Source organism: Gobio gobio (assembly GCF_949357685.1).
Source record: "Gobio gobio genome assembly, chromosome: 19".
Taxonomy (NCBI): Eukaryota; Metazoa; Chordata; class Actinopteri; order Cypriniformes; family Gobionidae; genus Gobio; species Gobio gobio.
Genome location: NC_137112.1, coordinates 14,021,899 through 14,309,468, shown reverse-complemented (window position 1 = coordinate 14,309,468; position 287,570 = coordinate 14,021,899). Strand labels below are relative to the sequence as shown.

The following is a 287,570-nucleotide window of genomic DNA, read 5'->3' as shown; positions in this document are numbered from 1 at the left end:
ATCAGTGATGCTGAGAGCTACACCACTGGTACTTCAGATCTCCTGCTAGGGTCACTCATAGTGGACAGGTCTCAGCTGAGATGCCAGACCAAGACAAACCACCTGATTCTGGACAGATTGGCCTGATGTTCGGCAGAAGATCACAGTCTCATGAGCAACAACGGCAACATCATCTCAATCATCTGAATGGAAGAAACTTCACACTGATTATATATGTGGGAGTCGCAGAAGGATCGGTGGAAGTAACTGATCGAACAGAATGAGGAAACACAGACTGGTTTAATATTAGTGAAGGTGTGCGACAAAACTGCGTTCTTTCTACAGCACTAAGCCAATCAAATTTGAGGCCCAGAAATAATATAATATAATAGTCATGTAACAGAAGAGGACAAACAAGGTGAGTAGCAAAACAGTTCTTTATTTGCAGGTTCTGGAGAACAGCGGGAGATGGAGTCAATGGTGAGTATATCAGCGGTCAGGTAGTAGATGACTTAGCTGGAGGTTAACTATTCTCTATTTTGCAGACAGGGTTGGAGAACAGAAGACTTGAGGACTGGACCGTAGAGGGAAGCAGCAGAAGATTATGAAATATAATATAATATATAATATAATATAATATAATATAATATAATATAATATAATATAATATAATATAATATAATATAATATAATATAATATAATTAATATAATATATAATATAATATAATTTCTTAAAAGTTTGTATGCATGAAATAAATCATGATCATGTAAACACTGGCGATTAGAGCAGAGAAAATTATTAAATTATTTAAATACAACCATTACTATTCATAACATGTAAACACTGTCACAGTAATCTGAACTTCATAAACCAGAGATTAATAAAAAAGAAGCTCTGTAATGCACTTATTTGTGTTTCAATAATCAAAATCTGCATGTTAAACATAAAAACTAGAGCTGTGAGTTGATTAAAATAAGTAATTACGCAAAATCACACATTTAGAAAGTGCTGAAATTAATCTATATTTACTTCTGTGTCTAAACGCATTTAAGAAACCAAAATATGTAACAAAGTTTTAACATTTTTCAAACAAAGCCTTACTAAAATAAAAATGAAACATACTGAAAAACTAAACCTATGTATCAAACATTGCTTTAGTTTTTTCAATCTAATCAACAATCAAATCTCAAAACTCTCAAAATGTTACAATACAATTACAATAAATACATTTTATTGAAGTTATCATTTGTCTGAGTTTCATTTTTAATGTCTGATTATGTTTTAATATATATAAAGACAAAAGGCAATATATTATTCTGATCTATTAAAGGGATCTTTCACCAGACATAAAAGAAGATATTCTGAAAAATGTGGCGTTTTTTTCTGTCCATTTTAAGTCAATGTGGTCTAATGTTTTTTGGACCTCACTGACTTCATTGTCTGGACACAAACATTTTTAAACATTCTTCAAAATATCTTCTTGCAGGTTTGGAACGACATGTGTGCGAGTAAATTATGACAATTTTCATTTTTGACTGAACTGTGAGCTTGATTTCCTGAAGGCCAGTTTAAAGAGTGATCTGCTTTAGACTCTCAAACTGGATTCAGTGCTCCGTTTTGAACATGATATCGACCTGCAGCCCATTTTCAGGGTCGTGATCTACCGGTTATGAACAGACTGTCCAATGAACAGGTTCAGTCAAAGAGTTTAGAAGAGGAAACTTGTGTATGTGTGTGTGGAAATCATCAAGCTCTCTTCACTGAGGGAAACATCTATAACAGCATCACTGACCTGTCATTACTGATGTCAACGGCTGCTACAGAAGGACTGAAGAAAACAGCGTCTAGATGGACAGAGAAAGACACTTTACACATCAGCAGACTCTACTCAAATATACATATGCACTGTTAAATCTGTCTGTACACATTTACATATTTGTTTTTTACCATGACAGTAAAGCCACTATATACACAAACAAAATAATTGTAATAATTATATAATTTGTGTGCATATATATAATTTTTTTTATTAATATATGACAATAATTAATACACACACAACCACTCAAAAGTTCAGTAGTATTTTTTTAAATAAGTCTTTTTTTGCTCACCAAGGCTACATTAGATAAAAAAAACTGTAACATTGTAAAATGATTAAATGAAAAAAATTGTATTTGAATGTTTTAAAATGTAATTTATTGATCAAATCTGTATTTTCAGCATCATTACGCCAGTCTTCAGTGTCACATGATCCTTCAGAAATCATTCTAATATGATGATTTGCTGTTTCCCATTTATTTTATTAAACATTTTTTTCTTTAATAAATAGAAAGTTCAAAAGAACAGCATTTATCTGAAATAGAAATATTTTGTGTCTTTCCACTTTTGATCCATTACTTTCCTTTAACATTACCTTACTGTCCCCAGGCAATTATAATTAAATAAACATTTGTTAAAAGACTCTGCAGGTGTCAGTCTCAAAAAGCCCATAATGACATGCGCTAAAAGAGGGTCACCCATTGTACTGTTCTCCTTGCATTTACAGATGCAATTTAACAGGCAGCCAAACTCCATCCATAAAGTACAGATATATAACGTTTCGGTTACTAACGTAACCTCGGTTCCCTAAGATGAGGGAACGAGTATTGCGTTTTGCTAAAACGCTATGGGGGGAATTCCTTTCCTCGAGATATTGAAGCAAATTTTTATCCAAAAATACCTTTTATACGCAGTGCAGCTGCACAACTCTCAGCAGGAAGCAGCTGCGTGCTGATTGGCTGTGCCGCTGCAACTGCAGCAACCTATAGCGAGACGTTGGGGCGGGACGGACCAATCAGGTCCTTCCAAATTCCCGCCACAAGGGACAACAGAATTTGCATAGCCTAGGGTATATAAGACCTACTCTCGCAAGGTTAGTCAGGTTAATCGACTGAAGCGACTCCTGAGCAAGTGAGCAAGCACGGCAAGCAAAACGCAATACTCGTTCCCTCATCTTAGGGAACCGAGGTTACGTTAGTAACCGAAACGTTCCCTTACGAGAGTACTCTCGTATTGCGTTTTGCTAAAACGCTATGGGGGACCAATGCAAAACGCCGTGCTTGCTTAACGGCTCTAAAGCCGACGACACCAAACCCAGGCCAACCTAGGTGGGCCCGTAGTATGATATCAATAATTCAGAATGAGCCAGACCTGAGTCGGGCCCTAATGAGAATGAACACGATATTCGTGCAATAATAAGTATAGACCAGACATAATCGGGTCAGGAATAATGAGTGGCCAGATACTTCGGGCCGTATAAGGAATATGCTTATGACTTAAACAATATTCAACCCAGGCCGGACTTATCGGTTCATACAGCAAGAAGCCCAGCTTGTAAAGCCGGAACATCTAAATTATAGAATCTGATAAAAGTGGACGGGGAGGCCCAGCCTGCCGCCGCACAGATATCATTCAGAGAAATGCCAGTAGACCAAGCCCACGAAGAGGCCATGCCTCTAGTAGAATGGGCTTTAATGCCTAAGGGGCAACTGAGATCTTTAGACTCATAAGCCAGTGATATAGCATCCACTATCCACCGTGACAGGGTCTGCTTTGTAACCGCGCACCCTCGGGTGCGGCCGCCAAAGCATACAAAGAGCTGTTCAGTTTGCCTGTAAGCAGCGGAACGCTCTATGTATATTCTCAGCGCTCTGACAGGACAGAGCAAATTAGCATCTATTTCATCTGACTGCGATGAAAATGCCGAAAGTGAAATGACCTGTGCTCTGAACGGAGTTGAAAGCACTTTAGGTACATATCCATGTCTTGGTTTGAGGACGACTTTGGAGTCGTTTGGCCCAAATTCCAGACACGAGGCGCTCACAGAGAGCGCGTGCAGATCACCCACTCGCTTAACTGATGCAATCGCTAGCAGAAAAGCAGTCTTTAGTGACAGGAGCTTTAAGCTCACAGAATGCAGAGGCTCAAATGCAGAGCTCTTCATGGCATCCAGGACCGTGGACAGGTCCCATATAGGGACTGAAGAAGGGCGAGGTGGGTGAAGCCTTCTAGCCCCTTTAAGGAAGCGAACAATGAGATCGCTCTTTCCTAGTGACAGTCCGTTCACTTGAATGTGATACGCTGCTATAGCAGCCACATAAACTTTGAGCGTGGAGGGGGAGCGACCCGCGTCCAGAAGCTCTTGTAAAAATGTAAGCACCTCTGACACTGCACAATCATGTGAGGTCAGATTTCGCGCTTTACACCAGTCTGAAAAGACTGACCATTTGCCTGAATAGAGCCGCCTAGTTGTGGGGGCTCTAGCTTCAGTAATAGTATTCATTACGCTTTCAGAAAGGTTCTCATGTACCCGTTGATGGGCCAAACATGAAGCGCCCATAGATCGGGACGGGGATGCCAGATCTGCCGTTCCGCCTGCATGAGGAGGTCTCTCCTCAGCGGGATCGGCCACGGAGCTGCATCTGACATCTGACTCAGCAGTGAGAACCAAGGTTGATTTCTCCAAAGCGGGGCTATTAAAAGCACAGCGCATTTGCTCTCCCTGATCCTCTCTATGACCTGAGGTAACATTGAGATTGGGGGAAACGCATAAAGAGGAAGGTTGGGCCATTCGTGGGCCAACGCATCCTCGTGCTTGGAGAAATATATTCGGCATTGAGCATTGTCTTGTGAGGCGAAAAGATCCACTTTTGCCTCTCCAAACTTGCCCCAAATTATCTGAATTATATTTGGGTGAAGAGACCACTCTGCAGGGGACACTTTGCCCCTGGACAGCATGTCCGGACCCAAATTCAGAATGCCTGGCACGTGAGTCGCTCTCAGCGAGCTCAGATTGTGCTTTGCCCATATTAGGGCTTCTTCCGCCATTGAGTGCAGGTCGATAGATCTCAGACCGACTTGGCGATTTATATAGGCTACCACCGACCTGCTGTCCGTTCGGATCAGGACATGGTGGTGTTTTATGTACGGAAGTTTTATGTACGTGTTTTATGTACTTAGCGATATCGTGACCGCTTTCATCTCTAGACAGTTTATATGAAGGCTCTTCTCCGAGTCTGACCAGAGACCGGAGATCGGCCTGCCCTCGTGAAGGGCTCCCCAACCTAGGTTGGATGCATCTGTCGAGATAACTTTCCACTTCGTAACAGTGCCCAAACTCACGCCCGTCTTGTACCAGACGGGATTTTTCCAAGGAGCCAGAGCCAACACACAGCTGTGGTCTACCTTGATTTGCAATCGGCCCGAAAGCCATGCGTGAGCTGGAACGCGGCGATTCAGCCAGTGCTGTAGGGGGCGCATGTGCAACAGACCCAGTCTGAGAACTGGCGCTGCCGAGGCCATGACACCCAACATCCTCTGAAAGTGTTTGAGAGGAATGTGTGCACCGGACCTGAGGGAAACCGCTCGGTTCTGAGCAGAGAGCGCGCGCTGTGACGTCAGCCGCGCGCTCATCAGCAGCGAGTCCAATACTGTTCCCAGAAACGAAACTTTCTGTGTGGGAAACAATAAACTCTTTGTCACGTTGATTCTGAGTCCCAAGCATTGTAAATGGTTGAGAAGCCAAGATCTGTGGTTTAATAACTGTATCTCTGACTGAGCTATTATGAGCCAGTCGTCGAGATAGTTGAGAATTCTCATTCCCCGAAGCCTCAGCGGGGTTAGCGCCGCTTCCATGCACTTTGTAAACGTGCGAGAGGCTAGAGATAGACCAAAAGGTAGCACCTTGTATTAGTATGCTTTCCCCTCGAAGGCGAATCTCAAGAATGGCGTGTGATGGGGGGCTATTTGTATGTGGAAATAGGCATCCTCTAGATCCACAGTGAAAAACCAATCTCCCGGGCGAATGTGCGCGAGGATTTGTTTCATTCTCAACATTCTGAACGGGCGCTTCATAAGGGCTTTGTTCAAATGTCTGAGGTCTAGGATGGGTCTTAGACCACCGTCCTTTTTTGGTACAAGGAAGTAACGGCTGTAAAAGCCCGACTCGCTCTGTGAGGGGTGTACGGCTTCTACCGCTCCCTTTATTAACAGTTTTGATATCTCGGTTCGAAGCACGTGACTTTTGTCGCTTCTCACCGTTGTCTCTTCCACGGCGCGAAAGCGCGGTGGTCTGCGAGCAAACTGTAGCGAGTAACCTCGTTCTATTATGTTCAACACCCATTTCGAAATGCCGGGAATGGCCCGCCAGGCCTCGGCCTTCGAAGCCAGGGGCTGAATTAATCTGTGGGGCGAGTCGCTGAGTAACAGGGACTCGGTGGCCCGATAACCTTGCGCTAAGTTGGCGCTTATGAGGGAATTGTTTCCCGCCGCCTGAGTGCAGGGGGCCGGGGGACATAGAGTATTGGTGCTTGTGTACAGGCGAGCGCGCTTGAGTGCGGGCTCGTTGACTGTGAGAATAATGTTTCCAGCCACCTGAGTGCAGGGGGCTGGGGAACATGGGAGAGTGCTTGAGTGTAGGGGTACATGCTTTAATGCTGGCACACTGCCTACAGAGAAAAAGCTCTTTTTGTGACTCATATGGGTCGCTGTGAAAACGGCATTTGTGTACAGGCAAGCGTGCTTGCTTGCGGGCTCGTTGGCTGTGAATGTGGCGTTCCCAGCCGCCTTGAAGGGAGCTGGGGAACGTTTTAGAAGAGAGCGAGGCGGTGCACCGGCCGAAGCGGGCACTATCCGCCTTCTCTTCATACCTCTGGCTAGGACGGCTTCGGAGGCTCAGGTTTCGACACATTGCTGGGTCGTGGACCTCGACGCTCCGGCGGTCTGCTGCGGCTCGTAGAGCGGGAACGCTGACCGGGCTTGGAAGCCACGTGAGGCTGGCGAGCTGAAGGCGGTGCCTTGGTGGGCTGGGCTGGTCCAGCTTTAGCTTGACGGCTAGCGGAGGAGCTGGAACGCTTGGGCAGGAAATGTCGCATTGCCTGCGAAGCCTTCTGTGCCTCAGTGAAGCGCTCCGTGAACCCAACCACGGCGGAACCAAACAATCCTGAAGGCGAAATGGGCGCGTCCAGGAAAGCGGTCTTGTCCGTGTCCTTCATCTCCGTTAAGTTACAGAGCTATCTCCAACACCGTCAGGCTGGCCATGTATCTGCCGATCGCCTGAGCATTGGCCTTGGTGGTGCGCAGGGCCAAGTCAGTGGCGCCGCGCAGATCCTTCAGAGCCTCGTTATCAGGAACAGACTCGTCCAGGGAACGGAGGAGTTTGGCCTGGAAGACTTGAAGCACCGCCATGGAGTGTAGCGCTGACGCCGCCTGGCCGGCGGAGGCGAAAGCTCGACCGGCGAGGCTGGACGTAGTGCGGCAGGCTTTGGAAGGGTGCACGGTCTTTGACTGCCATCCTCTGGCGGAGGGCGGGCAAAGGTGTGCAGCGACAGCTTCCTCGAGGGGAGGAAGGGCTTGATATCCTTTTTTCTGAGCGCCATCGACTACCGAGAGCGCTGGAGAAAAAGAGGATTTGGCGCGAGAAGAAAATGGCGCCTTCCACGATTTTGTTAGCTCCTCGTGGACTTCTGGAAAGAAGGGAGCGGGTCTTTGAGCGGTCGGTTGACGGCGGTTCTCGAAATACCACTCATCCAGTTGGCTTCTCGTGGGCTCCTCGGGCTGAGACCAGTCAATGCCGAGGTCGTCCACGGCCTTGGTGAGCAAGCGCATAAGCTCAGCGTCCGACCACCCGCTCCCGGATGCAGCAAGGGAAAGGCTGTCATCCTCTTCCTCCTCCGGTCCGCCGAACGAAACAGCAGCAGCCGCCATGCGAGGGGAGCTGTGCTGCTCGTCGACGAACAACACGGACGATGGCGAGGCACGCGGGGACATGCCCGGCGTGTGCTCGTCAGAACGCTCCGGTGGCCTCTGGTCGCGACGTTTTTTCTTCCGTGGCTCTAGAGGCTGGGAGCACGGGACGGGATCCGAGTCGAAGCTGGCGAGCCGAGCCCGAAGGGTCTGCAGCGCCAGCTCGTCGCACTCAGGGCAGCCGCCCTGGTTGAGTGCAGTCTGCGTGTGGTCTCGTCCGAGACATGACACGCAGATGATGTGCCGATCCTCGTCCGCGATGAAATCTCTGCACGAGGCGCAGGAACGAGACATTTGCAACAACGTCTCGTGCTCTTTTTGAATGTGAAAAACACAGTAAGGTAAGAAAGGATATAGTGCCGGATGGCGCAGCTGGAAGGCAGGCTGAAGGCGGAGAATCCGACGTCCTCAGGCCGCGTGTTCCGCTGGGTGCGTGTCGACGGCAGGCTTCGATCCAGAGCTCAACAATTGCAAGTCACTGAAGAAGAATTAATCTGACTGACCTTGCGAGAGTGGGTCTTATATACCCTAGGCTATGCAAATTCTGTTGCCCCTTGTGGCGGGAATTTGGAAGGACCTGATTGGTCCGTCCCGCCCCAACGTCTCGCTATAGGTTGCTGCAGTTAAAGCGGCACAGCCAATCAGCACGCAGCTGCTTCCTGCTGAGAGTTGTGCAGCTGCACTGCATATAAAAGGTATTTTTGGATAAAAATTTGCTTCAATATCTCGAGGAAAGGAATTCCCCCCATAGCGTTTTAGCAAAACGCAATACGAGAGTACTCTCGTAAGGGAACCAGGGTGCAATATGTCTATGACGGTTCTTCAGCACGTGTAGCCTACATAACAAAATTAAAGATTTACATTTATGAATGCGTCAGATGATTTTATCCAAAGAGGTTTAAATTGCATTTAAGGTATAGCCTACATTCAAATCAGTTTGCATCCCTTGGAATAGATCCACTCGCGTGCGTGCATGCTCGCTTGTTTAACTGATGATGAGAATGTGTGTATACTTCTGTCTGTCAGCATCTGCCTGTTTGTGCGCGTGCGCTGTCAAAGCCGAGCAGCTCTCCAACAGCCATGTTGAGTCTGAGGCAGAAATGACTCAATATCCCAGTGAAATACGGATATATATCCCCACGACAGGCTGGACATAAGTGTGTCATCAAACAGGTAAATGTGTTTGTGTAATGCGATAGTGAAGAACACTAGTAGTTCTGGTATGAGGAAGACGGCAGTTACTCATGGAATGTGTAGAGATTAACTCATCACACATTTATTACACTGTGCTTCAGATATGTGTTTGTATCAATGCTATAACACATGATATGATCATTGAGTATTCGATGCATGACATCTCTTATAACCAGTGAATCACATGCCAACAGCATGGTAATAATAGTATGGCAAGCCGCTTTAACATCTAATCAGTTGCATTATATTTTAAGTGTAAAAAATAATTTACTTTTCTCTTGTAAAAATGCTACTATGTTTGCCATAGTAAAAACTTTTATTCAAATGCTAAATATCACTTTAAGCTAAACATCATATGAATAATTGAACAAAGTAAATCAAAGCACAATTATACTATTCAGACTTTGAAACTTGGTCGTAATTTAGGTAGGGCAGATTCTGGGTATTAGCGCTAGTTTATGATTAACTAGGGACGTAACAATTCACTCAACTCACAATGGGATATACATGATTTACAATACTAATTTCACAATACGATTTTCTCACAATTATTTTTAACAAAATTAGATTTAAGACAAATTATAAAATAAAAGTGTCCTTTTATTTCTCAGACAAAATTCAGCATATTTCTTTGTAAAATGTAAATATGTATAAATGTCAAATAATAACTCCATTGAAATGTTAAAACAAATCCTCAAAAAGTCCCTCAAGGAGATCTTCCAAATAGGGCTGGGCGATATATATCGTGAGATTGTTATGCGCTTCTCATCAGTAAAGCCGGTTAATTGATTAGTAGTAAAACGCCTTCACCTGCTTTCAGATGGAGCGGCATTTACTACAAAGCTAAAACTCCAGCGTTAAATTAAGAAAGAAGTTAGAGAAGTTAATGAGATAATTAAGTGATTAATTTAGTGATGATTGATCATTATTGAAGACACCTGATGATAACAAGCAGAATCTCTGAAGGAGAAAATCTCAAATTGTAAGCCACCGTTATGGGGATGGGTGTTTGGTTTAGTTGGGCTCTTGACCCTTATGTTATTAACTTTAGATTTTGTTTGTCTGCTGTTATTGATTTATAACAGTCAAATTAACAATGAAAAGTGTGATCTGATAGAGTGGGCTATGTTTGGACATAATCATGCTGTGATCAGAAAAATGAAACTTTTTGAGATAGTTTGGTTTTAATTGTTAGCAGCAGCGTTGTAATTTTACAGTAGGTGATTATCATTTTTTCTTATAATCCAAAATATTTAATAAACATTGTTCTGATCAAAAGACTTTCAAATAAATTAATTTAGAAACACAGACATCAATAATCAGCCTGTGAGTCTCAACAATGGTGACAATAATAAAGCATGTTGCAGTGGCTACCACCAATCACAACTCATTAATGGCTCCCATCATGCATTGCGGTATGAATAAATTATGATCTGAATTGTCTATGTAATTTACTTTTCCTAATTGAATATTCTGCTCGTCACCATTGTTGAGATGCATAGACTGAATCTTGACGTCTGTGTGTGCCTAAAAGAAAGACTTTTTTTAAAAAACAACTTTTAAGAAATCCTTTATATTATATCATAAATTTTGTATATTTATTCAGAATCAAAGTTATGCTGTAAACAACAACATAAATCAAAAACATAGTTCAAATGATGATTGTCATAATATAACAAACAGATCACTTTTTATCTTTGTTCTTCTGGCAGTTATAACTCAGATACAGCAGCCAGACGAAATCTAAAGTTAATAACATAAGGGTCAAGAGCCCAACTAAAGCAAACACCCATCCCCATAACGGTGGCTTACAATTTGAGATTTTCTCCTTCAGAGATTCTGCTTGTTCTCATCAGGTGTCTTCAATAATGATCAATCATCACTAAATTAATCACTTAATTATCTCATTACCTTCAACACTCTTGAGTGGACTCATATACACTCCCAGGAGTGTTAATTTAACACTGGAGTTTTTGCTGTGTACAAAGAGCCGTAGTTAACTGACAAGCTGAGCCATATCGCATTAATTATCGCTGGCGATACGTCCTCGATATTAATGCGATATGGCTCAGCTTGTCAGTTAACTACGGCTCTTTGTAGTAAATGCCGCTCCATCTGAAAGCAGGTGAAGGCGATTTACTACTAATCAATTAACCTGCTTTACTGATGAGATGCGCATAACAATCTCACGATATATATCGCCCAGCCCTACTTCCAAATGGTGTTTTCTTGGGAGGAGGTTGTTTCAGCTTCTTCACCCTCATCCTGCACTGAGGAATCACAGAAATAAAAAGACTAGGTCAAATTTAAGTACAACAGTGACAGAGGTTTCACATTTTTATAAAGGCAAGCTTTTAATTATAATTTGTATCATTACACTTGCAAGAGTTTGAAAAACAGAACACATTTAGATAAATATGCCATAATAATCAAATTATAGAAAAAAAATTAATGTACACATTTAGAGAAAGAGATCAAATAAAATACACACAACACCTGGTTCTAAAACAGCACAGATTTAGACTTCAGTCTGTCGAATACATCCTCGCGCTGGTCTTTCTCTTGATGAGGAAGAGCCTGGAATCCATTTACTACGGCAGAATCAGCCTATCTTGGCCCTCGATGGCGCGCTCGATGGCGCGAGTGGGGCTGCAAATCCACTGGTCAGTGTGGTTTGGCCGATCAGTCCCAAAGAATCCACAGTGAAATGTAGGGAATACAAATAAATAATGCTCGACTAAGACATTCACATTGTTAAAATAAATAAGCACATTCCTAGCATTAGGATCCTCTCCTCGTCATCTCACTAACACTCCAGTGGGTGGGGCCAAAGTTGTGCTGCTGAAGTGGGCGTCGATCTTAACCATCTATTATAGGCTCATTGCACAAAAGTCGTTCTCTGGGCTTGGTTATAATAAAAGCTGTTTTTGGACTAACAAGGAAGTTTTCAGGTTCTGAAACTTACAGGAAATTCTTATAGTATGATGATGACCTCTTATATGTCAAAAGCTCAAGAAAAATTTAATTTCTCAATTCATGACCCCTTTAAGTTTAATTTTTTAACTTATTCAAACAGAAACCTAATTAAGTCATGCAAAGCTTTGCTGCACAGATGGCACACATTAGGTGCAAAAATTATCAAATGTCTCAAACCCTGATCATGTTTCATAATCATTTATATACTGTAACTGTATATTTAGTGAATTATCTTAAATAGTATCCTCCTGACAAAATCTCAGATTTTCCACTTCATTTATTTTTCTCCCACAGACATCCAGAGGTGCTTCCATCTTCTGTGGCCTTCAGCACAACTGTTTGTGTTTTCCCATCTGATATTTAATTCGCAACGTAGTAAACAGTGTCAAACTGTGTGTCATGTCAGGACCTGTGCCGAGTCGCGCCAGAGTCTACACTGAGGTGAACACACACCGGCCCAGAGAATACTGGGACTATGAATCTCATGTCATTGAGTGGGGGTATGTATTACTAAATATAGTGTATATATACAGTTGCAAGTAAAAGTATGTGAACCACAATCATTTTAACAAAATGCATGTTATTTTTTTATTTAGTACTGACCTGAATAAGATATTTTATATAAAAGATGTTTACAGTCCACAAGTACCCTTGATTTTTAATACCATGTGTCGTTCCCTGGATGATCCACAGCTATTTGTGTGTTTTGTGATCTTAAGTTCTTCAGAAAAATCCTCCAGGTCCTGCCCATTCTTCAGTTTTCCAGCATCTTTTGCATATTTGAACCGTTTCCAGCAGTGACTATGATTTTGAGATCTGAGGACGATTGAGGGACTCAAACACCACTATTAAAAAAGGTTCAAACGTTCACTGACACTCCAAAAGGAAACACAACGCATTAAGAGCAGGGGGTGAAAACCTTTGACTTTGAAGATCAGAGTAAATTGTGCTTAATTTGTCTTCCGGGAAACATGTAAGTATCTTCTGTTGCTTCCGACGGGCAGTACTAAATGAAAAAATATATATATTTAAACAAAATAAGAGACATTTTTAGTTCAGGATATTCATCCTGTTTTCACCCCCTGGCTCTTAATGCGTCGTGTTTCCTTCTGGAGCATCAGTGAATGTTTGAACCTTTTTTAATAGTTTTTAATAGTGTTTAAGTCCCTCAATCGTCCTCAGATCTCAAAATCAAACGGTCACCGCTGGAAAGGGTTCGAATATGCTGGAAAACTGAAGAATGTACAGGACCTAGAGGATTTTTCTGGAGAACTCAAGAGACTCAAGAACAAACATCACAAAACACACACACAGCCGTGGATCATCGGGGAACAACACACAGTAATGAGAATCAATGGTTCATTAACTTTTGAATGGGGTCATTTTAATAAACGCAGCTATTTTTTTGTCTTGTGGACTTTATGTAAACATCTTTTATGTGAAATATCTTATTCAGAACAGTACTAAATAAAAAATAACAGGCATTTTGTATGATCGCTCTTATTTTGTTAAAATGATTCAAATTTTTACAGATTCTGCAAGTGGTTCACATACTTGAGGTGCATCTCAATAAATTTGAATGTTGTGGAAAAGTTCATTTATTTCAGTAATTCAACTTAAAAGGCAACACTAATATATAGGCTCATTGCATGCGAAGTGAGATATTTCAAGCCTTTATTTGTTATAATTTTGATGATTATGGCTTACAGCTTATGAAAACTTATGAAAACCCCAAATTCAAAATCTCAAAAAATTATTCTAAAAAATTGAAAGGAAAGGTTCAGTATTGTAGGCTCAAAGTTTCACACTCTAATCATCTAATTAATCCAAAACATCTGCAAAAGGTTCCTGAGCCTTTAAATGGTCTCTCAGTCTGGTTCAGTAGTATTCACAGTCATGAGGAAGACTGCTGACGTGACAGCATAAGGATCATAAGGAGTGGACTGAGGCTGGAGTTACTGCATCAAGAGCCACCACACACAGACGGATACTGGACATGGGCCTCAAATGTCTTCAGAAGTGTCTTTCCTGGGCTAAAGATATAAAGAACTGAGCTGCGTCCGAAATCGAATACTTCTCTACTATATAGTATGCGAAAAACAGTAGGGGAGCGCGGGCACAACCTATAGCGGGGGTTAGTTGTAACACGCATGTTTTAACCCTTTCCACACATGCCAGAATGACGAAACTTAGTGTATTTACTTAGCCTGACGTCGTCATACTCAATTCTAATCAGAATTTGAGTCTGATACTGCTCCGTTGGGCTGTGATTATGGGGCGTGTTTCAACCGAGCCAGGAAAGACCTCAATTGGATAGACCTACAACCAATCCGAGCAACGGAGCGACGCATAACGTTATTTGCCAAGTCCGCGGGTTGTTTATCATGTCCGCGGGTTGAAGCGACCCCAATTATGTGATATACAGACCCAGGAATGCGAATTTTAGCTGCCAGCCCTGCCAAAATAACACATTTTACCCGCCAAATGCCATTTTGTTTCCCGGAGAACCCCCCCCGGAAAGCTATTGGGCTTGTTTTTGGCTAGTTTTGAGTAGCAATTGGGCGTGTTTTGTTGTAAAAACTTGGCAACCCTGTCTACACGCACGCTGGAATACATTACTTTAGAAGAAAAAGATGAGTGTAAACGATCTTTGCCGGTGTTGTAAAAAAAGAATTTAAGGATACACAGAGTACTTATCAACACGATCATCATTACTGAGAGAAATAGTAAAGGTGAATGCATATATACGAACAAGTTCTCCGTTTAGGATTAGAACAAATTCAACCCAAGCGCCTTTGATGACGTGGATGATTGCGTTACTGTTTATCATCTGTCCATCATCGTCTAAAGCCCGCCCTGATAATTTCATTGGTCCGAACAGTTTCTGTTCGGGCATAATTACTTCTCTATGGAGAAAGTCCAGACCGAACTGCCCGAGCACAATTGTTGTGGGCGGGGCTAAGTTCGGCTGGCATCCAGGCTAGTATTTACTAGTTGCCATATCAACATTATTTAGAGGAAAAAATAGTGCCAAAATTAAATAATCTCTGGAAGATATTACTGAACATGTATTTAACCATAGCAAAAGTAAATTTCCTACTTAAGTTCAGTTTTCGTCTCTGTTTTTTGTGTTTATTTAAAAGAAGACAAATCCGATATTATTTTAATCTTATATCTGTTATTTAACAGTTGAGATCGTTCTTTAATGTTGATCTAACCAGCAGAAGACACAAGCCGCGATTTAAATCCCAGTTTTGCAGGTGGGGTGCGTTGTAGCACTGCGTTACAATGAGCCCCTATTAGAAATATGCCATTATTTTCTCTACTTTTATGAATTCTTCTGAGAAACCATGAGAAAAGGGTGAATAATGACTGAGAGTTAATGTTCAGAAATGATTCATTACTATTATGTTTTGAACTATGCTGTATAGCTGTATTTAGGGATGTGTTTGCAGTCAAACTCAAAAATGCCTATATTTTTAATGATTAAAAAAATGCCATTATTTTATTTAAAAAAGTTAATAATTGTATTTTGTTGACAAAATATTTTAGTTTGTCTTGTTTATTTTTTTTTATTATATCAGGTAAATTTTTAAGCTGTTATTTGGTCATGTTACATTGTGCCCCACCCCACCACGGGGCATGTTGTCACATTTCACTTCCATTCTTTCGGGGTAAATCAAGAAAAAAGTATAGACTGTATTAATGAAACAAAACCACATAATTGTACTAGACATGTGTGCAATTAATGTGGGAAACAATAAATACTCTGAACCCCAAGTGGATTTACACAAACTGAGAAAGTCAAAAAGCGTTAGGTTGTGCCCCGCTCTCCCAGCTATGCCAACAGAGTAGTATGTCCGAATTCATAGTATTCGAAAAACAGTCTGCGAAAAGTACCTGGATGACCTACTACTTCCGGCGAGATCCTGAAGTGCGCATACGATGGACACTTTACTATCCCATGAGGCCACGGAAGACGATTTATGAATGGAGGTGAAGGGACGCAACTGACGCTGGTAGGTCACATGATCATGACAACATGGCGGATGTAGTACGTCCGGATTACATTCATTCATACTATATAGAACATATTTTTTAACGGTCGCGAAGTTCGTTCAAATTCAAATGTAGTACCTACTCATATAGTACGCGATTTCGGACGCAGCCCTGGTCTGTTGCTCAGTGGCCCAGTCCTCTCTTCTGATGAGAGCAAATTTTGCATCTCATTTGGAGACCAAGGTCCCAGAGTCTGGAGGAAGAATGGAGAGGCACACAATCCAAAATGCTTGAAGTCCAGTGTGAAGTTTCCACAGTCTGTGTTGGTTTGGGGAGCCATGTCATCGGCTGGTGTTGGTCCACTGTGCTTTATTAAGTCCAGAGTCAACCAGGACATTTTAGAGCACTTCATGCTTCCTTCAGCAGACAAGCTTTATGGAGATGCTGACTTCATTTCTGTCATTTTCTTCAATTACTGAAATAAATGAACTTTTCCACGACATTTTAATTTATTGAGATGCATCTGTATATTGGTTTGCTGTAATTGCAAGATTGAGATTGCAGTGTTATTGCAGTGGCAAACACAATCACTTTCCATGGTTTCTTAAGTTCATGTTGTGTTTGAGTTGTTACATTTTTCCCTTGTGGCGAAGCTTCTAGATTCAGCATTCTACCAGAAAGAGGCCGTTATCAGAGGCTCTGCACACACATTTAGTTTTTTCCTCTTCAGTTTTCCTGCTAAAGCCATTTTGCTTTTAGAAGAGATCTTTTGACTTTGGTTTTGAGTTTCGTTTTGTTCTCCAGGGTTCCTACGCAGTTTGGATAAGTATGGAAAGGTATGGAATATGATTTGAGTAATCTCCATGTCTGGAAAAGTATGGAAAAAAGAAAGTAGTGTATGGAAAAATATTTGCATTTCCAGACTATTGCCCCTATTTAGTTTTCTATAATAGAAAATTAAGAATTTAAGGAAAATAAATGCATCATAGAAGAAGTGTGTTTTCATGGCAGTTGTTTAGTGATTCTTAAGTGATTGTTAAACACTAAATTAACTCAAAATGCACTTTTTCATTATGCAAAAATGCATGTTTTAAGCCCGATATTCTTAGCACTATTACAGAGCCTCTAAAAGGACCTTTGCAAAACAAAAAAAAATCACAGACTTTTGTGTGTGCATGAGAAATCATTACACTTAGCATAAAGGACAATACACACTGAGCCACCAATTGCACCATCAGCCCATTTCGCGGTGTGGTTTCTTGGCCACCACAGAGTAAGCATTAAAGGGTAACTAAACCCCTGCTCAGAGCTTAACTGTGGGAGGGTAGGGTGAACTGTCTGTAGACACAAACCCGGAGCCTTATCAATGCGAGCCGCTGGCTCAAACTGCGTTAACTCCCGATGCAGACGATGCTAGTGAAGCAGCAGCGCAAGAGAACTGACCTAATCTATCTGCGTCCGCGGCAACCACTTGCGTGTCAGGGTTTGAAAGCGCGTCTCATGTATGAAAATTGTCTGTACACATGACGGGCAGCAATAATATCGCAAGAAAAGCCTGACGTGTACTGACAACTGCATTATTTAACCGTATTTTCTTCAATACAATGTTAAAGCAAGTATCAGTGAGTTTCATTCATAATGTTTCTACTTCATGTAATATGACAGTTCATACTGGAGTGAAGTTCTCATCATGTGATTGGGGGAAACATTTCTGAGGGCGTGGTGAGCTCGTGTTAGGGGCGCGGATAGAGAGCCGTTGGAGGTACCATCCTACGTCACGATGTAACGCAACGTCCAATAGGAAAATTCAACTGCAGTAGCCACCGTTCAACCTTAAGAGGGCAGCACTTTGGCGGTTTTACACCATATTTTATAGAATTAAAACACTTTATACTCAAATGTCAAAACATTTACTCGAATCAATGAACAGCATTAATAAAGCCCCAGTATTACAGATCATTAACTAAAAAAAGTTGGTTTAGGGTTTAGTTACCCTTTAAAGCAGGGGTGTCCAACCCTGGTCCTGGAGAGCTACCACCCTGCAGATTTTAGCTCCAACCTCATTCAAACACACCTGAACCAGCTAATCATAGTGTTCAGGGTGATAGATAATTACAGACAGGTGTGTTGGAGCAGGGTTGGAACTGAAATCTGCTGGACGGTAGCTCTCCAGGAGCAGGGTTGGACACCACTGCTTTAAAGGGTTAGTTCAACCAAAAATGAAAATTCTGTCATTAATTACTTACCCTCATGTCGTTCGACACCCGTAAGACCTCCGTTCATCTTCGGAACACAAATTAAGATATTTTAGCTGAAATCCGATGGCTCGGAAGGGCCTCCATTGGCACAATGCACTTTACACTCTCAAGACCTGTAAAATGTACTAAAGACGTCATTACAATCCATCTCACTACAGTGCAGGTTCTACAATAACTTTATAAAGCAGCGAGAATAGTTTTTGTGCGCAAAGAAAACCTAAATAACGACTTATATAGTGATGACCGATTTCAAAACAATGCATCATGAAGCTTCGAAGCGGTATGAATCAGCGAGTCGAATCATGATTCGGATCGCGTGTCAAACTGCTGAAATACGTGACTTTGGCGATTCAAACCGCTAAATCGACTCACTGATTCATAACGCTTCGAAGCTTCATGATGCATTATTTTGAAATCGTCATCACTATATAAGTCGTTATTTAGGTTTTTTTTGCGCACAAAAACTATTCTCGCCGTTTTATAAAGTTATTGTAGATATCAAGCTAAAAATAAATCTATTTTAGATTTCAGCTAAAATATCTTAATTTGTGTTCCGAAGATGAACGGAGGTCTTACGGGTGTCGAACGACATGAGGTTAAGTAATTAATGACAAAATTTTCATTTTTGGGTGAACTAACCCTTTAAAGCAGACCTGAGGCCTTGAAATATTATGTACTGCTAGCCTGGTTAAAACCAGACCATTCTCAGTAGTGACTGAGTTATGGTCTGGCAAAGCTTCATAGACAAATCATTTCCAAAGGGGCGTCACCAACGGGGCGCTTAAAACAAATCGCTTAAAACAGCCGCGATAGCTGATAGTGATGTTCCACTGCTGCATCCATCTTTGTAGTCAGTGTACAAAATCTGCTTCACTGTCGCTGCGCTGTCGTCATCGTGTAAAGCCCGCCTCAACGTTTCTGATTGGTGCCTCGATTTCTGGGGCTTAGAAATGGGTTTGAATGGGCTCTTTGCCAGACTACTTGCAGAGCAAATCTAAATTTGCCGGAAGTTGTCTGGGTTTTCCCAGACTAATGTACTGCCCTAACAAAAGCCACATTTTGAACACTTTTTCACACTACCAGTATTTTTTATGGACCCTTGAAACTTATACCCTTGAACATATAGGACAATTCACACAGCCGTATTGTGCCATCAGCCCATTTCGTGTTGTGGTTTCTCTGCCGCCACAGAGGAAGCGTTAAATTTGACATTATGCCTTGATATTAGAGGTACTATTCAAAGGAAAGTCACATTTTGAGCAAATAGATCTCTATTAATTCATGTTCACCCAAGCTCTTATTTTCTACAGATGGCATTGATGCACAACAAAAAATATGTTATAGTATATATATATATAAAACTAGAAATTGAAATGTGTAAGCACGCAACAAATTCCTGTGTGCATGTGAATCATTTCTCAAGGGCATGCAAAAGTCTGTATTTTTTTAGGGATTCGAGAAAATAAATTAAAAAATCGCAGAGAAAATAGAACGATTTACAGATGACTGTACTATATACCAAATATAAAACGGTATGGATCATGTTAAAATATGGTCTGAAAATATGGAATTTTGAAATGGAAAATGTGTAGGAATCCTGTCTCAGACTTTCTTTAGACTGTTTTTCGAAGTTATTGGCTGATCACATTATTTTTCAGTTAAATTTGATCATATTAGTTATTAAAATTACTTTAATAACATTAAAAACTTGATCTGAATATATTTCCCAGCAATCAAGATGATTTTCAACTGGTCCGCAAGTTAGGCAGAGGAAAGTACAGCGAAGTGTTTGAAGCAATCAACATCACGAACAATGAGAAAGTAGTGGTGAAAATATTAAAGGTAAGAACAATTCCTCCTGAATCAGTGTTTGATGAAAATGGATGAATCAAGTACAAAAATAAAGGCTTTTGAAGCTATGCTTTTCTCAGGTGTCAGATATTAATGTGGCGTATGCACATGTCCACAGTTATTAGAGCATACACCGATCAGGCATAACATTATGACCACTGACAGATGAAGTGAATAACACTGATTATTTCTTCATCAAGGCACCTGTTAGTGGGGGGGATATGTTAAGCAGCAAGTGAACATTTTGTCCTCAAAGTTGATGTGTTAGAAGCAGGAAAAATGGAGGCATTCTGTTCATCACATCATTAAGATTTCTCTTTTTTTAGCCTGTGAAGAAGAAGAAGATAAAGCGTGAAATAAAGATTCTTGAGAACCTTCGAGGAGGACCGAATATCATCTCCCTTCTGGACATCGTCAAAGACCCAGTGGTCAGTATTCACAACATTTGCTTGTGTGTGATATTCGTAATACAAAAACAACCATCAAATTATACTATACCGACTTTGTAGTATTTATTTTGTTGTGATAAAACCCTTTTACTCATTGCAGTCCAGAACACCTGCCTTGGTTTTTGAACATGTGAACAACACAGACTTTAAGGTAAATCTCAATCTCAAATAACAATGTATTACTTAACAACAGCAACAAAACTGTTATGTAATTAGTTCGTTTTTTGCTTGTTTGTTTTTTATCAGCAACTGTATCAGACTCTGACAGACTATGACATTCGCTTCTACATGTTTGAGATTCTAAAGGTGAGAGATATGTGGCCTTAAACTCTTTAAAAAAAAATGTTCAGAAAAATGGGAATCGGGTCTCCTTTAGGACCCCGAGTGAAGCGGTTCACATACTTTTTCCAAGTGTTAAATGTCAAAATATTTGTCTAGATTAGACCCTATTCCTCGCCTGGGAACATGCAGAACCTCTGAAGCCCTTCCTTTGAAACTGCATTGATTTGGACCGTCAACCGTTGGTTCCCATTGAAGTCCATTATGTGGAGAAAAATCCTGAAATGTTTTCCTCAAAAAACTTAATTTCGTTTCCACTGTAGAAAGAAAGACATGAACATCTTGGATGAGATGGGGGTGAGGAAACTATAAGGAAATGTTCTTTTTGAAGTCAACTAATCCTTTAAAATGTTGCAAGATTTACTTCTGTTTTGGATAAAACTGAACGTGAACATTTCGCAACAAATAATTTGGCAGATATGTCGCCACAGGTATCCAGTGAGCCTGACATTATAAACTTAAGATATAAAATCAGTGATTTAAACACAGCTACTCAATATAAAGTTAAATTATGTAAATATAGTTTTCTATAATTGGACCCCACAAGTGTGTACATCAAGTACTATTTTGTTTTTGCATTGTTCTACCTGTATGTAATTCTGATTCCTTTAATAGCTTTGGAGGTTTTAATATGTCATGTTTTTCTGTGTCTGTAGGCGTTGGATTTCTGTCACAGTATGGGTATTATGCACAGAGATGTCAAACCACACAACATCATGATTGATCATGAGCACAGAAAGGTAACCCATGTTGACCAAACCATGTCAACACAGACTTGGTTTATAATATGCATATTCAGATAAGATACAACAACACCGTAGATTTTTGGAGTTACATTAGAAACAATTAAAGTTCAAGATAATGCAATGTAATACTAGAAAAGGAAAGTTGAGTGTAGGGAAAAGATTTGAAGACTTTTAATAAGCCACTAAAGTTTTGAGGTTAAGGAAGCTTGTTCCTACCACAAAAAAATACTTTTTTTCTCTCAAATTTTGTGTTTATATCACAATTCTGACAAATCTGACAGATAGACGGACATACAGACGGACGGACGGATGGATGGATGGATGGACGTACAGATAGACTGACGGATGGACAAAAAGATAGACAGATGGACGGATGGACAGACAGATGGACAGACAGACATATAGACAGACAGGCGGACTGACGGACAGACAGACATACGGACAAATAGACAGGTGGACAGACAGACAGACAGATAGATAGAGGGACACATAGACAGATAGACAGAAGGATGGACAGATAGACAGACAGACGGACGGATGGACGGAAGGACAGATAGACAGACGGATGGACAAAAAGATAGACAGACGGACGGAAGGACAGATAGACAGACGGACGGATGGATGGATGGACGGATAGACAGATGGACAGACAGACATATAGACAGACAGGCGGACTGACGGACAGACAGACATATGGACAGATAGACAGGTGGACAGACAGATAGAAAGACACATAGACAGATAGACAGACGGATGGACAGATAGACAGATACATAGACAGATAGACAGACAGACGGACGGATGGATGGAAGGACAGATAGACAGACGGACGGACAGATAGACAGACGGATGGATGGACGGACAGACAGATGGACAGACATTTACATTACATTTACATTTAGTCATTTAGCAGACGCTTTTATCCAAAGCGACTTACAAATGAGAGCAATAGAAGCAACTACAACAGTCAGAGGCTACAGTATGCAAGTGCTGTAACAAGTCTCAGTTAATCTAACACAGAACACACAGGATTTTTTTTTTTTTTTTTTTTTTTTTTTTTTTTTAAATAAATTAGACAGACAGAAAAATGAATAGAATGTCGGACAGACGGATAGACAGACGGACATATAGACAGACAGGCGGACTGACGGACAGACAGACAGACAAGTGGGCAGATAGACTGACAGACAGTTGTACAGACAGATAGAGAGACAGACAGACAGACGGACGGATAGGTAGATAGACAGATAGACAGACACATAGACAGACGGACGGACGGACGGACAGATAGACAGACACATAGACAGATAGACAGACAGAAAGATAGACAGACAGATGGGCAGATGGACAGATAGACAGACGGACAGATAGATAGACAGACGAACAGATAGACAGACACATAGATAGATAGATAGATAGATAGATAAGATAGATAGATAGATAGATAGATAGATAGATAGATAGATAGATAGATAGATAGATAGATAGATAGATAGATAGATAGATAGATAGATAGATAGATAGATAGATAGATAGATAGATAGATAGATAGATAGATAGATAGATAGATAGATAGATAGACGGACCGATAGAGAGACAGATGGACAGACAGACGGACAGACAGATGGAAGAACAGATTGACAGACAGACAGATAGTCAGACAGACGGACAGATAGACAGACAGACGGACCGATAGATAGACAGACGAACAGATAGACCGACAGACGGACAGACAGATAGGCAGACAGACAGACTGAAGGACAGACAGATGTCAAATGATGGTTGAATGCTGTGGTGTTTCAGTTGCGTCTCATTGACTGGGGACTGGCTGAATTCTATCACCCAGGACAGGAGTACAACATCAGAGTCGCCTCTCGCTACTTCAAAGGCCCAGAACTACTGATAGATTACCAGGTCAGACCTATTACCATTTGTGCGGATAACAATGTTCAAATGAGGAAAACATGTTGTATTTTGTTGTTAGTTTCACCATTCTGTAATAATATTTGACAATACTATTTGGTACAGTTTGGAATTGTTTTGCACAGAGGGGCATCTATTGATTACAAAGGCCTAGTATTAATTAGTCACCGCCCTGCAAAGACTTTCAGCCTGAGCTTGGCCAAAAAAAATATTGCAATTAGGCTTGCAAACGGGCTGAACATTTCTGGTAAATTTTCAGAAACTTTCCAAAAGCCCTGGAAAGTTTCCCAAAACTTCAGGTCTAATTGCAATCAAAGGCAGATTTTAGAAACCTGAACCATTTCTGTCATTCCAGATGTATGACTACAGTCTTGATATGTGGAGTCTTGGCTGTATGCTGGCCAGTATGATCTTTAGAAAGGAGCCGTTTTTCCATGGACATGATAACTATGACCAGGTGAATATCATCATCAGAGACTTCATAAATGAGAAGTTCAAGTGACAACTGTTTGATATTCTGGGTTGAATACAAGCTCAATCACAGTACTGGTGGCATAATGTTGATTTCCACAAAAAAAGCATAGCCATAAAACATAAACAATTGTTTGCGAGCGCCGTTGCGAGCAGCAGAAGCCTGTCTCCGCTTGTTTTACTGTGGTGGTGGTGATGGTAGGCTAAACGTTTAAACTAACATTGTGATGCTTGAAGTGTTTTATATCAATGGATTGTATTATAGGCAAGACAAGTCAAGTGTTGATTTGAGAGGCTAAATTGATCAAACATGTGGTTTGTCAACTCACTGTCGTCACTTTAAAAAACAAAAACTTTAATTTAACAAACAAAAGAATGCTTCAAACATTTTTATAAATTAACTTAAAGAAACTAAACGAAATATAACTACTTTGACATTAAAAACAAAACTGAACTATTTTAATGGCTGCAACAATGTGTCATAGGGAGGATAAAAAAAAAAAAAAAAACACGGGCTCCAGCCAGACTCGGGCCTAGAATTTTGAAAAGCTGTCGGACACGGCCTCACACGACGCTAGCCTCAACGTCTCAGGCCGGGCTAGGGCCTGGATTTGGGGCCTGTGCAAAGCTCTAATAGATGCCACCAAAATTTACACACCTGCACCTTTAAATGTGGAAAATAACTATGAGCAATACGTTTATGTACCTTAGTTAATGTTAGAAACGGACTCTTCTTGTAAAGTGTTACCATTTCATATAAATCCAAACAGTCATGCTTTAAAGGGTTAGTTCACCCAAAAATGAAAATTCTGTCATTAATTACTCACCCTCATGTCGTTCGACACCCGTAAGACCTCCATTCATATTCGGAACACAAATGAAGATATTTTTGTTGAAAGCTGATGCTGAGAAAGGCTTCAGATAGGCCTCCATTGGCATTCAGTACATTTACACTCACAAGACCCATAAAAGGCACTTAAAACGTTGTTACAAAGTCCATCTCACCACAGTGACTCTACAATAATTTTACGATGCGACGACAATAGTTTTTGTGCGCAAAAAAAAATCAAAATAACACCTTAATCCAACTTGTATTGTCTTCCGTGTGTGCCTCCACGACGCATGCGCGAGAATATGACGTAGCGGCGGGGTTCGGGAATCCATGAAATGCACACTTAAGCCCCATTTTGAGAACTACGCCGAGACTTAAAGCACGATCAATGTAGAATCCAACAGCTTAGACACGCGCGTCTTCCTCTGCTTGTAAACAAATCCCTTCTGGGTCATGTGTCCGAACGCCGGATCTGCGTCATATTCTCGCGCATGCGCCGTGGAGGCACACACGGAAGACATTACAAGTTGGATAAAGGTGTTATTTCGATTTTTTTTTGCGCACAAAAACTATTGTCGTCGCATCGTAAAATTACTGTAGAGCCACTGTGGTGAGATGGACTTTGTAACGACGTTTTAAGTGCCTTTTATGGGTCTTGGGAGTGTAAATGAACTGAATGCCAATGGAGGCCTTTCTCAGCCATCAGCTTTCAACAAAAATATCTTCATTTGTGTTCCGAATATGAACGGAGGTCTTACGGGTGTCGAACGACATGAGGGTGAGTAATTAATGACAGAATTTTCATTTTTGGGTGAACTAACCCTTTAAGATGGCCATCTTTAAATATATACATAAAGACCATAGCATTGAAATACGACACATATGTATATTGTATGTATACTCTCACACTTTATTTGCTTCTATTTTAAAACACTTGATTATCTGATCAAGATATGAAGAACTGAAATTGAATGCGTTTCTGATTTGTTTATATGTTTCTGTCGGCTGTATGACGACACAGTTTGCTTTCTCACGTCTCTAACTTTATATATACAACTTCACTGCATAACAACGGCATAAAAGCGACCAGCTGGATATAAACTAATGTGAATAGATAGTAACAATCGTGACATTAAACATTTGGGTCGGGCTTGCATGTGTTTTAGTCACACTGTTTTAACCTCTTGAGGTACTGCTAATGTTAGCGCACTCCAAACCTACTGCGGTTCTCCACTAATGCAGCATCGGGTCAACCAATCACTTTATTATGATATGAAAACATGTACGGTAGTGTACTCCATACATACCGTTTCATTGTCTGTTTTAAATCCGCATCTGAAGTGTCCCGCTCTGTGTAGCCTCACGTGTCAAAACAAACTCCACGAGGCATCAGTGATAGTCTTTATTTGACCTCTAGAGGCCGCTCTCGTGTAATTGGTTGCCGATTAATCTGCAAAACGGACCAATCGGTCAACCTCTGAAGATAACACAGGATTACCTGTTTACACGGGGTTTAGAATGATCCGTTCATGTTCAAGTGTGAAGTGTAATGGCCAGTTTTATCTCATTTGTGTATGATCACTAGTGCTTGAAAGTAAATGATTTCCATAAATTGTGTAGTGAATTCCAGCCTTAAAGGGATAGTTCAACCAAAAATGAAAATGATCCCATAATTTACTCACAATCAAGTCATCCTAGGTGTATATGACATTCTTCTTTCAGACGAATACAATCAGAGTTATATTAAACAAATGTCCTGGCTCTTCCAAGCTTTATAATGATAGTGAATGGCAGCCCAAAATTTGAAGCCCATAAAAGTGCATCTATCCATCTTATAACTGCTCCACAAGGCTACAGGGGGTTAATAAAGGCCTTCTGAAGCAAAGTGATGGGTTTGTGTAAGAAAAATATACATATTTAACACTTTATAAAGTAAAATATCTAGCTTCTGGTGGACCGCCTTCCATATTCAACTTACGACTAAAGTGTAGTGCCTCTCACGATTCAAAATGCTTACACTACGTCCGACATCATCGTCATGCCAGTTACGCTTTTTCCGTAAGCCCAAATTTTGGGCTGCCATTCACTGCCATTATAAAGCTGGGAAGAGCCAGGACACTTTTTAATATAACTCTGATTGTGTTCATCTGAAAGAAGAATGTCATATACACCTAGGATGACTTGAGGGGGAGTAAATCATGGGTTAATTTTCATTTCTGGGTGAACTATCCCTTTAAGTAATATCATACACAGAATCATCTCATACTGTTACAGTTTCTTTGTTGTTATGCATACTTGTTATTGTTATTAATTAATATAATAAAAGCAATAACAATATGTTAGTGCAAGAACCTCTAAATACTGTAACATAAACGAATGCAGTTGTTGGTCGTTATTTTGGGATTCTTTTTGTAATCATTGTATTGACTGGATTAAATAGTGTTCCTGTTTGTTCATATTTCTTCAAAGCTGGTGAGAATTGCCAAAGTTCTTGGAACAGAAGATCTTTATGATTGCATTGATAAATACAACATTGAGCTGGAGCCTCGATTTAATGACATTCTGGGAAGGTGAGCCCTCGTTACACCTCTTTCATTCTTAACCTGCCATTGTTAGTATTGTCTTCTTTAAAGGGGTCATGAACTGCATTGTTTTAGAATGTTTCCTGGGGTGCATTTATAATGTTAGTATGATTTTTACATAAAAAAATTGTCATAAAAGGCATTTTTCCTACCCTGATTTTAGCCTCTGATTTGAACGTGCTGTTTGAAGGGGCGTGTCTGCTGTGATTGGCTGCTGCGAGACTTCAGTGTAAACGCCCACTGCTGTGATTGGCTGCTGTGAGACTTCATTGTAAACGCCCACTGCTGTGATTGGCTGCTGCGAGACTTCAGTGTAAACGCCCTCTGCTGTGATTGGCTGCTGTGAGACTTCAGTGTAAACGCCCACTGCTGTGATTGGCTGCTGTGAGACTTCAATGTAAACGCACACTGCTGTGATTGGCTGCTGCGAGACTTCAGTGTAAACGCCCACTGCTGTGATTGGCTGCTGTGAGACTTCAGTATAAACGCCCACTGCTGTGATTGGCTGACATCTTTGCACTTATCGTGAAAAGTGATTATAGCATTATATTTAGATCTATGGCATTATATGGCAGATGATGGCATGAAAGGTTGCAGTGATGATGATTGTAGCCGATCACACACATGTTGAGCGCATGAATGCAGGATCTCGTCATTGTAACTCGATTTCTGCACACTAACAAAAATCTGTTTGCAAAGCCTGCTCCGAAATTGCGACTTATTTCCCAAAGAATCCACAGTGAAATGTAGCGAATACAAATAAATAATGCTCAACTGGGACATTCACATTGTTAAAATAAATAAGCACATTCCTAACATTAAGATCCTTTGGAAGGTAATGTTATTTTTAGTCTGTTTGTCTCTCCTCGTCATCTCACTAACACTCCAGTGGGCGGGGCCAAAGTTGTGCTGCTGAAGTGGGCGTTGATCTTAACCATCTATTATAGGCTCATTGCACAATAAGTCGTTCTATGGGCTTGGTAACAATAAAAGCTGTTTTTGGACTAAAAAGGAAGTTTTCAGTTCTGAAACAGGATATTCTCATAGTATGATGACCTCTTATATGTCAAAAGATAAAGTTAATTTAATCTGATTTACATCTGCTTCATGTCAGACATTCCCGTAAGCGATGGGAGCGGTTCGTTCACAGTGAAAACCAACACTTGGTCAGCCCTGAAGCTCTTGACTTTCTGGACAAGTTGTTGCGTTACGACCATCAGAGCAGACTGACTGCGAGAGAGGCCATGGAGCACGCTTACTTCTGTGAGAACATCTGAATTATTACAGTAGTGCACTATTGAATTACTATGAAGAGAACATTTCATTCAGATATACTAATGAATACTAGTATGTTTTATTAATTCTAACATCTTGCCCCTTGCTTTAGTCCCTGTTGTGAAAGACCAGTCTCGCATGGCAGGATCTAATGTGCCGACAGCGAACACCGCAGTGAGCACTACCGCTATGATAACAGGTGATTTTAAATCATTATAATGATAATGGATCCCTTTTCACATTTCCTTGTTTCTCAGAAGAGGAGGTTCTATAGTGGTGAATGAGAGACTACATTAAATGTTTTTTTGGGTTCCCATTTGCTCAAATAGCAAAAGAAAACCACTACAATAGTGTTTTCACGACATTCAAAAAGAGAGAAACTCCCACAGCCGCTGTATTAGAAACACCCTCACAGCAGCGTTAATTCGTTTTTTTGTCATTTGATGCAAAGGTAATATAATACAAACTATAGTGTTATGAATGTACATACAGAACTTTTTTTTAATGCAAATATGAAAAATTTTGCTGGATTTACGATGCTGATGACCATTAAAACGCGTCATCACAGTCTGTGAAAAAGGTCCATGTTAATATGTTATAAATGAGTATTAAATGATAATATTATAATGATTGAAATCTGGATAGTTCCTTTACCCCTTAACTCTCACCCCCTTTTTGAGAATTCAAACTCAAATGATTGTAATTCAAGAATGCTTTGGAATATAGACCGAAGTTTGGTCTTGTTTTAAAGAACACTCAGCAGATTATTGCTGAAGTCCAAAAATTATAAAGTGTAATTACAAAAGTGTAAATCAAATGAACTGTACTAAATATTTTTTTATTTTATATAAAATATATTTTGCTAAATAATTTGTACTCTCAAATTACTATAAAATCAAAGACATATGTCTAACCAAGTTGTGTTCCAAATTTCAAGTTGTCACAAAAATGTAAGTTCCAAAAATAACCACCAGGTGTCACCCACATTCCATTGATTTCTGTAACAAATTAATAGATTTCTGTTTAAATGTCACTTTTATCAAAAAAGTCACCAAATACAACCACCAAAAAAACTCAGACCTTTCCGACGATATGTGTTTTGTCAACATTAGAAAAGGTTTTGAACAGTAGCAGTGTGTTTAAAATACATTTTGTAATGTAAAACTTAACACCGCCCACTTGGGGAGGAGCCCGCTAAAATAATTTAGAGTACTGTTTCCATAATTGGTTGGCGTTGTGTCATAGCTGGGGGCGTGGTGTGGGGGCGGAGTCAACTTGGGGGAAAACAGTCCATTCCCCACTATGTAAATGCATGGGGTTAACCCAGTTTAGCCGGTGTAGAATCATTTTTGCTGCTCGACAGAGCAAGATATATAGAAAAACTGAGCCGTATTGGGTCAGATTGTCCGTACAGTATCTGTGACTGATAAACGACCCAACGGAATCAATGGTCAGAGGTGTCATTTTCTCATCAAAATACATGCTCCACCGAACCCCATATAGGTATGACATGCCTACTTCATAAATCACCCAGTCTTTCCATGAAGACATTAATTCAGTGTTTCTGGATTTAATGGATTAAAAGTATGTATTGCATACATTTAACATTTTAAAATGATCATAAAATGTATCTTGTGCAATGAAATTGACATGTCAGTGTCACAATATTATTAGAATTACGACAATAGCAAAGTTTTTTTATTTACTTTGTTATAGCAACTGTCTTCATCAAAGACTGGGTGATTTATGAAGTAGCCTAGCCATTATGTCATGTAATATTTGTGGGAGCAGCTGCATTTTGACGAGAAAATGTACAAGTGTCGTAACGTTAATGTGACTATCAGCTTGAAGCACAAGTATGAGCCTGGCCCTTCCCATCACGAAATAAAGAAGACTTTTGTGGATATGTAATCGCTCATCGTGAAAAACTGCTTTAACGATAAATTGAGTCCCGTGACAAGTATGACTTTATTGCCATTTTGTTCAACAAAGTTTTGCAATTAATTACATCTTCACAATAATACCAGCATCATGTAGTGACATCAAATCAAATGTTTCATTGTAATGGAAGTATTGCACAGGCTTTAGGAATTGACGAACAGCTCCGTCTGTTTATTTGGCTTTATAAAACTTCAGATCAGGGCTTTTTAACTAACTAGAGGTGCAGAACGCCACATGGCAACTTCTCGGGACTGCATCAAGCAAAAATAAATCGTAATCATTACAAAGAGTAAAGATAAAGCGTCTAACAAGGTCTACGTGCATTCATTCTAATGGCTTGTTTTCCCCGAATATGACGATTTGTGGGCGTTCCCAGTAATGCGGACCAAGTCTATGTTAAAGGGCATATTGCAGGTTAAATTTTTTTTTTAGATTAATATATAACCTTGTATGAAAATACCATATGAAAAGGTAATGCAGGATTTAAAATGTTTTAAAAAGACATAAGAGCACAAATTTAGTAGATAAAGTGGCCGTTTCGTTGGCCGCTTGGAAAAAGGTTTTTTTTTTTCAACATCGCGTCATATTACGTCACGAGAGGGAGTCGCTGGCCGAGCTCTGCGTTGGCTCAGTGCAGAATAGGTTGGTATTCAGTAGAGTCTGTGTATTTTATTTATATCCTCTAATCGTTGTTCTGTCTAATCCTGGTCTGTCCCTAATTGTGTGTCATAATTGTATGGCTGTGGTCTGCCATATGAGTATTAATAAACATTTATAATGTCCTCAGCGTCCGACCAGTCATTGCGTTTCATTGTTTTCCTATCGCTGAGATTCTCCGCACTCCCTCTCGTTATGTCACGTCCGGTTTTGGCATTTTTAGATGCGGAAGTAAAATGTTCTCACAAAAACGACTCCAAAAGCCATAATAGCGTATTTTAAAGTATATTTTAAAGAAAATCTAGTTCCTACATTATTTTTCTAAACATTGACTCACTGGAGTCTCTAACCTGCAATATGCCCTTTAATGCAACGTCCATTACTGTTTTCACAGGATGATTTTTGAGTCTAAGCCTTCAAGCGTAATACACATGTGCATGACATCTCCGTTTTCACAAATTCATGTTTTTTGTAGTTTAACGCTAACGATAACGCTATCGTTTTCAAAAACTTGCACTTTGAAACTTGTTTTCAAATGTTTGAGTTTTCAAGCCCCCAAAACGGTGTTGTTGTGTTAATGAACATCCTAAACATTTCAAACGTTTTTAGTTTTCGTCTAAACGACCGCTAAAACTTTGTGTCTGTAATTGGGTCTGCCCACAGATCTTCAGTTTTAAACGTTTGGGGTCAATACATTTATATGTATGTATATATATATATATATATATATATATATATACAGTTCTGGAAAACATTAAGAGATCGCTTGACATTGATTTTTCATAGCCTCTTAATTTTTTCCAGAACTGTGTATATATATATATATATATATATATATATATATATATATATATATATATATGGTTTATAAATGGTGTGTATATATGGTTTCTCTGTCTTTCTTTTTTTGATGTAATGTTTATTTAACCAGAAATATGTGACAAGATTAAGTGTAACTGGGGCATGAATTTACAACTTTGATCACAGAAATAAATTACATTTTACAATATATTCACATAGAAAAGTCATTTTAAATTGTAATAATATTTCACAATATTACAGTTTTTTATTGTATTTTTGATCAAATAAATGCAGCCTTGATGAGCATTAGAGACTTCTTTTGAATGCTAGTACATCTTGTCTGACATCTGTACAACAATATAACTTTTGCATGCATCACAGCTCACATGTGCAACGTACTGCTGGTGTCACTCGAGGGTTTGAGATTCCTCTTTTCCCCTGTGTTTGATCAGGAATCGCTGCACTTCCGGCCTCTACAGCTCTAGGGCCCCTTACCGGTTCGCCCATTCTCATGGCTCCCAGCAGCCTCAACACTCCAGTGCCTGCAGCCACAGGAGCCGCCCAGTGATGTCCCCGTCCCCGTCCATCCACACCAACCCCGAGGCTCTTTGGGACTGTTAGCTAGAGCTCTTCATCATCACCCCACTCAGAGCAGCATGAGTTTACCTGAAACTGAATGCACTTCATCATGAGACGTTCACCTTAATGCGTTTAGCTCAGGCAAAGGTTTGAGAGCTTATCCTGAAAAAGAGAAACATCCTGTGTGATATTGCATACATTGTCGTGCCATTAAAAAGCTTAGCTTTACTTAAAAACGGAGCGTTCGGAGCAAGTGAAGCGCAGTATTTCTCTTCTCTGGAGTGTGAAACGATACTGCCGTTATACAGCTGTGGCCGTAGTTTGGTGCTGTTTACTGTAGCTCACATCAGGTCACGTCAGTCGCGTTTACTCAACACAAAGTAGTGTCTTCAGCTCCTCTCACTGTGGAAAATGGCAATGCCGTGGCATATTTTATTTTTGTATAAATACAGCAATCCATAACTTCCCTATCCCACAATCCAGTAATAAAGAATCACTGCTCATCCAGTCTTTGTACTTGCTTCATTTGACTGAACTATGGGAATTTTTCAATGGTGCCCCACAACTGTTTGGTTACAAACATTCTTCTAAATATCTTCTTTTGTGTTTAGCAGAACAAAGAAACTACTACAGGTTTGGCACAACTTGAGAGTGAGTAAATGACAACATAATTTAAATTTCTGGTTTAACTATCCCTGTAAAGCCGCAGTAGTGTGTAAATTCTAGTGGTGAGGTTGTGAATTGCAATCACCCACCGCTCACCCCTCCCTTTCGAACCACAGAGAAGCTACGGTGGCCGACACAGGACAAAGATGTCATCGTCTGAGACAGCAGAGAGTGACTAGTGCTCTGTAGAGAAGTTTGTCCGTTTAGGGCTACTGTAGAAACATGACGGAGCAAAATGGCGACTTCACTGTAAGGGGACCCTCGGTGTATGAAGATTGAAATGGCTCATTCTAAGCCATACCTCTGTAAATGTTTTCTTTATCCTGTGTGCAATTCCACAGATCATAAGACATAATGTTTTAATACTTTAAAAAAAAAAAAACTTTTTAAATTACATTTGCTTTCAGGCCCATCCTCTGAGACAAAAATATAGTCACAAACTATGAAAGCATTAAAATAAGAGTCATGTAGGGGTAATTTATCTTTATTTAAAATTATAATTACAAAAGCATACTGTGATTTCATAAGGATTTATCGCTAATTGCTAACGTGAACCAAAGTACAATAGTTACTACAAAAGGTAAAGCTATTTCATGAAAAGTATTATTCATATTGACGTCATCAGAGGAGTTTTATGACGTTCACCCCACGTCATGTTGTCGTACTCATCAAGTGAACTCTCTGATAACCTGGAGAGAAATGCCTTCTTTGGAAAATACTGCAGACTTCTTCTCTGCGAAAAAATCTAAAAGAAAGAACATATTTTGAGTATTGCTGTGTGTTCATGATTACTATTATGATTCATGATTACTAAATTACTATGAAATCAAAGCAATATGTCTAACCAAGTTGTGTTCCAAATGTGAAGTCGATATCACAAAAATGAACGTTCCCATGAGATTTTGTTAATATAACTTCTATTAAAAAATAAAAAAAATGGAACCTTGACACTCAGACCTTTCTTTTATGATGATGTTATGATTTTATGATGACTACTAAAATATGATATGAAAAAAGGCAATAAAAAAAGAGCGCCAAGCATCCCACCGGTGGGACAGTGACAGGTAAGGGGTTCCTCATATTTACCCCAAACATTTACAGAGCGAATGTATACAAATATAAAAAAAAATTAACACACATGATGTATATCTTTTTTTTTTTTTTTACTTCTCAACTGTACATTTATGCTGCATTTTGGGGGATATGTGATTTTTTTTTACCACAAAATGACTCAACTACACCGCTTGCATATGAAAAATATTGTTTAAATTTTCTGGATATTGATCTTGTTAGAATTCTGCCATCTGCTGGTTAGAAGAAAACCTGTAGGAATTACAGTTTTAGAAATAAAGTGTTTTGAGCATATATATATCCAGCAGAGGGCCATTGAGGTCCATTCATTTCTCTGGATGTGGCCAACTGCTATCACTTTTATTTATTTATTTTTTACTTTTTTATACATATATCTTTTTGTTGAATATATAAACACTATAAATACATTAAAGCAATTTGTTGTTTATGTTGTTGTTTGAGATGTTTTGAAGGGTCTGTTTTTGCAATAATGCCATATAAATTTGCAAAAGTATAACTAAATGCTACAAAAAAAATGTACGGGTCAGATTGTATTCACAAATTATTGGTCAATAAACCAAATGTAAAACTGTGTGCGTGTAGCTCTCCTTCATATCTGCATTTGTGGCTGATTTTCTCTGCCAAATTCTATACAAATGCTGTCTGTTGCTAGCCTAGAAATCTAGACGCATCCTAGCGGCAGCAAATGTAATTTGCAGCCAGGGTAGTCTAGCAACTCTCCGTTGGCTTGCGAGCTGGAAAAACCAAACTCTGGTCAGGCCAATCACATCGTGTATAGAGTCGGTGGGCGGGCTTAACATAATGACGGCAGAGTTGCGGTGGTTCCGCGTGCTACTCGTAAACAAAGCAGCTGGCGAACAGCGGTCTTGAATCGGCTTTGGCCGCGACTCTGGAAGACTTGGAGTTAAGCTTTTCTTTGAGAAAAGAACAAAGAACAGCACTGAAGTCATTCTTAAGAAAGGAAGATGTGTTCGGAGTTTTGCCGACCGGATAAGGCGAAAGTTTAATCTATCAGCTAGCTCCGCCTCACCTTAGTCGTTGCTCTGGTTGATTGTAGCGCTATCCTATTGCCTGCAGAGGGAATTTGAAAGACAACCGTTTATCCCGCCCCTCGGAGCCCTGCCAATGGTGAGTTCCCAGACCCAACATCTTGATGTGGGTCGGGCTTGTCAGGCTAGTCTGCTGCAGTCACACCTGTATGTGTGTGCTGGATTTATACATTTTATTGAAAAATGAAAAATAAAAAAACTCTTTTCACCTTTCCCATTCATTTTCAGAGTGTGACTTTTTTTGTTTACATACCTTCAGAACAATCGAATCAAACCCAGTTTTTTTGGTGTGTTTAGACAGATAGTGTAGGAAAAGTCACAAAATCTCAAGCCACTGAGATGATGAGAACAATGTTTTTAATGAGGGAAACATCAAATGGGGTCCAAACCGACCATATGAGGGTTAAAAAATGCCAAATATTGGCATTGGCGATATATATTGGTTGACCACTCATTTATAGACACACAAGCACGGACGCATTATCTTTTATAGTTGCACCAGAGCTTGTTTTTATATAAATATATTCAACCCCGCATATGTTCTCTTACCGTGTCTGAGAGAGCTCTCTGTCAATTTTCTGAAGAGATTTTCCTTTGGTCTCTGGTAGGACAAGGTAGATGAATACAACGGCTGCCATTCCAATAACTCCATACACAAAGAATATTCCAGACAGACCAATCACATCTGAGAAAACAAAACGAAAGTTGTGGGGAAATTCTGAAAATAATATACACATACATGTCATATTTCATCTTTTCGTTGTTGTGCATACCTATTATACTCAAGAAAGAGAAGGTAACTATGAGATTGGCTCCCACATTGAAGCAGTTGATGAACGAATAGGCTCTTCCTCTGACTTCCTTTGGAAATATCTCACTGAGCACAAGCCATGTCACTGTGAAACACAGATTCATGCAATTAAAGCATAAAGCATCAAATATCAAGTCATTTCTGCACCAATAGCGGCACCAAACAGCTCTGGAAAAAAAAAAAATATATATAGGGCCCTATCATTCACCCGGTGCAATGTGACGCCAGGCACGATGTGAGTGTTGTTTGCTAGTCTCAGCCCGACACAGTTCTCATTTTCACATCCAGCTCAACGTTGTTTAAATATCAAATGCACTGGCGCATCTGTGCCCCCATGGGCGTCTGGTCTGAAAACCAGGTGTGTTCAGGAGCATTGTTGGAGTTTTGCTATTTTGAGGAACTGAAAACGACAGCGCCATTGACCAAAACAAACCTGGTCTAGCTAAAAGTGGCAAAAGTGGATTCAGACATGCCATAAGTGCACCTGCGCACTTCAGACCAGGCGCTTAGATCGTTAAAACAGGGCCCATTGAAGTTAAACTTATGTTGTGTATCCTCAAAACAAATTTAGTTTGGTGCCGCCAGTGACACTGCATCTTTAACTGCGTCATTCTGTCACTCAACTCAGTCCCCAGTTAAAAAAATTTATTTTGAGCATTTTTTTCCTGGTGAAAGAAAGACGTTAATAAATCATCATATTAAAATGATTTCTGAAGGATCATGTGACACTGAAGACTGGAGTAGCCTAATGATGATAAATTCAGTTTTGATAACAGGAATAATCCAGCGAATTATTCTTCACTCTTTAACATATTAAACAGTTTATACATTTTTAATACTTATTTTCAATTTTTAAAATTAAGTATTACATTTCTGCAAAGTTGGTATGACTCCTGTCTTTAATACATTTTCTCCATTTGAAAACATTACACATTGTACATTTATTTTGCTTATTGTTAACATTAGTGTTGCTGCTGATGCTTTTTATAAATACAATTATTTTTGTAACATGACGATTCAAATTAACATGAAAGAATACTAATTTTCAACACTTTTTTTAAGATGACTGAAAGGAGGAAAAACCAAAGTAAAGTACCGTATGGACTTACTTCACTCAGTCATTGCCAGGGCTGGCAGTTTGCAAAGAATGCCAAATGAAGAATGTGAGCATGGGGTCAAAATCTAAAACAACAAAAAATACCAGTGCACTTTTTTTTGTTGTTGTTGCACTTTCAGACCCCTCTATTTATTGGTGTATAAATAAGATTTGTTTTCTATGCAATGAGGAAGTGATTGTTATAAATAAAATGGTTTGTTCAGTTCAGTGGTGTTGTAATCGTGTCAAAAACAGAAGAATAACAGTAAATAAATATCGGTCCTGTATATCAGTTATCGGGCACATAAAAACAAAAATTATCGGTATCAGTTCTAAAAAAATCCATATCGGTCGATCACTACTTAAAATATCACAGTGATGCCATCCATAACTTTTATTGCCTGTTTGTATATTGAAATAATAGGCTTTAATTTAGTTTTGGATGCTTGTGACCATGATGAAATGAAATATGATTAAATGTGAAAATATCATTACATGCATGTATAGTTTTTCAGTTTGAAATGACAAATCCTTTCTAATAACATGAAAACAATTTAGGTAAGGTTTAACCTTCTTGCAGATGTACTTAACCTGACTATCATATTTTACATTTTTGTCCAGAATGATGCCAAGGTGCTTGACTTCATTCACTGATTGAATTACTTCATTCTTGATCCGCACCTCACATACATCCCTTGCAGGCCTATTTCGTACGGAAAAGCACATAGAAACTGTTTTCTGCACATTAAGAGTTAAATGAGACATTTCGAGCCATTTAGAAATATTCTGTAATGCCTGTGTCAGGTCCAATAAAAATTTAATTAGACAGGACTTTTTTTTATATAACTCAGATTGTATTCGTCTGAAAGAAGAATGTCATATACACCCAGGCTGACTTGAGGATGAGTAAATCATGGGGTAATTTTCATTTCTGGGTTAACTATCCCTTTAAAAGAAAAAAAGTATGCAAAGTGACCCACATTTGGTTTTTGGCCACTGAAAATGTATACAATTGACCATTTTACTCACAGAGTCGCATTAAGATCTCCATATCTCTGGGACTGAACCATATAGGGTCTTTAAAGGGTAACTAAACCCTAAACCAACTTTTTTTAGTTAATGATCTGTAATAATGGGGCTTTATTAATGCTGTTCATTGATTCGAGTAAATGTTTTGACATTTGAGTATAAAGTGTTTTAATTCTATAAAATATGGTGTAAAACCGCCAAAGTGCTGCCCTCTTAAGGTTGAACGGTGGCTACTGCAGTTGAATTTTCCTATTGGACATTGTGGTACATCGTGACGTAGGATGGTACCTCCAACGGCTCACTATCCGCGCCCCTAACACGAGCTCACCACGCCCTCAGAAATGTTTCCCCCAATCACATGATGAGAACGGCTTCACTCCAGTATGAACTGTCATATTACATGAAGTAAACATTATGAATGAAACTCACTTGACACTTGCTTTAACATTGTATTGAAGAAAATACGGTTAAATAATGCAGTTGTCAGTACACGTCAGGCTTTTCTTGCGATATTATTGCCGCCCGTCATGTGTACAGATAATTTTCATACATGAGACGCGCTTTTCAAACCCTGACACGTAAGTGGTTGCCAGTCATTCTCCATCTTTGCAACTCGCGAGTCTGACAGCTGTCAGTCAATCCGTCACTGCGGGTCTCAGGTGCACACCCTCCGCTCAGCCCCGCCCTCGGTTCGTCCCCTCTGTGTCCGCCGGGCTCTGCCCACTTTTCCAGCATTTTTTGAAAATTGCTGGAAAATTGCTCAGAGCTTAACTCCACCCACTGGCAATTTTCAAAAAATGCTGGAAAAGTGGGCAGAGCCCGGCGGACACAGAGGGGACGAACCGAGGGCGGGGCTGAGCGGAGGGTGTGCACCTGAGACCCGCAGTGACGAATTGATTGACAGCTGTCTGACTCGCGAGTCGCAAAGATGGAGAATGACTGGAGTGACGCCAGCTTTGCAACAGAGCGGCCATTCTCCCCCACCTTCACCTGAAGTGGAGGAGGGTGGATTGTCTGTAACAGACACAAACCCGGAGCCTCATCAATGCGAGCCGCTGCTCAAACTGCGTTAACTCCCGATGCCGACGATGCTAGTGAAGCAGCCACGCAAGAGAACTGACCTAATCTATCTGCGTCCGCGGCAACCACTTACGTGTCAGGGTTTGAAAGCGCGTCTCATGTATGAAAATTGTCTGTACACATGACGGGCGGCAATAATATCGCAAGAAAAGCCTGACGTGTACTGACAACTGCATTATTTAACCGTATTTTCTTCAATACAATGTTAAAGCAAGTGTCAAGTCAGTTTCATTCATAATGTTTCTACTTCATGTAATATGACAGTTCATACTGGAGTGAAGCCGTTCTCATCGTGTGATTGGGGGAAACATTTCTGAGGGCGTGGTGAGCTCGTGTTAGGGGCGCGGATAGTGAGCCGTTGGAGGTACCATCCTACGTCACGATGTACCACAACGTCCAATAGGAAAATTCAACTGCAGTAGCCACCGTTCAACCTTAAGAGGGCAGCACTTTGGCGGTTTTACACCATATTTTATAGAATTAAAACACTTTATACTCAAATGTCAAAACATTTACTCCGAATCAATGAACAGCATTAATAAAGCCCCAGTATTACAGATCATTAACTAAAAAAAGTTGGTTTAGGGTTTAGTTACCCTTTAAAATTAAGATACCAAAAGAAGGATTTGTTAAGAACCAGAATCTAAAGAGATGTGAAGATATCTTTAATACTTCTTGAGTTACAGCCATACAAACTTGGGGCAAAAAACACAATAAGTGTTTTTTTCCCATTTTGAACGGTCACCGTTGGCATATAATGAAACAAAGATTGCAAAAGTCAACATATTTAACTAATAGACCTAACAAACTCTGTGTGAAAATAAAATAATGATGCTGCCATCTTTCTAAAGTCATTTTACACCCCTGTAATTTGGCTCCAAATCTCAGGTGAAAATGGTAAAAAATAGTGGATTACTCCATGGCTTTCATCACTATTTATTAGGGCTGTCAAAAGATTAATCGCGATTTATCGCTTCCAAAATAAAAGTTTGTTTGTTGTTAATTATTATTTATATATAAATACACATACAAGCATGTATATATTTAAGTTTTTTTTTTATATATATATATATAAAACATTTATATTTACATATATTATAGATTATATAAATGTATATACATGCAAATATTTCTTAAATATATACATGAATGTGTGTGTATTTATATATAAATAATAATTAACAGAGTACACACACATATATTATGTAAACACAAACTCTTATTTTGGATGCGATTAATCGCGATTAATCTTTTGACAGCCCTACTATTTATGTTTGTCTTTCTTCAGAAAAATATTAACAAAATCAAACATCTGAGCTGGGGAAGTCTCTTTATAATTTGGTTGATTTGACATGGATGTAGAAATGTAAAATCAAAGGCTACTTACTTGGTCCAAAGCTCACTGAGAAAGCGCTCACAACTGCCATCATGCAGATTAAAATGATCCACTTATACATATCCTCTGAGTGTGATAACGTTTTTGAATGTCCATGAGCATCGTGCGTTTCATTTCCAGTAGATGGAGTGCTTTGATTCACAGAGATGTTGCCCACGTTTTCTTGATTTTCAGCTGGTGAGGTCAGATTTACACGTGGCTCCAATGAAGTGCATTGTTTTGTTGCATCAATAACTGATTGTCCACACAAGAAACCAGCGAGTATCAATCCAGCAGCCAGCGCTGTGCATCCCCCAATCAGAAGTGATCTTCGGCCGACCTTGTCTGAACATACCATTGCCAGTAGAGTAGCAATGACTTTGACCAAACCCAGACCCACCGACGCAAGAACTGCGGATGCATTGCTCTGAAATCCCACTGAGAAAAGGATGGTGGAAGCGTAGAAGAGGACGTTTGGCTGACCTGTGAACTGTTGACCGAGCACCAGCCCGAGGCCAATGGCAGTCCTTCTGCGCATGTTGTCTTTGGTTCTGAACAGGTCAAAGACACTATATTTCACATGTTCTGCTTCCCTATCATCTTCTGTAATGAGGCTTACAGAGGTTTGCTGAGGTAGAAACCCAATGGACACCAACTGCACGAGGGACGGTACAATAGCAAATCCAAACATGTACCTCCATCCTGCTTGGACTCCAGATAAGATGTAGTTGACAGCATAAGCCAACAAGATCCCAACAGTAATTCCAACTTCATACAGGCTCACCATCAAGCCTCTGCGATTGGGAGCGACCATCTCAGAAACAAAAATGCAGCAGCTCATGGAGGAAATGCTCATTGCAAAACCAATGATGGCCCTGCCAACCACCAATGGCGAAAAAGACATGCTTGCAGTTAGGATAATGGTGCCTCCCAGAATGAGGAGATTACTCAGTAAAATGGACGTTCTCCTGCTATGATGGTCAATCAGCCAGCCACCAATCACAGACGCTAACAGTGATCCGATCAGAAGAGCGCTAACCACGGCTTCCTGCTCGACACAACCCAGATAGAAGTGCGCTTGGAGCTGCGGCAGAGCGCCGGATATTATTCCCAGCTCATAGCCGAACACTAGGCCACCAAGAGTGGATGTGATGATAGTGAGCGCCAGGACGGAACAACCTGGAAAAGAGAAAATGCTACAGAAATCAACGTTACAGCTGGGATGAATGGGTCATACAGGGAAAACCAGGACTTTTCTTGGTGTTCTGAGAATCTGACATACCTGCTCAAAAAAGTCCTGTTTAAAATAAATATTTAAAAGAATATCATAATTTAATGGTAAAAGACTAAAAAAAATACTACAGTAAAAATTGGTTGGTGGCAAGTTCTTTTATATGCACGGTGAAACACCGTAACAGATCTAATGCAACATTTAGTGTAATTTTACAGTAAAATATTTTGGAATTGAAAAAAAACAAGTCATCTTATTTTTATTCAAATAATCGTTTCTTTTTAGTTTTTTATCCAGTTTATCAGTTATTTATATTAGTATGGAAGCTTGTTTCTGCCAAGATAAAGTTCTTTTCTCAGAACTGCGAGATATAAAGTCCGAATTGAGAGATTTAAAGTCAGAATTGAGAGATAAAAATTCCGAATTGTGTGATATAAAGTCAGAATTGAGAGATATAAAGTCAGAATTGTGAGATATTAAGTCAGAATTGTGTGATATAAAGTCAGAATTGAGAGATATAAAGTCAGAATTGAGAGATATAAAGTCAGAATTGTGTGATATAAAGTCAGAATTGAGAGATATAAAGTCAGAATTGAGAGATATAAAGTCAGAATTGTGAGATATAAAGTCAGAATTGTGTGATATAAAGTCAGAATTGTGAGATATAAAGTCAGAATTGTGTGATATAAAGTCAGAATTGAGAGATATAAAGTCAGAGTTGAGAGATATAAAGTCAGAATTGTGAGATATAAAGTCAGAATTGTGTGATATAAAGTCAGAATTGTGTGATATAAAGTCAGAATTGTGTGATATAAAGTCAGAATTGAGAGATTTAAAGTCAGAATTGAGAGATACAAAAGTCAGAATTGAGAGATATAAAGTCAGAATTGTGAGATATAAAGTCAGAATTGTGTGATATAAAGTCAGAATTGAGAGATATAAAGTCAGAATTGTGTGATATAAAGTCAGAATTGAGAGATATAAAGTCAGAATTGAGAGATATAAAGTCAGAATTGAGAGATATAAAGTCAGAATTGAGAGATATAAAGTCAGAATTGTGTGATATAAAGTCAGAATTGTGTGATATAAAGTCAGAATTGAGAGATATAAAGTCAGAATTGTGTGATATAAAGTCAGGATTGTGTGATATAAAGTCAGAATTTAGAGATATAGTCAGAATTGAGAGATATAAAGTCAGAATTGAGAGATATAAAGTCAGAATTGAGAGATATAAAGAATTCTAGTGGAAACTCTTGCCACTAGATGGCCTAATAGCTCTATATCAAGCGTGCCACACACGTCCTGAAAAGTGAAGCCAAAGCGTCTCGATTGCCCTCAGGTGGCTGGTCCCAGTATAGCTCATAAACCCACCCTCTCCATGTATTTTAATGGGACGTGAGACAAAATAAACAATCAAATTACACTTCAAATAATTTTTTTCCAAAGATCTCTACGTTACTGCCCAGACGCAGGTACCAAATCAGCGCGAGATGTCAGCGCCATATTCGGACATTGGAAGGTAGTGAAGGGGCGTCACCTATCTTTTTTTACAGTCTATGCTCTATACGGAGCAAATGAGCTGTTCTGCTGGGTCCCAAAGTCAGTTTCTCTTCAGTACGCATTCTGATAATACGCATTCATTATAAAATCTTTTTTTTGGTAAATTTTTTGCATTTTTTGTTTGAATTTTGGACATTTTTAAGTTTTTCTATGTGTACTAAAGCATTCCATTAATTCCTATGGGGGTCAAATTGATCCGAGAGGGAAGGATTTCTTAATTTTTTTATTTCAACCACAAAACTCCTCGAATCCAGTCAATTTTTGTATTCGTGGTTCAAGTGCAAAAAAAGTCGTAGGGTCCTGGACCATTTAATCCGATTAACACTCAATTGGTAGATTTTCTTTAAAAAAGAAAAAGAAAAGAAAGAGTTTCGGGTCAAAATGACTCGAGGGAAGGGTGAGGGAAAGGTACAAACTAGATTTTAGCACTTCAGTAAGTCGGAATATTAACATTATATCAGTTAATGAAATGTTTTTTCACTGTAAATTTACGTTTAAAAAAATAAAAAAGGTTGCTACTGGGTTTTTTTTACAGTACAATTCTGGCAAAAACAGCTGACATTTTTTACTGTAAAATTCACATGTAGGCCTACTACAAACACAGTATAGGCAGCAATACCAGTAGAGATGTGCTCTACAACCCTAACTTTACTCCAGATATAGTGAGAGATCACTAGTCAGATTTTCAGGGCACTCGTCAACTTAAAGGTGCAGTGTGTAATATTTATGAGGATCTATTGACAGAAATGCAATATCATTTACACAGTGCACCTTTAAAACCACATTTATAGACAAATGGATTAAAAGGAGAAAAAGTCATTTTTCAGAGTCTGCTCTCATCTAAATGAAAAGAAATAGAAAACATAAGGTCTTAAACTAAGACCAAAATGTAAAAAAAAAGTGTATATTCGAATAATCGTACAAGAATATGTTGTTTTAAGTAGTTAAGTAGGCCTAGCCTACGAAGCTATCTATCACATAGCCTATAAACAATTTCCATAACAGGCTTCAAAACACATAACACAAAATAAAAATTAGGTCATATTTGTTTGCTATAGAGATAGTCACAATCAATGATATTTTTATTTTACTTTAAAATGACGTACTAAAACTAAAACAAACACTGAACAGGTCTGACACTTACCCATTTCTAACAGGATTTAGAGATGCTGGTTCATCAAAAACGCAACGAGTCTGTCTCGTTCGGGAACATAACCTGTGTTCAAAACAAAAACGTAGACATGAAATGAGAACTCTGATCTGTTCTGAACGTTATTTTCACGCGTCATTCAGAACGCTGTCGCCATGACAACTCTCCTGATGGCGCTATTGATTTAATTAGATGAGAGGTCGCTTGAACGCGTTTCTAATTAGCTATAAATAACCCGCAGCTGATGTTTCTACCATCAATCCTGCTCTCAAACAACTCCAAACTCACGTGTGGCTGTAAAGTTTCCCGAAGCAAGCCTGTTTTCAGAACACAAGCATAAGACCGAGCTTCCACCGCTTTAGACAGCTTTAAACAACAGAAGCAGCTCTGCCTCTGACCGCTTACCCTCAGGCGAGATGTTTGGTCATGTTTTGGTCATTATTTTACGCGGTTCAGTGTCGTTGTTTAGGATGGAAACGCTACTGTTGCATCTGCATCACAGTTTTTCATCTTGGAAAGTTCCTTGGAAGCTTCAGTCTTTCCCTGAAGTCTGCAAGAAGTCTGTGCATCCGAGGAAGTCGCGGCTACGTGGCAGGAGCTGAACTCTTCCTGAAACACTCACTGAGCCCCGCACGCTAAAGACGCTCCACTTATCATGGGAATGCTGGATAATCTTTTTTACTAACACCTCATTCACATAATTTAATATTATGTAATACAAAAATACGCTCTAAGAAAAAAACGTTCTCAGAATATTCTCAGAACATATAATAAATAGGCTATAATATAATGTAATAAATATAATATATAATTGTATAATATGCAAAAACATGTTCTCAATTAGATAAAATTTCCATTAAATTGTGAAAATATTTCTGAATAGTTTTAGAACATTTATAATAATATAATATAGTATAATATAATTTAATATAATAAAAAATATGTTCTAAGAACATTTGATAACGGTTCCATTACATTGTGGAAATATTATTTCTGAATATTCTCAGAACATTTATAATAATATAATATAATATATAAATTACAAAAATATGTTCTAAGAACGTTTTGAAAACGTTTTCATTACATTGTGGAAATATTACTTCTGAATATTTTCAGAACATTTATTATAATCAGTGATGCCAGTAACGTGTTACTCTAATCTGACTACTTTTTTCCAGTAACGAGCAATCTAATGCGTTACTTTTTCCAAACCAGTAATCAGATTAAAGTAATTTATCCAAGTCACTGTGAGTTACTATTTTAGTAATTTTCCTAAGTAAAAATATATATTTTGCTTTCTTCTTGTGTCTCGGGGAGAGTATTTATGTTTAGTGAAGTCAACAAAGACTGTCTTTATTACATTTTTTATTAAAACATGTTTTTCTTTTCAGGAAATATTTTTTTAATTTCAACTTAATGTCAGGAGATACATTTTTGAACGTTATTGTTAAAAATGCACTTCCAATAAAGTGAGTGTTGGCAAAAATGGTTGTCATTTCTATGTTGAGGTGGCCGGAGTATTTTCGGCAACTGCCGAATAACTAATAAAGTAACTTGTAATCTAACTTAGTTACTTTTAAAATCAAGTAATCTGTAAAGTAACTAAGTTACTTTTTAAAGGAGTAATCAGTAATCAGATTACTTTTTCAAAGTAACTGTGGCAACACTGCTTATAATATAATATAATATAATAAAAATATGTTCTAAGAACAATTTGATAATGTTTCCATTACGTTTTGGAAATATTATTTCTGAATATTCTCAGAACATTTATAATAATATAATATAATAACAAAAATATGTGATTTGTGTCATGTGAGTGAAATGTTGGTATTTAGTTTACAGACATATGTGGAAAGAGAGAACCCATCTAGAGAATGTTCTGCCAAGGTTCTCTCGAAGTTATAAACATATGAACGTTTGTTCAAAGGTCTTTAATAATGTTCTCAAAATGGTAGCACAAAAACGTTACTGTTAGCGAGTTGAAAACACTGATTCATGAAGCTTTAAAACCTTTACGAATCTTTTGTTTCTAATCAGTGGTTCAGAGTGTGCATCAAACTGCCAAAGTCACGTGATTTCCGTAAACGAGGCTTCCTTACGTTATGACTCTTACGATAGCCTATGTGAACCCCCTTTTTTATTCAACTTTAAAAAAAAAACATATATTGACATTTAAAGGTGTAGTATGTACTATTTGACAAAATGACAGAAATGCAATATAATATACATAACTAAGTTTTCAGTGGTGTATGAAGACCTTACATAATGAACCGTTATGTTTTTATTACCTTAGAATGAGCCATTTCAATCTTCATACACCGCGGGTCCCTTTACAGTGAAGTCGCCATTTTGCGCCGTCATGTTTCTACAATAGCCCTAAAGGGACAAACTTCTCTACAGAGCAGTAGTCACTCTCTGCTGTCTCAGACAACGACTTATTTGCCCTGTGTGGGCCACCGTAGCTTCTCTGTGTGCCCTGAAAGGGAGGGGTGAGCGGTGGGTGATTGCAATTCACAACCACTAGAAGCCACTAAAAATCACACACTTTAACATAAAAAAATAAAATAAAAATGGCGAATACATATAACAGATTTTACATTCAACGGTGAACCATTGAACATGTTTATACATTTGTAGACGTTTTAATTAGACATTAGTAATTAAAAGGAATAAAAGTCTCTTATTGGCCTGTTTAGCTGAGCAATCCATCCAAACAAGTCCAGCAAATTGATAAAAGAACGCATATTATACAGACACTTGATATTTAATCTTATAAGATGATTAGTTAATTGCATTTGATAGATTTTACTTTCAATAAACACATTTGCAATGGGTTTGTAAAAGGTGTTTTAATGCACGAGTTGTTGTTGCTTTACACTGTTCTGACCAGCAGGGGCCGCCAGTGTACGGCGTTTCGAACGATTCAGTGAATCGTTTTGCAGCTTCAACTGATTCGAAGCTTTTAAAAGCTTTGTTTCTCCCATCACTGGTTTTTGTGCATAGAACTTTTTTCCTGAAGCGGTTTAGTTGGACGATAGTTTAACGTTTTTTAATGTTACTACTGTAATGTTCAGAGAAAATGTTTGCAAAATATTGTGATGGCTATGGCAAGCCGTTTTGACCTTTATTTATTCCCAGGATAAGAATTATGGATATCAACAATTCAATTTCAACTAGTAAAAACTCTAATTCTTGATATCAGTAATTGTATTGTCACTAGTGAAATGTCTCGGCTGCTCAAATTCATATCAATAATTGATTTCTTACTAGTTGAAATTCAATTTTCACATTTCAGAATTAAAATTCTTCATAAAATCATATTTTTTTATATAAAAAATTATGTGGTTACAAGTGCAAATGTGTATTCTTGATATCAACAATTAAATTGCTACTAGTAAAAAAATATATATATTTTTTTAATATAGATAATTGTTAAAAAAAATTTTTTTTTTACAGATATCAAGAATTAACATTTCAAATAGTGACAATTGAGTCATTGATATCAGGGATTTATATTTTTACTACAAAGTAATTGTTGATATTCTTCCCGTTTCAATCAACACCTGTCAATGCTGCAGGAACAGAGCATGCGCATATTCACATTATCAATGGCAAGCCAGGTTAACCTTCATTCATTCCCATGATATGCTGTCTTGATATCAAGAACTGAATTTCAACTAGTACAAACTCTAATTCTTGATATCTGTAATTGCATTTTCACTAGTTAAATCTCACCATAGGCTCCCATTCAAATTCAATTGTTGATCTCAAGAATTGATTTCTTACTAGTTAAAAATTCCTATTTCACATATCAGAAATACAATTCAATTGCAGTCTTAAAGGAACTGTATGTAAGAAATGTATTTCAATTAATCATAAAATGGCCCTGATATGTCACTAGACATTAAGAAATCATGTTAATTTCAAATATTTATATCACTGACAACGGTTGTCCGGCCAAGATATTGTCATTTTAAAAGTGATGTTGCAGCCCTCAACTGATGTTGATGTTGTCATGTTGTGTTTTGGCCTGAAGCGCCACCCTCCACCTGTCTACCAATCACGAAGTCAGTAGTGTTTCTGCATTCGGGTTGCCAGCTCTGCTCTAGTTACCACAGCTGCAGCTACAAACTTTTTGGATAAACAATGTCTAACTTTACGAAACCTAAACGACCTCGTTATGAATCAGAAAAACGTCGTGACAGTGTCCGAAATAAAACAAGGATTTGAGATGCCTTTGAAAGATGGAGACGGCTGAAAACGGAGAATAATTTGAAGACTGATGCCAACGTTGCTAATTTTCTCCTGGACAGGTAAGGTTCATCTATGTTTGGCTAACTTGTACTTAATGTAAATGGACATTTCAAATATTCATGACAGTCGAACAAAGATATGCATGTTCGTGCAAAGTAACGTTAGGTTAGCGCAAATGGAGGAGGTGGGTCATTGAATTGAAAAGGTAACGTTAAGGAATTGTTTGGTAAATAAAAACGGCGAGTCGTCATTGCTAACATTAGTAATGCATTATCAGAGCCCGTTTCTCTGTCATTATGCTGGGACGCTGAGGAAAACAACATTAGCACGCCTATTAGCACTGTGTAAACGTATTTGAGACAGTAGCCTAACGTTACCTCAGTAAAAATGATTCCTCATTCGTTCTTCGCATATATAGTGGACAAAACATGCTGCAAGTTGACCTGTATGACCATTGCTAATGTTATTTAGCTTTGCTGTAATTTTACTATAGTATTTTTTCATGTGGGAATGTACTGTCACATACGAGCGTTCATATTTATGATTATATTTGGCTAATCGCCATTAGTACATTTTTGCGATTCATAATTACTTCACAAAACATCGCTCTTGAAGCATAAACATAATTAACAAAAAGAAAAAAAACGTACTGTGTACGACTCGTCACTTGCCATTGAAAGCTCCTTGTAGCAGCCTACGTTCCTGCTGCATCCTGCAGCCTATCTGGCAACCTCGAGTCAGGGGGAGGGGGAGAGGGGATACACCGCTCTACAGTAATTTGAAAGTGATTGCAGTACCAGTTTTGGCCACAGTCCTACATACAGCTCCTTTAACTGTATGAATTAAATTTATAATAATTATTACTAAAGTTACAAAATGTACTCGAGTCAAGAGGGGTGAGTGATTTTCTCTTTTTTTGTCATTGTTTGTTTAACATTAACAACAGTAGCCAAGTTTCCATCCACTTTTTCCACAGTTTTGGTATCGACAAAATGAATATGAGTTTAAAAAAAAAAAACACTGAAATCTGCATCCGAATTTCCATCCAATTGACCTTTTACCGATAAAATGGTGTGCGTAATGATGTCATCCCTAAAAAATACCTATTGTCGCATAAGTACAGATATACAGAGATATTTACAACTATCAAGAATTAACATTTCAACTACTGACAATTGAGTTATTGATATCAGGGATTTATATTTTTACTAGTTACAAAGTAATTATTGATATAAAAAAAATAGGATTTTTACTAGTAAGAATTGTATCTCGCAATTCTTGATATCAACAAAAGAATTTGAATGGCAGCCTATCATGGCAAGCCATTTTCACTTTTATTCATTCACAGGATATGAATTCTTGATATCAACAAATTAATTTCAACTAGTAAAAATTTTGGTTTTTACTTGTTGAAATTCAATTGTTGATATTAATAATTTACATTTTAACTAGTGAAAACTGAATTTTTTATATCAAGAATTCAAATCCTGGGAATCAGAGGTGGGTAGTAACGAAGTACATTTACTATTTTGGACAAATTGTACTTTTAAGAGTAGATTTTTTTGTTGGAACTTTTACTTTAACTCAAGTAAATTTCTAATGAAAAAACTGTACTTTTACTTCGTTGCGCTGGGCGACGTTCCTCTCGTTACTTTAGTTTAATGCAAAACATGTTAATAAATGCAGTCTCTTTTTTTCTGGGACATGAGGGATGCCCTGTTCACAAATGAATCACTCTTTTAAATCGATTCTGTTCAAAGACTTCAGTCAAGTTGGCAAAACGGTCTGAAGTGGTTTGCGAATCAGTTTGAATGATTTGTTCAGTTCAGTTCAATATTCTGAAGCAGTTTCTCACTAGTAACTAACTAACTAACTAACTACTTGAGCAGTTTTTTCGTTGGATACTTTTTTACTCATACTCAAGTAAATATTAAGATTGTTACTTTTACTTTGAGTAAATATTTCTATAAGTACTATAAGTAGGCTACAGTTTTTGGATACTCTAACCACCTCTGCTGGGAATGAATAAAGGTTAACGCGGCTTGCCATATATGGCTGATGGGCATGCGAATGAACAATTCCAACGGTAGGTGGCGGTGTGCGCTTGTGTCGCCAGTAAAGAAGAAGAGTACGCGGAAACAGAGAGCGAGCGCATGCCGCAGGGCAGTCTGTCAGAGGTTTAGTTATGGCTCAGTCAGACTCACTAAAAGCAAGTGTCACGGCGTATTTAAGAGAGGCACAGTTGATTAAACAAGGCGCAGAAGCCCGTGTCTATCGAGGCACGTTTTTGGGACGGTCCGTGATTATTAAAGAGAGATTCACAAAATTATATCGCCACCCTGAAGTCGATGACAAACTGACGCGCCGCAGAACCACGCAGGAGGTGCGCTCCATACTGCGCTGCCGGAGAGCAGGTCAGTGCACTAGACTAGATAGAGCACTAGATCCTATAATCACATTCACACCCTACTGGAGCGTTTAGAACGCTCGAGACTGGAACGCTCCATCCCGTTTATTAAATCAACAGCTGTTCAGTGCCGCAGGAATAGAGCACGCGCATGTTCACATTATCTATGGCAAGCCGACTTATCCTTCATTCATTCCCAGGATATGATTTCTTGATATCAACAATTCAATCTTCACTAGTTAAAATTCCTATTCTTGATATCAGGAATTGTATTTCTTAGGTGTGTAATGATATTACAACCGAACCGAACCGAAAAAACGAGATGTACCACCCCCGGAACGAACCGCGATTCTCTCATGTCTCATACATTTTTGATATCAGGAATTACATTGCCACTAGTAAAAAACTCGAATTCTTGATATCTGTAATTATATTTTCACTAGTTAAGTCTCACAATAGGCTGTCATTCAAATTCAATTGTTGATGTCAAGAATTGATATTTTTTACTAGTTGAAATTCCAAATTCACATGAAATACAATTCTTACTAGTAAAAATCGGAATTTTTGATACTTATGTGCCTCGAGCGTCGACTCTATAGGCTAATTCTGCCATGTGACACCTAGGGATGGGCAACAGTGGTCGAGTAATTGAGTACTCGAACGTGACAGCGATCATCGATCATGAGAACGATGATCGCCCTTAAAAAAAAAATAATTGTCTCTTTTTTTATTGGTTTTTGTGTCGTTTTGTGCGGTACTGGAGGTCTGATTGGTTGGCGTTATACAGCCTCCAGACCGCGGCGAAATAAAGTGAAACTGAGGCGTGCACTGCAGTGATGTCTGGAATCACTGATCATTAAATGGTTAGTGCAAGATGTGCAGCGCCAACCTGTCATAGCCTACATAGCATTATAATGAGAACACCGTGGAAAATACTGTAAATGATCTGTGTTTAGTTCCCCGTGTATCAGCTGATCCACAGAGAAACTAGCGAGAACACTTAGCCTGGGAAAACCCAGACAACTTCCGGCAAATTTAGATTTGCTCTGCAAGTAGTCTGGCAAAGAGTCCATTCAAACCCATTTCTAAACCCTAGAAATCGCGGCACCAATTAGAAACGTTGGGGCGGGCTTTACACGATGACGACAGCGCAGCGACGTTGAAGCAGATTTGCAGCTGCTGTGGAGCATCATTCGTTCGAATCAGCTTTCGCGTCTGTTTTAAGCGATTTAAACTTCTCCTTTTCGTTAAAACCCGAGCAAAGAACAACACTCGAAGCCTTTATATCTAAAAAAGATGTTATCGCTGTTTTACCGACTGGATTCGGCAAAAGTCGTGTGGAAAAACGAATGGGTCTTAGCAAGAGTCCTCTGGTAGTGTTAATGTTTTACAAAATATAGTTTTAAGTCCTTTTCAGGAGTGAATGAAGTTGTTTAAAGCTCAAATCTGTGGTTTATTTATAAAGAGAGCGCCTTTTTTTTTTAATTTGATCTGCCGTTTTCGGAGTTGTGAGCTCCAGTGGTTCAGCGGCGCTCAAACGATTATTGAGCCCGCCGAGAGGCGCCTTTCCTCGGCCAGTCCTTCTGCCGTCTGCCGCTGGCTCTGTCTCTGTAGTGGTTAAACCGTCTCGTCTTGTGTAGATCTAACGGCTGATCTTTGCTCTCATTAATCTATAATTTGTTCCTAGACAGATCGTTTTATCTGAGGGCAAAGTGAAGTTTCATAACTTTATATTTTTAAGATATTAAACTTAACCGTTGTAGTCTCCTGGCGCTGACTTTGACTGAATTGCTTTATTTATTGTATAGCTTCTTATACCTTTTACTTATACTTGTATAATTGCTATTGATGATCACACATAAACTGACATTTAACAAAAAGAGACTGGGTTGTGTTTTGTGTCATTTAATTTATTACAGTGATAATCATAGCCTATATTATGTGTGTGTGTTTTTTTTAATGTAAACAAAAAGAGGCTGGGTTTTTTATATTTCGTTTTGTTATAAACATGCATTGAAGATAATATGCATTGCGTGCACTACATATACAAATATATACTGAGTGATGCTGTCAAGAGCATAGTAGGCGGACTAGTGTCCTCCCGTCCTCGGGAGTTCGTTCTCCGGAGTCAAACTTGGTAAGTTACGGACGCAAGTCAGAAGTTCGCGTACGAAATATGTCATAAAACACCACTGCCTCATTTCATAAAAAAATAAAAATTAAACATAATAATAGCCACACGAATGTGGTTCAGGCAACGCGTAGCTAGGCCTACATTGATTATCTTATATATTTATAATAAAACGAAGTATAAAACACCCTGCCTCTTTTTGTTTACATTTTAAAAATAATATATTAAACATTAATATGTGGTTTAGGTAAGGTGACCAGATTTCTGAAATGGAAACCGGGGACATTTCCTATTTGAGAACACAAGTACAGAAAAGAACGCATATGAGAAACGGCCAGTCAGATGTTTCTCCGTCGCTCTGCATACGTCATCTCCCTCATCGCTCTGATTGGTTTTAGGTCTATCCAATTGCGTCGAGAGGCATTTGAGCGACGCCCGTTGGTGACGCCCCTTTGGAAATGATTTGTCTATGAAGCTTTGCCAGACCATAACTCAGTTACTACTGAGAATGGTCTGGTTTTAACCAGGCTAGAGAACACTCAGACTAGCGCGTGAAGTTCATGTGCGCATTCGCGTCCTTTTCTGCAGATGCACGTTGTAAGATTACTTTTATGTTTTCTATATCTGATTAATCTAATATAAGAAGCGTTTGGTTGAGCTTAAGCTAGCAAAGGGCTGCCGTTATACCGGCTGTTCATTCTCTTCAGTTTCAGCTCAAATGCATTAATGCTCGAGCTCGACATGGTTTAGAGACAGATATTCTTTTCAGATAGGCTATTTCTTTCTCAGAATCATTGACATTAGTAATGCAGCAGTGCTATACTGTTCTCGTATTTTTTAATAGTAGACCTAGTTTATTTAAAGCTGTTTTTCGTTATGAGTTTGAAAACGCGCAGTGATGTCTCTAAACGCTTCGATCATGAATAATACAATGAAGGGTATGATGTGCAGAGTCAATCTGTCAAAGCATTATAATGAGAACAGGATTTTAATAAAATGTTGTTTCTGTGTGCTTTCGTTGTCCGTGTATCAGCGCTGTTAAGGGAAGAGCGCATTCAAAATGTTCCGTTTCAAACCATAGCCTGTCAAATCTAGCACGCTGAAGTTCACGTGCGCATTCACGTCCGTTTGTGTTGATTTGTCGTAATAGGTTCATAATAATCTTCATGTTAATATTGATATAGGGTGCGTTTGGTTGAGTTTATTAACCAGCTAGCAAGCTCTGCAGGGTGGTGTTATTTCACAGTTTCAGCTCAAAGGCAATGCTCGATATTACTGATTTGGTTATTTGAGACGGTCATTTTATAAAGATGTTTCTTTTTCAAAGACATTTATGCATCATAATCTAGCAGTTATTTTTTGTTTTATATGTTCATGTTTTCATATACCTGTTTTCATGTCACGTTTGTATTTGTCAACAACAACCATCTTCATAACAGTTTTCATTATTTCAATGATGGACATGCCCCGCCCCCGAGTACTCGAGTACTCGCTTTTGAGACCTATCGATGATCGAAATGAGAAATTGACAAAAATGCCCATCCCTAGTGACACCACATTTATTTGCGTTAAAGCCCTTTTTCTTGACTAAAATTTTCCAAACTAGTTTGAAGTATCAAAAGAAAATACACTTAAGTTAAACGGAAAAACATTTGCAAAAAATTATCGATAATTGGCATTTCCATCAGCTATATCGATACACATTGTAAACCTTTCTAAAACTGAACCTATGAACCACATTTGGAATTTTTAAAAATCACAGCTTCATCAGAATGATATGAAACTTGGTAACTTTTCTAGCATTTTGTATGTAAACACACAAATAATTGAGGGCCTGATTTGAGCATGCTAAGTGGTAATAAAAAAAATACTTCCACTTGTGCTCTTCGGTCAAAAATGACACCATAAGAAATGAATGGGAAATCTGCAAAAACACATTCACAGAAAAAATCTATATTTCTAACAAAAAAAAACTAAAACTTTATAATAAATAGTCTTTGAGATTTTTTAAATATACAAATCCATAAAAAAAAAAAATCATTAAATGTGTTCAAAAGAGAACTATGGAATTCTCCATAGAGACCTCTAGTGATTACACCCATGGTTGCATGATTTCTTAAATAATTCCAAAAGAGGGCGCTAATCTGCCTTCAAACATTTTTTTGAAGGCCTAGTCTCTATTTTAGGGCTGGCACGGTTACCGCATTACCGCAGTCACGTGACGCCTACCGCGGGTCTGAGATCGTCACCGCCATCACCGCAAAAAAAAACAAACAAAAAAAAAAACATTGGCCTGCACGTTGTGTCTAATTCCATGGATTCATTGATTCTAATGACATGGATTGTGTTATCTCTAAATACAAAATTAAACAGAAAAAATATTATTGAAGAAAAATAAATTCCATTGGTTTTACTGGGGTGGAGGAAGTTAAATGTTTAGGTGTCCGGTCACTTATGACCGGGAAGACAACCAATGCAACCCCTAAACGAAGAGCACCAGAGGGTTAAGAGACGAATGCACAGATCCAGTATACTTGATTTCATTCACATTGTGCGTATTTAAACACAATAAGATGCGACAGACAATAATTGCATCTACTCTGATCAACTCGTTGGTTTCCTTTGTCCCAGGTATCAACGCGCCGGTTGTGTATTTTGTCGACTACACCACTCATTGCATTTTCCTGGAGGATATCATCGACTCCGTGTCCTTGAGAGACCACATTGCATCAGAACAAAACCCACAGCACCTCCAGGCTCTAGCGGACAAGGTCGGTGAAGTCCTGGCTCAGATGCACGACGAAGACGTCATCCACGGTGATCTCACGACCTCCAATATGCTTCTGGTCCCCGGGGCCGACCACCAACATATTCACCTGGTTCTGATCGACTTTGGCTTGAGTTACATTTCTGCTCTAGCAGAAGATAAAGGAGTTGACCTGTATGTGCTGGAGAAGGCTTTTCTCAGCACTCACCCAAAAACAGAGGTTTTGTTTGAGAGACTTCTGAAAAGTTACACAGCTTCATCTAAAAAGTCCTCTGCGGTCATCAAGAAACTGGACGAGGTTCGGTTGAGAGGACGGAAGAGGTCTATGGTCGGATAAAGCACACTACGCAATATATTTTGGTGCCACACAGGTTTTTTTTTTACAAGCGGATAGCTGTAGTTTGATGTTGGAAATGTAACGCTCATACACATGTAAAGTACACAAATATAATGCAATTAATGGTTTAAACGCAAATTCTCAAATCATAATAGACAAATGTACACCCTTTACGCCTAAATCCTGATAATGAATGTTGGTCAAATATTGTTCTTACTTCTCTTACTGTACTGTGTTTTATCTGTAGGTAAATATAATACAATAATAGTTGCCAAAAAATGACAGCTGAATATTTTGAGCCCTACTAAAAACATGTGACGCTAAACATGTAAATCAGCTTCTCAACAGGTTCAGCTTTCCTCACAATCTGCAAATGTAACCAATAAAGAACTGGATTCGAATTACATTTTTGTGCTGTGTGTTGAAACAAAGACTTGTATATAGTAAGACTTTGCCGATTACTCATGAATGGGAGAAAGTGCAATGCCCAATTAAGCCCCGCCTTCTAAATGAAACAGCCAATCACGCCACTGCAGCTGCAGTTAGAAGCTTCAGTTGCTATAGAAACAGGCAGTGTTCTGACATGCGACTGCATGCGCATAGCTTTGTTCAGGCTGAAATTTTTTGCCATGATTCAAGCATTTAGAAAGCAAATTTATTTGACAGTTGTTGTCAGATTTCATCTGTGATTTCAAATATGAAAATTAATTGTAAGCTTGGCGAACAGTTTTGGAGAATTTGACGTTTGAGCTATACTTGCATGCCCGAGAGGCGTTTCTAAAATGGCCGCCGAGATTAAAAACTGGTCTTAACCCCTTCAAGGTGCAGTGTGATTTTTAGCGACATCTAATGGTGAGGTTGTGAATTGCACCCCTCCCTCCCTTTCAAAGCACATCGTGAAGCTACGGTGGCCGACACAGGACAAAGATGTCGTCGTCTGAGACAGCAGAGAATGACTAGTGCTCTGTAGAGAAGTTTGTCCGTTTAGGGCCACTGTAGAATCATGGCGGCGCAAAATGGCGACTTCACTGTAAGGGGACCCGGCGGTGTGTGTAGATAGAAATGGCTCATTCTAAGGTAATAAAAACATAACGGTTACGGTTCATAATGTAAGGTCTTTATACACCACTGAAAACATAGTTATGTATATTAAATTGCATTTCTGTCAATAGATACCCATAAATATGACACACTGCACTTTTAAACTCCAAGGACCCTGATAAGGTCTGTGGAGGAGCTCTGACCTCTTATGTGGTACCATTTGAAAGCTTAGACTGTCTACTTTCAGGAGATATGCATCACTTTGGCATTTGTTACACAGAGTAACTTATTTACACTAAATTACTCTGGGAATTGGCCTACCCAAATTGAAAAGCTTCCCATACCCACATACAGTGCTCTAAATACACAATTTTGGTGTAATTTCCTTTTAAGTTACATAAAACACTGCTAAAAGTGATAAACATTTAAGTATATGTTGCCTGACCTGTAATAAAACTGTCTGCAGGGTGCTAGAGCGCACAGGGCCTGGGTTATACACTTTCAAAAATGAATTTATAACCAAAAAAATCTAAAAGAGCCTGGTTCCAGAGCTAAGGAAGTTAAAGGGATTTTGATCATTAAAATAAATAATATACTGTTTCTGGTATAAAAACTCTAGCTGCAATAAAAAAAAATTAAACTACAAAATTTTATTAATCTCAAAATCTATATATATTTATAAAAACACATAATTGGAAATACACTATTAATAATTTTAATACTAATACATTGTACATATAGTACAAGAATTTTCCTGGTTATTTATATCTAAAACATATTTGCACCCTTAAAAAAAATAGCAGTTTCTGTACAAAACAGGAAAGATAAAACATGCAGTAAAAAAAAAAAAAACAATACAATAAGCAGTCTATTTAGCCTGACCAACAGAAATAAAAGATACTTTATTTCAGAGTAAATAAAAAAAAAAAATACAAATGCACCATAAATAAAAGTAAAAAAAAAAAAAATCTAAAGCAGTAAGCGGACATGGAAGAAATATAAAATACATCGTCATTGCTACTGATGGCACAGTATAGAAGCTTGTTTTTTTTTTTTGCATATTTTTTCTGTAGAAAGACCAACATAAATAATGATGAAAGTCCAAATATAAAATGTCACATATGTATATTTACTGAGTAATCAAAGATTTAGAGCCAAATTAAAGGGGTGTAAAATGACTTTAGAAAGATGGCAGCATCATTATTTTTATTTCCACAGAGATTGGTAGGTCTATTAGCAAAATCTGTTGACTTTAGCAATCTTTGTTTCATTATATCCCAACAATGAAAATATTCAGATATTCCTCTTTAAAAGAAAAAAAAGCATCAGCCGTGTGCAAAGTGACCCACATTTGGTTTTTGGCCACTGAAAATGTGTACAATTGACCATTTTACTCACAGAGTTACATTAAGATCTCCATATCTCTGGGACCGAACCATATAAGGCATTTAAAATTAAGTTATAAAAAGAAGAGTTTGTTAAGAACCAGAATCTAAAAGGATATTAAGATTTCTTTAATACTTCATGAGTTACAGGCATACAAACTTAAGACAAAAAACACAATAAGTGCTTTTTCCCATTTTTGAACTGTCACCGTTGGCATATAATGAAACAAAGATTGCTAAAGTCAACAGATTTCACTAATAGACCTAACAAACTCTGTGTGAAAATAAAATAATGATGCTGCCATCTTCATAAAGCAAGTTTTACTCCCCTGTAAATTGGCTCCAAATCTGAAAACCTCTACAAAACAGTGGATTACTCAGTCAATATTCATCTGTGACATTTAACATTTTGGCTTTCATCAACATTTATGTTTGTGTTTCTACAGAAAAAACATTAACAAAATTAAAAGCCGGGGAAGTTTACAAAATTTGGTTGATTTGACACGGAATGACCCAATTGCGAATTTTTATCTCGTAATTCAGAATTTTTCTCACAATTGTGCATCGCAGTCAGGATTGCTATTTTGTATCTTGCAATTCTGACTTTTTCTCAGAAATGTACGATAAAAAGAGTCAGAACTGCTAGAAATAAAGTCATCGCTATTCTGACATTTTATTTGACTTTATAACTCACAATTAAGAGGGGACAATATCTGAATTGTGAGATAAAAAGTTGCAATTGTTTTAATTTTTATTCCATAGCAGAAACAACCTTCCAAAGCACAGAGAAGAGAACATCCTAACAACATGCTAAGGTTATTAAGCAAAATGGTCCAAAAACATTACTTGAAAACATTAAAACCCTAATAAATTAAAATGTCTACAAATTAAGCACATAAAAACAAATGCAAAGTTCTGTCATGAAACTCATATGCTGCTGCTGATTGGTCCTTAACTCAATCTGCTTGCAATCACATCATTCATTCATTCAGCACAAATAAACACAACAATAATTGAGCACTGGGCTGTAAGAGATAAGTCCAAAATGAAGAGACAAAATAGTTTTTGAGTTGAATTAAAGGGGTGGTTGATTATGATTTGACTTTAGTTAGTGTGTAATGTTGCTGTTTGAGCATTAACAACATCTGCAAAGTTACGACACTCAAAGTTCAAAGCAAAGGGAGACATTTTATTTGACAGAAATTGCTTTTTAAGGACTACAACAAACGGCTGGTAGGGACTACAACGTGACATCACTAACCCTAACATTTACTTAGGGTGCTTTCACATCTCTAGTTCGGTTAATTTGGTCTGAACCAAGGGCAAACAATTATACATTGTAGCATTTTTCAGCTTTTTTGGTTCCTTTTCACAGCACACTGACTGCTTTGGTCCGAACCAGTTGAAAGGAACCAAAATACAGTCACATGACAACATCCACATCACTCATTGGCCATGGCGTATTTCCTAAACTGCTTTTCGATTGGTCAGAATTTACGTACGTGCGAGAAAATTCCAACAGAAGAGGAAAAGCCAGCAAACAACACAGAGACAATGTAACTATGGAGAGACGACTGTGTGGGCTGTTTTTGTCCCTGGCCATAATCTATTACATTGTTTGTATACACCACAATATGCAAACAATACATTTCTATAATGACGCGTGGATGTGGCTTGAAAACAACGTTCTAATGCACTGCAAACGGCGAGCGTGCATCGCTCGTCACTTCACAACAAACACTTCCACATCCCATAATGCACAGCGTAGCTGCCTATGGCAGCTGGTTTAGTCCAAATATTATCAGTACTTTTTGCAGTTGGGTCTGTTCGAGGTCGGATCACGTTCTCACCACAAACAGCCGCTCCAGAGTTCGTTTGAAAGCGTACTGAGACCACCTCTTCAAGGACCTTGTTTGGTCTTCTTTTGGTGTGCACCCGAGTGCGATTGCTGCTTTCACACCTGACCAAACGAACCGCACCAAAGGGGAAAACGAACTCTAGTACGATTCAACCGAACTAAATGAGGCAGGTGTGAAAGCACCCATAAACCCCGTCCCCGGAATAGCATGTCATAAAAGCAAGAAGACAACATAAGTCTTATCCATAATTAAACTAAACTATACCTGTTCTCTCTTCATGCATTCATGCTAACACCAGCTCTTGAAGCTCCGCCCTCTTCCTGAAAGGGGGTGGGGAGCAGCAGCTCATTTGCATATAAAGGGACACACAAAAACGGCACATTTTTGCTCACCCTCAAAAAGTGTAAATTTTAACATGCTATAAAAATGATCTGTGGGGTATTTTGAGCTAAAACTTCACATACACACTCTGGGGACATCAGAGAGCTATTTTACATCTTGTAAAAAGGGGCATTATAGGACCCCTTTAAGTTACATTTAAACTCATGAACGGAGAATAGGGACCTCAAGGATAATGGGAGATTATTTCATAGCCTAGGTCCGATGATTGCGAGTGCATGATCCCCTCTCGACTTCAAGAGGGGGATCGGGCTGGGACACTTCTGTTTGTGTACACAAGGGAAGATATTTGGAAGAATCTTTGTAACCAAGCAGATTGCGTCCCCCATTGACTACCAAAGTATTTTTTTCCTACTATGGAAGTCAATGGGGGGTGAGATCTGCTTGGGTGAATTATCCCTTTAATAGAGCAGACTCAGTGGCTGTGCAGTTGGGATGCATGAAACTCTGTAGCTGTAATAATACAGCTTTCTCTATGATCTAAGCTATAAAAGATACATTTGAAATATCTAAAAATAAATAAAACAGTTATGTCCAAATTTGGCCTTTTCAACATTGTTCCTGATTGGTTCTTGCTGTATCAGTAGCCAATGAGCTTGTTTGCTGTAGCCATCAGAGGGGCCTTAAGATAACCAAAGGCGCCTGAGCTACAGCATTGCGGTAGGCCCCCCTATACCCCAGATAAATACACTTTTAGCTTCCTGTCAATTGTTAATGTAGAAATGTATCTTGATGAAAACATATACAATTTACAACACTGTATGTAAAAATATGGGTCAAATGGTGAACATTCAAATTCACTCTTTGCCAGTAGGTGGCGCTTGTAGAACAGCAGAATTATTTGTTTGATGCTGTTGTCACCACTTCAAACTCCCATGTATACAAATAATTATTTGAAAAATAATCTTTGTGCAGCCAGTAGGCCCCTGGACTTCAGCCAACGGAAGCCCCTGCATAATGCGCCCCTGGTAGCAGTTGCAGCACCTCCACCTTCCCCAGCTCCACCTGTATAGATCTGCTACAGGTCATTTCACATATGCTATATTGTACAGCACAGCATGTCTTACTCGCTCACAGTAGCATGTCGTGTGTGGATTGGCAGTAGCAGTAGCAAGTCCCGTACTTGCTCTGCAGCAGCAGATCTATTCCACCAAGACCAAACATATTAACATTTTCATATCCATTACCATGCCAAACACTCTGAGAGTTGTCATGACAGAAATATAATTTTCATAATAGCATCAAGGTTGCAGGACATTACTGCTGAAATGCATCTATGTGAAGTCTCTGTTGGTGAGAATCATAGGAGCAACGAGACTCCAGGTGTATAATGTGAGACAGACCCAACTGGAGGAGATTTTCACCCACACTGCTGGCCACTTGCTCGTCATGGCACTGTAGTCTGCATCCGGACTGGGAGGACAATAAAATCAATGTTATCACAATGTTAGAAATGGTTTTACAAAATAGAACTACAATGCATCTGGAAAGTATTCACAACGCTTCACTTTTTCCACATTTTGTTATGTTACAGCCTTATTCCAAAATGGATTAAATTCATTATTATCCTCAAACAATACCCCATAATGACAATGTAAACAAAGTTTGTTTGAAATCTTTGCAAATTTATAAAAAAAAAAACAAGAAAAAAAAAACATCACATGTACATACTGTAAGTATTCACAGCCTTTGCAATGCAACTCAAAATTCAGCTCAGGTGCTCCCGTTTCCACTGATCATCCTTGAGATGTTTCTACAACTTGATTGGAGTCCACCTGTGGTAAATTCAGTTGATTGGGCATGTGGAAAGGCACACACCTGTCTATATAAGGTCCCACAGTTAACAGTGCATGTTAGAGCACAAACCAAGCCATGAAGTCCAAGGAATTGCTTAGCGATCGGGGGAGAAGGGCCTTAGCCAGGGAGGTGACCAAGAACCTGATGGTCACTCTGACAGAGCTCCAGCGTTTCTCTGTTGTAGTGAGTTAGCTCAAAGGAGAAATATTAATAATTATTCATAACCTATTATAATTATTCCTTATTATTATTTATGAATATTTGAATAAAAAAATTTGATTAACTTGATGTAGCTACATTAACATTACAATCAATCGTCCTGTGAACACTCAGTATTGATTATTAATTAATTCTAAGAAAAGGGTATTTTTCATGGCCACAGAAAATAAATTTTTCCTTAGCATTTACAGTGCTTAGAGCGTGTAACAAAATCGATCATTTAAATGACAATTTATTTGCAGACAGAGAGTCAGAACCAAATATGTATTGTGCACAAGTTTTATTGACTAAATCACGAACACAACTAATCTAACAAAAACGCAAACATACAAATCACACATACATGGGTAAGATGGAAAGTGACAGAATTAAACAGTAAAACGGAAATTAAGCTATGGAAAAGAGTCATTAACCTTGAAAAGAACCATCAGTTTGTTATCTTCAAAGCTCCTTTGTTAACAACGGAGTACATTACTTGCATTTGCCTGAACAGTTGAAGAGCGTCCGGATATACAGTCGCAGGAGAAAGTCTTGATAGTTCGGTCCGATGGTGTTGAAGTTGCAATCCATTTTTTCTGCGTTGACGGAAGAAGATATGATGAACTTGCATGGTTAGTTCAACTCTGTCGTGGTCGAGGAAGCTGCACATGGCTTGAGGTGTTGGACCTGCCGGCCCGCGACCGTGTGGTCGGAGCGGGTTTCCGGTACCACCATTGCACAGCAACCAGTAGAAGCAAGACGAGGAGGAGATGAAGGTGCACATAGCTCAGCGTGTGTGTAGACCTTCCAGCCTGGCAAGCTTGGCCAGGTGGGAGCCAGCAGATGTCCTTGAGTGGCCCAGCCAGAGGCCAGACTTGAACCCGATTGAACATTTCTGGAGCGATTTGAAAATGGCTGTGCACCGACGCTCCCCATCCAACCTGATGGAGTTTGAGAGGTCCTGCAAAGAAGAATGGGAGAAACTGCCCAAAAATAGGTGTGCCAAGCGTAGCATCATACTCAAAAAGACTTGAGGCTGTAATTGCCAACAAAGGTGCTTCAACAAAATATAGAGCAAAGGCTGTGAATACTTGAAATAAATTTGTTTTAATATAAATTTGCAAATATTTCAAACAAACTTCTTTCACGTTGTTATTATGGGTTATTGTTTGTAGAATTTTGAGGAAAAAAATCAATTAAATCCATTTTGGAATAAGGCTGTAACATAACAAAATGTGGAAAAAGTGAAGCGCTGTGAATAATTTTCGGATCAGGGGGACTTTTCACCACAGGGGGACTTTAAAGAATTCTTCAGAGGATTTTAGTGAAGACGTCACATACACACCTGTACCAGTTGGTGAGGGTCATCATGATGTAAAGGGACGCCAGGAACAGCATGAAGTGAAAGAAAGCGTAGCTGTACTGAACAGTGTCTCGTTCATTGTCCTCTACATGTAGTGGTGTTGTAGCCTCTTCTGCCATCTCAGGGCTTCCTGTGCTTCTATCATCCACCACGGGGGTGTCTTTAGCCGCTAAGGTTAGTTTATTAACTTGACTGGTATTGGAAGAGCGTATACTGTCAAGAAAAACAACAACAACAACTATTTAGGCTTTTGGTGGCATAAGCAGTAGAATTTTAATATGGCCCATCTGGATGCTTATGTTGTGATATTAGAGAATATTAAGGTATTTATTCAAGAATGTTTATTAATCTGTTTATATAAACTACTACCAAGGCCGGTTCTAGACATTTGAGGCCCACACCCCTCGTTAATAAAAAATAAATACATCTGTTATTAAAGGTCATTCGTTTTGTTTTTCAGTAATTTGTTCAGTAATTTGTTTACAGTAACACACCCACCCACTGATTGGGATAATGAACAGCATACAGCAATGCAGCAAAAATATGCAGCAAAAACAAAAAGAAAGAAAACAATATTACACTGCCAAAACATAATTACAGATGAACACTTTCCTGGACAAGATGTGTGTGTTGCGTTCTTTAACGGTCAGTCTGGAAACAAATGCTGTGACGCCAAACTTCCTCAGAAAGAAGAACACCACCTTGTTTACAACTGTGAAAAAGAGCGCTTACCAGGATCAACTAAACGCTGGATTTTCAAAAGTATGTGAAGTTGCAGTAAACTTGCACAATGTTCTTGAATGAATAATTTATAGATGCACGCCGGTCTGTATTTGTAGGGAAATTGGCTTTACATTTTCGCGCCCCTAAACATGACATGGAACAAACCGGACTGTGATTGGTTGCGTTACATGTCAGTCAAACGTCCTCTTGGGTGGTCCTTGACCAATGAAAGCTGCGATGGAGTCCAGACCTTCTGCCGTCAGACTGAAGGTCTGACTACGTGAGACTATGGTTATGGAGGCAATTGCCTATTGCACCCAAAGCCGGACCTGACTACTACCACTCAACAGATTGGACGACCAGCTATTCAAACAAGAACAAATGTGGGGCTGGGCTTGATTTTGTCCGTGGGGAATTGATTGGATGATTGTTGTTTGCTATTGATGGACCTCATGTGAGTGACAGGTTGCCCTGCCCTCATCAACAGAGAAGAGAAGAGATGTCACTGCAAGAGGGAGGGAGATATTTTGATCAAAGATTGCAAGGAACATAAAATGATGTGCATGGATGTATCTGCTATAGTCCATAAAAAATAAGAATTGTCCATTTTGATTTCAAGGTGACGTCTCTGATGACGTGTTTACTGATGCGAGGGCGGGGCAACCTGCCACTCATGAGATCCAACAACAGCAAACCACAACCATCCAATAAATTTCCCACACACAAAATCAATCACCGCCCTACATTTGTTCTTGTTAGAGAAGCATTTCACTCAGATAAACGGCACAATAGGGAAGAAAAGACTATTGCCATTTCTGTATCAAGTAGACTTTAACAGTGACATTTTTAGGGAAAATTGCTAATTATTATAAATCTATCTGACTATAAATCCTTAAAAAACCCACTGTACCTTGAATACAAAATGCAGAGAACAAAAATGGCCAGTCCGACGATGCTTTGAGCGTCCCACCACCGCAGGTATGGGGCAGAAGGCACAGTTTCCTCTGTGTCAATGATGATGACGGCAGTCTGGTTCTCAATCTCCAGCGGGGCGGGTGTGGAGGACGTGATCTGCTGGAAGATGCTGAACAGATTCGGGTTGCATGTGCGGTCTGGAGGAGGACACAAATAAAAACTGACAGACCTTGACATACCTAGCATTGAAAATAAACTGAAATAATTTTGACATCAAGTTGACATCATGAATATTGTTTCCTGGTCCAATCCTCTACAATCATAACAGTCTTTTATGAGCACTATTTATACACCGATCAGAAAACACAAAACAGAAAAAGGGCCAAGCATAAGGACTTGAGTAAGTATGACAAGGGCCAAATTGTGATGGCTAGAGCTAGACAATCTCCAAAACTGCAGCTCTTGTGGGGTGTTCCTGGTCTGCAGTGGTCAGTATCTATCAAAAGTGCTCCAAGAAAGGAAAAGTGGTGAACTGGTGACAGGGTCATGGGCGGCCAAGGCTCATTGATGCACGTGGGGAGCGAAGGCTGGTCCGTGTGGTCCGATCAAACAGACGAGCTACTGTAGCTCAAATTGCTCAAGAAGTTAATGCTGGTTCTGATAGAAATGTGTCAGAATACACAGTTTGTTGCGTATGGAGCTGCATACGGCATATGAGCATAAGAACTGGACCACGGAGCAATGGAAGAAGGTGGCCTGGTCTGATGAATCACGTTTTCTTTTACATCACGTGGATGGCCGGGTGCGTGTGCATCGCTCACCTGGGGAAAACATGGCACCAGGATGCACTATGGGAAGAAGGCAAGCCTGTAGAGGCAATGATGCTTTGGGCAATGTTCTGCTGGAAAACCTTGGGTCCTGCCATCCATGTGGATGTTATTTTGACATGTACCACCTACCTAAGCATTGTTGCAGACCATGTACAACCTTTCATGGAAACGGTATTCCCTGGTGTCTGTGTCTCTTCAGCAGGATAATGCGCCTGCCACAAAGCAAAAATGGTCCAAGAAGGGGGTTTGAGGAGCACAACGAGTTTGAGGTGTTGACTTGGCCTCCAAGTTCCCCAGATCTCAATCCAATTGAGCATCTGTGGGATGTGCTGAACAAACAAGTCCGATTCATAGAGGCACCACCTCACAACTTACAGGACTTAAAGGATCTGCTGCTAACGTCTTGGTGCTAGATACCACAGCACACCTTCAGGGGTCTAATGGATTCCATGCCTCGATGGGTCAGGGCTGTTTTGGCAGCAAAAGGGGGACCAACACAATATTAGGTCATAATGTTATGCCTGATCGGTGTATAACATGGGTCTTCAAACGGTTGTCCCCTAAGGGGTCCGCAGCGGTACTGCAGGGGGTCCGCCAATTAATGTTTGATCACAAATAATTTTTTGATAAAAACATTATAACATGGGGAGAAAACATCACAAAGTCAAATTTAATTATAAGAACCCTGAAACAAAAGCAGAGCACCCTCCGTTGATACTGTAATAGTATAATATTATTGGAAAAACAAATTCATTATTTAGGACAGACGACTTTACTGATTTTATTGGAGCGCTGTGAGATCGCGAACTGAGATGAGTGATAGCTTAATTGTGATTGTAAAGTGAGCCCTCTTTCGTGCTTTTGAGGTTATATAGCTATAATCCATTGAATAAAAGTATTGTTTATCATGCTGCTAAGAGGAACGACGCCAAATTACACACTGCAAAGTTTTGGAAGTGACGTCTACATATAAATGTGTGTTTCATCCTCGAAATTGCAATTGACAGTGATAACTAGCACGGGACATATGGCATATGTCAAAATAGATACGCGATGTAAATACAGAATCATAGATTCGTATCAATATATATAGTGATTTGATTCTTAATTGTCCATCTCACAGTGAAATTAAACTGTTGTTTTAGTAAACTTGAAACTAAAGTTCAGGTAAATGTTTAATTGTCCATCTGATTAGTAAAATAAATGTATGACTCTGCAAATCAATTAAAATAATTTACAGCAACTGCAAACAACTAATGAATTCTGATTTTTTTTTATCGCAGCATTTTCTTAATTTTAACAATGGCAAGTAATATACAGACAGTGATGCATGTGCAACAATTATGCGCATTCAGATCTACTGTCTTAATATATCTTATTCTTAATCATAATATAGTTCGTTTCTATTAATATCGAAGGCTATATGCTTAATATGTAGCTCTGTTTGACACATTTTGTATCGGGGGTCCCCGGTCCATGTCTCTATCGCCTAAGGGGTCCTTCCCCTGAAAAACGTTGAAGACCCCTGGTGTATAAGATAAGATACTCACAGTGTGCACTATGGTCTCTAGGCTCACCGCATCCCAAGACACCAATATTTTAATGATTCCTAAAAAGATTCATTACTATCTGACCATCTGAGTAGGAAGATAAAGGTTAGGATCATGATTTTTCAGTAGTATTACATCACATCATGATGGTACAGTAGTAACCAAAAGTGATGTCCGTCGGGGATATTTGTTGACTACACATTGACTACAACATAATCAGCTATTAATATTTCATTGGTTCTCTCTTGTTGTTGCACAAATAAAGAGTAATAACTTGTATAGTAAAGGGTGAAGGTTTGCTAGTTTTCTTAGGCCCGACATCACTGTTTTAATCTCTTTTGTCCCCTTTTAACCACTTCTGTCCTGATTTCTTCAAGGGGAGGGTCTACGGGTGGGTAAATGTATGGGCTTTTTCAGATCTTTCGATCTAATGGACGAAATAAGCTCACACAGTTTACATATGAACACGACAGGAGACGACAGAAACACACGGAGAGCAGCAGCTTTAGTGTCTGCTCTGACAGTCACAAGACCAGCGGAACGCTGTTAGTGTGTGTTCGGAATCAGGAATGGTGAGAGAACATCGTGCTTGGGATCTTCAAACCAAACTTGAGTCTCCAGCCAACAAAGTTTAAATAAAATGTTTTAAATGTCATAAACTTTATATGACAGGATTATATATTATGTATGATTAATATAGCCTAGCTAAATGATACATTGGGGCCCAATCTCATTTCTACCCCTTAGCCCTTCCCTTTCCCCTACCCCTTCGTTTTACGATTATCTTTTGGCTGGAGTGGTAGGGGTAAGGGGAAGGGCCAGATACCCTTCAAAAGAAGATTTTTCAGGACCACACTTTGAACGAAGGGGTATGAGGAGTTTCCCTCCACCGACTACCGTGCTGCTAGAATGTGTGTACATTGCCACTTGGGATCGATCACTTGCGTGTCGTGTCGCCTGGCTGCCAGCTTCTCTGTAGCTTCCTAAACGCAAAATTTTGAGCGATTTAATATGAACATTATCGCAGCACCAAAGTAGATAACGAAACCATACCCATACCGGCTCGGATCAGCACGGAATGGAACGGTTAATAAACAAAGAGAACAGTTTGGCCCAATAGAAAAGCCGTTTCACTAGTCTTGTATGTTCTGTATCATTCTGTATCATTTTAGGAAACTCTGGGTCATACAAACTGAAAATGAGCGCCGTTTTATTAAGTCCAAATACAGCGCAAAACTCTGTTGGTAGTGAGTAATTCATTAAACGTGCTTGCGCCTGATTTCTGTTAGATATAGCCTACGCACTTCATTGCTGTTCATACTGGTTATATGTCACAGGACACTAATAGAAGAAACGGGGTATGATGACGTGTATTGGTATAGTAGTGGTGTCCCATTTCTTAGGGGAATATTTTCACCCCTACGCCTTGGCACTCTGTTTCAAGGGGCAAGGGGAACGGGTTGGTGTAGGGGTAGGGGAAGGCGAAGGAGTATAAAATAGAATTGGGATTGGGCCTAATAATAGCATTAATTAGGTTATAATCTATGAATTAACCTGTCTAACGTATAAAAAAATATAATAATTCTGTCTGCCAAGCTCTGATAATATATGGAATATTATATTAATATATTATCCATTAAAAAACAATAGGCCTATACCTTTAGAAGCATGGATGTGTCTGTCACCGCATGCTGCTTTAAGTCTGAGCAACTGAAATGCTTCTCTATAAAGTGTGCGGTTTGCCTGAGGTTCATCATGAGTTGCTGGACAGACCCATTGATACCTTTTTTCTATTCAGCCCAATATCTGGAGATCCTCTTGCGTTCAAACGGTGGACGCAACGTGTTTTTTAAAAAACCACGCAAGTTTACAGTACATGTTCTCGAGTTGTTAGGCTGCATTAACTAGGTCAGCCGGAACCGGGAACACTTCCCATAACACCTGATGTACTCGTTACATCATCAGAAGAATGGCATCTACGCTAATGATAGTCTCTCTGTTTTATCCCGAGGTTTACTGCAGTCAGCCGGATCCGGGCCGTATCCAGTTCAGATGGTGGACCTGCGCCCAGAGAAGACCAACACAGGACCCTGAAGTGTCTGCAGAGACCGTGATTAGACTCCCCCTGCAACTGCCTCATCGTCACGGCATCTCAATAAACCCGTCTCCGGCGCGTTGACTCAGATTGTTCGAATATTACAATTAAATAATACTTAAATCGATATGTCATCCTCAATAAACCCGTCTCCGGCGTGTTGACTCAGATTGTTCGAATATTACAATTAAATAATACTTAAATCGATATGTCATCCTCAATAAACCCGTCTCCGGCGTGTTGACTCAGATTGTTCGAATATTACAATTAAATAATACTTAAATCGATATGTCATCCTCAATAAACCCGTCTCCGGCGTGTTGACTCAGATTGTTCGAATATTACAATTAAATAATACTTAAATCGATATGTCATCCTCAATAAACCCGTCTCCAGCGTGTTGCCTCCGATCATTCGAAAATTGCACTTTAATTATTATTTAATCAACATCATCCTCAATAAACCCGTCTCCAGCATGTTGCCCCCGGTCCCTCGAATATTCTGATCTATTATGACCGCTGAGCTGTAAAGCTGCCAGAATAATAATAATAATATGCTGTTTGTTAATTGGCCAGAGGAGAACTGGCACCCCGACTGAGCCTGGTTTCTCCCAAGGTTTATTTTTCTCCATTAGGTCACCTAATGGGGTTTTGGTTTCCTTGCCACTGTTGCCTCTGGCTTGGCGTGCTCAGTTGGGGACACAACATTTTTCAACTAAACATCGAAATAAATCTAATTAATAAACTAAATTAACCATTTAAACTAAATTACTGATCGAATTATTGATCTAAAGCCCACACTGTCACTGTATGATAATTGAAATGAACTGATGACATCAGCGTTTTTTCCAGAATGGCTATACAGCTGAATAAAATTATGCTGCATTATTTTCCTTTTTAACACTGTAAAGCTGCTTTGAAACAATCTACATTGTTAAAAGCGCTATATAAATAAAGTTGACTTGACTTGACTCGAGACTCCGTCGCTATGACAACAAAGCCGCTAAAACGCAATCACGTGCAAATGAGCTTCTGTACTACCTATTGTAAAATTGATTTCTTTATATTTGCTATTAGTATTCTCCACACTGCAAAATCCTTATGTGTTTGTTGAACTATGTGTGGACCTATGTTAAATAGGGGACAAATCTTGATTTGATACGGGGCGCGTCATTTTGCCTGTAAATATGGGACGATTCCGTATTTCATGGGATGGGTGGCAACACTAGTTGAGAACTCAAAGAGATTAAATGTATGAAAACTGAAGCTGCTAACCTGGTTCATTGGTCATGGCTGACCAGGTAAGGTACATGGTGTACAAAGTCATAATGGATGACTGGAGAAGACCAGATCTGGGCTGGTAATCCTAGAATTACACACACACACACACACACACACACACACACACACACACACACACACACACACACACACACACACACACACACACACACACACACACACACACACACACACACACACACACACACACACACACACACACACACACACACACACACACACACACACACACACACACACACACACAGATGTAAAAAGTGAAAACTGTATGGCTGGCACAGACTAACAAAAATGCAATTTTAAAGGTAACTACCTGAATTCTGGGCAGTACAGACAGAGCTGAAGCTATGACACATATTGACATGTTGAAGCTGATGAAGAACTTGTTAAGCACGCATCCCTCGGGCTGAGTGTAGATGTTAAAGCACAGAAGGGCAGCCGTGAAGGACAGAATATAGTTCAGTCCTGTTACCGACAGCAAGGCTAGAAGGAAGGGTCATAAAATTACTCAACATACATATTATGACTAAATATTCAGCCATGTAAAATATTTACCTACCTATATACCACCTCATTGCGTTTTCTTTTTCCATTTTATCAACCCAGGACTCGTTCCACGAGTGGGCGAAGTCAATGAGCAAAACCAGTTGAATCAGAATAAAGCAAAACGCTCCGCAGGTTCCCACAATAAACCACACTAACGAAAGAGACAGAAAAGAACACAGCCAAAATGAGCTGGGCATAAAGAACACATGAGTTATGAGGGTCTCGATACATGCAAAAAGCATGTTCAGTCTTTGGCCATTCAACTAAACTAAACAAATCAATAGTAAGAATATGTGATGATTTACAAGGGATGCAGGGATGCAGTTAGGAATGCAGGGTTTCTGCAGATTTCATGAAGGTACATTTAAGACTTATTTAAGACCAAGTGAGGGAAATTTAATGAGGAACACAATACATCAGTGTGTTCTCTAGAGGCAAATGTTTAAGGAGAAACACTTCAGAGTTTGAAAACGCATCATCCAACAGATATCTGTCACTTTTTCATTAATTTTTCTAAAAAAAGGTTTGAATGGTTTTGCGTAGAACCACAACAATATAGAAGTAACTTGTACTGCACCTTCTGATCACACTGCAGAAAGTGATTTCTCTTTTTCCAGCACAAATATCTAAAGATTCCTAAATCAAGACACATTTACTTCAGTTGTAATATGACATGAAATATGAAGTCTTGTTTTCTGTGACGCTTATGACTAAAGCAAGAACAAATATCTGCAATGGGCTCAGAAAAATCAGCTTAATTTAGAAGTTTTGACTGATATTTGTTGTTGTTTTAATTCACAAATCACTTAATTTTATAAAAAAACATTTAAGACTTAATTTTACATTTGCATCTCAAGTGATTTTATTAGGGATGCACCGTTATGAAAACTTTGGCCGATACCGATAATTCTTTATATTTGAAATCTGATAACCGATATATTGGCCGATAAATCTAAACCCAAATTTTTATATAACTTTTGAGAGCATGATTCTAAAAACAAAAGTCTCACCATTAAAAGCCATGTCCCTGTTGATTTTTGTTCATATTCAGCTACAATTAAATATTTGGCAAGAAGATCTAAGGTTTTTTTGTTTTTCTTATTGGAATGGAAATTAGGAATTGTTAAGCAGAATCGAAATCGTTAAAATTCGAACGATACCCAACCCGAGTATTGTGCACTATTTTTTATTAGTTGTTTAATAATTTTAATGGAATCAGAACTGGAAAATTTCTTACAATTCCCAACCCTAGCAATGATATCTGATATAATTTAATGCCCAATATTAACATTCAAGATATACATTATATTGAATATATCTATGTGTGACATTTTACAATCAATTTGATCCGATTTATGGCAAATATGAGTTAAATTCTTACTTCGGGTAAAAGGCTTGTCTGGAATATAGAAGGCACCAACAGTGACGGCAATCATGGCTGCAATCTTAAAAACCCAGAACCTGATAAAATATAGAGAAGTGTTAAAATATGTCTCAATAGTTTCATAGCATGACAAATTACTAGAGTTAAAACTGCAAACTGTGATTGTAATTTTATAGCTAATCATAGAAACGAACAGTTGTAATTTGAGTCCATATTTCAATGGACTACACTAACCCATTGTGGATTGCAGCTCTGGGATCTCGGCTGTTCTTCACATTGATCATGAGCAGAGAGAAGGTGATAAAGAACAAACTCATGCCACAGCAAACCCGGTAGACGGCCTTATAACCAACAAAAATCTCACATCGAACATTGGCCTCAACTCCTGGTATACTGGAGCCTGCTCCTCCATTACAAAAACCAGGGATCTAAGAATGAAGACATGAAATGAAAAAGTGTCTTATAGAGGCCATTTTATTGACTGGCTAACACCAGACCAAACTCAATCTTTTAAGATTGAACATTGGTCAGGGGAGTCTGCTCTGTATTTTCTACTGCACAAGAGGCGTGATCAACAAGCATAGTTCAAATGACTATGTACAAAATTGGATAGTCCTTCAACCAATCAGACCACAAGAGGTGTGATCAACGGGCATAGTTTAAATGACTCTGTACACAATTGGATAGGGCCCTGCATATGAATTATTATAATGAGGAATATTGTGACGTGTTGGTTCACAGAAGAAAACTCAAGACTACAATGGAGGCGTTTCAGGGAGTTCAGAAACACTGGCCCTGATATATATAACTGTCAAACAACAACATTACACGCAGATGAACATGGAAAAAAGCATAATAGACCCCCTTTAAATCCTTAAAACTTCTTCAACTTGCATTTTCAAATCAACTTCAAACAATATTTGTTTGTTTATCCTTTTCTCAGCATCTCAGCATATAGAGACAGAGCGTATTTAGGACATGCCCACACTGGGGGGGGGGGGGGGGGGGGGGGGGGTTGCGCTCTCTATTGACTTTGTATTGTATGAAGCTGCATCCTTGCATTTCGGACTTCTAACAAAAAAACACAACGATGTCTAAAAGCTGATATGTGACAAAGTTTACAGCAAACAATCTAAAAAACACAGAAATAAGTTTTTATAAGCTGTCGACCCAAAAAAACGAGGAGACAAAAGTGGATAAAGGCAGTAAAACGTGACGCTTCAGCATGAAGAATGGGTACATTTTGGGATCCTGACACTCAGTATGCCTATGTGTGCAGTAAACATTTTGTCACTGTTAAGTCACATATCCAAATGTCAGTTTTATACATGATATTTCCTGTCTCTGGTAATGTTCCCCTCCAGTGAGCGTAGTTCTCAGTGTAATATAACGTGTTGTGCTCTGTCTCAATGGCCTGTATCCACTTTTGTGTCCTTATAAGCTCGTTTTTTTGGTCAACAGCTTATAAAAACTTCTGGGTTTTTGGTTCTGGGTTTTGTTTAGCTTTTTTGCTGTACACTTTGTCACATATCCGCATTTAGACATTGTTCTGTTTTTTGTTATAAAATGCAATGCAAAGTCAATGGTGAGTGTTCGATTGTTTTCCCCCACCGGTGGGCGTGGATTTCAGATTATGACACGTGTCGCTCTGTCTCTATAAGAGACAGAAGATCTTCTTGATCTCTGTTTAATAAATTAACAAATCTTACAACACAACGTAATGAGCCTTTATTAGTTTCTTGGTGTACTTTATTTGAATTGTTTGATTATTTCTAACCCCACTAATGCGTCATTCTTACTCTTTTAAGTTGTTGTTCAACACCAGGTGACAACATCACACAGGCAATGATGGTGCCAAGCAGAAGGATGAAGGCATACATGATTCGGGTCACAATGGAGCTCTTGATCTGTGGGCAGCATCGACACCTTAGACATGCGGCGCAGTCGCAAAAGCAAGAAACCTGCAAAAAAGGAACAAAAACATAGGTAATTCACACAGCCATACTGTGCATTCAAAGGTCATTTTAATAATTACTGTATATGTTTAATTATGGCATATGTCGACAGTCCAAAGAGGCCATTAAAGAATTCAGTGCAATTCAACTGGCTGGTGTTTGCAGAAGCCTGATTTGTTAGTATAGAAGTATAGGCTATATGCTCTTGGTGATAGAAACTTTGCGATTGTTGCTTTGGGGCAGGGGCAGGGGCAGGGGGGGCCCTTGAGGGAACTTACCTGGCTTACTTGGGGAACACATGGCACCAGGATGCGCTATGGGAAGAAGGCAAGCCGGCGGAGGCAGTGTGATGCTTTAGGCAATGTTCTGCTGGGAAACCTTGTGTCCTGCAATCCATGTGGATGTTACTTTGACACGTAACCCTACCTAAGCATTGTTGCAGACCATGTACACCCTTTCATGGAAACGGTATTCCCTGGTGGCTGTATCTCTTCAGCAGGATAATGCGCCTGCCACAAAGCAAAAATGGTCCAGGCATGGTTTGAGGAGCACAACAATGAGTTTGAGGTGTTGACTTGGCCTGCAAATTCCCCAGATCTCAATCCAATTGAGCATCTGTGGGATGTGCTGAACAAACAAGTCAGATCCATGGAAGCCCCACCTCGCAACTTACAGGACTTAAAGGATCTGCTGCTAACATCTTGGTGCCAGATACCACAGCACACCTCCAGGGGTCTAGTGGAGTCCATGCCTCGACAGGTCAGGGCTGTTTTGGCAGCAAAAGGAGGACCAAGACAATGTTAGGAAGGTGGTCATAATGTAAACGGTGTATCAATACTTGTCCATTACCCAAAGCAGCCATATAGAAGAGAGATACATGAACTTGATTTGCCTTAACAACACTTGCACACTTGGATATGGAATAAATGGATGTTAATGTTAGGACTGTTAAGTTATTAAGACTTGAGCAGGAGGTTTAACACTGTTTATGAATTAGACACTAAGATTTAAAACAGCTGATGTGAGATCTGATCTGATCTGAGCTCAGTCTGTTGTAAACAACTTAATACTACTGTCACCTTGAGAAGTCATGTGCACAACGCAGCACTATCTGTTTGTAAAATAATGTGTGGTAATGATATTCTCAAGAACCACATAAGTAATAAGGAAAATGTGCCTGTTTATGTGAACGATAAACGTTCTTAGAACTTTGGCTAACATTCTGGCAGGGTTCTCTCAAAGTTATGAACAAACATTCTCCGAGCAACGTTTATAGAAAGTTCACTTAAAAGCACAATATGTAATTTGTAATTTATTCAAAACAAAGGTGTGTCTTGATGGCTTGATTTGGCGGAGATTTTGTTATGTTATAATATGTTATAATGCTATACTGTGCATTCACTCGGCGCTACTATGAGACACTTGTTCACACTGCAGTAACAGAATGATATTAGGCATTGTAAAACATGGTACTCATTGTAAATCAAGAAAACCAGATTTAAACAATAAGACTAACTGTGTTGAGCTGTAGAACAATGATTCGTTTTCTGTCAATGAATGATCTAAACAGTTGCTCACCTGTCTAATAAAACACATCATATATTAAAGCGTCTTTAGTGTTTCCATGGTTTCTACTAAATAATATAAAAATATTCGAGGGTAAAGGCCTGTGCACACCAGGACGATTATTGCGCGCGCTTAACGCCAGTGTTTTTCGAGATGTTTTCAGGTGCATATTTGTGTTCACACCCAAGCGATTTTCACTGGCGATGCGCCAAGTGAACGTGCAAATTCAGTAGATGCCGCTCCCGGTACACAAGGTGGTGCTGCGCCACTTTACGCTTCTGACACTGCTTGTCACAGAAAAAGAGAGACAGCATTTCTGTGCTTGCAAAAACCATTCGCACACTTTTTGCTAATTGGCAAGCAGCATTAGAAGCTCATCTTCTACTTTGTCTACTTACTTCCTCTTTGTCGTATCAATGTGTGCTCGGCAAGACCGTTTTGTGCTAGAGCGCCACCAAGTCGTGTTTTACTGTAACTTCAGCAGCTCCAGGCATGTGAACTAAAGCGCCGATCTCATTGGTCGGCCAGTTTTTAACGTGTCTTGTCAAAACCCAAAAACTAAAAATTTTTTTTTTTTAATTACACTTTTACGCCTGCGGTTTTGTGCGTAGGTGTGCACACTCACATTGGCGCCCTTTGTTTAGTCACGAGGGGTTAAACGTCGGTGATAAACACGCGCGAAAATCGTCCCAGTGTGAACAGGCCTTAACGTGGGTATGATGTCATTGACAGGCGAAGCACGGTCCGTGTCCTGGTTAAAATCGCTTATTTCTCTGGATTTAAACATTCTTGGAAACATTTGGGATTATGCAATAAGTAATAAAGTGGGAAAAGTACAACTAAAAGTGGGATAAGTCAACTAAATATATAACACTGTTCTAGTGGTTTTTGGATATTTGAATCCAAAAAATCTTACATATTGTGCCTTTAAAAGTTATAAAGTTCTCAAAACGTTTTTTATATATTGTTCATTCTTTTTTCTTGTAACAGTTTAACTGGACTTTTTTTATTAAATGTAACAGTTTGTGTCAGAAGAGAAGTATTCCCATAATGTTTAGAAAAATCAAACCAAGAAAAAAAATATTTTTGATATATTTAATAAACTAGATCTTTTGAGTGTTCGGAGTAATAACGTTTTAATAACAATGGGAATGTTAGAAATATTTCTTTGAACATATTTTTGTTAGCTTGTGTATATTATTATTATTATTATTATTATAACATGTAGTTGAAACACAGAATGACGATAATATTCTACATGCCAGGGAGCAAGAACATAATATACCTTTTAAAAAGATTCATAGTTTTTACAGCTTTCTTATTGGAAGAGTCAGAAATCAAACACATGTACAGTTTTAACTCTTCCAGAACAAAAGCTTAAAGAGAGGCTTACCCTTACAATATTTACATTTGTGTACACAATATTTGGCGAGAAATAAAAATAAGATTGAATAAATAAAAAGCATCTGACTGTTCTCTTTCAAAATGGGTATAACCCAAAATAACATTTTCATATTTTAATGAAATTTCAGGAATTAAGCCACAAAAAATAAACCACAGATTCTTAGTATATTTACAACAATACCAAAATAAATTCAGTTTGGAGACCACAAAGACCAATTTACCTCAGAAATAGTCATCAGAAATAAAAACATTTTGTGGGATAGCACCGATGTATCATTTTATAAAATACTTCTTTGATCTTTTTGTACAAAAATAATTTTGGGGGCAAATTCCACACTCTAGCTCACCTTCATGTCTGTTCCAATAAAAGAAGAGACAACCTCATTCCGGAACAGAGCACGAATACTCCTATCATTAGATTTGGTGGCAAGGGATAATTTACCGACATATATAAATATGGTGTATATAAACCTGTACACGTAACTGTCGTGACGTAAGCGAACTGACCCAGTGTCGCGCGCTGCTGACTGTCAGAGGAAACAATGCGATTAATCCCGTTAAGCACGAGCTATATGAGGATATACACGAGGATTTTCTTAACCTGTCCTGCTTTCATTACACATGAATGAGATTCATTTGATTCATGAACATTCATTATTTTACCAACCGAAACAAATATGGGTCTATTCATAAAAAGCAAACCAACTTACCCAAGTCAGGGTCCTCAGCACAGCACCCATAGTTTAACAGCAAAACCAAGAGTCTTCGCGAGACGCAACACCAGTGATCTCCTGTTAAAGTAATGTGCGAGTCATTTCAGAATAATTAGCCTACTAAACCAATAAAAACAGAATTTAACATATACTGGCAGAAATTCATGTAGACATCAGTTGCGTCTGTGTTTTGAGTTCTGGAGTGACAGGTGGGAAATCCATCGCGTGCCCAAACAACATTAATATTAATTAGGCTTCGTGACGTCCACCCAACAGACCTCACTGATTTGCTGAAAGGGAGACGGACTCTGAAAAGCCAACCAATTACAAGAACACTACATAGGCGAAAGATTAGCTCATGAATATTAAGTAGTGTATGCAACGTTAATATTCATGAGCAAAGCCTTCGTCATTGTCGGATTCGCTACGTATCATTTTATATTTGCTAGATTGCAAGATAAGACAGCGTTTCACAAGAGAAGCTTCTGTTAAATGATTTCCTCCGCGGCTATATGAAATAAATAAAAAGTTAAGAGTCATCTTCAGCATATAGCTAAGGCATAGGATTAAGAGTGAATGTCTGCATATTGTGAATGAATTAATTACTGGGTCACCTGGCTTTACTGAAATTCAGTAAATGTACACATATTAAATAATGTAGCCTATATAAATGATGCTGTTAAGATGAAGTTTTCACACTTTATTTGACTGTTTATTTTTAAAAGGCTAATGAACAGCTTAAAGGCACAATATGTAAGATTTTTGGATTCAAATATCCAAAAACCACTAAAACAGTATTTTGTTGACTTGTGTACTTTACATTATCCCGAATGTTAAAATCCAGAGAAATAAGCCATTTTAACCAGGACACAGACCAAAGCCGCGTTTCCACCGCAGGAACTTTCCCCCGGAACTAGGAACTTTGGGGGGGAACTCGGTGTGTTTCGACCGCAGGAACCAGGGTCTAAATGAAGTTCCGGGTAAATATTTCCCCCTCCAAACGGCCCTGCTTGCGAGGTGGTACTTTTTAAAAGTTCGGGAACTTTCGTGGGGTGGGACTTGGGCGCTGAACATGCTGATTGGTTGAGCTCTCGCAGCATTTTTTTTTCCACCGCCATTTTTACAAGTCTTTTGCGAGGTGGGTTCTGCGTTCAGTAAATATTTTCTTTGCAACAATGGAGTTCAACAAAAAATTCGACCGATGGACCGACGACGAGGTTCAGGCTTTATTGACCATATGCGGAGGAGGACATCCAGCGGGAACTGGAAACGGCGACCCGTAATGAAAAGGTATACCTGAAGATATCGACTCGGTTCCAGTCACACTGGAAAACAGTGCAGAGAGAAGTTAAAGAAATTAAGACAAGATTACAAGAAATTAAAGGATCATAACAACCGGAGCGGTTCCGACCGGCGTATCAACAAGTGGTATGACCGCCTGGACGCGTTGTTGGGACACAGACCGTCCTTTTCTGGTGCAGCGGTAATGAAAGACTCGGCTAGTGCATTGTTGGAAACCATCCAGGAATCCGAGTGGGTTGAAGGTAAATATCTCATCTTGGTATCTCTTAAACTCGTTGCAGTAACTTTTTTCAACGTGCTTTTCCAGACGTAACGAGTGGCCCCAATGAATTGCAGGCAACGGAGACCAGAGTGTTTTCCCCCGCGGTCACCAGTACGTTAGCCCTCGTCCCGTGTCTCCTGCCGAAACACACACACGCCGAGGTATAAAGCTGACAAAAATGTGTATATATTTAAAAACTGATGTGTAATCCTTAATGGTTTTGAGTAGTTTTGTTGTTTTTAATTGTAAACTTAAATTGCCCATGATAAAAATTGCACACTGGGCATTGTTCAAGCTGGGCAAACAATTGTTCATTATTTGTAGTGAAAACACTTTAAATAATTAATTGATGGTTTCTATTGTTTCATGGTTGCCTTGTGTATTAATTTCCATGTGTTTCTGTGCAATTTTTCTACTTAGGGAAAAGGAAAAGGGACTGTGACTTTCTTGATACACTGAGGGACATGGAGGATGCTAACCGTGCCGTCCTGCAGCATGACAAGAACAGCCTGACCAATATATTCAGCTGTTACTTGAGAGCCAGGCCCAGGAGAGATGAGGAGGCAAGAGTTGGCATTCCACCAGTCAGAAGCGGAAGAAAGCAGACGGCAGCAGAGGGACTTTCAGACCGGGTTTCTGTCTGTTCTTGGACAGTTTGTCCAGTCGTTCAAGAAGTAGCCACAATGACCAGCCGCTTGAATTAAGCATTTGCACTACCACATTTGTACTTTATATATTGTACGTGTTGGCACAGCTCTTGGACAGGTTACTGAAAAATACACTTTTTTTATATTGTTGTTTTCACATTTTATATTTTCATTTTATTGTTCTAGTAATTTATTTGTCTTTGCACACTTTTATTTTAATTTTGTAAGAACTAATCTGTCTAAAATAAAGTCAAATGTGTAAAATGTCACTGTGTCTTTAATTTCCACATTCTAACTATATAACCACATTCTAATTGTATTCATATAGTGTAGGAAGCAAATAAAAGGGTTGCTGCTCGCAAGTCTTTCTGAATATGCACAAAACCCAAATATTATATTTTTAAATGTATAACTATGTGAATGTAGTATAATAACTTATAACCACAATTTAAGTGAAGCCATAAGTGTGGTCCTGCTTCATTTCAAATTTGAGGAAGAAGTCTCTAAAATTATGCATTTAATGAAGCATATTGTAATGTGAATTTTTTTTTTTTTTTTTTTTTTGTGAATGCTAAGAGATGTTATTGTGATAAAAAATAAAAAACTTGCAGTCTAGTACCTAATCTTTCAACCGCTTAATTCAGTCTATTGTTTTCAGTCAATTAACTTTTCACACATCTGTCATGAATGACTGAAACCTCATTATCCTTTTATAGAAAATATTTTGTTTTTGAATTGAGCTATTACAACACATTCAGATTTTGGATTGCCCATCATCCCATTTTGCATTAAAATGGTCAAACCAGGTGAAAGTGCACATTTAAATAAGCAGTGTTGGTAATGTGTATACATAACCAGCAAAAGCAGTGCTGCTTGCATCTCCTCCACTTGTTATTGTTGCAGACAGTATCAAAAAGTGTTGCAAAAGTGATTACTGTCCGTCTCTGACTGGGAGAAGCAGTCGCGCGCATTCTCACGTCATCGGATTAATTTGCCTAATCTTCCCGGTACTTTAGACCGCGGTGGAAACGCAGATAGTAGCAGGTCTGGGGGAGAAAAAGTTCCTGGGAAAAAAGTTCCTGGTACAAATAGTTCCGGGTAATTTCGGTGGAAACGCGGCTCAAGTCTGTGCGTCGCCTATCAATGACATCATACCCGCGTTACCCTCGATTTTCAGTTTTATTTTGTAAAAGCCATGGAAACAATAAAGACGCTTTAATATATGATGTGTTTTATAAGACAGGTGAGCAACTGTTTGGATCATTCATGGACAGAAAACTAATCATTGTTATAAAGCTCAACACAGATAGTCTTATTGTTTAAATCTGTTTTTTTTAATTATTATTATTTACCACAGTACCATGTTTTACCATGCCCAATCTCAATTTCTTACTGCAGTGTGAACAAGTGTCTCATAGTAGCGCCGAGTGAACGCACAGAGTAGCATTATAACATTTACACACATTTCAGTGTGTTGAAAGTTGATAAAACAGCGCTGAGTTACCCCACATACGCATGAGCAGAAGAAGCGGAAGCGCACGTCTGCGGCAGAATAAAAGCTCCACCAAATCAAGTCATCAAGACACACCTTTGTTTTAAATAAGCGACCTCTAGCAGCAAAAAATTACATATTGCGCCTTTAATGAATATGATATGAAGAATATGATATTGCACTTGTGACAACCCTGATTTCACCATTTGCATGTTTAAAATTAATTATGTGACAGAACCTTCATAACTTGATGAATATGAAGACTAGAGTTTTATTGATGTTTTCTGTGGGGATTTCAGTGCCTCTTTACGTACATCTAGTGGTGAAATTGTGCAACTGATTCAAAACTGAATGGCTACATTACAACATGACTGTCTAAATGGGTCAATGGCAAAAACAGATGTAATGCATTTTTTTTTTCATGAACAATGTCAAAGACTTTTTATACAGGATGAAGGTGCACTCTGATTACTTATGAATGGAAGAAAGTGCAACGCCCAATATGGTGAATAAGCCCCGCCTTCTAAATGAAAGAGCCAATCGTTGTTTAGTAAAGTCATTGCGTAACTGCAGATGCTGTTAGAAGCGCTTTATAATATATCGCGGCTCTACTTCCTGCTGTCTACTGCGTAGACTTACTGTAAGCGCCATGTTGGGACATTGGCAGCTTCACTTTTCTACAATGGAAGAGTGTGAAGATGTGTTGTCCACTTCTATGCCTTAGAGTCCACTTTTCACGCCAAATTTTTTCCCCTATCATTGTGTAATCAAAATTAATTTGCTAATATTTCATTTATAAAAGCTCTATAAAGTCACAGTAATTCTACAAAATTGTTTAAAAATAACTCTTGTAAATCATAACTAGTGTGTCAAATCTGTTGCTGTACCATACTTTGCCTTTAAATTGGTGGAATTATCTCCCACAACTATACAGGAAATGATGTCACTTCCCCACACTGATAAGATCTGAAGCACTGAAAGGTGTGTGTGCTCGCTCTGAGAAAATATATTAATCTAAAAAGTTCTTACACAAAGAGTTATTTTGTAAAACATCAAAACAGAATTGATCACTGATCACACAGTGGGCTGTTTAAAAGTCATTTAATCATGATTCATTAGTGCATCATTCATTAGTGCCATGTGCTCTTAGCATTTACACAAGCAATGTTTTTAACTAAAACGTTTTAAATGGTCAATTCTGTTACCATCAAACTCTGTTACCAATGTTATTTCTACACATCGCCTAGTTTGTCAAACAATTGACAAACAATGTATAAAGAAATTACTTTTTCGTTAAAAGTTAAAAAAAAAGTAACTTGTGTTTGGCAAACACTGATTTATTAATCTAATATGTTTTCAATAAGATTATGTTAGTGAACAGTTTTCCTTTATTTTTTGAAATGCAAAATTTATCTCCAATGTATTTTGGATCACACAACCCATAGAGATCATACTGTCAGAGTGTTTGAAAAGCCAACCCCCCCCCCCCCCCCCCATGAAAACATCATGAGATGGGAAACACTTGCTTGCATGTTGTAAAGCATTACCATTCACAAAATCATAATCCCATTTTACAAGACACTATTATTATTTCTGTGACGTACACTATATTGCCAAAAGTACTGGGACACCCCTCTAAATTATTGCATTCAGGTGTTCCAATCACTTCCATGGGCACAGGTGTATAAATCAAGCACTTGGCATGCAGACGCTTCTACAAACATTTGTGAAAGAATGGGTCGCTCTCTGGAGCTCAGTGAATTCAAGCAAGGTACCGTGATAGGTTGCCACCTGTGCAATAAGAGCATTTGTGAAATTTACTCACTACTAAATATTCCATGCTCAACTGTTATTGGTATTAGAACAAAGTGGAAGCAATTGGGAACAACAGCAACTCAGCAATGAAGTGGTAGGCCACGTAAAATCACAGAGCGGGGTCAGCACATACAGAAGTCGCCAACTTTCTGGTTCAGGAACTTTCTAGAACCAAAATGGTTCAGGTCAAACTTAGAAGGGAGAGGTTATTATGTGAGTATAGGTGACCATAAGTCTGAGTGGACATCCATGACATGCGGAGTCCCACAAGGGTCAATTCTTGCACCACTCCTATTCAACCTGTATATACTGCCACAGAGCCGAATAATGAAAAATAATAAAATGGCTTACCACAGCTGTGCTGACGACACCCAGATCTACTTAGCCCTATCACCTAATGACTACAGCCCCATTGACTCTCTATGTAAATGCATTGATGAAGTTAACAGTTGGATGTGCCAAAACTTTCTTCAGTTAAACAAAGACAAAACTGAAATCACTACATTTGGAAACAAAGGTGAAATTCTCAAGGTGAACGCATATCTTGAGGCTAAAGGTCTAATAACAAAAAATCAGTCAGGAATCTTGAAAAAAGTCAGGAATCTTGGTGTGATTTTGGAGTCAGACCTGAGTTTCAGTCAAAGCAATAACTAAATCAGCCTACTATCATCTGTAAAATATTGCAAGAATTAGATGCTTTGTTTCCAGGCAAGACTTAGAGAAACTCGTTCATGCTTTTATCACCTGCAGGGTGGACTATTGTAATGGTCTTCTCACCCGCCTTCCCAAAAAGACCATTAGACAGCTTCAGCTCATACAGAACGCTGCTGCCAGGATCCTGACCAGAACCAGAAAATGTGACCACATCACACCAGTCCTCAGGTCTTTACACTGGCTTCCGGTTACATTTAGGATCGATTTTAAAGTACTATTTCTTGTATATAAATCACCCAATGACCGAGGACCTCAATACATTGCAGATATGCAGACTAAATACAAACCCAACAGATCACTCAGATCATCAGGATCAAGTCAGTTAGAAATACCAAAGGTTCACTCAAAGCAAGGAGAATCTGCTTTTAGCTATTATGCCAGCCGTAGCTGGAACCAGCTTCCTGAACAGATCAGATGTGCTCCAACTGTAGCCACTTTCAAATCCAGACTCAAAACACATCTGTTTAGCTATGCATTTACTGAATGAGCTCTGTGCTTTGTCCGAACTGCTTGCACTTTAATTAATATGTTTCAATTTAACCCTGTTTTATTTCTGTGTAAAGCACTTTGAATTGCCTTTCTGCAGAGTCAACAGCTATAGACCTCCAAACTTCGTTTGGCCTTCAGATTAGCTCAAGAACAGTGTGTAGAGAGCTTCATGGAATGGGTTTCATGTGCATGTAAAGGCAGGCGTCCCAAAACCTTTTGCAATATAGTCTACTTAGTATTTTTAACTAACAGAAAATATTTATGTTGCCAACCAAATTAGCACTAAAGCTGAACACAAGCCTAGTGTAACGATTGCAAAAAAAAAATCTTATATCAATATTATAGCATAATGTTCCTTCACATCTAGAAAAATCAAACCAAGAAAAAAAATATTTTTGATATATTTAATAAACTAGATCTTTTGAGTGTTCGGAGTAATAACGTTTTAATAACAATGGGAATGTTAGAAATATTTCTTTGAACATATTTTTGTTAGCTTGTGTATATTATTATTATTATTATTATTATAACATGTAGTTGAAACACAGAATGACGATAATATTCTACATGCCAGGGAGCAAGAACATAATATACCTTTTAAAAAGATTCATAGTTTTTACAGCTTTCTTATTGGAAGAGTCAGAAATCAAACACATGTACAGTTTTAACTCTTCCAGAACAAAAGCTTAAAGAGAGGCTTACCCTTACAATATTTACATTTGTGTACACAATATTTGGCGAGAAATAAAAATAAGATTGAATAAATAAAAAGCATCTGACTGTTCTCTTTCAAAATGGGTATAACCCAAAATAACATTTTCATATTTTAATGAAATTTCAGGAATTAAGCCACAAAAAATAAACCACAGATTCTTAGTATATTTACAACAATACCAAAATAAATTCAGTTTGGAGACCACAAAGACCAATTTACCTCAGAAATAGTCATCAGAAATAAAAACATTTTGTGGGATAGCACCGATGTATCATTTTATAAAATACTTCTTTGATCTTTTTGTACAAAAATAATTTTGGGGGCAAATTCCACACTCTAGCTCACCTTCATGTCTGTTCCAATAAAAGAAGAGACAACCTCATTCCGGAACAGAGCACGAATACTCCTATCATTAGATTTGGTGGCAAGGGATAATTTACCGACATATATAAATATGGTGTATATAAACCTGTACACGTAACTGTCGTGACGTAAGCGAACTGACCCAGTGTCGCGCGCTGCTGACTGTCAGAGGAAACAATGCGATTAATCCCGTTAAGCACGAGCTATATGAGGATATACACGAGGATTTTCTTAACCTGTCCTGCTTTCATTACACATGAATGAGATTCATTTGATTCATGAACATTCATTATTTTACCAACCGAAACAAATATGGGTCTATTCATAAAAAGCAAACCAACTTACCCAAGTCAGGGTCCTCAGCACAGCACCCATAGTTTAACAGCAAAACCAAGAGTCTTCGCGAGACGCAACACCAGTGATCTCCTGTTAAAGTAATGTGCGAGTCATTTCAGAATAATTAGCCTACTAAACCAATAAAAACAGAATTTAACATATACTGGCAGAAATTCATGTAGACATCAGTTGCGTCTGTGTTTTGAGTTCTGGAGTGACAGGTGGGAAATCCATCGCGTGCCCAAACAACATTAATATTAATTAGGCTTCGTGACGTCCACCCAACAGACCTCACTGATTTGCTGAAAGGGAGACGGACTCTGAAAAGCCAACCAATTACAAGAACACTACATAGGCGAAAGATTAGCTCATGAATATTAAGTAGTGTATGCAACGTTAATATTCATGAGCAAAGCCTTCGTCATTGTCGGATTCGCTACGTATCATTTTATATTTGCTAGATTGCAAGATAAGACAGCGTTTCACAAGAGAAGCTTCTGTTAAATGATTTCCTCCGCGGCTATATGAAATAAATAAAAAGTTAAGAGTCATCTTCAGCATATAGCTAAGGCATAGGATTAAGAGTGAATGTCTGCATATTGTGAATGAATTAATTACTGGGTCACCTGGCTTTACTGAAATTCAGTAAATGTACACATATTAAATAATGTAGCCTATATAAATGATGCTGTTAAGATGAAGTTTTCACACTTTATTTGACTGTTTATTTTTAAAAGGCTAATGAACAGCTTAAAGGCACAATATGTAAGATTTTTGGATTCAAATATCCAAAAACCACTAAAACAGTATTTTGTTGACTTGTGTACTTTACATTATCCCGAATGTTAAAATCCAGAGAAATAAGCCATTTTAACCAGGACACAGACCAAAGCCGCGTTTCCACCGCAGGAACTTTCCCCCGGAACTAGGAACTTTGGGGGGGAACTCGGTGTGTTTCGACCGCAGGAACCAGGGTCTAAATGAAGTTCCGGGTAAATATTTCCCCCTCCAAACGGCCCTGCTTGCGAGGTGGTACTTTTTAAAAGTTCGGGAACTTTCGTGGGGTGGGACTTGGGCGCTGAACATGCTGATTGGTTGAGCTCTCGCAGCATTTTTTTTTCCACCGCCATTTTTACAAGTCTTTTGCGAGGTGGGTTCTGCGTTCAGTAAATATTTTCTTTGCAACAATGGAGTTCAACAAAAAATTCGACCGATGGACCGACGACGAGGTTCAGGCTTTATTGACCATATGCGGAGGAGGACATCCAGCGGGAACTGGAAACGGCGACCCGTAATGAAAAGGTATACCTGAAGATATCGACTCGGTTCCAGTCACACTGGAAAACAGTGCAGAGAGAAGTTAAAGAAATTAAGACAAGATTACAAGAAATTAAAGGATCATAACAACCGGAGCGGTTCCGACCGGCGTATCAACAAGTGGTATGACCGCCTGGACGCGTTGTTGGGACACAGACCGTCCTTTTCTGGTGCAGCGGTAATGAAAGACTCGGCTAGTGCATTGTTGGAAACCATCCAGGAATCCGAGTGGGTTGAAGGTAAATATCTCATCTTGGTATCTCTTAAACTCGTTGCAGTAACTTTTTTCAACGTGCTTTTCCAGACGTAACGAGTGGCCCCAATGAATTGCAGGCAACGGAGACCAGAGTGTTTTCCCCCGCGGTCACCAGTACGTTAGCCCTCGTCCCGTGTCTCCTGCCGAAACACACACACGCCGAGGTATAAAGCTGACAAAAATGTGTATATATTTAAAAACTGATGTGTAATCCTTAATGGTTTTGAGTAGTTTTGTTGTTTTTAATTGTAAACTTAAATTGCCCATGATAAAAATTGCACACTGGGCATTGTTCAAGCTGGGCAAACAATTGTTCATTATTTGTAGTGAAAACACTTTAAATAATTAATTGATGGTTTCTATTGTTTCATGGTTGCCTTGTGTATTAATTTCCATGTGTTTCTGTGCAATTTTTCTACTTAGGGAAAAGGAAAAGGGACTGTGACTTTCTTGATACACTGAGGGACATGGAGGATGCTAACCGTGCCGTCCTGCAGCATGACAAGAACAGCCTGACCAATATATTCAGCTGTTACTTGAGAGCCAGGCCCAGGAGAGATGAGGAGGCAAGAGTTGGCATTCCACCAGTCAGAAGCGGAAGAAAGCAGACGGCAGCAGAGGGACTTTCAGACCGGGTTTCTGTCTGTTCTTGGACAGTTTGTCCAGTCGTTCAAGAAGTAGCCACAATGACCAGCCGCTTGAATTAAGCATTTGCACTACCACATTTGTACTTTATATATTGTACGTGTTGGCACAGCTCTTGGACAGGTTACTGAAAAATACACTTTTTTTATATTGTTGTTTTCACATTTTATATTTTCATTTTATTGTTCTAGTAATTTATTTGTCTTTGCACACTTTTATTTTAATTTTGTAAGAACTAATCTGTCTAAAATAAAGTCAAATGTGTAAAATGTCACTGTGTCTTTAATTTCCACATTCTAACTATATAACCACATTCTAATTGTATTCATATAGTGTAGGAAGCAAATAAAAGGGTTGCTGCTCGCAAGTCTTTCTGAATATGCACAAAACCCAAATATTATATTTTTAAATGTATAACTATGTGAATGTAGTATAATAACTTATAACCACAATTTAAGTGAAGCCATAAGTGTGGTCCTGCTTCATTTCAAATTTGAGGAAGAAGTCTCTAAAATTATGCATTTAATGAAGCATATTGTAATGTGAATTTTTTTTTTTTTTTTTTTTTTGTGAATGCTAAGAGATGTTATTGTGATAAAAAATAAAAAACTTGCAGTCTAGTACCTAATCTTTCAACCGCTTAATTCAGTCTATTGTTTTCAGTCAATTAACTTTTCACACATCTGTCATGAATGACTGAAACCTCATTATCCTTTTATAGAAAATATTTTGTTTTTGAATTGAGCTATTACAACACATTCAGATTTTGGATTGCCCATCATCCCATTTTGCATTAAAATGGTCAAACCAGGTGAAAGTGCACATTTAAATAAGCAGTGTTGGTAATGTGTATACATAACCAGCAAAAGCAGTGCTGCTTGCATCTCCTCCACTTGTTATTGTTGCAGACAGTATCAAAAAGTGTTGCAAAAGTGATTACTGTCCGTCTCTGACTGGGAGAAGCAGTCGCGCGCATTCTCACGTCATCGGATTAATTTGCCTAATCTTCCCGGTACTTTAGACCGCGGTGGAAACGCAGATAGTAGCAGGTCTGGGGGAGAAAAAGTTCCTGGGAAAAAAGTTCCTGGTACAAATAGTTCCGGGTAATTTCGGTGGAAACGCGGCTCAAGTCTGTGCGTCGCCTATCAATGACATCATACCCGCGTTACCCTCGATTTTCAGTTTTATTTTGTAAAAGCCATGGAAACAATAAAGACGCTTTAATATATGATGTGTTTTATAAGACAGGTGAGCAACTGTTTGGATCATTCATGGACAGAAAACTAATCATTGTTATAAAGCTCAACACAGATAGTCTTATTGTTTAAATCTGTTTTTTTTAATTATTATTATTTACCACAGTACCATGTTTTACCATGCCCAATCTCAATTTCTTACTGCAGTGTGAACAAGTGTCTCATAGTAGCGCCGAGTGAACGCACAGAGTAGCATTATAACATTTACACACATTTCAGTGTGTTGAAAGTTGATAAAACAGCGCTGAGTTACCCCACATACGCATGAGCAGAAGAAGCGGAAGCGCACGTCTGCGGCAGAATAAAAGCTCCACCAAATCAAGTCATCAAGACACACCTTTGTTTTAAATAAGCGACCTCTAGCAGCAAAAAATTACATATTGCGCCTTTAATGAATATGATATGAAGAATATGATATTGCACTTGTGACAACCCTGATTTCACCATTTGCATGTTTAAAATTAATTATGTGACAGAACCTTCATAACTTGATGAATTTGAAGACTAGAGTTTTATTGATGTTTTCTGTGGGGATTTCAGTGCCTCTTTACGTACATCTAGTGGTGAAATTGTGCAACTGATTCAAAACTGAATGGCTACATTACAACATGACTGTCTAAATGGGTCAATGGCAAAAACAGATGTAATGCATTTTTTTTTCATGAACAATGTCAAAGACTTTTTATACAGGATGAAGGTGCACTCTGATTACTTATGAATGGAAGAAAGTGCAACGCCCAATATGGTGAATAAGCCCCGCCTTCTAAATGAAAGAGCCAATCGTTGTTTAGTAAAGTCATTGCGTAACTGCAGATGCTGTTAGAAGCGCTTTATAATATATCGCGGCTCTACTTCCTGCTGTCTACTGCGTAGACTTACTGTAAGCGCCATGTTGGGACATTGGCAGCTTCACTTTTCTACAATGGAAGAGTGTGAAGATGTGTTGTCCACTTCTATGCCTTAGAGTCCACTTTTCACGCCAAATTTTTTCCCCTATCATTGTGTAATCAAAATTCATTTGCTAATATTTCATTTATAAAAGCTCTATAAAGTCACAGTAATTCTACAAAATTGTTTAAAAATAACTCTTGTAAATCATAACTAGTGTGTCAAATCTGTTGCTGTACCATACTTTGCCTTTAAATTGGTGGAATTATCTCCCACAACTATACAGGAAATGATGTCACTTCCCCACACTGATAAGATCTGAAGCACTGAAAGGTGTGTGTGCTCGCTCTGAGAAAATATATTAATCTAAAAAGTTCTTACACAAAGAGTTATTTTGTAAAACATCAAAACAGAATTGATCACTGATCACACAGTGGGCTGTTTAAAAGTCATTTAATCATGATTCATTAGTGCATCATTCATTAGTGCCATGTGCTCTTAGCATTTACACAAGCAATGTTTTTAACTAAAACGTTTTAAATGGTCAATTCTGTTACCATCAAACTCTGTTACCAATGTTATTTCTACACATCGCCTAGTTTGTCAAACAATTGACAAACAATGTATAAAGAAATTACTTTTTCGTTAAAAGTTAAAAAAAAAGTAACTTGTGTTTGGCAAACACTGATTTATTAATCTAATATGTTTTCAATAAGATTATGTTAGTGAACAGTTTTCCTTTATTTTTTGAAATGCAAAATTTATCTCCAATGTATTTTGGATCACACAACCCATAGAGATCATACTGTCAGAGTGTTTGAAAAGCCAACCCCCCCCCCCCCCCCCCCATGAAAACATCATGAGATGGGAAACACTTGCTTGCATGTTGTAAAGCATTACCATTCACAAAATCATAATCCCATTTTACAAGACACTATTATTATTTCTGTGACGTACACTATATTGCCAAAAGTACTGGGACACCCCTCTAAATTATTGCATTCAGGTGTTCCAATCACTTCCATGGGCACAGGTGTATAAATCAAGCACTTGGCATGCAGACGCTTCTACAAACATTTGTGAAAGAATGGGTCGCTCTCTGGAGCTCAGTGAATTCAAGCAAGGTACCGTGATAGGTTGCCACCTGTGCAATAAGAGCATTTGTGAAATTTACTCACTACTAAATATTCCATGCTCAACTGTTATTGGTATTAGAACAAAGTGGAAGCAATTGGGAACAACAGCAACTCAGCAATGAAGTGGTAGGCCACGTAAAATCACAGAGCGGGGTCAGCACATACAGAAGTCGCCAACTTTCTGGTTCAGGAACTTTCTAGAACCAAAATGGTTCAGGTCAAACTTAGAAGGGAGAGGTTATTATGTGAGTATAGGTGACCATAAGTCTGAGTGGACATCCATGACATGCGGAGTCCCACAAGGGTCAATTCTTGCACCACTCCTATTCAACCTGTATATACTGCCACAGAGCCGAATAATGAAAAATAATAAAATGGCTTACCACAGCTGTGCTGACGACACCCAGATCTACTTAGCCCTATCACCTAATGACTACAGCCCCATTGACTCTCTATGTAAATGCATTGATGAAGTTAACAGTTGGATGTGCCAAAACTTTCTTCAGTTAAACAAAGACAAAACTGAAATCACTACATTTGGAAACAAAGGTGAAATTCTCAAGGTGAACGCATATCTTGAGGCTAAAGGTCTAATAACAAAAAATCAGTCAGGAATCTTGAAAAAAGTCAGGAATCTTGGTGTGATTTTGGAGTCAGACCTGAGTTTCAGTCAAAGCAATAACTAAATCAGCCTACTATCATCTGTAAAATATTGCAAGAATTAGATGCTTTGTTTCCAGGCAAGACTTAGAGAAACTCGTTCATGCTTTTATCACCTGCAGGGTGGACTATTGTAATGGTCTTCTCACCCGCCTTCCCAAAAAGACCATTAGACAGCTTCAGCTCATACAGAACGCTGCTGCCAGGATCCTGACCAGAACCAGAAAATGTGACCACATCACACCAGTCCTCAGGTCTTTACACTGGCTTCCGGTTACATTTAGGATCGATTTTAAAGTACTATTTCTTGTATATAAATCACCCAATGACCGAGGACCTCAATACATTGCAGATATGCAGACTAAATACAAACCCAACAGATCACTCAGATCATCAGGATCAAGTCAGTTAGAAATACCAAAGGTTCACTCAAAGCAAGGAGAATCTGCTTTTAGCTATTATGCCAGCCGTAGCTGGAACCAGCTTCCTGAACAGATCAGATGTGCTCCAACTGTAGCCACTTTCAAATCCAGACTCAAAACACATCTGTTTAGCTATGCATTTACTGAATGAGCTCTGTGCTTTGTCCGAACTGCTTGCACTTTAATTAATATGTTTCAATTTAACCCTGTTTTATTTCTGTGTAAAGCACTTTGAATTGCCTTTCTGCAGAGTCAACAGCTATAGACCTCCAAACTTCGTTTGGCCTTCAGATTAGCTCAAGAACAGTGTGTAGAGAGCTTCATGGAATGGGTTTCATGTGCATGTAAAGGCAGGCGTCCCAAAACCTTTTGCAATATAGTCTACTTAGTATTTTTAACTAACAGAAAATATTTATGTTGCCAACCAAATTAGCACTAAAGCTGAACACAAGCCTAGTGTAACGATTGCAAAAAAAAAATCTTATATCAATATTATAGCATAATGTTCCTTCACATCTAGAAAAATCAAACCAAGAAAAAAAATATTTTTGATATATTTAATAAACTAGATCTTTTGAGTGTTCGGAGTAATAACGTTTTAATAACAATGGGAATGTTAGAAATATTTCTTTGAACATATTTTTGTTAGCTTGTGTATATTATTATTATTATTATTATTATAACATGTAGTTGAAACACAGAATGACGATAATATTCTACATGCCAGGGAGCAAGAACATAATATACCTTTTAAAAAGATTCATAGTTTTTACAGCTTTCTTATTGGAAGAGTCAGAAATCAAACACATGTACAGTTTTAACTCTTCCAGAACAAAAGCTTAAAGAGAGGCTTACCCTTACAATATTTACATTTGTGTACACAATATTTGGCGAGAAATAAAAATAAGATTGAATAAATAAAAAGCATCTGACTGTTCTCTTTCAAAATGGGTATAACCCAAAATAACATTTTCATATTTTAATGAAATTTCAGGAATTAAGCCACAAAAAATAAACCACAGATTCTTAGTATATTTACAACAATACCAAAATAAATTCAGTTTGGAGACCACAAAGACCAATTTACCTCAGAAATAGTCATCAGAAATAAAAACATTTTGTGGGATAGCACCGATGTATCATTTTATAAAATACTTCTTTGATCTTTTTGTACAAAAATAATTTTGGGGGCAAATTCCACACTCTAGCTCACCTTCATGTCTGTTCCAATAAAAGAAGAGACAACCTCATTCCGGAACAGAGCACGAATACTCCTATCATTAGATTTGGTGGCAAGGGATAATTTACCGACATATATAAATATGGTGTATATAAACCTGTACACGTAACTGTCGTGACGTAAGCGAACTGACCCAGTGTCGCGCGCTGCTGACTGTCAGAGGAAACAATGCGATTAATCCCGTTAAGCACGAGCTATATGAGGATATACACGAGGATTTTCTTAACCTGTCCTGCTTTCATTACACATGAATGAGATTCATTTGATTCATGAACATTCATTATTTTACCAACCGAAACAAATATGGGTCTATTCATAAAAAGCAAACCAACTTACCCAAGTCAGGGTCCTCAGCACAGCACCCATAGTTTAACAGCAAAACCAAGAGTCTTCGCGAGACGCAACACCAGTGATCTCCTGTTAAAGTAATGTGCGAGTCATTTCAGAATAATTAGCCTACTAAACCAATAAAAACAGAATTTAACATATACTGGCAGAAATTCATGTAGACATCAGTTGCGTCTGTGTTTTGAGTTCTGGAGTGACAGGTGGGAAATCCATCGCGTGCCCAAACAACATTAATATTAATTAGGCTTCGTGACGTCCACCCAACAGACCTCACTGATTTGCTGAAAGGGAGACGGACTCTGAAAAGCCAACCAATTACAAGAACACTACATAGGCGAAAGATTAGCTCATGAATATTAAGTAGTGTATGCAACGTTAATATTCATGAGCAAAGCCTTCGTCATTGTCGGATTCGCTACGTATCATTTTATATTTGCTAGATTGCAAGATAAGACAGCGTTTCACAAGAGAAGCTTCTGTTAAATGATTTCCTCCGCGGCTATATGAAATAAATAAAAAGTTAAGAGTCATCTTCAGCATATAGCTAAGGCATAGGATTAAGAGTGAATGTCTGCATATTGTGAATGAATTAATTACTGGGTCACCTGGCTTTACTGAAATTCAGTAAATGTACACATATTAAATAATGTAGCCTATATAAATGATGCTGTTAAGATGAAGTTTTCACACTTTATTTGACTGTTTATTTTTAAAAGGCTAATGAACAGCTTAAAGGCACAATATGTAAGATTTTTGGATTCAAATATCCAAAAACCACTAAAACAGTATTTTGTTGACTTGTGTACTTTACATTATCCCGAATGTTAAAATCCAGAGAAATAAGCCATTTTAACCAGGACACAGACCAAAGCCGCGTTTCCACCGCAGGAACTTTCCCCCGGAACTAGGAACTTTGGGGGGGAACTCGGTGTGTTTCGACCGCAGGAACCAGGGTCTAAATGAAGTTCCGGGTAAATATTTCCCCCTCCAAACGGCCCTGCTTGCGAGGTGGTACTTTTTAAAAGTTCGGGAACTTTCGTGGGGTGGGACTTGGGCGCTGAACATGCTGATTGGTTGAGCTCTCGCAGCATTTTTTTTTCCACCGCCATTTTTACAAGTCTTTTGCGAGGTGGGTTCTGCGTTCAGTAAATATTTTCTTTGCAACAATGGAGTTCAACAAAAAATTCGACCGATGGACCGACGACGAGGTTCAGGCTTTATTGACCATATGCGGAGGAGGACATCCAGCGGGAACTGGAAACGGCGACCCGTAATGAAAAGGTATACCTGAAGATATCGACTCGGTTCCAGTCACACTGGAAAACAGTGCAGAGAGAAGTTAAAGAAATTAAGACAAGATTACAAGAAATTAAAGGATCATAACAACCGGAGCGGTTCCGACCGGCGTATCAACAAGTGGTATGACCGCCTGGACGCGTTGTTGGGACACAGACCGTCCTTTTCTGGTGCAGCGGTAATGAAAGACTCGGCTAGTGCATTGTTGGAAACCATCCAGGAATCCGAGTGGGTTGAAGGTAAATATCTCATCTTGGTATCTCTTAAACTCGTTGCAGTAACTTTTTTCAACGTGCTTTTCCAGACGTAACGAGTGGCCCCAATGAATTGCAGGCAACGGAGACCAGAGTGTTTTCCCCCGCGGTCACCAGTACGTTAGCCCTCGTCCCGTGTCTCCTGCCGAAACACACACACGCCGAGGTATAAAGCTGACAAAAATGTGTATATATTTAAAAACTGATGTGTAATCCTTAATGGTTTTGAGTAGTTTTGTTGTTTTTAATTGTAAACTTAAATTGCCCATGATAAAAATTGCACACTGGGCATTGTTCAAGCTGGGCAAACAATTGTTCATTATTTGTAGTGAAAACACTTTAAATAATTAATTGATGGTTTCTATTGTTTCATGGTTGCCTTGTGTATTAATTTCCATGTGTTTCTGTGCAATTTTTCTACTTAGGGAAAAGGAAAAGGGACTGTGACTTTCTTGATACACTGAGGGACATGGAGGATGCTAACCGTGCCGTCCTGCAGCATGACAAGAACAGCCTGACCAATATATTCAGCTGTTACTTGAGAGCCAGGCCCAGGAGAGATGAGGAGGCAAGAGTTGGCATTCCACCAGTCAGAAGCGGAAGAAAGCAGACGGCAGCAGAGGGACTTTCAGACCGGGTTTCTGTCTGTTCTTGGACAGTTTGTCCAGTCGTTCAAGAAGTAGCCACAATGACCAGCCGCTTGAATTAAGCATTTGCACTACCACATTTGTACTTTATATATTGTACGTGTTGGCACAGCTCTTGGACAGGTTACTGAAAAATACACTTTTTTTATATTGTTGTTTTCACATTTTATATTTTCATTTTATTGTTCTAGTAATTTATTTGTCTTTGCACACTTTTATTTTAATTTTGTAAGAACTAATCTGTCTAAAATAAAGTCAAATGTGTAAAATGTCACTGTGTCTTTAATTTCCACATTCTAACTATATAACCACATTCTAATTGTATTCATATAGTGTAGGAAGCAAATAAAAGGGTTGCTGCTCGCAAGTCTTTCTGAATATGCACAAAACCCAAATATTATATTTTTAAATGTATAACTATGTGAATGTAGTATAATAACTTATAACCACAATTTAAGTGAAGCCATAAGTGTGGTCCTGCTTCATTTCAAATTTGAGGAAGAAGTCTCTAAAATTATGCATTTAATGAAGCATATTGTAATGTGAATTTTTTTTTTTTTTTTTTTTTTGTGAATGCTAAGAGATGTTATTGTGATAAAAAATAAAAAACTTGCAGTCTAGTACCTAATCTTTCAACCGCTTAATTCAGTCTATTGTTTTCAGTCAATTAACTTTTCACACATCTGTCATGAATGACTGAAACCTCATTATCCTTTTATAGAAAATATTTTGTTTTTGAATTGAGCTATTACAACACATTCAGATTTTGGATTGCCCATCATCCCATTTTGCATTAAAATGGTCAAACCAGGTGAAAGTGCACATTTAAATAAGCAGTGTTGGTAATGTGTATACATAACCAGCAAAAGCAGTGCTGCTTGCATCTCCTCCACTTGTTATTGTTGCAGACAGTATCAAAAAGTGTTGCAAAAGTGATTACTGTCCGTCTCTGACTGGGAGAAGCAGTCGCGCGCATTCTCACGTCATCGGATTAATTTGCCTAATCTTCCCGGTACTTTAGACCGCGGTGGAAACGCAGATAGTAGCAGGTCTGGGGGAGAAAAAGTTCCTGGGAAAAAAGTTCCTGGTACAAATAGTTCCGGGTAATTTCGGTGGAAACGCGGCTCAAGTCTGTGCGTCGCCTATCAATGACATCATACCCGCGTTACCCTCGATTTTCAGTTTTATTTTGTAAAAGCCATGGAAACAATAAAGACGCTTTAATATATGATGTGTTTTATAAGACAGGTGAGCAACTGTTTGGATCATTCATGGACAGAAAACTAATCATTGTTATAAAGCTCAACACAGATAGTCTTATTGTTTAAATCTGTTTTTTTTAATTATTATTATTTACCACAGTACCATGTTTTACCATGCCCAATCTCAATTTCTTACTGCAGTGTGAACAAGTGTCTCATAGTAGCGCCGAGTGAACGCACAGAGTAGCATTATAACATTTACACACATTTCAGTGTGTTGAAAGTTGATAAAACAGCGCTGAGTTACCCCACATACGCATGAGCAGAAGAAGCGGAAGCGCACGTCTGCGGCAGAATAAAAGCTCCACCAAATCAAGTCATCAAGACACACCTTTGTTTTAAATAAGCGACCTCTAGCAGCAAAAAATTACATATTGCGCCTTTAATGAATATGATATGAAGAATATGATATTGCACTTGTGACAACCCTGATTTCACCATTTGCATGTTTAAAATTAATTATGTGACAGAACCTTCATAACTTGATGAATTTGAAGACTAGAGTTTTATTGATGTTTTCTGTGGGGATTTCAGTGCCTCTTTACGTACATCTAGTGGTGAAATTGTGCAACTGATTCAAAACTGAATGGCTACATTACAACATGACTGTCTAAATGGGTCAATGGCAAAAACAGATGTAATGCATTTTTTTTTTCATGAACAATGTCAAAGACTTTTTATACAGGATGAAGGTGCACTCTGATTACTTATGAATGGAAGAAAGTGCAACGCCCAATATGGTGAATAAGCCCCGCCTTCTAAATGAAAGAGCCAATCGTTGTTTAGTAAAGTCATTGCGTAACTGCAGATGCTGTTAGAAGCGCTTTATAATATATCGCGGCTCTACTTCCTGCTGTCTACTGCGTAGACTTACTGTAAGCGCCATGTTGGGACATTGGCAGCTTCACTTTTCTACAATGGAAGAGTGTGAAGATGTGTTGTCCACTTCTATGCCTTAGAGTCCACTTTTCACGCCAAATTTTTTCCCCTATCATTGTGTAATCAAAATTCATTTGCTAATATTTCATTTATAAAAGCTCTATAAAGTCACAGTAATTCTACAAAATTGTTTAAAAATAACTCTTGTAAATCATAACTAGTGTGTCAAATCTGTTGCTGTACCATACTTTGCCTTTAAATTGGTGGAATTATCTCCCACAACTATACAGGAAATGATGTCACTTCCCCACACTGATAAGATCTGAAGCACTGAAAGGTGTGTGTGCTCGCTCTGAGAAAATATATTAATCTAAAAAGTTCTTACACAAAGAGTTATTTTGTAAAACATCAAAACAGAATTGATCACTGATCACACAGTGGGCTGTTTAAAAGTCATTTAATCATGATTCATTAGTGCATCATTCATTAGTGCCATGTGCTCTTAGCATTTACACAAGCAATGTTTTTAACTAAAACGTTTTAAATGGTCAATTCTGTTACCATCAAACTCTGTTACCAATGTTATTTCTACACATCGCCTAGTTTGTCAAACAATTGACAAACAATGTATAAAGAAATTACTTTTTCGTTAAAAGTTAAAAAAAAAGTAACTTGTGTTTGGCAAACACTGATTTATTAATCTAATATGTTTTCAATAAGATTATGTTAGTGAACAGTTTTCCTTTATTTTTTGAAATGCAAAATTTATCTCCAATGTATTTTGGATCACACAACCCATAGAGATCATACTGTCAGAGTGTTTGAAAAGCCAACCCCCCCCCCCCCCCCATGAAAACATCATGAGATGGGAAACACTTGCTTGCATGTTGTAAAGCATTACCATTCACAAAATCATAATCCCATTTTACAAGACACTATTATTATTTCTGTGACGTACACTATATTGCCAAAAGTACTGGGACACCCCTCTAAATTATTGCATTCAGGTGTTCCAATCACTTCCATGGGCACAGGTGTATAAATCAAGCACTTGGCATGCAGACGCTTCTACAAACATTTGTGAAAGAATGGGTCGCTCTCTGGAGCTCAGTGAATTCAAGCAAGGTACCGTGATAGGTTGCCACCTGTGCAATAAGAGCATTTGTGAAATTTACTCACTACTAAATATTCCATGCTCAACTGTTATTGGTATTAGAACAAAGTGGAAGCAATTGGGAACAACAGCAACTCAGCAATGAAGTGGTAGGCCACGTAAAATCACAGAGCGGGGTCAGCACATACAGAAGTCGCCAACTTTCTGGTTCAGGAACTTTCTAGAACCAAAATGGTTCAGGTCAAACTTAGAAGGGAGAGGTTATTATGTGAGTATAGGTGACCATAAGTCTGAGTGGACATCCATGACATGCGGAGTCCCACAAGGGTCAATTCTTGCACCACTCCTATTCAACCTGTATATACTGCCACAGAGCCGAATAATGAAAAATAATAAAATGGCTTACCACAGCTGTGCTGACGACACCCAGATCTACTTAGCCCTATCACCTAATGACTACAGCCCCATTGACTCTCTATGTAAATGCATTGATGAAGTTAACAGTTGGATGTGCCAAAACTTTCTTCAGTTAAACAAAGACAAAACTGAAATCACTACATTTGGAAACAAAGGTGAAATTCTCAAGGTGAACGCATATCTTGAGGCTAAAGGTCTAATAACAAAAAATCAGTCAGGAATCTTGAAAAAAGTCAGGAATCTTGGTGTGATTTTGGAGTCAGACCTGAGTTTCAGTCAAAGCAATAACTAAATCAGCCTACTATCATCTGTAAAATATTGCAAGAATTAGATGCTTTGTTTCCAGGCAAGACTTAGAGAAACTCGTTCATGCTTTTATCACCTGCAGGGTGGACTATTGTAATGGTCTTCTCACCCGCCTTCCCAAAAAGACCATTAGACAGCTTCAGCTCATACAGAACGCTGCTGCCAGGATCCTGACCAGAACCAGAAAATGTGACCACATCACACCAGTCCTCAGGTCTTTACACTGGCTTCCGGTTACATTTAGGATCGATTTTAAAGTACTATTTCTTGTATATAAATCACCCAATGACCGAGGACCTCAATACATTGCAGATATGCAGACTAAATACAAACCCAACAGATCACTCAGATCATCAGGATCAAGTCAGTTAGAAATACCAAAGGTTCACTCAAAGCAAGGAGAATCTGCTTTTAGCTATTATGCCAGCCGTAGCTGGAACCAGCTTCCTGAACAGATCAGATGTGCTCCAACTGTAGCCACTTTCAAATCCAGACTCAAAACACATCTGTTTAGCTATGCATTTACTGAATGAGCTCTGTGCTTTGTCCGAACTGCTTGCACTTTAATTAATATGTTTCAATTTAACCCTGTTTTATTTCTGTGTAAAGCACTTTGAATTGCCTTTCTGCAGAGTCAACAGCTATAGACCTCCAAACTTCGTTTGGCCTTCAGATTAGCTCAAGAACAGTGTGTAGAGAGCTTCATGGAATGGGTTTCATGTGCATGTAAAGGCAGGCGTCCCAAAACCTTTTGCAATATAGTCTACTTAGTATTTTTAACTAACAGAAAATATTTATGTTGCCAACCAAATTAGCACTAAAGCTGAACACAAGCCTAGTGTAACGATTGCAAAAAAAAAATCTTATATCAATATTATAGCATAATGTTCCTTCACATCTAGAAAAATCAAACCAAGAAAAAAAATATTTTTGATATATTTAATAAACTAGATCTTTTGAGTGTTCGGAGTAATAACGTTTTAATAACAATGGGAATGTTAGAAATATTTCTTTGAACATATTTTTGTTAGCTTGTGTATATTATTATTATTATTATTATTATAACATGTAGTTGAAACACAGAATGACGATAATATTCTACATGCCAGGGAGCAAGAACATAATATACCTTTTAAAAAGATTCATAGTTTTTACAGCTTTCTTATTGGAAGAGTCAGAAATCAAACACATGTACAGTTTTAACTCTTCCAGAACAAAAGCTTAAAGAGAGGCTTACCCTTACAATATTTACATTTGTGTACACAATATTTGGCGAGAAATAAAAATAAGATTGAATAAATAAAAAGCATCTGACTGTTCTCTTTCAAAATGGGTATAACCCAAAATAACATTTTCATATTTTAATGAAATTTCAGGAATTAAGCCACAAAAAATAAACCACAGATTCTTAGTATATTTACAACAATACCAAAATAAATTCAGTTTGGAGACCACAAAGACCAATTTACCTCAGAAATAGTCATCAGAAATAAAAACATTTTGTGGGATAGCACCGATGTATCATTTTATAAAATACTTCTTTGATCTTTTTGTACAAAAATAATTTTGGGGGCAAATTCCACACTCTAGCTCACCTTCATGTCTGTTCCAATAAAAGAAGAGACAACCTCATTCCGGAACAGAGCACGAATACTCCTATCATTAGATTTGGTGGCAAGGGATAATTTACCGACATATATAAATATGGTGTATATAAACCTGTACACGTAACTGTCGTGACGTAAGCGAACTGACCCAGTGTCGCGCGCTGCTGACTGTCAGAGGAAACAATGCGATTAATCCCGTTAAGCACGAGCTATATGAGGATATACACGAGGATTTTCTTAACCTGTCCTGCTTTCATTACACATGAATGAGATTCATTTGATTCATGAACATTCATTATTTTACCAACCGAAACAAATATGGGTCTATTCATAAAAAGCAAACCAACTTACCCAAGTCAGGGTCCTCAGCACAGCACCCATAGTTTAACAGCAAAACCAAGAGTCTTCGCGAGACGCAACACCAGTGATCTCCTGTTAAAGTAATGTGCGAGTCATTTCAGAATAATTAGCCTACTAAACCAATAAAAACAGAATTTAACATATACTGGCAGAAATTCATGTAGACATCAGTTGCGTCTGTGTTTTGAGTTCTGGAGTGACAGGTGGGAAATCCATCGCGTGCCCAAACAACATTAATATTAATTAGGCTTCGTGACGTCCACCCAACAGACCTCACTGATTTGCTGAAAGGGAGACGGACTCTGAAAAGCCAACCAATTACAAGAACACTACATAGGCGAAAGATTAGCTCATGAATATTAAGTAGTGTATGCAACGTTAATATTCATGAGCAAAGCCTTCGTCATTGTCGGATTCGCTACGTATCATTTTATATTTGCTAGATTGCAAGATAAGACAGCGTTTCACAAGAGAAGCTTCTGTTAAATGATTTCCTCCGCGGCTATATGAAATAAATAAAAAGTTAAGAGTCATCTTCAGCATATAGCTAAGGCATAGGATTAAGAGTGAATGTCTGCATATTGTGAATGAATTAATTACTGGGTCACCTGGCTTTACTGAAATTCAGTAAATGTACACATATTAAATAATGTAGCCTATATAAATGATGCTGTTAAGATGAAGTTTTCACACTTTATTTGACTGTTTATTTTTAAAAGGCTAATGAACAGCTTAAAGGCACAATATGTAAGATTTTTGGATTCAAATATCCAAAAACCACTAAAACAGTATTTTGTTGACTTGTGTACTTTACATTATCCCGAATGTTAAAATCCAGAGAAATAAGCCATTTTAACCAGGACACAGACCAAAGCCGCGTTTCCACCGCAGGAACTTTCCCCCGGAACTAGGAACTTTGGGGGGGAACTCGGTGTGTTTCGACCGCAGGAACCAGGGTCTAAATGAAGTTCCGGGTAAATATTTCCCCCTCCAAACGGCCCTGCTTGCGAGGTGGTACTTTTTAAAAGTTCGGGAACTTTCGTGGGGTGGGACTTGGGCGCTGAACATGCTGATTGGTTGAGCTCTCGCAGCATTTTTTTTTCCACCGCCATTTTTACAAGTCTTTTGCGAGGTGGGTTCTGCGTTCAGTAAATATTTTCTTTGCAACAATGGAGTTCAACAAAAAATTCGACCGATGGACCGACGACGAGGTTCAGGCTTTATTGACCCTATGCGGAGGAGGACATCCAGCGGGAACTGGAAACGGCGACCCGTAATGAAAAGGTATACCTGAAGATATCGACTCGGTTCCAGTCACACTGGAAAACAGTGCAGAGAGAAGTTAAAGAAATTAAGACAAGATTACAAGAAATTAAAGGATCATAACAACCGGAGCGGTTCCGACCGGCGTATCAACAAGTGGTATGACCGCCTGGACGCGTTGTTGGGACACAGACCGTCCTTTTCTGGTGCAGCGGTAATGAAAGACTCGGCTAGTGCATTGTTGGAAACCATCCAGGAATCCGAGTGGGTTGAAGGTAAATATCTCATCTTGGTATCTCTTAAACTCGTTGCAGTAACTTTTTTCAACGTGCTTTTCCAGACGTAACGAGTGGCCCCAATGAATTGCAGGCAACGGAGACCAGAGTGTTTTCCCCCGCGGTCACCAGTACGTTAGCCCTCGTCCCGTGTCTCCTGCCGAAACACACACACGCCGAGGTATAAAGCTGACAAAAATGTGTATATATTTAAAAACTGATGTGTAATCCTTAATGGTTTTGAGTAGTTTTGTTGTTTTTAATTGTAAACTTAAATTGCCCATGATAAAAATTGCACACTGGGCATTGTTCAAGCTGGGCAAACAATTGTTCATTATTTGTAGTGAAAACACTTTAAATAATTAATTGATGGTTTCTATTGTTTCATGGTTGCCTTGTGTATTAATTTCCATGTGTTTCTGTGCAATTTTTCTACTTAGGGAAAAGGAAAAGGGACTGTGACTTTCTTGATACACTGAGGGACATGGAGGATGCTAACCGTGCCGTCCTGCAGCATGACAAGAACAGCCTGACCAATATATTCAGCTGTTACTTGAGAGCCAGGCCCAGGAGAGATGAGGAGGCAAGAGTTGGCATTCCACCAGTCAGAAGCGGAAGAAAGCAGACGGCAGCAGAGGGACTTTCAGACCGGGTTTCTGTCTGTTCTTGGACAGTTTGTCCAGTCGTTCAAGAAGTAGCCACAATGACCAGCCGCTTGAATTAAGCATTTGCACTACCACATTTGTACTTTATATATTGTACGTGTTGGCACAGCTCTTGGACAGGTTACTGAAAAATACACTTTTTTTATATTGTTGTTTTCACATTTTATATTTTCATTTTATTGTTCTAGTAATTTATTTGTCTTTGCACACTTTTATTTTAATTTTGTAAGAACTAATCTGTCTAAAATAAAGTCAAATGTGTAAAATGTCACTGTGTCTTTAATTTCCACATTCTAACTATATAACCACATTCTAATTGTATTCATATAGTGTAGGAAGCAAATAAAAGGGTTGCTGCTCGCAAGTCTTTCTGAATATGCACAAAACCCAAATATTATATTTTTAAATGTATAACTATGTGAATGTAGTATAATAACTTATAACCACAATTTAAGTGAAGCCATAAGTGTGGTCCTGCTTCATTTCAAATTTGAGGAAGAAGTCTCTAAAATTATGCATTTAATGAAGCATATTGTAATGTGAATTTTTTTTTTTTTTTTTTTTTTGTGAATGCTAAGAGATGTTATTGTGATAAAAAATAAAAAACTTGCAGTCTAGTACCTAATCTTTCAACCGCTTAATTCAGTCTATTGTTTTCAGTCAATTAACTTTTCACACATCTGTCATGAATGACTGAAACCTCATTATCCTTTTATAGAAAATATTTTGTTTTTGAATTGAGCTATTACAACACATTCAGATTTTGGATTGCCCATCATCCCATTTTGCATTAAAATGGTCAAACCAGGTGAAAGTGCACATTTAAATAAGCAGTGTTGGTAATGTGTATACATAACCAGCAAAAGCAGTGCTGCTTGCATCTCCTCCACTTGTTATTGTTGCAGACAGTATCAAAAAGTGTTGCAAAAGTGATTACTGTCCGTCTCTGACTGGGAGAAGCAGTCGCGCGCATTCTCACGTCATCGGATTAATTTGCCTAATCTTCCCGGTACTTTAGACCGCGGTGGAAACGCAGATAGTAGCAGGTCTGGGGGAGAAAAAGTTCCTGGGAAAAAAGTTCCTGGTACAAATAGTTCCGGGTAATTTCGGTGGAAACGCGGCTCAAGTCTGTGCGTCGCCTATCAATGACATCATACCCGCGTTACCCTCGATTTTCAGTTTTATTTTGTAAAAGCCATGGAAACAATAAAGACGCTTTAATATATGATGTGTTTTATAAGACAGGTGAGCAACTGTTTGGATCATTCATGGACAGAAAACTAATCATTGTTATAAAGCTCAACACAGATAGTCTTATTGTTTAAATCTGTTTTTTTTAATTATTATTATTTACCACAGTACCATGTTTTACCATGCCCAATCTCAATTTCTTACTGCAGTGTGAACAAGTGTCTCATAGTAGCGCCGAGTGAACGCACAGAGTAGCATTATAACATTTACACACATTTCAGTGTGTTGAAAGTTGATAAAACAGCGCTGAGTTACCCCACATACGCATGAGCAGAAGAAGCGGAAGCGCACGTCTGCGGCAGAATAAAAGCTCCACCAAATCAAGTCATCAAGACACACCTTTGTTTTAAATAAGCGACCTCTAGCAGCAAAAAATTACATATTGCGCCTTTAATGAATATGATATGAAGAATATGATATTGCACTTGTGACAACCCTGATTTCACCATTTGCATGTTTAAAATTAATTATGTGACAGAACCTTCATAACTTGATGAATTTGAAGACTAGAGTTTTATTGATGTTTTCTGTGGGGATTTCAGTGCCTCTTTACGTACATCTAGTGGTGAAATTGTGCAACTGATTCAAAACTGAATGGCTACATTACAACATGACTGTCTAAATGGGTCAATGGCAAAAACAGATGTAATGCATTTTTTTTTTCATGAACAATGTCAAAGACTTTTTATACAGGATGAAGGTGCACTCTGATTACTTATGAATGGAAGAAAGTGCAACGCCCAATATGGTGAATAAGCCCCGCCTTCTAAATGAAAGAGCCAATCGTTGTTTAGTAAAGTCATTGCGTAACTGCAGATGCTGTTAGAAGCGCTTTATAATATATCGCGGCTCTACTTCCTGCTGTCTACTGCGTAGACTTACTGTAAGCGCCATGTTGGGACATTGGCAGCTTCACTTTTCTACAATGGAAGAGTGTGAAGATGTGTTGTCCACTTCTATGCCTTAGAGTCCACTTTTCACGCCAAATTTTTTCCCCTATCATTGTGTAATCAAAATTCATTTGCTAATATTTCATTTATAAAAGCTCTATAAAGTCACAGTAATTCTACAAAATTGTTTAAAAATAACTCTTGTAAATCATAACTAGTGTGTCAAATCTGTTGCTGTACCATACTTTGCCTTTAAATTGGTGGAATTATCTCCCACAACTATACAGGAAATGATGTCACTTCCCCACACTGATAAGATCTGAAGCACTGAAAGGTGTGTGTGCTCGCTCTGAGAAAATATATTAATCTAAAAAGTTCTTACACAAAGAGTTATTTTGTAAAACATCAAAACAGAATTGATCACTGATCACACAGTGGGCTGTTTAAAAGTCATTTAATCATGATTCATTAGTGCATCATTCATTAGTGCCATGTGCTCTTAGCATTTACACAAGCAATGTTTTTAACTAAAACGTTTTAAATGGTCAATTCTGTTACCATCAAACTCTGTTACCAATGTTATTTCTACACATCGCCTAGTTTGTCAAACAATTGACAAACAATGTATAAAGAAATTACTTTTTCGTTAAAAGTTAAAAAAAAAGTAACTTGTGTTTGGCAAACACTGATTTATTAATCTAATATGTTTTCAATAAGATTATGTTAGTGAACAGTTTTCCTTTATTTTTTGAAATGCAAAATTTATCTCCAATGTATTTTGGATCACACAACCCATAGAGATCATACTGTCAGAGTGTTTGAAAAGCCAACCCCCCCCCCCCCCCCATGAAAACATCATGAGATGGGAAACACTTGCTTGCATGTTGTAAAGCATTACCATTCACAAAATCATAATCCCATTTTACAAGACACTATTATTATTTCTGTGACGTACACTATATTGCCAAAAGTACTGGGACACCCCTCTAAATTATTGCATTCAGGTGTTCCAATCACTTCCATGGGCACAGGTGTATAAATCAAGCACTTGGCATGCAGACGCTTCTACAAACATTTGTGAAAGAATGGGTCGCTCTCTGGAGCTCAGTGAATTCAAGCAAGGTACCGTGATAGGTTGCCACCTGTGCAATAAGAGCATTTGTGAAATTTACTCACTACTAAATATTCCATGCTCAACTGTTATTGGTATTAGAACAAAGTGGAAGCAATTGGGAACAACAGCAACTCAGCAATGAAGTGGTAGGCCACGTAAAATCACAGAGCGGGGTCAGCACATACAGAAGTCGCCAACTTTCTGGTTCAGGAACTTTCTAGAACCAAAATGGTTCAGGTCAAACTTAGAAGGGAGAGGTTATTATGTGAGTATAGGTGACCATAAGTCTGAGTGGACATCCATGACATGCGGAGTCCCACAAGGGTCAATTCTTGCACCACTCCTATTCAACCTGTATATACTGCCACAGAGCCGAATAATGAAAAATAATAAAATGGCTTACCACAGCTGTGCTGACGACACCCAGATCTACTTAGCCCTATCACCTAATGACTACAGCCCCATTGACTCTCTATGTAAATGCATTGATGAAGTTAACAGTTGGATGTGCCAAAACTTTCTTCAGTTAAACAAAGACAAAACTGAAATCACTACATTTGGAAACAAAGGTGAAATTCTCAAGGTGAACGCATATCTTGAGGCTAAAGGTCTAATAACAAAAAATCAGTCAGGAATCTTGAAAAAAGTCAGGAATCTTGGTGTGATTTTGGAGTCAGACCTGAGTTTCAGTCAAAGCAATAACTAAATCAGCCTACTATCATCTGTAAAATATTGCAAGAATTAGATGCTTTGTTTCCAGGCAAGACTTAGAGAAACTCGTTCATGCTTTTATCACCTGCAGGGTGGACTATTGTAATGGTCTTCTCACCCGCCTTCCCAAAAAGACCATTAGACAGCTTCAGCTCATACAGAACGCTGCTGCCAGGATCCTGACCAGAACCAGAAAATGTGACCACATCACACCAGTCCTCAGGTCTTTACACTGGCTTCCGGTTACATTTAGGATCGATTTTAAAGTACTATTTCTTGTATATAAATCACCCAATGACCGAGGACCTCAATACATTGCAGATATGCAGACTAAATACAAACCCAACAGATCACTCAGATCATCAGGATCAAGTCAGTTAGAAATACCAAAGGTTCACTCAAAGCAAGGAGAATCTGCTTTTAGCTATTATGCCAGCCGTAGCTGGAACCAGCTTCCTGAACAGATCAGATGTGCTCCAACTGTAGCCACTTTCAAATCCAGACTCAAAACACATCTGTTTAGCTATGCATTTACTGAATGAGCTCTGTGCTTTGTCCGAACTGCTTGCACTTTAATTAATATGTTTCAATTTAACCCTGTTTTATTTCTGTGTAAAGCACTTTGAATTGCCTTTCTGCAGAGTCAACAGCTATAGACCTCCAAACTTCGTTTGGCCTTCAGATTAGCTCAAGAACAGTGTGTAGAGAGCTTCATGGAATGGGTTTCATGTGCATGTAAAGGCAGGCGTCCCAAAACCTTTTGCAATATAGTCTACTTAGTATTTTTAACTAACAGAAAATATTTATGTTGCCAACCAAATTAGCACTAAAGCTGAACACAAGCCTAGTGTAACGATTGCAAAAAAAAAATCTTATATCAATATTATAGCATAATGTTCCTTCACATCTTTATCTTCAGTGGAACGATCTTCACGCTTCTGTTTTACTTGAGGAAGAATCCCAGTGTTTTAGCAGCAGGAGCCATCAACATATTAGCCTGATTTTTGTGTGTGATGTGGATCTACAGACAGAAAACACTGATGTTAATTAAGAAGTACATATAACTGAACATCACTTCACAGAATGGAGCAGGTTCAGACATCTGAATGTGAATTATGTCAGGTAAAGCAAGGGCTGTGGTTTAGAGATCATCACAGAACAATCACAATACAGGTACTAATGGAGGGGACTAAAGTCACCATGGAATAAATATAGACAATTCTTATATTTGTTTAATGTTTTTAGAAGAAGTCTCTTATGCTCACAACAGTTGCATTTATTTGATTAAAAAAAAAAAAAATTGTTATATTGTGAAATATTATTACAATGTAAAATAATTGTTTTCTATGTGAATATATAGTAAAGTGTAATTTATTCCTGTGATCAAAGCTGAATTTTCAGCATCATTACTCCAGTCTTCAGTGTCACATGATCCTTCAGAAATCATTCTGATATGATGATTTAATTCTCAACAAACATTTATGAATTTCACGAAATTATTATATATATTACGCTATAATATTTCCCATACTAAATTTACTGAAACACACCAAAATTATTCATTAAATATCATTTTCAGAGAGAAAGCTTTACAAAAAATATGCTTAAAAATGCCAGCACAGTCTGACTTTCTTTCTAACTTTTTCCAGGGCAAATACATTATATTATAATGTCAAAAAATTTTTCAAAGTCTAATCTTAAAAGTTTAAATAAGATGTAAATAAAATCTTTAAAGTTTTGATAAACTCTTATATTTATCTACCGATTGTTGAATAAAGCAATTCAGCTTAAACCATTACTATAAATTCCATTACTTCAGCTGTTCTAGATTTCCTTTATACACTAAGATTCAAACAAATAAATCTGTATGTTTTAAAATAAACTTCGTTTGTTTTTAAAAAAAAGTGTTTGAAGCAGCACAGATGCAGATGCAGGCTGCACCCCCCCCCCCCCCCCCCAGTCTATCAGTGGGGTGTTGGAGCCACTCGTTGTGAAAAAGGCTCAGAGGTAGGTAATGATTGCTAAAAAGTCATACAACTTATTTTAATCACAAAAGCTCCATTGATAGGCCTACTGACAGCAGTTGCTCCAGGCATCAGCTCACACAGCAGTCGGTCGGCCGCTGATGAGCCCAGAACCGCAGACGGTGGTGAACAATAGAGCATTGACAATATCTGTTGGACACTGATGGTATAGCCGCTTAAAAGAAAATAGGTAAATTAAAACAATACTTATAAATTACATGTATTTATCACAATTATTTATATAGGCTATTTACAGCGCCTATCTACATACTTTAATTCAATGCTATATTTTGTGGGTAAATATTTGTGATTTCACAATCCATAATTCATATAGGCTAGGCTAGCATAATTACACTAGTTATTAATAAAATAGAACTAAATATGAAATTATTTAACATTTCAATAAGGTATATTTATCGTAGACATATTTTATATAATTTAAATCAGCATCCCATATCTGTAAAATAGCCTATCATTAGCCTATAAACACTCATGGGTCTAGATAAATATATAAACTAATAATAATTAAAAATATGCTGTTGAAAAACGGTTCTAATTCCTATCAATATGAGCATATGCGATCAAATCGATAGCGTTTCAATCGAAGTAGGCCAATATAATCTATCCGTAATATTTCTATTGAAAAAGTCAAAATCTTAAGCAGATAGGCGACGCCCACGCACAGCGTGGGGTATACCCGCGCGGGTTTAAATAAGCGCGGTCGCTGTGTTTTATGTATCCTTTTTAACTCGTGAAGCTGTCCACCCACCTACATCGTTATGGCAGGATTTAATGGTAAGTCTGATCGTTTTATTTTTAAAAAGGTTCTATTTGCTGTGATGTTATTTGGTTTATTTGTAAAAATGTGCATCTGATATTGTAGATGGCTGTACCATATTTTCCATGTTTTATTACCACGTGGAATTATTGTATTGTTTAAACGTTTTGGTCATGCGAGTGCTCGGTCATTTTTCAGTGTGGTTTTATTGCTATTAGCATTAAAATATGAAAATGTCTTTTTTCATACCCCGTAATCTGGCTATGATTTGTAACACTGTGTGAGCATGTGTTTTTTTTATTTTATGTTGTAGTTAAACGTTTTATTGGTTATTCTTTATTGTTTAAATGTTTGTTCACACATGGAATGGGGATATTCTGTACGTTTTAACATTAGGCCTACTGGCATTAAAATAAAATAATTTATTTTTCATAGTCAGTAATCCGGCTATGATCTGTAACACTGTGTGATTATGTGTTATTTGATTTATGTTGTATTTAAACGTTTTATAGGTTATTCTATATTGTTTAAATGCTTTATGGAACGGTGATATTCTGTAGCTACGTTTTAACGGTAACGTTACTGGCATTAAAATAGGATAATTTATTTTTCATAGACCGTAATTCGGTTATGATTTGTTTCACTGTCTGCCAAGCAACTATTATTTGATTGTTTTATTGTATTCATGCTGTTATGGTTATCGGGTTATATTTATCCGCTTTTCAATTATTCTGAGATAATATCTATTGATGTGCTGGAGCTTTTATTCTGAACCTCCGGATGTGCCGGACTCTTAAGTTGATATTTACTGCAGGTCTCACGGTCAGAACATGTATTCTCTTATTTTGTATTTATCCGCGGCTCTGCGGATACGTAAGATGTTCTGGGCTGGATTTCCCAATAACGATGTATCTTAGCTCTAAAGAGCGCGTTCTACGAGCGAAGTTACGATCACTCGCAGCAATTCCACGTGCGTTTCCCAAAAATGTACTTAACATGAACGCGCGAGAACGCGCTCTAAGTGCTACTTAAGAGTCGCTGTCCATTTGCGAAGTGCTGAAATATAACCTTATATGGAATCGTTTCCTCTGAATGTTTCACCTAATAATTGTCATCTGATGTGGATTAGCAATCAAAACACGTCTATATAAAGTAACTACCTACAGGCTGAGGCACTGACAAAATGGCTGAAAAAAAACAAGAAAAGATCCCTTTCAAGAAGACGAAATAAATATCCTCATTTAATTTAGATGTGTATTTATAATTTTTTTTGTTTGTTACCTGCCCTCATAAAAAATAAAAAAAATCCAGTGATCATAAAATCAGTTTCCACAAAAATGTTAAGCAGCAGAACTGTTATTTTTTTTAATCAACATTGATAATAATGAGAATATTAAAATAAAAAAAAATAATAATAAAAAAGTGTACAATAAAGTACAATCAAAACCTTATAGTATTATCACAATGCAGTTGAATAAAGTTAAAGGTGTAATCTGCCAGTTGTCCTGTAGGTGACCTCATAACTCTGTCTTCTTACGATACACTTAGAGCTTTACGATTACTCCAGAGCACTCGTAGATCATTTTCAAGTGCTACTTAAGTTACGATGCTTTTGGGAAACAGACCTTAATATTAAGATCACTCGTACGATCGTTTTTACGATCAACTTAGGCTTACGATGCTTTTGGGAAACGCAGCCCAGGGCCGGGTTTCCCAATAACGATGTATCTTAGCTCTAAAGAGCGCGTTCTACGAGCGAAGTTACGATCACTCGCAGCAATTCCACGTGCGTTTCCCAAAAATGTACTTAACATGAACGCGCGAGAACGCGCTCTAAGTGCTACTTAAGAGTCGCTGTCCATTTGCGAAGTGCCGAAATATAACCTTATATGGAATCGTTTCCTCTGAACGTTTCACCTAATAATTGTCATCTGATGTGGATTAGCAATCAAAACACGTCTATATAAAGCAACTAAAGGCTGAGGCACTGACAAAATGCTGAACAAAAAAAAAACAAGAAAAGATGCCTTTCAAAAAGACGAAATAAATATCCTCATTTAATTCAGATGTGTATTTATATATTTTTTTGTTTGTTACCTGCCCTCATAAAAAAAAAAAAAAAAATCCAGTGATCATAAAGTCAGTTTCCACAAAAATATTAAGCAGCAGAACAGTTATTTTTTTAATCAACATTGATAATAATGAGAATATTAAAATAAAAAATAAAAAGTGTACAATAAAGTACAATCAAAACCTTATAGTATTATCACTATATCGTAAGCCTAAGTTGATCGTAAAAACGATCGTACGAATGATCTTAATATTAAGGTCTGTTTCCCAAAAGCATCGTAACTTAAGTAGCACTTGAAAATGATCGTAGATCTACGAGTGCTCTGGAGTAATCGTAAAGCTCTAAGTGTATCGTAAGAAGACAGAGTTATGAGGTCACCTACAGGACAACCGGCAGATTACACCATTAACTCTATCAACTGCATTGTGATAATACTATAAGGTTTTGATTGTACTTTATTGTACACTTTTTTATTATTATTTTTATTTTAATATTCTCATTATTATCAATGTTGATTAAAAAAAACAGTTCTGCTGCTTAATATTTTTGTGGAAACTGACTTTATGATCACTGGATTTTTTTTTTTTTTTTTTGAGGGCAGGTAACAAACTAAAAAATTATAATTACACATCTGAATTAAATGAGGATATTTATTTTGTCTTTTTGAAATGTATCTTTTCGTGTTTTTTTTTTGTTCTGCCATTTTGTCAGTGCCTCAGCCTGTAGGTAGTTGCTTTATATAGCCTAGACGTGTTTTGATTGCTAATCCACATCAGATGACAATTATTAGGTGAAACGTTCAGAGGAAACGATTCCATATAAGGTTATATTTCAGCACTTCGCAAATGGACAGCGACTCTTAAGTAGCACTTAGAGCGCGTTTTCGCGCGTTCATGTTAAGTACATTTTTGGGAAACGCACGTGGAATTGCTGCGAGTGATCGTAACTTCGCTCGTAGAATGCGCTCTTTAGAGCTAAGATACATCGTTATTGGGAAACCCGGCCCAGGTCGGTCCGTTTACATTTTGATAGTTTGATTTCCTATTTAAAATGAAATAAGCAGAAACGAGAAAACGGCTCCTTTATTCGTTTTTTCGTTAAACTTTTCTTTACAATACGCTCGGTTTTGGACAAGGGATGGTCATTGCAAATATTGTAATACATATCGGCAGAGGGTGGGTAGCGAAGATGGTGATTTTAAATTTTACTGTAACTGTAATCATAGCCGCGAGCGAGAGAGAGCTAGACAGCGAGGAGATGATTGACAGGACGATAGCGGAGGCAAGCGCAAGATAACTTTTGTTAATAAAAAATATTGATTTGTTTAATGTAAGAGTTTGTCTTTGTTTTATTGTTGTTGTTTTTAATCAAGTAATAGTGAACCACAAACTGAGCATTCGTTTTAAAGGGGAATTTCCAAAGAAAAAATTGTAGCCACCCCCCCCCCCCCACCCGCGTAGGCATATATTAAACTTGAATTTAAAAAAACGAATACGGATGACACAAAATACTCACATTAATAAAAAAAAAATCTTTGGAAATTCACCTTTAAAACGAATGCTCAATTTGTGGTTCACTATTATTATTCACTATTATTATTCACTATTATTACTAATCATCATATAAAGTTACTGTCTGTTTCAGACCGGATGTAAGCGCTGAAGTCACTGGTAGATCTGGCAGTGTGTAATCTGGACATACATCGGGGCTGTTCTCTCTCATTGAGTGCCAATGCCCTGTTTTAATCATTATTTATTATAAAACTGTAATTATTATAAAACTGTTAAAACTAATTAAATCCATATAAAACACACAAAAAAAGATGACACATTTTATTAGTACATCATGTCACCATTAACCAACATCAGAGAGCTGTGAACGTGAAAGTGTGTTGTTAAATTATTGAAATATGAACTTTATTAATCTCAGGAGGACTTCAAGTAAATATTTTAGGTCAAAAGAATTTGGCTGACAAAATGTTTGGAAATCCCTGGCCTTCAATGTTCAGAAATGATCAGAAATGGTATCATCGTATGTATACTAATAATATTAAACGCGATCAACACAACATTATGGATTGTTAAATTTTAGATGATTTCACACACCATATAAAACACATGATATGAAAGTAAGTTATTTTTCAGTGCAACATATGTTCAAAGAACAGACATGAGATATGCTTTATTATGCACTCTAAAAAAAGGTTCTATATGGCACTAAAAGTGGTTCTTGGTCGTACTCATAGCACCATATTTTAAAGGGTTAGTTCACCCAAAAATGAAAATTCTGTCATTAATTACTTACCCTCATGTCGTTCGACACCCGTCAGACCTCCTTTCGTCTTCGGAACACAAATGAAGATATTTTAGTTGAAATCTGATGGCTCTGATGGTCCATTGGCTCAATGGCACGGTTCACTCTCAAGACCCTTAAAAGGTACTAAAGACGTTGTTACAAAGTCCATCTCACTACAGTGGTTCTACAATAACTTTATGAATCGGCGAGAATAGTTTTTGTGCGCAAAAAAACCCTAAATAACGACTTATATAGTGATGACGTTTTCAAAACACGGCCTCATGAAGCTTCGAAGCGTTATGAATCAGTGAGTCGAATCATGATTCAGATCGCGTGTCAAACCGCCAAACTGCTGAAATTTGGCGATCCAAACTGCTGAATCGACTCACTGATTCATAACGCTTCGAAGCTTCATGATGCCTTGTTTTGAAATCGTCATCACTATATAAGTCGTTATTTAGGGTTTTTTTGCGCACAAAAATTATTCTCGCCGATTCATAAAGTTATTTTAGAACCACTGTAGTGAGATGGACTTTGTAACGACGTCTTTAGTACCTTTTAAGGGTCTTGAGAGTGAACCGTGCCATTGTGCCAATGGAGGCCTTTCAGAGCCATCAGATTTACACTAAAATATCTTCATTTGTGTTCCGAACGACATGAGGGTAAGTAATTAAAGACAGAATTTTCATTTTTGGGTGAACTAACCCTTTAACATGTTCTGTATATGGTGGCAATGCTACCTCAGCCAAAGAACCGGTGAAGAACCACTGAAGAACCAAGATTGGTGCTATACAGCACTTAAAAAGGTTCCCTTTTGATTACGGGCCAAGAAACAATTTTTGTGCCATATAGAACCTTTTTTTTTTTAGAGTGTAGCCGCCTGTGTGTGTGTGTGTGTGTGTGTGTGTGTGAGAGAGAGAGAGAGAGAGAGAGAGAGAGAGAGAGAACTATGAAAACTATTTATTCATAAAATATTTATTATATTATTAGTTCCTTCTTAGATTGTCTATAAACTGTATTTGACTGTTACTAATACAATACAATAGAGAAAAACATGATGTACTCTTTTGAGGGTCCACTTAAAAGGATTGGTTGTTCAAAAATAACTATTCTGATGCCCTAATCTCATTTCAGAGTTGTATGAATACATTTATTTTTTATTTTTGTACATATAATAGAAGTCAATGGATACCAATATTGGTTCTACTGATTCCCATGTTCTTCAGAATATCTTCACACAGAGAGTAAATGTTGACAGAAATTTAATTTTTGGATGTACTATACCTTTAATCGATTAGTATTTGGAGTATTTGATTCCCAAATAGGTGTATGTGGAAAGATTCTGATGTTTTTCTGTTAAAGCCTTAAAATATGTGAATTGTGCATTTAAATGTGCATTTACTATTCAAATTAATTTTAAAGCCTCACAAATGAAATAAAAAGAGTAAAGAAAACTGTAGGCTATTGGACGAGCGGTTATTCGCTCATTGTGTCCTTATTTATCTGAATGCCTGTAATCAATCAGGCAAAACAACGATTTATCATATTACACAAACTATTCATTGTTTTGAAAATGTAAACTGTTGCAGTTAATGCTTAACATTGTCTATTCGAAATAATCCATGAAACGAGTTGCGATTTGAGGAGCGCACTAATATTTTCAGTTCCATTCATTTGCGTGTTGTCTCAAGGCCATGCCCACAGCAAGAGAAATCTCATGAATATTCATGTTTACTCCACCCACTGGAACAGATATTAAATTACTGCTGTTGGTTCATCTATGTATTGATTTGCGCGTGAGTTATGGGTCTATTCATTGTTTTAACAATATACTGTTGAAATATATTAGCAGCTATTTATTTTTCAGGAAAACCTCTTTGATTTTAATAATGTAAATCTATTTTATTTATTGTGAATTTGATTAAATTATAAATCGTTCGATAGAATAAAGTTATTAATGTTTTAATATTGTAAATATGATATTTTTCATTTATTGCTTTAATTATAAATCTTTCAATTTAGTTATCCAATTTAAAAATGTAAATACAATATTTTATTTAGTCATTATATTATTGCATTTTATGTCTACTATTATTGTGCTCTTAATATCCATATCTGCTAATATGTAATTACAGCTTTTTAATAATTATATATTTTCACTGAATATTTACTTCATAAACAGGTATATTTATGTTCTAGGTGCAAGCATCGAACTTGAAGATGCCTTAAATGCCACGTTACACGCCATAGACCGTTGTAAGTCTGTTTTTTTAATATTTATATTTCATGTATTTGAATGATCAATTTCCTTGTGTCGGTAATTTATTTTATTTTACAGTGTTCAGCACACCCGACAGCACAGATCACGTGACCGGAGGTAATACAATGGTTTCTCATGATTGAATATTCAAAATCTTTATAAAACTATTCTTTAAAACACTGGTCGTCATAATCTTTTAAAACATTGTCTTTAGAATTAGCAGGACTAGTGACGCAGCCAGGGTTCGAATTAACACAAGAAGCAAACCACAATTCCCCCTCGAACGAGTCTGATGGTAAAAATTATTTGTGGGCCGTTATCGGCATTAACGTGCTGCATTAACGTGAGACTCTTATCGGGCGATAAAAAAAAGATCGCCGTTAATCTATTCTCAAAGTTGGGTTGGGAGCTGGGTCTATACTACGCAAGCTATGATGACTTTCACCTTGATATTTTAGCGCGGATGTATACCTAGCCGAATTGCACTGTAGGGGGCGAGAGAACGAGTCTTCGAACCTGTGTGTATGCCTACTAGTGTTGTCAAAAATATTGATATTTCAATATTTATCGATACTGAAATATCTGAAACGATACGATACTCATTCTCTACAGTATCGGTATCAGCTACGCTCTCCTCTCCGACCAACAGCGAGTTGACACGCACACGCCTCCTCTCATTCAGTCCGGTTAACCCTCCGAACATGGCTAACGACTGTTCTGCTGGATTTTTCTTAATGACAGCGTGTTAGTATTGGTGTGACCGGTTTGAATTTCGCGCGGGGTTGCACATAACGTTAATTCTACTAATTCCCGCAGATTTTGCACTCGCATCTGAAACGCACACACATACCGTAATAAAGCAACCTCTGATATACAAGTGCAAAAATTAGCTCCTTTTTCCATCTTATTAAAAGGTTAGTTTTCCCAAAAATGAAAATTCTGTCATTAATTACTTACCCTCATGTCGTTCGACACCCGTCAGACCTCCATTCATCTTCGGAACAGAAATGAAGATATTTTAGTTGAAATCTGATGGCTCTGAAAGGCCTCCATTGGCACAATGCACGGTTCACTCTCAAGACCCTTAAAAGGTACTAAAGACGTCGTTACAAAGTCCATCTCACTACAGTGGTTCTAAAATAACTTTATGAATCGGCGAGAATAGTTTTTGTGCGCAAAAAAACCCTAAATAACGACTTACATAGTGATGACGATTTCAAAACAAGGCATCATGAAGCTTCGAAGCGTTATGAATCAGTGAGCCGAATGATGATTCGGATCGCGTGTCAAACCGCCAAACTGCTGAAATTTGGCGATTCAAACTGCTGAATCGACTCGCTGATTCATAACGCTTCGAAGCTTCATGATGCCTTGTTTTGAAATCGTCATCACTATGTAAGTCGTTATTTAGGGTTTTTTTGCGCACAAAAACTATTCTCGCCGATTCATAAAGTTATTTTAGAACCACTGTAGTGAGATGGACTTTGTAACGACGTCTTTAGTACCTTTTAAGGGTCTTGAGAGTGAACCGTGCCATTGTGCCAATGGAGGCCTTTCAGAGCCATCAGATTTCAACTAAAATATCTTCATTTCTGTTCCGAAGATGAATGGAGGTCTGACGGGTGTCGAACGACATGAGGGTAAGTAATTAATGACAGAATTTTCATTTTTGGGTGAACTAACCCTTTAATGGTCAAATACACTCAAAAATGTCTCAATGCCCATCTTGGTGAGTTTTAACGTAAACACAGTCGTAACCAGCTCACAGGAACAGTTTTTGGGATCCATGCGTGCGTCAGGTCTTAAAGGGACAGAAGTTATTTATTATTAAAACTACAAAAAGACAAACGATTACTTACAAGTACACATATTCTGAATGCCTTCGGCAGAATTCAAATGAGCCATTTTAATCTAGATTAATTCCAAGATTACAGTGAGATTAATCTAGATTAAAAAAAAAAATCTATGCCCACCACTAGTAAAAATATACACTTTTTCCCTCTTTCACACTGACAGATGATTTAAATGTTTTAAACTATTCTTTTTATTTTTTATATAGAAATAAGGAGCATTGATTTCACTGAGGAAGCGAACCATGATCCCTGCTCGAACGAGTCTGATGGTAAAAATATACGCTTTTCCCCCTCTTTCACAATGACAGATTATTTAAAATGCTTTAAACTAATCTTTTTCAATTTTTATATAGAAATAATTTGCATCGATTTAACCAAAGATCAAGAAGGAAAGCCTGCTGCTCACCACAAGTCACAGAGGAGCCACACCGACACTGCTAACTCGATCGACCTTGACGGAAAAAAATATCAGCTTTTTTCTTTTTTACACGTTGTAGTTTATGAAATATGTAACCGAATACACAGTTACTAGACATCATAAATTCAGCTTTCACCACCCCTGTATTCTCATGGAGAAACTTTGTCAGACTAACATAACCGTGCGGCTCTCTCGGCGCCATAGGCGGGCTCTCCATTATCTCAATGCTGCAGTAGTCATCCTCCGGGGTTTTAGGTCCATTTAAGCAAGCCATGTCTATGAATTTCACACGCTCTTTTTCTCTGTTTCAGCAACACCATGGAACCTCTGGTTATATACAACTCTGATGGAATGCAAAAGCCGTCACATTGTCTGCACATGCGCGACCCCTCGACCTTCAAATTACCCTGACCCTACCACTAAATTATCCATATTGGACATACAAAGGTCAACATCAGTATTTCCCTGCCGGAGGGCTGATCACTCACAGATGGACAAGGGACAACACACTTCATAACAATAACCCATTCATAACCATAACTCAAGGTCAAAGGTGGACGCCTAGGGGATGGGGCCCCCGGGGGGGGAGAGGTCAACACACTTCAAAGACAAAGTTCAAGGGTCATCATCAATCAAAAATTATGGCAGTCGGTGTACCATAATAACTACTTATTTAAACTGTGTCATTTATGTGAAATTATTTTTTAATTTGGTGCCTTCTAGACTGAGAAAAGACAGAAAATGTATTTTTGTCTGATGTGGATGAAAAGACAACAATTCCCAGAATGCACTTGCTTCGCTGCCCTACGAGGCCACTCCCAAAGCCACGGCTACTGGTTATCACTTGCCCACCGCGGCATTGCCCCACCGTCGTTTTGATATTCATAGTAATAAAATCATTTCGTTCAGTTAGAGAATAAACACTACAATTAAAAACTGAACGTGTCTTTTCAATAAAGTGTGAGTGAGCCGAACGAAAGTCACGACACAAGCGCAGCAGGAGTCAGATTTCATTCATCACGAAGAGAGAAGAGCTGAGCAGAGCTGAGGTAAGCGCGGCATTCATTCTCGGCGCGTGTCCAGTCTGGCGCGTTATCAGATCATGCCTCTGGAAGCTTAACTTTCATAGGAATTCATTGAAAAGTTGAAACACTCGCTTTGCTCTGCACCGCTCCGTTATTAATGCCCGAGCCGAGTGGCAGCGGCTGTGCGCATTTACACGGGTTTAGTCGGGTTGAAAACATGTGGAACTAGGTCTTACTACTGACTGTAGTCCCTAGCCTCTGGCCAAAAAATCCTCAGATGACGCAAAATGACGATCATCGAAGGATTTTTTCCACTAATACTGAAAAAAAAGAAAAAATGCAATTCACAAGCAATTATATTATATTGAGAATTGTGGCATTCCTAATATTTATTAAGTGAAAATAGTGATATATTCTATTTACACCATGTAAAATGAGCAGTTCTTTGCAATTTGTGTAAATAGTAATTACATGCAATTTATACTTCATTTTGACAAATGCGTACTATTTGCAACTCGGTAGCCTATTGTTGTACATTAACAGGATGCAATAATAACATAGAGTGTAAATTATTATATTTATTAAAATTATTAAATGGATGCCGGCTTAATGGGACAATAAAAGCCCTCCTGTCACGATTCACCAGTGAGAGTGCCCGTGATTACCACCAGTGGGCACTCCACCCCGGACTGCCACTCCATCAAGAACTACATTTCCCATAATCCTTGTTTACACTTGTGTCTCATTTACCACATTTCCTCTTGTCTCCTGATGATTTTGATTACTTGTCAGTTCTGTGGTTTACCCTTTTGCCTGTCTCTCCTGTCTTGTTTGCCTGTTTGGACTGCTTGCTTGTTTATGATCTTTTGCCTGTTTTTTGACTACGATTGTGTATTAACCTTTAATAAAGCTGCGTTTGTATCCTCAATCTTCGTGTCTCAGAGCAGTTACGTTACACCTCCCTACACCGACCCAGAGCCATAGAAAAAGAGAGTTGCGACACCCTTTGATCTCGCCGCCACGCGGTCACGTGGTTCATGGAGCTCTCAATAGTTCCAAACAACTCCGCGCTGTCAATCTGTTTGAACAGGATTAAGCAGGAAAGTCACCAGTTTCACTATATTTGCAGCAATTTCTAGTAAATATTAACATATGTGCATCGCCTTTGACTAGGCATTACAGTAGCATTTTGAGTGTATTTTGAGTGATCTGGCTATTTTATTTGGGTTCATGTGAGTGCATGATTTTACAGCGTTGAGTGTTGTAGCCTATCACGGGCATTTCTGTTGAAAATAATGACCAGTCATATGTTTAATTTACCAGGAATGAGAATCCATATCGATTAAAACAAGTTTTTCTGAATGAATTTTAGTGCAAGTTTACGTTTTACACAAATCTTCCCATTATCTACAAATCCTCTCATCATAACAAAAGCACAGAGATGATTTAAATAAAGATTTATAGTAAAGTTTAGTCAAAAGTTTTTGTTTTTCATGAGACTTTGAGATTTTCCCTACAATTAGCCTATATATTTAACACTTCAGTACAAATAAAGTAACAAAATTAGATATTTTAATGTTATAATAGTGATTTGATGATCTATAAAAATTCATTTAAAAAAAAAGAGAAAAAAATGGCCAATGAGCCAATAAGTGTTCTTCTTCTGCTATCTACTGGTTATAGTGGTAATTTCTTTTATAATTTAAATGTTAACATCCGAATGTTATTTTATGTTACTCACATAAGCATACACGCCAGGTGAATATAAATGAATGATTCAAGTATATACAGAATTTAAGCCAAGAAAGAAGTTTGAAATAGTGTTTAAAAAACAGGGCAACCAAATTAATTCAACTCTTTTTATCCAGGCGTTATTAATATTCATTATGCATAGGCGTTATACGTTATTCCTTGAATGGGCTACTTCATAGAAACGCTTTCGACAGAAAGATCTCAGAGAGACTAAAAACTGTTGAAATATGACCGATAGCATCTGGATATAGTAGTTGTTGCAGTGCTGCTAACAATCTATTATAACAATAAACATTAACTATAAAGAGCTTCATAAAATAGTACCACTTCTATTAATATTATTGAGAGGTCAACTAATGCCATAAAATCTCAAAATATGCAGTAATTTAATCAATTTGCCAGCGAGTGTGCTTGAGATACAGTGTAATGAATGGGGTTCAATGCTGGAATTATTGGTTGTTTGGAACTATTGGTCGCTCCATGACACGCTTTACTTCGGCATTCCTCAGTTCCTATGGAAGTCTATGGGAGTGTCATAACTCTGTTTTTCAATGGCTCTGCAGCTACCCAATAAATGCTTTTATTATTATTAAACATTTTGTTTAAACATTTTAGTTTTCTGTCCATTTTTAGCTCATTTTTTATTGAAAGTAAATGCCTTTCCGATGTAATGGGGAAAGGGATAAGAGCGAGCTTGTGTCAAAACCAAGATCCTGAGCCTTACGCTTTACTGACCACATGAAGGTGTTTTTTTTGTTGTTGTTGTCTTGTTTGGCCCAATCAGGCATTGTTAGGCGGAGCTAGTGAGAATGGCACTCACCAACAAGGCTCGCTATTTGCACTTGGTGTAAATAGACACTCCATTAAAATAAATGCTGTTCTTTTGAACTTTCTATGCGGTTAAATGGCAGCAACATTCATACCATCAAACAACATGATGAAACATTTCAATGAATGAGAAATCGCTGTAAACAAACTAGAACCGACACTCTATAATAACGTTGATGCAGATCATCATGTGTTTTTAAGTGCACACCTACCGTACATGGAGGCTGCATCCACGGCTCTCCATCAACCTGCATGGGCAGAGTTTTATATGTTCTACAGGAAAGCAATGCTGTTAATAATATTCAATAATATTCAGATTCGCTTGCTTATCCAAATGCACAGTATATGGTAAAACACATCATCTGGCTTCACCTGATAGTGACATGAGCAGCCTGAACCAGGCGATGTGCTTTACTCTTCAAGCCTGTGTAAATCTGCCCCATTTCCACCACACTCTCCAGCCCAACAACCTCGAGGAGTTTATCATTCATGTCTGCAAGCGTAAACACAGCATTTAGTGTGAAAGATGGCATCATCAACACACACAACAACCATGAAATTGACTTCATTAATATACATTCCAAATCTTAATAACAACTCATTGGTTCATGTTATTTCAAAGAAGAATGTTTTTGTGTTTATTCTTTCCTCAATGTAATAACTTGTCTTGAATATTTTGCTTCATTTGCAAATGTCAAATATGTTGTTGTATAAGTTCTGTGTCCTGTTTGACAGTTGATTTAAATTGTGTAAAATTAATAAATACTTTGACAAGAAATAATATTAAGACCTGCAGTACTGTCGACATAATTATTATCTTTTCTTGTATGAACATATTCAACTAAATAGTTTTTTTTTTAAATGTCTGACAAATGGATACATCATAATGTAATTACAATTTTTACATTATGAGAAAATTATGACTATTTAATACTAATATTTTGTTCTAAAAACTATTACAATAATGAAAATATGACGTTTTGGTGAGTTAACACCGTTCAAGCGCAAAAATACACTAAAGAGAGCTCAATTCACTTTTTGTTTGTTTTTTAAAAACATCTATATAGTTTTTTATCATTTTGTTTTAGTAAGTAGCCTATATCAGGTTAAGCTAAAGCTTCAAATAAGTTTAATTTTTTTTAATTTTTTTATTTCAGTTAACATTTAATTTCAAGTAATGAATATTTTTTTGTTTTAGTTATTAACTATTATAACCCTGACACTTTATTGAATAATATGTGTCAAATAGTGTTCTTAGTCTTTCCTCCTGACTATGAATTAAATGGGAATTAAATTAAATACAGTTTATTGTGTGTAATCAAAAACGTAAATATAATGCATGACTTTTAATTATAAACAAGCTCAAAATACAACTCTTATTTTGAAATGTCTGCACTTACTATTGCAGTTCAGATGAGGGAGATAAAATATGCATTGTTACAACCATCTAAAACATATTACTATATAAACATCGTAAAGTAAACATTGTCATTATTCCTCAGCATTAGTTCATAAACAATAACCTGTCATAAATGTGTGTTTTTCATTGATTGATCGCCGCTCTGAAGCGCTGTCACGTGAGCCTGTAGAAGCACAGCGCCGTGTTTTCCCGCCGTTAGATTCACACGTTACAATTCAAACGTGCGCATTTGTTACACAGGACATCAGGGGCCCGTTTCAATAAGGAGGTTCAACCAACTCTGAGTTTAAACCTGAACTCTGAGTTAAGCACATGCACCCCAACTATGAAAAGACATGATCAATGGAGCTCCGAAATTATGATTCACCATGGCAAAAGCACCCAACAAAAAGACGTTTGCATACTTCTGGGTCAATCTATAAGTTTAATTCTTAATTAGTTTAAGTTTAATTTTCATGGTATCCAAAAGGCAAAAAAAGAATGTGGCAGCAGCTAAAAATAAAAAATAAAAACATAATTCAATCAGGTAAAGCTTTAAGCATAAAAGGTTCATGGGTGTAGGTTTAATGACTTTACAAACATTTGACATATTAAATAAATATCATTCAGTGTCCAATATGAAGCAGCTTTTCCCACATAGACCCTTTTTTACAGACTGTGATTACGTGTTTTAACGGTCATCAATATTGTAAATCCTGCAACGTTTTTTGTATTTTTTTTCTTTTTAAATGTATATACATTTATAACACTAATACTTTGTATTATATTACTTTTGCATCAAATGACAAAAAACTAGTTACCGCTGATGTGGAGTGGATGGTAAAAGTAATATCTTTCTCTCTTTTCACTTCCATTATCATTCTCACTCTATTTTTTACCCTTTTTTTTGAAAGTTGTGAAATCATTATTGTGGAGTTTTTCTTTTGCTATTTGAGCATTATGTTCTCTGATCCCACCTGTTACATTTATTAATTAGGGTAATGACATAAAAATTTACTAAGATGACCATAAAAATTGTAAATAAATGTATTTAACAGCTGTGGTGGTGGTTATGGCATATATCTCATACTACCATCTGGCAGCATCCTTCCATCCCATACAATCCATTTTCAGAAAGTGTGATGGTGGGAATATGAGTATCATCAATGAGTCCAACCACTGGAAATCCTAAAGGAAATTCTAATTATTAGGTTACTTCTAGAGTTTTATCAAGTGAACGTCAGGATCCTTCCTGTATAAAAGGACATGCCATTGTTGACAGTGTCCTCATGATGAAATATGAGCAATGAATGAATGCACATGCACTGCAAAGAATGTTTTTCTTTCTTTGTATTTTTGTCAAGTGGCAGATCATTTAACTTGTTTTAAGTAAACTTCTCTTACTTTAGATTTAGATTTAATTTATATTTTTTGAAATATGACAAAATACTACAAAAAAAGCATTTGTGCAGTTTGAATGAATGAATAAAGTATTTGAACACTGCTGGCGCTTTAAAAAGGGGGAGGAGACCGAAAGAAACGATACTCGGTTACTTAACGTAACCTCGGTTCTCTCTAGAAGAGGGAACGAGTATTGCGTAAGTTCCTTACGCTACGGGGGAAGTATTCTTTCTTCGAGATTTCTGAAAAACCCAAAATTATCCTTAATTTTGTAACATTGTCAACGCAGTGCGGCAGCCTGGCAGACCATAGCAGGCTATTCCAGCGTGCTATTGGCTGCTCTGCTGGCAACTGCAGCAGCCTATCGGTGAGCCCGCGTGACGTGGCGACCAATGAGGGCGCTTCGCGCCCACCTGGCTTCATTTGCCTACAGGTGGGGCGTGGCCACGTGTATATAAGCAGGGCTCACGGGCTGCATATTCGGTTTTCGTAGTTCTGAAGCGTAAAAGCCTGCGGGGCGCACGGCAAGGAACGCAATACTCGTTCCCTCTTCTAGAGAGAACCGAGGTTACGTTAAGTAACCGAGTATCGTTCTCTTACGAGAGGTTCTCTCGTATTGCGTAAGTTCCTTACGCTACGGGAACATATTGTCAACGCCGTGCGCGCCTCGCATACAGCATATGTATCCCAGGGAACCGGGGAAAAAACACTGCTCGGGCAGGGTGGCCGGTAAAGGAAACGGGCCACCACATATACGGACACTTCATTTGAACTGACGGGTGGTTACAACAGGTGGTTACAACACCCTGTCCCATGAATGAGGGAACGGCACCTGCCGGTCTCCTTCAAATTCACCACACCTTGTCTCATGAATGAGGGAACGGCAACGCCGGTCGCCTTCAAATTCACAATATCTTGTTATATGAGTGAGGTAACGGCACCGCCGGTCACCTTCAAACTCACAACAGCTCGTCTCGTAAATGAGGGAACAGCACCGCCGGTCTCCTTCAAATTCACATGAGCCTAGTACCGAACTTACTACCAGTATGTGAGCTATGTCTGCGCAGAATCACTGGGCAGAACCAACAGCCCTATTGAACTGATAACACTTTCGCCTGTAAGGCAGGAACTTCCAGATTGTAAAATCTCACGAACGTAGACGGGGAGGCCCAGCCTGCCGCCATACAGATATCGTGGATGGAAATCCCTCTGGCCCAAGCCCACGAAGAGGCCATGCCTCTGGTGGAGTGTGCTCTGACACCTAGCGGGCACTGCAGGTGTTTGGAAGCGTATGCAGTTGCAATCGCGTCCACTATCCACCTGGACAGGGTCTGTTTCGAGGAGGCGAGACCTTTAGCGCGCCCTCCAAACGAAACAAATAGCTGCTCAGAACGCCTGAAGGCGGCGGAGCGTGTGACATAAACCCTCAATGCCCTGACAGGGCAGAGGATATTGCCACCGTCCCCCTCGTCGGATGCTGGCAGAGCCGAGAGGGAGATAATCTGTGCCCTGAAGGGAGTGCCGATCGCTTTGGGGACATAACCATGCCTCGGTCTGAGAATGACCTTAGAGTCATTAGGACCGAACTCCATACACGTCGGGCTCACTGAGAGCGCGTGTAGATCCCCCACGCGTTTCACTGAAGCCAGAGCTATCAGGAACGCGGTTTTTAGCGAAAGGAACCTTGGTTCCACAGTCTCGAGCGGTTCAAAGGGATGAGCCTTCAGGGCCTCTAGGACCAAGGCCAGATCCCATATAGGAACCAAAGGGGGCCGCGGGGGATTCATCCGTCTGGCTCCTCTGAGGAAACGGATGATGAGCTCGTTCCTTCCTAGCGTGCTACCTAGCGTCGTCCGAGCGAACGCTGCTATAGCCGCCACATACACTTTGAGCGTGGAAGGGGACCTGCCCAGTTCCAAAAGCTCTTGGAGGAAGGAGAGCACCCGCTGGACCCCACATTGCTGTGGGTCCAATCCCTTGGAAACACACCACTCAGTGAACACCGACCACTTAGAACTATATAACCGCCTCGTCGAGGGGGCTCTAGAGTGTGAAATCGTGTTCATAACCCCTTCGGGCAGGTCAACGGGTATCCGTTGGTCACCCATACATGCAGAGACCATCGCTCTGGATGGGGATGCCAAACTGACCCTCCTGCTTGAGAGAGGAGGTCTGCTCTCAGCGGAACTGGCCAGGGGGGTGAGTGCGACAGCTTCACCAGCTCTGGGTACCAAATCTGGTTCTCCCAGCGCGGCGCTATAAGGAGCACCGGGCGGCGCGTCTCCCTGATTTTCGCTATGACCTGGGGCAATAGGGAAATCGGCGGGAAAGCATACAGCGGGAGGCTGGGCCAAGGTTGGGACAGCGCATACTCGCTTTTGGACAGAAACGTCGGGCAGCGGGCGTTCTCTTTTGTTGCAAAGAGGTCGAGCTCCGCTCTGCCGAATAGGCGCCATACCAGCTGGACTGTCTGGGGGTGCAGGGACCATTCTCCTGAGAGAATGAGGCCCCTGGACAGCTTGTCCGGGCCCACATTGAGGTGGCCCGGTACGTGCGCAGCTCTCAGCGAGCGCAGCGAGCTGTCTGCCCACACGAGCAGGCGTTCTGTCAGATTGCCCAGACACCTGGACCTGACACCGCCCTGCCGGTTCACGTAGGACACCACAGTGGTATTGTCCGACCGGACCAACACGTGGTGTCCTCGTATAAGCGGGAGAAACTGCTTGAGCGCGTTCTCTACCGCTATCATCTCCAAACAGTTTATGTGTAGGAGCTTTTCTCCGCTCGACCAGAGGCCCGAGGCTGATCTGCCCTCGAAAACGGCGCCCCAACCCGTGGTGGAGGCGTCCGTAGAGATGACCTTGCGGTGTGAGATGGCTCCCATCGTCACTCCCCTCTGGTACCAGTCGGCTACTAACCAGGGCTCTAGGCTGAAACACAGCTCTGAGTCACTCTGATCCTGAAGCCTCCGGACGCCCAGGCTCTGTGAGGCACTCGGGCGTTTAACCAGCATTGCAGCGGGCGCATGCGCATTAAGCCCAGCTGGAGCACAGCTGCAGCTGAGGCCATACGTCCCAGCATCCTCTGAAAGAGCTTGAGAGGTGCGATTTTGCCCGGCCGGAAGTACTCAGCCATGCGCTGAACTTGGCGCGCGCGTTGGGGTGACAGGCGGGCTGACATTGCCACAGTGTCCAGATTCAAACCCAGAAATGAGGTTGATTGCGTGGGCACTAATGAGCTCTTGGTCCAATTGACCGTGAGCCCCAGGCTGTCCGGATGGCTGAGCAGCATTGCCCTGTGGGCGAGGAGCTCGGCCTCTGACTGCGCCAGGATGAGCCAATCGTCCAGATAGTTCAACACTTGCATCCCTCGACTTCTCAGAGGAGCGAGGGCCGCGTCCATGCACTTCGTAAATGTACGGGGTGCTAGTGACAGGCCGAACGGAAGGACGGTGTATTGATAAGCCTGGCCGTCGAAGGCGAATCGTAAGAATGGCCTGTGACGTGGCGTTATCTTGATTTGAAAATATGCATCTTTCAAATCTAGGGAGATTAGCCAGTCTCTCGGGCGAGTATGCGCGAGGATCTGCTTGGTCGTGAGCATCTTGAACGATCTTCTCATAAGAGCTTTGTTCAGACGCCTCAGATCCAGAATCGGTCTGAGCGACCCATCCCTTTTTGGCACGAGAAAATACCGGCTGTAAAAGCCTGACTCGCTCATAGAATGGGGAACCGGTTCTATAGCCCCTTTGCACAGCAGCGTGGCTATTTCTGCTACTTCCTCGCTCACTCTCGTCTCTGTACGCGCACAGAAGCGTGGAGGGTGGCGAGCGAACTGCAGAGTGTAGCCGTGCTTCACTGTTTTCAGCACCCATTCTGATACACCTGGAATGGCTTCCCACGCTCTCGCGTGTGCCACACGGGATAGAACGGCCTCCGGGCTCAAAACGCCGCGCTTCGCGGGTTTGACGGCCTGTATAGGAGGGGCGGGCGCAGTGCGCGCGCTCTCTGTGCTGTGGGCCAGCCGATCGTTCTCGATGGCTGGCCGCCTTACACACTGTATCTCTGCCGCTTCGAGCGGGGAGTGGCTTGTGTGTGGCCCTACACTCGTCGTTCCGGCCATCTTGGGCGGAGAACAAATGGTGTGTGGCGCGGCGCATGGCGCCGGGGGCAGAATGTTCGCGAAAATGTGTGAGCGCGTTTGAGCGGGCACAACTCTTACGCGTGGAACATGACCGGTTAAGAGTGGCTGTGTGACAGCGCGTGTGGTGATTAGGCGTGGGCGCAAATAAGCGGACACGTGACCTAACTCTAGCACTCGAGCGGCCGGTGGCCGCTTTATGTGAGTGAGAGACACGGGATTTGTGGTGCTTGGGTGCAGGGGTGAACACAAAAGTGGGCACGTTTACTGCATTTGAAAACACATACGGCGTGAGCCGTGCAACCAGAAATAAAAGCAACTTCGTGATTTCTCTGGTTCGTCGTAAAAATTAGCGCGGCATGAACAGAGGGGGGAGGAGGCTCGCTCCGAGACCGTTCATTTGTACCATCCCTTGCAAGCGGCGCGGTGGCGCGGCTTGAACAGAGGGGGAGGAGGCTCGCTCCGAGACCGTTCATTTCTACCATCCCTCGCAAGCGGCGCGGTGGCGCGGCTTGAACAGAGGGGGAGGAGGCTCGCTCCGAGACCGTTCATTTCAACCATCCCTTGTAAGCGGCGCGGTGGCGCGGCTTGAACAGAGAGGGGGGGAACAGCGGAGTGATGTCATCATAAAACTGCTCGAGTCGAGCCCGCAGGGTCGACATAGAGAGTTCCTCGCACTCGGGGCAATCGCCCGCGAGGAGTGCGGCGGCGGCGTGGTCACGGCCCAGACAGAGAGCGCAGACACGTGGCGGTCTCTGGTGCTGAGCTGCACGTGGCACGAGCCGCAGGTGGAACGAGGCGTTTTGATAAAAACGCTCGTGCTCTTTTATGAAACGTGTGACGCAACGGCGAGAACACGTGCAATGAAAGGATATAATGCTGCCGGATAGCAGAGCAGGCACGGATGGCTGAAGGTGGCGCGATGCTGCCGGCTTCTTCAGGCGCTGTCCTCTGCTTGCTCGTCTGCACGTTCAACGGCGGCGGGTTCCAGATCCAGCGATGCGAAGGGCTTCGCTGAAGAAAAGAAAATCGAATATGCAGCCCGTGAGCCCTGCTTATATAGACGTGGCCACGCCCCACCTGTAGGCAAATGAAGCCAGGTGGGCGCGAAGCGCCCTCATTGGTCGCCACGTCACGCGGGCTCACCGATAGGCTGCTGCAGTTGCCAGCAGAGCAGCCAATAGCACGCTGGAATAGCCTGCTATGGTCTGCCAGGCTGCCGCACTGCGTTGACAATGTTACAAAATTAAGGATAATTTTGGGTTTTTCAGAAATCTCGAAGAAAGAATACTTCCCCCGTAGCGTAAGGAACTTACGCAATACGAGAGAACCTCTCGTAAGAGAACTCTGGGTTTACCAAAGAAAACCTGCTCCTGACCAGGTTAGGTTCATAGAGTAAGTTACCCTGGTAACTGACTCTGAGTATAAGTTACCTCTCTTTTAGAAACAGGCTTGACTTACCCTGCTTTCTCGGGTTTGACATACCTCCCATTCTGAAACAGAAAACCCAGAGTTTCCCTCATTTCAGGGTTAACATACTCTGAGTTTTCACTTAACCTCCTTTCTGAAACGGGCCCCAGTTCTGACTGGATCTCTTCCCTAATCGTCCCTCCCTAACATTTTCGTCTCGTTTTTATTCGTTGACGAAAATGACAGTAGATTTTCGTCATCGTTTTTGTCATCCAAAAATGTTTTTTATTTAGTTATCGTCTCGTTTTTGTCAGTGAAAAAAGGTAGTTGACGAAAATGATGACGAAATAAACACTGGTTTAGAGAGACCGAATCCTTGATGGAAGCGTTTCAGACACTGAGAGAAAAGGGCTGATGCTGCAGTGGATATTATGTGAAAGTGTTTTTGACCTTTGAAACCTGTTGTAGGAGACGCCAAAACAAAACCAGGAACCTTTAAAAAAGCATAATAGGGGCACTTTAAAGGTGCAGTGTGTAGATTTTAGCGGCATCTAGTGGTGAGGTTGTGAATTGCAACCGTCCACCAGTCACCCCTGCCTTTCGAAGCACATAGAGAAGCTACGGTGGCCGACACAGTACAAAACTGTCGTCTGAGACAGCAGAGAGTGACTAGCGCTCTGTAGAGAAGTTTGTGCGTTTAGGGCTTCTGTAGAAACATGGCGCCGCAAAATGGCGACTTCACTGTAAGGGGACCCGCGGTGTGTGTAGATAGAAATGGCTCATTCTAAGGTAATAAAAACATAACGCTTCATTATGTAAGGTCTTTATACACCACTGAAAACATAGTTATGTATATTATATTGCATTTCGGTCAATAGATCCTCATAAATACTACACACTGCACCTTTAAGTAAGCATCTAACCTTAGATTATCATTTGACAGCTATTTTATATATTTGGATTATTATTTTAAAAAGCGTTTTCTTACCCTGTGAGCACATCTCAAGAGCATCAGGATCAACAGTGACCTCTTGCCACTTCTTTAGTTTCTCAACACTCTTTGTTTCTCCCCACAGGTTTGAACCGCCGTGCATGCTGGGAATGTTCAGGACAGCAACACCCTCCAAAGAGAATCTGCTCAGGTCGACAGGAACGCCACAACACTACAGGGACAGCGAGATTAATGTCATTAATGGATAATCAATAATGTCATTTGATGGAATAAAGCTCCAATTGTAGAAAAGAGTGTAAAAAAAATTTATGATGATGAAAAATGCAGTAAAAAGAGTAATATTGTAAAATATTATTATAATTTAAAATAACTTTTTTTTTTCTATGTGAATATATTGTAAAATGTATTCCTGTGATCAGCTGAATTATCATCATCATTTCTCCAGTCTTCAATATCACATGATCCTTCATCATTCTCATATGATGATTTAATGCTCAAGAAACATTTATGATTATTTTGAAAACAGTTAGTACACCGTTTCCACAAAAAATATTAATACGCAAAAACAGTTTTCAGTATTCAAATCAAAGTTCAGCTTTGATCACAGAAATAAATGACATTTTAAAATATATCAAAATGCAAAACAGGTATTTTAAAATGTAATATTTCATAATATTGGTGTTTTTTTACTGTATTTTTGATCAAATAAATTCAGCCTTCTTCTAATTAAAAAAAAAAAAAGTCTTAATTATTTCCAACTATTGACTGTATATATATATATATATATATATATATATATATATATATATATATATATATATATATATATATATATATATATATATATATATATATATATATATATATATATATATATATATATATATATATATATATATATATATATATATATATATATATATATATATATATATATATATATATATATTCCCAAATTCAATATTGGTCCCAGGTTCAATATTGAAGACACCTGGTGCCACATTCTAATCAGCTAATTAACTCAAAACACCTGCAAAGGCCTTTAAAGCTACACTGTGTAACTTTTTTAGTCTATTCTTAGCTAAAAACACTTAGTTCTTTCAAAAATATATGTGCTCATTAATGTATATTTACTTCTTTCAAGTAATAAAGTATTCTCGTAAGTTTATAATATGCCATTGAAAATACATAAGGTAATGGGATCTAACGGTGGTCGCCATGTTGCCCCTCCATCTCGAAAGTACATTAGCCAAAGAGCGACATACCCGTAAATTCAAGCTTCGCCTTTCGCGTTTTAACCGGTTTTAACACTCGATGGCACTGTACAAAATTCCCTGCCTCGCGCATGTGCGCGTCAACTTGTTCAGACTTGTCTGGTGCATGTGCAGAGAGTTTTCATCCCAGCAGCGTCCAGTAACAGAGTTATACGGAGTTTTCCTGGCTTGTTTATTCCTCAAAAGTCTGTTTTTCCTTGTGTGGTATTTCTGTGCATTAATAACTCCGTAAGTAATAATAGTTATTGTCATTGTAGATGTGTTTCAGAGTGTGTCATCGCGTAATTCAGTTGATGTCACCTCAGAAGTATTTTTGTGTCAACATACAATAGCGTAATGCTCACCTATTTGAATATTCACTCAGTTATTTTGTTATCAACAATGTTTATTCGTTTATAGAAAATATTTGCTTGTAATGTATGTTGATGGAAATATGTATCAGGTCTGATCGGCATATTAACAATTGTTATACAGAGCGCATGGCAGTGCTAAAGCTGCGCACACACTTTGATAACCCGACACCGCTTGTTAGCAGCAGCAGCGGCAGCTCCGCTCCTTTTAATGCAGCTGCATTTAGCGCCTATATATGGTACAATAAGCTCTGGTTTACGGTTACATTATACAAATGTAACTTATAAGTATAGTTATACAGTTCTTAACTGTGTAAGCTTTAATGGTCTCTCAGTCTAATTCTGTAGGCTACACAATCATGGGGAAGACTGCTGACTTGACAGTTGTCCAAAAGACGACCATTGACACCTTGCACAAGGAGGGCAAGACACAAAAGGTCATTGCAAAAAAGGCTGGCTGTTCACAGAGCTGTGTGTCCAAGCACATTAATAGAGAGGCGAAGGGAAGGAAAAGATGTGGTAGAAAAAAGTATACAAGCAATAGGGATAACCACACCCTGGAGAGGATTGTGAAACAAAACCCTTTCAAAAATGTGGGGGAGATTCACAAAGAGTGGACTGGAGCTGGAGTCAGTGCTTCAAGAACCACTACGCACAGACGTATGCAAGACATGGGTTTCAGCTGTCGCACTCCTTGTGTCAAGCCACTCTTGAAAACAGACCGCGTCAGAAGCGTCTCGCCTGTGCTAAAGACAAAAAGGAAAAAAAGTGGTCCAAAGTTATGTTCTCTGATGAAAGTACATTTTGCATTTCCTTTGGAAATCAGGGTCCCAGAGTCTGGAGGAAGAGAGGAGAGGCACACAATCCACGTTGCTTGAGGTCCAGTGTAAAGTTTCCACAGTCAGTGATGGTTTGGGGTGCCATGTCATCTGCTGGTGTTGGTCCACTGTGTTTTCTGAGGTCCAAGGTCAACGCAGCCGTATACCAGGAAGTTTTAGAGCACTTCATGCTTCCTGCTGCTGACCAACTTTATGGAGATGCAGATTTCATTTTCCAACAGAACTTGGCACCTGCACACAGTGCCAAAGCAACCAGTACCGGGTTTAAGGACCATGGTATCCCTGTTCTTCATTGGCCAGCAAACTCGCCTGACCTTAAGCCCATAGAAAATCTATGGGGTATTGTGAAGAGGAAGATGCGATATGCCAGACCCAACAATGCAGAAGAGCTGAAGGCCACTATCAGAGCAACCTGGGCTCTCATAACACCTGAGCAGTGCCACAGACTGATCGACTCCATGCCACAACGCATTGCTGCAGTAATTCAGGCAAAAGGAGCCCCAATTAAGTATTGAGTGCTGTACATGCTCATACTTTTCATGTTCATACTTTTCAGTTGGCCAAGATTTCTAAAAATCCTTTCTTTGTATTGGTCTTAAGTGATATTCTAATTTTCTGAGATACTGAATTTGGGATTTTCCTTAGTTGTCAGTTATAATCATCAAAATTAAAAGAAATAAACATTTAAAATATATCAGTCTGTGTGTAATGAATGAATATAATCTACAAGTTTCACTTTTTGAATGGAATTAGTGAAATAAATCAACTTTTTGATGATATTCTAATTATATGACCAGCACCTGTATATAGTGCTCTCTACGCACTGTTCTTGAGCTGAAGGCCACATGAAGTTTGGAGGTCTGTAGCTGTTGACTCTGCAGAAAGTTGGCGACTTCTGCGCACTCTGTGCCTCAGCATGCGCTGACCCCACTGATTTTACGTGGCCTACCACTTCATAGCCGAGTTGCTGTTCTTCCCAATTGCTTCCACTTTATTATAATACCACTAACAGTTGAGCGTGGAATATTTAGTAGTGAGGAAATTTTACGAATGGTCTTATTGCACAGGTGGCAACCTATCACGGTACCCGCTTGAATTCACTGAGCTCCTGAGAGCGACCCATTCTGTCACAAATGTTTGTAGAAGCGTCTGCATGCCTAGTGCTTGATTTTATACACCTGTGGCCATGGAAGTGATTGGAACACCTGAATGCAATGATTTGGTGGGTGTCCCAATACTTATATAGTGTATATTTACATAACAACAGGCCGGTACGTTGTACAGCAGCCCACCGGGAAAACTCCCGGTGCTCCAGGTGGCCAGTCCGCCTCTGTAAATCTCCCATTATCCCATTTTATTGCCAAATATTGCATTCAACTTTTTATCATCTTGTTTTCTTTTAATTAGCACAGGTTTTGTATTTCTTTTTTCGAGCTGACTGATCGTGGGCCTCATTGATCTGAGTATATGCAATTTTTTTGAGGTGAACAAACTTAAACTAAACACTAAGGTGCATGCGCTCAGATCAGATCATGAGCCTACGATCAGTCAGTTCAAGAAAGAAATACAAAACTGTGGTGATATAGCGTAATGAGAGATTTACAGGCAATTTAAAAGACAAGTAATTTTCAACACAGCACAAGGGTTAAACAAACATTTACCTCAATGCTGAGGCATTCCTTGAGGTTCCTGCAGGAAGCTGAAACGGTCTCAGATGTTGCGAGTTGAAAATACCACAGCTTATTTCTGGCTCTTTCAGGGCATAAAATAGGTAAAATGTAGAACTATTAAAACTGAACCAAGTAATACATGCACAAAATATCTAGTTAAAGGCACAATATGTAAGATTTTTCAAAAATATCCAAAAACCACTATAAAAGTGTTATATATTTATTTGACTTACATTATCCCAGATGTTTCCAAGAATGTTTAAATTTTAACCAGGACACAAGTTCCAGTTCATGCATCGCCTATCAATGACATCATACCCGTGTTACCCTCGATTTTCCGGTTTTATTTTGTAGAAACCATGGAAACACCAAAAGACTTTAATATATGATGTGTTTTATTAGACTGTTTGGATCATTCATCGACAGAAAACGAATCATTGTTATATAGATCAACACAGTTAGTCTTAGTGTTTAAATCTGGTTTTCTTGATTTACTGTGAGTACCATGTTTTACCATGCCTAATATCGATCTAGCTTGTGTGCAACAAGTGTCTCATAGCCACCGCTGAGCGAACGCACAGAGCAGTAATATGATAAAACAGCACTTCATTACCCCCAACTGTGGCAGAATAAAAGCTCCGCTGCTGTCGCCGTGTGTCACGCTCGTCTCTCATTAACAATCGCTCCAGCGCCTCATTCAGCTTCACAGCACTCTGCCCTGCTCTGCTTCATACTACTGTAACGTTAATAATCTCATACATGAACATGATTTCTGTAGAGGTGAAGACGACATCTCCCATGAATCCGTGCTCAATCTCGGTGTTATCAAGCTATGCCTTTGTTTTTAATAGGCAACCTCTAGCGACGAAAAACTACATATTGTGCCTTTAAAAAAACAGGTAACACTTTAGAACAATGGTCATTAGTTAACATTAGTTAATGTATTAACTAACATGAACTAACCATGAGCAGTACATTTGTTACTGTATTTGTTCATCTTTGTTAACGTTAATTAATATAAATACAGCTGTTCATGGTTTGTTCATGTTAGTTCACAGTGCATTAACTAATGTTAACAAGATTTTAATAAAGCATTAGTAAATGTTGAAATTAACATTAACAAAGATTAATAAACGCTTTATAAGTGCAGTTCATTATTAGTTAATGTTAACTAATGTAGTTAACTAATGTTAACTAATAATGACCATTATTCTAAAGTGTTACCAAAAAACACAACATTACGCACTGGCTGAGCAGATTTCAGATCCTGACCTGCTGTTGAATTTCTGTGGATCCTTCTCTCTCATCACATGAAACTGGTGTGCTATAGATGCGTCCTGTTGAGGGAACATCGCACATTAAAAATAATCACAAATACAATACAGCTGCCAATTACAGAAATACAGTGCCACCATTCTAAGAGCCAAGTGATTTGAAATCTGGCTTCATAGCTGGACCATTTGTCAAGAGGAAAATAAAACGTTTCAGTCCAGACTCTTGGCGCTCACCACACCGATAGAGAAATAGTTGTTGATGATGTCATTAGGCACGGGGTCGCCCTCATCTGCCAGATCAGCTTGAATGACTCGCAAACTCCAGCGATCCATCTGCATTAATGTGCTCTCCTCAATCTGCTTAAGGACTTCTGTCAGATCACTGCCTTCATATCCTGTTTAATCCAACACATATAAGAACAACATCTTGAATTGTGAATACTGACTTTTACCTTCTGAAAGACGATTCAAAACGTTTAAAAAACGTATTTTTAGGGCATTTTATCGTCACCCTTTGCACTCTGTCTTCTGAATTGCATATGGCGATCTATACGGGCACTATCCCAGCTAACAGGAAACATTCTTAGGACTTTGGCTAATGTTCTGGCAAGGTCTATCAAAGTTAAAGGGGACATATTATGCCCTTTTTCACAAGATGTAGGCTAATATAAATCTCTGGTGTCCCCAGAATGTGTCTTTGAAGTTTCAGCTCAAAATACTCCCCAGATCATTTATTATAGCTTGTCAAAATTTGCCCCTATTTTGGTGCTGTTTTTGTGTGTGTCCCTTTAAATGCAAATGAGCTGCTGCTCCCCGCCCCCCTTCTAGAAGAGGACGGATCCTTTGCATGAGCTTTTATACTCCGTCAACAACAAAACAGGCGAATCTCACTCAAATGTCAGAAATAACCAGCTGTGGAGCAGCCGTACATGTTTGATCCGGAGTCGACACAGATGAGAGACTCAGGAAGAGGGCGACACTTTTAGACACACATGGACGTTTCTAAATGGTTAGTGGATCATTTATGTGACGTTAGTTGTTGTGGAGTTACGTTGATTCAACTCATGGACTAGTCATGTTAATCTATAAATTGTTGTATAGGTGCTCGTGTGGGAACGTAACATGTCCGTCACCCGACTATACAATGCATAATAAATGTGTGTTTATGAATTACAGACAGTGAGCGTTTTCGGGATAAAACTAACGACAGAGCTCTAGTCTCTGTGAATACAGTCAGAGACGATGCTAACTTTAGCCATATTAGCCGTACAGCGTTCTAGAAAAGCTCATTCAGAAAGGACATTTGCAAACATTCACAGAATATGACGTGTCATCCTCACTTGTTCTGGTATGAAGTTAAAGCACAAAGCGCTGGTTCTGACCCATCCTTCGGAAACAACTTTTTCTCAAATCCAGCGTTGTACTGACCCTCGTTGGTAAAATGATTTGCGCAAATATATATCTTCGCCCTTTGCACTCAGTCTGTCTTGTGGATTGCATATGGTGATCTATATGGTCACTGTCCCAGGTAACAGGAAACGTACTTAGAACTTGGCTAACATTCTGGCAAGGTTCTCTTAAAGTTATGAAGTAACGTTAATTAATAATGTTCTCAAAGCATTAGCACAAAAACATTATTTATAATCTACATGTTCATTAATTAATTTTTTCCGTAAATATTTTAGTTGGATGTTTATTTGTAAGGAATAATTGACTAAAAATAATATTCTGCTTACAGTCAAACCAAAATGTATTCAGACACCTTTTTCTCACATTATCACTGTTTATTCGCTATAGTTTAGAAAATGGTCATAAAATATAACAGAACTCAGAGTTAAACTGTGTCAGAACAAATTCATCTTGATAATGTCAGATCACTTTGACAGAAAGGGATGTAATGGATTACAATCAACCAATCAGCAGAACACAATTAGATAATACCAATTTAGGTCGACCAATGACCAAGCAATGCTTCATTTAGTTCAGTCTGTGGTGTCAAAGGTCACATTAGCAATTAAAGAAAAAACACTTCAGCCAAACATGATCAAGTCAAAGTGTCTGAATCATTTTGATCCCAATTTTAATCAATTTTACTGGTAGTCACTGTATGAAGAATGTTTGGGTATAATATGTCACAGTTTACTTTATTTTGCTATCCTCACTTACAGAAATTAACTATAGAGTTCCGCACACAAGTGAATATATATATATTTTTTAATATTATTATTACCTCGCTAGTGAGAAATGTCATGTAGCTGTTAAGTTGCTAGACTATTTTACTGTTAAAATCGTCAAAGTGGCGCTGACAACACGTTTTTCTGTGCGAGTGTGTGTCCATTGTGTGTGCGTGTTTGAGTGGGAGAAAGAGAGTAAGGGTTTCTGAGCTATTTAGTACTTTTGACCGCTGTAGCGCCCCCATCAGGCCGATCAGGACGAGCCTTGGTGACATCGTAGGCAGTGTGAGTACTACCATCCCTCAAAGTTTCAAGTCTCTACAACTTACGGTTTGGTCTGCCCGATCACTTTTAGGGGACAATGCTGATCCTTGGAAAATGTAACAATTACAATAGGGTTTTAGCGTTGCGCGCTTGAACCCCTAATAACAGCACAACCCACTGAATGTAAGTCTATCCCTCAAAGCCTTGCTTTCATTCCCAGAAAAATCAAAGATGCTAAGGTCTATAGTGTTACATGTATGATTTATCTTGTGATTTATCTTAGCAGTTTATGTCACCGGCCTCGTAACTTTGAACAAACGAAAAAATGTTGTTCATAACTTTGAGAGAAACTTTCCAGAACGTTAGCCAACATTCCATGTTCTCTGAACACTCTGAAACATTCTCATAATGTTTGCAAAAGTTCCCTTAACGTTTGTAAAACGTTTGTGGACATTTTAAATGTTCCGAGAACATTCAGAAATAACATTTGACTTAATGGGAATGTGTTTCTGGGAGACTGATACTGACTTTTGTCTGTAGTTTGTATATAGTGTAGAGTTTCTTGTTTTTGTTTGGTTCGATTTTATTATACATAATTTATGTAATTATTATACCCTTAATCAATTACACATGTATCATTTTAGTTAATCAATCATTAATAGGCACTTACAGGTAGACTATATACAGGTCATACAAATAATCTTAAAAATCAATAAATACAGCTATAAAAATTACTACATGTGAGCTTAAATGTTCAGTTCTCTCTATATATCAACTAAACTAACTTAATAATAATAATAATAATAATTTGTTACATTTATATAGCGCTTTTCTAGGCACTCAAAGCGCTTTACATATAGAAGGGGGATTCTCCTCAACCACTACCAATGTGCAGCATCCACCTGGATGATGCGACGGCAGCCATATTGCGCCAGAACGCCCACCACACACCAGCTGATTGGTGGAGAGGAGACAGAGTGATGAAGCCAATCTGTATATGGGGATGATTAGGAGGCCATGATGGAGAGGGCCAATGGGCAAATTTGGCCAGGATGCCGGGGTTACACCCCTACTCTTTATCGAAGGACATCCTGGGATTTTTAATGACCACAGAGAGTCAGGACCTCGGTTTAACGTCTCATCCGAAGGACGGTGCTTGTTACAGTATAGTGTCCCAATCACTATACTGGGGCGTTAGGACCCACACAGACCACAGGGTGAGCACCCCCTGCTGGCCTCACTAACACCTCTACCAGCAGCTACCTGGTTTTCCCAGTTGGTCTCCCATCCAGGTACTAACCAGGCTCAGCCCTGCTTAGCTTCAGTGGGAAACCAGTCTTGGGCGTCAGGGTGATATGGCTGCTGGTTCACAAACTTCATAACTTTTACTTGCATTGACATATACGATTTTTCTTTATGTTGTCCTCTTTAATAGACCGCTCTTTTCTTCTTGCTGTGTACATTTGTTTCAATTCTTAACATTTTTCAATCATGTAATATTCTGCAGAAGAGAGAAATGAATCTCGCTGCTTCTCTCGCGAGAAGTGAATCTCAGTTGATCCACAGCATGTGATTGGCTGTTCGCTACTGATGTCACAACTAAACTCCTAAACTCAGGATCAAAGCCTGAGTTGACAGAGAAAGCTGATGATCAGCATCATGTGACCAACAAAGCCTGAATGGATTGGTTTGGTTTTGTCAACTCGAAACTAATCCTGTAACCCTGAGTTTGTTAAACTGCCATCATGGTACAGGCCCCAGGTCTATTGCATGACACAGGTTGTCATGTGATGTCAACATAGCAGCGCCTATTATTATTACTATTAATAAACAGCCTTCATCTCATGTATGTACATCATACAGCAGCATGAAGTGAGCAAGTGAATGATGCAGCTGTTGAAGAGGAGACCCACCTCCTCCCCAGTGCAGACATCGTGCCAGATCATTTCCTGTTCCTAGAGGAAGGACTGCAACTGGAGGGTGAATGACCATATCAGCTTTATCTGAGGAATAAATAAAACAACATGTCTGCTTAAATCAACTCGTTTACTTAATAATTTCAGTGGTAAGTACTGAGAAATAACACAAGTCATGATGAAATGAAAGTAGCAACAGATAATTTCTTCTGTATTGTGGCATACATCCGATCCGAGTATAACAGATTATTGAAAAAGAAAAAGTGTAGGGCAGGGACTAGTTGATTGAATGCTGAGATGTGGGCATGGCAGATGAATGTGAGGGTTTAAGTGCACTAAATGACTGGAGGCAGTAGTTCTCAACCAGGGGCCTCAGCAAACTTGTATAAAATGTTAGAGCATAAAATCAAGCATTAGGCATGCAGGCGCTTCTACAAACATTTGTGACAGAATGGGTCACTCTCAGGAGCTCAGTGAATTCAAGCGGGTACCGTGATAGGTTACCACCTGGGCAATAAGTCAGTGAAATTTCCTCAATACTAAATATGCCATGCTCAACTGTTAGTGGTATTATAACAAAGTGGAAGCAATTGGGCATCAGCAACTCAGCCTCAAAGTGGTAGGCCACGTAAAATCACAGAGCGGGGTCAGCGCATGCTGAGGTGCACAGTGCACAGAAGTCGCCAACTTTCTGCAGAGTCAGCAGCTACAGACCCCCAAACTTCGTTTGGCCTTCACATTAGCTCAAGAACAGTGCGTAGAGAGCTTCATGGAATGGGTTTCCATGGCCGAGCAGCTCATCCAAGCCTTACATCACCAAGTGCAATGCAAAGCGTGGGATGCAGTGGTGTAAAGCACGCCGCCACTGGACTCTAGAGCAGTGGAGACTGTTCTCTGGAGTGACCAATCACGCTTCTCTGTCTGGCAATCCCATGGACGAGTCTGGGTTTGGCAGTTGCCAGGAGAACGATACTTGCCTGACTGCATTGTGCCAAGTGTAAAGTTTGGTGGATGGGGGATTATGGTGTGGAGTTGTTTTTCAGGGGTTGGGCTTGGCCCCTTAGTTCCAGTGAAAGGAACTCTTAATGCTTCAGCATACCCAGACATTTTGGACAATTTCATGCTCACAACTTTGTGGGAACAGTTTGGGGTTGGCCCCTTCCTGTTCCAACATGACTGCACAAAGCAAGGTCCATAAAGACATGGATGAGCGAGTTTGGTGTGGAGGAACTTGACTGGCCTGCACAGAGTCCTGACCTCAACCTGATAGAACACATTTGGGATGAATTAGAGTGGAGACTGCGAGCCAGGCCTTCTCGTCCAACATCAGTGCAAATGGACTTATTGCACAGGTGTTAACCTATCACGGTACCCGTTTGAATTCACTGAGCTCCTGAGAGCGACCCATTCTTTCACAAATGTTTGTAGAAGCGTCTGCATGCCTAGTGCTTGATTTTATACACCTGTGGCCATAGAAGTGATTGGAACACCTGAATTCAATGACTTGGAGGGGTGTCCCAATACTTTTGGCAATATATATATATATATATATATATATATATATATATATATATATATATATATATATATATATATATATATATATATATATATATATATATATATATATATATATATATTATGTATTATATATACTATATGTATATTATGTTATGTACTTCACTTTATATCTCCAAAAATATGACTTAGTAAGATAATATTTAAATGCTTAGTTTTATAATCAAAGCTCAGAAGTTTTATTAAATGATTGAGAGATGAACAAATAAACCTTCCTCAAAAGCCTGATGATCATATTTGATACTCACATTTTATGGCATTTGGCATATGGATTATCATATAAACCTAATGTGCTTTAGACCAGTAAGAAATATTACTAACAATATACAAGTTATTACATTTACTTTACAAGAATCAGTAAGAAAACATCACATGGACCACGACCTGAAGGTGGACAGTTTTAACAATTATCTTAAAATCTTTTTACTTGCTAAAAAAGTCTGAACTATCAATCAGACGAGAGAAGGCATGTAGTAGATTGTGTACAACGTTTTTTCAGCAAAGTTTTGATCATGTTGATCTAGAAATTTGCGTATTAAATATGATAGAGTACGATTTATAGGGTTAAAAGTGTGATTTCTAGACCTGGAAAAGCCATGTAAATGAATAAAATCCTAGAACTCCATGCCAGCCCTAAAATATTTTTTTTCAGGTAATAATTGTGAGTCAACATATTTTACTATATACTTCTCACATGAAACAAGATCAGAAAAAATGAGAAAGGTTACTTCGAAGCAAAGTAGCTAAAAATAAAGAACCTTAAAGCCTAAAAAAATGGACGAGTGCAATTTTGAATGCAATATGTCCTTACATGTTTTCCTAAATTCATTGGCTGGAGAATATATTCATAAATTACAATAAAAACAGCTGTGTGGTTTAATAGGTAACTAAATATTATGTGATTAAATAAAACTGCATGCATATGACAAATCTTTGGATTTGAGTTTCTCACCAATAGCATCCAAAATCCAGCCGACAGTGCCGTCTCCTCCACAGACCAGAATTCTGTATTTATGAAGATTTTGAAAGAGCTGGAGTCTGAAACGAATAGACATACATGAGATTGTTTCGTGCTTCTTTTGTAATGGGGCAGTCAGTGTTTGGGTAGATTTTGTGTTACCCAGATCCTGGATCAGGCATAACAACCCAGTGTTTGGGCAGTTTTTGTGTTACCCAGATCCTGGATCAGGCGTAACAACCCAGTGTTTGGGCAGTTTTTGTGTTACCCAGATCCTGGATCAGGCATAACAACCCAGTGTTTGGGTAGATTTTGTGTAACCCAGATCCTGGATCAGGCATAACAACCCAGTGTTTGGGCAGTTTTTGTGTTACCCAGATCCTGGATCAGGCGTAACAACCCAGTGTTTGGGCAGTTTTTGTGTTACCCAGATCCTGGGTCAGACGCAACAACCCGTGTTTGGGCAGTTTTTATTTAACCCAGCTCCTGGGTCAGACGTAACAACCCTGTGTTTGGGCAGTTTTTGTGTTACACAGATCCTGGGTCAGATGTAACAACCCAGTGTTTGGGCAGTTTTTGTGTTACCCAGATCCTGGGTCAGATGTAACAACCCAGTGTTTGGGCAGTTTTTGTGTTACCCAGATCCTGGGTCAGATGTAACAACCCAGTGTTTGGGCAGTTTTTGTGTTACACAGATCCTGGGTCAGGCGTAACAACCCAGTGTTTGGGCAGTTTTTGTGTTACCCAGATCCTGGGTCAGACGCAACAACCCAGTGTTTGGGCAGTTTTTATTTAACCCAGCTCCTGGGTCAGACGTAACAACCCTGTGTTTGGGCAGTTTTTGTGTTACACAGATCTTGGGTCAGATGTAACAACCCAGTGTTTGGGCAGTTTTTGTGTTACACAGATCCTGGGTCAGATGTAACAACCCAGTGTTTGGGTAGTTTTTGTGTTACACAGATCCTGGGTCAGACGCAACAACCCAGTGTTTGGGCAGTTTTTGTGTTATACAGATCCTGGGTCAGACGTAACAACCCAGTGTTTGGGTAGTTTTTGTGTTACACAGATCCTGGGTCAGACGCAACAACCCAGTGTTTGGGCAGTTTTTGTGTTATACAGATCCTGGGTCAGACGTAACAACCCAGTGTTTGGGTAGTTTTTGTGTTACACAGATCCTGGGTCAGACGCAACAACCCAGTGTTTGGGCAATTTTGTGTTACCCAGATCCTGGGTCAGATGTAACAACCCAGTGTTTGGGCTGTTTTTGTGTTATACAGATCCTGGATCAGGCGTAACAACCCAGTGTTTGGGCAGTTTTTGTGTTACACAGATCCTGGGTCAGACGCAACAACCCAGTGTTTGGGCAGTTTTTGTGTTATACAGATCCTGGGTCAGACGCAACAACCCAGTGTTTGGGCAGTTTTTGTGTTATACAGATCCTGGGTCAGACGTAACAACCCAGTGTTTGGGTAGGTTTTGTTTAACCCAGCTCCTGGGTCAGATGCAACAACCCAGTGTTTGGGTAGTTTTTATTTAACCCAGCTCCTGGGTCAGACATTACAACCCTGTGTTTGGGCAGTTTTTGTGTTACACAGATCCTGGGTCAGATGTAACAACCCAGTGTTTGGGTAGTTTTTGTGTTACCCAGATCCTGGGTCAGACGCAACAACCCAGTGTTTGGGCAGTTTTTGTGTTACCCAGATCCTGGGTCAGACGTAACAACCCAGTGTTTGGGCAGTTTTTGTGTTACCCAGATCCTGGATCAGTCGTAACAACCCAATGTTTGGGCAGTTTTTGTGTTTCACAGATCCTGGGTCAGATGTAACAACCCAGTGTTTGGGCAGTTTTTGTGTTACCCAGATCCTGGTTCAGACGTAACAACCCAGTGTTGGGTAGTTTTTGTTTAACCCAGCTCCTGGGTCAGACGCAAACACCCAGTGTTTGGGTAGTTTTTATTTAACCCAGCTCCTGGGTCAGACATAACAACCCTGTGTTTGGGCAGTCAACCCAGTGTTTGGGCAGTTTTTGTGTTACACAGATCCTGGATCAGATGTAACAACCCAGTGTTTGGGCAGTTTTTGTGTTACCCATATCCTGGGTTAGATGTAACAACCCAGTGTTTGGGCAGTTTTTGTGTTACCCATATCCTGGGTTAGATGTAACAACCCAGTGTTTGGGTAGATTTTGTTTAACCCAGCTCCTGGGTCAGACGCAACAACCCAGTGTTTGGGTTAGTTTTTGTTTAACCCAGCTCCTGGGTCAGACGCAACAACACAGTGTTTGGGCAGTTTTTGTGTTATACAGATCCTGGGTCAGATGTAACAACCCAGTGTTTGGGCAGTTTTTGTGTTACCCATATCCTGGGTTAGATGTAACAACCCAGTGTTTGGGCAGCTTTTGTGTTACACAGATCCTGGGTCAGACGTAACAACCCAGTGTTTGGGTAGTTTTTGTGTTACACAGATCCTGGGTCAGACGTAACAACCCAGTGTTTGGGCAGTTTTTGTATTACTCAGATCCTAAGTCAAACAACCCAGGGCTTGAGTTATTTATCGCAGGCTTTTTGCGACCTCTCCAGAAGAGAGCAGTGTTTTTTAGAGTGTGTGTTGTTCGGCTCTATTTATAAAAACATACCCTGGATTTGGTCCTCCATTGTTGAGATTGTAAACCTGTCGTGGGTTCAGGAGGTATTGAAACTTTCTCAACACCCTGCAATAAACCAGATTATGTCATTAAGCAATTCATTTTATATGTGCTTATTAGGTAAATGTGAAAAAAGTGTTCTAATCTCAACCATTTTAGGGGACAAAAGAGCCAACAGTAATTGTTTTAACAAATAGTTTTTTAAAGTCATATTATAGTGCCTCTATTATGCTATGCTAGAGTCTCCTACAACAGGTTTACATGCATCCAAGGTCAAAAACACTTTCTCATAATATCCACTGCAGCATCAGCTCTTTTCTCTCAGTGTCTGAAATGCTTCCATCAAAGATTCGGTCTCACTAAACCCCGCCTCTCGGATAGACTCTCTGCTCTGATTGGTCAGAAACCAAATGCTCATTATCATATCTGAATCTGTGATACGAGCAGTAACAATGGCGAGGGTTTTACCGTCTCAATCTCATCAAAGTGGGTTTGCTTTTGCAGCAGAGAACAGTGTCTTCTCCACATGAACAACACGAGCCAAACTCTTCCAGTCTCAGATACAACTACAGCGTTTGAGGGCGGGGCAAAGAGACACTGTTCAGCCAATCAAGACCAGAGGCGGGCATTATGCAAATCTGTTACAAACATACGTAGATTGAGCAGGAAGTGAGACTGGAATCCCTGACTACTCGTTTCAGTTCAGAATCAATTCTTACTTTTAGGAGACGAAAACTCAATTTATCTGCACTTTGATCTTTGAAACTTTGCAGATCTTTTACATTCACAAACAGCTCTATTACACACTACATGAAAGGGAATTAAATAAAAAAAATATTTTTATTAATATCAGAATACCTCTTTCCTTGTTTTCCGCCACTCTTTGGATTTACAAACACCAATAGAGGGTGTGTGTCCTTCACAGGAAATATCTTCATAGAGATATACATACAGTAGAGTAATAGAGAAAGCACATGCATACATTTTGTCAAACATTTTGTATCACAACAATATTTAATTATAATATTTGGAGTGTAGAACTGCTTGCCTGCAAAAAGTGTCCATCTGAGTTTATGTTTACCAGGTAATTTTCTCCCAGACTGCTTCCCGAAAGAGAGTCAGCTTGATCCATCTATAAATGAACATGAGAAAAACAAAAGTTATAATTATTGTATATAAAATGTTCTTATAATTCTAGCCAAACTGCAATACATAACAACAACACTAATAATGGTTTTATGTTGTTCTGGCTCCTGCTTACAGCACATATGGCCCACGGTGGAAGGATGTGACGCTGTAATCGCCCACAGTCACAGAGCGACGAGCCCAGAGGAACACAGTCACTGTGACGCTACGCTCATCATCAGCAAAACCAGTAAAGATAGAAAACATTAGAATACACAGGAACAGACATGTCTAAATAAAACAACCAACTAAATAAAAGAGGCCGTATTATTGCTATTTTTCGTTTTTGGGCTCTTCTAGAGCAGGTTTGAATGTTGATTATTTCCCCATATTCTCCATTGTTGCAGCTCCTCTCTTCCCAGTCTGTCAGTAACGCTTTGTTTAGTTCCTGTCTCTATACCGCAGGAACTTTCCCCAGGAACTAGGGACTTTGGGGTGGTACACGTGTGTTTCAACTAGGGCTGCAAAAGGGCGGAATGTTTCCGGTAAATTTCTGAAATGCCAACAGGAAATACCGTTTCCATGAAAGGGTGTACATGGTCTGCAACAATGCTTAGGTAGGTAGTTTCTTTTTTTTTTGCATATTGGTATATTTTCCTATTAATTACTTCTAATTTAGTAAATATGTAAAATACATATATTTTTCCTGCAGCAATTGTTATGCATGTGTTTGTGGCGAGGTTGACGAGCGAGAGACGTGGGATGAGCGAGCAAGACCGGGGTGTAATTGAGGATGAGTGTCACCTGCGAGACACACCGGTCTCGATTCCTCTCATGAGGGAGCACGGAGGCATATAAGGACGAGCGACACTAGTGAAAGAGGAGAGAGTGCCAGGCCTGGACTTTACGTTGTGTTTTGTTTACCTTATGTTATGTGTGTGTGCGCGGCAGTCGTCCGTGAGAGGCTTCCGCTTTTACTTTCAGTTTGTGTTGATTTATTTATTAAAGTTGCTGAATGTTGGCCGGTTCCCACCTCCTTCTTCCTATACCGAACTTCATTACAGTGTTATTTATTTCAGTGTCACATGATCCTTCAGAAATCATTCTAATATGATGATTTGATACTCAGTTATCAATGTTGGAAACAGTCGTGCTGCTTAATATTTTTTTGGAACCGTTGATGAATAAAAAGTTATCAAAATAGAAATCTTTTCTAACAATATAAGTCTTTACTATCAAATGTTTTAATCAATTTAACACCTTCCTTGCTGAATAAAAGTATTCATTTATTTTCAAAAAGAAAGAATCGCAGGTTTTTATCACAGGTTATAAAAAATATTAAGCAGCACAGCTGTTTCCTTGATAACAAATCATCATATGAGAATGATTTCTGAAGGATCATGTGACACTGAAGACTGGAGTAATGATGCTGAAAATTCAGCTTTGATCACAGGAATAAATTACATTTTAAAAGTATATTCAAATAGAAAAACATTGTTTTAAATTGTAATAATATTTCACAATATTACTGTTTTTTCTGTATCAAATGTGCATGATATGGAGGAATGCACAGTGCATGCAGGGTGTGTGTCCTCAATATCCCTGCAGTAATGTGTTGTGTGCATGTGATTGGGGAATGTACAGGGTAGAAATTCTGAAATTCTGTAGAAAAACTGAAATTGCATTAAATCTGGTTGTTTTAACTGATTGATTTTTTTTTCAACCACATTAAAGTTCCCTGGAATAGGCAAACCTGCCATTTTGCCCAGTTTATTCCCATCAATTCCCCTTAATTCGCACGGAAAGTTTCCAACTTTGAAAATTCCCGGAACTTTGCAACCCTAGTTTCGACTGCAGGAACCAGGGCCTAAGTTAAGTTCCGGGTAAAAATGTCCCCCTCAGAAAGTCCCTGTTCGCGAGTTAGTACTTTTTCAAAGTTCAGGAACATTCGGGGGTGGGACTTGGACGCTGAACATGCTGATTGGTTGAGTTCACGCAGCATTTTATTTCAACCACCATTTTTAAATGTCTATACAATTCTGGGGGGAAAAAAGTTCCTGGGACAAATTGTTCTGGGTAATTTCGGTGGAAACAGGAATTATGAAGCCCCTCCTACTGAAAAGCACAATGTGCTCTGATTGGTCTGCTGGAGCAGTGTGTTGTGATTGGTGTTTGGTAAATGTCCCACCCCTTACCATAACCACCAGTTTCAACACACTACTAACTAACTCAACCAGGCCCCGCCCCTTTATCCTGCGTATGAATGATTTAAATGAGGAATATTGTGACGTGTTGGTCAAGACTACAATGGAGGCGTTTTCCACTACTTCAGACCTATGTGCCCTCCAGAACGCCTTGTGGTGCCATCCCAAAGAGGCACAAAATCACTTTACAACTTTACCTTGAATGACCTGCCCAACTCAACACGAGCTGTTGAGTCTTTAGCTATTTTCAAGAATGTTTTTCATCAATACTTGACCCATTAATATTTTCTGTTTTATTTCTATTCTATACATTTATTAACATATAAAAATTAGATTGAATATTACTGTATACATATTATTATTAATACTGATATTATTGTACTGCGCTAGACTAAATGACTTGCCACAGCACTTACATATTGTTTCCCTATTGTTGGTTTGATTGCCTCTCTTGTAAGTTTGCTTTGTCTGGATAAAAGATCTGCTAAATGATCAGATGTAAATTTGTCTGGACAAAGAAATCAGCGCTCACCATGTGGTGGCACCACGCACAGCTCTTTCCTGTGAGAATCTTGATCTTTTTGTGGCAAATCTCACATTTGTTGGACTCACAGTCAGCACTGATCCAATCATGAACTGAACACTGGAAAAGGGGGAAAAACAGTAATTCACATGCCAAGCATTAACTTGCATTAAAGGGGTCATGAACTGAGAAATCAAATTTTCCTTGAGCTTTTGACATATAAGAGGTCATCATACTATTAGAATATCCTGTTTCAGAACTGAGAACTTCCTTGTTAGTCCAAAAACGTTTATTATTTAGCTTTTTTTGTAACCAAGCCCAGAGAACGACTTGTTGCCTATAATAGACGGTGAAAGACCGCCTCTGCAGAAGAAGATCAACGCCCACTTCATTAGCACAACTTTGGCCCCGCCCACTGGAGTGTTAGTGAGATGACGAGGAGAGACAAACAGACTAAAAATTCCAAAGGATCCCAATGCTAGGAATGTGCTTATTTATTTTAACAATGAGAATGTCTCAGTTGAGCATTATTTATTTGTATTCGCTACATTTCATTGTGGATTCTTTGGGAAAATCAGGCTTTACAAACAGACTTTTACGATATGGTCTCGACAGAAATGCCTCAACATGTGAGTAACCGTGTTAATTCTAATGCCTGATCTGAGACCAGTGATTTCTGATATGATTCATAGACAGTCAGATGTTCTTTGTCTGCTTGTCAGTAAATCAAACCAGTGACTAAACGCTCAACTCCACATTGTTTCTCTTAGTAGGATGAAAATAATCTGTTATTAAAACTGATTAAATTTTATATAGAAAGTGATCAAAGAACGCTCCCTTTACAATCGCTGGAGCTGTCAATTAAAGCGCAAGTTTATCAGTGACTGAGTTCTGGACTCGCTCCAAAACTCCCTTTATAATCAACAAATCTCTTATTTACATTGTGTTTGCACTGTTAGTTATGATGAAAGCATTCGTTCATGAGCAGAAATCGAGTTACAATGACGAGATCCTGCATTAATGCGCTCAACATGTGTGTGATCGGCTACAATCATCATCACTGCAACCTTTCATGCCACGACCTGAATATAATGCCATAGATCTGAATATAATGCCATAGATCTGAATATAATCAACACTTTTCACGATTAGTTAACCTTGAGAGCTGTAATAGTAAAAAATACAATATTTGAACTTAATATGCAATACTTGGACATTTCATATGTATATCACACTGAAGTCTAAGTCACAGCAGACACGCCCCTTCAAAAAGAGCATTCAAATCAGCGGCAAAAAAATGCCATTTATTATGAATATTTTTGATGTAAAATCATACTAACATTGTCACAGTTGAGCTGCGTACGAAGATGAACAGTTCAAATAGCATTTAATAATATCCACAGTTTGACTCCACATTCAGACAGCAAGCAAAACACAACCATACTTGAACAAGAGCGGACAGAGAACTGAAAACACAAGACTTAAATGCACAGACCAAACGAGGTAATAAACGACACACAGCTGACAGTGATGATGAATGAGATCAGTAACTATGGTGACAGACCAGTGGCGGAAATGGTGCAAAACAGTCCAAGAGTGTGATATTGGCCCTGTCCCACATGGCACCCTAAACCCTCACGGTCTTCCTCGCACTTTCACAACGTAATCGAGGGCGCATATCGACCGCAAAGGGGCTGCTCGCGAGCACCCTTTTAAGACCTAAAATGACAAATGGGACACTCTGCGGTCTCATAAACTTCATGGACATGCACACATAACGACCATTGTCCACAAGACCGAAAGTGCACATGAAGTGTGCCATTTGGGACAGGGCCAAAGTGATAATTATAAGTGCACCTCATGAAACATAAAACAATAAAACAACACAGTTCATGACCCCTTTAAAGGAATAGTTCACCCAAAAATGAAAATTATCCCATAATTTCCTCACCCTCAAGCCATCCTAGATTTCGATTGTGTTCTTCTTTCAGCCGAACACAATCTAAATTATATAAAAAAAATATCCTGGCTCTTCCCAGCTTTATAATGGCAGTAAAATGGTAAATTAGATTTTGAAGCCCAAAAAAGTACATCCATCCATTTTAAAAGTAATCCATACAGCTCCGGGGGTTAATAAAGGCCTTCTGAAGCGAAGCCATGAGTTTTTGTATGAAAAATATCCATATTTATAACTTTATAAACTATAATCACTGGCTTCCGGCAACGGCCGTACGTGAGTCTAGTTCCGGCGGAAGAGTGACCTCTGACCCGACGCATGACGTAGGCGTAAAGAGAATTGACGCCTCTCGTGAAAACCATCTGACTCTTGATTACCACCATGTTGGGCTGTGTGTCTATTTTTCTTAAATGCGTCAACTATTGCACTATTCACTGCCATTATAACGCTGGGAAGAGCCAGCTCCGATTGTGTTTGTCTGAAAGAAGAATGTCATATACACCTAGGATGGTTGAGGGTATTATTATTAAATATTAAATTAAAAAAACTATTTCTTTAGTGCCTTTTGTGAATCAATTGAACACACAATTAGCAAATAAAGCAGAACACAATGATAGGGTATATTCATTAGCATGCATGTTCTGATATCATCTCTCACCCCTATCTCTGTTTCGGACCTGACAAAGGTCCTGACGCATGGTGTGTGGTTTTTGTTGGCGCAGCTGCTGTGGACGGTGTACTTGCAAACTAGAAATCAATAAAAGAAGAGGGGCAAAACTGACAATGTCATTCAATTACAAAATAGCCACAGACAAGGGCATTTACAAAGCGCTAGAAATGTAAAATGAAAGGTAAAAAAGGCTGTATGTTATTTAGAGTACCCTTGTGAAAAAGAAGAAGACTTATCACAGACATAATGTACTTTAAAATAATATACGTAAATATGATTTGAAAGTAATGTTTTTGGACACTTCATTTTAATTGTTTAAATTGTTAGCTTACATTTTTTATTTAATTTAGTTGAACTTGAAAGTGTTTTTTGACCGACTTAAAGGGATAGTTCACCCAAAAATGAAAATAAGACCATAATTGACTCACCCTCAAGTCATCCTAGGTGTATATGACATTCTTCTTTCAGACGAATAAAATCGGAGTTATATTACAAAAGTCCAGGCTAATCCAAGCATTAGAATTGGATTCATAGTTGCTCTGTTTTTGAAGTCCATAAAAAGTGCATCTGCCCATCAAATAACTGCTCCACGCGGCTCTGGGGTGTTAATAAAGGCCTTCTGAAGCGAATCGATGCGTTTGTGTAAGAAAAATATCCATATTTAAAACTTTATAAACTATAATCACTGGCTTCCGGCAACGGCCGTATGTGAGTCTAGTTCCGGCGGAAGAGTGACCTCTGACCCGACGCATGACGTAGACGTAAAGAGAATTGACGCCTCTCGTGAAAACCACCTGTAAGTAAACTGTTGGCCGACCGCCTTCCCTGTTCAATTTATGGAAAAAGTGTTGAAAGCATCTTGAGTTTCACTTTCAACATTCAACACTTTTCCACGGAAGGCGGTCGTCCGAAAGTTTACTTGATAAAGTTTTAAATATGCATATTTTTCTTACACAAACGAGTCTATTTGTTTCAAAAGGCCTTTATTAACACCCCGGAGCCGCGTCGAGCACGTTATTTGACGGACAGATGCACTTTTTATGGACTTCAAAAATAGAGCAACTATAAATCCAATTCTAATGCTTGGATTAGCCTGGACTTTTGTAATATAACTCCGATGTTATTCGTCAGAAAGAAGAATGTCATATACACCTAGGATGACTTGAGGGTGAGTAAATCATGGGCTAATTTTCATTTTTGGGTGAACTATCCCTTTAAGTAGGACATAAGTAAATCTTTATATGTAATTTCATGATTACGTCTATTGTTTTTGAAATATGGAAATTAAGAAATTAAAGCGCACTGCTGAATTCACTGACAAGCATTTATGGTAACCTAAAATATACATTAATGTCATTATTGAACTTGTATGTCATCTATTTTAATGAGAAAAAAAAAAGAAATATTGAACAACACACTACAGTTAAAAATATCAACAACATATTAAAACATAATGATTTAAAATGTACTTCATTTGACATTTTTTCCATATGCACGGTTGCTTCCTGGTTTTCGATAAGCCAGCTTGGGCATTTCCGTTGAACTGTTATCTGTCGTTCTGTACTCGCTGTACATCGACACAAAACCATCAATGGTTGACTTTTTAATGTTGTATTTATATTTTAATACAGTCACACTTACCTAATTTGGCAATAAACCTTGAATAAAGACTTGAAGCTAATGGGAACGTAGGAATAAGAAACACGGTGTCTGTATTTGGACACGGAACATTTTTTTCTGGCACTTCGAATGTTATTTTTAATGTGCTGACCAAAAAACATTATTTGTTCATTGTTCTCCACATTTTTAAAGCTAAACGTTTCTAGATGTAGGAAATACAACATTTGATAGAAAACACTTTTATTTAAAAAATAAAAAATCAATTACCACTATAACCTGTAGATAGCAGCAGAGCATTTATTGTAATGTTTTTTCTATACGTTATTTTTATCTATACCATTTATTTGGTTTTCGATACAATACCGATACTTTTAACGAGTCAATTTATTAAATTATTAAAATTACTAAGAGTAAAATGGGTAAAGATACCCACTTAAGACGAGACACGAAGGATGAAAACATAGTTTTTTCATGCAGTGGTCAATTTTGAGATTTTGGGCCAGTTTGCTCCCTTAACATGTAAGCTTTCATGTCAAAATAAAAAAAATTTCAACATTACACATTAAGGTGGTTATTTCCTTATTATTACTACAGCCGGTGGAAAAGAATCTGACGGGACTTGTTCATGTATGAGCTAATGTTTTAGAAACATTTGAGTGTGTTAAAGTTGTGTTATAATGCTACTCTGTGCGTTCGCTCGGCGGAGACACTTGTTCACACTGCAGTAAGAGAATGATATTAGGCATGGTAAAACATGGCACGGAAACCAGATTTAAACAATAAGACTAACTGTGTTGAGCCGTAGAACAATGATTTGTTTTCTGTCCATGAATGATCCAAACAGTTGCTCACCTGTCTAATAAAACACATCATATATTAAAGCGTCTTTGATGTTTCCATGGATTCTACTAAAAACGTGGGTATAATATCATTGATACGCGACACAAGCATACAGTCCGTATGCTTATATCTCAGGATTTTAACATTCTTGGAAACATTTGGGATAATGTAAGCACACAAGTCAACTAAATTTGTTCTAGTGGTTTTTGGATAATATCTTACATATTGTGCCTTTAAGAACATTTCTTTCTTATGGTCAATTTTGTTAAGATTAAGAAACATAGTTTCTTAAAACAAGGTCTCTTTAAAACATCTCATTAAGTACACTTAAATGGCCTTTTATTTTATTAATATTATATTATCTGCAAGTTTAAATACACTTATTAATATCTGACATACACTACATTTAATACAGTTTAGAACACTTCTTTTTCACAGAGGTATTCAAGCCCAAACATATCCTGTGCAAAAGCATCTATCCACTGAATACTAAATGTTTGGGCCCTTGAAATGGACTGCGGATATAGACAACTGTATGTTTAAAGAGAAAAGAATATGTATAAAACTGTAAATTGAAATTAAATAAATATGCCCATCATTGATAAACTCACAATTGCAAGACAAGCCCTGTTTTCGCAGACCCAACATCATCTTCTGACAGACGAAGCAATATGTGGGCTTGTTGAAGTTCTTCAGCCGCCAGACATGCTGGCCGTCCTTTTCAGCTACCTGTAGATAGTTAAAAAACACCATATAACATTCCTCATCACATGACTACTTATACAGTACATTCTGACAAAGGCTGTTTACCTTTAACCCAAGCAGAACCAGTAGAGGAATGTTGTTCAAGCCCCCTTTTATCCATTCGTTTTGGGTTACAGTACCACTGCTGTCCACGTCTATGGCTTTCAGCATGTCTTGAAGTACCTAGAAAAAGGAACAATGCACTTAAAATACACTATATTGGCAAAAGTTTTGGGACGCCTGCCTTTACATGCACATGAACTTTAATGAAATCCCATTCTAAATCCTTAGGGTTTAATATGGGGTTGGCCCACCCTTTGCAGCTTTAACAGCTTCAACTCTTCTGGGAAGGCTTTCCACAAGGTTTAGGAGTGTGTTTATGGGAATTTTTGACCATTCTTCTAGAAGCGCATTTGTGAGGTCAGGCACTGATGTTGGACGAGAAGGCCTGGCTCGCAGTCTCCGCTCTAATTCATCCCAAATGTGTTCTATCAGGTTGAGGTCATGACTCTGTGCAGGCCAGTCAAGTTCCTCAACACCAAACTCACTCATCCATGTCTTTATGGATCTTGCTTTGTGCACTGGTGTGCAGTCATGTTGGAACAGGAAGGGGCCAACCCCAAAACTATTCCCACAAAGTTGGGAGCATGAAATTGTCCAAAATGTCTGGGTATGCTGAAGCATTAAGAGTTCCTTTCACTGGAACTAAGGGGCCAAGCCCAATCCCTGAAAAACAACCCCGCACCATAATCCCCCCTCCACCAAACTTTACACTTGGCACAATGCAGTCAGGCAAGTACCGTTCTCCTGGCAACCGCCAAACCTAGACTCGTCCATGGGATTGCCAGTAAGAGAAGCGTGATTGGTCACTCCAGAGAACACGTCTTGACGGCGTGCTTTACACCACTGCATCCCACGCTTTGCATTGCACTTGGTGATGTAAGGCTTGGATGAGCTGCTCGGCCATGGAAACCCATTCCATGAAGCTCTCTACACACTGTTCTTGAGCTAATCTGAATACCACACAAAGTTTGGAGGTCTGTAGCTATTGACTCTGCAGAAAGTTGGCGACTTCTGCACTCTGTGTGCCTCAGCATGCGCTGACCCCGCTCTGTGATTTTACGTGGCCAACCACTTCGTGGCTGAGTTGCTGTTGTTCCCAGTTGCTTCCACTTTGTTATAATACAACTAAAAGTTGACCGTGAATATTTAGTAGTGAGGACATTTCACTAATGGACTTATTGCACAGTTGGCAACTTATCAAGGTATCACGCTTGAATTCACTGAGCTCCTGAGAGCGACCCATTCTTTCACAAATGTCCACGTTTCTTATCTAATGATATTTTAAAGTCCCCATGGTATCAAAATTTATTTTTTGGCTTTTAGTATGAATATGTTAGCTAATATGCTCCAAAACCATGTCAAAATCCGCATTTAGAATACATAAGCGTCCAAAACTTACAATCTCTCACTTCCACCAATATGGATCAATGATTTTGATGACACCACTCTGCACTTCAGCTTCTCGATCAGATAGTGCACTATATATGGGATAGGGAACGATCAGAACGTGCACTATATAGGGGATAGGGAACAATCAGACAGTGCACTATAAAGGGGATAGGGAACGATCAGACAGTGCACTATATAGTGGATAGGGAACGATCAGATAGTGCACTATTTAAGGTATAGGGAACGATCAGACAGTGCACTATATAGGGGATAAGGAACGATCAGACAGTGCACTATATAAGGGATAGGGAACGATCAGACAGTGCACTATAGAGGGGATAGGGAACGATCAGACAGTGCACTATAGAGGGGATAGGGAACGATCAGACAGTGCACTATAGAGGGGATAGGGAACGATCAGACAGTGCACTATAGAGGGGATAGGGAACGATCAGACATAGCACTATAGAGGATTTTGGATTGCCCATCATCCCATTTTGCATTAAAATGGTCAAACCAGGTGAACGTGCACGTTTAAATAAACAGTGTTGGTAATGTGTGTACATAATCAGCAAAAGCAGCGCTGCTTGCATCTCCTACACTTGTTATTGTTGCAGACAGTATCGCGCAAAAGTGATTACTGTCCGTCGGTAACTGGGAGAAGCAGTCGCGCGCATTCCCACGTCACCGGACTAATTTGCCTAATCTCCCCGGTACTTTAGACCGCGGTGGAAACGCAGATTGTAGCAGGTCTGGGGGAGAAAAAGTTCCTGGGAAAAAAGTTCCTGGTACAAATAGTTCCGGGTAATTTCGGTAGAAACGCGGCTTATGTGAGGGGCACATTGTAACATGGCCAAATGACAGCTTAAAATTTTACCTGATGATATAATAAAAAGATATATCCAAGACAAACTCAAATATCTTGTCAATAAAATTCAATTATTACTTTATTTTTTTTAAATAAAATTATTTTTTAGTTTGACAACAAACAGATTGCTAAATACAACTATACAGCTGTATAGTTAAAAACATAATAATAATGAATAATTTCTGAACATCGACTTTCTTTATTCACCTTTTACTCATGGTCTCTCAAAATGATTCATAAAACTATAGAATATAATATCACAGTTCTATAGGGGCGCAGTGTAACGCAGTGTTACAACGCACCCCATCTGCACAACTGGGATTTAAACCCAGCTCGTGTCTTCTGCTGGTTAGATCAGCAATAAAGAACGATCTCAACTAAATAACAGATATAAGATTAAAAAAATATCAGATTTGTCTTATTTTAAATAAACACAAAAACAGAGATGAACAATAAACTTAAGAAATTTACTTTAGCTTGGTTAAATAAATGTTAAATGACCTTTCAAAGATTTTTTAATGTTAGCGCATTTTTTTCTCTCTCTAAATAATGTTGATATGGCAACTCGTAAATACGTTTCGTCATCCTGGCACGTGTGGAAAAATTTAAATCGTGCCACAACTAACCCCACGTTAGGTTTTGCCCCGCTCGCTCTCCCTTATAGAGACCCATGAACGGATTGTAGCTGGATATTTAAGAAACCAATACATTTGCTGATTATGGACGAGTCTGTGTTTTGCCTGAACGAGTCTCAACAGCAGTGAATATATGCCAAGCATCTGCAAATGGAGCTAAGAAATCTCACACACTGGTCAAATCCTTTTTATACTTATATAAGTCTAAAGCTTTTTGTTGCATCATTCAAGCTGACATTTGTTCAAACGTTATTTGTATATTGTCAATAAACTTTTTTTTAATATGTCTTTGCGTCTGTAACGGACACACGCACGCACGCACACACACACACACACACACACACACACACACACACACACACACACACAGTACCTAAATCTGCTTGAAGATACGCAACGATTTATTTTGAACTATTCGTTGGCGCAATAGAGCAAAATGTCAGAATGTCAAAAAGTAATTTAATATTAACGTCTTGTTTTTTTTAACTGTAGCGCAATATCCTGACGTTTGGGAAAGCACATCCCTCGTCTGACATGTTGCTTATATTGTTATATCTAAATAGAACGAAAGAAAAAAAAAACGTGCAGGAGATTTTTGTGAATTATATTGTTTCAAAACTGTGCTTTTATTATAACATGTTGACTGAGTTTGGTTTTGTGATCTGTTATGCTTAATAATAAACTGTTTGCCCACCCGCGGCTTCACGTTCTCCCATTTATTCACCAGCTGCAAATGCTAAAAAATAATAAAAAACAGTACTAGTTTTTGTATGAACAATCAAGAATTTAAAAAATGCTTAGTAACTCTTTCTATTTGTATTGCATGTTCAGTTTTAATCCAACAGCCTCAAACGATCGTGTTCGATTGTAACGTCACAGATTCCTTAGAACGTTCGGTGAGTATAATGTTGAGTGCAACAGCTGGTGCTTTTTGTAGCGAGTCATCATGTGTGTGAGTATGCTGTGCTTTTTGAACAGGGTTTGGGGATATTAATTTAAATTTTTTCATAACTCGGAGAAGTTATCTGCTTAAACTGGGATGTTATTGTCTCGATTTACTGTACATGTAGATAAATAAATGCTACACAGTGGCAGTTTGTGTGAAAATGGGAGGCTGATATAAACCAATAATGATTACAGTAAACCAGTTTTCTGTAAATGTTGATAATTTATATTTCATTGACCAACCGATAGCAGATACTGTATGTTTACTCAACTCATTGCTTCCTTTTCTCTTTCTTTCATAGTGTTTCACAGCTATATCAAGTATTGTTCACGTTTAGATCATCTTTCTCCATCATGTCAACTATGTCCACCATTTTTGAGAGTGCAGAGCAGTCATCTGAATACTCGGATGAGCTCATGGCGGCCCTTGATGCAGGACGGTGGTGGGCAATCATGGACGCTTCAGATCCCATCTCTGAGGAGCCTGAGGAGTATGGGGACCTCATCTCAGGCCAATGTTGGGGAACACCTGTGCCCGCCACGTCCACACAGGGACAACCTGTGCCCGCCAGATCCACAGATCAGAGGAGAAAGTGGACTCAGAAATGGCCACAGGGAGCACCTGTGCCTGCTGGGTCCCAACAAAGACGGAAACTGACTAGGCAACTGCAAGGCGCCTGTTTAGAAACTGCCATGCCTGCCAAGTCTCTACAGAGGGCACCAGTGGCTGCCTCAAAGGTGCTTGCATGCTCCCCACATGGAGCACCCATTCCAGACCAGATTGCAGATTGCAGGCCAAAACTAAAGATCCCTGAACCACTGCAATCTGAGCTGCAGCAGAAGGGAGCACCTGTGCCCGCCAGGTCCACACAGGGAGCATCTGTGCCCACCACGTCCGCACAGGGAGCACCTGTGCCCGCCAGATCCACACAGGGAGCACCTGTGCCCGCCAGATCCACACAGGGAGCACCTGTGCCCGCCAGATCCACACAGGGAGCATCTGTGCCCACCAGATCCACACAGGGAGCACCTGTGCCCGCCAGATCCACACAGGGAGCACCTGTGCCCGCCAGATCCACACAGGGAGCATCTGTGCCCACCAGATCCGCACAGGGAGCACCTGTGCCCGCCAGATCCACACAGGGAGCATCTGTGCCCACCAGGTCCGCACAGGGAGCACCTGTGCCCGCCAGGTCCACACAGGGAACACCTGTGCCTACCAGGTCCACACAGGGAGCATCTGTGCCCACCAGGTCCGCACAGGGAGCACCTGTGCCCGCCAGGTCCACACAGGGAGCACCTGTGCCCGCCAGATCCACACAGGGAGCACCTGTGCCCACCAGATCCACACAGGGAGCATCTGTGCCCACCAGATCCACACAGGGAGCACCTGTGCCCGCCAGGTCCACACAGGGAGCATCTGTGCCCACCAGATCCACACAGGGAGCACCTGTGCCCGCCAGATCCACACAGGGAGCACCTGTGCCCGCCAGATCCACACAGGGAGCATCTGTGCCCACCAGATCCGCACAGGGAGCACCTGTGCCCGCCAGATCCACACAGGGAGCATCTGTGCCCACCAGGTCCGCACAGGGAGCACCTGTGCCCGCCAGGTCCACACAGGGAACACCTGTGCCTACCAGGTCCACACAGGGAGCATCTGTGCCCACCAGGTCCGCACAGGGAGCACCTGTGCCCGCCAGGTCCACACAGGGAGCACCTGTGCCCGCCAGATCCACACAGAGAGCATCTGTGCCCACCAGATCCACACAGGGAGCACCTGTGCCCGCCAGATCCACACGGGGAGCACCTGTGCCCGCCAGATCCAAGCAGGAGGGCTTCACCTCATCCCTGGTCTTCAGTGATGCATCTGAGAAGGTCTCGAACTCAGGCTTCTCAGATGCAACACTGAAGACCACGGAGCAGCAGAGAAAGCCGAGACCAAAAAAAACACAGGGACAACTTGGGATCTCTGAGCATATAACTGAAGATCTAAAAAAGACCTCATTTGAAACACCCATGCCCAACAAGCCTCTAAGGGCACCTTTGCTAGGCAAGTTCTTAGAGAGTCCAAAACTTAAGATCCCTGAGCCACGGAGGCAGGAGCTGCTGCAGCAGAAGCCTCTAGCCCGTTCCCTGAAGATTGAGCCTGTCTGTTGCGCAGCGGTTATTGACACGAGCACCGAGTGGAGAGATGTTCCAAACCCTGAGCTGCAGAGCAAAGAGCTGCTAAGGCAGCATTTACAAAATACCCCAGTACTTGTGCCTGCCTCCAGCCTCAGAATCCCTAAGCAACAGAGGGAAAAGTGGGAGCAGGAGCTGAAGCAGCAGAATACCCCAAAGGAAGTGTCTGTTCCTGCCAAGACCCCACAGATAACACTTGTTTCACCGTGTTCCCCACAGCAACCACCCGGGTCTCTCCAGGGAGCGCCCATGCCCAGTTGGAGCACAGAAGCTCCTGTAAGTCCCTTCTATCTCTTGTATTTACTTATTTTAAGATTTATTTAAAAAGTAAACACTGCCTTCAACTATGCTACTATGTTTATTAGGTCCTCTATTTAAAATCCTTTTATACTTCAAAACAATAAAAAAGATACAGCTTAAGATTTAGTCTAAGAAGCACAAACCTGTCCACGATTATACATGCATCTGATTCCTCAACGGGCACCTCGAGAAAAATTATGTGTGGAAACTGACAACTATCAATCTCCACAGATAACGACTTCAAAACTCAACCAGAGGACTCTGAGCAGCCTTCAGCCGAGGACCCAGCTGACCCGGAAAAGAGCATTGGTTAGTCTCTCCTATCTCTCACTTTTACTGAGGTTTAGAAATGAAACAATTTAATCACATCCTTTTTAAAAAAAAGAACTCCAGATCCTCATATTGAAATGGTAGAAGCAAGAGGTCTTTAGATTAAGAATCACTCATTAAATCTGGATTATGTCTGTTCCTTCAACAGGACAACGCAGATGTGGACCAGTCACCCCCCCCAAAAAAGCAGCGTATGGCAATCGAAGTCCAGGACCAGCAGTCGGATCCAAAACTAAAGATCCCTGAACCACTGCGATCTGAGCTGCTGCAGAAGGGAGCATCTGTGCCCACCGGGTCCACACAGGGAGCACCTGTGCCCGCCAGATCCACAGATCAGAGGAGAAAGTGGACTCAGAAAAGGACCCGGAAAAGAGCATTGGTTAGTCTCTCCTATCTCTCACTTTTACTCAGATTTAGAAATTAAACAATTTAATCACATCCTTTAAAAAAAAAACAACAACAACTAAAAACCCAGATCCTCATATTGAAATGGTAGAAGCAAGTGGTCTTTAGATTAAGAATCACTCATTAAATCTGGATTATGTCTGTTCCTTCAACAGGACAACGCAGATGTGGACCAGTCACCCCCCCCCAAAAAGCAGCGCATGGCAATCGAAGTCCAGGACCAGCAGTCGGATCTAGGCAGCATAGACCAAATTGATTATTTATGTGACATATTCACAGTACATATTTCAAGTACATGTCTTATATGAATACATGTATAATAATAAAAAGAAAATGAAATATAAACTGTGTATTTATGTATTTGTCAATGACAACACACATTAATTAGCACTGGTGTCATATAAACAGATCATTTTCATCTGCACTGATTAAATTCACACTAAGCCAATAGCATATATAATTCCTATTTTCCACAATTTATGGCTGAAGACAATGGGTGTATATTAATTACAACTGATTCACTATTTCAACATTTTCTTGCAAACAATCAGATAAAGGTTTGTTTTAATTTTATTTTTATCAATTGACAAATTTAAAGACAAGACTTTTTCTATACTTTACTCTTATTAGTGGATCTTTTGTATTAAAAAAATGAATTAACTAAAACAACTAGGCTACTTTATATATATAACATTATTTTATTTGTATTAACATATGTAGCCTAATAATTTTTTTATATTTTTCATAATAGTATTAATTCAGCTATTTATTAAACACTTTTATCTTTTATCATATATTATTGTTTGTCTAAAACACCCTTGATGTGGCACTGATGTGGCTTACTGTTTTAATAACTAATAACATTCATCTTTACAGTGGTTGCCATATATGACTACACCAAGGATAAGGACGATGAGCTGACGTTTATGAAAGGAGCCATCATCTAGGGGATCAGGGGATAGAGAACGATCAGACAGTGCACTATATAGGGGATAGAGAACGATCAGACAGTGCACTATATAGGGGATAGGGAATGATCAGACAGTGCACTATATAGGGGATAGGGAATGATCAGACAGTGCACTATATAGTGGATAGGGAACGATCAGACAGTGCACTATATAGGGGATAGGGAACGATCAGACAGTGCACTATATAGTGGATAGGGAACGATCAGACAGTGCTCTATATAGGGGATAGGGAACGATCAGACAGTGCACTATATAGGGGATAGGGAACGATCAGACAGTGCTCTATATAGGGGATAGAGAAGGATCAGACAGTGCACTATATAGGGGATAGGGAACGATCAGACAGTGCTCTATATAGGGGATAGGGAACGATCAGACAGTGCACTATATAGTGGATAGGGAACGATCAGACAGTGCTCTATATAGGGGATAGGGAACGATCAGACAGTGCACTGTATAGGGGATAGGGAACGATCAGACAGTGCTCTATATAGGGGATAGAGAACGATCAGACAGTGCACTATATAGGGGATAGGGAACGATCAGACAGTGCTCTATATAGGGGATAGAGAAGGATCAGACAGTGCACTATATAGGGGATAGGGAACGATCAGACAGTGCTCTATATAGGGGATAGGGAACGATCAGACAGTGCACTATATAGTGGATAGGGAACGATCAGACAGTGCTCTATATAGGGGATAGAGAAGGATCAGACAGTGCACTATATAGGGGATAGGGAACGATCAGACAGTGCTCTATATAGGGGATAGGGAACGATCAGACAGTGCACTATATAGTGGATAGGGAACGATCAGACAGTGCTCTATATAGGGGATAGGGAACGATCAGACAGTGCACTGTATAGGGGATAGGGAACGATCAGACAGTGCTCTATATAGGGGATAGAGAACGATCAGACAGTGCACTATATAGGGGATAGGGAACGATCAGACAGTGCTCTATATAGGGGATAGAGAAGGATCAGACAGTGCACTATATAGGGGATAGGGAACGATCAGACAGTGCTCTATATAGGGGATAGGGAACGATCAGACAGTGCACTATATAGTGGATAGGGAACGATCAGACAGTGCTCTATATAGGGGATAGGGAACGATCAGACAGTGCTCTATATAGGGGATAGGGAACGATCAGACAGTGCACTGTATAGGGGATAGGGAACGATCAGACAGTGCTCTATATAGGGGATAGGGAACGATCAGACAGTGCACTATATAGGGGATAGGGAACGATCAGACAGTGCTCTATATAGGGGATAGAGAAGGATCAGACAGTGCACTATATAGGGGATAGGGAACGATCAGACAGTGCTCTATATAGGGGATAGGGAACGATCAGACAGTGCACTATATAGTGGATAGGGAACGATCAGACAGTGCTCTATATAGGGGATAGGGAACGATCAGACAGTGCACTGTATAGGGGATAGGGAACGATCAGACAGTGCTCTATATAGGGGATAGAGAACGATCAGACAGTGCACTATATAGGGGATAGGAAACGATCAGACAGTCCTCCATATAGGGGATAGGGAACGATCAGACAGTGCTCTATATAGGGGATAGGGAACAATCAGACAGTGCACTATATAGGGGATAGGCAGCGATCAGACAGTGCACTACATAGGGGATAGTAGGGAACGATCAGACAGTGTAAATTAAGTCTGGTTTCACGTTACTGTCAGTGAACCACCGCAGCTCTGGCCCAGAGACACGGCAGTACAGAGCTGATCATGTGATCGAGTCAGTCTGTTGAAAATTTTTTTGCCAGGCCACCTTTGTTTCCGACTTTTAATCTCACAATTCTGAGAAAAACAATCTGAACTGCGAGTAATAAACTTGGAATTGTGAGAAATAAAATCAGAATTTTGAGATAAAAAGTGACCATTACCTTTTTTATTTTTTTATCCCGTGGCAGAAAAACGAGCTTCCATACCAACTTGGAAAAAGCAAATGTAAGCTCTCCAATGCCATTATGCCTTCTGAAAGAGTTGAACTTACTGGCTTTAGTTCCGTCACATCCCATCCGAGGTATTCGGCAGCTTGCATCATCTGCGTAACAATTTTGTCAACTTCCTGTTCAACAAACACAGAAAATAAGAATGAAATAAACATTATTATTTTATCATTTATTTTAAAAGGAGATCACTGGACATTTTTAACCTGAGTAAGCTAAAGTGGGAAATACATCATACTCAAGACAACATTACATGATGGAAATATCAAAATCTCATGTAGGCCTGTTGTTACCTTGCTATCAAGAAGTCCATTGTCATCTTTATCATACAATTTGAAGGTGTCTGCCAAATAAATATCATATAATTGATAAATACTTTGCATATAAATTGCATTGCCATGTTTACATTATAACTTCAAATAAGATTTTTCGATGAATGTCTTACACTCTAGTTTGTCTCGTGGATTTCCATCCTCCAATATGGAAAAGTAACACGATACTGCTTTAAGAGAGACGCCACCTGAAAGAGCAGAACAGATAACACTGAACATCAATGTAATGCTCACCAAAAAATAAAAAATAAACTATAGTAAGAGCAAGTAATAACCAGTGCATTTTAATACTTAAAGTAAATACGTTTCGTGTGTGGTTAGTTACATTTTATTATACAGCCTTCAACAGTCCAACCAGGATTTCACAGGACTTTTTTCTGATTATTAAAAGCTCAAAATGACTACATTCCTGTAGGTTTTCTCAAAAATTGTGTTGATGTTTGAAGCATTTTTGTGTTGTTTTGCAGTGAAACCCCACACATAACTTTATGTAATTGTGCAATTTAATGTTAGTGACGGTAACTGACGGCAATTACTACAAACGTTTTTGTCAATAATTACTGAAATTAATTGCAGTCCTGGACTCTAATACACGAGGCAATTCTGCTCTGCTGAAAATACAGAATTGTGTTTGTGATGCAGATGTTTGCACACTGTCACTGATTATACACCGATCAGGCATAATATTATCCTAATATTGTGTTGGTCCTCCTTATGCTGCCAAAGCAGCCCTGACCAGTCGAGGCATGGACTCTGCTAGACCCCTGAAGGTGTGCTGTGGTATCTTGCACCAAGATGTTAGCAGCAGATCCTTTAAATCCTGTATGTTGCGAGGTGGGGCCACCATGGATCGGATTTGTTTGTTCTGCACATCCCACAGATGCTGATTTGATTGAGATCTGGGGAATTTGGAGGCCAACCCACATGGAAAGAACCTATATGAGGATATATGCGCATATACGAAACCTAGATGCAGTTTATATGCAGATATATGCTGCATATATACAGCATATATGATAATATATATGCCGCATATATGCGTGTATATGCCACATATAGGCAAAATTGAGGTGCATATATGTGCATATACATGCCATATAGGTCTCCTGTATTGCTTCTTTATATCCACATATAAGCCCTATACATACAAGATATGTCTCCTATATAGCTCATGGCAGGATCTGGTCATTTTGTAGCTCATATCTCACTTTGGCAACTGTCATACATGATGCCTAGCTCATATTATCTATTATCAATGCAATAACTAAGAACTAACTAAAAAAAATGATGCAAGAACTTATGTGCGAACACGTGAAATTTGTATCACATGTAATTGGCATGTTATGGAATTTAACTATGGAAATAAAGCTATGTCTACATACTTTCCTGAAACATTTACAAGGTCGATTCTTTCTTGTATGAAGATGGTGGAAAAGAAGGAAATGTATAACAAAATGGTTTGTCGTTTTTTTTATTTTGTCAATCCAGCCTTTTTTCCAATTTCAAGTCACTTCCAGATTCACATTACAGCTCATACAGCTCATACGCATCCACACATTCACAGTTACATCCACCAAATGCAATGCAAAATGCAATGTTTTTTTTGTATTTCTTAATGCAGTTTCTAGATGAATATGGCTGAAAGGTCGTTCCAGTCTAAATGTAGCAACAACAAAAAAAAGTACATAGTTGAACATATAGATGCATATATATGTGCATATATGTACCTATATAGGTATATGTATGCACGTGTATATATATGTACACATATATGTACATATATGTACACATATGTGCATATAATATAGGAAAACGGCCAATTTAATATATGTCACATATATTAAAAACCTATATCAAAACCTATATTAAAACATATATGTTCATATAGAATATTTCCATGTGGGAAGTCAACACCTCAAACTCGTTGTTGTGCTCCTCAAACCATTCCTGAACCATTTTTGCTTTGTGGCAGGCGTATTATCCTGCTGAAAGAGCCACAGCCATCAGGGAATACCGTTTCCATGAAAGGGTGTACATGGTCTGCAACAATGCTTAGGTAGGTGGTACGTGTCAAAGTAACATCCACATGGATGGCAGAACCCAAGGTTTCCCAGCAGAATATTGCCCAAAGCATCACACTGCCTCCGCCGGCTTGCGTTCTTCCCATAGTGCATCCTGGTGCCATGTGTTCCTCAGGTAAGCGAAGCACATGCACCCGGCCATCCAGTTCTGATGATCTCGTGCCCACTGTTGGCGCTTTCGACTTTGGACAGGGGTCAGCATGGGCACCCTGACTGGTCTGTGGCAATGCAGCCCCATACACAACAAACTGTGATGCACTGTGTATTCTGACACCTTTCTATCAGAACCAGCATTAACTTCTTGAGCAATTTGAGCTACAGTAGCTCGTCTGTTTGATCGGACCACACGGACCAGCCTTCACTCCCCACATGCATCAATGAGCCTTGGCCGCCCATGACCCTGTCGCCGGTTCACCACTGTTCCTTCCTTGGAGCACTTTTGATAGATACTGACCACTGCAGACCAGGAACACCCCACAAGAGCTGCAGTTTTGGAGATGGTCTGACCCAGATCACATTTTGGCCCTTGTCAAACTCGCTCAAATCCTTACGCTTGCCCATTTTTCCTGCTTCTAACACATCAACTTTGAGGACAAATGTTCACTTGCTGCCTAATATATCCCACCCACTAACAGGTGCCGTGATGAAGAGATAATCAGTGTTATTCACCTGTCATAATGTTATGCCTGATCGGTGTATATTGTACATTTTGAATGGAAAATAATATTGTTTCTACTAATGTTTACACAATTATATAATTGCCTATGATGTAATATTGTTTTTGCTCTTAAATTCATCAAAAATAGCACTGTCAGTGATTGCATTAATTCAAATTATTAAAAAGTGCACGTGAAGTAAAACAATGTGCTACTTTTTTAAATCTACTAGTGAAATCAGGCATTACGCGCAATTAGTCATTACACATTATTATATATAGTAGTTTAGATTAATACTACCATTAAACCTTCAGTTCATCTTGTGCATTTAACACATACAGTGGCAAGAAAAAGTTTGTGAACCGCTTGCAGAATCTGTGAAAATGTGAATAAGTTTAACAAAATAAGAGGGATCATTCAAAATGCATGTTATCTTTTTTATATAGTACTGTCCTGAATAAGATGTTTCACATAAAAGATGTTTACAGTCCACAAGTACCCTTGAATCTCAATACTGTGTGTCGTTCCCTGGATGATCCACGGCTGTTTGTGTGTTTTGTGATGGTTGTTCTTGAGTCTCGAGATCTTCAGAAAAATCCTCCAGCTCCTGAACGTTCTTCAGGTTTCCAGCATCTTTTTCATATTTGAACCCTTTCCAGCAGTGACTGTGTGATTCTGAGATCTGAGGACGATTGAGGGACTCAAACATTCACTGACGCTCCAGAAGGAAATGCGGGGGGGGGGTGAAAACTTTTGAACAGGATGAAGATATCCAAATATCATTTTTTTTTTTTTTTCATTTAGTACTGCCTGTCGGAAGCAACAGAAGATACTTACATGTTTCCCAGAAGACATATTAAGCACAATTTACCCTGATCTTCAAATTCCAAATGTTTTCACCCCCGGCTCTTGATGCGTCGTGTTTCCTTCTGGAGCGTCAGTGAATGCTAGAACCTTTTTTAATAGTTGTGTTTTAATAGTTTAATAGTACCTCAATCGTCCTCAGATCTCAAAATCATACAGTCACTGCTGGAAAGGGTTAAAATATGCAAAAGATGCTGGAAAACTGAATAATTTGCAGGAGCTGGAGGATTTTTCTGAAGAACATTGGGCAGTTTAACTGCTCAGGACAAACAAGAGACTCAAGAACAACCATCACAAAACACACACACAGCCGTGGATCATCAGGGAACGACACACGCTCACACACACACAGCCGTGGATCATCAGGGAACGACACACGCTCACACACACACAGCCGTGGATCATCAGGGAACGACACACGCTCACACACACACAGCCGTGGATCATCAGGGAACAACACACAGGATTAAGATTCAACGGTACTTGTGGACCGTAAACATCTTTTATGTAAAATATATTTTTCAGCTCAGTAAATAACATGCATTTTGTATGATCGCTCTTATTTTGTTAAAATTATTCACATTTTCACAGATTCTGCAAGCGGTTCACAAACTTTTTCTAGCAGCTGTAAATATAATCAAGATCTCTCATGCATTTGATCTCTCATGCGGTTTGTATGCGAACAGATCGGAAAGACAACAGACAAGAGTGTTTTGAAACGTTAACTGAAGTTCAGCAGTTCGAGATAACTTCTTAAAAATGAAGCAGCAGCTCACCATCTTTGCTGTCAGGACCAGACCGCTCAGATCTTTGGAAATACCAGTAGAGACGCTGGCAGAGATCAGCTGGAAAATCATCAACCTCAAGATAACTCTTGAGGAATAGAGAAAATCCTGTTGCATCTATGTGCTTCAAAAGGGAGATGCAAAGAGAATGTGATAAAATGCAATTCTGCTAAGTCTTTATTTTGATGCACCCCAACAGACACTCTACTGACTATCAGTAACTTTGTAACTACAACTTATTCTACTAACCCTAACAGTCTACTACTAATACTCTAATGAGAGTTAGTTGACATGTAGTTGCAAAGTTACTTAATAATTAGTAGAATGTCTAAAGTGAACTATCGAAATAAAGTGTAACCAAAATATCTTGTAGATTTCAGATTCATGTTCAGCATTGTGTTCTATGGGAAAACAATAACAAATTGTCTACTTTGTCCTATGCATTTTATACATTAAAAGCAGAGGTAGACAGTAACGAAATGCAGTTACTTGAGTAATATCTTGAGTATTATTTTTTCTGGAAACTTCCCTACATTTCAAAGAAAAATATCATACTTTTCACTCCACTACTTTCTATCAAGGTCGAAAGTCGTTTATTGAAAGTCTTCTTCTTTAAAACGTGATTGGGTTATTTTGCAGACAGCCTATCAGTAATCACTGTTGTAGGGTCACGTGACATTCAATGATTTCCCATTATCAACACCGATCAGTTGATGGCAAAATAGAAGGTGGCGGTTACTCGAGTCGGCGCAGTGCGTGCACCCATGGCCATACTTAGAATTTTTTTTCAGTTCTCTGAAAAGATTAAAGATTAGTTTCATTTTAAATGTTTGCCATATTACAGCCTTCAAAAACTCACCATCCAACCAGTGGAAGCATAGAGCTATGTGAACTTTTAATTTCTGGTGAAAGCAACGTCACAAAAATCTATTAACATTTTCGTCAAAGGATAATAACGTGACGAAAATGTTAGGGAAGGATGATTTGGGAAGTGATCCAGTCAGAATGATGTCTTGTAGAATGTTGCGGATTTATTTGTTTGTTTTTTTATTTATTTGCATATTTATTGTTTTTGCAGGTTTCGTCCTGCATTTTTTGTGCAAGTGAGTTGAGTAAACCATCCCATTAAAGCCACAATATGTAATTTTTCACCGCTAGGGGTCGCTTATTCAAAACAAAGGTGTAGCTTGATAACGCTTTTATTTCACTGAGCTGTTATTCTGCCACAGACGAGCGCTTCCACTCATGTGTATGTGGGGGAACTCAGTGTTGTTTTCTCATATTACACACATTTGAGTGTGTTGAATGTTATAATGCTACTATATCTATATGTTATATTATGTTATAATTAGGGCTGGGCAAATTTACGCGTTAACGCGGGCGATTAATTTTTTCAGCTTAACGCATTAAAAAAATTTAACGCAAATAATGCAGTGTCCGTTTTTATATCCATTTTTGCTTAGCGTTACATGATCACGCTCCTATTCATGTAAATGCTTCCAAGCGCGACAAGACACAAGAGAACGCGCTGTATGCCAATGTCCTGTCTGTGTGTGTGTGTGTGTGTGTGTGTGTGTGTCAGTGTCCTGTCTGTGTGGCTGGGTCTCATGTCAGCTAATCAAGGGACACTCTGACACACACACACTCGACGCATAGACAGACTCGCGTCAGTTTCCTGCTCACATTGAGTTCTCTTTTGCTCATGAACAAACAATAACAACAACACAAAGGATTTTGAGTATTCTCATATTAGGAGTCTTAAATTCGTTAAATAACGTCTTAAATTAACTTAAAGAGTTGTGAGGAAATGAGATGCGCGGGACAGCGGGACAGCTGTTCTTAAAGTGACAGGAGTACTGATGATGCCTGTCATTAATGTTCATCAAAGTTTAACTTTATTATTTATGCAGTTAAGAAAGGTGTTTGATAACTTACATTTCTGTATAAGTCTAACAGGGAAGGCCATGGGTAAATATAACATTTAGTATTTTGGGTTTATGTAAAGATTGTTTTAAGTTCACTTAAATTAAAAGTTGTTTTTTTAAAGCCTAATAAATGTTGAAACTGGTAGCTTTCAGTTATACTGTAATGTAACGTCATTAATGTTTCATAGAGACTTTAGTATCAGCGATACTGGCCTTCATTCATAAAAACATGACAATACAACACATATTTAAAATATGCTGTCTTTAAATTGTTTATACATTAATTTGGAGAGTAACTGAAATTATTACAATATCAAAATATTGAAAACATAAAATATTAAAAACTTGCGATTAATCGCGATTAATTACAGAAAAAAATGTGATTAATTCGTAATTTTTTTTTAATCGATGCCCAGCACTAGTTATAATGCTAGATCGATATTAGGCATGGTAAAACATGGTACTCGCAGTAAATCAAGAACACCCGATTTAAACAGACTGTGTTGAGCTGTATAAAATTGATGATTTCTGTGGATTTAAACATTCTTGGAAACATTTGGGATAATGTAATGTTTGGGATAATGTAACAAAATATATATTATTGTTCCAGTGATTTTGGGATATTTTAATCTTACATATTGTGCCTTTAACATGTAAATGTAACCAAAACATCAAAAAGTCACCCTCACGTTTCACATATCATGTTTTAAAACTGTGATGATTTTGATGATTCCTTCATTTATGGATAAATGAAATACTGTAGGAGCCAGTAGAGAGTCATTGTTCAGCTTACATCTCCAAAACTGTGATGGACCAGCTTTCCACCGGCATGAAAATCCTTCATCGCATCTTTCGCCTTAATCCTGCTATCTAGGAAATTTATAACAACAACAAAAAGATTTGTAAATTGTAAAAATGAGAACCTTATGTTCTGTTCCATGATTTATCTTGTTATTATGTCATGTATGAGTCCATAAAGGATATGAAGAATGATTCCAGCAGTGTTTATGAAAGACACTTACATTCTAAATACTCCTGCAGCTGAATGAAGTCAACAGGGCTAATCTCATTTTCTAAATCAGATTCTGTGGCCATTTTGTTTGTCCTACGTCACTCTTGACCTGAGAGATGAGGACAGAGAGAGGTCAAAATGCATGATGGATGTGCATAGCTATAAAGATATTGTAAAAAATATATCTTTTTAATAAACAGAAACCATGTAATCATCTGTGGATAAAATCCATGTCAAACAAGGTTCATGAAGAAGAGAATAAATAAAACAAAGGACAGCACATTATAAGTGTGTCCCTCATTAGATGTTTATTATTACATGTTTATTTCTTAAAAAGTTTGATTATTGTGCTGAAAAACAAGATCATTATTTCCACAGGTGATTAAATGACAAACTACGGTAGGCTATTTATACGGTAGAGGACCAAAAACAAACAAATAAACATGCATTTATTAGCATACACATTTTATTAATTGAGTGCTGAATCTCATTTCGAACGCATTTAGCCAACAAAAACTAAGAATTCGTTTAATAACCTACTTTAAAGGAGACTAACTCATCTCTTAAATAAACAAATAACACCCTACACATTTATTTGAATGAATCTTACCTTTAAAAAAAAGTCGAAAATAACTCAATTAAAATCACACTATATTATGTGGATTAACACGCATGCGCTTTACATTTAGTTCACAAAAAAAAGTCGCTAAAGGAAGGTGTCGGAGTTAGTACCGAATTTTGACCCCCTGCCAGATTATTATTTCCCTCCTAGTTACTGGTAGGTTTAGGAGTGTGGGGGATATTCTGTGCAGGTCGGACAAAAACGTGAGGATAATTGCGTCATTACGTACGGTACGGAAAGCATTGCGTCATGACGTTCGCCAAAAAAACACGTCGAGCACTGTAAACGGTAGACTGTTCAGATCAACTGTGATGATTGACAGCTGTCAGAACACTCGGCGCCTTAATTCACATCACGAGCAGCGAGTCTGCTCCGGATTATTCACGCAAAGTGTTGCAGATGAAGAGAAACAGTAGGCTACCTTTAAAACAGTCAGTGCAACCGTAGCTCAATGCTAACCAGTGAGTGTTTTCATTAGTTTCCTGGTGTGTTTAATATTGTTGATCAGCTGTCAGTGTCGCACGTGCATGCTTCACCACAGTTAGTTTACCAAAAAGTTGTTTGCATGCATGCACCCTTAATTATTATTGTCTTGCATGTGATTTGAAATGCATCAGATGTGGACTGGCATGTTGTGCATCAGGTTTTGCAGGATTTGGGCAGAAGCAGACTGATCATGAGCACAGAGACTCATGTGAAGGACATTAAACCTGGACTCAAGAATCTCAATGTCATCTTCATCGTGCTGGAAACAGGTGTCCAAACAACACATCACATGCAGCCGATGAACAAAATAATTATTAACATTTCACATTGCACTAACATATCAGGAACAGTACTGGATTTCAGGAATAACTTGAATACATTGGGAAAGTGGTTTAAGTGCTGTGCTATTATCATATGGTACTATAAAAGTTTCGACACACTTGATTGTGAACAAATATTTATTTTTTTGTTAGTTTACACCAAAGTTATTGGCAACAGCTGAATATTCATATTATTTGTATGCATTACATATTTATAGCTTTACTGTAACAGAAAAAAAACAATGTTATTCAGATAGTAATCATTTTCCAAGGGAATGCAAGTTTTTCCTGAAATGCTAGAAATAATATGAATATTAAGTCAATACTTCACTATGATTAGGAGCTGTTAAGAAGAAAATAAAGGCTGTGTTGATTTTTGAAATGGGCCATTATTATGGCAGCAAAAAATTGCGATTAAAACATATGTATTGTATTTATATAAAATTGGGCTTGCATTAATTATTTTTAATACCTTATGAAATTAAACTTATTGCTGCTCTTTAATGACCAGGGTTTGAAATGGACTTTAAATTTTCAAGTTACCGGGTATTCAGAACTTCTACTAGCCAAAAAAAAAAAAAGAAGAGGAAACAAACCAGATTAACTACGTCACATCTTATATACAATATATATACACCTATCAGGCATAACAAAATGACCACTGACAGGTGAAGTGAATAACACAGATTATCTCTTCATCATGGCACCTGTTAGTGGGTGGGATATATTAGGCAGCAAGTTAATATTTTGTCCTCAAAGTTGATGTGTTAGAAGCAGGAAAAATGGGCAAGTGTAAAGATTTGAGCGAGTTTGACGAGGGCCAAATTGTGATGACTAGACGACTGGGTCAGAGCATCTGCAAAACTGCAGCTCTTGTGGGGTGTTCCGGTGACAGGGTCATGGGCGGCCAAGGCACGTTGGGTCCGATCAAACAGACAAGCTTTTGTAACTCAAATTACTCAAGAAGTTAATGCTGGTTCTGATAGAAATGTGTCAGAATACACAGTGCATCGCAGTTTGTTGCGTATGGGGCTGCATAGCCAGGGTGCCCATGCTGACCCCTGTCCGTTGCCGAAAGCGCCAACAGTGGGCACGTGAGCATCAGAACTGGACCACAGAGCAATGGAAGAAGGTGGCCTGGTCCGATGAATCACGTTTTCTTTTATATCACGTGGATGGCCGGGTGTGTGTGCGTCACTTATAGATACCACAGCACACCTTCAGGGGTCTAGTGGAGTCCATGCCTCGACGGGTCAGGGCTGTTTTGGCAGCAAAAGGGGAACCAACACAATATTAGGTCATAATGTTATGCCTGATCAGTGTATATATATATATTTATTTATAATATTTGGATTTCATACATTTGTTTCTTATTCAAACTAAATCCTGTGATCAATACAGTACAAAGAACATAAACACCACAAGGAACAAATCAAATGTCACATAATTGTTTTTTTTTAAATCTTCCCAATTGCTTCAATGCAAATTAACAAGCGTGCCGTTATTTGTATGTTCAAGGAAGCCAGATATGCGTAGATTTTGCGCAAAATAGTGTATTTAATATTTAAAGGTTTACTTCAGAGATTAGCATTAAGCTTTGTATCAATAGAAATCCGGTAGTATATTAGAATTATCGTACTTTCCCCCCTCATGCCCCCCTGAGAGGGAATTATGCATTTTATTTCTGGAAAAAAATCCTCCGATGACGCAAAGGATTTTTTGGCCAGTGGCTAGAGACTACAGCCTACTTATGCTGCCTTCACGTGCTCTCGGAATTATCGTAAATAGGAGTTTCCTAGGTAAAAATTGCACATGAACGCCCTCCACTTTCGAAATATGAATGGGATGAGCTCATAATCACGACTTCAGGAATTGTCAAATTTTCCGATAGCACGTGAAGGCAGCATTAGTTACGCATGTTTTCAAACCGCCCATTCGGTTGTTAAGTCTGACGTCACGCGGCAGCGCTTCCGGGTCCAAACGCTCTATCTCATACCACAAGAAAAACAACAAATGGTTATAATATACACACACGAGGTGTAAAACCAAAAAAAATTATAATCATAACCTTTATCTCCATACCAAAATTCCAGATGGCTACACCGTGATTCATCTTTTATAAATCGTTATAATATTAATGTCTGTGACGTTGTGAGCACAGAGACTGTTGTGTAGACTGTAAGTATTTAAAATATTTAACTTTTTAAAATGTTTGATGTTTAATATGAATAAATAGCGCTCATAAACGGCCTTCAATGGCATTCTCAAGTGAAACGAGTTGAGGCTTGGACCCAGAAACGGCGCTCCTTATGTCACGACTTAACAAGCGGATAGGGGTGTGATCTCACTCACAGATTGTAAATGCTTACAGCCACTCGGCTCGGGCATTTATAACGGAGCGGTGCGGAGTTGATCTTTACCCGCATTTCGCAGGTTGTCGGGTGTTAATTTCAAACCCTGATAATAACAAATATAAAATATAGCTGCAAGCAGCAATTATCGGGGACAAGCACAACAGAAGCAAACAAAGAAAGTAGCAGCAGGCCAACTGCAACAGTGAGTAAAGACATTTGGAGACAATTTTAAGCAAAAATGCTGAAAACACAAATACATTGAGTTGTAATGAGATATAATACCTCAAGCATGCGAATATTTGACTTTACCAGTGGGTGGCGCTGGCTCGAAACATCCTTCAGGGCATCGTGCCGATGACCCATTCCGAGTTTCGTAACGATATTCATAAAATACAGCATTTTACTTCAAAATTCAAAATGGCTGATGCCCAAAATAGCCGATATTAGACCACTTTTAGGATTTTTTTGGGCAAACTGTTCAGAAGTTATTCAAAGATAGAAATTTTTCGTATCTCCAGACCAGTAGGTGGCGCTGTACTGAAACACTGCATGTAGCCTCAGATCATGCTTGTGGTGATGTGTACCAAGTTTGGTCTGAATACGATTAAGCGTTGCGGAGAGACAGCCTTACGTCTATTTTCGCAAACGCTACGTAAAATTTGTTTGCGTGTTATTCAAAAATGTTTGATTAATAAACTTAAATTCCATAACTTTCTGTCGGCATGGTCTGAAGATGATCTGGTTCGATTTCCGTGATTTAGGGTGCAATCGAATCGTCTTGAGCCAAGGAATCAAAGGAAAAAAAGCCCTTACACTTCAAAAGTTATTAAAGGGTTAGTTCACCCAAAAATGAAAATTCTGTCATTAATTACTCACCCTCATGTCGTTCGACACCCGTAAGACCTCCGTTCATCTTCAGAACACAAATGAAGATATTTTAGTTGAAATCTGATGGCTCTGAAAGGCCTCCATTGACACAATGCACGGTTCACTCTCAAGACCCTTAAAAGGTACTAAAGACGTCGTTACAAAGTCCATCTCACTACAGTGGTTCTACAATAACTTTATGGAGTGACGAGAATAGTTTTTGTGCGCAAAAAACCCCTAAAAAACGACTTATATAGTGATGACGATTTCAAAACACGGCATCATGAAGCTTCGAAGCGTTATGAATCAGTGAGTCGAATCATGATTCGGATCGCGTGTCAAACCGCCAAACTGCTGAATCGACTCACTGATTCATAACGCTTCGAAACTTCATGATGCCGTGTTTTGAAATCGTCATCACTATGTAAGTCGTTATTTAGGGTTTTTTTGCACACAAAAACTATTCTCGTCACTCCATAAAGTTATTGTAGAACCACTGTAGTGAGATGGACTTTGTAACAACGTCTTTAGTACCTTTTAAGGGTCTTGAGAGTGAACCGTGCCATTGAGCCAATGGAGGCCTTTCAGAGCCATCAGATTTCAGCTAAAATATCTTCATTTGTGTTCCGAAGATAAACGAAGGTCTTACGGGTGTCGAACGACATGAGGGTAAGTAATTAATGACAGAATTTTCATTTTTGGGTGAACTAACCCTTTAACATAAATGTAATTGAAACTTTGGACAGTTGGTGGCGCTAGAGTGATTAAGTTAGAGACTCCATATTTGTTATAGTAACATTTGAGACTGTCCTCTATCTGTGTGGCAAATTTCACAACTTTTGAAATAGACTGCCATAGACTGTAGAGCGTAAGAATAATAATAAGAGTACCAACGGGTACAATAGGTGCATATTCACCTTTAGTGCTTAAACCCTAATAATCTCCCATTAAATACATTTCATGATATGCATCACTGCATTACTGCAGAACTGAAGGCTCTTTATTGACGTTTGTTTATTACAATACACTCTTCAGGCCTTCTATGATTAATATTTATCAGTCTAAAGTTTCATGTCAGTGGTCATCTGGACTCTGAATCTTCTCTCACGCAATCTTTTTCAAGGACGAGTGACGAAGACCAAAGACGGCCATGAGGTGCGCACCTGTAAAGTGGCCGACAAGACGGGCAGCATCAGCATATCGGTTTGGGATGAAGTCGGTGGACTCATTCAGGCTGGTGACATCATCAGACTTACCAAAGGGTGAGACTACGTTTGATATCAGTGATACACATTTAAAGTCTTACATTTTTTCCCCCTTTCAGACATTTTAACTAAGGCTGGGCAAATTTTTTTTTTCGAATAATCGTTTTTTAAAAATGTGGACATTGAACATAAGATTAACATAAATCTAATTACTAATTTTCTCCATTAGATGTCACCCTCTTATTTGCCTTGCGCGATGTTACAAAGGAGCGAGAGGCGCGCCTGTCATTCATTCATTCATTCAGTGCTTAAATAGCAGCTTCCGGTGCGTTGATGCTGAGGTGAAATGCTGTAGTAATACTACAAATCTGCAGAACCATTTGATGGACATCATCACACAGACGTTGCAACACCCCCACAGCCGAGAACACAACCGCTATAAATAGATCACATACATGTGAATGCTTGCCTTGCATTATGATCATAGTATTAAACTTGAGCTTTCACTTAACCCTCTGGTCCTCTTCGTTTAGGGGTCACACTTGTCTCCTTCGCGGTCAAAAGTGACCGAAGCCTTAAAATTTCACTTTTTTTTTCTTCAGGAAAACCAATGTAATATATTTTTGTTCAATAATATTTTTTGATTATTATTTAGAATTTTGAAGGGATTCTATGGTACTATGCAATAAGTATACAATTTTAATGAGCACTTTTTTCCATTAGAATTAATATTAAATTTTTTAATTTTTTAAATTTACATTTTTTCCCCAAAAATGCAACATTTCACATTACAATAGAGTGCAGGCCTTTAAAATAATTTTTTTTTAAGTGAGAATAGCGTCTTCTGGAGCCGTTAAAAAAAATAAAAACATGTGTAATGTTGTGTAACCATCTGTAGGCTATAGCTTCTTTTTTCAATAAATGCAGTCTTGTCTGTTAATTTCTGTCTCTCTCTCTCTCTCTGTCTGTGTGTGTGTGTGTGTGTGTGTGTGCGTGCATTTGAGCGAGAGAGTCACTTATGTATTTTTTTTTCATTTATTGATTATATTTAGCATATTCTCAAAATTTGCTGCTGCAGTCTTACCTGTCAATTTCTATGTGTGTGTGTGTGTTTGTGTGCGTGGGTGTGTGTGTGTGGGAGTGTGGCTGTCTAATTTGCACTCTTGACATTTTAGAGTGTCACCCCTTCATTGCTGTGCACTTTTTTTCTGCACAGTGGCTGATTTGTAGTTTGTACCACCAAAAGTTTCTCTGAGTTTTCGTATTTTTGCGTATTTCCCATTCATTTCCTATGTCGGTAATTTTTGACCACGAAGGAGACAAGTGTGACTATTTTTTTTACGACCCTTTAACATATCCGAATCATCTCCTTGATTGTTTTGTGTGTTCACATAGCTAATGCAACAAAAGTCACCAAGTCATCCCATTCCGATAAGGCAAAAAAATTAAACATTTCAAAACTTAAAAGTTTTCAGTCATTTTTGACCGAAGAGGACCAGAGGGTTTAAGCATGTATGTTAGCCATTATTGTCAAGGTACTGAGAGTGAGGACCCAGATGCAGAATGAGCAGGGGGTGAAATTTATTAACAATATTAGACACAGGGCAAGAATGGTGAGACAGGAACAAAGTCCAAACAATAGGGGCAGGACACAATGGGAGAACTGGCTGGTCAGGGTAGAGACAGCAAGGATGTGATGGCCAACGATGGAGACAAGGAAGCGGCTCAGGAAACAGGCTTGACAGTTGGTGACGTAACTTGCTGTAGAACCAGACTGGTAGCCAGGCCAGGAGAGTCAATGACCAGGGGAAACTCAGGACACAGGGCAGGAACCAACACAAGACACACACACGAACACAGAGACACAAACAACGAGAGATAATAGACAAACTTACACCTAAGAATAAAGAAAACAAAATAACCTAAAAAATAACTGAAGCTAGCAAAAGAGAAAAATAATATAAAAGCTCTATAAATAAGAAATAAAACAAGACTGCTCTCTTACAGGAAACTAAATAAAAGTGAAGCTAGAAAAAGCAAGACAGAACTAAAAATAAGTCTAGGGAGACTAGACCAAAAAAATAAAGACAAGAACTAGACTAGAGTAAAAACTCAGGAACAAAATCAAAACTAGAGAAATCCAAAAAACAAGGCTAGGGAAAATAAAGCAAAGGACTATAACTAGGCAAGATCAAATACTGTCACTAGGACAAGCTTAGCCAGACACACGGCATAAAACAAATGCACACAAGAGGGAAAGGAGCTCAATATAAAGGGAAGAGCACATGATGATCAGGTGAACACAATTAAAGGGTTAGTTCACCCAAAAATGAAAATTCTGTCATTAATTACTTACCCTCATGTCGTTCGACACCCGTAAGACCTCCGTTCATCTTCAGAACACAAATGAAGATATTTTAGTTGAAATCTGATGGCTCTGAAAGGCCTCCATTGGCTCAATGGCACGTTTCACTCTCAAGACCCTTAAAAGGTACTAAAGACGTCGTTACAAAGTCCATCTCACTACAGTGGTTCTAAAATAACTTTATGAATCGGCGATAATAGTTTTTGTGCGCAAAAAAACCCTAAATAGAGACTTACATAGTGATGACGATTTCAAAACAAGGCATCATGAAGCTTCGAAGCGTTATGAATCAGCGAGTCGAATCAGCGGTTTGAATCGCCAAATTTCAGCAGTTTGGCGGTTTGACACGCGATCCGAATCATGATTCGACTCACTGATTCATAACGCTTCGAAGCTTCATGAGGCCGTGTTTTGAAATCATCATCACTATGTAAGTCGTTATTTAGGGTTTTTTTGCGCACAAAAACTATTGTCGCCGATTCATAAAGTTATTTTAGAACCACTGTAGTGAGATCGACGTCTTTAGTACCTTTTAAGGGTCTTGAGAGTGAACCGTGCCATTGAGCCAATGGAGGCCTTTCAGAGCCATCAGATTTCAACTAAAATATCTTCATTTCTGTTCCGAAGATGAACGGAGGTCTTACGGGTGTCGAACGACATGAGGGTAAGTAATTAATGACAGAATTTTCATTTTTGGGTGAACTAACCCTTTAACATAATTGTCTGCATTTGAAATAGAGAGATTCTGTTTTAATGTACACTAGTGTACCTAAAATAAAAAGTTTAATATTCAGGTTTGTGGCTCTTCATTTATTTTTAATTACCCACTTGTAAACTTGTGTTCACTGTTCTTTTTTCTAAATATAGTATTTGTATTAAATCTATATTCATTGAGTTGAATCAAGAATCGAAATCGATTTGAGAGCTTGCGAATCGAAATCGAATTGGAACATCTGAATCCATACCCAGCCCTAATTTTAACATACGCTGACTATGCTCAAAAGACACATTCAATCTGCCTGAAACGAACAATCAGTTACAGTGTAAAGTACTAACTGCTTTTTTTACTAACTGCAGAACGTCTACATTTGTATTTTGCTGCAGTTACGCCTCAGTTTTTAAAGGCTGTTTGACGCTGTACACTGGAAGAGGTGGTGAACTACAGAAGATTGGAGAGTAAGTTTGAATCATTTCATTTTATTTAATCATTCATATTTTTGCAACAGCAGTATAGTTATCGTTAGGGGAAAAACTAAAGTAAAATACAGACAAATATATGTTAAATTTCACCTTGCCCAAAATATTTAATTGTGAATGAATTAACGTTTTTGTATCCAATTTGTAAGATTCTGCATGGTGTATTCTGAGGTGCCAAACTTTAGTGAGCCTAATCCAGAATATTTGGCCCAGAAAACGGTATGTCTTCTAGATTTATTTTTGTGGATTTCTATCTTCAAGGGATAGCTCACCCAAAAAATTTAAATAAGCCCATGATTTACTCACCCTCAAGCCATCCTAGGTGTATATGACATTCTTCTTTCAGACGAATACAATCTGGCAGTGAATGCCAGCCCCAAAAAGTGCATTTATCCATCATATAACTGCTCCACATGGCTCCGGGGGTTAATTAAGGCCTTCTGAAGCGAATCGATTGGGTTTTGTAAGAAAAATATCCATATTTAAAACTTTATAAAGTAAAATATCTAGCTTACGCCTGATCGCCTTCCGTATTCAACTTACGAATAAAGTGTAGCGCCTCTCACAGTTCAAAACGCTTACGCTACATCCGACATCATCATCACGCTACTTTTTCCATAAGTCGAATACAAAAGGCGGTTGGCCGGAAGCTAGATATTTTACTTTATAGCGTGTTAAATATGGATATTTTTCTAACACAAACACACCACTTCGCTTCAGAAGGCCTTTGTTAACCTATGGAGCCATGTGGAGCAGTTATGTGATGGATGGATGCACTTTTTTGATGAATGGAAGCACTTTTATGATGGATGGATGGATGGATGGATGGATGCAATTTTATGATGGATGGATGGATGCACTTTTATGATGGATGGATGGATGGATGTACTTTTATGATGGATGGATGGATGGATGTACTTTTATGATGGATGGATGCACTTTTATGATGAATGGATGGATGGATGCACTTTTATGATGGATGGATGGATGGATGGATGTACTTTTATGATGGATGGATGCACTTTTATGATGAATGGATGGATGGATGCACTTTTATGATGGATGGATGCACTTTTTATGATGAATGGATGCACTTTTATGATGGATGGATGGATGGATGGAGTGACATTTATGATGGATGGATGGATGGATGCACTTTTATCACTTTTATAATGGATGGATGCACTTATGATGGATGGATGGATGGATGGATGGACTTTTATGAGGAATGGATGCACTTTTATGATGGATGGATGGACTTTTATGATGGATGGATGGATGCACTTTTATCACTTTTATAATGGATGGATGCACTTATATGATGGATGGATGGATGGACTTTTATGATGAATGGATGCACTTTTATGATGGATGGATGCACTTTTATGATGAATGGATGCACTTTTATGATGGATGGATGGATGCACTTTTATGATGGATGGATGGATGCAATTTTATGATGGATGGATGGATGCACTTTTATGATGGATGGATGGATGGATGTACTTTTATGATGGATGGATGCACTTTTATGATGAATGGATGGATGGATGCACTTTTATGATGGATGGATGCACTTTTTATGATGAATGGATGCACTTTTATGATGGATGGATGGATGCACTTTTATGATAGATGGATGGACGGATGCACTTTGATGACCTTCCAATTTTGGGCTCCCATTCACTCCCAATATAAAGCTTGGAAGAGCCAGGACATTTTTTTAATATAACTCAGATTGTGTTCGTCTGAAAGAAGATGTCATATACACCTAGGATGACTTGATGGTGAGTAAATCATGGGATAATTATCATTTTTGGGTGAACTATCCCTTTAAAGAGGCCATATGATGCTGTCTTAAAAGTTAATTATTTTTAATGTGTGTACAAGAATGGGTTAACATGTTTTAAATGTAAAAATAAAAAAACACTTTATTTTTCACATACTGTACATTTTTGCAGCAAATTCTATTCCCACTGAATCTCGCTGATTGCGTTCGGGTTTCTACAAAGCCTCTCCTTCTGAAAAGCCAGAGTTCTCTGATTGGCCAGCTGACCCAGTGCGTTGTGATTGGTCAAACGCCTCAAGCAATGGCCCCTTATCATAATCAAAAGCTTCAGCTTGCAAGGTTTTTAAAGCAATTGTAAACACATAGATAAAGGGATAGTTCACCCAAAAATGAACATTACCCCATGTTTTACCCTCTCTCAAGTCATCCTAGGTGTATATGACGTTCTTCTTTCAGACGATTCAATCGGAGTTATATAAAAAAAAATGTCCTGGCTAATCCAAGCTTTATAATGGCAGTGAATGGTGAAAAGTGAAAGCGCAGCATTCATCATAAAAGCAATCATTCAACTTCAGGGCGTTAATAAAGGCCTTCTGAAGAAAAATATCCATATTTTTAACTTTATAAACTATAATCACTGGCTTCCGGTAACGGGCGTACATTATTCTAGTTCCGGCGGAAGAGTGACCTCTGACCCAACGCATAGTGCATTGACAAACACAGAAGTGCAGAGGATAGAGCAAAACAAAACACTGGTCACGAATTGGGAGTCTAAAACAGAAGCTTTTAAAGAGAAATGTGGGAGGAGCTTGAGTTTGAACAGCGAGAGGCATCGACTTGATCATCGAACCACTCTCGACCTGAGTTTACGCTACTCCTACATCCTACGTCATGCATCGGGTCAGAGGTCACTCTTCAACCAGAACTCGTGTACGCCCGTTACCAGAAGCCAGTGATTATAGTTTATAAAGTTATAAATATGGATATTTACAAGAGTAGGACTTCCAGGTTCAGGATGCTGTCCTCTGTGCACAAGCGAGTGTTTGGGTTGTATTGCTCAGGAACAGCTTTTTAACCTCTCATCCAAACACACAGCGCCTCTGCGACGTGACAACAACACTTCCATTCACTGAAACCTTCTTTATTTGCGTATGCCTTTGAGCAGGCATTTTGCTAATATTACACACTGTGACTGGACTTTTGTCCCTGTTAGATAGAATTCATCTTTTTTTGTGGGAGACTTTGTAACTTTGCAGATCTTATACATGCACAAACAGATACATTACACACTAAAGAAAAAGGAAAAACATTAGAAAGCATCATATGGCCTTTTAAAAATGAACCTATTCACTATTTTGAAAAACACCCAATTAAATACTGGTCATGGTAATTGACTTTCTTCTTGTTACCGGTCAGGGACTGAATGACCAGAGCAACATGAACAGCAGCACTGGAGCCACTGCAGGTATAGCCATATAGCGCTTCATCACTGCTTAATAGATAGTAAGGTAGTTGTTAAAGGGTAACTAGACCCTAAAACATCTTATTTTCAGTCTCTTGTTTACAAAAGAATCCGTGGTGAAATGAAGGAACAAACGCAAAGTCTTCCCCACGTGAGCTGGATATTCATTAAAAATAAAGTTCATCCATGCATTCATAATTTTGGAATCCGAATGATCTTATGCGGCATGTTTAGAAATTCTATCAGGTTTAGGTCCATGTAGGCCTTTGTTATGTTAGTGGCACGAGTCGGTGGGCGGGGCTACAGAATCAGGCATTGTTCTTCTTCTGTTGAGACGGTGCTTCACTACACTCTCACAACATAGCCTGGCACATTCTGAGATCGAGCGTTTGCTGGGCCTGGTGTCAATAAAAGCTTTTCTTTGACTAACAAGGAAGTTTTCAGCTCTGAAACTTACAGGTTATTTTTATATTACCTTAACCTTTTATATATCAAAAGCTCAATCTCAATTCATCACCCCTTTAATTCTACAATATATGGTGTAAAAACGTCTGTTTTTCCGAGTGCTGCCCTCTTAAGGTTGAATGGTGGCTACTGCAGTTGAATTTTCCTATTGGACGTTGTTTGCCATCGTGATAGTGTTAATTTTGTCAATTATTTTTAATTTAGTCTTAGTCTTATGCCAAATGTTAGTTTTAGTCATATTTAGTCATTGACATATTTTTTTTTGTTAGTCAAGTTTTAGTTGACTTAAAGTCAATTTTTTTGTCTAGTTTTCGTCAAAAGTCAAGTTTTAGTCGACTAAAAGTCTCATCATTTTAGTCTAGTTTTAGTCAAAAGTCAAGTTTTAGTCGACTAAAAGTCTATTTTTTTGTCTAGTTTTCGTCAAAAGTCAAGTTTTAGTCGACTAAAAGTATCATCATTTTAGTCTAGTTTAGTCAAAAGTAAAGTTTTAGTCGACTAAAAGTCAATTTTTTTGTCTAGTTTTCGTCAAAAGTCAAGTTTTGGTCGACTAAAAGTTTCATAATTTTAGTCTAGTTTTAGTCAAAGGAAAACTCAATATATTGTGTGGCAAAATAAGTTACATAAAATACATATAACCTGCATAATGTATGTGCCACAACACCATAGCTAACTGGTTGATTTACAGCATAGATGCCTAAAATCAGCATTAGCTTATGAGATGATGGGCTCAAAAATCGATTTCGATCTTGATTCAGTATGAATTCATATGTATATAGCCTACTGTACATAAGGAAAAATAAGTTTGCCTTTTAGCACTATTTTAAACTTTTTGGGGGGTTAAATTATATTTGCTTGCATTCATTACTATTCACTATTATTAACATTTAAAAATTTCACAAATAAGTATGCAGTTATGATCTGCAATACTTTTCTGAGCAACTAGACTACATGAATATTACCATACATACAATACAGGCACCAGTAATGGCATTACAAATGAAAATTTATTTTTCCAGCCACAAAATGACTAATTTGCCTCTCTGCATTGGAATTCTCTATTTTAACCTTAATTACTACACTAATTGTAATATAAATAATACAAATATTAGAAGACAAATGTTTTAAGTGGTCATTAATGGACCATACTTATTGCACAAATAGTATTTCGTACCAAAAGACCTCCTCAAAATATTCAAAAAAATATTATTGAACTAAAATATAGGCTATTTATTTTAAAAATAGTTAAGGTGTATGGTTACATTTGACCATCAATGAGTATGAGTGTGACCAATTAGTAAGGAATACCTGAGGGCTAAATACAATAAAAACATTAACATTAATGTTAACAATGTTGCATCGCCATCACTCTCCATTATAAAATGATCTTGTAAATATGGCTGATGTAACAATCAATGCACACTATGCTGTACTGTTTACCAAAAATTGCTGCAAACACCTGTATGGTGAAGCTGTTATGCATCCGCTCAAGCCACCCGCTGCGAGATGACAGGCTGGCAGCAACCGGAGTATGAGACCTGTACATGAGCAACAGCGCAAACTCTTTCGGAATATTTTGAACAGCTGAATATTTTATCTCATGATGAAAAAGTAGAGACGATTGTAGACGAAAATGAAGAGAGATTTTAGTTAGTTTTTATTTTATGCAAAACATTTTAGTCTCGTCTTTTCTCGTCAACAATAATGCATGTTAATTTAGTCTTAGTCAGCGTTTTTGGACATTGGTGCAGTCTCGTCATTGTCTCGTCTTCGTCATGGAAAAAAAGGTTGTTGACGAACATATTTAGTCTTGTTTCGTCTGACGAAATTAAAACTACATCGTGACGTATGTTGGCTCTTCCAACGGCTCACTACCACCGCCCCTGGCACGAGCTCACCACACCCTAATCAATCCGTCACTGCGGGTCTCAGGTGCACGCCCCCCGCTCAACCCCGCCCTCGTTTGGTCCCCTCTGACTTTTCCAGCATTTTTCAATAATCGCCAGTGGGTGGAGTTAGGATCTGATCAGGGGTTGAGTTTAGTGTTAGACCGATATATCGGCCGGCCGATATATCGGGCCGATATTTGTGATTTTTAGGTGTATCGGCCGATACAAGGCTGCTGCGTTCGCCGATATTTTTTCCCCGGCATTATTTACAGACAGGTGTCCACACAGGCAGCTCTGAGCTGCTGGAGACGCTGCAGTAGAGGTCTTCACGGGTCCAAAAATTCATACCCGAACCCGAAGAGACCCGTAATGTGCTTAACGGAACCGACCCGGACCCGTCTATTATTTTAAAAGCTGGACCCGGACCCGTGCAGATCCGAGAAATGCCAAAAAAGTAGTACCCGGAACCGACCTGGACCCATCTATTATTTAAAAGCTGGAACCGAACCCGGCGCGAAGACACAGACCCGACTGGACCCGATTGTCACATATTCCACAATAACTGATATTAACAAGTCAATAAACAAGTTATGAAAAATGTAACTTTTTGTCTTACGTTACCTAGCCGTCGTCTCCCTTCCTTGTAACGTTACTTGTGATGCATTACATCCTTGCCAAAAAGTTAAATCCATGTTATTCCTCTCTTGTTATTCCAAGCATGCTTAATTCACTCATCATTTCAGCTTTAAAAGTCCACTTTATGTCACGGTGACGGATGACAAATGCGTCTTTGCAGATTTGCATTTCGCCAAGTTAACTCGCATAATAACTTTGACTGTTTGCCTTTTTGAACTATAATAACGATTGCTCGTTCGGTGGCCGCTGACGTCCACATTATTTATTTGCTATCATCTCTGTGAGCCGAGTCTGACCACCAAAACTTTAAGAAATAAGACGGTTCATTCATATTATTAAAGTCAATCACAGCGGAAGCTCGGGTTGCCATAGAAACATGACACGCGCTTGAGACTGCACATGCGCGGTGGCTGGAGCAACCTGAAATATGAGCTTTTTTACGCAATTTGAGCACCATAGAAAACATTTGTGACAGTTCACCTGAGATTTTGTTGCTGATTTTAAATATATTATTTAAATATAAGTTCAAATCAAACTTCAACAGTGCATCACACGTAGACAGCACTTACTTTTTTCTCATGTTTGTCCACAATATGCATGAAGGATGCCCGGACAGAAGAGGTGCCCGTGGTTTTAACTTCTTTATATTCGTTGTTTTTTAGCTTTTTTCGCACATCACTAATGAAGGTAACCATTATTATTACACTGCGCTTGCAGAGAGAGAGAGAGAGAGAGAGAGAGAGAGAGAGAGAGAGAGAGAGAGAGAGAGAGAGCGAGCGTGAGGCGAGCGAGCAAGAGAGAGAGATCGCTCGTGTTTTTCTTCTTTCTTTTTTTTAAACTTTCCGGCTCACACTTTTCTTATCCTAATTTTACAGTTGCAAGTTACAAAAAACACACAAGCAGTGCTGACTGACTCTGATCACGGGCAGGTGTTCTCTAAGTCCGGATCGACTCCGGTATCCGGTACCCGGGTCCACGGGTCTCGGGGGCTCCGTGAAGACCTCTACGCTGCAGTTCATGCACTGCCCCTCCCCCACTAGCAGAGCTAGAATCTTCTCTTCAAGAAAACGATACGTTTTAAACTTTCAAAGCATCTTTTAACTGTTTGACTGAGTTGAAATATTGCCATACACTTTGAAAGTGGAAACACGTTGCTCTATATGTTCTTGCAACTATAGCTAAGCAAGTTTGTGCGTCCAAATGGAAACCGCAAATGCTGAATGTCTATAAAACTGCTTTCCATTGTATTTAGGGAGCAGCAAATAGCGAAGTTGTAGGCTATTCGTATGCATACGTTATCTGTTACGAACACTGGTCATAGGATTAAGTAATGCCGACGTACTGTGGTATTTGTGGGAGTTTTATTCAGCGACCACCTGGCTGCGGTTTGGACGTGTGTGTCTCTCCAGTGTTTCCCACACATAGACTAAGTCGCCACAGAATCAACACCGGCCGCCACATATTGAGTTCTTTGGCGGCTGCCAAAGCAAATTTTTATCCCACTAAAGCCTTATTTGATCGGTGAGTGATGAGACTGACTGTTGCGCTTCTGACAGGTCGCATGTGTTGCTGAGAGAAGGAGCAGAGAGCGCGCCCCTCTTCCGGCTGCGCGCGCGCACACTCTGACCGTCTTCAAACTGTCTTGCTCCCTCGTGCATATTAATCAAAATCAATTGAGAATTGACACAATGGTAAAAGGTCGACCGAAGTTTCACGTGGAGCATTGGGAGATTTGTTCCTGAATTACCGCTAGTGTTGCTCTACAAGAGATTAAGTTAAGTGCACCTAAGCATTAAATGACTAGGTTGTAAATAGTTTTAAAATTAAGTATAGTACAGTCAGTGTGCACTTGATTATGCTGCTTGCTTGTTGCTACTGTGTGCAATAGTGTCATTATTTAATTTATGCTTAAATATTTATTTTCACCACTGAACTCTTTTTTTTCATGTTCTACCTCACCTGTTTTTACTATTTGTTAAATATTGTTTTTTTAGTTCAATAAATGTTCCTTTTTTTAAATTGAGACTTGTAAAATTGTTATCATCATGATCATTGTGTCATTTTTATGATGTAAATCGAGGGAGCAAAAGCAGTATCGGCTCCAAATATCGGCTCAAGAAAATCGGCAGCCCGTATCGGTCATCGGCTAAGGCTGATGAAAAAAAAGTCAGTATCGCATCGGCACTAAAAAATCCATATCGGTCGATCCCTAGTTGAGTTACCCTTTAAGTTTAGGTATTGAGTAGGATCATGGTCATGACGAATAAGGCATTAATATGTGCTTTATAAGCACTAATAAACAGCCAATGTCCTAGTAATACGCATGCTAACAAGCAACTAGTTCATAAAGTGTTGTCAAATATTCATGCAATGTATTCATATATTCATTCAATGTGCTCTTTGAAGGTAACGACACTCCCAATGGAAATGGGGTGAATTCTCAAAGCTCTGGAAACTCCACCAATCCACAGCCGGGTGGACGAGCGAGCGGTGGAAACGGAAATAGGTCGACACCAAGTCCCGGTGTGGGGGGAAGTTCTGTAAGCAACGGCAAAGAGACACGGCGAACTGTCAAAAGATGATTTCATGTAGTTGTGGAGCAACATAATCATTTCAAAATGCTTTTGGTGAGCAGCCATCTGTCATGTCTCATCTGAAGACAGATTCAGAAGATTGCTAAACTCTGAGCTTCATGCTTTCGTTATGCTGGTTTTACTCTACAGATTGTCCAGTCTTGTAAAGTCACGTTTTATGATGTATTTCTACAGTTTTCTTGTTTCACCCTCTCAGAATGGACACTGTTATAGTTTTAGCCCAACTTCTGATTGTTAGTCCACTTTTGATTATCAACATTAATAGGTTACACTTTACAATAAGGTTGTATTAGTTAACATTAGTTAATGCTTTAGTTAACATGAACTAACCATGAACGCCTGTAGCTTTACTGTTTGTAAGGTTATCTTACTGTACATATTTACATTGGTGTACATACCAGTTGACACACACTTCTAACTCCCCATCTTACTCTAAATGTAAAAATGCTGTTGTGTCACATCAACATTATTAAACAAAGCATTTATTAATGGATTTTGTGACCCTTATTGGAAAGTGTACACTATTTCAACATTACCTGATGTGTTAACATTTGTAGGTTCATTCATGGTTCCCACGCTTCTTGAAAGTACTTGAATTTCAGACACATGTATTCAAGGCCTGGAAAGTACTTGAAAACAAATATAGGTCCTTGAAAGTGCTTGAATTAAATTTGAAATACATTTTGTTTAGAATGGTGTTATTTAAAAAAATTGTCCTACAGTATATGCACTATCAAAGACAGAACAAAACGTTGCTCATGTTCGGGGGCTGAAGGGTTAGTGGGGGTTTTGTCACTTATTGAGCAGTAGGCTAGCTGGAGCCATTTACCTCCAGTCTTTGTGCTAAGCTAGGCTAGTGGTGGGTGCGTCAGACAGAGTTGAGACACAACCAGACACGGAGATGAGAATGGTGTGTATGGACTTATCTAACTCTGGGAGATACGGTGAATAAGCTAAAGTCCCAAAAAGTCACCATGTTCCTTTAAGTAGCCTACTTTAAGAGGTCTTTCGTGATGCTACATATGCTGGGTTATGAATCTGATAGGTGCTTGAAATAAAATAAATGGTGCTTGAAAAAGTCCTTGAAAATCCTTGAATCTGGTGTTCATGAAAGAGTGGGAACCCTGTTCATTACAAAGCAGTAAATACTAATAAATGCTTTGTTAATAGCAAGTCGTGTTAATAAAGAGTCTACAAATGTTAGTCACATGTCAGGTAATGTTGAAATAGTGTACACTTTACAATAAGGTTCTCAAAATTCATTAATAAATGCTTTGTTGAATGTAAGTAATGATAGGTTGTTAATGTTTATACACACTTAACAATCTGTTGATGTTCAGATGGTTTCCACTGTAGAATTATGTTTACCAACAGCCCAAAATCAATGGCGTATTAAATAATGTTGATAAGGTACACAGCAGCATTTTTACCTTAAGCGTAAGATGGTGAGTTCGAAAATGTTCTTCCTTAGTGTGTGTCAATTGCTACGTAAACTAATGTAAATATGTACAGTAAGATAACCTTACAAAAACAGTAAAGCTACAGGCGTTGGTCACGGTTCGTTCATGTTAACTAATGCATTAACTAATTGCACTGTTAACGTGAATAGATGCAAAAAATTATATATATATATATGAGTGAGTTAATGTTAATAAAGATGAACTAATGCTGAACAGAAGTGTTGTTCATGTTAACTAATGCATTAATTAATGTTTACTAATACAACCTCACTGTAAAGTGTTAGCCATTAATATTATTTAGTCATTTTTAAAATGACTACTTTGTCAGCTAAAATAAATCTTATTAGGTAAATGAAGCCAAAAACAAGCGCCAATAAGCAGGTTCCAAGTGGATGGTAAATGTGACGACAGTTGTCAAGATTTGTAAGTTTTAGTGCCCTCTAAGAACAGAACGTCATCAAATTTAATACGTTTCCCAGGTTCCTCAGAACTTAAAAAAAAAAATAATTACATGTCTATAAATTAAAATGATAAATTCTCTACTGCTATTGTTGCTTCCTCTCTGCCATTCTCTCTCAATTTCTCCTGTCCCAATGAGATTATTTCAATATATAATGACACTATATCTAATGCCTTTGAGGAACTTTCCCCATTAAAGGAACACGCCAACTTTTGGGACTTTAGCTTATTCGCTGTATCCCCCAGAGTTAGATAAGTCCATACATACCATTCTCATCTCTGTGTGTCATAACTCTGTCTGACGCACCCACCGCTAGCCTAGTTTAGCACAAAGACTGGAGGTAAATGGCTCCATCTAGCCTACTGCTCAATAAGTGACAAAATAACGCCAACCTTTTCCTATTTACATGTTGTGATGTGTATAGTTACATTGTGTACTAAGACCGACAGAAAATGAAAAGTTGCTATTTTCTAGACCGATATGGCTAGGAACTATACTCTCATTCCTGCGGAATAATCAAGGAACTTTGAGCCGTACCATGAGTGCAGCAGTGCAATGATATTACACAGCGCCTGAAAATAGTCCCCAGCACACTCTCTGTGAAAGCAGGTTGTCACGTTGGTTATGTTGACGGAAGTTAGCCTATTTTCAGGCGATGAGAGAATAGTTCCTAGCCATATCGGTCTAGAAAATCGCAACTTTTCATTTTCCGTCGGTCTTAGTACACGATGTAACTATACACATCACAACATGTAAATAGGAAAATGTTTCGTTATTTTGTCACTTATTGAGCACTAGGCTAGCTGGAGCCATTTACCTCCAGTCTTTGTGCTAAGCTAGGCTAACGGTGGGCACACACAGAGATGAGAATGGTATGTATAGACTAGGGGTATAACGTATTCGAACCAAATTGTTTTGGTACAGGGCTTTCGGTTTGGTGCACGCGTGTACCGAACGGTTTCCGAATGCAGTCTTTAACAATCGGCTTGTTTTAAGCGCGGAACACACTTCAATCCGAGTTCCCACACGAACATATTAAGTATTCATTTTATCACGAAATTCAAACGATAAATGCCGTTTTGACGCTCTTTAATGTGGCATGACTGATCACTGTTCTAGCGGCCGCGCGTTGCGCGTGTGAACGCAATCATCTGTGAGTGCGATCGATCATCTCTTCCTAGAGAAAAAAACATGAAGAAACATCTGAAGATAAGTTAAGGATACATTACACAACTTACTGTCACGTATCATACGAGGTGTAAGTGCTCAATCAGTGTTTCAACGGTGGAAATACCTCAATAAAACTGCTTGTAAACAATAGGGGTGTGCATTGGGACTGCCCTCACAATTCGATTCGATTACGATTCACCAGGTAACGATTCGATTCAATTCGATTCTACGATGCATTGCGATGCATCAAAATTCTACTGCACACAACAAGGCAAATTTTTAATCAGTCATGAGGCAATACAAGCAGTCAGATATTGAACAACAGATTTTATTGGCTGCCATGTGTGTATTATCACTCTCCTGTATCTTTGACATAAATGTCATTAAATAAAATAAAATTGAATGGTACAGGGTATTGGATATGGCATTTTCAAACCTGAAAAAGAAAACATAAATCACTGCTTTCAGTGCTTTGAATGAGAAATGTTTCTCTTCTCTGCTTTAGAACCATTTGAAATTAAATAGAGCAATAATAACAGCCAACTTTTTCCAGCAGTGAACATATGTGTTTTAATTAATCAGTAATCTCCCTCCGCCTCAGCCATCTTGATTGTTGTTGTTGTTATGACCCCGGAAGTAATTGAAACTTCACAACTTTATTGTCCAACTCAAGGCCAGAAAATAAAAGATGACATAATCGATTATGGCACTTAGACGCATCGATGCTGAATCGTGTATGCCCCGCATTGCGATGCATTGCCGAATCGATTATTGTTGACCCCACTAGTAAACAATGTCATGTAGCATCACATTTACCTCAGGCAGTTATTCAGTGTCCACAGAATTTTATTCACTAGAGAAATCAACTTTTTCACTAAATATATGCACTATATAAGCCTATATATTCATTATATTCTACTTAACCTGTTAATGATGTCTTGATTATTTCATGTATGTTTAAATAAACCTGTCATGAAAATGAGACACTGTGTATAAATGATTACATTTCAACAACGAATTGGAGAAAAAAACATTTTATAATTAGATTTAGAAGTTATTGCAAAAACTGCCAAATGTGAAGTTTACATGTTTGCGTACTATGTTATTTGAGTGTTGAATATTAGACCTAAAAATAAATAGCAACTGAATTTAGGCTAATAGTTTGGGCTCTGTTGTTAACCTTTAATATTAATGTGCAAGTAAGGCTCCCTGTATAGTTTACAGCAATATCTTCAATAAACTTTTAGTTATAATGTAATTAATTTAAGGACAGACACATTTTTTTCAGTAAACCACTGTTTAGTAAAAATAAATAAATAAGCATTTTTGTAAAACTGCTGTACCGAACCGTGACTTCAAAACCGAGGTACGTACCGAACCATCAGTTTTGTGTACCGTTACACCACTAGTATGGACTTATCTAACTCTGGGGGATACGGTGAATAAGCTGAAGTCCCAAAAAGTCGGCGTGTTCCTTTAAAGGTGCCATAGAATGCATTGATACAATATTTTAAAGTGTTCTCTAATATCTGCACAGAAGGTATGTGGCTTAGGTAAGGGCAAAAATTCTCCAGATACGGTTTTACATGTCCATTTACAACCCTAGGATTTGTCCCTAGAATGAAATGGGCCGGGAGGGTCATGAATAATAATGTTGAGCTCTGCTCTGATTGGCTGTTGCACAGCGAGGGAGCGTACACAGCAAACAGATCTCTACTGTCCGACATGAACGATGGAGAGATTAGGCATCCGACCTTGTGTTTGAGCCTGTATCAGACAAAGATACAGATTTTGATTTTGAAGCCTACATCAGTTGTACGCAGGAGCTGTGATAAACTCTGAAATACAAACGTACACTCTAAAAATGAGTAATGAAAGTTAAAGGTATGCGTCTTCAACTTTATAAGAACTCACCTTCATGTTCATGCCATTGCTTATTCAGACTACGTATTGCAGTATGAAGAGGCACCGCACGCACCTTTTAGTGTTATTAATAGGGTTGGGTACCATTCACATTTTAACCGAAATGTAACAGAATTAAACATTTTAACCAACGGTAACTTTTAGGGATGTTTACCTCAATAACTGTAAAGAAACTGTAAGTCATTCACAGAAGTGTTATCGACATTATGCCTTTTTTAAAATTGAATTTCTATGAAAAGATTTCCCACAAATTCTGTGTTGTGTATTTTCTGGTAATCAAATGAAGACATCAAATATTAATTTAACTTATCTTTTAATTTAATTCAACGTTTTTGTCAAACATACGGAGCTTTATACTGTTAAAATTAAAACATGGAAGAAAAATGTTGATTATTATTTATAATTTATTATTATTACATAAGTGTTAGTATTATTATTACATTGAGACGTATCTAAATTCCATTGTACAACAGTAATATATTTGTCAAGTTAAACCAAACTTTTATTTTGTCGTGTTGCCGTGAAGAGCTTTGAGTTTCTGTGTGTTTATGATATGATGGTAGATTTTCTCAAATGAAACGGTACTTCCACCGACATCACGCATGACCTTTCTGATGTGATGACTTCATACATAGTGAAGAAGCACAACACCAAAGTCGTGCATTTGAGGTTAAAAAGTATGTAAATGTTTATTTTTCTTGAAAATGGCCGATGGTTTGTCTAGATAAGACCCTATTCCTCATCGTGCAGAGCCTCTGAAGCCCTTCCTTTGAAACTGCATTGATTTGGACCTTCAACCGTTGATTGCCATTGAAGTCCATTATGTGAAGAAAAATCCTGGAATGTTTTATTCAAACTTTTTTTTCGACTGAAGAAAGAAAGACATGAACATCTTGGATGAGATGGGGGTGAGTAAATTATCAGGAAATTTTCATTTTGAAGTCAACTTATGGTGTTTCATTAGCCTGACGTCGTCATACTCAGATTCGGGGCTAAGTTCGGCTGGCATCCGGGCTAGTGTTTCATAGTCTTTGACCTGGAAACTTGTACATTATAAAGGTATAAAAATATGCATTTCTCCTCATTTCATAAGTCTACCACATGCCCTTGGTTTGAAACTTAAACTGGGTGATGACTAGACAAGAACTTCAACCTCTGTAATATTTAAGCACTATTTAAGGTACAAGAATCTGTGCCAAATTGTCATTATAGTGCATATCAAAATAGTGCATCATTAGCCACGTCTCTATTCATAATACAGCACAGCCTTGAGAGCTTTTTTGCTTATATGAAATGGTTACATCAGCTGGGCGACAGTGAACAGTATTTTCACAGCTAGAACACCGTTTTGACCAATCGAGTAACCAGGACTGGAGCGATCTGTTCTGTAATACCCCTATGTTATTGGTTATATAGTGCAAATACCATCCCGATTAACATACAAATTTGATGCGTAATTGTAATGCATTTCCAATTTGTATTTGGTATTAAATTGAGACTTATGAAAATAAAAATGAGATCGATGGTCGCGCGCTTCTTATCAGTGCGAAAGAGACTCAAAATACTCTGTCGATTTTGGTATTTCAGCCAAGTGTTATACATCATTATAATCTGTTAAGCTTCTACTTTTATTTGTGTACACTCACACTAAAAACAAAATGTTGTGCTTTTTGCAAATTAAAGAAAACAAACATGATGCGCGATCTGCTGCCTCTCTCTCAATGAAGTTCATTCTGATACACTTCAGAAAATGAACTGTAACTTGGTGAATACTTGTCACACGGACATGAGACATATGTTTAAAGAAACTATGAAATGTCAGGTTTTAAATACTGTAAATCAAAAGCGTAAACAGATATTCTCTGTTTATATAATCAGTTTGAAAATAGAGAGATGTCAGTCGTTCGCCAGCATCTTCATTAGTGTTAATGTGGCCACGCCCACGGAGCGTGCATTCTTTTGAAAGTCAAATGCTGATGTCATCCACGCGAGTATCCCCGCCCGCATCAACTCGAATAAACACGTCAAGTTTAGTGCATGTACTTTACATCGTTTTGAGGCGCAGTGAGCAATCATCCTGGAATAATTCATCTCAGAAGAAAAGCTGTTCAATTTCAAACTGTTCAAAACGTTTATTGTGTGTGGATATTAAAATGAAAGCAGCAAATCAGAAAAAAAAAATATTTTATTTATTTATTTTTATTTATTTATGTTTGTAATGTTTAGGTAATTGAAGTGCTAAAAGTGTTGTGAATTACAGTATTCATGCCTGTAAAAAAGAATGACAAATATGCAAAAACCTAATATTCTGTGAACGAGAGACTTTTATTTTGACGTGATGATGCTTTGTGGGGCATGTCAGGAGTTTGTAGGGTGGCTAACTGTTATTTCTCAATTATGTTTCACACATTGCCTCATTAAGTGTCCAAAGAAAGCTGGGAAATCTTAGTAATAGGCCAAGATAAAAGTGATGGCACTGTAAATAAATTCATATTTATAGTATCCACACATCCAACCACATTTAAGCCCATGTATACTATATGATGCTAAAACAGGTGCAGATATTGTTCTTTAATAATAGAAGTGGCTGGTTATTACGGAGGAATTCAGCATATAATGGAATGGTGCCGTTTGTTCAAGATTTATTGCACTAAAAATGAATATGTTACTGTATATACTGCATGATGCTGAAACAGTAGCATAGTATAGTATTGTATAATAGACAGTACATTCCAATACCTTGTGTCTGGATAGAAAGGAGTTCAAAATAATGGAGCGTTGCAGTTTGTTTAAGGTTGCTGATATTGTTTGATATTCACTCAGCCCTACGGTTCCTCTGTGATCAGTTGTATGTTGGACAAGGGCTGATGGGATACAGTAGTGCCACAGTGCTTCATCAGGCGGAAGCCCGCAGAAAAAGGCTTCATAGTGGAAATGATGAGAGCCAAGCAGTCTGCCACATCTTTATTTGGAGCGCATGCCAATGCTGGAGTATGACCTAAAAACATGGCACAATTAATGTGTGCAAGAACATTTCAAACACAAGTATTATGAAAGGATGAGTTGTCCTTAAAGGAACACTCAACTCTTTTTGAAAATAGGTTCATTTTCCAACTTCCGTTAAACAGTTATGTTTTACCATTTTTTAATCCATTCAGCCGATCTCTGTCTGGCGGTAGCACTTTTAGCATAGCTTAGCATAGATCATTGAATCTGATTAGAACGTTAGCATCTCGCTCAAAAATGACCAGAGAGTTTTGATATTTTTCCTATTTAAAACTTGACTCTTCTGTAGATCGTGTACTAAGACCGACGGAAAATGAAAAGTTGTAATTTTCTATGGCTAGGAACTATACTCTCATTCCTGCGTAATGATCAAGGAACTTTGCTGCCGAACCATGGGTGCAGAGGTGCAATGATATTACGGCAACAAAGTTCCTTGATCATTACGCAGGAATGAGAGTATGGTTTAACTCTAGGAGAGTTGGAAAAGGAGCCTATTTTCAAAAAAAAAGTGGAGTGTTCCTTTAATGTAAGAATCATAAAGTGCGTCATTACGTTCGCTCTGCAACTTGGAAACTATGGCTTCTCAAACTACAAGCTCAATAAAAATGTGACAAACAGCAGCAACCCAGCTAACTAAGAACGCGGGAGCTGCAATGGAAACAGACGAAGAAATTGTTGAATAAAGTTATTTGTGTCTGTTTTTGCGCACACAAAAAGTATTCTCGTCGCTTCATTAAATACAGGTCGAACCACTGGAGTCACATGGAAGATTTTAACAATGTCTTTACTTCCTTTCTGGATCTTGAAAGTGTTAATTATAGTGCTGCGCAAATTAACGCATTAACGCGGGCGAAACATTTTTTCAGTTTAACGCATTAAAAATATTTCGTATTATTTTTATATTAAATATTCCGTTTTTAATTTCCATTTTTGCCCAGCGTTACATTATATGATCATGCTCTTATTCATATGAATGCTTTTAAACAATCTAAGCGTGTGACAAGACACAAGAGAACGCGCTGTATATCAATCTCCTGTCTTTGCGGGTGCGTCTCAATCCGCTCCCTAGTTCAGTAGTCAGGGCACTGATCAGGGAGTCATCCACATTCATGTACACACGATATACTGATTTACCACTTAGGAAGCTAGGGAGCTAATCGAGGGACACCCTGACACACACACACACACACACACACACACACACACACACACACACACACAAGCCAGTCTCGTGCACACATCGAGTTCTCTTTCGTTCTTGAGCAAATAATAACAGAGAATTTTTGCCAAAATGCCAGTTTTGTCGAGTATTCTCATATTAGGAGTCTTAAATTAGTTATATAACGTGTTAAATTAACTGAGATGTGCGGGACAGCGCGTCAGATCCGCGTCAGGCTCCGTGTGCCGGCGTCGACCGGGCTGCGGCGGGGGTTGCGCCCGCGGATGGCTCGGCAGACTCCTGGAGCGACCTGGCCCAGAGTTGCGCCCCTCTTTTTGTGGATTCTTTTGTCGACGAGGCGAAGGAGGCCATAGTGGAGACGGATTTAAAATCACTATGTGTGCAAGGATCCAGAGGCACTCCTAACCGTAAGACTGACTATACTAAGAGTAACATCAATACAACTCATAAAGTCAAGTATAAGCGAACAAACAGGGACACTATTGACAATATAAAAACCTTGCAGTCACAAGCAATAATAAAGCAGAGACAATATTTATTTTTCCAGACAGTAAATCATGCGAAAATAATCTGGGATCCTACAGTAAAGCCTAAGGGTATTTTGGGAGGGCATTTAAATATTAGAAGCCTGTATCCAAAATGTGATGAAATTAGAATTTTGCTAATTGGTTCCAATCTTGATTATTTGTGCATAGGTGAAACATGGATGCATGATAAAATCCCTACCTGAATGATAGATGTGCCTGGATATAAGTGCTATAGAAAGGACAGGGTAACTGGTAGAGGAGGAGGAGTACTGGTTTACATTAGAGACTCCATTAAGACCAAGGAAGTATAATTAGATGAATCTATATCAATTGAAAGTCTATGTGTAAATGTGGCTTTATCCTCACGCATGATGTTTAACATCCTTGTTTAACATCTGGTTGCCTAGAAACTTTTGATCAAAATTTGGAAAAAATTCTTAAAACTTTTAAACCAAACAGTGAGATGCTTATTTATGGAGATACTAATGTTAATTGGTTAAATAAATCCAGTAGGAAATGACTCAAAGAACTAACATCAAAATATGACTTTCATCAATTTGTAAATGGACCCATTCGCTTGACAAAAACATCGCAGACAGCAATAGATTTAGCTTCCTCAAATAAGCCGGAAAGAGTTTTAAAAACGTACAATTTGGTGTGTGGCCTATCAGATCATAACATGATATTGATTTCCAGAAAACTCTAAAAAAACCGTCTAAATGAATATAAATATGACCGAAAGGCAACCAAGTTAATAATCCCTCGCAAGGATCTTATTAAATTTGAGAATGAGTTAGCAAACACTAATTGGGATGAAGTCTCACAACATAGTCAATTTAACGAGTGTTGTGATATATTTACTTCTACACTGAGTAACATTTTAAATAAGTTATTAAAACAATGTAAAAGGCCACAGAGAAAAGTACAGCTTCCATGGGTAAGTGATACAGTATGACAGTTAATTAAAAAAAGATATTTTACTCTAAAAAACGATCTTAAAACCAGATATGACACAGATCTGATGTTATTTAAAGGTTTTCAAAATCAAGTAGTAAAAGAATTGAGCAACTTAAAAGCAAACTATTATATGAACATTTTAACTGAAGCTAAAGGAAATTGTAAAGCAAAGTGGAAACAAATTAACAGTCTAATTAAACCTAATGCAAATACAAATCATTTGAATGAACTAAAATGTGAAAGAAAAAACATAGCAGACCCTGTCCAAATTGCTGATGCTTTTAATAATTTTTTTTATTAAATCAGTACAAGATCTTGCTTCTAATTTTTTAGATGAAGAGCCCAATTTAAACCTATTGTCATCAGCAAATGAGTATACCTTTAAAATTAGAGAAGTGGATCAGGCAGTGGTATTGAAAGCTATTTCAGACCTGAATATTAATTTATCCAAAGACAACTACAACATAGATGCAACTTTCCTTAAAAAATATTCTCAACATATCATACAACCTTTGACCCACATTATAAATGTCTCTATTAAAACTGGAATATTTCCAGATGCTTGGAAAAAAGCACTGGTTAAACCCATCCTTAAGTCCGGGAATACCACAGACGTTAGTAACTATCGACCAATAAGTCTAGTTCCGGTAATGTCAAAAATAATAGAAAAAATTGTTTCAGAACAGCTAACTCAATATTTAGAAACACATCAGTATATACACCCTCAACAGTATGGTTCGGGACAGAACCATTCCACTGAATCAGCCATCTGTGCATTATTGGAAAAATGTTGTGCAGACGCTTGATCGAGGAAACATTGTGGGTGCAGTATTTCTGGACTTAAAGAGGGCATTCGACACAGTAAACCATAGCCGTCTTATCTCAAGACTGTCTTTTTATCATATGTCACACCAGGCATTATCATGGTTCGAGTCATATTTACAGGGTCGCGAACAATGTGTGGTTATTGATCATGTAAAATTAAGACCGGAATCCCTCAGGGAACCATACTGGGGCCTGTCCTCTTCAGCCTGTAATGTGAACGAGCTGCCAGAAGTGTGTCCTGAAGTTGGCTTTCAGATGTATGCTGATGACACTGTGGTTTATGTGTCCGGTAAAAGCCCTGTTGTTATCGGCAGTACACTGACCAAAAGTCTTGAGAAAGTGTCTAATTGGCTTCACAAATCATGTTTAACACTTAATCTGAGGAAAACGAAATCTATGTGTTTTTCTATAAAAAGAAAGAGGATAATAAATGATCTTAACATTAAAATGAATGGTGAACTCATCGATCAGGTAGAACAAGAAAAATATTTAGGAGTAATTTTAGATTCTCAGCTAAATTTTAAAAGTCACATTAAAAACATCTCAAGAAAAATGACGGCCAGTATGAATTGGTTCAGAATGATCAGGAGCCATCTGACATTTAAATGTGCTCATGTGTTTCTGAACGCTATGATCCTGTCCCACTTGTCATACTGCACCACTGTTTGGTCCCTGACTAGCCAAACTACTCTAAGGCCTATTGAGAGGCTTTATTACGGTGCCCTAAAAATGTATAAAAAAGATAAAAAGTCTATTCGATTTCATCATTGTTACATTTTAAGTACACATAAAATCTTAAATTTTGTTAATTTCATCAATCTTAGACACATAACGTTGTTTTTTAAATGTTTGACTGGACTTGCACCTGAGCCACTGTGTAAATTTGTGAACAGACTGAAATTCTACAGATCGACAAGAGCTGCTACATGTGGAGACTGTAAAGTTCCCTTTTGTAAAACATCTTTTGCCCAAAATGTTTTTTCTGTGAAAGGAGCCAATCTGTGGAATTGGCTTCCCACAAATAAAAAACTTTAACTAAACTGTCCACTTTTAAAAAAGTTACAAAAGCTTGGTTCTTACAGCAGCAGCAGTGTGATCATGCCGTATGAGATGTGTAGCTGGGTGTATGTGAGGTGTGACCCTGTGTGAGTTTGAGGACATGTGTTTATCTGTTATATTTATCTTTTCTGGTGCTAACTGGTTTATGGACATTTTATTGTATTCACTGTAATTTTTTCTTATTTTTAAAATTATTTCTTCATTATCTTAACTGTTAAAAGCCTTACTAGGGACAGGTGTTGCGAATTAGCCCTGGCTATAAACACTGTGATACATGCATCGGATTGTTCTTTATGTAATGATCTATGTCGATTTTGTATCTGTCCCTATTCAAATAAACAACAAATAAATAAATGTTCTGCAGCGGCCGATCTTAAAGTGTCAGCAGCACTGATGATGTCTGTCATTGATGTTCATCAAAGAACGACGGGAACAGATAAAAAAATAGCTTTAATGATGATTAATCTATATTTAATTGATTATTTATGCAGTTAAGAAAGGTGTTAATAACTTTATTCAATTTCTGTGTAGACTATGTCTAACAGTGAAGACCATGGGTAAATATAACATTTATTATAATGGTTTTATGTAAAGATTGTTTTAAGTTCAATGAAATTAAAAGTTGTTATTTTTTAAAGCCTATCAAATGTTGAAACTGGTAGCTTTCAGTTATACTGTAATGTAATGTCATTAATGTTTCATAGAGACATTAGTATCAGTGATACTGGCCTTTATTCATAAAAAAGATGCCATTACAACAAATATTTAAAATATGCCGTCTTTAAACTGTTTCTTCATTAATTTGGAGAGTAACTGAAATGATTACAATATCAAAATATTAAAAACTCCCCAAAAAATTTTTTTATGTGATTAATCATGATTAATTACAAAAAAATGTGATTAAATAGTACATTTTTTAATCGATTCACATCACTAGTTAATTACATTGCTGTCTATGGAGAGGTCAGAGAGCTCTCGGATTTGTGTTCTGAAGATGAACGAAGGTCTTACAAAGTTTGGAACGACATGAGGGAGAGGAATTGATGACAGAATTTTCATTTTTAGGTGAACTAACCCTTTAGGGGAACATTCCATTTTATCATCATTCAAAAGTAACATTCCCATAATGTTTGAATGTTGAACATTCCGAAACAATTGGTAACATTTAAAAATGTTAGACAATGTCCAACTAAAGCGTTTCATAAAAAAACATTCCATCAACAATGTTTTTGTGCAAAGGTTTTGAGAACATTATTAACACTAGCACATTTTTTGCAATTAAACCCATTTAGCTATAGTACCCTGACTTTTCCTGAATGTGTATCCATTTTGTTCTAATATTGTTATTTTATTAAAATTATACAACACAAAAGAGTATTTCTACCTAGAATGGCCATAACGGTCAAATTGATTGATTTATTTTTCATATTTAAAAATGTGTGTGTGCTCCTGCGCGTCCCAGTGTGTGTAATAATCAGAGTGTACATGCGTTGTGCACCGCCTATAGGCTCATATTACTAACACGCCCTTTCACCGTTAAAGACCTAGAACATTTTTGGGGCGCCTGACTTCCTCTTGACTTTTCTTTGTTTTTCTCACCCATTCTAGCAGTTAGCATCAAGTGCTATATAACATTTTAAACAGGAGAACCTGACATTTCCATCTAGCTCATTTGAAGTCCCAATTTTACATTTATTTAGTCTGAGAATGGATTAAATTAATAGAATTTTAAGAAAAACAGCAGCAAAAATGTGGTGTTTTTACTGTGAACTCAAACAGAACTTCATGAAGTTTGGATTTTTTCCTTTAGAAAGTTAGACTTGGTTGTTTTAGACTTCCAGATGAAATTTTGTCTACATGTAACAATCCCTCAGCAAGTTATAGCCATTTATTGTAATATTATTCTAGGCGTTTTTGAGTGAAAACAGGTGTATTTTATTTACTGACAATGTAGATGTGTCCAAAAAAGTTCAGGGAGTAAAGGAAATAGAAAGATTGTTATATAATAACAGAACACTAAAGCAAATATTTTTCTTTAGAGAAATATATTTTCATTTGAACATGAAAAACAAATGCAAACAATGTAACAAGTTGTGGCAACAAACCGTGCAATAAAATATACTGAGTGTAAATGAACAAACAGTGCAAATAATCTTCTCAAACACAAATTGAGGAAAATACACTGAGTGAAAACGGTGTAAAACACAAACTACATACAAATAGAGAAATATACTGACTTTTGTGAGCTGTGCTCTGCGAGAGAGTGCTCTGCATGCGTTTATTTTGTTTTAATTTTCATGCACGCAAATACACACCCACTTTCACGCAAAATTTTCAGAGAAACAAGTGATTGTTGGTTCAAAAGACCAAAAACTATGTTTATTGGTTGAGTTGATCACAGTTTCAATTAATCTGGGTACGGAGGGTGGGGGTGGGGGGGTCAACAATCGATCAACCATCAACAATCGTTTCTGTTTGGCTCAGGGGAACAACCCACATTGTTTCCTTGACGAATCAATGCTGCAGATTTTGATGACACATCCACGCTCAACACGGAGCCTTTGAATGATCAATCGCGAGAAATGCTGAGATTCTCCTCTTTACGGTAAATTTTACAGCATACAGATTGGATTAGCGTTATTAAACATTTTAGAACAATAGTTATTTTTAGCAGCGGGCGGCTGTCTCGGTCTTTAGGGGTTAAATAACACAAAACATACTGCACTTCTGACTTTAGAGCAGGTTTGTGTTGGCAGTCGTTTTCAGTTCCTCAAAATAGCAACGCTCCAACAATGCTCCTGAACACACCTGGTTTTCAGACCAGACGCCCATGGGGGCTAGGGTGACCACCCGTCCCGCTTTGCGTTGTACCGCACAGCATTTTCACCCCTTGTCCCGCACGTCGCATATTGAGAAAATGTCCCGCATTTTCATCAGTCTGTTGGTTTTTAATTATCATAAGAAGACATGCATGCGTTCTTTTGTCTTTTTAAGAAAGCATTTCATGTATTCTTTTTGCGGCATCGTTTTTCACCTAGACATATTTAACAGCGCTTCGTCAGAAGTACATCCCGCCTTTCACAAATACAACAACAGCCGTTTTTTCTATCCAATGGTTGAAAAGAAAGGAGTAAACACAGTCACTAGTAGGTTCTGACGCCTGTCAATCAAAATGTGGAGCGGATTTGTTCCATGTAGAAAACGAATGGATAATTCTGTAAATTGGTTATATTCTTAATATATAATACAATATAATATATAAGACTGTCAATGAACTAATTTCATGTTGCTTTATATTTTATTTGTTCATTATTGGACTTGGTCAGATCTGATGCCTGCTGCCTTTGGGCTCAGTGATGTTGAATTTAAATGACATGTACAATGTTACATTGATGTAATGGTGTTTTCTGGAAGGGACTAAAGAACAAAGTATTTTTATCATCTGAAAGGCAGAATACATATGTTTTTATTAAGTTAGATAGACATTGTGTAACAGTTTCAGGTTATGTTTTAGTGTCGGTAACATGTCCCACATTGTCCCACGCAAACTTAGTATTTGTCCCACATTTGGTTTGTTTGATGGTGGTCACCCTAATGGGGGCACAGATGCGCCAGTGCATTTGATATTTAAACAATGTGGTGCTGGACGTGAAAATGAGAACTGTGTCGGACTGAGACTAGCAAAAAACACAGTGCTTGTCACTATATAACGTCACACCTTGTAGCGGTGAACCGGAAAAGAAGATTAAACTAGCGATCAGTGAGTCTTTTCAAACACAAAATCTATCAGTCAATACTAATGACTGTTGGTGAAGTTAATTCTGTTGGCTCTAGCTTGGTAATGCGATGACCATGGAGAAACTCACCGTCTTCATCTACAGCCAGAACCGCTGCACCTCGAGTAAGCAGCACCTCAACCACGGTGGCAAGACCATTTCTTGCTGCAATATGCAGAGGCCTAGTGGTATGCAGATAGAGAAACTTCAATAAATAACCAAATAATCAATGCACACACACTCTTATAATATGGGTATGCTCACGTTTGAAGTGCACTATTTGTGGTGTTGATGAGCGAGGGGTCGTCGATCTCAGCCAGAATGAGAAGAGCACACATTTCTTGACCCTGTTGAGTTAAACACGTGATGATCATTGATAATGGAAACTCACCACACAGAGCATGTTGTGTAATAGGACACTGGGAGTGCTGGGGTATATTACTCTTCTACAGGCCATGTGAAGTGCTGAGTTCCTGTTGATGTCCAGCAGAGAGAGGTCCGCTCTGGCCCGATGAAGCAAGATGTCTAGAACCAAGTAAAGTTAGAGCAGATCAATATGACAACTGCAGATAATGGATAACAACCTCAAGTTAATACAAAGCACTAGACAATTAAAACAATACAAACCGACAGCAGAAGTATGGCCATTTTCAGCAGCAACCATTAATGCAGAGCGTCCTGTGTAATCGGCTGAGTTTACATCTGAACCGGAGGTCAACGCCAACTGCAGTGCTGCCATATTTCCTGCATATGCGGATGCATGTAGTGGAGTCCTGTAGACAAAATACACAGAAAATCTTAACGTGCCCCATTATATAAAAAAAACAAATTTTCACTGCAGCATCAGCTCTTTTCTCTCAGTGTCTGAAACGGTTTGCTCAAGGATTCAGTCTCTCTAAACTCCGCCTCTTTGAGAGTCTGCTCTGCTCTGATTGGTCAGATGGCTCAGTCTGTTGTGATTGGTCAATCGTGTCAGAAACTGAATGCTCATTATCATATCTGAATCTTAGCTCTTGATACACAGTGATACGAACAGTAACGATGGCATGGGTTTTGCCGTCTCAATCTCATCAAAGTGGATTTGCTTTGCCAGCAGAAAACAGCGTCTTCTCCACATGAACAACACCAACCAAACTCTTACAGTCTCAGATACAACTACAGCGTTTGAGGGCGGGGCAAAGAGACACTGTTCATGGCAGCCAGTGAAGAACGTAGGCTGGCATTATGCAAATCTGTTACAAACATACGTAGATTCAGCAGGAAATGAGACTGATTTACTGACGACTCGTTTCAGTTCAGAATCAATTCTTACTTTTGGGAGGCAATAACTAATTTGTTCTTTGCAGAACTTACATTTCTCCTTACATTCACAAACAGCTACATTATATTGCCCAAGGTATTAGAACACCCCTCCAAATCATTGAATTCAGGTGTTCCAATCACTTCCATGGCCACAGGTGTATAAATCAAGCACTAGGCATGCAGACGCTTCTACAAACATTTGTGAAAGAATGGGTCGCTCTCAGGAGCTCAGTGAATTCAAGCGTGGTACCGTGATAGGTTGCCACCTGTGCAATAAGTCCATTTGTGAAATTTCCTCACTACTTAATATTCAACGCTCAACTGTTACTGGTATTATAACAAAGTTGAAGCAATTGGGAACAACAGCAACTCATCCATGAAGTGGTAGGCCACGTAAAATCACAGATCGGGGTCAGCGCATGCTGAGGCGCACAGTTCGCAGAAGTTGGCAGCTTTCTGCAGAGTCAACAGCTACAGACCTCCAAACCTCGTGTGGCCTTCAGATTAGTGCGTAGAGAGCTTCATGGAATGGGTTTCCATGGCCGAGCAGCTCATCCAAGCCTTACATCACCAAGTGCAATGCAAAGAGTGGGATGCAGTGGTGTAAAGCACGCCCCCACTGGACTCTAGACTAGTGGAGACATGTTCTCTGGAGTGACCAATCACGCTTCTCTGTCTGGCAATTCCATGGACGAGTCTGGGTTTGGCGGTTGCCAGGAGAACGGTACTTGCCTGACTGCATTGTGCCAAGTGTAAAGTTTGGTGGAGGGGGGGTTATGGTGTGGGGTTGTTTTTCAGGGGTTGGGCTTGGCCCCTTAACTCCAGTGAAAGGAACTCTTAATGCAAGACAATTTGGACAACTTTGTGGGAACAGTTTGGGGATGGCCCCTTCCTGTTCCAACATGACTGTGCTCTAGTGCAAAAAGCAAGGTCCATAAAGACATTGATGAGCGAGTTTGGTATGGAGGAACTTGACTGGCCTGCACAGAGTCCAGACCTCAAACCGATAGAACACCTTTGGGATGAATTAGAGCGGAGACTGCGAGCCAGGATTTCTCGTCCAACATCAGTGCCTGACCTCACAAATGAGCTTCTAGAAGAATGGTCAACAATTCCCATAAACACACTCTTAAACCTTGTGGAAAGCCTTCTCAGAAGAGTTGAAGCTGTTATAGCTGCAAAGGGTGGGCCAACTCCATATTAAACCCTATGGATTAAGAATGGGATGTCATTAGTTCATGTGCATGTAAAGGCAGGCGTCCCAAAACTTTTGGCAATATAGTGTATATGGTATGATTTTACCCCAAAATTCAACATATTGACACTAAATGATAACTGCAGAGTTCAGTTGTTTCTGTGAATTGCAGTGATCCATTTGCTTCTCTTTTCTGCAGTTTACGGCAGTCTGTAAAAATATACTTCTAAATATACCTTTGTACAGTCAATCTCAAAGCTCTTTTCCATTTTTAGATGTGTTTTAGAATGCTGCCTCTCAGTCTCTTTGCCACTCAGTGGGCGTAACCCAGTCACTCCGCCTGATGGTGATGTCACGTGCATACCTTCTATAAAATTAAATGGATAATAATAATACTCTTTCTGAAATATCAGTGGCTTTTTGACATTCGCTTTTAAAAGGAGACCCTCTTATTTATACAAAGTGGTTGGAGACCGACTGTAAACCATTCAAGTTTCTATGTTTTGAACTATATTGGGGGAAATATTTTTAAGTGGACAACAGACATACACACCTTCCTTTAACATCTCTGAAGTCCATGATCTTTGTTCCTATAGTTTCAACAAGCAGTTGAGCAGCACCATCGTGACCAGTAATTCTGTGGGGAAAAAAAAGAAACGGGAACTGTTCTGAAAAATGTTTGTTTGTACAGAAACATTTTGAAGATGGACAGGTGAGGTTCACTCACAGCGCACAGTGCAGTGGTGTAAAGGCATTTCCTTCCTGGAAGCTTGATGGTCTATATTCAAGTAAGATTTCAAGACAGTCATTGTGCCCTTAAAAGAAAAAAAAAAACTTTTGCATGACTTGTGTCATGACCAAAGTTATTTGACAGTTAAAAGCACCAGAATACAGTATGTTTCCTTAAAGTCACCATGAAATAAAAATTGACACTTCTTGTTTTTTTGTGTAATATTGCACTATTATTATTATGATTTATCCGTGCATTTCTTTTCTTTTATTTATTCATCTCAGACAGCAACATGGTGTCGGCCCAGATCCGGTACATGGATTCAACGAGTACCAGATGTGGGTTGGATCTGGGCAGACACTATGTTGCTGTCTGGGATGTGCCTCATAATCAGAATAACTTCCCCTCCCTCTTGCGCTGACACCATGGGCCTTATTTTAACGATCTGAGCTCATGGTCTAAAGCAGGTGCACTTAGGGCGTGTCCGAATCCACTTTTGCTAGTTTAACGACAGAAAAAAATGGTCAGCGCGCCAGGCACATGGTCCAAAAGGGTTGTCCCTAGTCTCTTAATGAGTCATGGGTGTGTTTTGGCCGTAACGTGCAATAAACCAATCAGAGTCTCATCTCCCATTCCCTTTAAAAGCCAATTGCGTTCGCATAATGGCGGATTCACTATTTACATGCGAGTGGAAGGACTGAACACTTCTCCAGAGAGGAATCCTTTTATTTTGAATATTTAAACGTGTGTGCTGCTGCGCGTCCCTGTGTGTGTAATAATTAGAGTGTATGTGCGTTGTGCACCACCTATAGGCTCATATTACTAACACACCCTTTAAATAACACAAAAAATACTGCGCTATTGACTTTAGACCAGGTTTGTGTTGGTCAATGGCGCAGTCATTTTCAGTTTCCTCAAAATAGCAACGCACCAACAATGCTCCTGAACACACCTGGTTCTCAGACCAGATGCCCATGGGTGAACAGATGCCCCAGTGCATTTGATATTTATTGTGGAGCTGGAAGTGAACATGCGCCGCGCCTGGCGTTGCATTACGTCGGGTGTATGATAGGGGCAACCTGTCATTCACATGAGATCCACCAATAGCAAACCACAACCATCCAACCAATTCCCCACGGACAAAATCAAGCCCCGCCCAACATTTGTTCTTGTTCCAGAAGCCATTTCATTCATATACGTTACAATAAGGAAGAAAAGGCTATTGCATCTTCTGTTTCATGCCGACTTTAATTTTATGTAGCAAATGAGAGATTTGTCATTCACTGATATAAGTCTCAACTGATGTTTCTCCACCAGTCTAGCATTTATTAAAGGTAGTAGAATGCGATCTTACCATGGTAAGCAGCCCAGTGAGTAGGTGTGTAGGCACTGTAGTCTAGCAGAGAGTCAAGGGGGTCTGAAAGTGACGATGCATCAAGTAAGGGCCGCAATAGTCCTGCATGACCACAAGAGGAAGCCAAATGCAAAGGGATTCTGCCATGAACGTCCCGGCACAGAGCGAAGGCTCCATGCACCAGCAAAGCTGAGACACACTCTTCATTACCAACTACTGCCTGAAATACACAGAAGAGACTGAAATTCAGTTTGCTTTACTAGCATTGCATTATCATTTTCAAGAGCTTTTGTTATTCTTAGCTTCATTTTGTACTATACTATAAAAATTGGTTTTTTGAAAGTTCAAAAGGTCCCACTTTATATTAGGTGGCCTTAACTACTATGTACTCACATCAGAAAAATAAGTACAATGTACTTATTGTGTTCAAATTGTATTGCAAAACACTTTTGCTGACATTGAGGTGGGATACGGGTAAAGTTAGGGACAGGTGTGGTGGTATGGGTAAGTTTAAGGGTAGGGTTAGGGACAGGTGTGGTGGTATGGGTAAGTTTAAGGGTAGGGTTAGGGACAGGTGTGGTGGTATGGGTGAGTTTAAGGGTAATGTTAGGGACAGGTGTGGTGGTATGGGTGAGTTTCAGGGTAAAGTTAGGGACAGGTGTGGTGGTATGGGTAAGTTTAAGGGTAGGGTTAGGGACAGGTGTGGTGGTATGGGTGAGTTTAAGGGGAATGTTAGGGACAGGTGTGGTGGTATGGGTAAGTTTAAGGGTAGGGTTAGGGACAGGTGTGGTGGTATGGGTAAGTTTAAGGGTAGGGTTAGGGACAGGTGTGGTGTTATGGGTAAGTGTAAGGCTAGGGTTAGGGACAGGTATGGTGGTATGGGTGAGTTTAAGGCTAGGGTTAGGGACAGGTGTGGTGGTATGGGTGAGTTTAAGGGTAGGGTTAGGGACAGGTGTGGTGGTATGGGTGAGTTTAAGGGTAATGTTAGGGACAGGTGTGGTGTTATGGGTAAGTGTAAGGCTAGGGTTAGGGACAGGTATGGTGGTATGGGTGAGTTTAAGGCTAGGGTTAGGGACAGGTGTGGTGGTATGGGTGAGTTTAAGGGTAGGGTTAGGGACAGGTGTGGTGGTATGGGTGAGTTTAAGGCTAGGGTTAGGGACAGGTGTGGTGGTATGGGTGAGTTTAAGGGTAGGGTAAGGGACAGGTATGGTGGTATGGGTGAGTTTAAGGCTAGGGTTAGGGACAGGTGTGGTGGTATGGGTAAGTTTAAGGGGAGGGTTAGGGACAGGTGTGGTGGTATGGGTAAGTTTAAGGCTAGGGTTAGGGACAGGTATGGTGGTATGGGTGAGTTTAAGGCTAGGGTTAGGGACAGGTGTGGTGGTATGGGTGAGTTTAAGGCTAGGGTTAGGGACAGGTATAGTGGTATGGGTAAGTTTAAGGGTAGGGTTAGGGACAGGTGTGGTGGTATGGGTGAGTTTAAGGGTAGGGTAAGGGACAGGTGTGGTGGTATGGGTGAGTTTAAGGGTAGGGTAAGGGACAGGTGTGGTGGTATGGGTAAGTTTAAGGGTAGGGTTAGGGACAGGTGTGGTGGTATGGGTAAGTTTAAGGGTAGGGTAAGGGACAGGTGTGGTGGTGTGGGTATGTTTAAGGGGAGGGTTAGGGACAGGTGTGGTGGTATGGGTAAGTTTAAGGGTAGGGTACGGGACAGGTGTGGTGGTATGGGTAAGTTTAGGGGTAAAGTTAGGGACAGGTGTGGTGGTATGGGTAAGTTTAAGGGTAGGGTACGGGACAGGTGTGGTGGTATGGGTAAGTTTAAGGGTAGGGTACGGGACAGGTGTGGTGGTATGGGTAAGTTTAAGGGTAGGGTACGGGACAGGTGTGGTGGTATGGGTGAGTTTAAGGGTAATGTTAGGGACAGGTGTGGTGGTATGGGTGAGTTTAATGGTATGGTTAGGTGTAAGGAAAGTGTCAACAGTAAAATTATAGATGTAACTACAGAAATTAATTACAGATTAATTTAAGTACAATGTAAAAACATGTACATACACAATAAGTGCATTGTATCAAATGATTAATTTAAATGTTAGTACATCGTAGTTATTATAAAGTGGGTCTGTTCAAAATAATATAAAGATAATTGGAGTATGTTGAAAACAGTGTTTCAGTTTAATTTTTTCAGTGTAGCACTAAAAGATTGAGCATTTCACCCATTATGAACATTTGGTCAACAAAATGCTGAAATTTGATGACGAAAAATTGTAATTTACACAAACATGTAGTAAATAGATAAAATGTGTCCCAAGACATGAATACATGAATTGTTTGTTTTTTCTCCCCTAAGTGTGGATCAAAATGTAACACAACACTCAGTGACAGCTGTCTGCTCACTAACCACATGCATTCTGTGTAAGTGAGCCATCCAATCAATTCCCCATGGACAAAATTAAGTCCCGCCCTCAAAATCCTGTCCAAAAAGTCCTGTTCCAGAAGCTGCTTCACTTGACTTGGATATGCAATAGGAAAGAATTATGGCAACTTCCGTTCATGCCGACACGCAGCAGTTGCCTCTGTGAAGTTATGTTAAGATTAACACACGATGCAAGTGATTGACTTCTTCTCATGTTCAGTCATTTCGCACCTGATCCAGTTCAGAGCAGGTCGAGGCATTCCTGAGTCTGTGCTGCAGATTTTTGGGCCTCATTCCAGCTAACAAGGAAGGTTCTCAGAACGTTCTAGCAAAGTTATAAGCAAACATTCTTTCAGTAACGTTAATAGTACAAAGCCGTCTGGTGTTTAATAATGTTCAAAATTCTTATATATCGTTCAAGTAGTGTTTTTTCTGAATTGTTTTAGTTGGACTTTTATCTACTGTTTTTAGACGTAACCACTTTCCACCATATTTTTCTATGGTGGGTCAACAATTGGGGGATTCGTCCCTGTTGGCATCCTCAGAGAAATTTGCAGATGCTTTCGCACTATACTAAGGAAACATTGTGTTCGCCTTGAGTGAGACTATTCATTTGAAAGCCACATTTCTAGCATCTGTAAAACCAAATTTTTCCATCTTAAATATATATCTAAATTACGCACATGCTCTCAATGCAAAATGTTGAACAGTTAGTCCATGCGTTCATGACCTCAAGGTTAGATTATTGTAATGCTCTACTGGGTGGTTGTCCTGCTCGCTTAATAAACAAACTCCAGCTGGTCCAAAACGCAGCAGCTCGAGTTCTTACTAGAACCAGGAAGTATGACCATATTAGCCCAGTTCTGTCAACACTGCACTGGCTCCCTATTAAACATTGTATACATTTTAAAATCTTGTTTATTACTTACAAAACACTAAATAGCTTAGCTCCCCAGTACTTGCGTGAGCTCTAAACACATTATACTCCTTCACATCTATTGCGATCTCAAATTCTGGCCAGTTGATAATACCTAGAATATCAAAATCAACTGCAGGCGGTAGATCCTTTTCCTATTTAGCACCTAAACTGTAGAACAATCTTCCTAGCATTGTTTGGGAAGCAGACACACTCTGTTAGTTTAAATCTAGACTAAAAACGCATCTCTTTAATATGGCATGCACATAGAACATCAATTTCTATTATTCAAATCAGTTAAATGATTGTTAGGCTGCATTAAGGTCTGCCGGAACCGGGAACACTTCCCATAACACCTGATGTACTCATTACATCATAAGAAGAATGGCATCAACGCTAATATGAGTCTCTCTGTTTATCCCGAGGTTTACAGTAGTCTGGGCCGTATCCAGATCAGATGGTTGACCCGCGATTAGACATGACCACAACAGAGATTGACAACTCTCCTATGTGAAGGCCTCATCGATACAACATTTAGTGGCTCTCCTCAACAAGCCCGTCTCTGGCGTGATGACTCCGATCTTCAACCACATGGAACTGGACAAATATTCTGAATGTTCCGATCTAATCTGACTTCTGACCTGTAATGCTGCCTGAATCATAATCATACACTATTCGCTCATTGGCCTGAGGAGAACTGGCCCCCTGACTGAGGCTGGTTTCTCATTAGGTTTTATTTTTTTCTATACTGTCCCTTGATGGAGTTTGGGTTCCTCGCCACCAACGCCTTTGGCTTGCTTAGTTGGGGACACTAACTATTCAACAATATTCATCGAAATCTGAGGATTGACCATGTGACAGTGCTAGTGATGTTCCCATAGTGTTATAGTGCCGCTACTCTGGGAACCATGGGGTTACATAATGTAACAGATATATTTCTGCCACAGCATTATAAACTAACACTTTGCCAACAGTAATCGTGCTACCAAGACAATATTTTTTTGGGTGGTGTTTGAAAATGACAAACATTCTGGAGTATGCTTAACAAAGTTTTGGCGACATACAATTTGGCAGTTCAGTTAAAGTGCCCCTGCTGTAGTCAATAATTTTATCAATTTTTAATCGGCAAAATTACATATTTAAACATTTTTGTCCTGTGAAAAACATGTCTCCTTGCCTTAAAATAGCTTGAATGTAACTCCACACCCTTGCTGCATTTAGTATACGCGTATTCATGAATATGTAAATAAGCCCCACCTCCAGTCACTCATATTGTTGATATTGTTGCCCTTGGACTGCTCTAGCTGCTTCTATTGCCCTCAAGTCGCTTTGGATAAAAGTGTCTGCTAAATGACTAAATGTAAATGTCATATAGGGTCGTCTACAAGTCGATGCAACGTGTTTTATGTATTGCTCTCTACAACGTCGGACACATAATGGTAATCACATTGGCATATCACTTCACGACTGGACTATTGCAATGCCTTATTTCTTGGTCTTCCCAAAAAACTTATCTCAAGATTACAGTATGTTCAAAACTCAGCAGCAAGAGTTCTCACTTCCACTAGGCGCTCTGCTCACATTACTCCTCTGCTTCATGACCTTCACTGGCTACCTGTGGCATCACGTATACACTTTAAGTTATTGCTTCTAACGTTCAAAGCATTAAATGGTCTTGCTCCCCAATATCTGTCTGACTTACTTTACCCTTACCGCCCTGCCCGGTCCCTTAGATCAGCTGAACTTGGTCTGTTGTCCGTCCCTCGTTTCCGTTTGTCCACTGTTGGTAGAAGGTCATTTAGTATAAATGCTCCTCAATTATGGAATTCGCTACCTCTTACACTACGTAATACCTCATCTGTGGGTGCATTCAAGTCCCAGTTAAAAACATATCTATTCAACAAGCATTTCGGATAATGCAATTATATGTATCATGTGATGTATATATAGATGTATATGTGGGTGTCTAAATGTATTGTAATGTGCAATGTAAAGCGACCTTGAGCTATGGAAAGACGCTATATAAATAAAACTTCTTCTTCTTCTTAATCAATATGACAATTATGCTTTGGCTTGACTACATTATCAAACAGCTAATAATGTGTTGCTAATGTTACACAAACCATGTTCTCATTCCAGTCTGCCTCCAGTATCAGTCAGTATCCTTAAAAACGCTTTGAACAACATAGAACGTCAGTGGAGAAAGGCATATAGTTCATCATCACACCGTAATATACATCATACACATAATTCACCTGCTATATTGCGGGTGAATTATATTGCTACCCGATTTTTCATATCAACAGAAAAATAGACCAGGATAAACGGCTTCTCTTGAGAATCCCCTGCTTCAGAGAATAGTTAGTGGCATGCTAAAGCCCCGCCCACACGTTGATGTGATTGGTTACACGGTACCCTATATTGCCAAAAGTATTAGGACACCCCTCCAAATCACTGAATTTAGCTGTTCCAGTCACGTTCATGGCCACAGGTGTATAAATCAAGCACTAGGCATGCAGACGCTTCTACAAACATTTGTGAAAGAATGGGTCGCTCTCAGGAGCTCAGTGAATTCAAGCGTGGTAACGTGATAGGTTGCCACCTGTGCAATAAGTCCATTTGTGAAATTTCCTCACTACTTATTATCCACGGTCAACTGTTAGTGGTACTGGACTCTAGAGCAGTGGAGACGTGTTCTCTGGAGTGACCAATCACGCATCTCTGTCTGGCAATCCCATGGACGACTCTGGGTTTGGCGGCTGCCAGGAGAACGGTACTTGCCTGACTGCATTGTGCCAAGTGTAAAGTTTGATGAAGGGGGGATTATGGTGTGGGGTTGTTTTTCAGGGGTTGGGCTTGGCCCCTTAGTTCCAGTGAAAGGAACTTTTAATGCTTCAGCATACCAAGACATTTTGGACAATTTCATGCTCCCAACTTTGTGGACTTTGTTTCCCAACATGGATGAGCGAGTTTGGTGTGGAAGAACTTGACTCCTGAGCTCAGTCCTGATAGAAAACCTTTGGGATTAATTATACCCCTTTTCCACCAGCATGAACCGGGTGCTAGTTCAGAGCTAGTGCTAGTGATGGTTCAGAGTTGGTTCGACTGACGAGTCTTCTAAGAACCGATTTGCATTTCCACGGGCTAGAGAGCCGCCACAGAGCCAGCCTTACGTCACTGTATATGTCTCATCTTTCTCAGCGGGAAACACAAACACACCAGGCTTGTCCGAGATGCATCGGCGCTGCAGAACCACTATTCCTGGTTCAGAGCTGGTGCTTTGGGTGTCGAAAGACAAAGAACCGATTTGAAACTAGGCTCTGGCTCCGAACCAGCATCAGCACTGCCTTGGTGGAAAAGGGGTATTAGAGCGGACACTGCGATCCAGGCCTTCTCGTCCAACATCAGTGCCTGACCTCACAAATTACCTTTTAGAAGAATGGTCAAAAAATCCCATAAACACACTCCTAAACCTTGTGGAAAGCCTTCCCAGAAGAGTTGAAGCTGTTACAGATGCAAAGGGTATACTCCACATTAAACCCTATGGATTAAGAATGGGATGTCATTAAAGTTCATGTGCATGTAAAGGCAGACGTCCCTAAACTTTGGCAATATATTGTAGTTTGTGCAGAAGCAGCAGCCCAAAGGAGCACTGGTTTACTGAGTCATTATGACAGTAGGCAAAGCAAATCTTAATCACAGTGAATATGAATGAATGTTTCAGCTGTCGTCACAGAATGTGAAATGGCTATTTACAGAGGTCAGTAGCCCTATTTTTGTCTTCAGTCCAGTCAGTAGTTACTATAATAGGATGTGGTAACCAGTATGGCATCGTCCTCGTTTGGCATGTGTCAAATGTCACTTATTGTGAAAAAAGTGCCGTTTTTTACGGTCTATGTTGATGATAGCCTAATGTCGACTGAGCTGTTAACATGCACTGTTGCTAGGTAACTTCAGACTGTTAGCTAATTTCCCATCCTTTTGGATTACAGAAGTAATGATTACAGATCGTTACTTCCAACCCTGATATAATACAGTGTTGGATGCATACAAATTATCTACTTTAGGTATTTGCGCTCCACAGAAAATTGGCACCATGAATGTAAGTATTTTAATAAGTTCATTAACTAAGGGTGGTTGTTTATGCATGAAAGACAATAATTAAAGGAACACGCTGACTTTTTGAGACTTTAGCTTATTCACCGTATCCCCCAGAGTCAGATAAGTTACAAAGGCATGCAGACGTTACAAAATAACGCCAACATTTCAGCGGTGCAATGATATTACGCAGCGCCTGAAAATAGGCTAACTTCCATTAACATAACCAACGTGACAACCTGCTTTCACAGAGAGCATGCTGAGGACTATTTTCAGGCGCTGTGTAATATCATTGCGCCGCTGCACCCATGGTACGGCTCAAAATTCCTTGATTATTCCGCAGGAATGAGAGTATAGTTCCTAGCCATATTGGTCTGGAAAATAGCAACTTTTCATTTTCCGTCGGTCTTAGTACACGATGTAACTATACACATCACAACATGTAAATAGGAAAATGTTGGCGTTATTTTGTCACTTATTGAGCAGTAGGCTAGGTGGAGCCATTTACCTCCAGTCTTTGTGCTAAGCTAGGCTAGCGGTGGGTGCGTAAGACAGAGTTATGGCACACACGGAGATGAGAATGGTATGTATGGACTTATCTAACTCCGGGGGATACGGAGAATAAGCTAAAGTCCCAAAAAGTCGGCGTATTCTTTTAAAGTAATGATCAACATTTTCATATACTTGTATATTAATATTGCTGCTGTCTATCTGCAATTGATATTACAATACAGTGATTCCACACATACAGATCATAAAAGCTTTTTGCTTTTTCTATTCTAAACAACTGTGGTTGGGTGGATGTGTCTCTGACAAATGTCCTGTGCAACAAGTGATTTATTTTACATTTTCAGGTACAGCGGTTAGTTCTAAATAAAAGTTTGTTTAACAATGGAAATTGATTCTCACATTATTTTATTCACACACAACACATTAATGGTGAACATTTTTGACTTTATAAAATTATTCTCTCAAGTCTTGGCGATCAGCCCCTATTAAACAATAAAATAAGACATCTTTTTCTTATACATAGTTTAGTAGCCTACTATTCTTTTTGGCAGAATATAGCATTATAATCAACTTAATTATTTCCTGTATTTTGTATCACCATAGTCCCTAAATGTATGTAAATGCAGGAAATGGGATTCAAATCGAAAACATTTCCCCCCATTTTGTGTCCCCCCCACTTCTCAAACCAAAGTTACTCCCTTGGCTGTGATTGACAGCTTCTCTGAGTGAAGTTTTCACTGAGGCACCAACTGACGTTCTGGATTTGCGGGAGGAGATTGGAGCTTTAGCTTTAATTTCTACATTTCCATAACTGTTTACTTTACACCGACATTGTTCTGTAGTAAACTGTACTAACAGATACTGCGGGAGTGTGGGCGGGTTGTCTCCTTCACATTGCAAGAGCAGAATAAAACCTCCTTACATATTATGTTCACATCTAAATCTGTATAACGAAAAGACATTGCAAATATTCCTTAATTTAATGTGCCCAAAATCCACCTCTGAACGGGCCTTAAAGGGGTCATGAACTGGCTTTTAAAAAAAATTTATACTGTTGTCTGAGGTCAACTTATGATGTTTGCATGGTTTTTACATTCAAAAACATCATAATGATAAGTAATAGGCTATTTTCGACCCTGGTTTTGAGCCTCTCTCATGGAACGCTTGGTTTTTATGGGCGTGCCGCACTGAAGACTTGGAAGTAAACGCCCACTGCTATGATTGGATAAGCTTTGCATATTATAATGAGCTTCAGCTCCCCCGTCAGTACATGTGGTAATTGTTTTGAAAGCGTGTGGGGAAACGGCAACCGGAATGATTCGTCCCACAGGGCTCGCAAAATGTCTTTATCAAACAAACACAATGATTTATCTCTGTTAAAGGGGCTATATGCGTTTTTCTAAAATTTAAACTCGCGACTGACACCTGTGGCCAAAAATCAGAACTGCTCTCATTTTCTGCTCGCTCTCGCAGCGGTGGTGACGTCACATCCGCAGACAGCGCGGGAAAAGACGACCCGCCAGAAAATAGGAAAAATAGGATACAGACTTATAGGTGCACCCACTGTGAGCGGACAAGGTGTCAGTATGCTCATCAGGAGATGTTTGAGTCATAAATGGTAAAATAAAAAGGCTATTGTTACGTTTATTTTTGGGAAAAAGTTGCATATAGCCCCTTTAATGTTTATTACTTGGCCCGCCCGATCGGTGGATATAACCATGAACCGTGCATCACTAACACACACTCACGCACGCACACGCACAAGCCTCATTGCGGAGTCAGACAAATCAGCAAAATCAAAACTTCCGCGATTGTATTTTTCCTTCAAATAGCAAGTCAAAAGAGTGAACAACGCACATCAAGAAAGGAATGTTATTTCACTATTTAAGATACGCCGGTGATACGTTTTGGTAGCCCATCTGGAAAACACATAGCCCCGGGACGTTGGGCTTTGCGAGTCCTGGCCCATATGTCCAAATCTGATCACGAATCGCAATGAACCAACAACACCTCAAATAAAGGATTCTCTAGCCTGTGACAGCGTGCTAAGTTATATTCAGTTAGACACATACACATAATCAATAGATATTAGGGATGCAACAATACAGTTAGTCCACGGTTCAATACATACCTCGGTTTTTACCCACGGTTTTCGGTTCGGTTCGGTTCTGATGGCTTGTCACATACATTTTTTGCTATTCTATTCTTAGGCGACAGGAACCGCAAGAGGTTAAAGAGAAAAAAGACTATTTTTTTTATTGCAATACTCTTTCTTTATTTTACTTAAAACTTTACTTAAAAAAAACCCTTGTACACATTCCTAGTGTATTGGATAATATAAAATAAATATATATAAAGATTTACACTGGCAGCTCAGAGCTGTACAGCAGCATTTAAGTATGAAATTGAATGAATAAATGTAAAAATAAAACACTTCATAGACTTCACTATAAAATATACATTGATTCTTAGCTACTGTATTAGTTTTTAAGTCAAGAGCAGTGATTGATTTTCTCTGTCTTTTGTTGTTGTATTAACATTAAAGGGATATTTCACTCAAAACTGAAAATTATGTCATCGAGAAATGAATACAGGTTTGAAACAATATTAGAGTGAGTAAATAATGACACAATTTTATAGGTGAACTGTCCCTTTAAGGACCGCGCGTTCACTGGCTGCGCTGCTGTCAGTTAAAGACCTCTACACATCTAATATACAGACAAGATTGCGATTTTACTTTCACTTTAGACATAACCGACTGTGTTTATGTTAACCTTGTGTGTATTTTACAGTATTAACGCAATAAGACGACTACTTAGTTCAGTATTCACGTGTTTGACAGGCTTTTAGTGCGCGCGCTTTGAAAAGCGCATGTTAAAACCGTGCACGCGAATGAAACCGGCAAGGCTTTAAAACGCATGCAAATAATGAACTTTCGTGATTGTGAATAACTATTGTGTTCCGTGAGTATAACTCTACCACTAACGTGTGATGAGAATGTATGTCGCGCTGTTCAGTATTGGGATGGAGGCAAATTATAGAATTTGTAGAAAAATAATTAATTAAATGCGAAACCGAAAAAAACGCAATTCACAAGCGCGTATTGAACCGTGAATTCCGTACCGAACGGTTCAATATTATATTGAGAATTGTGACATCCCTAATAGATATCAAATGATCTGTAACAATGCAATACTATCAACATATAAAAAAAAAAACGTTTAAAAAAAAGCGTTCGTCTTCTTCTGTTGAGGCGGTGTTTCACCACACTCTAGACACATTCTGAGATCTCTCATTTGCTGGGCCTGGTGTCTATAAAAGCTTTCCTTTGACTAACAAGGAAGTTTTCAGCTCCGAAACGTACAGGATATTCTTATATTACCATGAACTTTTATATATATATATAAAAAGCTCATGGGAAAGTTGATTTCTTAATTCATGAACCCTTTAAGTGATCTGTTCACAGTGCATTTACCTGGCACTTCTGTGTGAATCTCAAGTGAGATTGGATCGTAAATCCGATCACAGAAATCACCGGTGTAAAGGGAGCCAGTGTTTCCCCCTTCATTCCTTTGACTCCTATAATTAGGGCACATGTGTTGAACCGTCCGCACTACAGAGCTGAGATCTGCTGACATCTTCACCACATTTAAGCCAAAGTGTCCCACTAAGCTAAGTTCGGAAATGATTTCAACCCGCAATATATGTTGCCAAATGTGAAACATAGAAGGGCTGTTAAAATGGAAAGGGTGTCTAGTAGGATTAGTTTGTTGCAATGATTGGTTTGCAGGGCTGTGTAAAGACCAGGGCCGTCACCACCATAGACATCGAGGGGGACAAATCCCATCGTATAATTAGAAATGGCTGTCCCCCAATATTTGATATTGCTGATGCTGCTCTGCTGTACACCATTACACACATCTCTGTTTGTTGCTAGGATGACAAACGTAAAATGTTAAATGGCTGGTCTGCCTCAGCGGTCTAACAGCGCTCGTCACTGTCAGAATGAGAGAGATGCCCAATCAAATCAAAGAAGGCGGGGCTTACTGTTACAGTTATAGCAGTGAAAGAGTGCGTTGTAAGATGTAAGTAGCTAAACATTTAATATTTGACTGTTTTAAGATAAAAACGTGCAGTGACCAACAGTAACATCAGGTGATGCAAACTACATGACATTTTTTGAAAGTTCACCATTTTGAATTGAAACTAAGGCTGTCAAACGATTATTTGCATCCAAAATAAAAGTTTGTTTTTACATAATATATGTGTGTGTACTGTGTATATGTATTATGTATATTTGAATACACACACATACATGTATATTTATACAAACACACACACACACACACACACACATGTATATTTAAGAAATATTTGCATGTATATACAGTATAAATATACTGTACATGCTTGATTCATTATATCGACTGGAGGCATTCGAAAACGGTACAACTCAACTGTTTAACTCTAGGGGAGTTGGAAAATTAGCCTATTTTTTTAAAAAAGTGGAGTGTTCCTTTAAGTCCAGTTTCTAATAATATTACACATTTGTTAATTGGAAATTAAACAGTGAAGCTCTGAGCTTTAATTAATATGCAGATAAAATAAACTTTTATTAACAGCAGTAATGAGCAAAAACTCAAAAATGACGATCGTGTTGGTAAGTACTCAGTGTATCCTTAAATAATTTTTTACAACACCAAAGATTGTTTACACTCATCTTCTTCTTCTACTTCTTCCAGTGTGAGTGCAGTTGAGTGCTGTTGACAACTATGTGGTGCTCCGTTGCTCTGATTGGTTGTAGGTCTATCCAATTGAGTGCATTTTCTTTCCTGGTTCGGTTGAAACACGCCTCATAATCACAGCCCAATGGAGCAGCATCAGACTCATATTCTGACTAGAATTGAGTATGACGACGTGAGGTTAACTTTTTTTCAAATTTTTCAAATTAAGGTGTGGAAATGGCTAACAAGTCAATAAGTGCTCCTCTGCTGCCATCTACTGGCTATAGTGGTCATTTCATGGCTTTTTAAAATAAAAGTGGCCTACACCTTTAAACTTTTAGTTTTACAAATCATCACATTAAAAATAAATAACATTATAATTGGATAATATTTAGAGGTTTGAAGTGCTGGAAAAAGTGTGAAGCTAGCGCTGCGCTGTCTATTATTGCTATGAGCTGATCATTTTATTTTATTTTTATAAAGCAGAAAGAAAAGAACAAAATTCTAGGTCTAATTCTAGTTGGGAAATAATCGTTTTGGGACTATTTGCAAACAATATTTGCATTAATTTGCGTCAAATATATTATTAGTCCCGAGATTCTTCGCATTAGTGAATGAATACATAGATCTGCTGGTGACATTTGAATTCCTAAGTGGTCTGCTGTTAGAATTTTTGCAAACCATGTCAAAGGTTCTGGGTTCTAATTCGCTCTCATATAGTTTTTTTTCTTCTTCATTAAAATCAAAGATGTTCATCAATGATTGTATATTAAGAGCAGGGACACGTTTGTGTGCATTGTTTTCTAATTTCACCGGAAAGAATAAAGTCTCTCTCCGCAACAGCATTAAACGATATATTGCGCTGTTAGACCGAGACAAACCAGACTAAAATGTAACTTTTAAACCTTTTTGTCATCCTAACAACAACATTTAGAACGCAACATAATGAAGTGCAGCAGAGCAGTGCAAGAATTTCTAATATTGGGGGGGACAATTTGTCCATTTCTAATTATTGGGGGGGACTCAATGTCTATGGTGGTTACGGCCCTGGTGTAAATATTCAGATAAACAAATCAAACACATGCATAGCATAGCGTACAAACTTACTGCGCGATGTAACGCAGTGTGGCTTCTTCTGTCTCCAGTATCTGGTTTACTTCCTCTCTCAAGCAGCATGTGGACACAGTCAATGTGACCGCCCAGTGTAGCCAACATCAATGGAGTCCTACAGATACCAGATAGCAATACTTCAAACAATGCAAAAAAGGAAACCGAGAGAGAAAGATGGGGGGAAACAATATAACATTAATACGGCTAAATTCACACCATTTTCTGATCAAGCATATTATTGAACTTTGTCATCATATAGGAGAATGAGCTTGAATGTGCAATGTAGTGTTTATTTACAGCAGCACTGTGTAATTGTAATTTAGGTCACTTAACCATTTGACACAATTTACTTAACTTTAACCCATTCTAAGGCTCCAGACTATTATCAGAGAGCAGTGGCGCTCAGTTCTACAGATGGAGGCGCCAGCAGCTGATTTGGTGGCGCTGAAGGAAAATGTATCATAAAAAAATTAATTAAATTGTAAAATTACTATTCTTTTGAGTTTTTTTGTTAATAAATGCAGTTACTAATAATATTACATGTTTGTTTATTGGAAATTTATATTTATAGCTTGAATTGATATGCAGATAAAATTACTTTTATTGACAACAGTAATTAGCAAAAACCTCATTTACATATGGAAAATGTCAATATTCTACTCTTATTAAATGTCCCATTGTTCTTCTGTAGTCTCGCACTGAACTAACTGACAGCTTCGGTAATAATAAAAGGAGCTCTTTACTTGTTTTCTGTGTAATTCAGTCACAATTTGAAGAAAAGCTTTTGTTTTGAGACTTTGTGACTTCCTACTTTTTTCCATATATTAAAGGTGCAGCGTGTAGTATTTATGACGATCTATTGGCAGAAATGCAAAATAAAATTTTCAGTGGTGTATAAAGACCTTACATAATGAACCGTTATGTTTGTATTACCTTAGAATGAGCCATTTCTATCTACACACACCGCGGGTCCCCTTACAGTGAAGTCGCAATTTTGCAGCATCATGTTTCTACTAGGGCTGAACGATATGGACAAAATTTCATATCTCGATTTTCATGCCAGATATCTCGATATCGATACAATACGATATGACTACGTGTTCGGTGAAAACCAGAATCTGAATTAAAATGTGTTTGATTTAAGCCTACATTTCAAAAATTTGTGTCAGGAAATGTATTGTTTTTAAGCCTTTCGCACGTACGATCACACAGGTGTAATCAGTCTAGGCTAGTCCCTGGAGCGTATGATCAAGTGCATCACATGATCAACTGCTAAACTCAAATGTTGAATTTAGCCAGAGACAGGCGCGCTCAGAGCTGTCATATATCACAACTTTTCAGTGTTTTCAACCACATACTGTTCATTTTAGGTTTCAAACATATAAATTCACAACAGACATATATGTTTGAAACACAAGTACAAGTAAAATACACACTGATGTCTATGGAAGAGGTAATAATAATCATTTCCATTATAATTCGACACGTTTTATTCATATCAGATACACATTGTGTAAGTAACTTCAATGTTTACTCTATTCTATTCCCAGTTCACCAGCCACTTACTTTTAAGTATTTCGGGAGAAGTGGATGAATTCACGTGTTGTAAACAGAGGTTGTAAATCCAACAGATCCGATTCTCTGAACTGCGTCTGCGGCACAAACTAACACGGCGGCGCCCATCGCGCATACAGCTCAACTAACGCGATCATTATAAAGGTGTTTAAACAACAATATACTTCCACTTGCATGTATTTGACAATTGGAATATCAGAAAAACTGATGTTTGTTGTGACTGCCAGAGTTGTATGCAGGGCGAGCGCGGAGAGGGGAAATCTATATCGTCTATATCGTTGCTTTTTTCGATAGTAATATCTTGAAAGTTCATATCTAGATATAGATACGATAACGATATATCGTTCAGCCCTAGTTTCTACAGTAGCTCTAAACGGACAAACTTCTCTACAGAGCACTAGCTATTCTCTGCTGTCTCAGACGACGACATCTTTGTTCTGTGTCGGCCACCGTAGCTTCTCTATGTGCTTCGAAGCGGAGGGGTGAGCGGTGAACGGTTGCAATTCACAACCTCACCACTAGATGCCGCTAAAATGTTCACACTGCACCTTTAAAGAGTGGAAATGGCTAATAAGTCAATAAGTGCTCCTTTGCTGCCATCTACTGTTTATAGTGGTAATTTCATGCCTTTAATAATTAACATGACAGTAAATCATGTGGTGTTACTACAGTAAATCATGTGGTGCTACTACAGTAAATCATGTGGTGTTACTACAGTAAATCATGTGGTGTTACTACAGTAAATCATGTGGTGTCACTACAGTAAATCATGTGGTGTCACTACAGTAAATCATGTGGTGTCACTACAGTAAATCATGTGGTGTCACTACAGTAAATCATGTGGCGTCACTATAGTAAATCATGTGGTGTCACTACAGTAAATCATGTGGTGTCACTACAGTAAATCATGTGGGGTTACTACAGTAAATCATGTGGTGTTACTACAGTAAATCATGTGGTGTCACTACAGTAAATCATGTGGCGTTACTACAGTAAATCATGTGGTGTTACTACAGTAAATCATGTGGTGTCACTACAGTAAATCATGTGGTGTTACTACAGTAAATCATGTGGTGTCACCACAGTAAATCATGTGGTGTTACTACAGTAAATCATGTGGTGTTACTACAGTAAATCATGTGGTCCTACTACAGTAAATCATGTGGTGTTACTACAGTAAATCAAGTGGTGTTACTACAGTAAATCATGTGGGGTTACTACAGTAAATCATGTGGTGTTACTACAGTAAATCATGTGGTGTTACTACAGTAAATCATGTGGTGTTACTACAGTAAATCATGTGGTGTCACTACAGTAAATCATGTGGTGTTACTACAGTAAATCATGTGTTGTTACTACAGTAAATCATGTGGTGTTACTACAGTAAATCATGTGGTGTTACTACAGTAAATCATGTGGGGTTACTGCAGTAAATCATGTGGTGTTACTACAGTAAATCATGTGGTGTTACTACAGTAAATTACTACAGTAAATCATGTGGTGTTACTACAGTAAATCATGTGGTGTTACTACAGTAAATCATGTGGTGTTACTACAGTAAATCATGTGGTGTCACTACAGTAAATCATGTGGGGTTACTACAGTAAATCATGTGGTGTTACTACAGTAAATCATGTGGTGTTACTACAGTAAATCATGTGGGGTTACTACAGTAAATCATGTGGTGTTACTACAGTAAATCATGTGGTGTTACTACAGTAAATCATGTGGTGTCACTACAGTAAATCATGTGGTGTTACTACAGTAAATCATGTGTTGTTACTACAGTAAATCATGTGGTGTTACTACAGTAAATCATGTGGTGTTACTACAGTAAATCATGTGGGGTTACTGCAGTAAATCATGTGGTGTTACTACAGTAAATCATGTGGTGTTACTACAGTAAATTACTACAGTAAATCATGTGGTGTTACTACAGTAAATCATGTGGTGTTACTACAGTAAATCATGTGGTGTCACTACAGTAAATCATGTGGGGTTACTACAGTAAATCATGTGGTGTTACTACAGTAAATCATGTGGTGTTACTACAGTAAATCATGTGGGGTTACTACAGTAAATCATGTGGTGTTACTACAGTAAATCATGTGGTGTTACTACAGTAAATCATGTGGGGTTACTGCAGTAAATCATGTGGTGTTACTACAGTAAATCATGTGGTGTTACTACAGTAAATTACTACAGTAAATCATGTGGTGTTACTACAGTAAATCATGTGGTGTCACTACAGTAAATCATGTGGTGTTACTACAGTAAATCATGTGGTGTTTCTACAGTAAATCATGTGGTGTTACTACAGTAAATCATGTGGTGTTACTGCAGTAAATCATGTGGTGTTACTACAGTAAATCATGTGGTGTTACTACAGTAAATCATGTGGTGTTTCTACAGTAAATCATGTGGTGTTACTACAGTAAATCATGTGGTGTTACTACAGTAAATCATGTGGTGTTACTACAGTAAATCATGTGGTGTTTCTACAGTAAATCATGTGGTGTTTCTACAGTAAATCATGTGGTGTTACTACAGTAAATCATGTGGTCCTACTACAGTAAATCATGTGGTGTTACTACAGTAAATCATGTGGTGTCACTACAGTAAATCATGTGGTGTTACTACAGTAAATCATGTGGTGTCACTACAGTAAATCATGTGGTGTCACTACAGTAAATCATGTGGTGTCACTACAGTAAATCATGTGGTGTCACTACAGTAAATCATGTGGTGTCACTACAGTAAATCATGTGGTGTTACTACAGTAAATCATGTGGTGTCACCACAGTAAATCATGTGGTGTTACTACAGTAAATCATGTGGTGTTACTACAGTAAATCATGTGGTCCTACTACAGTAAATCATGTGGTGTTACTACAGTAAATCAAGTGGTGTTACTACAGTAAATCATGTGGGGTTACTACAGTAAATCATGTGGTGTTACTACAGTAAATCATGTGGTGTTACTACAGTAAATCATGTGGTGTCACTACAGTAAATCATGTGGTGTCACTACAGTAAATCATGTGGTGTTACTACAGTAAATCATGTGTTGTTACTACAGTAAATCATGTGGTGTTACTACAGTAAATCATGTGGTGTTACTACAGTAAATCATGTGGGGTTACTGCAGTAAATCATGTGGTGTTACTACAGTAAATCATGTGGTGTTACTACAGTAAATTACTACAGTAAATCATGTGGTGTTACTACAGTAAATCATGTGGTGTTACTACAGTAAATCATGTGGTGTCACTACAGTAAATCATGTGGGGTTACTACAGTAAATCATGTGGTGTTACTACAGTAAATCATGTGGTGTTACTACAGTAAATCATGTGGGGTTACTACAGTAAATCATGTGGTGTTACTACAGTAAATCATGTGGTGTTACTACAGTAAATCATGTGGGGTTACTGCAGTAAATCATGTGGTGTTACTACAGTAAATCATGTGGTGTTACTACAGTAAATTACTACAGTAAATCATGTGGTGTTACTACAGTAAATCATGTGGTGTCACTACAGTAAATCATGTGGTGTTACTACAGTAAATCATGTGGTGTTTCTACAGTAAATCATGTGGTGTTACTACAGTAAATCATGTGGTGTTACTGCAGTAAATCATGTGGTGTTACTACAGTAAATCATGTGGTGTTACTACAGTAAATCATGTGGTGTTACTACAGTAAATCATGTGGTGTTTCTACAGTAAATCATGTGGTGTTACTACAGTAAATCATGTGGTGTTACTACAGTAAATCATGTGGTGTTACTACAGTAAATCATGTGGTGTTACTACAGTAAATCATGTGGTGTTACTACAGTAAATCATGTGGTGTTACTACAGTAAATCATGTGGCAACACAGCTCGAATTTAGTGACTGCTGTGCATGTTTTCACCAAAACATGGCTGCATTAAATGGGCTATAGTAATACAGAGGTCGCTGATATACAGGACTATTTAGGTAAATTTCTTTTGAACTTGTTAAAAGCCTTGACCGATTCTCTGCTGAATTTTAAAACATGTAAATGCATTGTATGAACATACTATATCATTTAAACAAATGTTGAAATGGCACTTACTGTCCATCTATGTCCATGAGGTCAATTATGTCATTTTTTTCAGCTCTTTTCAACAGCATGAGCAGGCAGTCAGTTTGACCATTGGCAGCTAAGAGAATAAATCAATAGATTATTTTTTTGTACAAATGTATCGTTTTAAACCATCCCACAACAGCAATTATTTAGGCCTAAATGATCATTAAAGGGGTCCTATTATGCTCTTTTATGAAGTCTTGATTTCGTTTTTCAAATATTTTACATTATTATAGCTCCTATCTCCCCAGTCTGGGTGGAACAAGATTTTATTGAAGCCCCTCCTTCCAAAATAAGAAAAGTGCTGTGATTGGTTAGCTGACCCAGTGTGTTGTGATTGGCAGAGCTTATCACGTGTCAGGAAAATGTCCCGCCACTTCATAACCGGTCTACTCCGATGTAAATATGAACAAATGACGTAAATTTCAAAGCAATTCAAGCCCGATTCAGACTCTGACAATGTTCCACAGGACGTTTCAGGTGTGACGTTTTTGTAATTTTCTTATAGATACAATGTTATCCACCATTTAATCATATTTGAAAAAACTGTGAAAAACAGAAAACTGTGGTAATACAAACTTTTTCCGGGGTGGAAAAAACAGCGAAAACTATTTTCTCTAGCGCAGCTTGAAGTCCCCATGAAATCATAATAGAAGTTCTGTGGCTTTTAGTATGAATATGTTAGTCTTACTGTTATCTATAAGCTAGTGTGCTCAAAAACAATGACAAAATTCACATTTAGAAGATTAATGATACCAAAATCACTGTCTCTTACTTCAGCCAATATGGATAAATGATTTTGATGACATCACTCTGCACTTCTGCTTCTCATCAGATTTTCTGTCCAATCAAATACTATCTAGAATCTGAAGCCCTACATTATAAACAGACGCTGAAGCTGCGCTTGAAATCAGTCACTTGTTCACACATTTACTATTTTCTACGTGGTGAATGGCACATGGTGCACTATATAGGGGATAGGGAAGGATTCAGACAGTGCAGTATATAAGGGAAAGGGAGCGATTCAGACAGGGCTCTATATAAGGGATAGGGAGCGATTCAGACAGGGCTCTATATAGGGGATAGGTAACGATTCAGACAGTGCACTATATAGGGGATAGGTAACGATTCAGACAGTGCACTATATAAGGGATAGGGAGCGATTCAGACAGGGCTCTATATAGGGGATAGGTAACGATTCAGACAGTGCACTATATAGGGGATAGGTAACGATTCAGACAGTGCACTATATAAGGGATAGGGAGCGATTCAGACAGGGCTCTATATAGGGGATAGGTAACGATTCAGACAGGGCTCTATATAGGGGATAGGTAACGATTCAGACAGGGCTCTATATAGGGGATAGGTAACGATTCAGACAGTGCACTATATAGGGGATAGGGAGTGATTCAGACAGTGCACTATATAAGGGATAGGGAGCGATTCAGACAGGGCTCTATATAGGGGATAGGTAACGATTCAGACAGTGCACTATATAAGGGATAGGGAATTATTCAGACAGTGCACTATATAGGGGATAGGGAAGGATTCAGACAGTGCAGTATATAAGGGATAGGGAGCGATTCAGACAGGGCTCTATATAAGGGATAGGGAGCGATTCAGACAGGGCTCTATATAGGGGATAGGTAACGATTCAGACAGTGCACTATATAGGGGATAGGGAATTATTCAGACAGTGCACTATATAGGGGATAGGGAAGGATTCAGACAGTGCAGTATATAAGGGATAGGGAGCGATTCAGACAGGGCTCTATATAAGGGATAGGGAGCGATTCAGACAGGGCTCTATATAGGGGATAGGTAACGATTCAGACAGTGCACTATATAGGGGATAGGGAGTGATTCAGACAGTGCACTATATAAGGGATAGGGAGCGATTCAGACAGGGCTCTATATAGGGGATAGGTAACGATTCAGACAGTGCACTATATAAGGGATAGGGAATTATTCAGACAGTGCACTATATAGGGGATAGGGAAGGATTCAGACAGTGCAGTATATAAGGGATAGGGAGCGATTCAGACAGGGCTCTATATAAGGGATAGGGAGCGATTCAGACAGGGCTCTATATAGGGGATAGGGAGTGATTCAGACAGTGCACTATATAAGGGATAGGGAGCGATTCAGACAGGGCTCTATATAGGGGATAGGTAACGATTCAGACAGTGCACTATATAAGGGATAGGGAATTATTCAGACAGTGCACTATATAGGGGATAGGGAAGGATTCAGACAGTGCAGTATATAAGGGATAGGGAGCGATTCAGACAGGGCTCTATATAAGGGATAGGGAGCGATTCAGACAGGGCTCTATATAGGGGATAGGTAACGATTCAGACAGTGCACTATATAGGGGATAGGGAATTATTCAGACAGTGCACTATATAGGGGATAGGGAAGGATTCAGACAGTGCAGTATATAAGGGATAGGGTGCGATTCAGACAGGGCTCTATATAAGGGATAGGGAGCGATTCAGACAGGGCTCTATATAGGGGATAGGTAACGATTCAGACAGTGCACTATATAGGGGATAGGGAGTGATTCAGACAGTGCACTATATAAGGGATAGGGAGCGATTCAGACAGGGCTCTATATAGGGGATAGGTAACGATTCAGACAGTGCACTATATAAGGGATAGGGAATTATTCAGACAGTGCACTATATAGGGGATAGGGAAGGATTCAGACAGTGCAGTATATAAGGGATAGGGAGCGATTCAGACAGGGCTCTATATAAGGGATAGGGAGCGATTCAGACAGGGCTCTATATAGGGGATAGGTAACGATTCAGACAGTGCACTATATAGGGGATAGGGAGTGATTCAGACAGTGCACTATATAAGGGATAGGGAGCGATTCAGACAGGGCTCTATATAGGGGATAGGTAACGATTCAGACAGTGCACTATATAAGGGATAGGGAATTATTCAGACAGTGCACTATAGGGGATAGGGAACGATTCAGACAGTGCACTATATAGGGGATAGGGAACGATCAGACAGTGTACTATATAGGGGATAGGGAATGATCAGACAGTGCACTATATAAGGGATAGGGAACGATCAGACAGTGCACTATAAAGGGGATAGGGAACGATCAGACCGTGCACTATATAGGGGATAGTGAATGAGTCAGACAGTGCACTATATAGGGGATAGGGAACGATCAGACAGTGCACTATATAAGGGATAGGGAATTATTCAGACAGTGCACTATATAGGGGATAGGGAAGGATTCAGACAGTGCAGTATATAAGGGATAGGGAGCGATTCAGACAGGGCTCTATATAAGGGATAGGGAGCGATTCAGACAGGGCTCTATATAGGGGATAGGTAACGATTCAGACAGTGTACTATATAGGGGATAGGGAGTGATTCAGACAGTGCACTATATAAGGGATAGGGAGCGATTCAGACAGGGCTCTATATAGGGGATAGGTAACGATTCAGACAGTGCACTATATAAGGGATAGGGAATTATTCAGACAGTGCACTATAGGGGATAGGGAACGATTCAGACAGTGCACTATATAGGGGATAGGGAACGATCAGACAGTGTACTATATAGGGGATAGGGAATGATCAGACAGTGCACTATATAAGGGATAGGGAACGATCAGACAGTGCACTATAAAGGGGATAGGGAACGATCAGACCGTGCACTATATAGGGGATAGTGAATGAGTCAGACAGTGCACTATATAGGGGATAGGGAACGATCAGACAGTGCACTATATAAGGGATAGGGAACGATCAGAAAGTGCACACAGTGCACTATATAAGGGATAGGGAATGATCAGACCATGCACTATATAGGGAATAGGGAACGATCAGACAGTGCACTATATAAGGGATAGGGAACGATCAGACAGTGCACTATATAAGGGATAGGGAACGATCAGACAGTGCACTATATAAGGGATAGGGAACGATCAGACAGTGCACTATATAAGGGATAGGGAACGATCAGACAGTGCACTATATAAGGGATAGGGAATGATCAGACAGTGCAGTATATAAGGGATAGGGAACAATCAGACAGTGCACTATATAAGGGATAGAGAACGATCAGACAGTGCACTATATAAGGGATAGAGAACGATCAGACAGTGCACTATATAAGGGATAGGGAACGATTCAGACAGTGGTATATATATAAGGGATAGGGAGCGATTCAGACAGTGCATTATATAGGGGATAGGGCGCGATTCAGACAGTGCACTATATAGGGTATGATGTTACGCAGTGCCTCAAAATAGTCCCAGCACGGTCCCTGTGCAAGCAGGTTGTCATGTTGGTTATGTTTACGGAAGTTAGCCTATTTTCGGGCGCTGCGTAATATCATTGCACCCATGGTACGGCCGCAAAGTTCCTTTATTATTATAACGCAGGAATGAGAGTATAGTACCTAGCCATATCGGCCTAGAAAATCGCAACTTTTCGTTTTCCGTCGGTTTTAGTACACAATGTGACTACAGAAGAGTCAAGTTTTAAATAGGAAAAATATCGAAACTCTTTGGTCATTTTTTTGAGCGAGATGCTAACGGTCTAATCAGATTCAATGATCTATGCTAAGCTATGCTAAAAGTGCTACCGCTAGACATGGAGATCGGCTGAATGGATTTGAAAACAGTAAAACTCAACTGTTTAACACTAGGGGAGTTGGAAAATGAGCCTATTTTCAAAATAAGTGGTGTGTTCCTTAAAAGTGAAAATTCAACGGCATTTGCTCATCTCTCATTCGGCAAGAATCCAAATATGCCTCCATATTTTCCATGAAATGTTAGGTTGCTAAACATGTTAGATTGCTGATGTTATTCATCATGTAAACAAGGCTTTGTACTTCACTCGTGTTCCAATATCCACGGAAAACAGCTTCACATGTGCAAAAAATGTGGTAGGGCGCTGGGCACGCTGATTTTACAGCAGAACATTTCCTTTGAGAAATAATTTAGAGTAGTGTAACTTTTATGTTAAATTGACTGCATTTTAGTTTGATGATGAATAGTTGAAATGTCAAGACAACAACGCTAGAACTGATATGTTGTGTGCACGCGCGATACAATGCATTAGAGTGTTACAAAAACGGGCATCACACAGTTTTTTCTTTTGTTAATATGTTATTTCAGTGCTAAATGCCAAGTTTTGTGTGGAAACGGCCACACACACAGTTTTCTGTCGTGCGTTCATTTCATAAATGAGGCCCACTGTCTTTACTGATTGAACTTTTAACAATCCTTATGTGGCGTTCACACCACCATGAAATTCGCTTCATTCGCGTGTGACATTCAGGGCTACACAACAGATGCGAATTTGCGCCATGGGAGGGGCTTCTGCCAGGCGGCTCGTCTCGTTGAGAAATGGCTGACATGGGCTGTGTTTACACTTCTTTTTAGTTAAAATCTACTGTTAATGTGTGACAAAACATAATTTTAAGACTTTTTCAGTCGATAATGTAGTTGTTTAAAGCTCAAATCTGTGGTTTATTTATAAAAAGAGTGCCTATTTGAACATTTTATCTGGCGTTTTCGCTCCAGCTCCAGCGGATCAGCGGCACTCAGCGCTCGTCAACGCCGGCGAGAGCAACCTTTCCTCGGCCAGTCCTTCTGACGTCTGCCGCTGGCTCTGATGTCTCTGTGGTGTGTCTCGAGCTATAATTCGTCTTGTAACGGCCGATCTTTGGTCTTATGGATCTATAATTTGTTCCCTGGCAAATCGTTTAGGCTGAGGGCAAAGTGAAGTTTCATTACTTTTTTATTTTTAGGCTATAACTGTACGTTACAGTTGTAGCCTACTAGCACTGACATTGAATGTTTGACTGAATTGTTTGCTTTATTTCATGTATAGCTTATTATACCTTTTACTTATACTTTTGTATTATTGATCATACATAAACTTGCATTTAACAAAAAGAGACTGGGTTGTGTTTCATGTCATTTAATGTTATCACAGTGATAATCATATTGTCTGAACCAGATATTAATATATAGATTTTCTCCTCATTGTTGTCACTACTAGAGCAAGCTAGTCAAAACGCTCAATTCGCACATCCGCATTCACACGAATCGCGCCATTCGCGCCGCCTCATTCGCGCGAATCGCGCCGCAGAATGCCGTTTCGCGTCTCTGCATTGACTTAACATGTAAATCACTCGCGCGAATCGCGTCATTCGCGTCCAGAATTTTACACTATGTATTTTTTTTTTTGTTTTATGTACATCTGCTCACCTGTCTAATAAAAAACATGCAAAAGAACGGCATCTCTGTCAAGTCAAAGTTTGTTGCGAAGCTCTCGCCATCTCGAAAACACCACGTCGACACTGGTCCTGTTTTGATTTCTCACTTGGTCCATAATGTTTGAAAGAAACTACAACAGCGGCCGCTGGACGTTACGCTGTTGTCCACGTCTGTTGCCATGGTTTCTACAGCAGTAAAACCAGAAACCGAGGGTAACGTGGATATGACGCCATTGACAGGCGACTCCCTCACACGTCCCGGTTCCTTAGTTAAAATAGCAATTTTCTCACGATTTACAAATATTTGGAAACATTTGGGATATTGTAAGTACTGAACTGAACAAAATATATTACACTGGCCTAGTGGTTTTTGGATATTTTACTGCAAAAATCTTACATATTGCACCTTTAATATCCATACACACCTGAAGCATGCAGGGGTGTCCTCCGGTGCATGCTCTCCCTGATGGCATATGAGGCCCCCTGAAGCAGCAGCAGCTCCACACAGGGGCTGTGACCTCTCAGAGCAGCCATATACAGAGCCGTATGACCCCTGGAATCTTGCAAGTCGACATTAACCAGTGTTTCAGAGAGCACCTGCAGAGCTTCAGTGTGACCGTTATACGCCTGACAAGAACAATTGATCAGGATTGGGCAAAATTCATAACTTAAAGGGTTAGTACAGCTCCAGTGGGTTAATAAAGGCCTACAGAAGTGAAGGAAAAAAAAATCCATATAACTATAATCACTGGCTTCCGGTAAAGGCTGTACACAAGTCTAGTTCCGGCGGAAGAGTGACCTCTGACCTGACACATGACGTGGTGCAGGTATGACATTACTTTGTATTCCAAATCGTGAAGCAAGTTACATTTTAGCACTTCCGGTTCCCTCGTCTCCCATCCCAAAGTCAATGTTTTTTTTTTAATGGGATTTTGTTTAACCATCTGGTCCTCATCGGTCAAAAATGACCAAAACATTTTACTTTTGAATTATAATTTTTTTGCTTTATCGGAATGTGATGACACTTGGTGATTTTTGTCGCATTAGCTATGTGAACACAAAAAAATAATGGAGATGATGCGGATGAGTTAAAGGGTTGGAAAAAAATTGTCACACTTGGCTCCTTCACAGTCAAAAATGACCGACATAGGAAATGAATGGGAAATACGCAAAAATACGAAAACTCAAGAGAATCTTTTGTTGATACAAACCACTAATCAGCCATGATACGCACACAAATTAACTGGTGTGGCTGTAACAATATGGTAAAAATGATCCAAAAGACTCAAATAAGAGGTTAAAATCAGATCAGACCCAGATTTATTAAGCTGTGATCAAACATTTTTTGTTAAATTTCTATTGAATTTGTATGTTATGTGTAACAAAATATTCTCCTCTCTTTTCAGGTTTGAAAGTAGTCAAATTAATGCAAAAACTGATACTTCAAATCAACATAAAAACATAAAAAAATCTAAACCTTGATAAAAAGTAGTCTTTGAGAATGTCTAAGTATAAATACAAATCCACAACTTAATAAAAATAAGTATTTATGTCTAAAAACACTAGAGAATTTATAAGACACTTTATATAGAGCTTTATAGTAATCTAGTGGTCCCACCAGGGAATTACATTAAGTTTTTTCTTTTTTTACTCCCACCAGATGGCACTAATCTACCTTCAAAAAATTATATATATTTTTTTGATTTATTCATTTATTTATTAGGGAAAAAAGTATATAATTTTCAATGTGTCACATGTTTAGTCTGTTTCAGTTGTGTTTTTGCATATGTCACATGTTCCTTTGTTCTGTTTCCCGCCACTTGTTTGTTTCCATGGTTACCGTCATTATGAGTTCATCTGTACAGCTGTGTTTAGTTAATTATCTCATTTCTGTTTGCTATTTTAGTTCCTCCCTGTTCCTTCATTCTTTGTCCGGTAACCGTTCTGTTAGAGTGTTTTCAGTGTTGTTCTTCCATGTGTTCCTGAGAGTTTAAATTAAAGTTTATGTTTAATTCGTGCTCTTCTGATTCTTCAGTTTGTTCCAGCATGACACACTGTGACACAATGAAGAAAAATAGCTAATAATTTTATAAATATTGCATAGTATCATAAAATACCCTCACAATTCCAAATAATAATCAAGAAATATTATTGAACAAAAATATATGACATTGGTTTTCCAGGGGGGTAAAAAAGCTAAATTTTAAGGCTTCGGTCACTTTTGACCGCGAAGGAGCCAAGTGTGAGCCCTAAACGAAGAGGACCAGAGATGGCTGAAATAAGGTCAGTGGTGCACACGAGCTCAAGACACTTTCACGTTTTATTCTACGACATAAAACACATCAGTATTACCCCACTCGTAATTTCTTGAAGTTGTTACGTGTCTTGAAATAGGTGGTTGCTCACAAGTGGCTAAATGGGATTAAACGTCATCGCGCCGAACAGGTAACCTCAGTCCGCTTTTACAGCCTAATTATGCTCATAATTGTGCTCTTATAAACTAGTCTAACTTAGTCTAACTTAACCGCTCTGGGAAAATGTTTTGAGATAAAACTGAAAGAGTTGTTGGAAGTTTAGTGATGGTGACAATGAAGTCAAGCGGCCGTGGTGTAGTTCGTTAACAGTCTACCTTTAGCTTTTTACTTCTGGCGACTGCATTTAGGCTTCAGAATTAACAAAAGTTGGGTTCATCTGTGATAATGATCTTGATTGACAGAACATGTAAGTATCATAAACGTTTGTTGATCACAAAGCTTGTTTTTTGCGATACCGCAAACTGCCGGTTGGCCTACACATCACACCTGTACCACTATTGATGAACGCGGAAGCGCAGAGGATAGATCAAAACAAAACGCCGTTCATGAATTAGGAGTCTAAAATTTGATTTTGTCAGATTGTTGTTTGAACCACGAGAGGCGTTGACTCTAACCTGAGCTTATGCTACTCCTACATCCGACGTCATGCGTCGGGGCAGAGGTCACTCTTCCACTGGAACTTGCATATGGCCGACTTTTATAATGGATGGATGCACTTTTTTGGGCTTCAAAATCTCAGGTACCATTCACTGACATTATAAAGCTTGGAAGAGCCAGGATATTATTACTCCGATTGTATTCGTCTGAAAGAAGAATGTCACACACCTAGGATGACTTGAGGGTGAGTAAATTATGGGATGATTTCACTTTTTGGGGTGAACTATCCCTTTAAGAAATGTCTAGCAATTAATACTGGATTACAATGCAAAGAAATTCAACAGGCAATGTCTTAATTTTTTCAAGCAATGGCAATTTTGCCAAACTTACCTTTTCAAGTTAAAAAACAAATACGTGTAGCAGTTATTTGAATTTCAGTTAACTTTAATTCTACTTAAATTCACATTCAAATTGCAATACGGACTTCATTAGAGAGAGAGAGAGAGAGAGAGAAAGAGAGAGAGAGAGAGAGAGAGAGAGAGAGAGAGAGAGAGAGAGAGAGAGAGAGAGAGAGAGAGAGAGAAGGAAAGAGCGAAGACTAGAATACTGAATACTCACCGCTAAGTGTAAAGGGCTCACAGGAATGCAACTCTCCAGATCCTCCACACATTTGAAAGACATTTCTATTAACTAATAAAAAGAAAAATACATTGCCAGTTCACTGAAAAGTGAAATATTTGATCAAAGTAAAGAATGCAATGTAGGCTATTCCGCATTGAGTTTAAGGTGCCACAACAGTTCCTCAGAAAAGTATTTTGGGTGCTTAAAGGGTTTGTTCACCCAAAAATGTCAATTCTGTCATTAATTCCTCTCCCTCATGTCGTTCCAAAACCGTAAGACGTTCGTTCATCTTCAGAACACAAATGAAGATATTTCTGATGAAATCAGAGAGCTCGAAAATGAACTCTTTCAAGGTCCAGAAAGGAAGTAAAGACATCGATAAAATAGTCCATGTGACTCCAGTGGTTCAACCTTAATGTTATGAAGCGACAAGAATATTTTTTGTGCGGAAAAACAAACAAAAATAATGACTTTATTCAACAATTTCTGTGTCCGTCTCCTATGCTGTTGCAGCGCAGCGCTTCCTAGCTCTACGTCAGAACGCCGGCTCACCATTGGCTAGTTCCTGCATCAGCATCACACGCATGCGATCTGAAGCTCACGTGAACAGCTTCAGCCAATGGTAAGTCACCGCTCTGCTGTAGCGCTTCGAAAGTGTTGCACTGTATTTACAGCGTAAACTGTGGAGACCGGCACAGACGTGAAGAGATTGTTGCACACTAAAAGTATTCTTTTAGCTTCATAACATTAAGGTTGAACCACTGGAGTCACATGGACTATTTTAATGATGTCTTAACTTCCTTTCTGGACCTTGAAAGTGTTAATTGAATAGGTGTTTCCAGGAGGGGTAAGAGAGCTCTCGGACTTCATCAGAAATATCTTCATTTGTGTTCTGAAGATGAACGAAGGTCTTACAAGTTTGGATTGGAATGAATTAAGAGTTATCCAGGGATAATGCCATGGTGTGTGTGTGTGTGTGTGTGCGCGCATGTTTGTGACTCTTTAGCTCCGCCCACTTCACGCCTCCACAAGCTCGGCTGTTTTCAGAAAGAATCGGTACAGCGTATCTGTCTTTTATAAATATGATAAAACTAAAAACTCTTGGGATATATGAAGGATGCAATACTACTCTATAGATACTCAAGATTAACATGAGACTGGCAGAAACGGTGTGTGTTATGGACCCTTTAAACTATTTTAATGCACCATGTGGGGGCAAAGAATAACCAGAGAATGGTTTAATGCCCAGCTAGCCCTGGATTATCCCACTTATACCATGATCATTTGCCTTCACTGACAACTTAAAGCTGTTATTGATGTTTGCAGTGCAATATTTGACCGGAAGGGTAAAATTTACGGTTCTTTTCATCAGTTACGGCTTGTGTGTGTGTGCTTCAATGAAAACAGCGCATTAATACAAAACTGTGATTAAACTGACTTGGAACTACCTGTGCATTAAATGGTTTTATTGCACACCTTCCAGCCAATCAGAATCGAGTATTCAGACAGACCATGGTATAAGTTTATTTGTTATATAATGTATTCAATATAATTCAGGTGTTTTCCACTAGACATAATTGGCAGGAGGGAAAACATCAAAATTAAGCCAACTGAAAGATAAATTCTACTCACATGTCCCATAATTCCCATAATATATGGTATGACATGATATGAGTATTGGCAAATCTTTTGGTTTGATTTACCAATTTTAGGTTGAGTTTGTCGCCACGGGCAGCTGCGTAGTGGACTGGACTGAAGCCTTTACTGTCACGCAGCGTTGGATCAGCACCGCTGTCCAAAAGAAACTCCAAACACCTGTACGAACACATAACACATAAAGGGTCAGGTAGTGTTAAACGGATAGCTCACCCAAAAATGTAAATTCTGTCATTAATTCCTCTCCCTCGTGTCATTCCAAACCGTAAGACCTTCGTTCATCTTCAGAACACAAATTTAATTTGCAAGGTGTGCAATAAAACCATTTAATGCACAGGTAGTTCCAAGTCAGTTTAATCACAGTTTTGTATTAATGCGCTGTTTTCATTGAAGCACACACACACAAGCCGTAACTGATGAAAAGAACCGTAAATTTTACCCTTCCGGTCAAATATTGCACTGCAAACATCAATAACAGCTTTAAGTTGTCAGTGAAGGCAAATGATCATGGTATAAGTGGGATAATCCAGGGCTAGCTGGGCATTAAACCATTCTCTGGTTATTCTTTGCCCCCACATGGTGCATTAAAATAGTGCTCGGAACTGCACCAAGAATTTCACCTGCTGTTGCACTTGTGTACATGGCTGTGTGACAATAAAGTGATTTGATTTGATTTGATTTGATTTGATTTGATTGCTTTAGATATTTTTGATGAAATCCGAGAGCTCTCTGACCCCTCCATAGACAGCAATGTAATTAACACTTTCAAGGTTCAGAAAGGAAGTAAATGGTAAATGGTAAATGGACTGCATTTATATAGCGCTTTAAACAGACCTACGGCCATCCAAAGCGCTTTACATTTTGCCTCACATTCACCCATTCACACACTCATTCATACACCGACGGCGGTGTCAGCCATGCAAGGCGCCATCCAGCTCGTCGGGAGCAGCTGGGGTTAGGTGTCTTGCTCATGGACACCTCGACACTTGGTCAGGTGGAACCGGGGATTGAACCACCAAACTTCTGGCTTGTAGACAACCTACATGAACCACTGAGCCACTGCCGCCCCCCACTGAGTAAAGAAGTAAAGACATCGATAAAATAGTCCATGTGACTCCAGTGGTTCAACCTTAATTTTATGAAGTGAAAACATACCAAAATAATGACTTTATTCAACAATTTCGGTCTAGCTTGTGTCAGTCTCCGGGAGCTGCAACGGAAACCTGGAGACTGGCACAGGCTAGACCGAAATTGTTGAATAAAGTCATTATTTTTGTTTGTTTTTGCACACTAAAAGTATTCTTAAGGTTGAACCACTGGAGTCACATGGACTATTTTATCGATGTCTTTACTTCCTTTCTGAACCTTGAAAGTGTTAATTACATTTCTGTCTATGGAGGAGTCAGAGAGCTCTTGGATTTCATCAAAAATATCTTCATTTGTGTTCTGAAGATGAACGAAGGTCTTACAGTTTGGACATGAGGGAGACGAATTAATGACAGAATTTTCATTTTTGAATGAACTAACCCTTTAAGCTTACTTATAGCCAGTCATTTTAGTTTCAAATCTCAAAAGAATGCTTTACCACAGAGCCTCCTCGTCATTATCACTGCTGGATTGTTTGTCAGGACAGTTGCGCTCAACTCTACAGGGAGAAAACATAAAGATAAGCCATATTTGAAATTAGTTAAATAAATAGATATGAATTGCTATTGGTATATATATACACCGATCAGGCATTACATTATGATCTAATATTGTGTTGGTCCCCCTTTTGCGGCCAAAACAGCCCTGACCCGTCGAGGCATGGACCACACTAGACCCCTGAAGGTGTGCTGTGGTATCTGGCACCAAGATGTTAGCAGCTGAACCTTTAAGTCCTGTACGTTGCGAGGTGGGGCCTCCATGGATCGGACTTGTTTGTTCAGATGCTCGATTGGACTGAGATCTGGGGAATTTGGAGGGCAAGTCAACACCTCAAACTCATTTTTGTGCTCCTCAAACCATTCCCATTTTTGCTTTGTGGCAATGGACGGGTCAGCATGGGCACCCTGACTGGTCTGCGGCTATTTGAGCAATTTGAGCTACAGTAGCTCGTCTGTTTGATCGGACCACACGGGCCAGCCTTCGCTCCCCACGTGCATCAATGAGCCTTGGCCGCCCATGACCCTGTCGCCGGTTCACCACTGTTCCTTTCTTGGAGCACTTTTGATAGATACTGACCACTGCAGACCGGGAACACCCCACAAGAGCTGCAGTTTTGGAGATGCTCTGACTAGCCATCGTCGTCTAGCCATCACAATTTGGCCCTTGTCAAACTCACTTAAATCCTTGCGCTTGCCCATTTTTCCTGCTTCTAACACATCAACTTTGAGGACAAAATGTTCACTTGCTGCCTAATATATCCCACCCACTAACAGGTGCCGTGAGGAAGAGATAATCAGTGTTATTCACTTCACCTGTCAGTGCTCATAATGTTATGCCTGATCTGTGTATATGGCCCCGTCCACACAAAGTCAGAGCTTTCCCTATCCAATCTTTTTTTTCCCTCGTTTCAAGAAATATCTGCGTATACAGTTCACGCAAAAATGAAAATGAGCTCATAATTTCAATCAGAGTTACATAAAATAAATATCCAGACTCTTCCAAACTTTATAATGGGAGAGAATGGAGCCTGAGTATTGTTAATTCACATAAACCATTTTGAATAAGGGTCTTTGTTCTCAGCTTCATTTCTCTTTATGAGTTTACCTGATGCGTACATTTCTCAATATCACTTTTTCTCAATCACACTTTTGATATGATGTCAAAAAAAGCCCATCAAACACTGCTTTATTAAAACGTTTGAATAAATATTAACAAATTACTGTACATTACAATAATGCTATTTAGTTTTAATGTTTCTTTTCTGCAACAGCAGCAGTTCAGCCTACTGTAATGACCATCATGCTTCTTAAAGAGGACCTATTACGCTTTTTTCCATCTTCATCTCTCTTTGGTGTGTAATGTTGCTGTTTGAGCATGAAAAAACTCTGCAAATTCCAGTTCTTCTCTATATCAGTGTCACTGTTTCTGAACTCCCTGAAACGCCTCCATTGTAGTCTTGAGTTTTCTTCCGGGAATGATCACGTCACAATATTCCTCATTTAAATAATTCATTTGCAGAATAAAGGGACTGGGCCTGGTTGAGTTAATTGGCAGTGTGTTGAAACTGGCGGTTGTGGTAAGGAACAGGAAATTTCCCAAACATGTTTGGCAGACTGGGAAGAGAGGAGCTGCAACAATTTTAGTAGAGCCCAAAAACAAATTCAAGACTTTAAAAAAGGGCATAATATGGTCTCTTTAATATTTATGAGCCAAGCACGGTGCGATGAGGTTGCAATGATGATTCTGTAAAACAACAGTAATTGTTACATTTTTTCAGCTTTGATACCAACTTACTACAACTGTCATTAAATGAGCTGAGGACCCAAAAGCAGAGGACAATTTAAAAGAGTTTACTGAACAGAAAGAGGCGCAGGGCAGCGAATGAGAACAGAGCTGAACAGGACTAAGCAAGACACAACAAGACTGGACTCAACTAGAGAACAGGTTAGCAGCTAAAATAATCTAGCAAAGAAACAACCGAGAGGACAGGAATAACTAGTAAAGATCATCAACGTAAAGGAGAGGCAAGTGGCAAGAGGCGTCCGGTCGCACTGATTGCGGAGTGCGTTTAGATGAGATGAGCCACTATGTGAAGGGTGAATAACCAAAACAAAAGAAAGAGAACAGACTTGCCGAGATAAAACCTAGGCACTGACGATACGAGATGCACTGCCAGCTCAGTCTGGCCATTGGTCTCTGGATGAATCCCAATGACATATGGGTGGAGCACCAATCTGATGGCAGAATTACCTCCATAAGTTGAAGACAAATTAGGGTCCCTCTGCCACAGTCTACCTGTCAGAGACCCGAGCCATCCACTTAAACGATTAGCTCACTTCCGAATTAAAATTTCCTGATAATTTACTCCTCCCATGTCATGCAGGCTGTTTTCAGTCGAAAAGAAATGACATTTTTTTAGGAAAACATTCCAGGATTTTTCTCCATATAGCGGACTTCAACGGGAACCAATGGGTGGAAGGTCCAAATTGCAGTTTCAATGCAGCTTCAAATGGCTCTACACAGGCTCTCTACTTATCTAGCGAAACAATCTGTAATTTTCAATCAGGCTGTGAATACTAATGTACATGTGATTTGGAAAATCGAAACTCGTTTTTGGAAAAAGGCTGTAACATGACAAAATGTGTAAAAAGCGAAGCGCTGTGAATACTTTCTGGATGCACTGTAAGTTTTATACCTGTGTGAGGTTTGGGCAGCAGCTGCGTAGTGCAGAGGACTGCATCCATTTACATCCAGTTCATTAACATCAGCTCCAGCTTTCACCAGAGCCACTGTACACAGATATGAGCCATTCACTGATGTATAGTGCAATGGAGACCTGCAAAGAATCAAATGAAAGTTTCTGCAATTTCATTGACCATTTTAAAAAGATCATATTCCCTGGTTTGTATTAAAGGGGACATATTATGCCCCTTTTTTTCACAAGATGTAATATAAATCTCTGGTGTCCCCAGAATGTGTCTGTGAAGTTTCAGTTCAAAATACTCCCCAGATCATTTATTATAGCTTGTTAAATTTGCCCCCCTTTTAGGGTGTGAGCAAAAACGCACCCTTTAAATGCAAATGAGCTGCTGAAGAGCGCAGATCCTTTACAAGAGCTTTGGATACAACGTCAACAACAAAACAGGCGAAACTCACTCAGCTAAAATGTCAGAAATAACCAGTTGTGGAGCAGCCGTACATGTTTGAGTCAGAGTCGGACACAGATGAGAAACTCAGGAAGAGGTTGACACTTTTAGACGCACATGGTTAGTGGATCATTTATGTGGGGTTAGTTGTTACGTTGACTCAACTCATCAACTAACATGTACTGTCATCTAAAAATTGTTGTATAGGAGCTCGCGTGGGAACGCAACACGTCCGTCACCCGATATACCCATATACAATGCATAATAAATGCGCGTTTATGAATTACACAGTTCTTGTAGGATTTGGATCACTTTGATCCAAAAAATCTGGATTAAACTGATCCCATCAGAAGGGTGGATTCAGCGTGGATTTCATGCCCAAAATGTAATGAAAACTTAAAAAATTTATCAAATAATACTATATTTGGATCATGCAGTATCTTACAAGATATCCTTTTATTCAAAAGGTTTTAATTTTATCTGTTCATCCGTCAGGCTACAGTGATTAGGTAGGCTTTAACTTATTCAGCCTTTCAGTATAGGCCTACAGCAAAGTAGAAAGAGTTTGGCCTTATAAAATAATCCCCCAAACAGCTGTTAAAATTGAGCAAAAACAATACATTTTATTCTGTCACTAATTGATATATATATATTCACTACAATCGAAAATATTTTTGTTTTTAGAATATTTATTAGTGATGCATGCAATGATTACAGAATAACCCAAAAAATGCAAAGAATGGCAATCACTGATTTTTGAAATCCAAAACAAATCCAAATCAGAAATAGTGTCTAACTATTGCGTCCCTTGTTGCACGTCCTGTTTGGTCGTTCTGGCAGAATGCAGGAGGTTGGTTAGGGTCTCCAAGGGGCTCAGGTGCATCATTGTCAGCACAGAGAGGGACATTGCGCTTAATAGCGATGTTGTGCAGGACAATACAGGCAAGGGTTTTTCTTGTTTTTAGTTTTTTTTTTTAAATGTGTGTGTTTTCATTTCAAATAAAAATAAACTTATATTGACCCCACACTGGCTATTCTACTTGTTGCTCTTTACATATCTATAGTTCTACATTGTGATTTCCTATCCTGTTTGAGCACTGGTTATCCAGCACTGGTTATCCAGATTTGGTGATCCTAAAAAGTTCCTATCCGGATCAGATTGATCTAATCCGATGTTGCTTTAAAAAACTGGCTCCAAAAGTAAGCTGGATTACGTGATCACGGATCGCAAAAAAAGGATTACTAAATCCGGATCAATTTTATCCGGATTAAACCTTTTGAAAAACCGGGCCCAGAACATTAGTAATGTTTTTGGCACACACTCTAGCGCTGATACAGCGAGTAAACAGAAATGGTGTCTCAGTGCTTCTCACTCAGGGCGTGTCTATGCTAAAAGGGCCAATCATCAACAGTCATGGGTGGGGTTTCCCTACTCTTACGTGGGAGTAGAGGGAAATATGAAACAGCGCGTTATGAGAGATTGATAATGATTGATGGGGATTATAAAAAAGTATTGGGTGGGTTTTTACCACTATAGACTGGTTGTTTACACACACTGTGGACACACATCTGTGTTCAAATTTTGCATAATATGTCCCCTTTAATTACATAAACGCTCTTTGAAATATCCTTAAACTGTGCTGGGATAATGCCGATCATCACGTTTTAAACATGCCAGTTTTAGTGCATGTCGCAATTACAAATAAAATAATTAACAGAAACATTTTCAATAGTGGTCTCGTACTTATGGACCCCACTGACTATGTACACAAGATTTAACAATGTGAATATACAACATAATTATTATTATTGAAAAATAAAGTTTTTACCTTCCAAAGTTGTCCTTTTTACTAAAATCAGCACCACTGTTCAACAGCAATTTAAGACATTCAACATTTCTGTAAGTTAAAAAATTGAAAAACAAAGTATGAATACCAAAATAATATATTAAATGTATATTAAATATGAAGCATATAAATGGTAGCCATTTAACGTACCCGCCTGAGGCAGCTATATGCAAACATGTCCTTCCCAGGCTGTCCAGAGTGTTTATGTCAAACCCTGCTGACAGTAAATGTTTGTTAGACAAACACACAATACTAGACAGTTGACATACATCTGCAAAATGAATAATGTGTCACCTACTAGACACTGTATATGTGACTTTTACCTGAGGAGAGTAACTTTCGACAACAGTCTGAAAATCCGTAAAACACCGCCATGTGCAATGGAGTCATCCCATTAATGCCTCGCCTATGCAGTTATTGCAAAAGCATAATTACTATTTAAATATGCATTTGAATATTTTATAAACATATTCTCAAGATAAGCTGAAGACATGACATGATTCAAACCATCACACTACTAAGAGTCATCCTATAGAAACATTAAAGGGTTGATGAATTGAGAAATCAGCTTTCCCTTGAGCTTTGGATATATAAAAGTTCATCGTGATATAAGAATATCCTGTTTCAGAGCTGAAAACGTCCTTGTCAGTCAAAGAAAAGCTTTAATTGACACCAGGCCCAGAAAACGCTCAATCTCAGAATATGTCGACCATTGATGTCATAGAATGCAGAAGCGCCGCATCAAGCCCGCCCACCGACTTGTGGAGCTAAACGGGTCGCGCTACCGAGCAATAAACATGTCGGTTCCAGCTCACGTGCGTAAGACATTGCGCGTTTGTTCGCTTCATTTCACCGCGGAATCGAATGTAAACAAGATACAGGTCGAGATTGGATTTGCAGACATATTGAGATTAAAACACAATGTTGTGCCTTCTATATTGGATCCGACAGGAATGGTGCAACACACTTATGTGAGTAATTGTTACAGATCTTTTGATATCTATTGATTACATACCTTAGCACGCTGTCAGGCTGGAGAATCCTTTATTTGAGGTGTTATTGGTTAATTCGTGATCAGACTCGGACTTGTAACGTTATGGGCCAGGGGTTGCAAAGACCAACGTCCCGGGGCTATGTGTTTTTCAGACGGGCTACCAAAACGTATCACCAGCCTGCAGACGGGCTATCTTAAATATTGAAATAACATTCCTTTCTTGCACACGCGAGTGTGTGTGTACGGTTCATGGTTATATTCACTGATCGGGTAGGCCAAGTAATAAAAAAATAACATTACAAGCGAACGCGGGTGGATGAGAGATGAATCATTGTGTTTGATAAAGATATTTTGCAAGTCCTGAGAATGTTTCCCCAGACACTTTCAAAACAATTCCCACATGTTCTGAGTGGAGCTGAAGCACATTAAATATGTAAATCTTATCCAATCCTAGCTGTGGACGTTTACTTCCAAGTATTCAGTGCAGCACGCCCATAGGAACCAAGCGTTTCTTCAGAGAGCCTCAAAACCAAGGCAGAAAATAGCCTATTACTTATTCATTATGATGTTTTTGAATGTAAAAACCATGCAAATGTCATAAGTTGACCTCAGACAACAGTATAAAAAAAATGTAAAAGCCAGTTCATTACCCCTTTAAAATTGTACAATAATTTAAATACTCACTAACCCCTTAAATTCACAGCAAAAACCCCACTGATAAATTAACTCTCCTCAGAGTTTATTTGAGTCCACACTCATCAAGAGTGTTAAAATTAACACTGAATCAGTGTTAAAGTTAATGAGATAATTAGGTGATTAAGTGAGTGATGATTGACCATTAGTGATGAACACCTGCTTTTAAATAGCATAATCACTGAAGGAAAGGAGTTACCATTTTACTAATGTTTGCTTTATTTGAGCTCTTGATCCTTGATTTCTAATGTTAGATTTTGTCTGGCTGCTGTAACCAAGTTGTAGACGCCAGACAACATAGAGAAAATGTGATCAGGTGTTATTGGTTATGTTTTGATCACTGATTTCATGATTTCATTTAAAGCCTAATAGAAAGTTAGATTTATGTTATCGATTACAGGATCCCTGTGATTCTCTGATTAAATTTCTTATTTTCTTTTACATTTGCTGTTTTTATGTGACTTTTTAATAGCTTGTCTTGTGATGTTTAGAGTTCATCTGTTTATCTGAATATGCTGTTTGTCACCGCTATTGAGATTCATAAGCTGATTATTGTGTGTGTGTGTGTGTGTGTGTGTGTGTGTGTGTGTGTGTGTGTGTGTGTGTGTGTGTGTGTGTGTGTGTGTGTGTGTTTGTGTCTAAATAAAAAGAAATTGTGCAGAATCTCAAACTGTAACATCACAGGGCTCTAGTAATCAATAATTTAAAGTGAACACATCACCATATAACCCGAGATTGGGCTCAGAATGATATCAGTTAGTGAGGTCACTACATGGTGATTATGACTATCAAAACATAATCAACACCTGAACACATTTTCTCATTTTTCACATTTTCACATTGCTTTCTTTGCAGAAAAAAGTCAAGGGCCAAGACCAGGGCCAAGCCCAACTAAAGCAAATCCTAATCACCATAATGGTGACATAAAATGGTGACTCTTTCCTTCAGCGATTCTTGTTAACAGCAAGTGTTCATCACTAATGGCCAATCATCACTCAACTAATAATCTTTTTCACTAACATTAACACTGCTTCAGTGTTACTTTTAACACTCTTGAGTGTGGAGTCAAACTCTGAGGAGTGTTAAATTAACACTGGGGTTTTTGCAGTGTTTAAGAATCCACGAACATGGAATTAATTGATTTCAATGGTTTAAAGAAAGTGTATGCCATATTTTAGTCACTGGTGTTGCTGTATACTGTTGGCAACATTAAAGGCATTTGAAATACCATCAATTTCAATATATTGACTTGTACTGTAGTCCCTCCCCACCCCCCTTTATAAAAAAAAAAGAATCGGATAATGAATTTCATTTACACATCAGGTTGGATAATGGGCATACTTTTAAATCTACTCCTGCTATGATGTATCTAATCTTGGTCTGTCTTTGAGTTGTCCTAAGCCAATGAACAGTACCAGCTGTGTTTGGTTGTCAAGGAGTAGAGATACAAACTCTAAAGTGTCTGTTCTACTTGAGTAGTCTGTGTGTTTAAATGGTTTGGTAGAGACACACCTGGCCACGTCCGCACCGTTATTCATGAGTATACCGATGAGCAACTCGTGACCATGTTTAGCAGCAGCGTGAAGAGCAGTATTACCAAATCTATCAAGACACTCCACCTCTGCACCTACAACAGAAGAAAAAAATATATTACAACATTGGCAATGTTATAAAGACCATTGTTACATTTGTCACAAACAAACTACAGGCCAGAAAGCATGACGGTGGCAAACTGGAAAGGCAGGTGGCAAAAACGTTGGCAGGCAGGTGGTATAGGGGGAAGTGACATTCACATTTTATTGGATACATTTTTTGATATGCCCCTGAAAGCAAGACACGTCACATTTTTGGTCTGTTTTCCAAGATGAGAATGACTGTGAATTTTAAATGCATATCTGCTGATCTGTTAAGAGTACTAGCATCTACAGTTGTGGTCATAATTATTGGCACCCGCGGTAAATATGATCAAAGATGGCTGTGAAAATAAATCTGCATTGTTTATCCTTTTGATCTTTCATTGAAGTAAAATAATTAAAAATTGGGGGTAAATCACATTATGAAGTAATTCCTTTTCTTCAAAACACACTGACCATGATTATTTGCATCCCTAGAATGTTTTATGAGTAAAATATCTCCCATTAATATTAAAAAATTTTAGCACACCAGGGTGACTAGGAACATGAAATATGACAGCTATGACTTCTTGTTTCACAGAAGTATAAATATGAGGAAACATAAAGTCCAAATTCTCTTATTCATCATCACAATGAATAAAACCACAGAATATAGTTCTGATGTGCAGCAAAAGATTGTTGAGCTTCACAAAACAGAAAGTGGCTGTAAGAAAATAGCTAAAGCTTTGAAAATCACCATTTCCACCATCAGTGCAATAATTAAGAAGTTCCAATCAACTAAAGATGTTATGAATCTGCCTGGAAGAGGACGTGTGTCTATATCGTCCTAATGCATGGCAAGGAGGAGAGTTTGAGTGGACAAATACTCTCCAACGATCACAGATGGAGAATTGTAGAGATTAGTTGAGTCTTGGGGTCAGAAAGCCTAAAAAAAAATTAAACAACCCCTACAGAAAAGTTAGTTCATGCATTCATGACCTCGAGACTAGATTACTGTAATGCTTTATTAGCTGGTTGTCCTGCATCATCGATAAACAAACTGCAGTTAGTCCAAAACGCAGCTGCTAGAGTGCTTACTAGGTCAAGAAAATATGATCATATAACACCAATTTTATCATCCCTACACTGGTTACCTATTAAGTTCCGTATCAATTACAAAGTATTGCTACTGACCTATAAAGCCCTAAATGGGCTAGCTCCAGTGTATTTAACTGATCTTTTATCGCCCTACAATCCATCGCGCTCTTTAAGATCACTAAACTCGAGGCTTCTGGTCATTCCTAGGATATCTAAGTCCACTAAAGGAGGGAGGGCTTTTTCACATTTAGCTCCTAAACTCTGGAATAGTCTTCCGGATATTGTTCGAGGTTCAGACACGCTGTCCCAGTTTAAAACTAGATTAAAGACGCATCTCTTTAGCCAAGCATTCACATTATAAATTAAGTTTTATACTACAGTTAAATCGCACCAACAGCATTAATATTCTGAACAGCAGCTATGCTAATTATTTCCCATCTGCTTTTCTGTTGTTATCTCGGGACACTAGTCCCGAGGTAACTAGTTCGTCAGCTCCAGTTTGTATCCAGCCTCTGATGGAGACTTCAGATGCCCCAACACCTGTGATGAGACGACTCGACGCCTGTGAAGAGACGACTCAACGCCAGCGTTGTTATGGCCTAAAATAATACATGATTGATTAACTTATCCTAACATTTTTTCTTTAACATTCTCTTTTCTAACATTTTTCAATGTACATTTATGAAATGCACTTTCTGTGAAGCTGCTTTGAAACAATGTGTATTGTGAAAAGCGCTATACAAATAAATTTGAATTGAATTGAATTGAATACATCAGCACAAGTTGTTTGGGAGGGTTTCAGGAAAAATCCTCTACAAAATGAAGCTTCTGCCATGGCTGTCCCAGTTCCCTGACCTGAACCCTATAGAAAATGAATGGTGTGAACTGAAGAGAAGAGCTGGGAATCTGAAGGATCTGGAGATCAAATGGATAAACAATGCAGATTTATTTTACAGCCATCTTTGTTCATATATGCCAATAATTCTGGTTGAATAATTCTGACCACAGCTGTAAATGGTCTCACAGCAAACCGATATGGACTAAAAAGCACCAGAGTAAATGATAACAGAATTTGCTTTCTTTGACTGTTCCATTAATATTTGTAGGTATAACAGATACTGTTGAATACCAGCGTATGCTGTGTTTTTGGTGATATTCGCCAGATTTTTCTTTCCGCAGCTATTTATCAGTATCTACTTCGTTTTGGGTTTCCAGACAGAATTTCTTTTATACAAAAGCTGACACTGGGGCAGAGCCATTTAAAAAGTAATATGTAAAAAATAAAGTCACCAATCAAAATTAAAAAATGTTATGGAATACTGCACATCATTATTTGTTTTAATTCATGTTCCTTGTAATCTTGAATCAAAATAACTTCCCCTCCATCTTGCGGCGACATCACTTCTCTGATGACAAAGGCGGGGCAACCTGTCACTCACATGAGATCAGCCAATAACAAACCACAACTATCCAATCAATTCCCCACGGACAAAATCAAGCCCTGCCCTACATTTGTTCTTGTTCACTTGAATAAACGGCACATTAGGGAAGAAAAGACTAATTGCAACATTAAGCTGACTTTAAGAGTTAAAGTCCCTATCATATCATAATGCGACACCAGGCACGATGCAAGTGTTTTTTGCTAGTTTCAGCCCGACGCAGTTCTCATTTTCACGTCCATCGCCACGTTGTTTAAATATCAAATGCACTGGCGCATTTGTTCGCCCATGAGCATCTGGTCTGAAAACCAGGTGTGTTCAGGAGCATTGTTGGAGCGTTGCTATTTTGAGGAACTGAAAACGACTGCGCAGTATTTTTTGTGTTATTTAAAGGGTGTGTTAGTGATATGAGCCTATAGGCGGTGCCCATCGCGCGTAAACTCTGATTATTACACAGACAGGGATGCACAGCAGCACACACACGTGCCAAATATTAAAAATATCGTATCATATATTTTAGTAATTATCATAAAGTAGGTATCATTCGAAAGCTGTGTATCTGAATCCTGTGAAAACCGTTTGGAAATCGGACGTTGTGTTACCATGGGAACGGTACTCTAAATTCTTTTAGCGGGCTCCTCTCCTAGTGGACGGTGTCATGTTTCATATTACAACATTTATTTGAACTACTTTATAATCAAAATCTTTTATAATCTTAACAAAACACATATCGTCGGAAAGGTCTGAGTCTCAAGGTTCCATATTTGTACATGTTTTGTGATGGAAGTGATATTTGGACAGACATTTGGCATAAAAAAAAACAATCAATGGAATGTGGATGACACCCGGTGGCTATTTTTGGTATAGCGCCTAAACAAAATCTCATGGGAACTTCAATTTTTGTAATATCAACTTCAAATTTGGAACACAACTTGGTTAGACATATGGCTTTGATTTGATATTAATTTTAGAAAATATATGTTCAATAAAATGAAAATATTTAGTAAAGTATTTTTCATATACAGTAAATTTAAATGTCCATACATTTTTCATACTTTCATATTTTGAATTGCAATTGCAATAATCTGCTGAGTGTCTTCTTTAAAACAAGACAAAACTTAGGTCTATATTCCAAAGAATTCTTGAATTACAGGCCTTTAAGTTTGGATAGGGCATTTTCATGTATATTCTCAAAAAGGGGGGTGACAGTTAAGGGGTTAAGAGACTAGGTACAACCCTTTTGGACCATGTGCCTGGCGCACCGACCGTTTTTTTTTCCGTTGTTAAACTAGCAAAAGTGGATTCGGACACGCCCTAAGTGCACCTGCGCCATGCGCTTCAGACCATGAGCTCAGATTGTTAAAATAGGGCCCTTAAAGTCTATGGTTTGAGCTTGGCTTTACCATTCTGAATGAGTATCTGGGAACGGGTGAAGTGTCCCTGAGTGGCGGCCATATGCAAAGGACTCTTCCCATCTTTATTCTGAAATCAAAACAAGAAAGGTCAAAGAGAAAAAACCCTGCAATATCCATCTGCCATTTTTGGGTTCATGTCTCCCGACCGGAATGTTAACGTCTGCCCCGTTATTGACCAGCAGCTCCAGACACAGGGCTCCGTCGGTGGAGATGGCAGACAGGTGCAGCGGTGTGCAGCCACGTGTGTTTGATTGGTTAACATTGGCACCACAGTTAACCAGCTGACTTGCTATAACCTCTTGTCCAGCATAACAAACCATGTGGAGAGCACTGCTACCAGAACCATCGGCTTCATCAATCTAACAGACAAATGAGAGAGAAAGCAAAAATCTAATTTGATTCTATATAGTTTCTCTAATAGACACTACATTTTCAACTAAATATCCAAATCAATTTAATTACTAAACTAAATTAAATACAGTAGGTCTGCCCACATTGTCACTGTATGATAATTGAAATGAGCTGATGACATCCCCGTTTTCTCCAGAGCGGCTGTACAGCCGAATCAAATTCTGTTGCATTATTTTCCTGTTTAACACTGTGAAGCTGCTTTGAAACAATCTGCATTGTAAAAAGCGCTATATAAATAAAGTTGACTTGACTTGACTCTAATGCACAATTCATAAGTACACATTACTCCAAAGAAAAAAATCTGTCTGATGTTGTCAGAATTAAAGAGATAGTTCACCCAAAAATTAACATTACCCCATGATTTACTCACCCTTAAGTCATCCTAGGTGTATATGACATTCTTCTTTCAGGCTAATACAATCCTGCCTAAACATAAAGGACATAAAAAATGTCCTGCCTCTTCCAAGCTTTATAATGGCTGTTTCTGTTTTTAAGTCCATAAAAGTGCATTCATCCATTATAAAAGTGCTCCACACGGCTCCGGGGGTTAATAAAGACCTTCTGAAGCGTAATTATGTGTTTGTGTAAGAAAAATATCCATATTTAAAACTTTACAAACTGTAATTTCTAACTTCCGCTAACGGTCGTACGCACGTTCACGAGAGACTGACGTTCCAGCGTATAATATATACTGCTAGTAGGTGTCAAATGTAGAAATGCCCACTAATGTCGAGACATGATTGCTCACCTGTGCTCCATTTTTCAGGAGATACTTGACCACTTCAGTGTGTCCACTAAGAGCCGCCGCATGTAGAGGGGTAAATCCCTGCTTATCCCTGCAGGACACATCAGCACTGCACGCTACTAAGAGCTTCACAACCTCCAGATGCCCTGATCGTCAGACAAAATCTATAAGATAACACTCTGTACAGAAGTCTATATAATACACATGCTTATTCAGAGGACCAGATACCTAGATGAGCAGCCAAATGGATGGGCTGCCTGTCCTTTACGTCTCTGGCACTCAGGTTGGCCCCTTTATTTAGAAGCAGTGTCACTGTCTAAGGACATTATTGATTAGTTTTTATGAAAAGTGTTACATAACATCCAAGCCTTACTAATAATGTGTAAGAAATACAGGAGGGCCAGATTTACTAACAGCTTGCCCAGCGCAAACCCTCTTTTGGTGTTTAAAAAACTACTGTGAGGATTTACTAAAGACACACAGGGATAAACTAGCGCTGAAAAGGCGTGGGCAGGGTTATTTGTGCGGCTGATCTTATTGCATATGCATTTGTAGGAGTTTCCCTTTCAGATGAGAGTATTTATGGGAGGAGAGTATTTAAATGAATCATGCACAGTGATTTACTAAGGTTTGTGCTTGTCAATTTACTGGTGTTTGCACCATTACTTAAACCAGATGCTAACTGGTAGATTGTGTTGGTCATTAAGGAAATTATCCGGCTGCATCTGTGTCCTTTAATTTGTGTGTTGTCAGTAGATCACACGCTGAACTTTCCACTCCCATCTGCGCTTTTTTTAAATTGCGCTCTCACGCTAATTTAGTAAATCTGGCCCATAGAAGGCTATATCTACATTATATATGTGACAGACGCTCTCTTAAGTGGATTCGCATTCTGTGGACAGAGATATTCGAAAACGATGATGCAAATTGTACTATCTATGGTTATACTAGCATTGTTGTGCCTTCTATTGTTTCTTTCAGTGTTGCTCAATGTTGCTTTTTACAATCTTTGTTACATTCCTTCAAATATTTTCTCACAATTGCTGTCCTGTGTTAAAACATAAGGGCAATTGTGTTTTTGACCATACGGTAGTGGCCAAAAGTGATGTCCAGCCTAGAAAAATTTACCCTTTATTCAAATATTATTACAAGTTTTCTAAAGATTTTGTGAGCATGTTGCGTAGTTGTGCTTGGAGTCAATTGTTTTATTTGTGATAACAACGCAGTGAGACGTCAAATTGTGCAACATCATTTTTGCTTTGGCCAGGCTGTCATACAAAGCAATTATGAACACATGCAAATAAAAAAGAGAACCAGCAAAATAATAATAACTCATAGTCAATGTATGTTTTTTCCTGTGAGCTTTTTGTTTTTCTATGCAGTTTTTGGCATAGTAGAATAAAACCTGTAGCTGTAGTTTGCCTTTTTTCCCCAAATAATTTTGTCAGATAAATACTTTAACCAAGTTTAGTGTTTTTTTCTTCCCTCAAATTTAAAATATGTAAGGAAAAATATTTTCCTCATATTTTCATGGTTTCATCGAAAACAAATGTCCCTTCCGGACATCACTTTTGGTCACCAGTAAGTGGTGAGATATCTATGCCAAAAGATTATGTCTGGTCTCTCTGTATATCCAAATACGTATTACGCATGCGCAGTAAGAAGATTTAAGTGTTTTCAGATGTTTAAAGTCAGCATGAAAAGGAAGTTGTGATTAGTCTTTTCTTCCCTGTTGTGCCGTATATCCAAGAACAAATGTAGGACGGGGCTTGATTTTGTCCGTGGGGAATTGATTGGATGCCCCGCCCTTGTCATCAGACAAGAGATGTTGCCGCAAGATGGAGGGGAAGTTATACTGATTTAAGATTACCAGGGCGCATGAATTTATGAAATGATGCACACAGACAAATATATATATATATATATATACAGTGAGGAAAATAAGTATTTGAACACCCTGCTATTTTGCAAGTTCTCCCACTTAGAAATCATGGAGGGGTCTGAAATTGTCATCGTAGGTGCATGTCCACTGTGAGAGACATAATCTAAAATCATAATCCAGAAATCACAATGTATGATTTTTTAACTATTCATTTGTATGATACAGCTGCAAATAAGTATTTGAACACCTGTCTATCAGTTAGAATTCTGACCCTCAAAGACCTGTTAGTCTGCCTTTAAAATGTCCACCTCCACTCCATTTATTATCCTAAATTAGATGCACCTGTTTGAGGTCGTTAGCTGCATAAAGACACCTTTCCACCCCATACAATCAGTAAGAATCCAACTACTAACATGGCCAAGACCAAAGAGCTGTCCAAAGACACTAGAGACAAAAGTGTACACCTCCACAAGGCTGGAAAGGGCTACGGGGAAATTGCCAAGCAGCTTGGTGAAAAAAAGGTCCACTGTTGGAGCAATCATTAGAAAATGGAAGAAGCTAAACATGACTGTCAATCTCCCTCGGACTGGGGCTCATGCAAGATCTCACCTCGTGGGGTCTCCATGATCCTAAGAAAGGTGAAAAATCAGCCCAGAACTACACGGGAGGAGCTGGTCAATGACCTGAAAAGAGCTGGGACCACCGTTTCCAAGGTTACTGTTGGTAATACACTAAGACGTCATGGTTTGAAATCATGCATGGCACGGAAGGTTCCCCTGCTTAAACCAGCACATGTCCAGGCCCGTCTTAAGTTTGCCAATGACCATTTGGATGATCCAGAGGAGTCATGGGAGAAAGTCATGTGGTCAGATGAGACCACAATAGGTCATCAACTTTTGGAGGAAGAAGAATGATGAGTATCATCCCAAGAACACCATCCCTACTGTAAAGCATGGGGGTGGTAGCATCATGCTTTGGGGCTTTTATCATCATGTTTTTCTGCACATGGGACAGGGCGACTGCACTGTATTAAGGAGAGGATGACCGGGGCCATGTATTGTGAGATTTTGGGGAACAACCTCCTTCCCTCAGTTAGAGCATTGAAGATGGGTCGAGGCTGGGTCTTCCAACATGACAATGACCCGAAGCACACAGCCAGGATAACCAAGGAGTGGCTCTGTAAGAAGCATATCAAGGCTCTGGCGTGGCCTAGCCAGTCTCCAGACCTAAACCCAATAGAGAATCTTTAGTGGACATGCACCTACGATGACAATTTCAGACCCCTCCATGATTTCTAAGTGGGAGAACTAGCAAGATAGCAGGGTGTTCAAATACTTATTTTCCTCACTGAAAAAAATAAGAATTGTCCATTTTGATTTCATGGTGACCTTCAGAAACTTTTGGAAAACGCTAGTGTGGACGGAGAGCATATATTTTCCATTTTCAGATGTATCCAGATTAAAGCTGCACTATGAAACTTTTCCATCCGCTAGAGGTCACCTATTCGCCAAAACAAAGGCGTAGTTTGATGATGCCAAGTTTGAGCTCAGAATCTTTGGACATGTGGTCTCCACCTCACAGACGGTTGAAAAGAATCGGAATAGGTCTCGGGCAGAAATTATGTTCATGGATGTGATTATTAACATTACTGTAGTATGAAGCAGGAGCGATTGTTAAAAAGAAGCGCGCAACACAAGCCTCGCAAGCAGCGGAACCTTTATTATGGCATAGTCGCCGGTGGGACTTTTATTATGCCACAGTCGCCTGCGCCATTTCCGTTTTTCCGGCCATGAGTATGAGGTAACGCAGCTCTGTTTATCATATTAGATACATCTGAGTGTGTTGAAAATGATGTTATGACGTTACTGCATTCGCTTGGCGGCTGCTATGAAACCTGTTGCACACTGTAGTAAGAGTAAAGCGTTTCTGCAAAATAAAATCGTCAGGTGACTCCCTCACACGTCCCGGTTCCTTGGTTAAAATCGAATTTTGTCACGATTTACAAATAGTTGGAAACATTTGGGATATTGTAAGTACTCAACTGAACAAAATATATAACACTGGCCTAGTGGTTTTTGGAAATTTTACTGATTTTTTTTTTACATAGTGCACCTTTAATGTAGATGTAGCCACAGACTTTAATATAAATCCTCAATGAAAAAGCTACTTTATTCAGTGTCAGCCATTACCTCTGCATGTCCACTGTGGACGGCGTGATGTAAAGCAGTCCTCCCAAACCGATCGGCTACATTCATGCCGCTCATGTACGGAAGCAGAACATCCACACACTTTGTCGCTCTGTTGGCTGCAGCAACATGTAGCGGCGTCTGACAGAACCTGTCCTGTGCGTTCACCTCTGCTCCCTCCCTCAGCAGCAGCCCAACAGACCCCTGCAATTACAACAGCACAACGTGAGAGAAGAAAAACACAATAAACAGCTTAATTACTTTTTTTAACTCCTCTCATACTTTGTTCTGTGAGGCAGCGGCCCGATGCAGAGGAGTCAACCACTCCTGGTCTTTAGCATTAACATTAGCACCTGAAACACAAGATCACAAAGACAATTGTCTATTTAGTTTAAGATGAACTTAAATCACAATGTATACACCACCGGTCAAAACTCTCTTATCCTCACCAAGGCTTAAAATTACAGTAATATTGTGAAATATTATTACAATTTAAAATAGTTGTTTTCTAGGGCTGCCCCCTAATCATCTCCAATATTTTTATTAGTCGGTTAGTCGAAAGAAAAAACATCTTGTGGCCTGTGGTAATTACTGTGTCGGGCAGGAAATGCACACGTTCGCATATCATCCATCGACTTCAAACATGGCAACTTTACATAGCTGATCGCTCTAACTTTAAAAGCACAATATGTATGATTTTTTTATTAAAATATCCAAAAACCACTAGATCAAAATAGGCATTTTAACCAGGACACGGACCGTGTGCATGCGTAGCCTATCAATGACATCATACCCGCGTTACCCTCGATTTCCGGTTTATTTTGTAGAAACCATGGAAACACCAAAGACGTTTTAATATATGATATGTTATATACACAGATCAGGCATAACATTATGAGCACTGACAGGTGAAGTGAATAAGTTCACTGATTATCTCTTCATCACGGCACCTGTTAGTGGGTGGGATATATTAGGCAGCAAGTGAACATTTTGTCCTCAAAGTTGATGTGTTAGAAGCAGGAAAAATTAGCAAGCGCAAGGATTTGAGCGAGTTTGACAAGGGCCAAATAGTGATGGCTAGACGACTGGGTCAGAGCATCTCCAAAACTGCAGCTCTTGTGGGGTGTTCCCGGTCTGCAGTGGTCAGTGTCTATAAAAAGTGCTCCAAGGAAGGAAAAGTGGTGAACTGGTGACAGGGTCATGGGCGGCCAAGGCTCATTGATGCACGTGAGGAGCGAAGGCTGGCCTGTGTGGTCCGATCAAACAGACGAGCTACTGTAGCTCAAATTGCTCAAGAAGTTAATGCTGGTTCTGATAGAAAGGTGTCAGAATACACAATGCATCACAGTTTGTTGCGTATGGGGCTGCATAGCCGCAGACCAGTCAGGTGACCCCTGTCCACCGCCGAAAGCGCCAACAGTGGGCATGTGAGCATCAGAACTGGACCACGGAGCAATGGAAGAAGGTGGCCTGGTCTGATGAATCATGTTTTCATTTACATGACGTGGATGGCCGGTTGAGTGTGCGTGTCTTACTTGGGGAACACATGGCACTAGGATGCACTATGGGAAGAAAGCAAGCCGATGGGGGCAGTGTGCTGCTTTGGGCAATGTTCTGCTGGGAAACCTTGAGTTCTGTCATCCATGTGGATGTTACTTTGACACGTATCACCTATCAAGCATAGTTGCAGACCATGTACACCCTTTCATGGAAACGGTATTCTCTGGTGGCTGTGGCTCTTTCAGCAGGATAATGCGTCCTGCCACAAAGCAAAAATGGTTCAGGAATGGTTTGAAGAGCACGAGTTTGAGGTGTTGACTTGGCCTCCAAATTCCCCAGATCTCAATCCAATCGAGCATCTGCGGAATGTGCTGAACAAACAAGTCCGATCCATGGAGGCCCCACCTCGCAACTTACAGGACTTAAAGGATCTGCTACTAAAATCTTGGTGCCAGATACCACAGCACACCTTCAGGGGTCTAGTGGAGTCCATGCTTTGACGGGTCAGGGCTGTTTTGTGGAAGAAGCTGAAGCGCTCGTCTGCATAAGAATAAAAGCTCCGCTTATTAAAGTACATGTGCGATTGGTCGACTAATCGCTTAAATGAACGACTATTAGTCTAGACTAGAAAAATCTTTATGAGGGCAACCCTAATTCTATGTGAATATATAGTAAAGTGTAATTTATTCCTGTGATCAAAGCTGAATTTTCAGCATCATTACTCCAGTCTTCGGTGTCACATGATCCTTGCTAATATGCTGATCTGCAGACGCTGAAACTCCTGATCTCACCTGAACTGATGAGGAGCTCCATGATATGAACTCCACCCACATACGCTGCAGCATGCAAGGCGGTGCGACACTCTTGGTCCTGAAACAACAAATAGATTTATTAGCAAAAAAAATGCGTGTTCACCCTATAATATAAATATGCAATATTTCAGCTTTCTAGTCATCAGGAATGTGTAATTATCCATTCTTACAAACATGTAAAAGGAGTGACGGAATTTGTAAGAATCAGGAAACACAGAAGACAAAATCATATACCAATTCATCCACTTCTTCCATTTGTTCCAACAAAAATTCCACCATTTCAGCATTCTGGCTGAATACCGCCTGGACCAGGAGCGACTTAAAAAGAGAGAGAGACGGACATTTGAGAAATCATATTAATTTTGGAATACTTCAGTATTTATTATAAACTATTTATTTGTGCACATCATTATTCTTGGTTCAGTTCCAACTTACTTTTTGAGAAAATTGTGGATTATAAAAAAAAAAAAAGATTAATATTTGGGCCACGATGTAGCAACTCATAATGTAAAAATTGCACATAATGTATTAAGTATTACATTATTATAATAAAATGTTCATAATGTAATCATTTTCTCGAAACGCAATAAAATCTTTTTTAAAAAACAATCTTTACATTATGATTAATGTATTACATTATAAACTCACCAAAAACAAAACATTTAAAATAGTAGTAATCCCTTACAGTACATTTTTAAAAACTAAATCCAGTCTTAAACTACCTCTACTACCTAAACTACCTAATTAATATTCATATTAATAATAATAAATTATTAATAAACATAAAACATTGGTTTTCATACAGTAAATTGTAGTATATTATAGTATTTACTACACTTTGTTAATACTATTGCATACTTTATAGTCAATTGTTAAACTATAGTAAATACTGAGGTATACTACAATTTACTGTATTATATTTACTATAGTATGGTTCGAAAACACTATAGTATTTACTAGAGTAATTTTACTGTAATATACTATAGTATATTTCATGTGGTTTAAATTAAACTAACAGATCATATTTGACTTCATGACGTTTTCAATCGACAACGTAACAGGAGAACAGATAGATATAACTAGTTTTATAGAAATGTTTCATCTAGTTGTCTAATATCAACAAAGTATATTAATATCAAACTGAAACAGAACAAACTAAACCTGACCTGACCATGCTTCTGAAGAAAACTAAAGCGATAAACATTTCTTGACGCTTACCTGCTCGTTTATGTTTAATATCCCCATCTCCTCCGATCAGTCAGGTCGGAGTTTATTCATTAGGAATATGATAATACAGTAATACGTGTATAAAGAGAAATAAAGTTTCCTTTGAACGGTGAACAGTGAGCGGATCCACTCGTCTAGTGCGCATGCGCTGTAATATGAAGCCGGTGGTTTACAGCGCCATCTTCTGTGGAACAGTCCTAACGTTACTTGTCAACATTACCGTGAACGGACGGATTTATTTATTTACCTCTGGCTGTATGTTTTTCTTTTATATGTTTTATTGTAGTTCTGGCTGTACTTAGACCATCTCTATGTTGTTGAAATTCAGTTTAGATAACTTACCGCTAATTTTTTTGTTGTTTTCTGTAAAGAACCCATAGAGAACCTCATACCAATTTAAATATAAACCAGTCGTTTAAAGGCTTTGCTTTTGAACGGTCAGAAATGTGACATTTTTTAAATTAGTAAATTAAAAATATTAGTACTATTTGTATCTTTTTTATGTCCCATACCCACTGCCAGAAGGTCTCTCATATATTTTCTTTTTTACTTTTTGTTTGTAGCCTACACAGGACTTAATGTTTAATGAAGGACCTTTTTAAGACCAATAGAAGAATTTAAGGAATAAATTGAAGGGAACATAACACGCCAACATGTTCTCTAAATGTAAATGTCTAAGCACACAGTTATATTAGTGACGCTTCAAAGTTTGAAAATACAATTTCCAACAGATCTCCATTACTTTTTAATTAATTATACTAAAAAAAAATTTTTAAGTCTGAGATAGGAAATCTTGTGAAAGTGAATTTATTATTAAAACAAGAACAAAAATCTGCTAATATTTCAACTTAGTACTTTTCATACCCAATGACAGTCATGTTCTTGTTTTAAGAATAAACTCAGTTAATTTTGTTCAATTTACTAGAAAACAAAACTGAATTTCTTATTTTGCATGTCATTAAATGAATCTTGATCTAAGGAGGTTTTGAATTTGTACTGGAAAACAAAAGTCCTGAGAAAGAACATCATTTTTTGCAGTGCAAGCCATTTCATTTTGCAAATTAAATGTAGGGCCCTTTGAAATCTGTTTACTATTTTTGTTTATAGTTTATTCTGTTATTGACTTTAATAGTTGGATTAAATTTGACTGACTTTCGTTCATCTTCGGAACACAAATGAAGATATTTTTAATGAAATCTGAGAGATTTCTGTCCCTCCATTGACAGTCTATAAGAAACTTGCACTGTACACTGAACTTCCAACTTCAGAAAGTTCATAAAGAGATCGTATATGAATCAAGCGGATTATTCCAAATTTTCTGAAGAGACACGATGGCTTTATATGATGACGGAAAGTCTTAAGGGTTTGGATCGACATTAGGGTGAGTAAATGATGACAGGATTGCCATTTTTGGGTGAACTGTGTTCTAACTTACTTTTGATTTATACATCTAAAACTTTCTGTCAAATTCTTTGTCATTCTACATTATACAGTAAATTCCATTTTTTATGAATGGATTCTGCAATTCTGTCCACGTTTTCAACATTGCAGAAATCATAGGGCCCTAATTTAATGCCATGATATTGAATTTAAGACTTAAATTGTGGAAGGTTAAATTAAGACCCGCAGAAACCCTGGTACAGTTTATTTCTTTATTTATGTTTGTAAACATTAATGTTTTTATGGTATTTTTAACATCTGGATAAAGGACTACAGTTGGAAATGAGTCTATTGGCCGATATTGGCACATTTACAGAAATGTTAATCAACGAATAATCACAAAATAATAAAACAAACAGAAGCTGAGTCGCAAGCACAACTTTTCCTGCAATAATTTTTTTATTTGGAATAATAGTTGTAATGTAATAATAATAATGGAGTATTTATTATTATTGTTCTGTGATTTGCTAAACTCTTTTTTCTACAGTAACCAGTATAATTACAACAGTCTCGATGCAGAAATACCACATTTCACAAGCACCATAAAAATATTCACATGAAAATGATAGGATTTATTGATATTTTGACACCCACCAGTAAATGACTGTAAAATATATTTTAAATTTTTCATCCTCCTGAGGTAGGACCACCTTAAGTAGCAAGTACAGTTGTATATTTCTTTATCGTTCTTGCGTTGTACATTTCTATGCTAGAAGTTTCGCCCATAAAACTTTTTCGAAAAGTTGCAGGGTTGCACTACACATTGTGAATAAAACCTCCCAAAGCTTTAGGGAAAATGTAGAATAAGTCTGCGTTGTGCTGCTAAATATTAGAACACCATGGCTCCATAATGTAACAAATTGGGAGCTTAAAAAAACAATAGAGTGACCATATGGATTTCTGAATGATTCAAAAATAACAATATTGTAGTATCCATACAGCAGAATGGACACTGGATACAAACACAACGAATGTTGATAAATACAGAAGCAACAACCAATTGAATTATATTTGAGAAGAAAACAAATGAAAACATAAATGTAAACGGCCTGTTTCTCCATATAAAGTGGTGGCAGACTTGAGGACTAGTGCTCAGATTTGTGACCTGGAGAAAGAAACTTATAATAAATACACTGCAAATGATCTTCTAAACTAAAAACTAAGTGCATCCAAAAAGTGTTGAACATAAAAGTATGCCATTAGAGAGAGACTCGTAAAGAGATCTCATTTTAGCTGTAGAAAGTCAGCTTTAATGAATGACAATGAACTGTTTTGATGGCATTCATAGAGTTGAACAGGTCAACGGTTGACCCATAGGGTCAAGTGCATTACACGATGAAGATCTCTGCATGTTCGGCGTCCTCGAGTAAGAAAATCAGTCCGTTTACTGAAGGTCAACACGTTGGTCAAGCTGCTCGGCTCATAACTCGTCATGTGGTATCTTCAGGGCATGGTCACAAAGATCTGTGGGAGGAGTTGCAAAAAATTATCAAATCTCTTAGATTTCATTAAAAAGACCTTCCTTTGTGTTCCGAAGAGGAGCGAAAGTCTTATGGGTTTGGAACAAGTGATCAATAGCCAGGTTTCCATCCAACGATTGTGTTGACGGTTCAAAATGTTTACCGATATATCTGACGGAAATGGCAATTATTGAAATTTTTTATGCACATGTTAACAATCTTTTTCTGTTTAACTTTTGCGTATGAATTCTATATTGATACTTTAAAAGTCACAAAAAAAATAGTTTGGAAACACTTTGTCGAGAAAAGGGGCTTTAATGCAAATCAGGGTTTCTGCAGGTTTTATGAAGGTACATTTAAGATCAATTAAAGAAAGTTTAAGGTATTTGTACAGTATATTGTGCCCTATTTTTACAGACCTTTTTTTACAGTGTGCATTATGCAGTAAATTCCATTTTTATGAATGTATTCTGCAAATCTGTCCACGTTTTCTACATCACAGAAATCACAGGGCCCTAATTTAATGCCATGATATTGAAATAAGACTTTCTGCTCCAATTTAAGACATTTTTAAGGCCTTACATTGTGTAAGGTCAAATTAAGACTTTAAGACCCGCGGAAACCCGGGCAAATGTAATGTCACATGACAGAATTAGCCTATAGCGTTGCTCCTGTTAAAGCACTGTTTCTCTGTAGTTCAAAAGGTGCTTTAAATCTATTAGATTCATATTATTCAATTGCATATTCAATTATTTTATTAATATTGGTAAGAATAAGACGTATTGCCTCTAAAACATCACTCATTCTTATTTTTGTAATTTTCCCTGTTTTTTTACAATCTAATAAAAGTTCCGAAAAATAAAAGCTGCACCCGTTTCTGAATATTGCTTGGTCAAGTGTTGATCTAAATACACAGCTAAACTCCTAACCTCAGGATCAAAGCCTGAGTTGACAGAGAAAGTTGATGATCAACATCATGGGACCAACAAAGCCTGAATAGATTGGTTTGGTTTTGTCAACTCGAAACTAATCCTGTAACCCTGGAGTTTGGTAAACCGGCCCCGGGACTCTTATTTTGAAATGTATGTGCTTTATTATTGCAGGAGCTCGTTCAAATTCAAGGAGATAAAATATGCATTCTTACAACCGTATGTACATATTACTATATAAATAGTCATAATTGATCAGCATTAGTTCAGAAACATAAAAGTGCGCAATTCATTGATTGCGTAAGCCTGTCGAACGCAAAACAGAGCCACCTTCAGGCTTTGAAACGTGAATCGCTCGCATTTATTTAATAAAATCACTGCCTTTTGAAGTTTGATAATCACATGATGCTGCGTTCATACCAAACACAAAAAGAGCGATTGATTTCAATGTTAAGTCAATGGAAAGGCGCGTTGACGCGCGTCTGGAGGTCCCGATGGGCGCGATTACGCCTCGTTCGCGTGAATGACGCGAATTGAGCATCTTGCACGTTATAGGGGCTTTTACACAGGATGCGGAATGCGCTGGCCGCTGGGTTCATCGTAGCCCTTCATATACAAAGCTTCGCTGTCCAGACCAAAGTAGGAGTTTTCAAAACTGTTCATCCATTATGCTTTCCGTGCTTGTTTCGATGCACCGTTTCTATTGGCCGCGCGGGTAATCGTCACAGGAGCGCAGCGTGCGTAAGCTCGTCAATGGTGCGCTCCGCTGAAATTTTTTTACTTTGGCGTCAATTCGCGCCGCGTTAACCAATCAGGAGTCTGCTTGCTGGTCTGTCACATGGTAGTGACGTGATGAGAAACCCCACATAATTTAAAAATACTACTATTGTGTCACAAAATGTAGTTTTAAGACTTTTCAGGTGAGAATGTAGTTGTTTAAAGCTCTAATCTGTGGTTTATTTATAAAGAAAGCGCCTATTTTTTTTGGAGTCGTGAGATCCAGGCGATCACCGGGCGCTCAGCGCTCATTAACCCGGCAAGAGCAGCCTTTCCTCGGCTAGTCCTTCTGCCGTTTGCCGCTGGCTCTGATGTCCTGTAGTGGTTCGTCTAGTCTAGTGTATATCTAACGGGCGATCTTTGGTGTCATGAATCTATAATTTGTTGTCTGCCAAATCATTTTCACTGAGGGCAAAGAGAAGTTTCATTACTATTTTGGGGGGGATATTTAAATATACATGCAGTGAAGATAATGTAGGAGTTGCCTGGACCACATTTGTGTGGCTATTAATGATTATTTTATATTTTTTTATGAAAATGAAAAGAGGCAGAGTGGTGTTTTATGACATTTCTCCTGGAGCGCCTTGAACGCGCGTCTATTTAGCTTCAAACGCTAGATTTATTTCGCAGTGAATGGACGCGCGAATGGATTCTAATTGTTCAAGTGTCCGACTAGACACGATTTTTACACTTTATTCACAATTGGTGTGAACGTAGCATTAGGCAGTATCGCGTTTTATGTTTTTCCATCCCCATTTCTCATTTTATGAGCTTACGTTTAAGAAAACTGATCCCCGGGGATTTTTTATTAGCACACATGCTACAAAATACAGTTGGCACATTTATTTTTAGGCGCAAATGAGAGTGAAATGCTCGCACTGTAAAATGAAAGAATACTGAATCATGTATCCATATTTCCAGCATTACCTGTCCTCTTACTGCAGAGCTTGTCTTTAACGTTGTCGGTCTCATGAGAAAAGAATTCAATAAGTTCATCCTCATGCTGCTCAGCGATTGTTTCACACTGTGAAGAAACACAAGAGAGACGTTTCTAAAACTGAAAAAGGAAATGCATCAAATCAACAGCAAAGTGCATCCTATTAGGACTAAATATCTGATTAATTTGTTTAAATTGTACAGTTTTCAACTGTAGAGTTTAAAGGATTAGTTCTTAAATAACACTTTCTGTGGGACTAATGTGCAATCTTGACACAAATTAATTCATTATGATCAATGTATCACTTGTTATTGTAAAGCTGTGGTAAAACATTGATGCATTGATGAACAGAGAAGCTACGGTGGCCGACACAGAACAAAGATGTCGTCATCTGAGACAGCAGAGAGTGACTAGTGCTCTGTAGAGAAGTTTGTCCATTTAGGGCTACTGTAGAAACATAGCGGAGCAAAATGGCGACTTCACTGTAAGGGGACACGCGGTGTGTGTAGATAGAAATAGCTCATTCTAAGGTAATAAAAACATAACGGTTCATTATGCAAGGTCTTTATACACCACTGAAAACAGTTATTTATATTATATTGCATTTCTGTATAGAGAAGCGCTGCAGAGCTTCTGGCCCGACGGTGGAAACGCAGTGTGGTTTTGGGCTCAGAGCAACAGGTCCGAGGATATTAGCCAGCCCGGCCCGTTGAAAGCCCTGGCTCGCACTGGCCCGACAGTGGAAAAGCGACTATTGGCCAAGTGACAAAATAAGAAAAATTTACACATCCTGTTCAAAAGTTTTCACTCCCCCTGCTCTTAATGCATTGAGTTTCACGGAACCTTGTTTCCGCCACTAAAAATAAAAAAGGTAATTGCGACTTTATTTCAAAATTCACTTTTTTTTCTTCACAATTGCGAATTATAAAGTCAGAATTGCATGATATAAACTCACAATTGCGTGTTATAAAGTCAGAATTGTGAGATAAAAAGTAGCAATTACCTTTTTCAATTTTTTATTAAAGTCGCAATTCTGAAAAAAAAAAAAAAAGTCCCTCACCCAAAGCAAATATAGCAAATAGGGAGTCTCTAACTCAATCCCTCTAGCGCCACCACCTGTCCAAAGTTTGACTTCCGTTTGTGCTAATAACTTTTGAACCGTAAGGGCTAGAAACAAGATTATTTTTCCATCCAATTCCTTGGCTCAAGACAATTCAATTGCTATATGACTGTGTGGTGTCATTTTTCCTGCCCCATAAAAAAAAACTCCTCCTAGATGGTTTATCCGATTTGCATGAAAATTAAACCATATCATCTTGAGACAATGGCAACAAAAGGTTATGGCATTTCGGCACAGCGCCACCTACTGCTCCAGAGATACAAAAAAAGGCTATTTTTGCTTGTACCTTCTGAACGCTTTGCCCAAAAATCATAAAAGTGGTCTTGTTAGACCCGGGGCGGATGAGTTGAATTCGGTATGGGTCATCAGCACGATGCCCAGAACGAGTCTGAAAAGTTTTTGATTATTTACATGCTTATAACTTTGAATATGACTGACTTATTTTCATCTCTTTAGATTCCTGAATCCTTACCGAGTCCAACGATACCAAACATGCTAGGTTTGGCCTTACGATTTGTGCGACATTGGGATTTAGCTTGTAAACAACTTTCGCAAATATCTTTGTAGTCTGTTTAAGATGAAACCACCGTAGGAAAATCGAAACCATAGCGGGTTGACTATATGCTAATGGCCAAATGTCAAAATTGATAGTAATTGGCAAAAAATGCAATTAAAGTCAGGTGTGGGTTATTTTTTATATGCTCATATATACAAATGTCAAGATATTTTCACCAAATCTGACATGCTTATGTATGGGGGTACTCTGGGGTCACATAAAAAAGTGGTGAGACTGCGCCACCTGGTGGTGCTATAACTAAACAAAACATGAAATTGGCTCTAAACAACAATGTATTAATGGGTTTTCAACCTTTTTTTTTTAAATTGTCTCCAAGTGTCTTATTTTCACAGTTGGTCTGCTGATAGCTTCCTTGTTTGCTTCTGTTGTGCTTGGCCCGATAATTGCTGCTTGCGGCTATATTTGGACATTATAATTCAGAATTGCGCATTTATAAATGACAATTCTCAGAAAAAAAGTCAGAATTGTGAGATAAAAAGTTGCAATCATCTAAACAAATGACTGAGCATGAAACATGAACACAGTTGTGGATCATCAGGTAACGACAGACAGTTCAGATTCAAGGGTTCGTACAGTTTTGAATGTGGCAATAAGTATAAATTCAGTCATTTTGTCTGGTGGAATATATAAACATATGTGAAATATCTTATTCAGGACAGTACTAAATAAAACACATTTTTGTTTACATTAATGTTTAAATTAAATAAATGATATTAAAATTCAAAGTAATCACTTTGGTAATCTAAAATACTTTTCGGATGTAACCGTAATGTAATACAGTTACTCAAATTTTGTATTTTAAATATGTAACTAAACTTAAATGCGTTTCGTTACTCCCCAACCCTGGACACTGGCTCAGATTCTGTGTAATGGTCTTTGTGACTGTATGTAGTTCTCAAGTTGGAAAAGCAATTCAGTTCCTACTTTAAATTAATCTTATTTCCCAGGACATCCTCAAGATGGATGAAAATGCTGAAGCTGTAAAAGCAGGACAGACGTGACAACACATGACACAATTAAAACACGTTTATTCTTTTGTGGCATTAAAAAAATAATAATTTACCGCCTATTTTTTTCCCTTATAGATCCTTAATTGATTTTTATGTCTGGAGGGTGAGTAAATTATGGGACAAATTTTGGGTTTCATTTTTGGGTGAACTAACCCTTTAAGGTTTGCCTCGTCTTTACCTAACAATTAAGGCGTGAAGGGATGAAAGAATGGATCTTACAGCAAACTTTAAACTGGCGCTGACTCTGGAGTCAAAGGCCACATCAGAAAGTTCCATGGCAGTGCCGTCACGGGTCGTGTGCCTCATGTATGTCTTTCGACTGGTGGCAGGGTCAACATGTTCGCCGTAATCATTCATCTTCTCACAAACCTCTTCCATCAGTTCAAGCAGATGACCCTCAGAGCGAGAAAAGGGAACCTGAGGACATTACAACAAATACATGAAGATGAATATCTCAAGGTTGGTGTAAAAAAAGAAAGAAGCAGCAGCCAGGGTCATTATGAAACAAAAATATATGTCACCTCTTTTACTGACTGACTGCCATCAGGATTAATCCTGAATGATCCAGTCTGGATCATTTTCCTGGGATCTATTTGCGATATGGCCCATTCCATTTCATCAACTAATGCCCTGCACGCTGGGGGGGAATAAGCATGATGCATTTCAGAAAAACTCCTTATTAAAACATTTCGGAGATGCAATTATTAATGTACACATCCGTTCAAACGTTTTTGATCGGTAAGATTTTTAATGTTTTTAGAAGAAGTCTCTTAGCTCAAAAAGGCTGCATTTATTTGATAAAAAAAAACAACAAAAAGAAAGAAAAACAAAGAAATTAATACATTTATTCAGCAGGATACATTAAATTGATCAAAAGAGACATTTGTTGATGTTAAAAAAAGATTATATTTAAAATAAACGCTGTTCTTCTGAACTTTACATTCATCAAAGAATCCGGGAAAATATTTTTTGTACTGTTTCCAGCACTGATAATAATCATAAATGTTTGTTGATCATCAAATCATCATATTACTGTAGAATGATTTCTGAAGCATCATGTGACACTGAAGACTGGAGTAATGATGCTGAAAATGTACAGGAATAAATTACACTTTACTATATATTCACATAGAAAACAGTTATTTTACATTTTAATAGTATTTCACAAAATATTACTTTTTTTGTATTTTTAATCAAATAAATGCAGCCTTGGTGAGCATAAGAGAATTCTTCTAAAAACATTAAAAATCTTACCGATCAATAATGTTTGAACGGCAGTGTGTGCAACAGCACAAGATTTATTGCACTCAACCCACAATGGCTGTCTATGTGTAAGAACAGTGTTGGGGAAAGTTACTTTGAAAAGTAACGCATTACAATATTGCGTTACTCCCTTAAAAAGTAACTAATTGAGTTACTTAGTTACTTTTTAAGAAAAGTAATGCGTTACGTTACTTTTTCTCACCTGGGCTGGCCTTGTTTTTATAACAAAAAAGTTATATTTTTGTGCAATGGTAAAGACCTCTTCATACCAAAATTTAAATAATAAGCCCCAGGCTGAGGTAAAAATGCAAATTCACGCATGAACAGTAGAGGGCGCAGCTATAGGATGCAGGAGAAAAAAGTTTTACCAATAAAAACTAAAAATATAGTAATTTTCATCATCACAGGTCAGCAACAAGACATTGGTAAATAGGTATAAAAGGTAGATTATGCATACAAATAGTTGTTTTTATTTAACATTTAATTATTGGAGGTTTGCATAGTACTCTGATTTTGCATTTGACTGATTTTATTCATTTTGAGGAGTACAGAATCTTTATTGTGCAAGTGAGATAAATAAATGCTCACATTTAGTCTAGAACTACAATAACCCTCATGTTTACACACACACGCCTCTGCACTTATTTTTTTTCAACTTGGGGGCAGGAGAGCTGTCAGTCAAATGAATGTGAAAAAGTAACTTGCGTTACTTTTTTGAAAAAGTAACTCAGATATTTTGTTGTAAATTTGAAAAGTAATGCGTTACTTTACTAGTTACTTGGAAAAAGTATTATTACGTAACTCAAGTTACTTGTAATGCGTTACCCCCAATACTGGTTGGCTGTAACTAGTTACTGTAATTTAATTACTTTCCCATTGAAAAAGTAAAGTAAGGGATTGCTCTTATTTTTTTCTGAAATTTAATTATAGTTACTTCTGATGTAATAGAACAATTATATTTAAATGGAATAAACATCAACATTTATTGTTTTTATTTAAGTCTAACTTTAAAATGCATGTTTTATGCATCCTTCTCACATTTCTAATACTTTGGTCAGTTAATAAGAATAATTTATGTCGTTTTATATTATTTATTGAACGAATTAAAAGAGCTGTTACATGGCTATCCTTGAATCACTTAACTAGTCGAAGTTGATATAGGATTTAGAAAGTAATAATTCAATACTTTTTGGAGAGTAATTTGTACAGTAATCTAATTGCTCTATTGAAGATGTAATTAGTAACTTTTTTAGAGTAACTTACCCACTGTATAATAATATTTAATGCTCATGCAAAGGTTGAAGTTGGAAATACCTCCACATTTGATGTCTTGACCCTGTCTGGCTCCTCGGACCAGCATTAGGTGCAAAGAGATCAATGCACAGAAAATAACCACGTGAAAATGGTTTTCCATCCCCACCTACAAATAAATAAAATTGTCATATAAATACAGGTTATTCCATACAATTAGCCAATATTTCACTGCAAACTTGAGGAGTTGGGATAAATCTCCGAATACCAGGGTAGCTACACAAGAATTGCCTTTCACAAAACACAAGCAAACAATTCAACATTATATATTCTTCTGCATCACATTCATATTTGAAAGCGTTCGAGAACATACCGTTTGCTGTGAACACACCGCACAACACACACACACACGCGTACATGAACTGATGACGTGCACACAGGATGATTGTGGTTCAGCGGCTGATCTGAGATCTGCTCAATTTCGTTTTTCTTCTTCACTGTTGGCAGTGGCTGTTTGGTGCATTACCGCCATCAACCGAGCTGGAGCGGAGATCCGGTAATATTTCCAATATTTCATCCCCCCAGACTTTGTAAAGTAAAATGTTAAAAGCTTTTCACAATACTTTGGTAGCCTAGCTATGTTCATTATGATAAAACAATTATTGCATTAAATATTTTTTATCATAAGATAATGTCTTATTTCTATTGTAGGCTACACTAAGCATTCAGCACCTGAAATTGTAGAATTTTTTTTTTTAATATAATTTTTTAAACAATATTTATATATTTATTTGTATTACTCTCTGGTGAAAAATATTTTTCTAAAAAATGCAAAATATTTGATTAACAAAAAAAAAAAAAACAGACTGTAAAGTTTGAACTCAACCCCATCACCCCAACAATTCTCCGCCTATAATAATTTAGACTACACCCATATGTGACATCTTTACCAGAAATTACATCATTCAGGTCTCTTTGACTGTGATGTAGAAGATGGGAAATAGGATCATAGTTTTTATTCATATTTTTTGAGACATATTCATATTATAGTCAGGGAGGGTACAGCTCAACCCCATCACATAAAATTAAGATGGAAAATTATTATTTTTCAAAATTGTATTTTAATCCATATACACAGTGCACTTGTTTCATTGCTGCCATATATGGGCTACTCTCCTACACTACAAGAAGAGCAGTGGCCATTTTGTGCAAAAAACCTCAACGCCGTCACATATCTGTATATTTCTCATTGTTTCGGGGTTGAAAACTTGTGACAGGATTGAGTTTTACACTTCATTTTTGAATTATTTTAATAAAAATACATATAAAATAGTCATGGTTTCAGTAAAGATATACATGACAAAATCATGACAACTCTTAAATATTTTATGTAATATGTCCACTTAAACACTGACAAGCATCAAATGTCAGAAATGGCAGCCACATTAACTGCAGAAACACAGTTTTTCGCATACAGATGCACTAGATTACCAAAAGTATTGGGACACCCCTCCAAATCATTAAATTCAGGTGTTCCATTTCACTTCCATGGCCACAGGTGTATAAAATCAAGCACTAGGCATGCAGGCGCTTCTACAAACATTTGTGAAAGAATGGGTCGCTCTCAGGAGCTCAGTGAATTCAAGTGTGGTACCGTGATAGGTTGCCACCTGTGCAATAAGTCCAATAGTGAAATTTCCTCACTACTAAATATTCCACGCTCAACTGTTAGTGGTATTATAACAAAGTGGAAGCAATTGGGAACCACAGCAACTCAGCCACGAAGTGGTAGGCCACGTAAAATCACAGATCGGGGTCAGCGCATGCTGAGGCACACAGTGCAACTTTCTGCAGAGTCAATAGCTTCAGACCTCCAAACTTTGTGTGGCCTTCAGATTAGCTCAAGAACAGATTAGCTCGGCTGCCTGGAGAACGGTACTTGCCTGACTGCATTGTGCCAAGTGCAAAGTTTGGTGGAGGGGGGATTGTGGTGTGGGGATGTTTTTCAGGGGTAGGGCTTGGCCCCTTAGTTCCAGTGAAAGAAACTCTTAATGCTTCAGCATACCCAGACATTTTGGACAATTTCATGCTCCCAACTTTGTGGGAACAGTTTGGGGATGGCCCCTTCCTGTTCCAACATGACTGCACACCAGTGCACAAAGCAAGGTCGATAAAGACATGGATGAGTGAGTTTGGTGTGGAGGAACTTGACTGGCCTGCAGAGAGTCCTGACCTCAACCTGATAGAACACCTTTGGGATGAATTAGAGTGGAGACTGCTAGCCATGATTTCTCGTCCAACATCAGTGCCTGACCTCACAAATGCGCTTCTAGAAGAATGGTCAAAAATTCCCATAAACACACTCCTAAATCTTGTGGAAAGCCTTCCCAGAAGAGTTGAAGCTGTTATAGCTGCAAAGGGTGGGCCAACTCCATATTAAACCCAACGGATTAAGAATGGGATGTAATTAAAGTTCATGTGCATGTAAAGGCAGGCGTCCCAAAACTTTAGTCAATATAGTGTATATATATATACATACCGGTATATTAACAAAAACAATTGATATTATACAATATAACTGAACACATTTGTAGGTATTGTATCATTTATCATTGTAGCATATACACCAATCGGGCATAACATTACGAGCACCTTACTAATATTGTGCTTGTCCCACTTTTGCTGTCAAAACAGCCCTGACCCGTCGAGGCATGGACTCCACTAGACCCCTAGAGATGTGCTGTGCTATCTGGCACCAAGAGGTTAGCAGCTTATCATTTATGAAGGATTTTAAAAGCTTGATGAAACACAAACATTTTGAACTACTTTGTCATTTAGAACACAAAGGGACATCAAGAATCAGTGTATGAATCTCAATAATGGTGACAATCAAAAGCTTCATGCTGAGTGAGTGCGCTGTGAGGTTTCACTTTTAGATCGCTGTGACCTCACATTGTGTCCACATCACGAGTATCCCGGGAGCTCATGGTGAGATCACTGTGAGACCAAATTGTTGACAGGGATCTCTCCCCTGCAAAAATCCAGCATAAACCAGCATGTTGGTCCAGGCTGCTTTATGCTGGTTAGAGCTGGTCATAGTCATGCTGGTCCACCAGAACTCCTGCTTCCCATGTTGGTCCCAGGATGCAAAACATACCTTATGCTGGTGACCTTTTCAGCAGGGTCGACAGATGTCCTTTGAATAACCACATGTATGAAAATGTTCTACCAGTTGCTCTCACGGCAACAGAAAATTTTAAAGTACATCATTAAGATGTACGAAATATTATGGTTTGCAGTGTATATATATATATAAGTTCCAGCTCTCCACAGTTTCTGCTGGCAACATACGTGGACAAATGCGGACATGGTGGCTATGCAGTATCTAGCACGCCGCTGTTGTGTCGTTCAGTCATCATGGATCACGTAAGACTGGAGAAACTGGAAGATGCCGAGCCATCTGGACCAAGCGTGCCACACAAGTCCTGAAAAGTGAAGCCAAAACGTCTCGATCGCCCCCAGGTGGCTAGATGCAGTATAGATCATAAATCCCACCCTCTCAATGTAATGTAATGGGACGTAGACAAACTAAACAATCAAATTACACTTCAAATACATTTTTTCCAAAGATGGTTTCTGTCATTTTTATCACGCTGATGTCAGTTCAAGTGTTATATTCTTTAAATAAGTTTGGTTTTAGTTAGTTATCTAATGCTGTAAAAACGGGGGTGTGACATTATGATTGACAGCTGTGATTGACAGCTTCTCTGAGTGAAGTTGTCACTGAGGCACCAACGGACATTTTTCAGGAACTTCAGAAGGAAATTGGAGCTCTAACTTTAATTTCTACATTTCCATAACTGTTTATTTCACAAAAAGTTGTTGACTAGGCGGGACCTTGATATCACGGCTCCACTTCATGCTCACGACTGCGTAGACTTGCTTGGGCTCCAAGCTGTCAACGCCATATTTGAACACTGCAGCTTCACTTACTACAATGGAAGAGAGTGAAGGCATGTTGTCCACCTTTTTTTACTATGTTCTGGACTGAGGAACTACTACTATGAAAAAATGTACATCTCTTTCTCTTCACACCCTCTACCCCATCTGTCTAGTTTAATGTGAGCAGTTATCATACAACACTAGACATTTGAAAGGTCTCATTCCCACAGAAGTAAACCAAAAGGTTTTAAGAGTTTAGAGATATTTTGCTTACTGTGATGGGTGTGTCCTAATGCAAATTACCTTCTGTGTTCAGTAAGGTGTAAACTACCCAGGTCTGGAAACTTGAGTAATGCAAATTTCCGTTGCTAACTCATGTTTCCATGCATTTGATAAGAGGTTTCTGTCTCATATTTAAAGAGATGTTGCAGGAGGCTCGGAGCGTGATTTGTTGTCAGATCAGCCCATAATGCTGACCCCTGTGTATTTTCTTCAGGTCAGGTATGCATCTTTTACTCTTTCTGAGCATTTGATGTTTTGATCATCTTTTGAATTGATTATGTAATTGGCATGATACATTTAATTACATTACATTACAGTTACATTTTAAATGGGTGGTAATCAGTTACATTACATCTGAAAAGTATTTTAGATTACCAAAGTGATTACTTCGATTTTTAATGTCATTGATTTCATTTAATGTAAACTGTAATGGGTGATTAATATAAACAGCGGTTGGTGATTCTCAGACTCTGACAGTCTGCAAAAGCATCCTATAAAAAAAGATTTCTGCTCATAAGTTTCATACCCTTGCAGAATATGCAACAGTTTAATAATTTTAACAAAATAATTTGTGATTTGGGATCATAAAAATTGCACGTTACTATTATTCAGTACTGTCCTGATTAAGATATTTCACATAATAGATGTTTATATACTCCACAAGACAAAAATGTACAAACCCTTGAATCTGAACTGTCTGTCGTTCCCTGATGATCCACGACTGTCTTCATGTTTCATGCTCAGTCATTTGTTTAGGTAACAGAAACTTTTTATCTCACAATTCTGACTAAATTTGATTTGATTTAATCACAGAATTGTGAGATTAAAAGTTTTTATTTTTTATATTTAGTGGCCAGTGTTGCCACAGTTACTTTGAAAAAGTAATCTGATTACTGATTACTTCTTTAAAAAGTAACTTAATTACTTTAGAGATTACTTGATTTTAAAAGTAACTAAGTTAGATTACAAGTTACTTTATTAGTTACATTCAGCAGATGCCGACAACACCCCTGCCGCCTCAACATAGAAATGACACTCACTTTATTGGAAGTGCATTTTTAACAGTAACGTCAACAATGTATCTCCTGACATTTTAAGTTGAAATTAAAAAAAAAATTCCTGAAAAAAAACATGTTTTAATAAAAAATGTAATAAAGACTTCACTTAATACAAATACTCTCCCCGAGACGCAAGAAGAAAGCAAAAATATTTTGCGTTTTGCGTATAAAAGCGTTACTGGCATCACTGTTAGCGGCGCAGACAAGTTTCCATGAACTCAATGCATTAAGAGCAGGGGGCGAAAACTTTTGAACAGGATGATGTGAACATTTTTCTTATTTGTTTAAAGATTATATATTTAGTACTGCTCTTCAGAAGCCAATAACTACATGTTTCCCAGAAGACAAAATGAGTACAATTTACCCTGTTCATCCGATTCAAAAAGTTTACACACCCCAGATCTTACTGCAACGTGTTTCCTTCTTGAGCATCAATTCTAAGATTTCTAAGATTTTTTTTTTTTTTTGCTTCAATAAAAATGGTTGAAAACTGACGTTGTTCAAAATAATATGCAGAGGAAAACCAAGTCATATGTTCGGTGGTCCCGTTGTTACATGCCTTATTACACTGTAAAAAATAAACATTAATTTAACAACATCAGATGTAACATAAAACCCTAATGTGATTAGAAAAAACAAATAAGAAACATATTTATTGCAATGAAAATACATCAAAGGCGAAGTTTCACGCAGGGAATTCTGGGAATGTCATTTTACGGGTTTTCACTGTAAATTACACAATGACTTGTTCTTTTTCACGTTCAAAAACTGTAAATTTAACAATATTTTACTGTAAAATTAAATGAAATGTAAGGTTAGATCTATTACAGTTATTTACCGTATATAGTAATGAAACTTTCTGTTAACCAATTAACTGTTTTTCACCGTAGCATTTTTACAGTAAAATACCGTTAAAATCACAATCATTTTTTACAGTGAAGGGTATACATTTATTTCAATGGACGGAGAAAGCACGGACGCCTGCATTTCATCTGACAGTGCGCACAAAAGTTTTTTTATTTAACACTATTAAAGTTAAATAACCATATGATATAGCCTAAATATTACGCACCTTTCGGCGCATCAGTGCCACGGAACGAGTAGCTAAAGCCTACTCTATCTCTAGACGTTTTAAATGTTTTTTAAATGCAAAAAGCAACGAAATTGTCAGACATCCATTTAGCGCATTTTCACAGAGGAAAACAACTGAAAAACAGCGCAGGTCCTCCCAATACTTTCTGTTAATTTTACTGAGAAATTGCTTCAGATGATTCAGTGAGAGAGCAGTCCAAACTCATTCAAGTGGATTCAGGCCGTTTTGCAAATGCGTTTGCCCATTCATAATTTAGAAAATAATTTTAGCGTCAGAATGTGCGCTCTGCCCAGTTCAGTTACACAGTTTAACTTCTTGAACCTGCTGTTAAACTGAAAATATGTTTTTTTTTTCCTTAAATGTCCACATAAACAACAAATTATTCGTCACTATAGCAACAGTAGACCCCGTTAATAGCCCCTGGGCCTTACACATCACGTT

At 38.8% G+C, this 287,570-nt stretch overlaps 8 protein-coding genes across 14 annotated transcripts; 3 read left to right on the top strand and 5 right to left on the bottom strand.

The window, feature by feature from the left end:
• Positions 1 to 8,802: 8,802 nt before the first annotated feature.
• Positions 8,803 to 33,146, top strand: csnk2a4 (casein kinase 2, alpha 4 polypeptide). The gene is made up of 13 exons (XM_079843721.1): positions 8,803 to 8,936; positions 12,228 to 12,433; positions 19,921 to 20,032; positions 20,368 to 20,469; positions 20,591 to 20,641; positions 20,737 to 20,796; positions 21,486 to 21,569; positions 23,379 to 23,489; positions 23,854 to 23,955; positions 27,271 to 27,371; positions 28,498 to 28,646; positions 28,771 to 28,857; positions 32,510 to 33,146. Exons 2-13 carry the CDS (start codon positions 12,333 to 12,335, stop codon positions 32,623 to 32,625), a joined length of 1,176 nt encoding a protein of 391 aa, XP_079699847.1. The 5' UTR covers positions 8,803 to 8,936; positions 12,228 to 12,332; the 3' UTR covers positions 32,626 to 33,146.
• Positions 33,147 to 33,771: 625 nt separating this feature from the next.
• slc2a10 (solute carrier family 2 member 10) lies at positions 33,772 to 45,395 on the bottom strand. Its single transcript, XM_079843718.1, has 6 exons — positions 45,181 to 45,395; positions 44,770 to 44,841; positions 40,847 to 42,013; positions 36,217 to 36,339; positions 35,993 to 36,128; positions 33,772 to 34,047 (listed from the first exon to the last, which is right to left on the bottom strand). The coding sequence occupies exons 2-6, from the start codon at positions 44,771 to 44,773 to the stop codon at positions 33,954 to 33,956; spliced, it is 1,524 nt and encodes a 507-aa protein (XP_079699844.1). The 5' UTR covers positions 44,774 to 44,841; positions 45,181 to 45,395; the 3' UTR covers positions 33,772 to 33,953.
• Positions 45,396 to 51,155: 5,760 nt separating this feature from the next.
• Positions 51,156 to 58,338, top strand: tp53rk (TP53 regulating kinase). Its single transcript, XM_079843900.1, has 2 exons — positions 51,156 to 51,446; positions 56,202 to 58,338. The coding sequence occupies exons 1-2, from the start codon at positions 51,218 to 51,220 to the stop codon at positions 56,672 to 56,674; spliced, it is 702 nt and encodes a 233-aa protein (XP_079700026.1). The 5' UTR covers positions 51,156 to 51,217; the 3' UTR covers positions 56,675 to 58,338.
• A 1,932-nt stretch (positions 58,339 to 60,270) lies between these two features.
• Positions 60,271 to 104,372, bottom strand: serinc3 (serine incorporator 3). Of its 2 annotated transcripts, XM_079844873.1 has the most exons (11): positions 104,135 to 104,372; positions 87,843 to 87,923; positions 79,696 to 79,776; positions 75,860 to 76,021; positions 74,295 to 74,488; positions 74,058 to 74,137; positions 72,690 to 72,827; positions 72,444 to 72,613; positions 72,104 to 72,194; positions 66,350 to 66,551; positions 63,640 to 64,929 (listed from the first exon to the last, which is right to left on the bottom strand). In XM_079844873.1, exons 3-11 carry the CDS (start codon positions 79,723 to 79,725, stop codon positions 64,665 to 64,667), a joined length of 1,332 nt encoding a protein of 443 aa, XP_079700999.1. In that variant the 5' UTR covers positions 79,726 to 79,776; positions 87,843 to 87,923; positions 104,135 to 104,372; the 3' UTR covers positions 63,640 to 64,664. The 2 variants fall into 2 exon arrangements, with proteins under 2 accessions (XP_079700998.1, XP_079700999.1); XM_079844872.1 differs by lacking the exons at positions 87,843 to 87,923; positions 104,135 to 104,372 and adding an exon at positions 60,271 to 62,771 and having other exon boundaries at positions 64,699 to 64,929; positions 79,696 to 79,905.
• A 4,553-nt stretch (positions 104,373 to 108,925) lies between these two features.
• Positions 108,926 to 178,061, bottom strand: dgkab (diacylglycerol kinase, alpha b). Of its 2 annotated transcripts, XM_079844210.1 has the most exons (24): positions 177,877 to 178,061; positions 177,277 to 177,375; positions 177,048 to 177,124; positions 174,321 to 174,453; positions 170,057 to 170,131; positions 169,905 to 169,954; positions 169,656 to 169,730; positions 159,608 to 159,724; positions 159,409 to 159,526; positions 156,326 to 156,414; positions 153,720 to 153,830; positions 151,120 to 151,209; positions 150,907 to 150,990; positions 150,717 to 150,790; positions 149,850 to 149,924; positions 147,210 to 147,295; positions 144,677 to 144,766; positions 140,560 to 140,720; positions 140,324 to 140,388; positions 139,043 to 139,133; positions 134,955 to 135,129; positions 125,989 to 126,109; positions 125,829 to 125,889; positions 108,926 to 111,333 (listed from the first exon to the last, which is right to left on the bottom strand). In XM_079844210.1, exons 2-24 carry the CDS (start codon positions 177,347 to 177,349, stop codon positions 111,256 to 111,258), a joined length of 2,169 nt encoding a protein of 722 aa, XP_079700336.1. In that variant the 5' UTR covers positions 177,350 to 177,375; positions 177,877 to 178,061; the 3' UTR covers positions 108,926 to 111,255. The 2 variants fall into 2 exon arrangements, with proteins under 2 accessions (XP_079700336.1, XP_079700335.1); XM_079844209.1 differs by lacking the exon at positions 108,926 to 111,333 and having other exon boundaries at positions 125,562 to 125,889.
• Positions 178,062 to 178,129: 68 nt separating this feature from the next.
• On the top strand, positions 178,130 to 197,521 carry nabp2 (nucleic acid binding protein 2). 3 transcript variants are annotated; one of them, XM_079843922.1, is made up of 7 exons: positions 178,130 to 178,349; positions 178,532 to 178,643; positions 183,039 to 183,177; positions 186,590 to 186,661; positions 186,832 to 186,901; positions 189,888 to 189,936; positions 195,327 to 197,521. In XM_079843922.1, exons 2-7 carry the CDS (start codon positions 178,565 to 178,567, stop codon positions 195,500 to 195,502), a joined length of 585 nt encoding a protein of 194 aa, XP_079700048.1. In that variant the 5' UTR covers positions 178,130 to 178,349; positions 178,532 to 178,564; the 3' UTR covers positions 195,503 to 197,521. The 3 variants fall into 3 exon arrangements, with proteins under 3 accessions (XP_079700048.1, XP_079700049.1, XP_079700050.1); XM_079843923.1 differs by having other exon boundaries at positions 178,130 to 178,300; positions 195,327 to 197,515; XM_079843924.1 differs by lacking the exon at positions 178,532 to 178,643 and having other exon boundaries at positions 178,179 to 178,349; positions 195,327 to 197,327.
• Positions 197,522 to 202,742: 5,221 nt separating this feature from the next.
• ankrd52b (ankyrin repeat domain 52b) lies at positions 202,743 to 270,147 on the bottom strand. Of its 3 annotated transcripts, XM_079843919.1 has the most exons (28): positions 269,982 to 270,147; positions 268,998 to 269,081; positions 268,743 to 268,821; positions 266,734 to 266,804; positions 266,455 to 266,655; positions 262,612 to 262,699; positions 262,387 to 262,529; positions 261,374 to 261,586; positions 261,216 to 261,294; positions 257,175 to 257,289; positions 254,299 to 254,381; positions 254,126 to 254,189; positions 253,958 to 254,026; positions 251,678 to 251,818; positions 248,921 to 248,980; positions 247,383 to 247,494; positions 245,677 to 245,748; positions 242,572 to 242,773; positions 235,879 to 235,966; positions 230,201 to 230,318; positions 216,439 to 216,658; positions 215,082 to 215,169; positions 214,908 to 214,991; positions 212,485 to 212,630; positions 212,300 to 212,382; positions 212,122 to 212,204; positions 211,948 to 212,039; positions 202,743 to 203,525 (listed from the first exon to the last, which is right to left on the bottom strand). In XM_079843919.1, the coding sequence occupies exons 1-28, from the start codon at positions 270,006 to 270,008 to the stop codon at positions 203,353 to 203,355; spliced, it is 3,078 nt and encodes a 1,025-aa protein (XP_079700045.1). In that variant the 5' UTR covers positions 270,009 to 270,147; the 3' UTR covers positions 202,743 to 203,352. The 3 variants fall into 3 exon arrangements, with proteins under 3 accessions (XP_079700045.1, XP_079700047.1, XP_079700046.1); XM_079843921.1 differs by lacking the exon at positions 212,122 to 212,204 and having other exon boundaries at positions 212,249 to 212,382; positions 269,982 to 270,131; XM_079843920.1 differs by lacking the exon at positions 245,677 to 245,748 and having other exon boundaries at positions 269,982 to 270,108.
• Positions 270,148 to 271,629: 1,482 nt separating this feature from the next.
• Positions 271,630 to 281,253, bottom strand: cnpy2 (canopy FGF signaling regulator 2). Its single transcript, XM_079843932.1, has 6 exons — positions 281,128 to 281,253; positions 280,818 to 280,923; positions 278,762 to 278,877; positions 278,460 to 278,657; positions 275,524 to 275,620; positions 271,630 to 272,894 (listed from the first exon to the last, which is right to left on the bottom strand). The coding sequence occupies exons 2-6, from the start codon at positions 280,915 to 280,917 to the stop codon at positions 272,851 to 272,853; spliced, it is 555 nt and encodes a 184-aa protein (XP_079700058.1). The 5' UTR covers positions 280,918 to 280,923; positions 281,128 to 281,253; the 3' UTR covers positions 271,630 to 272,850.
• Positions 281,254 to 287,570: the final 6,317 nt, after the last annotated feature.

What these genes read in the sequence shown, in the direction of transcription:
- csnk2a4 (XM_079843721.1), top strand. Translation starts at nt 12,333, where the DNA reads ATGTCAGGACCTGTGCCGAGTCGCGCCAGAGTCTACACTGAGGTGAAC. An exon ending in TGAACAACACAGACTTTAAG is followed by an intron (nt 20,642 to 20,736) that starts GTAAATCTCAAT and finishes GTTTTTTATCAG; the next exon opens with CAACTGTATCAGACTCTGAC. An exon ending in ACATGTTTGAGATTCTAAAG is followed by an intron (nt 20,797 to 21,485) that starts GTGAGAGATATG and finishes CTGTGTCTGTAG; the next exon opens with GCGTTGGATTTCTGTCACAG.
- slc2a10 (XM_079843718.1), bottom strand. An exon ending in CTCAGTGAGCTTTGGACCAA is followed by an intron (nt 36,340 to 40,846) that starts GTAAGTAGCCTT and finishes TGTGTTTCACAG; the next exon opens with TGACATGGCTTGTGCTCAGT. An exon ending in AGAGAGCTCTCTCAGACACG is followed by an intron (nt 34,048 to 35,992) that starts GTAAGAGAACAT and finishes TCTTTCTTTTAG; the next exon opens with ATTTTTTCGCAGAGAAGAAG.
- tp53rk (XM_079843900.1), top strand. Translation starts at nt 51,218, where the DNA reads ATGGCTCAGTCAGACTCACTAAAAGCAAGTGTCACGGCGTATTTAAGA. An exon ending in ACTGCGCTGCCGGAGAGCAG is followed by an intron (nt 51,447 to 56,201) that starts GTCAGTGCACTA and finishes CCTTTGTCCCAG; the next exon opens with GTATCAACGCGCCGGTTGTG.
- serinc3 (XM_079844872.1), bottom strand. Translation starts at nt 79,725, where the DNA reads ATGGGTGCTGTGCTGAGGACCCTGACTTGG. An exon ending in TTGAACAACAACTTAAAAGA is followed by an intron (nt 74,489 to 75,859) that starts GTAAGAATGACG and finishes CTTCATTCTTAG; the next exon opens with ATCCCTGGTTTTTGTAATGG. An exon ending in CTGTACTGCCCAGAATTCAG is followed by an intron (nt 72,195 to 72,443) that starts GTAGTTACCTTT and finishes GTGTAATTCTAG; the next exon opens with GATTACCAGCCCAGATCTGG.
- dgkab (XM_079844209.1), bottom strand. Translation starts at nt 177,349, where the DNA reads ATGGCCACAGAATCTGATTTAGAAAATGAGATTAGCCCTGTTGACTTC. An exon ending in TGGTTCTGCTTGGGTTAAAG is followed by an intron (nt 159,527 to 159,607) that starts GTAAACAGCCTT and finishes AACTATCTACAG; the next exon opens with GTAGCTGAAAAGGACGGCCA. An exon ending in CAGATGGACACTTTTTGCAG is followed by an intron (nt 150,791 to 150,906) that starts GCAAGCAGTTCT and finishes ATCTCTATGAAG; the next exon opens with ATATTTCCTGTGAAGGACAC.
- nabp2 (XM_079843922.1), top strand. Translation starts at nt 178,565, where the DNA reads ATGAGCACAGAGACTCATGTGAAGGACATTAAACCTGGACTCAAGAAT. An exon ending in ATCATCAGACTTACCAAAGG is followed by an intron (nt 183,178 to 186,589) that starts GTGAGACTACGT and finishes ATTTTGCTGCAG; the next exon opens with TTACGCCTCAGTTTTTAAAG. An exon ending in CAGCACTGGAGCCACTGCAG is followed by an intron (nt 189,937 to 195,326) that starts GTATAGCCATAT and finishes TGCTCTTTGAAG; the next exon opens with GTAACGACACTCCCAATGGA.
- ankrd52b (XM_079843919.1), bottom strand. Translation starts at nt 270,008, where the DNA reads ATGGGGATATTAAACATAAACGAGCAG. An exon ending in TGGAAGAAGTGGATGAATTG is followed by an intron (nt 268,822 to 268,997) that starts GTATATGATTTT and finishes TTGTTGTTTCAG; the next exon opens with GACCAAGAGTGTCGCACCGC. An exon ending in CCGCTGCCTCACAGAACAAA is followed by an intron (nt 266,656 to 266,733) that starts GTATGAGAGGAG and finishes TTGTAATTGCAG; the next exon opens with GGGTCTGTTGGGCTGCTGCT.
- cnpy2 (XM_079843932.1), bottom strand. Translation starts at nt 280,917, where the DNA reads ATGGAAAACCATTTTCACGTGGTTATTTTCTGTGCATTGATCTCTTTG. An exon ending in TCAAGACATCAAATGTGGAG is followed by an intron (nt 278,878 to 280,817) that starts GTATTTCCAACT and finishes ATTCCCCCCCAG; the next exon opens with CGTGCAGGGCATTAGTTGAT. An exon ending in GCGCCAGTTTAAAGTTTGCT is followed by an intron (nt 275,621 to 278,459) that starts GTAAGATCCATT and finishes GTTTCTTCACAG; the next exon opens with TGTGAAACAATCGCTGAGCA.